At 47.9% G+C, this 286,992-nt stretch overlaps 3 protein-coding genes and 3 long non-coding RNA genes across 15 annotated transcripts; 3 read left to right on the forward strand and 3 right to left on the reverse strand.

The window, feature by feature from the left end:
• Positions 1 to 18,767: 18,767 nt before the first annotated feature.
• Positions 18,768 to 34,870, reverse strand: PARD6B (par-6 family cell polarity regulator beta). Its single transcript, XM_072735576.1, has 3 exons — positions 34,476 to 34,870; positions 29,932 to 30,154; positions 18,768 to 21,926 (listed from the first exon to the last, which is right to left on the reverse strand). The coding sequence occupies exons 1-3, from the start codon at positions 34,539 to 34,541 to the stop codon at positions 21,103 to 21,105; spliced, it is 1,113 nt and encodes a 370-aa protein (XP_072591677.1). The 5' UTR covers positions 34,542 to 34,870; the 3' UTR covers positions 18,768 to 21,102.
• Positions 34,871 to 61,724: 26,854 nt separating this feature from the next.
• On the reverse strand, positions 61,725 to 77,580 carry LOC140595338 (uncharacterized). Its single transcript, XR_011996866.1, has 4 exons — positions 77,335 to 77,580; positions 65,432 to 65,671; positions 63,895 to 64,055; positions 61,725 to 63,522 (listed from the first exon to the last, which is right to left on the reverse strand). It is a non-coding gene; the product is annotated as an uncharacterized lncRNA (long non-coding RNA).
• Positions 62,968 to 139,693, forward strand: RIPOR3 (RIPOR family member 3). Of its 4 annotated transcripts, XM_072735577.1 has the most exons (23): positions 63,206 to 63,341; positions 76,767 to 76,892; positions 107,565 to 107,684; positions 115,489 to 115,635; positions 118,697 to 118,775; positions 120,669 to 120,692; positions 121,008 to 121,061; positions 121,659 to 121,808; positions 121,940 to 122,003; positions 122,301 to 122,344; positions 122,490 to 122,615; positions 122,696 to 122,841; positions 124,310 to 124,439; positions 125,758 to 126,330; positions 129,057 to 129,187; positions 130,086 to 130,209; positions 130,856 to 130,991; positions 131,409 to 131,570; positions 132,065 to 132,226; positions 132,698 to 132,900; positions 134,022 to 134,105; positions 135,486 to 135,576; positions 135,976 to 139,693. In XM_072735577.1, exons 3-23 carry the CDS (start codon positions 107,575 to 107,577, stop codon positions 136,077 to 136,079), a joined length of 2,844 nt encoding a protein of 947 aa, XP_072591678.1. In that variant the 5' UTR covers positions 63,206 to 63,341; positions 76,767 to 76,892; positions 107,565 to 107,574; the 3' UTR covers positions 136,080 to 139,693. The 4 variants fall into 4 exon arrangements, with proteins under 4 accessions (XP_025870387.1, XP_072591678.1, XP_072591679.1 ...); XM_026014602.2 differs by lacking the exon at positions 76,767 to 76,892 and having other exon boundaries at positions 62,968 to 63,341; XM_072735578.1 differs by lacking the exons at positions 63,206 to 63,341; positions 76,767 to 76,892 and adding an exon at positions 78,057 to 78,193.
• On the reverse strand, positions 128,360 to 205,109 carry PTPN1 (protein tyrosine phosphatase non-receptor type 1). Of its 4 annotated transcripts, XR_011996865.1 has the most exons (11): positions 204,861 to 205,104; positions 160,168 to 160,258; positions 157,024 to 157,124; positions 153,929 to 154,027; positions 148,562 to 148,699; positions 145,067 to 145,276; positions 144,501 to 144,662; positions 143,903 to 144,126; positions 141,471 to 141,642; positions 133,296 to 133,424; positions 128,360 to 132,168 (listed from the first exon to the last, which is right to left on the reverse strand). XR_011996865.1 is itself a non-coding variant. In XM_026014604.2 (10 exons), the coding sequence occupies exons 1-10, from the start codon at positions 204,921 to 204,923 to the stop codon at positions 140,148 to 140,150; spliced, it is 1,284 nt and encodes a 427-aa protein (XP_025870389.1). In that variant the 5' UTR covers positions 204,924 to 205,109; the 3' UTR covers positions 138,091 to 140,147. The 4 variants fall into 4 exon arrangements, 3 of the variants coding, with proteins under 3 accessions (XP_025870389.1, XP_025870391.1, XP_072591680.1); XM_026014604.2 differs by lacking the exons at positions 128,360 to 132,168; positions 133,296 to 133,424 and adding an exon at positions 138,091 to 140,171 and having other exon boundaries at positions 204,861 to 205,109; XM_026014606.2 differs by lacking the exons at positions 128,360 to 132,168; positions 133,296 to 133,424 and adding an exon at positions 138,091 to 140,171 and having other exon boundaries at positions 160,188 to 160,258.
• Positions 205,110 to 244,688: 39,579 nt separating this feature from the next.
• LOC140595340 (uncharacterized) lies at positions 244,689 to 249,802 on the forward strand. 4 transcript variants are annotated; one of them, XR_011996873.1, is made up of 7 exons: positions 244,689 to 245,097; positions 245,386 to 245,465; positions 245,677 to 245,942; positions 246,130 to 246,347; positions 246,896 to 246,921; positions 248,098 to 248,342; positions 248,701 to 249,802. It is a non-coding gene; the product is annotated as an uncharacterized lncRNA (long non-coding RNA). The 4 variants fall into 4 exon arrangements; XR_011996870.1 differs by having other exon boundaries at positions 244,689 to 245,090; XR_011996872.1 differs by lacking the exon at positions 246,896 to 246,921 and having other exon boundaries at positions 244,689 to 245,090.
• Positions 249,803 to 270,696: 20,894 nt separating this feature from the next.
• On the forward strand, positions 270,697 to 274,288 carry LOC140595341 (uncharacterized). The gene is made up of 3 exons (XR_011996874.1): positions 270,697 to 270,958; positions 271,165 to 271,325; positions 271,778 to 274,288. It is a non-coding gene; the product is annotated as an uncharacterized lncRNA (long non-coding RNA).
• Positions 274,289 to 286,992: the final 12,704 nt, after the last annotated feature.

Genomic DNA, 286,992 nt, shown 5'->3' on the forward strand with positions numbered 1-286,992 from the left:
GAGGTCAGAGATGAGAGAGGCAGGAGAGAGAGGCTCCTGCTGACCTGGAAGAAGGCAAGCAGCCATGCTGCACAGGGCCTGTCGAGGCCAGGGGCAGGGGACTGCAGGGGCCCTAGAAGGCCAGCACTCTAAACCTGTGACTGCGGCACTACAGCCTGAATGCACTCAGATGCCGACCCAAGCTCCAGAAAGCCTGAGTCAAGGACCCACGTAACCCCTCTATTCTGACTCCTGCCCCACGGAAAGTGAGATAACCCATGTGTGTTGTTTCAAGCCTCTACAATTGTGGGGACTTATCATGGAGCAGTAGGAAACAAGGGCCGGGGCGGGGTGTGTGGGGGAGACCGGCTCCACTCGAAAATGGGGGGAGAAGTTTCTTTTAATTTTTTTTTTTTAATTTTTATTTATTTATGATAGTCACAGAGAGAGAGAGAGAGAGAGAGGCAGAGACATAGGCAGAGGGAGAAGCAGGCTCCATGCACCGGGAGCCTGATGTGGGATTCGATCCCGGGTCTCCAGGATCGCGCCCTGGGCCAAAGGCAAGCGCCAAACCACTGCGCCACCCAGGGATCCCGGGGGAGAAGTTTCTAAAAGTGGGGCTTACCTAAATGATTTGGCCGGTTCTTCAAGTAGTGAGTCCCCACCAATGGGGCCATTCAAACCGTGGGACTGCCACCTCCCTGCCCCTGTCCCTGGCACTTAGGGATAGTATAGGTGGGGTTTCTGCTTTGGATAGAGGATTGACATGGGGGTAGTGTGGACGGGCCTTCTGCTTAGGACAAAAGGTCGACCTGTAGATCCATGCTTATCAAACTGGAATGTACCAGATGAATGACACACCGCCTGGGGATTTTGTTAGAGAGAAGATTAGGAGCAGCAGGTCTGTTCTGTGACCCAGAGACAGCTACTCGTCAAACCACATGAACTAGAAGCCCACAGGATTTCTGATGGTCTCAAAATGTTTCTTCTTTCAAGCATTTTCTTTTAACTTTCCCCCAAGGATGTAGTGTGATATCAAGTCCACTAGAATATTTAGCTCCATGAGGACAGGAACCATGTTTTCTTGTTCACTGCTATGACCTTGCCACCTGCCATGAAGTCCGTATTGTAGACAGTTGATACATTTGTTTTTTTATTAAAGATTTATTTATTTATTTATGATAGACATAGAGAGAGAAAGAGAGAGAGAGAGAGAGGCAGAGACACAGCAACCACCAGTCTACTTCCTGTCCCTCCGGATTTGTCTGTTCTGGACCTTCCACGGAAATTCATCAATACACTATGTGGCCTTTTGTGTCTGAGAGCTTCCACATGGCACAACGTCTTCACAAATCCTCCCTGTCATGGCATCTATCTATTTTTTATTCCTTTATGTGGCCCAGTCCTACTCCACTGTATGGATGTCCCACCAGTTGCTTATGTATCCCTCTGTGATGGCCATCTGGGCTAGTGAGGGATCGCTTTTTATTTTTTTTATTTTTTTTATTTTTTTTGGATCGCTTTTTAATGACTGCCAGTGATTACCAATGAGTAGGCTGTCTCTATGCTATATTCACGTTTGTCTCCATTCTCACCTTTTCTCATCTGTTGCTACTCATCAAAATCTCACCATATTAAAAGATATTTTTAAAATTTTAAAAAGATTTTATTTATTTTATTCATGAGAGACACACGCAGAGAGAGAGGCAGAGACACAGGCAGAGGGAGAAGCAGGCTCCATGTAGGGAGCCCAACTTGGGACTCGATCCCGAGTCTCCAGGATCACACCCTGGGCTGAAGGCGGCGCTAAATCACTGAACCACCCAGGCTCCCCTTTTTTTAAAACAAACAAACAAACAAACAAACAAACGAGCAAACAGCCTTTCACATGCTTATAAAAGATTGAGAAAGGACAATGTCTGGTGTTGGTCGGAATATGGAGAAGTATACCTACATCATCCAGCAGAATATAAACTCAGAACGACTTACCTGGAGGGAAATCTGGCAATCCATATCAAACATTGTATTTTTATCTTTTTTAAAGATTTTATTTATTTATTCATGAGAGATACAGAGAGAGAGAGGCAGAGACACAGGCAGAGGAAGAAGCAGGCTCCATGCAGGGAGCCCGATGTGGGACTTGATCCTGAGACTCCAGGATCATGCTCTGGGCCAAAGGCAGGCACCAAACTGCTGAGCCACCCAGGTGCCATTTCAAACATTTTATAATTTGTGCCCAACCCTAGATCCAGAGATTTCAATTCTAAGAACTTTTGTAAGAAAATAATCATGATTGTGTGCAAATCCTTGAAGAGTTACAATAGGAGAAAATTAGAAATAGTGTAAATGGCTAACAACAGGGGCACTGATAAGATAAATCAGGCAATGTCCATATAAGAACCTTGTGCGGCCATAAAAGAGGAGTTGTAGAATATTTAATGAGGTGAAGAACTGTTTGCAATATGTTGAGTAAAAAAAGCAAGTTATAGGACTATCCAGTTGGATCTCACTTTTGTTAAAGAGAAAACTCTGGATACACACCACACAATGCTAACAGTGGCTATTTCCAAGTGGTGGTAATGCAGTGATTTTAATTTTCTTCTCTATTTTGCCTGCCATGAACACAGATTAAATTTGCAATGAGAAAAATAAATGTTTTATTTAAAGAAGTTATTCTTGGGACACCTGACTGGCTCAGCTGGAGGAGCATGTGACTCTTGATCTCGGGGTTGTGAGTTTAACCCCTCATTGGGTGTAGAGGTGACTTAAATAATTAGAGTTTAAATGAAACAAAAAAAAAGAAAAGAAAAAAGAAATAAGTTATTCTTAACCATGAAATACTGGTGACATTTTTTTTTTTTTTTTGGTGACATTTTTCTAAAAGGAAGCATCATCACTGTATTACCCTTCTGGAAGGATTATCCAATTAGAAATAGTGAGCAAGCTATTTGTTAAATAACTTTATACCAAAACAAACAAACAACAAAAGATAACCAACAATAACTAGTTAGAAATATAATGGTTGCAGTAACTCCTTCCTAAGAGAACAAAGAACAATACCTAGGGGGACGCCTGGGTGGCTCAGTGGTTGAGTGTCTGCCTTTAGCTCGGGGTCGTGATCCCAGGGTCCTGGGATCGAGTCTTGAATCAGGCTCCCCATGGGGAGCCTGCTTCTCCCTCTGCCTATGCCTCTGCCTTTCTCTGTGTGTCTCCCATGAATAAATAAATAGAATCTTAAAAAAAAAAAAAAAAAAAAAAAAGAACAATACCTGGAAAGGTACTTAACAGAAAATGTGCAGGAGCCTGAAGAAGGACACTGTAAAACTCTAGGAAAAAATATGGAAGAGGAAGCAAATAAATGGTGAGGAGGAGAATCCACATCATAAAACAATTCTCTCCTAAAATAATCTGTACGTTTAACAAAATCCCAATCTAGGCCTGCAGTGGAATTTCTTTGAAACAGAGCAGAAAGATCCCAACATTCAGCTGTGAGAGTAAACATACAATTTTTTTTGATCCTCAAGCACACTTTTTATTCACATTTTAACATTTTTGAGACCAAGATGCATCTGAGATCAAGTGAATTAATATGTCAAGATTAACCAGCAAAGTTTTGAAAAGAGTAATTAAAATTTCCAAATTATATTAATTACCCTTCTCATTCCACAGCAGGTCAAGTAGACAGAAATAAGTAAGAAGGCAGAAGAATGTAAAAGATCAAAGTCCCAAAAATATTTGCGCTCACATTTGACATTTAAAATGTGAAAACCTGGATATGATGGACAATTTCCTAGGAAAATATAACTTGGAAAAATGCCCCCCCCAACAAAATCTAAACAGACCAATTTCCCCAGGAGACACAGAGATAGTTATCAAAGATTTATGCCCCCATGAGCACCAAGTACAAATGGTTTCCCAAGGGAATCCTACAAAATCTTTAAGGAATAAAAAAATTCCAACATTATTTGAATTCTTAAGAGCACATAAAAATTTCTCTTCCTTCAAATGATCTTTTTTTTTTTTTTAAAGATTTTATTTATTTATTCATGAGAGACACAGAAAGAGGTAGAGACATAGCAGAGGGAGAAGCAGGCTCCCTGTGAGGAACCTGATATGGGACTCGATCCCAGAACCCCAGGGCCACGCCCTGAGCCAAAGGCAGACACTCAACCACTGAGACACACAGGCATCCTTCAAATGATCTTCAAAAGTAAGTGTAACACTGATGCCAAAGCTGGATAAAAGCTACACAAAAAGGAAACGAAAATTTTCTCTTATGAATATTTATGCAAAAACATTACATTAGGAAATAGAATCCAGCAACACATTAACAAATAATAATATAGCATAACCAAATGAGGCTTATTCCAGGAAGGCTAGTTCAATATTAGAAAATTTCTTAGACAAGGGAGCGCCTGGACGGCTCAGTCGGTTAAGCATTTGTCTTCAGCTCAGGTCATGATTCCAGGGTCCTGGGGTGAAGCCCCACCTTGGGCTCCCTGCTCGGTGGGAAGTCTGCTTCTCCCTCTCCCTCTGCCTGCTGCTCCCCCTGCTTGTGCTTTCTCTCTGTCAAACAAATAAAATCTTTTTTTCCAAAAAGAAAATCACTTAATATAATTAATCATTTTAATGGATCCAAAGAGAAAAAAAATCATGATTTTTTTTTAATGCTGAAAAGACATTTGATAAGATTTGGCACTTGTTTGATTAAAACGTGCCCCCAGTGCCCAAATACACACACCCTATAGTAGGTATTGATGAAGTTTTAAAAACTTTTTATTATGGAGAATTTCAAACATAAATAAAAGTATTCTATTTTATTTTTAAAAAGATTTTATTTATTTATTCATGAGAGATAGAGAGGCAGAGACACAGGCAGAGGGAGAAGCAGGCTCCACGCAGGGAGCCTGATGCAGGACTTGATCCCAGGACTCCAGGATCGCGACCTGAACCGAAGGCAGACGCTCAACCACTGAGCCACCCAGGTGCCGCTAAATAAAAGTATTTTAAACGAAGTAAAAAGTGCTGAAAATTGCCAGTTGTTTCATCTATACCCACACACGCTCTCTCTCTCTTGTATCCAGAAATAAAATGGTTTACTTACATGCAAACAACAACCAGCGAGAAGACACAGTGTGAGATAAAAACACCCAGGAACATGCCCAACAAGAGAGGATGGAGATGTACCTGAGGAAAACTGCACACTCTGGAGGACAGGAATCTACAGCAGAAAATGCGTGTCCGGTCTTGGCATGGGTAACTCAGGACTGAGAGGATGCCAGTCTCCCTAAATTAACGCAGAGATTTCATGCAACCCCAAAGACAACCTCAACAGCTTTTTGTTTCTGCTTTTAAATAGCCAGAGTAATTCTCCCATTCAAATGAAAACCTAATGAGCAAAAATAGGAAAACCCGGGGTGGGGGGGGAACGATGAGGGGGATGTGGTAGGCTGATCCCCCCAACGATGTCCCCTAATCCCCAGAGCCTGTGAATAGGTTATTGTCTGAGAAGAAGAAATTAAGGTTGCAGATGGAAGGTTGCTAATCAGTTGATGTTGATGTGGGGAGATTATCCTAGATTATCTGGTAGGGCGCACCATAACCACAACGGTCCTTAAAAATGAAAGAGGGGAGGCAGGGGTGGGGGGCAAGAGGGGTCATTGTCAGTAAGAAACTCAACTCACCATTGCTGGCTCTGGAGCTGGAGGACGGAATCATGAGGGGAGGAATGCAGGGGCCTCCAGAAGCTGGAACCCTCCAGAAATGTCTCCAGAAAGGAACATAGCCCCACCAACGATGGTCACCCCCTGAGACCCATTTCAGACTTCTGACCTCTGGAACTATAAAATAATAAATCTGTGTTGTTTTAAGCCACCAAGTAGGTGGCAATTTGTTACAGAAACAATAGAGAACTAATGCAGAGGAATAGGTCTACCAAATATTAAAACTTGTCATAAATCCTCAATAATTAAAATAGTATGGGGGATCCCTGGGTGGCGCAGCGGTTTGGCGCCTGCCTTTGGCCCAGGGCGCGATCCTGGAGACCCCGGATCGAATCCCACGTCAGGCTCCCGGTGCATGGAGCCTGCTTCTCCCTCTGCCTATGTCTCTGCCTCTCTCTCTCTCTCTCTCTGTGACTATCATAAATAAAAAAAAATAAAAATAATAAAATAAAATAAAATAAAATAGTATGGAAACGAGGGGCACCTGACTGGTTCATGGGAGGGTTGTGCGTGTGACTCCTTATCCCGGGGTAGTGAGTTCAAGTGCCATATTGGGTGTAGAGATGACTAAAAAAAGAAATAAACTTGGGGCACCTGGGAGGCTCAGTTGGTTAAGCGTCTGCCTTTGGTTCAGGTCATGATCTCGGGGTCATGGGATGGAGCCCCACATCGGGCTCCCTGCTCAATGGGGAGTCTGCTTCTCCCTCCCCTCCTCTGCCCACCCCCACACCCTGCTCATTCTCTCTCTTTCAAATTAACAAAATCTTTAAAAATAAATAAATAAATAAACTTAAAAAAAAAAACTGTATAGAAATGACTGAAGAAACAGAACCAAAGAGCAGACTACAAAGTCCAGAAACGGATTTGAAGATGCAAACTTTCAGGATATGATAAAAGTGACACATGTCAAGCAGTGGGTGGTGGGGAGGTGTGGGGAAACAACCAGTTGTTTACAGAGGGCAGGGATAACTGGATAGACATTAGACCTACACCTCACACCTGTCTCAGGCTATTCTGCAAATAGACCAAAGATCAAAATATATAAAAAAACGAAGGCATAAATACACTAGAAGTAAAGAATGAATAATTATTTTACAACCTCAGAGTGTGAAAGCATTCATCTCTTATTATGGCACAAAATTCAGAAGCCATAAAAAAAGTTTCAACTATAGAAAAATGAGAAGCTTCTGTATGGCAAAACTACTATAAGCATATTCTAAAATGATATAAGGGCCTTAGAAATAAATATTCTATATCTCGACTGTGGTGGGGGTTATATGGATGTATTATATCTGTTGCAAGTTATTGAACTGCATGTTCAAAGTACATTTTATTGAAATTCATTATACCTCAATGATGTTGGTGGTTAGGAAAAATAATATGACAAGCTGGGAAAAATTATTTGTCCCTGCATATCATAGTCAAAGGGTACTTTCCATCATATACAAAGAGCTTCTGGAAATTGATAAGAAAAACACCAAATGGGCAAAGTATATGAAAAGAGAGTTGGAAAAAAAGTTAGTTCAAAAGTTCATGGTCATATGAAAGAGGTTCAATCTCCATGAATGTAAATAAGGTACTTTCTTCAACGATTAGATTGGTGAAAATTCACAGGATTAGCAAGGCTCTGGGGAAATAGGTGCTGATACCCTTTGTTGATTGGAGTATAAATTGAGGGACCCCCAAGAAGGACAAACCAGCCATACCTCTCAAAATCACAGGTGCATGTGCTTTTTCCCTCCATAATTCCTCTTCTAGGAATTTACTTTATCAATATATTTCCATATATGCAAAATGACCTATGAGTGAAATTATTGATTGCTACATAGCTGTCGTGGCAAAAACATTTGATAAAGACTAAAGGCCCGCTACTAGGGGATTGTTTAATGTATGAAAGTGGTTACATATTATGGAGCGAATGGGGATTAAATGCAAGGTGGTTTCCCAGATTGGATCCTGGAACAGACATTTGTGGAAAACTGGTAAAATCCAAAAAAGTCTAAAGTTTAGTTAATAGTAATGCTGTATGGATGGATATATATATGTGTCTCTCCCCAGCCCCACCCCAATCATAGGTTGAAGACCTAACCCCAGTGGGTGGGACCCTGATCCCATAAGAGTAGTGTCTTTAGTGTCCTGGTAAGAAGAAATGCCAGAGATGGGGATGACAGGTGGGTGTGTGGACAAAGAAAAGAGAAAGTGTTTTCACTATGTACCTAAAAAAATGTTTTTTGTTGTTTGAGCCACACCAATTTATTTACCATTCTAACAATGAATTCTGTAAGAAGTAAAGAACGATTAGGAGGAAAAAGGGGATTTGCTCTGTAGAGGCTAAAATGTATTGTAAGGCTTCAATCATCAAAACAGTATGGAATGCTTCCAAAGTAGACAGAGAGATCAATAAAGCAGAATGATCTGGCCAAAACAAGCCCAAGAACATCTAAAAAGTGAATCCATGATCAAGATGAAATTTCAATTCCGTGAGAAAATAAGGTCTTATTCAATATATTATCTTAGAATAACTAACAGAGCATGGAAAAACCAGACCTTTTTCTTTCACCTGACAAATAATTTTCATTTGGATTAAATATTTATTTTTTTAATTTGTTTTTAAAACATTTTATTTATTCATGAGAGAGACAGAGACAGAGAGAAGGACAGAGGCAGAGGAAGAACCTGACACAGGACTTGATCCCAGGACCGGAGATCATGACCTGAGCCAATGGCAGACGCTTAACCAACGAGTCACCCAAGTGCCTTCAATTAAATATTTAAATGTAAAAACAAAATCATAAAAATGCTGTAACACAGGACGCCTGGGTGGCTCAGCGGTTGAACATCTGCCTTCGGCTCAGGGCTTGATCCCAGGATCCTGGATCAAGTCCCATATTGGGCTCCCTGCATGGAGCCTGCTTCTCCCTCTACCTGTGTCTCTGCCTCTCTCTGTGTCTCTCATAATTAAATAAATAAAATCTTTAAACAACAACAACAAAAAAATGCTATAACACTTGGGATACAATCTGGGTAAATATTTATATAATTGGAATGAAATTATAAGAGGAAACAATAAAGGAAATAAAAAAAAGTTTCCTACGCAATAAATACAAAAACCAAGGATAGACATAGTAAGAAGCAAATGACTAATTAGGAAAAAATGAGAGGCAAAATGTTGACTTCCTGAATATATAAAACACTTCTATATATCAAGTAAATGTCAGGGGCGCTTGGCTGGCTCAGTGGGTAGAGCACGCGACTCTTGATCTCAGGGTCCATATTGGGTGCGGAGCCTACTTAAAAAAAAAAGGCCAATACTTCAAATCTGTTAAATGCCATGCAAACACCCAAATAAAGAAGATAATAAATACAAATAACTACTTAAAACAAACCATAAACACTTAAAAAAAAAAGGCCAATACAAAAAAAGGCCAATACTTCAACTTGTTAAATGCCATGCAAACTCCCAAACAAATAAGATAATAAATACAAATAACTACTTAAAAAAACATAAACACTTAAAAAAAAAAAGCCCTTGTCCTACTAATCAAAGATCTGCAATGTAAAATAACAGAATGGTTTTTTCCCCTATTTAAAAGGCAGAGCATAAGAACAACAAATCCGGTGTTTTGGAGGAAAAAAGACATACATACCCCCGGCAAGGATGTAAAGGAAAGCAACCTTTCTGGAAGAAAAGTAGAAATTTCTTGAGCCAGGTCCTCTCCTTTTCCAAAAAACATGTGTGGTTTGACTTGATGATTGCTCTTCTGGAGATTTATCCAAAGGAAATAATCAAACAGAACAAAAAAGTGTATTTACAGGCTGTTGAGAAAAAATGGGGGCACCTGGGTGGCTCAGTCGGTTGGGACTCTTGGTTCTGGCTCAGGGTCCTCGGATCGAGCCCCATGTCCTGCTCGGGGCTCAGCGGGGAGTCTGCTTGTCCCTCTGCCCCCTGCACTCCCCCGACGCCCCCCCCCCCCGGGTCTGTATGTCTTTCTCTCAAATAAATACATAAATAAAATCTTTATAATCGAGAAAAAATGAAAGCGGTTAACAATAGAGAATTGGTTTTACAAAAACGATGGCTCATCTATACAATGAAATACGATGAAACCATTATAAATGATGCAGAACTATTTTGACAGAGCAGAAGCATTCACAATATATTGTCCTCCGAAGAAAGCAAACTACAGAATAATTTATATGTTGCTATGATCCTGTTTTTGTCAAAATACACATTAGGTGATTTATATTGATGTTCACATGTACTGAAGAACTTAAGAGTGGTTATCTCTGAAAAGTGATTTTGGGGAGAGGTGACTCTTTTATACATGTCCTTTTTCTCCTAAAACTTCTCCTGAAATCCGGGGCCCTGGGGTGGCTCAGTTGGTTAAGCATCTGCTTGGGCTCAAGCCGTGATCCCGGGGTCCTGGGATGGAGCCATGGGTCGTGGGGCTCCTTGGTCCCCGGGGGAGCCTGCTTCTCCCTCTCCCTCTGCCTGCTGCTTCCCTGCTGGTGCTCCCTCTCTGTCAAGCAAGCAAATGAAATCTACAAAATAAAATAAAATAAAATAAATGCAATACAGTACAATTCCTCCTGAAATCCTATATCACTTCAGCGGACACTTCGCTTCCTTAGACTAAGTCTCATAAGCCATAGCTATATCCACAAATACATTTTTTCTCCTTCCCGGGTAGAAGACGCTCTGAGTAAACCCCGCGGCCCAGAAATGAACATTACAAAAAACCCTTGCCTTCAATTTTTACTTTTGTTTCCAGTTGATGGGAACGACATCTAGGAATGAGTACGTCCACAAGAAAAATGTGAAAACAATTAGCCTTAGGAAGAAAGGAGTAAAAAATAAGCAGAATGTCGATTTGCCAAGGAGACAGTGGTTTGATGTTCTGAGAAGCCCTAATTGAGAGCCAACCACTGGGCTGGAAGTGAGCATCCACTCAGGAATAAATTATGCATGACCACTGTTAAATATTTCATCCGTCCTTAACCATTATTTGTCTTCGCATGGCTAAAAGAGGAAAGACGGCAGAAGCAGTGTGAGCCCGGTCATCCATCCTCCCTCCTAGGACGGCCACCAACATTCAAACACAAGCCCTTCTGGAGAGGAAACGCTCTAACCATGATTAAAATAAGAGATGACTCGGCAGGTCCAACTGACTTCACGGCTTGATGAAGGGGGGGTTCAAGGTGACCTCCCCTTGTGTGTTGTCATCCCCCCAAATCATGAATGTTTTGCTCTACTTAGCATGCTGTTTAGAAGGCGAATGTATGTGAATTCTTGGCAGTGCCCAGGCTGAGGGTTTTGGGGGGTTTTGTGTTTCCCTGGTATCCACGCAGCCGGATAAAGGACGAGAAAGATATTCGAGGAGTTGTCAGGAGCTGATGCAGCCCATTCAGCTCTTTGCTGTTTGGCCAACTCCCCAGCGGCTCTGCCTCCCTCTCCCCTGGCCCTTGGCTGCTGGAGGCACATGCCAGCCCCACTGGGCATCGGCCCTGTGAACGCGGGCCAAGACACCCTGAGGGTGCAGGAAGGACGGCCAGGCCAGCTCACTAGAAAAATCCTCTTGTGTCACAACTGAATTGCCAAGGTTTTACTGTTGCCTTCCACGGGGGCCTGGAAGAGGAGGACGATGGCCATTTTTGGGTCAAGTTTGTTTGGAATCGAGTCTTGTCTGGCCCTCTGTGTACGTGGGTGCCAGAAGTTTAACTTCACCTTCAGGCAGACCAGGTGTGTGTGCGTGTGTGTGTGGGTGTGTGTGTACATGCATATACGCGATTTACAATCAACTAGTCCAAAGTTGTCTGTGTTTTTAAGTCAAGAAGGCTTTTGCGCATTTTTCTGCTTTACTGAAGCCAGGAATTCAAACAAATGAGACCTTCGTCTCTGCGCCTGCATGCTCTATAATCCTCGTGGGTTGTTGCTTCTCCGAGTGACCGACTGGAGGCTCTTTCTGACTCCGGGGGATTGTAAGGTCGATCTCTGGCCCACCCGAGCGGTTCAGCAGCGCTGCTGTGCCTCCTGCAGCCATCCTGTTGGCATTACTGGAAGACCCACATTCTAGAGCCCTCTCTGGGCTCCCTTTACCCACGCTCTGCAGGCATTTACCAAGTTAATGATTTAGTTTCTGAGTCACTAAGCATACAGATTTTTGTCTGAGTCACCGCGGGTACATACCTGAGACAGCAGCTGAAGGCCTCTGGGAATGTTGGAGAAAACCTGATTTGCAACTCATTCACTCTCATAGATTGAGGGCTAGCACGCCTGGCAGGGGCAGAAGGCCGGGGAACAGAACCCCGATGTCGTCTAAGAACAGCACCCCATGTCTTGTTGGAGGGTAACCTGTTCCAGGTCTGAGTCAGAAACAACGGGTGAATGCCATTTCCTTGTCATTCGTGCTTTGCTGGACACCAAACGGGCAAGGAATGCTGCACAGATACAATCAGTGGGTCACATCGTGAGTCAAATTCCAGCCTTTCTCGTCCTTTCTTTCAGCAGGTTGCCCAGCACAGAAGTCCAGCCTGGGGTTCTCAGAGGCTTCATCTCTGCACACCTGTAATGGTCTGTGGGGGGAGTTAAGGGCCTTCCATCAAAACTGCAGTTCTGATAGGGCGGGTTGTCCTCACCTAGGAGGTGGGATCCTCTGCAGAGGGTGCTGCAGCCTGAAGCTTCTTTTGCCAAGTGAGCGAACCGTGCAATGTGCACAGGAGGGAATGAAGGCTTTTCCTCATTTTTATGAATTTTAGATGAAGTGTGAGCCACGCCCATGAAAGCAGTGCTGCTAAGCATGAAGGAGAGGGAGAGAGGGAATCAGCTGGATTCCAGAGCTCTCCAGACTTGAACATGCTCAGGAAGCATCTGGGGAGATGGTGTTGAAATGCATGACCCTGCCCGCCCCCCCAGTGGGGGTTCTAGCCAGTAGAACTAAGGGGGGTCCGAGCACCTGCATTTCTAACACGTGCCCAGGTGATGCCAATGCTGGTGTCCTGGGGCCACACTCTGGACTCATACCGAACTAGGAGGCTGCCTAGGGCCACCCACTCGGCCGGTTCTCTGGGCCTCAGCCATCTCCCTGAGAAATGGACATAACAGCTCACATTGCCTGAGTGTGTCTTAGCCCTCAGGAGTTGTTCTAGATCCTTTGTGCACCTTACCTGCTTCATTCCTCAACGTGACCTTCGAGGGAATGGGGAGACAGCGGAGGGAACAGAGCCGGGGGTAGTCTGGTCGCCGAGCCTTCTGCGACAGGGCTGGCAAACCCGCAGCCCGTCCATGGCAGTTTTAAAAACCTGATCCCTGGGTGGCTCAGCGGTTCAGTGCCTGCCTTCGGCCCGGGGAGTGATCCTGGAGACCCAGGATCAAGTCCTACTTTGGGCTCCCTGCGTGGAGCCTGCTTCTCCCTCTCTCTCTCTCTCTCTCTCTCTCTCTCTCTCTTTCTCTGTCTGTGTGTGTTTATCATAAATAAATATTATTTAAAAAAAAAAACACCTGACAGTCTCATGTGAACTTCTGGCTTTCTGGCATCTTCTGAAGAATTCAAAGAGCTGGCAACAGCAGGGCCACACATACCCACTCGGCAACTACGGAGTGTTTTCTCTGTTGTGTATGCGCGTGTGCGCACACACACATGTAAAAGGGGACTCTGAGGTACCAGCCCACCTGCCCTGCCCCACCCTGGCCCCTTGGGCATGTGAATTTACCCATTGCTCTAAGACCATAATTCTCTCATTTCTATATTTCAAGCATAATAAAATTTGAAGTTTCTGTTACTTCTGATGGAAGTTTCTACGGGATTTATGTATTCTTTCTATATTAGATTTATATCAGATTTAAATCAAATCAACTCAAACCAGTGTCTGAAAACACAAGTCCAGATGCTGTCATTATTAGATTTAAATTTGTCCTTCAAATTCACAGCACCGCTGCTGTTAGACCCCAAATTCGAATTTCACCTTTACCGTTCCCTTCGCTGGAGGACTGCTGTCCCCATTTACCTTTGCAAAGTACTTTCTGCTTTTGACTCTCTCCCTTATAAAACCTGAATACCCCAAGGCTTTATAAATGAAGCTGCAAGGGGTAACTGTTGTGCTCACAGCACCCAGATTCCTTCCCTAATTCTTCTTTGAGGAACCACCACTGCCAGCTGAGGCTGGTTTGCACCCATGACCCAGCCAGGGCTGGGGAAAGTCGGCTCCGGTAGTGATCAGCAGGGAGGAGAGGCTCCCTTCCGGGTGAGCTGCTCGGATGACAGCATGTACACTGAAGTCGCTGGAGGCCACTTTTGCCACCAGAAGTGGGTCATTTGCCTGGGAAAGGAGCAAAGCCAAGCAAGAAATGGAGAGAGCTCCTAGCCTGTGCTGTAAAATACAGTACCCACCGGCTAGCTCCATGTGGCTCCGCGTAAATGACGTGAACTTAAAAATTCAGCCTCTCTGCTGCATTCAGCACATCTCAAATATGCAGTAGCCACATGTGGGCTAGGAATGACTGTTTGGAATGAGCAAATATAGGGCATTCCCATCATTGCAGAGAGTTTTACCGGACAGCACTGCTGGATAGTAGCTGTGCTGAAGTTCTAGCCTTGGGTTTTCAGCTACGAGCCAATAAAGCTTTGTATTTCAGCGGTTGGAGTTGGGTTTATTCATAATCCACAGAATCCAAAGGAGAAGCTTCAGTTAGCACTCTCCGGACGAGGCCGTGCACATGCTCTAGGATTCACTGGGGTGTTTTCCTTCCTTGGAGGCAGTGGCCAGAAAAAAATCCTCTGGGTCCAGAAGCGTAGTTAGGCAAATGCCACTCAGGCACACTCAGGCCGCGTCACTCTTCCTATCACTCCTTCAATTAGAGGAGAGGGAAGATGTAGAACAGATGGATGTTGGACACAGATGTCTTTCCTAAACACCCGTCTGTGTTTATCAGCCTAAGAATAATTAGAATTGTGGATAAATTAAGAACACAAGCAGCTTCCCCCATTAGCAAGTGTTTTGGGGAACCTGGCTGGCTCAGTTCGAAGAGCATGTGACTCAGTCTCGGGGTTGTGAGTTCGAGTCCCATGTTGGGTGTAGAGATTACGAAAAAAACTAACATTAAAAAATGTGTTTTGGGGGGCAGCCCCCGTGGCTCAGTGGTTTAGCGCCGCCTTCAGCCCAGGGCTTGATCCTGGAGACCCAGGATCGAGTACCACGTCAGGCTTCCTGCATGGAGCCTGTTTCTCCCTCTGCCTGTGTCTCTGACTCTCTCTTTGTCTCTCATGAATAAATAAATAAATAAATAAATAAATAAATAAATAAATAAAAATAAAATCTTAAAAAAATGTATTTTTGGGCCCCTGGATGGCTCAGTCAGTTAAGGGTCTGACTCTTGGTTTTGGTTTGGGTCATGATATCAGGGTTGTGGGATCGAGCCCCATGTCAGGCTCTGTGCTCAGCATCAAGTCTGCTTGTCCCCCTCCCTCTTTTCCTTCCCCCAGCTCTCTCAAATAAATAGAAACAATTTAAAAATTTTTTAATTTAATTTTTTAAAAGATTTTTAAATTTATTTATTTATGAGAGACACACAGAAAGAGGCAGAGACATAGGCAGAGGGAGAAGCAGGCTCCATACAGGAAGCCCGATGTGGGACTCAATTCTGGGTCTCCAGGATCACACCCTGGGCTGAAGGCAGGTGCTAAGCCGCTGATCCACCCAGGCATCCCAAAACTTAAAATTTTTTAAGGGTTGTTTTTGCATCAGCATGTTGAAATAGACTGACATGCTATGCTTCCTCACATGGTACAAGGAAGATATAACATCATATATGTGGTATTCTTGGCCTAAAGGTGTAACTTGAATCTGATTATGAAGAAACAAACCCAAATTGAGGGACAGTCTGCAAAAAGTTTTACTTTTCAAAAATGTCAGGATTATGAAAGACAAAGTAAAGTTGAGGAACTGTTTTTGGACGAAAGGAGAGCAAAGACATTGACATTTAGGGGCAATACCTGGTTCTCGGCTGGATCCTGATCAGGGGAAATTTCCTGTAAAGGACATTTGGGGGACAATTGGTGAGATTCTAGTATGGCTTGTATATTAGATATTATTGTATCACTGTTACATCGTCCAAATCTGATGAAGGAACTTCCGTGTATAAAGGAATGTGTAAGAGAATATCCATGTTCTTAGGAAATGTGTGCTTGTCTTTAGGGGTTAGGGGCTGTGATCTCTGTAACCAATTCTCCAACGTTTCAGGACCAACTACAGAGAGATAAAGCAAATGTGGGTATAATCTGGGTGAAAGGTATAAGACAAACTCTTCATGCAGCTCTTTCTCACGTCTGAAGTGATTTCAAAATCTAAAAGCATGTGGGCAACACAGTGCTTCTCCCATCTCTTTTGAGAAGAAAATACTAGTGTTTTCTATGGCAAATCTCTCAAGCAGAAAGCAAAGTGCTTCACAAGTGTTCTTCAAATAGTGCCTCCTGAAATTGTTTTGGGATGTCCCAGTAAACGTTTTTTTTTTTCTTTAAAGAATTTATTTATTCATGAGAGACACACAGAGAGAGGCAGAGACACAGGCAGAGGGAGAAGCAGGCTCCGCTCAGGGAACCCGACGTGGGACTTGATCCCAGGTCCCCAGAATCACACCCTGGACTGAAGGCGGTGCCAAACTGCTGAGCCACCGGGACTGCCCCCCAGTAAACATTTTAAAGAAAGGAATAGGGATCCCTGGGTGGCGCAGCAGTTTGGCGCCTGCCTTTGGCCCAGGGCGTGATCCTGGAGACCTGGGATCGAATCCCACGTCGGGCTCCCAGTGCATGGAGCCTGCTTCTTCCTCTGCCTGTGTCTCTGCCTCTGTCTCGCTCTCTCTGTGACTATCATAAAAAAAAAAAAAAAAAAAAAAAAGGAATAGAAAAGCAGAGCATTTTTCACATAATAAAGTTTCACTTTGTGACTTGCTATTACACATATGCATATATGTGTATGTTTGTGCGTATATGCACACATCACACAACATCTGTGTCCTGGATCACTTTTCCTACTGTGGGTTAAAGAAAGTGTTTGAAAGCCTTTATATATAACATCTTTAATAGGGTGACGCACGTTACAATTTACCTGAGACACTTCCAGTTCATGCCTACTTACTTGTCCTGTCCATAGAATAGTCACTCAAAAGTGTCAAGGTTTGATTATAGTCATTCTTACTTTAAATGCTTCAACTTCTTCTAACAAAGTACAGTATACATAAGTACACTTGGTGGCCAAAAAGAACTTTACCCTTTTTTTTTTAAATAAGAAGAATTTACATAGTATTTGTATAACTGGAAAAAAAGCTCAGTTACCTTTACTAATACTGTATTAAGTAACTTTGTTATCCAACCGTTGGGATTATGATGAACTAGTTAATTATAATAAACTAGAAAAATAATGATTTCCTATTACATGAAGAACACTGTTACTGTTACTCTTTCCAGAAGAGCTTCTTAAAATGTGAAAACTAAATACAGATTGTAAATAAAACACAAATTTCACCACATTTTAATATCAATTTATAAAATACACAAAGATTTAGGAAAAAGATCCTTTAAGATTAAAAGATTATTTAAATCTTACATGGCTTTTAGGGAACTAAAAACTGTATACTGAGGACTTTGAAACTATTAAATCTAACAAGTTAATTTCCTTTATATTTACCTTCTAGTAGCCAGACATCCACCCAATTACACTGCCTAATGACATATAGGAGGCATCAGGTGTCTGTGCTCTATCCTACAGGTAACAGTCACCATCACTAAGTAATATGCTGTCCCAAATACAAAGTCAAGACTTCCTTTTTTTTTTTAAATTTTATTTATTTATTCATGAGAGAGAGCGCGAGAGACACAGGCAGAGGGAGAAGCAGGCTCCATGCAGGGAGCCTGATGTGGGACTCGATCCCGGGACTCCAGGATCACGCCCTGGGTCCAAGGCAGGTGCCAAACCGCTGAGCCACCCAGGGATCCCCCCCCCTTTTTTGTTTCAAAGTCAATACTTTCAACATCTATAAGGCACTCCAAAACCTCCGTTTAGAAGCTTAGCTGACAAATCACTGGCTGACACACTCTTAATCGCCCCCAGTTAAACTCTCATCAATCCAGAGGATGGGAAAATCAAACAATCAATTGTTGCTAACCATTAGTTCAAGCACTTTAAGGCAAACAGAGGGGAGGGTTAATTTTTCCCTGCAAACATCTGTCTTTTTACCCAAAATCAACTCTTTACCCAGAACTAGAAACTTGGAAGCAGCAGGGATTTAAGATACAAACAATATCAAGGTCATATTTTAGGGGGTGAAAGGGATGCTTTTGTTCCACACTGTTGTTTCATGGACCCTGAAAACCCAGAGATAAATACCAGGTATTGAATGCAACACAGTCTGTACCAATCAATGATGTAAAGAATTCTTTGTACACGATGTTGAATTTTTACTCAGAGGATTGCCAATCTGTTTTTAAATTGGGGGAGGGAATTGGAAGGATTATCCCTCCTCCACCCTGGCTGGCAGAGTAAGTGCAGGGATCAGCTAAGCCAATGACAGTGATGAATTTGGGATTAGAAATGGCTCAGTACGAGGGTCTGATCTATCTCAGGGTTTTCCCATTGTCCAGTATAAACCGAACCCAATCTGTACAGGCAATGCCACATAGGGTAGTAATAAATAGCGTAACTAAGTGAATTTGAATCTCAGAAGATAAACTTTCCCGTTACAAACGACTTTAGTCTTGTTCCAAATCACCTTACTGCAAATGATAACTGCATGGATATCACACATAATCTCTCACACAATCAGAATAACTACATTTTAAATGCTATCTTCCTATCCGACAATCATATGCTCACAGTTGCAAGCAATGTATATACAACTTGGTGTTTATCTTTTAAAAATCAAAAGGAGGCCAGGATGTCGTTATAACTTGGCAATTTTCTTCCTACACATTTTTATTTAATTAATTAATTAATTAATTTTCCTATTCATTTTATATAATGAGTGCTCGGTAAATATCTGTTGGGTGACTTCATACATTTGCAAACAAGAAAGTAGCCTTTTTACAAGTCTATCTTTATTTGTAAAAAATAATATACAACTAAAGCTAATTTGATTTTTAAAATCAAAGTTCATTTAGTGATAATGTACATTTTATAATAAAATTGTAGTAAAATACTGACATTTGATAGTTTAAACAAAGTATCATTCATGTAAAAATCATGTTGTCGCATGTAAAATTTAATTAGAAAATTCATAGTTCACAAAAGTACATATATTTTGTTGATAGCTCATGAGAACATTATCTTAAATTTACTCAAGATACAGAACAAAATTCACAGTTAGGCTTGACATTTAGTACTATAAAACTTTATGCTTAATCCTCTGTTAATAAGGTACACTTGAAATAACTGATTCAGGCTACCAACGAACTGACATTTTACTGCGTAACCAAGATCTATTGGTTTTACAATATGTCTAGCAATCAATTATTTCACCAATAATTTAAATGAGAAATCTAGTTTTAAACACCATTGACATATACCCTTAGCAGGATAATTAAAATAAAAAGCACTAGCAGCTTTGATTTACATTTTCATGAAGACATACAAGACAAATCTGTACTTTATAGTTAAAATTTGTACAAAAAGTCAAGCCCTGAAGTATTTTTCCAAGAGAAAAGTTCTGATGTTAAAACTTTGTTTAAAAAAAGAGAGAGAAAGAGAGAGAGGTAGTGTGTGAAAGGATTTTTACTTAAAAGGTTGAACCCCTGCACCGCTCATAATATAAATGAAATTTAACCTACATGTTAACATTTTGCCATTCAAGAGTCAAATTTTTAGAACTCACAGAAGGTTACGGCTGGAATGCCGTCAAAAAATAGTGGTATACAAGTGGAAGAGTTTGGTGAATTCAACAAAAAAAAGTACATTGCGTTACATAGTGTTGTGCAGTTAATAGTTTAGTGATAATCTGTTTAGTGGTAACATGAGCAAAATACATGGAGTATTCTGAGTCAAGTGACCTTCCTTCAGTCCAAGACTTCTTCATGTATCTTTACCATAGAGAGAAAATATCCTTCAAAACGGAGTCGCTTAATTCTTCATTGTTTCCATAGCACGCAACTGTTACAAAGGTACCCATTCTAGCCCTACCATAAAATTAATAAATAACTCTGAGAGAAATAGCCATAAGCCCCAGGGAACTTATGGACCTCACACTATTCTTGGTTTCTATATACAGGCATACTGCAGTGCTTGTGCACGTTGTACAATGGAATCAGGTGAGGAATGGAAGTTAGCAGCCTTACCTTCACTTGTTCTAAGTGGATGCGTCGGAAAGTAATAAATAGCCTCATAAAATTAATAGCAATAAACTCTACCTGTCTGAGGTGAATACTCTATATTTTTTTCCATAAAGTGTAGACAGTGTTCCTAGAAATCCCATGAAGGAAAAACCAAATATCTCATATAAAAAAAGTGCACAAGTTTGTCCTGTGTGTAAAAATCTCTTAAGTTGGGTGCATTTTTTAAAATCCAAAATGATTCATACTACTTGAATATATTAAAAGTGTATGAAAGCACACCAACAAAACACGCATAAACAACAAAAGGAATGATTTCCAATGAGATAGGAATGAGGATGAGATTAAGGAGTCTCATGTGCTACCACCATTGAATGGAACTGCCTTTTACCATGTTAAGTTACATGCATATGGAATGAGCATGTAAAAATGAAACTTACAGGATGAATATGCTTTGAACTTGAACAACTGTTACAGTTTCTTAATTCAGGAACATGGCTTCAATGTTTTATAACATAGGAGGTAACTCCCAAAAATAGGCAATTGGTTTGATTTCTTAGATACTAGAAAAAAAAAAACATTTGAAAAAATTACTTGTAACAATTAGCAACAAAGGAACAGACATTAGAAAATCAACATAAAATACAGGGAACATAGAAGCTGAGGTCCCCAAGATACCAAAGGACAGAATCAGACTTCTTCACATTAGAATTTAAAAAAATATACTTAAAGAAAAAGCTAACTGGGCTCTGCACAGCAGGTTAAATATGCAACCACTTCGAACGGAAATGATCTGGTCCTCTCCTAGTTCTGAAAATGTGCTCTAACATCCAGTTCTCTATAGACAAAATAGCAAAAAGCATATAATTTCATTAGCAAAGGCCCCTTTCTGACTTAAACTCACCTCTGACAAACTGAAGTTTATATTAACAATTATCAAACTACTATTTTAATAACATTTTAAGCTTGCAATATTATTTTTCTCATGCCTACTCCAGGTCACTGGTTCAGAGGTATATATGCTTTAAACTAGCCAAATTTACAAGTCCCTATGGTGTCCTCACTCCGAAGACATTCAGACAAAGGTTTCATAGTGTTATAATTGTTCCATCTTCTTCTAAGAGTTTTTGATCCGGAGCACGTGTTTCTGTGTTTGTGCCACTTGCTATGGGGGCTAAGCTCACTTCATTTGAAGGAATAAAACCATTCTGTCCAGACTCAAAACTGAGTTCTATTTGTGTTAACGATTCGAGGCTCTCGGTATTAGGAACAGCTTTAGGAATCTGCTGGGGCACTCCATTATCTTCAATAATAATGTCATCTTCATCACTGTCTTCATCCTCTGGCTCAAAGCTTGGTTCTACCTGCTGGGGATAGCCCAGGAGGCTGTTATCCGTGGACTGGCCAGAGCTGCCGGAAGTCCGACTGTTCCGAACAACATTATTCCTCTGGTTTGCTGGTCTCACTGTTATGATGAGGTTGCGGCTATTTGCGATCATCATGTCTGTTACTTGATCAAGACTCTTCCCTGAAACTTCTATGCCGTTAACTTCTAAAACTTCATCATTAACAGCTAATAGTCCTGTGCTTTGGGCCAGGCCTCCTGGGACAAGTCTGGATATAAAGATCCCTGGGACCTTCTCTAAGCCATGTGGTGTGACCCTGACACTGGAGCCATCCCGGATGTAGAATCCTAAAGGTTTCTCAGTACCGTATTTGTAAAGACGAACCCTACGATGTGTTTCTGGGAGAATATCGACGTCTATGATAGAAGACACAGGTCTGAAGTCTTGGGGCATACTAATGACTATATGTGGCTTTTTTCTGTGGTTGTCAGGACGTAATACATTGGTCAAAACATTTTTCTTCTTTATTAGTGTGTCTGTACCAAAGGCACTGTAGTCTGCTTCTTCTGTTTAAAAATAAAATAAAATAAAATTACAGAAATGCTGTAAAAACACCCATTTAACCACAGCTGAATCTATATAGAAGGGATAACTCACATGCGTTGGTACATAAACAATTTAAATATTAGCTTGTTTTTAATCATCAAAATATAGTGCAGTAGTTAGATCTGCTGAACCAACACGCAACCACTAGGGGGCCCTCTCAAGCACACGTCATAAAATCCCAAATGCTGAATTTGATAAACCTCAAGGATGATTAAATAAAATTGAGGGAAAATGAATTCTGATAAGCCTTACGAACGCATTCTGAAACATCACTTCAAATGAGTTACTTAAAACGTATTTTCCCTTCATTTGTTTCTTAAGAAACTCCAGGCTGGCTGTCTATCTCTTACTCAACTCAATGATCTAAAATGGGACACTTATGATTCCCAAGGTAAATCAAGAGAACGAACCAACACCACAGGCTAGCGGGGCAGATAATGTAATTAAATGAAACAGTATGCAATGTAATTAGATGAATGTGTATCTAGAACTTAGGAATTTTGGTTTTCTGCAAATAAATGTTCTCCCTCAATTTTCTGGGGGGGAGTTCTTCATTTTCATTTCCTTACTTTGGAAAGAGGCTGAAGTATAAGATTTAACTTTTTTCTTTACTGTGTGAAAAACAATGAAATGCAAAGGAATCTGTCTCGGCGGTAGTGGCGGCAGCGCAGACAACACAGAGTGGGAGGACTGGCAAACCGGAGCGCCCTGGCCTCCTGGAATGGCACAGTGGCCCCTTGCTCCTGGCAGTCTTTCTTTGACTATAGCAATCTGTGTGGCCAAATCCAATTTGCCACGGAGCCTTGTTTTTTAAGTGAAAATTTTCTCATTTTTAAATGCTGACACCCAATTAAATAACAACAAAACCCAGTTTGAGTCAAATAACATCTGCGAGTTGAATTCATTCTTCCAGCCAGCAGTCTATAATCTCTGATGTAAACTAAGGGAAAATTGGGCACCTAAACCCAGATACACATTCTTAAATCACACTGCTGCAGGAAAAGACCTACAAACAAAACACCTCATCAGAGAATGAGAGGTAGAAAAGGAAATGAAATCATCAGGCATAAAACTTGAAATTATGTTTCAAATATAACAAAGAAGAAACTTAAAAGTCAGAATCTTCAAGGGTAAAAATATATTTCATAAGAACAAAGGAGACAAAAGCCCCCTCCCACAAGGAGCTAATTCAAAACCCTAGTCTCAGCTACTGCTCCAGACAACAGTACTCTCAAACTGAACTGTGGTTGGACAGGGTTCAGTTTACACGCTTTCCCTTGACTCTCACACTCTATTGACAATTATAATCATCTTTCCTCTCTAAACCAGGAAATTAAGGATACAAAATAATGATTAAGAGTACAAAATACAGAGAAAAGACTGGATCTTAGTTTTCTTGGTGGGCCAATACCTTACACATGTACAAACAAGTATTAAGTGTCAGGTGTGTGTCTGAGTATGGAGAACTTTGGTATTTTTTCTTGTGCTTCTTCAACATTCTTCAAAATGTTGCAGAGAAACATTTTGCATACAAGACTAAGGGTACCTTAATTTTTGGCATTTTTCCCTTCTGGGGATAACTGTCTTCATTTATAAAGTATGTACACTGTGTTCTCAGAGACAAATTTATTTATAATTCGGCTTTGGAAATTAACCCACTGACACGAGAATCTCTTTGGCAACATTTAACCAAGAGCCTATCAATGGTAGTCTTCTACTTAATGTGCTTTCTCAAAAGTATATGTTTTCATTTTAAAACAATTAAGAAAACTCACATAATATTTATAAGGAAAATTCGAGACCATACACACTGAGAACAAAATTAAGTTGCCTGCATGGGAAACCCGATGAAAAAAAAAGAGAAAACCACCCCAAATCTGCATAATTTGGCATCGCATCCAGACTGTTTGAATGCTCTCTGCTAAATTCTCAAAAGCAATATGCCCCAGTACAAAGGCACCTTTGTTCTCCCATCTAGCTAATCAGTTTCCAGCCACTGGGAAAAGAAATATTTTGGCAGAAAGCCAGGGTGCAGAGTGTTAAAGTGTAAAGGTGACTGTCCACAGGGAACCAGGAGTTCACTTTCTACCTGAGTCTGTGTATCAAAGCACTAAGCTGAGAATAAGATGGAGTTTGCAAACCGGGTTCACAGCAACCTCCCTGCTGTAAAAACCCAGGCTTATGCAACAGAACATGATACAGGCTTATACAGCAATCCCTCCCTCATCCCAAGCCTGTCCCTCAGCCACAATCTCGGCTGACTACAATCAACAAGGATCCACTTGGAATGCCTCTGAGTAGCCAAACTGCATGTTTCACTTCCTTACATGCAGAAAGCACAGTCCTGTGCTTTACTTATAGAGGGACCTTGTGGGCACTCCCTCTAGACCTCTTACTCTTTAAACAGTTAATTCCGAAAAGCCTGGTTATCTCATTCCTTAACTCCCAGAGTTCCAAGTCACAGATTCAGAGCAGGGGGGTCAGGGTCTAGTAGTGGTAGGCACAGATACACAAAATAAAAGCCTACAGTGTTAAAGCAAACATGGGGGGGGGGGTGGAGAAAAAACCAAACCCAAACCCTCAAATAAACCCCATCATCATCCCTGTACAGTAACAAAACAGTAACAGTTCATGGTAGGGTCATCAAGAAAGTTCAAGATTGGGGATCCCTGGGTGGCTCCGCGGTTCGGCGCCTGCCTTTGGCTCAGGGCGTGATCTTGGAGTCCCGGATCCAGTCCCGGATCGAGTCCCACATCGGGTTCCCTGCATGGAGCCTGCTTCTCCCTCTGCCTGTGTCTTTGCCTCTCTCTCTCATGAATAAATAAATAAAATCTTTAAAAAAAAAAAAAAAAGAAAGTTCAAGATTATGACCCATTTGAAGTTCAATGAGAAGACAGGGAAGAATGAAGTAATTTTTGTAATTCTTCTATTCCAAGGTTGACAACCTTCTCCCCTGAAGAGCTGTATGTAAGTACTTTAGGTACTACAGGTCATACAGTTGCTGCTTCAAGACCAGCCATAGCCAATACATAAAGGAATGAGCATGGCTATGTTCCAAGAAAACTTTATTTACAAAAACAACCAGCAAGCCTTGTTTGCCAACCCTTGTTCTAATCCAAATGGTTAAATGAACTAGATCTGGCAACTTTAAATGGATTAAACATCACCTAAAGCAATATTCAAACTAAGCAAATCCCTCCCCTTCCTAATATAAGAATAACCAATCACCAAACATTTCAGAACCACTGCAATGAGGCCAAGCTTTGTGTTCTACGCTGCAGATTCAGCAAACAAAAGAGTTAAGGTGGGTGCTTGCTTTCATGGTGCTTACTTACAGTCGACAAGAGGAGATGGCAATTAGCAATTGCAAACAAGTTATTACAAAAGGAGCTAACAGCAGTGGGGTAGGAGCCTAACCTGGCTTGCAGGGTGAGGCAAGGCTTCCTCTTCTTTTTTTTTTTTTTTTAAGATTTTATTTATTTATTCATGAGAGACACAGAGAGACAGAGGCAGAGACACAGGCAGAGGGAAAAGCAGGCTTCATGCAGGGAGCCCGATGTGGGACTCCATGATCACGCCCTGAGCCACCCAGGAATCCCTGAGGCAAGGCTTCTCCAGGGAATTGATGTTTGTGCTGAGATCGGAAAAGAAGCCAGTAGCTAATCAGGTAGAGAGAAGGAAGAATGTTCTAGGCACAGGATCTAACAAATACAGAGAAGGGCAGGATGAAGTAGACGAAGAAATCCAATAGGGAGAAGGAGGGGAGGGAGGAGGAGGAGCCAAGAGCCCAGTTAGAGGTAGCCAGAGGCCAAGAGACAAGCCCCTATCCCCCCAGGGATTATGGATTTCAGCCCAAGGGCAATGGGAAGATAGGAGGTTACTGCTGTCATTTTGGATGGTGCCTGGCCTGGAGCAGAGGCAGTGCTGATGGGGAAATAAATCCCCAAAATAATTAGAACCATTGTAATAGGCTTGGTGACAGACTGAACAACAGGTATGTGTCATAGGTGACACCCAGGTTTCTGTCGTGAGCAACTAGTATCATATACTCTTCTTAATACAGCTTACAATTAAGATGCATATCTCTTAGAGCATTTCTAAATCAAACTGAATTCATTAAAAAGTAACCTGAAAGTACACCTACAAACTAATGTCCACTGCACAGTTCTCAGAGAGGGCTAAGTGCCTGCCAGGGTGTCTGGGCCACGAAGCCATGTCTTAAGCGTGACAATACATAAAGCAAGTAAGGCCTCTCTAGTGTCCCCAACTCTTGAATAAATCCAAGGTGTAAATGCGTTTGTCTGAGGTCATACAAACACAGGTGCTAGCACAACAAGAAGTTGTGGTGTAGAAATCCTGATCAGATCTGGTGAGGAGTCTGTCCTCATCCAGACCCCAGACCTGGCTGCCCATCATGACTGGCTGGGAAGCCTTTAAACTCCAACAGGGGATGGGGGGTGGCAAAAGATCTGGGAATCCTCTTTGTGAACATAACTCTTCAGATAGCAGGGGTTTTATTTTCTTTTGTTTCTGCTTCCACGTTAATAGCCCTAGAGTAGGGAGTTTTTCTTTTAAAATAAACTTTTAGGGGAATCTGGGTGGCTCAGAGGTTGAGCATCTGCCTTTGGTTCAGGTCATGATCTCAGGGTCCTGGGATCGAGTTCTGCATCCAGCTCCCCACAGGGAGCCTGCTTCTCCCTCTGCCTGTATCTGTCTCCCTCTGTGTGTCTCATGAATAAATAGATAAAATCCTTAAAAATAAATAAATAAATAAATAAATAAATAAATAAATAAATAAATAAATAAAATGAATAAATAAATAATTTTTTATGGAACATAAAACCTTTCAAGATATGCAATGATACAATCTTTGAATTCACACTATATAGTTTATGCATTCAACTCTGAGCTTTCACTTCAAAGAAACTTCTAGTAGATGCATCAGATTTTAAAAGATCACAATCTTTAAAATTTAAATTTTAAAATTAAAAAAATTAATATCACTATACTTAATGTTATGCTTTATATTAATTTCCTGAATTTAATGTCCATTAAAGTTTACCTAAAATCAGCTTTCTGCTCAAGCATCTGTTGTTTTGTTTTTTAATATTTATTTATTTATTCATGACAGAGAGAGAGAGAGGTAGAGACACAGGCAGAGAGAAGCAATGCAGGGAGCCCGATATGGGACTCGATCCCCGGACCCAGGACCATGTCCTGAGCCAAAGGCAGATGCTCAACCGCTGAGCCACCCAGGTGTCCCAGCATCTGGTGAGCTTTAAAAGAAAAAAAGTATCACTGTGAATCACAGGGTGCCATGTAAGTCTGTAAGACAGACAATAAACGAGATAACTCATATATATGAGGTAATTCCAGGTCTGATAAAGATTGGAGGGTCAGGGGGCTTTGGCTAGGGTAGTCCAAAGAGACCCCTCCGAGAAAGTTATTTGTGGTAAGATCTGAAGAACAAGGAGGAAGCCACAGAGAAGCAAGGAGAAAAGCAAGCACAAACGCAGAGGGACAGCAACAACCTTTCCCAGTTTGAGAAAGCCAGCCAGCCAGCCTGGTCAGCTACAATGAGGGAGTGGGGGAATGGAGAAGGATGACGTTGTGAAGTCCAAAGCAGGAAGGGTTTATTCTGGATGCTGTGGGAAGCAGCTGGGGGTAGGGGGATGGGCATTAAACAGGAATAACTTGACCAGCTTACTTTTATGCTTTCCTTAAGTCATACTTGTATTACATTTATATTCTTAAAAATAAAAATGCTGTTGAATGCACTGCCTATTTCTAAATAAAACTTTTTTTTTTTTAAGAGGGAAGGGAGGGGGAGAGGGAGAGAGAATCCTAAGCAGGCTCTCCACACCCAGTTCAAAGCTGACCCAGGCTCAACGTCACAACCCTAAATCATGACCTGAGCCAAAACCAAGAATTGGACACTTAACCCAATGAGCCACTCAGGCGCCCCCTTCTAAATCAAATTCTAAGGGCTGTTTACTATATTGTACATTTATTTCTAGGACACAGAAAACTTCTGTTCACATGTAAATGTATCTAAGATGTAAACAGAAGAACGTAACCATCCTTAACAGATGTGAGGATTAATCCCACAATCATTAAGTGTTACAACGCCAGTAATAGAAACATACAGGGGGATAATACAACTCCTATCATCTAACAAAAAGGATAATCCAACACAATTTTGTCAGATGGCAGTAGTTTAAAGACAGTCACTCCACATTTGAATACACCTTCCAAACAGCAGTGAAGTTTTTAATGAAAATTATTGCTAACAAGAATGGCCTACTTATCAATAGTTACTGACATTATTCTCCTTGAAATGACAAGTTTCACTTGAATGCTTTATCTTCTCTTCTCTACTGATGGTGTCTCCAACAGTCTATACACAGTCTATCCCTGGTCTTCATCCCTGCGAGGCCTTATCTCCTGAGAATTTCAACTATCACTTTTCCACAGATTTTCAGTCTTCCCTGACTGGGCCTTTAGATTTTTTTTTTTTTTTTAATACAGATTTTATTTACTTATTTGACAGAGAGAGAGAGAGAGAGAGAGAGAACACAAGCAGGGGTCTGGCAGGCAGAGGCTGAAGTGGGCTCCCTGCTGAGCAGGGAGCCCGATATGGGGCTGGATCCTGGGACCCTAGGGAATCATGACCTGAGCCTAAGGCAGCTGCTTAACCCACTGGGCCACCAAGGCACCTCAAGAGGCTCTAGATTTTGATCCAAGTTTCCTGTCTACCATTTCCAGATGTGGAGTGGTTAAAACTCACCAGCCTAAATATCCTAAAACCAAACCCATTTTCTTTCCAAGTTAATCTCCCTCGTCCAAATTGTTTGTTTATGGCACCATCCCAGACATAAGACCCAGACCCAGAAAGCTGTGGGACTCCTCTTCAACTCCCTGCCCTCCAGTGGGGAGCACAGTGACTCTCAAATTATCAGATAAGCCCTCTTTATCTGACACGCCTACTTCGTCGTCACTTGCCTCCTCCACTGGGGCAGCTTCTGAGCTATCCCTTCACCGCCAGCTCCTTGCTCTCTCCTCTTAAGACCACTGCTCACTCCAACTCAACCCCCCAAAAAACAAATCAATCTCCCTAGATTAACACTCTAATTGTACCACGCCATTGTTAAGTATCTATGAAATCCACCTCAGGGGTCTCTGGGAAAATTAATTTGTGTTTCTAAGTACTTTGTAAATAGTCAAGTGATATGGACATGTTACAGTTGGGAGGTTTATTTTGTTGGTGGACTTTAGTTCCTCCAAACCCAGAAACACGAAGCTTCATAATCAGTGGAATTTCAAAGCCCTGGGAGTGGTCCAAGACTTATCAACTGATTGGAAATAAAGTTTCACCTTCAAGGTTAATTCCTACCCATTCTCTCAAACTGCTTTCTGGGTTGGTTTATAAACATGGTAAGGCTTTCATTATCCCACCAATACTGAGCTTGCTGCTGTCAAGCGGGCTTTCTAAAACCTCTTTGTTTACCAAAGAAAAAAGAAATAAATGGCACACATCAGGCCTACGTAGGGGCAGGCAGATACAGACACAGAGAAGGCCACAAAGTTAAAAAAAAAAAAAAAAAGTTATAAAACTCAAAATACTTTTGAAAATGCTTGTCATACAGAATGGTTATTTCAAATGCTCTTTTGCAAGATTAGTATCAGCGTTTAAATTCCTGCAAAATAATGACTTGCTATCTAATTTTCCAGATAATTAACCAACTTTATTTGTGACAGGTTATCTATCAAGTGGCAAATACAGCACTTGAAAGTTGGCTGCCACCAAAAAACTGGAATCTTTCTCTGATTTCAAAGTCATAGTCTATCTTTCTGGAATGGACAAAATTCTATTCAACAAAGTAGAGGATTCAATGCATATCCTATCAATGAGGAAAATAAAATACTTTTATTTCTAAAACAATTTTTTTACCCAGTGGTACTTACCCTTTTTTTGTATAAAAATCCTAAGCAGTGGATTGGCCGTTGAAACAGCTTTGTGATAATTATCATCATTATTTATAGGTAGTAAGTCTCCATGGATGTCTGCATAGCCTACTAAAACGTCAACATTGGGTATCTTATGAACATGTTGCAGTAATCCATAAAACTCCTCAAATTTTCCAGGTTTTGATCTTTCCAGTGAAAACCGACGAAATTCAGCTCCAAACTACAAATACAATAAACATATTAATTAACAACAAAGCAAAGCAAGAGTAACAGGACCTCATCTGAAAATGCATTCCATAGGCAAATTAACAGCCATACCATTTACCTTAATAAAAAAGATAGTTGCAGTGACACAGTCTATTATCAGAAATCTCATTATCTGGAGATAAAACAGCATAACAGAGATACAGGAATGTGCCTTCTAACTGCTACGTCTCTGAAGGGCATTCCCTTCAAGAGATGCAGACTCCACTCAATCCCTGGGGTACCCGGGCCTCACTGGGGACTGTCCTGCAATAGTGACTCAGCTCAAACCCTGTCTGGAGCCCAGATCCTGACAGCAGTCGTCTTCCCACTCAGGCCATGGGGTAAAAACGCTGTGACCAAATCTTTATTTTGGCTATTAGCAAAAAGCACCTAAATTTCTTCCTCTATAAAAGGGATTATGATTTCATAGGAAGTGGCAAAAATTAATAGCAACATATAAAAAAGGGACTTTGAACTTTTTGGCATTAATAAGGTACGATACACACGGGAGGTGTATCATATAAGAAATAGGTCTAGAGATAAGGAGCATCTTCCATATGAGAACACCGGAAAAAAGAAGCTTCATTAATACATAAAATATATACCCTACAACCATCCAATTAACGCAAGAAGTGTTTATGTGCTTGGCATAGTGTCTGAGCCCTACAGATGGAAAGGCTCAGGCCAGCAGCAGGAGCTCACTCATGAGTGCATAAAGAGGACAAAGACATCAGAGAGGTATTAAGGGACCAGAGAAACACCTCTATCATGCCCAATTCTGATTCTTACTCTAGAATCACACCTCTGCTCTCCAAACGCCAGCTTATTAAAGTGGCTGTTATTCAGCACTCAGGACTGGCTTCATCTGGTCCCTGATAAACAGGATCTATGACTTACTATGGGCCCAGCGTGGCATTTCCTCCATGTGGAAACCTAGGTAAGGTTAATCAGCCTTCCTCTAAAAGTGTCCCAGTCACAAAAGTTTAGAAAATGCTACAAACCTATAATCACACTCTTAGGAATCACTGTGGAAACTAAATATTAAAGATTCAGTTCGGTCCTACAGTTAGGTTTTCTTCTTTTTCAATTTTAAACAAATGTTTGCCAAATGTGTTCAACCACTGAAATAATTTTTCCTCTAAATACCTACAATTAACAAGAAATACTAATGTATCCTAATGTAATGTAGTACTAACACAGCCTTAAGCATCATGCAGAGAAAAGTCCCCGCCAGTATAATTTGAGCAGGTTACAAATGTGTTAATTCATCTTCGCAAGGACCTATGACATAGCTGGAGTCACTGTATCTGTTACACTGAAGAAGTTCATCAGTACTAATACTGCTCATTAGTATTAAATTAAAACCACCTCTTACTTCTAATAAATAAAAGTTTCCAAAACACATTCCTGAAAATAAACATCAACATTTGTCAAGAACACAAGGTGACTCATACCTAAAACTCTCAAAAAGTTTAGTCACACCTTCATGTTTCAAAGTAAATAAAAACTCGGCAACACCCTTCATATCAGAGCTAGTCTTATGATGTTATCAAAAGTCACAGTTTCTCCTCCATGTTCTTTATTCCAGTATCACAATGCAAAGCTCCTAGTGCTTTCTGATTCATGCCAGGGTTTATCACTTCTCCAGGTACGTGAATGAAAGTTAACATCTAACAATTGAACACCGCAGGGCTCCAGCGTCTTTGTTAAAGCTTTTGGGTAAAAATCCTTTGCTCAACATGTTTTTCTCTTCCTTATAGGTTATGATAAAAACAATGAAAAACTGTATGGCTTCATAGCAGATGTGCCCTTTTGCAAATGTTAGCAGAAAACAAAACCAAACAAGAGAAACTGTTATGCTTCTTGCAGAGAAACAATAGGATTAAGAGAACGTTTTACTACATGAAGAAAAATACTAAGACGGAGATAAAATTAAGACCGAGTCAACAACTTTTCACTACATGAACCATTTATAACTCTTTAGGCCAGTCTAGTTTGTCCTGGCCACCCAGGATGTGGCCTTCTCCCAGCATCTGTTGGTACATTCGAGAAATGCAAAGTTAATTTTAATACTGTTTGCCCATGAATAATAAGTAGAAAATGTATGGTCCAAAGACTGTTCCAAGGTTACTGAGGGATATCACCTTCATTATTAAGAACTTCCCCAGCTCTGCTGAGACGATACAGTTGACACTGTTTTCTATGCGGAAGAAAAAGAGATCTTGAAATGTGGATCTGCACGTTACCTGGCTGTGGTTACAACTTCCCGACAATCAGTTTTGAAAAAAGCTGTGATATCACCAAGGCAGGGACAAAGAGAAATATTGTTTCAAACATCTGTCTAAATACTTTTTAAATGATAAAGATGACAAGTGTTTCATTTAATCCACTAAAAATAAATGTCTCAACAATATCTATTTAAAACAGTGTCACAGATGCTAAAAACAGTACCTAATATTGTGTCTATTCAGCAAGATCTAGAACAACAAGAGGAACCACACCTCATTTGGTGCAGGTCCTCAGAATGCCTTGATTCTATTTAAGAGACATGGTTCACTACGAGTGCAGCATGGCAGCTCAAATATACAACGTGTAGTACAGATGTAAGTGTGGGAAAGATTCACAGGTCAGTTGAGAGAAGAGAAAGGGCAGAAAGCCTGAAATTCCAGTCCCAAAAGTGCTCCAGGTTTCTAGTCCAGGAGATAAATTACCATTTGATTGTATTTATCGCTGCACCTAGAATCTCTACTCATTTTTTTCCTACGATAAAAAGTTCAAGACTTGTTACCAAGATTAGGACCACAAACTGAATTTTAAGATTATGCAATATCATAAGTGTTTTTCTTTTCTTAACCTCAACCCCCACAGATGCAAACTAGATTTATGGCAGAAATGCCTGAGAAAGTTCAACCAGTGGGCACAGAACCACTACCGCTGCTATACCGCTCGAGGAAAAATCCTGTATATTTGGAGTCATCTTAACCCTTAGCTCAAGCCATGTCCCTTCAATTTGCTCTGGTGATTCCGTGCAGGGCACAGGAAAGAAAAAACACAGTCCTTAAATTGCTATAATTACATTTCTATTCTTATTAAGCAGAACGGTTTCTGTGAACCCACTTGCCTATCCTGCTCCAGAGGTCACAAATAACATTTTCAAACGATGTTCAAAATGAATGTAGATACTCTTGATGTGAAGATCTCAGTTCCCAGCAACTCACAGAACTTTGCTTATCAGCTCTAGATAAAACCATCCCACCCCCAGGCTCCGGGGAGCTTTTCTTACTCCACTTCACTCAAAACCACTCCCTGATTTTGGATTTGCCCTCTGCAGTCTTACACTCAATGGTGTTTCGTTATTTTTGAAGCTGATCTGCTCGTACTGTTCTCCCATTCTTGTGCCTTGGTTTTGTTAACTGTTTTTAATGTTCTCAAAAACACGTTTGTTCTACAGAGTCTAGAAGTTATCTGTAAAAAGCCTTCCAGGTTTTGTCATAAAAGCAGAGCCTGGCGAAGTCCTAACCTTTCTGACCCCTCCGTTTTCTCAAGAGAATCAAACTAGATTGTCTGAGCTCCTTTGGCTCTTCAACTCACAGAATGCTTGCTGAAAATGCTGCTGTGGTTGCCGATCACCTTCAAATTCCAGCTCAAAAGCCCCTTTGGAAAGCATTCTCTAACTAATCCCTACAGACTCCCCTGCTCGGGGAGCCTTGCAATTTAGGAATTCAGTGGATATGGACGGAATTCTCAGCAGGCTGGCATGCCGTCGGTCAGGAAGGAAAACACTTGATGTGAAAAGGCAGCACGATGGAATGAAGAGAGCATCCAGCCTCTAACTGTAAAGGGCTACTCAAACGGAAGGTGATAGAGTTAATTCTCATAAATAGGACGCATACCGAAGGGAGTGCTGGAAAAATCCCTAGCAGGAAGCAAAGCTAACTTTCAAAGGGCTCTTCAGGGCCCTGGGCTCTCCCTCTCACCGCTCGATGCACCCCTGGACCACGGGAAGGGGTAACATTCTGTGGCCACGCGTGTTTCGAATACCTGCTACTCAGGCCGGAGCTACAACGTCCCCAAAGCCTTCGCCCACACTGCGCTCAGACGCCTGCCATCCCCGACCCGGGCTGAGACCCCAGGAGGGCAAGGGCTCCGCGGCCTTCCCACCTGGGCCAGGAGCAAACGCAAGGCCCCACCCTCGCCCGCTTCTCGGCGAGTGCACCGGGCAGCCCCGCACGCCCCGCCGCTGCAGCCAGCGGGCAGCCCCCGCCCCCGCCCCCCGCGGCCCCGGGCCCGCGCACCTTGCTCTTCACCTCCATGGTGCCCAGGCAGCCGCTGCCCGCCCCGTGCCGGTGGCTGCGGTTCATGCTGAGGCCGGGCCCCGCGGCGGCCTCCTGCGGCCGGGCCGCCCCTCGGGAGCGCAGGGAGTCGCGGCCGGCGGGCCGGGGCCGGGGCCGGGGACGCGGCTGCGGCCCGGGCGCCTCCGCACCGGCACCTGCAGAGCGGCGGCCGCGACTCGGCTTCTCGGCGCGGAGCTCCGCAAGGCTGGCTGCTCGCGGCGGGACCGAGGGTCCGACTGGCTGCGCGGCGGGCGGGGACGCGACTCCCTCCCTCCGGGCCTCGGCGGCGGCCGCGACGGCCGAGGGGGCGGAGCAGAGGCGACGGGCGCCGCGAGCTCGCTCCCGGCCGCCTCCCCCGCCGGCCCGCGCGCGCGCACCCGAGCCCGGGAGGGAGCCGCGGCGCGCGCGCGCTCACCTGCAGCCTCGGCAGAAGCCTCGGCGGCTCGCGCTCCGCCCACACCCAATAGGAAGCGCGCACCTGCGCCCGCGCCGCCAGCCAATCGAAACCCGCCTGGCGAAGCGCGTGGGCGGGCCGCCTTCGCGAAAATCCCGCCTACCGCCTCGCGATTGGTCCCGCGCTGCGAGGGAGGGGCGGGATCACCTGAAGCCTTGGGCCCCCCCTCCCCGGACCTAGCAGGAGAGCGGGGAGGCGCATGCGCGGGCTCTGGTGTTTCCGCCTCGGGAAGGCCGGCCGGAAGCGCGAGCGCACCTGGAGGCGCTGGGGCGGGTGCGTTTTGCGCAAGCGCAGGCGCGCGCCTGAGGGCCGGGTCGGGCGAGGGCGCGCCGGGCTGGGGGTGGGACCGCGCTGCCCTGCGGGGCCCCGGGGCGCGGGGGGCGGCTGGCTTCGCGCCCGCCCCCGCCGCAGGCCGCTTTGGGGTGCTGCGGCTTGCAGAGGCTCCCCTCCGCCGCCGGCTGGGCGCTTCAGGAGTCCGTCTGCAACTCTGGCTACAAAATAAAAGTTTTCCCGCCTCTGCAGCAGTTACTAGGGGAGAGCATCGGCTCCGCGGGCTCGGTTTCGTCCGTGGGTCCCAGGGGGTCGGGAGGGCGCCGCGAGGGAGGGGAAGTGGGCGGAGGCCCAGGATGGATGGCCCCGCGCAGGACTTCGGGATCGGCCTTCCAGGGCTTGCGTTAGGCTCTGCTCGTGAAGTCTTCTCCCTCCTCCAGCCGTTTCTTCGCCGTTTGCTGTTTCCACCAACGGCAGCCTCTGGACAATGTTCTTTTCTCCGTGGGGCCACAGAACTCCGTCCGTGATAAAAGACAACCCTCTGTTTTAAACGCCCCCGGGCCCGGTTTCTCCTCGCAGGGAGGCTGTTTAAGACAGCATTGGCCGCGCCGGGGAAGTGACGAGGAGACCCTCCAGTGCCCCCCCCACCTGCAGAGGGGCCGGCCGCACCTGGGGGTGCCGGCGGGGTGTGGAGGTGGGGGGCGGTTCATTCCACCGCAGTCCTCGGGGCCCTGCGCTCATCTGCCTACTTCCAATCCCTCCTGACTCCTCGTACATCCTTCCCAGCATGTGGGTGACAAGCTTCCGTTTTTTCATGTTCTTGGACTCCTCTGCCTCTGCCCTAGAATGAAAGCGCCGAGGAGTCAGGACCGCATCATCTCGCTGTTGAGCAGGTGGCATGGTACCTGACTCCGGGCAGGTACTCGGATAATGGCTTTGCTGGGCGCTGGTGCCCAGGGAGTGTGGTTTCTCCGTGCTAACTTTGCCCCACCTGGGCTCAAAGGTGAGAAGCCCATCTTTCCCCCTGGGGCTTTTCAGTTCACCAAGTGTTTATGGGGGAATTTCAGGTCTTTCCTGGCCATTTTGAGTGGAAATACAGATGAAAAGGATTCCATCTCCGGCAGCCTGGGTGGCTCAGCGGTTTAAGCGCCTGCCTTCGGCCCAGGGCATGATCCTGGAGTCCCAGGATCGAGTCCCACGTCAGACTCCCTGCATGGAGCCTGCTTCTCCCTCTGCCTGTGTCTCTGCCTCTATCACGAATAAATAACTAAAATCTTAAAAAAAAAAAAAAAAAAGGATTCCATCTCAAACTGAATAAGGCTGTGGCCTTCCGCCCCCTGTTCAAAAGCACCTGCTGTTATGTGACTCAATCTGTGCTGGACACGAAGTGTGGTGTTGTGATGGGGCAGCTTCACAGTTTGATCTCCAGACCCCTTAATACCCTTAAAGATTATGGAGGGCCCCCGAGTATTGTTTGTGTATGTTACGTCTTTTTAATATTCATTATATGAGAAAACAGGATGTTTAAACACAAGAACACACAAACACACAGTCCAGGAGTCATCAGGGTGATATCATCACATATGTCCTTTCTAGAAACCACCACTGGATACCTGTGAGACAATGGGGATGAGAAAAACAAGTGACATGTTCAGTATTAGGAAAATAGTTTTAGCTTTGAGAATCCCCTAAAAAAGGGATGCCTGGGTGGCTCAGTGGTTGAGCGTCTGCCTTTGGCTCAGGTCGTGATCCTGGGGTCCTGGAATCGAGTCCCACATCATGTTCCCTGCGGGGAGCCTGTTTCTCCCTCTGCCTGTGTCTCTAGCTCTGTGTCTCTCATGAATAAATTAAGTCTTTAAAATTATATTAAAAAAGAGAATCCCCTAAAAAGATCTCAGGGCCCCCACTTTAAGAACCGCTGAGTAGAAAACTTGTCACAGCCTTTAGGAACCTTTATTCTCAGCTGTCACTCTCCCCTTCCCAGTTGCCAGGGCCCCAGTTCAACATAAGCCACTGACTGCCGGGTGGTTGAGCTTTATTACTGTTATCCATACTGATTTATCAGGCCCTTTTCAAAAGGAAGTTCATGGATGCCAACACACCTGCGTGGGCCCTGCATTCCTGGAGGTGTTGTCATGTCCTCTCTCCCCTCCTCCGGGTGTGGTATCCCTCTTGGACTTTCTTTTCTAGACGGGAGGGACAGGTCAGAGCTTCCTGGATCTCCTGAGTGGAATTTGCTCTGAGGCTTGCGTCACAGGTGCGCCCGAGCTGTGTAAGGAAGAAATGTGGAAAACAGTTTGAATTTGATAAAGGTGTTGTGGAGGAGGGGAACCCTTTCATTCTGGGAGGTGTTGTGGCCACAAGTTTGTTGGCAGGGCCTGAATTTCAGACTTCCTTGAGAAGCACGGAGCCCAGAGACACAACACAGAGGAGGTCTTATATTTCTGTTTCTTTAGTTCCCAGGCTGAACCCTAATCTCATTTCTCTCTGTTACCCCTCCCCACCCCCAAATCCTCAGGCCAAAGCTGATCAAGGCCTTAGTGTGGAATGAAAAGCTAGTCTCATGCTTGGGAGAATTAGTACCCAGTGAGTTCGTGAGATAAGTAAGGTGAGTATGACACGGGCTTGATAAATTATAGGTTCTCAAAATCATTAGTTGGGAATGGGCTACCCCTGATTATCACACCCACACACCGTCAGGTCCTTCCAGCCTGTCTCTGTCATCTGAAAAAGCCAGTGGGGGTTACATTTGTGCTGTATCCTCCTCAATACTTTCTGTCTTTAAGCTCTACAACTTAACATGACTTTTGTGTTCGTTTGGAATTGATCTTGTGAAGTGGAAAGAGTCTAATTTTTCATGATTAGTTTTATTGATTCATGTCTTATCCAATAATACTTCTTTCTTTCCTTCCTCCTCTAACGCATAGAAAAGACAAAAAAATAAAAAATAAAAAGCTAGAGGCGCCAAGAAGTCATATATACTGGTGGCGAGATTTTATTCAAGACATTTCTCTTGCCAGCTCCTTTTTCTCCTTGATTGCTCAAGTTCCAGTTTTGATGGAGCTGGTTAATAATTCTTTGAGAAAGAGCTGAAGTGTATATTTATGAATCTCAGACTGCTCACCAAAGCATTTTTAAGCCCTTTAGCAGAGGTGGAATTAAGTCATATGACTGGTTTTCTGGTTAATAGCTTATAACACTTTGGTACTTGTGTGGGGGTGAGGTGGAGGTGCTCAAAGCTCAGGAAACTCATGAATTACCTCCTGTAGCCTTTAAGAAGCTAGATGCCCTTTTAGGTAAAAGCCCATCTTTGTGGGAGGCCATATGTGCCAGGCACAGTGAATGAGCCCTGCCCTTGATAAGTGTGCCCTCTGACCTCTTCCCTCTTGAGGACTCAATTTCTCCATCTGTGAATGCAGCCACTGGATGAGCTCATCTCCACAATCTCTTCCAGTTCTTAACATTCTATGGTTCCCCAGGGATAATGGAGATTGATCATTATTTCAACATTACGAGGGATGAACTAGAATGAAAAGGGTAATCTTTCCATCAGGCTCAACAGACAGGCTGCAGTCATCAGCTAAAATATTCCAGTTCCTGGAGGTGTTGATGAAGATGATGATACTTAACAAATATGAGGGTCCTACCTGGCTCCAAGAGCTGTGGCAAGGGCTTTCATGTGGATTATTTTATTTACTTTTAAGTGATATGAAAGAGACTTAGTTTGGAAACACTCATCTTAACTTTTAAGAGTTTATTTATTTGAGAGAGAGAGAGATAGAGAACATGAGTAGGGGCAGGGGAAAGGGAGAAGCAGGCTCTCCACCTAGCAGAGTGCCTAATGCGGGGCTTGATCCCAGGACCCTGGGATCATGACCTGAGCTGAAGGCAGATGCTTAACCGATTGACCAGCCTAGGCTCCCTAAGATCTCAATTTTTTGTCAAGTGACAGATGTTAACTTGAGCCCTTGCTCTGCTCCTCACTGGCTGGGTGACCTTGGCCTTGTTCCTTTACCCACTCAGAATCTCAGATTCCTCTTTCATGAGAGGAGACATAAGTGGTCACCTCATCACATTGTTGCAGGGATCAGATGAGAAACTACATGAAGCCACACTGCCAACCATCAAATGCAATACGCATACTAGTGGTTATTATTTAGCAAGTAATACTGCCTACCAAAGCCTTTGGCAGAATTTCAAGAAATCCCTTGAAAGAAAACAGAAATGTGTAATAAACCATTCTTGTTTCCACACAGGGTGGCCTTTTAATGGACATCTCTTAGCTGAGATGCAGCCCATAGCAGTTAAGAATGTGACTCTCAGGTGCCTACGTTCAAATCCTGCCTCTGCTATTTCCTGGCTGTGTGACCTCGGGCGAGTTCTTAACTTCTCTGAGGTTCCATTTCATCATCTGTAAAATGAGGACAGTAAGAGAGTTAATCGTCCTCCTTCATGTACAGAGCATTTAAAAGGCCCTAGTGCAGAGTAAGGACTTTGTAAATGTGAGCTATTATTGTCATTATGGCTAATTATTTTTATTACCTATTGCCATAACAGAATTCGTTAATGAAATAAGTATCTAAAGCCTCAACTATGTATGTAACACTGTTTTTCGCATGGAGACAGAGGGTAAAAAGTGAAGATACCATGTCTACTTCAGTTTACACTGTAGATAGGTTCGGCAAATACCCATGAGCACCTACTGTGGCTCACACAGGGAAACACAAATCTAAATACAAATCTAAATACAATAGAGTCCTTGCTTCCAAGGAACCCAGGGCTAGCTGAGAAATCAGAGTCAGGGAGAGACGTCTTCAGGAAGTGGTGGCCACTAAAGTTAAGGGTGGTGGTGGGATCTCTGGGACAATTCAGAGATCACATTTGACTCTACTACCACCACCTGTGGGACACATCTTAATAGTAATAATAGCTAGCCTCTTTGAGTTAAAAAGTATTTATTGTCTATTATGTGCCAGGTGCAATTCTAGATGGTCAAGAGGACAAGACAAAAATCCCTGCCCTTCCGGAACAGACATTCCACCGGGTAGAGACAATACACAAGAGAATTAATCAAAATGTATATAGTGTGTTAGTGACAGAAGTCCTGGAGAAAAATAAAGCAGGGAGGGGAGATGGGGAGGCCTGGGGGGGGGGGCGCAAGATGCGGAAGGAGAAAGAAAATTCAACATAGGGTGGCAGAGGCAGGCTCTCAGGGAAGCTGGAGGTGAGACAGAGATCCTCCTGTGTCTCTGTGTGTTGGGTGGGTGGTAGGGGATCCTAGCAGGGAGGGAAGGCTTCCTTCCAGGCAGGGGCTCAGCGTGAGTGTGAGGATTAAAGGCGATAAAGCTCACTCTGTGCCTGGCACACGGCAAGTACTCAGAAGACACCAGCTGCTATTTTGAGCCATTACTCAGTGCTGAGGCCATGGTATGAAAGGGGGGGGGGGGAGGTGGGAGCAGAAAAGAGAGAATGACTAAGTCAGCCTGGAGGGGGGGTCTGGAGTGTTTCACAGTGCAGGGACTCTGGTTAGCGCTAGGGCAGAAGAATGAGTAGGAGTTTGCTAGAGGCATGGCGGGGAGTGGGACGGGGGAGGAGGCATTCCAGGGAAAGCCAGCTTTGCAGCAGGGGTGTGGGGGCGGGGAAAGAACATGGTGTGTTCCCCAAGCCATGGCGTGGTTGCGTGGGTGTGCCGGGTGAGGACCCTCTCTGGAGGTGGGGGCTGGAGAAGTAGGTGGAAACCAGATGAGAAGGGCCTCAGATGCCCTAGTGGCGAGTTTATGCTTCCCCCAGTTGGTGCTCGGAGACTCCTCAAATGTTTACAACTGGGCAATGAAAGGATCAGATTTATATTTTCATAAGCTCTACGGAGGAGGGAGGGACTGGAGGCAGCAAGTTAGTTAAGTGTTGCGGGGAAGGGTGTAATTAAAAGGCAAAATGAATGGTATGGCTTATGGGACACAGGGAGGAGGCAGGACATCCCATCCATCCATCCATCCATCCATCCATCCATCCATCCATCCATCCATGTTTAGTGAGGTCCAGCTATGCACCCAGAACAGGAGAGATGCTGGGGTTGCACTGGGGACCAAAGCCATTGCTCTCTATGAGGCAGACAGATGATACGTGAACCCAACTTGGGAGGGGGGCAAGGAAGTGTCACAAACATGGCTGTTTATGGCCCAGGCAGGTAACTGAAGGGAATGGAGAGGCTGGGCGGGGCCTGCAGAGAATTCCTGCTCCAGGACAGGGTTCACCTCCAGCCTGTGAGGCTGTGGGAGAATGCGGGCTTTGTAGTGGCAGGTCTGCTGATTCTTTAAGAGGCTGGACATTTTTATGTGAAACTTCCTGATTTTTAAATGTTGGCAACTGATCAGAGTGTGGTGACTGAGAATAAGTGTGAGTGTGTGTGTGTGTGTGTGTGTTTTCTACTAAGGATGGGTTGTAAGAAAAGCTCTGAGGACAGGATATTTATAAGGTGGTGGTGGTGTGGAGAGAGAAGGGCATGCACCAAAGATCCAGGCGGGGAAAAACTTGGTTTGGGGAACTAAAGGAAAGCCTCTGCCTGGAACTTCAAGAACAGTTCCAAAAGAGACCCAGTGTGAGAGGTGGACAGGGTTAGGACAGGTAGGGTCTTTGCAGGTCCTGGTGTAGGGTTTGGGTTTTATTCTGAGTTCACAGAAAGGCTATCACTGAATAATCAGAGACAACTTTCAGGTCTATGGGATCATTCAGATTCTGGATTCTAGATGTAGAAGAGGGACGAAGGAAGAAGAGTTCTAGGAATGAAAATGGTGAAAGCAGAGCAGTTCTCAAAGTACATCAGCATCTTTGTGTAAAAAGGATGTGCAAGCTGAAGGACTACGAGGCAGGCAGCACCGTGGGATGGATTCTGAGGTCCTGGAAAACCTTGGGAAGTGACATTTGAAAAGGAGGTTGGTGCCATGGTATGGAAATCACTGAGCCAAGGGCCTTGGTCTCTTCTGGATCTCATCTTGTGGGCCAGAGTGCCCCCCAATGTGTCTAATCATCTTGGGTGCTTATTAAAAATGCAGATTCCAAGGCTCCCCTTCTGCAAGCCCATCTCTGGAGGTCTGGAACCGGGCCAGGAACCTATCATTTTAACCACTGTCTGTGGGATTCTCACGTCGAGTAAGTTTGGGAAGTGCTGATGTAGGCGCTGGGGATCATGGGGTGTCTCTGACCTGGGAGTCAGAAGCTGGTGTTTTAAGGCTGACTTGAGGGAAGACAGATGGCAGGCAGAGAGACCAGTGAGGAGGCCCTTGCATTTGTCAGGACACAAGGCTTGTGACGGTCTTGTGAAAGGGGCTCTACTCGGTTCCTAGGGCTGCTGTAACGAAAGTACGACCTAAACCAACAGAAATCTGCCCTCTCATGGGTCTGAGGCCGTAATTCCAAAATCAAGGTATTGCCAGAGTTGGTTCCTTCTGGAAGCTGTAAGGGAGAAGGTTCCAGGCCTCTCTCCTTAGCTTCTGGGGGTTGCAGGCAATCATTGGTGTTCCTGGCATGTAGGCATGCCACTCAGCATCACACGGATTTTCTCTATTTTAACCTTTAAGTTAGATGCTGCCTGAAGGTTGAGGGAGATAAGGAGGGAAAAGACTACAAGATTTGTTGAAGAGCTGTTTGCCTGGCATAGAACAGATTCTCCAGAAACTTGTTCTGTAAACGGCAAGAAATATTTCCTGGGGACTTTGGGGGTGTCGGTTTAGTGGTGTAAGGATGAAAGACACACAGAAGGCCCCATAGAATGGACACTAAATAAACGAGGACCATGGCAACCAACGGCAAGGAATAAGATGGTTGCTGGAAGTAGCTGTGAATAATAGCAGCTAAGACTATGGAGTAGTAAAATGTGCTGTGTTCCTAAAGCATTGCACTGTTCCTAAAGCAATGTGCACTGTTCCTAAAGCATTTACACTGTACTCTAGTTTCATCTTAGGGTGATTGACTCATCCTGGTTTGCCTGGGACCTTCCCAGTTTTATCCCTGAGAGTTCTGGGACAATCCTTCAGTCTCTGACAAACTCACTTTTGTCTTCACAAAAACATAAGGATTTAGGTGCTGTTATCACCTGCATTTTACAGAGGAGGGAACTGAGGCTCAGAGGTGTCAAGCAACTTGCCCAGGGCCACACAGGTAAGGGGTCGAGCTGGTACTCAAACCTAAGTAGTTGGGCTCCAGGGCTCTCACCATTTTGTGTTGCCTTTTATAGAGTTAAGTGAATTTCAATTGTTGGTTTAAAAATATTCCTTCCTTTACAAAGTACATAATTTTGTTTGGAAGCAGAAAGCATGCCTATGTCCTTTTCTCCTTGCCCTGAGACAATCCAACAGGTAAGGAGGCAGTTAAGAGTCAGGTTGCAAGACTTGTTGCCTTCTAGGAGCCTTCTAGAAACATGATACCCTCCAGGGGATGTGCCCCACAGCCCCGGCATCTGATCAGAATTCCTCATGGGATTTTTTTCAGCAGAGGGAGTGTGGTTCACTATGGAGAGGAGTTTCCAAAATGAAAATAAACCAACAAACAACCCAACTTGTTAGTGCAGATCCAATGACTTAGCCTTATTAAATTCAACATTAGGGAGAAAAGAACTAAATCATTTATAGAAACCTTTCTTTTCCCTCCTCAGGGGACATTTAAGAACCAAACGTATTTTTTTTTTTTAATTTAAGGGAATGCCAAATTTTTGAAAAATCATACCAGTGATGAAGGCTTAAGAACAACAACAAAGCCAGCCAAAGCTGATGCCCATGATCTCATGCTCTCTCTTGGGAAACACAGAAGAAAGCAAGACCCAGGAAGCCAAGAGGGTGAGAAAGGTGGGTGAGGATGGGGAGCACAGCAGGGGAGCCTGGTTCAGTTCCTGGCATGGTTGCCTCTATGCTGAGCTGGACAGGGGACCTTACCTCTCTGAGTCCTGTGTCTAAAAGGGGCTGAGTAACTACCTCACAGGTTGTACCAAGAATCCCACCAGATTATAAATGTGTCCCTTAACACTGTTTCTGGCACATGCCACGTGTTGAATTAATGGTACCTATGACTGCTCAAGACTCCTTTGGGCTTGCACTTTGGTCTATGATTACGAAGAGCCCTGAGCTAGCGTTTGTGGGAGGCTCATGCCACGTCAGGTCAAGCCTGAGCTAAGTGTGCTATGCACATTCTCATATTCACTCCTCACATTAACTTGGTCCTGTTGTTATCCCACTCGTAGTGTGGGGACTGGGGCGAGCCAGGGAGGACAAATGGCACACAGTGGGTAGGGCTTTGGACTCAGGTCCATTCCAACCCTGCTTTCTATGACACTTTACAGGGAAGCTTAAAAACAAAAAGGGCGGTCATTTTTCTAGTTTCGGGTCTCTTTAGGTATAATGAGGATCTATTTGTTTCTGGAAAGTGCCTAGGGCAAATTGCAAAATGGAGCAAGGTATGCCCAGCAGCCTTCTGGATCAGGGAGTTTTTGCACGAGTTCTGAGGCAGAAACGTCAGGCTGGAGTTGTTTCTCTCACGGTTGAACCTGCGCCCCAGAGTGGGACCCTGCCCACTCCTCAGTTTCTTCACCCTGAGGCAAATGGTCCAAAAGCTTCCTCTTAAATAGCAGTGCTTAAAATAAGAGCTTTGTGCATGTGCCCTGTGTTTTCGTCCTTGTTCAGGCTGGTAAGGAGAATGTTTATCTTAGTCTGCTATCTTTGTCTGACTTTGTAATCATGAGCAGTGAATGCTGCTTTTTATTTGTGTGTGGCCCTCGCCTCACTGTTCCCTGGGCATCTCCATGACTCGGGGGAAAGATCTCCCAGCTTCGTCTTCAAAATCAGGAAGAGAGAGCACTGATGGATGCTCCTATCAAGTCTGGCCGTGACCCTGAAGTCCTCAGGTCTTGCCCTTTGCATGGCCTGAATGATAAACTGAGATTCTGGGCACACTCCCCCCCACCCCGTGCCTTTCTCTTGCTCATTCACAAAGTCATTCAGATGCCAAACGTGGGGTGCCTGCCGCAGTGTGGATGACTCTCTTCTCTCCAGCAGCTCGGTGCTTCTCAGAGATACTGCTGAAGGACCAGTTGTTAAAGAATTTTCCAATCACTGCAGGTGCCTATCTTTGTAAAATATAACAAAAACGAACTGCTAGGGGGAAAAAAACTAAATTAAAAAAATCCCAAAGACCTATCAAATGCAGGCCCTGCTTTTTTAGTTAAGGCTCAGCAGACCTCATTTTGAACAGTATTGAGCTTGAGCCCACAATTACGATACAGCACGCTAAGTGTCCCCTTAGGGATGAGGTCCCAAAAGATAGGAAGAGAAATAGGTTTGTAGGAACCCAGAGGAGGTAATCTTGTGTACAGTAGACATAGCCCCGAAAAACTTGTCTGGAACCTCCATTTCCCACTTGCCAAATAGACCACCCCACAGGCTGGCACATGCAGCTGATGCAGAAAGCACTAGACACACCCGAATCTAAGAATCACTGCAAATCTCTCATCATTGGGTTTTCGTAGTTCAAGAACTCAAACTGCTTAGATAAGACCCATATAGATCTACCTTATATTACTCCACAGATTAAAATCTTTTGAAGTAATTTTTATTATAAAAGTAAAGCATTTTGTACGGGAAGACTAAGTTTCCCCTACACCCTTCGGGATCTTTTGTTATATATATAACGAAAATTGTATTATTTACATATATATATATTTATGTATATTTGTTTATATATAAAATACAGCAATATGCATATACCATGCAGGTATTTTTTATTGGACAAATCTTGCTTGTTTCACTCAAGAATATATCATAGTGGGGGCACCTGGAAGGAACAGTCAGGTAAGCCTCAGACTCTTGATTTTGGCTCAGGTCATGATCTCAGGGTTGCAAGATCCAAACCCCATCTCAAGCTCTGAGCTGGGTGTGGAGCCTGCTTATGAGTCTCTCTCTCCCTCTCTCTGCCCCACCCCCTACCACTGCACATGCTAAGGACAAAAAATATCACGGTGATACTTCCACTTTACTACTTACATTCTTCATTCTTTTCTCCAGGCTACCTTCCTTTCCAAGGTATAGGTATGCAGTAACTTATTTAGATAGTCTTGTGATGGTGGACATTTAAGTCATCACTACTCAGTGTTTCAGTGAACATCCTGCGCATCTGTCTTGTGCACTCCTGTTTTCCTCTAGTCCTAGTCCAAGAAATCAGTGGGTGTGCACATTTAAATGTGTAGGTACCGCCAAAGCTGTCTTCCTGAGGGGCAGTGCCAGTCATCAGCAGAGTTTAAAGTTGGAAAGTGCGCCGTTGAACTTATGCCTCCTTCTGCCAATGTCACAGGCAGAACAGGGGAAGAACTTGATAGAAGTCACATGCGAGTTCAAGACACAGCCAAGAACATAGCCTCCTGACTCCCTGTCCAGGGAGGTCCCTGTGTTTTTATCAACCTCTAACAGTGCTATGGTCATTTACCTTGACTGCTCTGGTGCCCTGCCCAGAACCAGGAGCAAAGGCTTTGAATAAGCATATTCATGTCACATTAGAACCTCGGTCCTTAAGATCGTGTCTTAAGTTGCTTAAGAAAGGGGACTCTGATTTGGGTGCCTTGGGAGCCCCTTTGTGGGGGGACATCTGGTCCTTTTGTTTTGTTTTTTAAGATTTTATTTATTTATTTTGAGAGACACAGAGAGAGAGAGACAGAGACACAGGCAGAGGGAGAAGCAGGCTCCATGTAGGGAGCCTGACGTGGGACTCCATCTCGGTCTCCTGGATCAGGCCCTGGGCTGAAGGCGGCCCAGTAAAATGATAATTGTATGGGAAGGGTTGGGAGGCTCTCTGGGTGTTTGCTTTCCTTCTCTTGTGGAGTTTAAGGACTGGGATGTGGGGCTGAGACATCCAACAGAGGGCAGTCTGAGCTGAAAGTGCTGTTCTTCACACAGAGGAGCATTTGCAAGATGCTCTCATGGTGCTAATTTGTTCCCAACGTTGAGATTTAATTGAGGTCAGAGTCCTTTACACTTATCGCTAGCGAGCTGCTCTGAAGAGGTGATTTAAGGACAAGAAGTGGCCACATCCCAAAATTCCTCAGACACTCCCTTTGCTCTCATTTCTCTCTGAATTCTTCGTCTTCTAAATATTATCATCTGTCTTCACTTCTCTGTCTTCAGCACACTCCATTTCCGTTCATGCATGGCTTCACTAGCTCCCTGGTCATCCAGGACCTAACAACTCTACTGTGAACCCTGAACCTCCTCACTGCCCATAGCCACCCAGTTGCCCCATTCAGGAGGAGGAGCTAGTAGTGCCCTGGGCCTTCTCTTTGGCCATGCAGCAGCACCACCAGGGCAGACCTTCCTGCCAGCCTGCCAGCGGGAAGCATCACATCCAGGCAGGTCTGGGAGGGTCCAAGCTGAGTGCTAAGGCTGGAGTAACCTGATCTGCTCTGCCTGGGTGGCACCTTCACACAACACCAGGGCTCTCCCGCCGCCTGGCCCAACCCTCTGCCTTCCCTTCCACAGTAATGGTGGCCCTTTAGGGAGAGAGGTGACTGTGGGAAGCCACGGCCTTCAGAGGTCTGATGTCAAACACTTTGCAGGAGATAGATAGGAACAGTCAGCGTCTCCTGTTTATGGATGGAGAAACTCAGAGCCTGCCGAGTGTAATGACTTGCTTATAGTCACACAGCTGGGAAGTGGTGACAGAGATCTGACACCTTATGTGTCTTAACTGTTTCCCAAACAGATGAGTGGCCCTCATCCTGCTTAGGAGCGTGTTAAGAGGGTCTCATGAAATGTCAGAAATGCCAATGGCTTCTGTCTCAATTTCTATTTTAAAAAGATGAGTAATGATGTTTGAGTTTCCCTTAAAAGACCAGTTGGTGCGAGAGCTTCCACTTGAGCTGTGAGCACAGAAGCAAGGAGCACGCTGCGTTTCAGTGACGCTCGAGCACCAGCACTGTGTGGCTGTATGGTATGAGGCAGTCTGCATTTTCACACCTATCTTGCTTCATTTCCACCACAGCAGAACACTGCTGTCGTCATGTGACTAGTTAATGAGGGTCCTGTGTCACTGAAAAACCAACATTACAAACATAGCAATTGATTCTCTACAACATACCTGTACTCTGTCAGTGGAGCAGTGCTCACAAAAATCTGGAATGCTCTCATGTCTTAGGAACAGACACAAAAATTGAGAAAATAAACTTTTAAAAGCACTAAATGCCAGGAATCCAAGAGAAGTAAGACTGCAAAAAGGTCGCAGTTAGGACAGTGGTCCCTTTGCTAGAAGAGAGGCTCCTGAGGCCGGGGGTTGTCGACTTTTACTGTCAGTAACCAGTGCCTGGCACATAGAAGGTTCCTGGGAAATGTCTGTGGAATAAATGAGTGCCAGGGATACAGTCCGACCTAGGATGAATGTGGATTTCTGGACGTGACTCTCTAGAAAGAACTAAGTGATCACCAAGATTTTCTGCCCTTTGTGGTTTGCGGCCCTCTCCCATTCTCACCTCACCGGATCCTTCCCTCACCTCATGCCGTGGCTGGGGAGGAGGTCGCGAGAGGTGAGATGGGGCACTCAGGGTCCCACAGGACAAAGTTCAGATTCGGCATCTGCCAAGTGAGGTTGTGACTGGCCCCCATTTCTAAAGGTTGAGACTTTCAGGCCTGGGTCCCAGACCTCTTCTATGACTCCTTCTCCAGGTTACAGTCTTCATTGTCATGGCTTTATTATTTACTTTTATTTAAAGATTTCATCTATTTATTTAAGAGTGAGAAAGACAAAACCAGTTGCGGGGAGGGCAGAGGGAACAGGAGAAGCAGACTCACCACTGAGCAGGAAGCATGACCTAAGTCAAAGGCAGACAGGTACCTGACTGAGCCACCCAGGTGCCCCATTATCATGGCTTTAACTACTACCTACATGCTGATGGTCTTCACACTGCTATCTCCTGCCCCAATCTCTCCACTGAACCCATACATATATTAACTTGCCTACTCAGCCCCTTCATTATTTCTATCTACTAGGCATCTCAAACTTAATGCAGTCCAAACCGAATCCCTGATCTCTCCACCCACCTTCTCATCAAGCTTTTTCCATTCATGCGGTTGTAGCTCCCAGGTGACTCCTGCTGGAATCATCCTGGACTCCTCTGCTTCTCTCACACCCACATCCCATCCTATTGGCTTGGCCTCCAAAATATATCCAGAATCCAACTGCTTCTCACCACTTCCATATCTTCTAAGTCACCCCCATCTCTTGCAGAGGCCCCCTCCCTGGTTTCTCTCCTACTTGCCCCTCTACAGTTTATTCCTGACTCCAAGCTAGAAGGCTTCCAGTAAAACCTAAGTGAGATCAGGTCCCTCCTCTGCTTGAAGCCCTCTGAAAGCTTCTTATCTCGCTCAGAGTCAATGCAAAATCCTCTCAATAGCTTCCGATAGTCTCTGTCTGTCCCCCTTTCCCTAACCTTATCTATCACAATCCTTCCCCCCATTCGGGGCCTTTGAGGTTCCCTCTGGCACTCCCTTACTGTTTCCAGCTCTGCTTCCAGTCAGAAAGGATGGGATTCTGGACATATCTATTGGCTCTCTTTATTATTTCCATCCCCTGTGATGACATGAGCTCCACGTAGGCATGAATTTTGTTTTCCCCACTTGATTTCCAGAACCTAGAACAGTTCTGGCCCAGAGTCAATGCCTGTGTGTGAGGGTGATCAACCAAAGTCTATGTACAGATGACCCTTGAACAATGAGGGATTTGGAGGGCAGTGGCCCTGGACAGTTGAAAATCCATGTATGGTTCTGACTCTGAAAAACTGAACTACTAATAACCTACTGTTGAGTGGAAGCCTTAGCAATAACATAAACAGTAGATTAACACATATTTTTTTGCAAGTTATATGTGCTACATATTGTATTCTTACAATGAAGTAAGTTTAAGAAAGTGGTATTAAGAAAGCCATAAGGAAGAGTATTTGTAGTATTGTGCTGTATTTATTGAAAAAAATCCATGTGTGAGTGGACCCAAGCATATGTCACTGAAGGGCCAGCTACAGATCTAAAAGGCAGTGACCATCTTAGACTGAACCCAGAGGCAGTAGAGCTCTACTCCCTCTGGTGAAGGGTGAGCCGATACAATAGCACAGGCGATGTCACCACAACATAAAACAGGTGCAGTACATCACTGAAGGTTGGATCAAGATGCAGATGGGCTCTGCAGAGGTTACTACCAGTGGCCGCCTCTTGAGACTGAGGCTAGAGAGGGTGGTTTTATAGCTTTGTGCCTTACCTGGAACAGAATACAGGAGGTAAGCAGGTAATGGCTATCCAGTGTGGTTCAGGTCCCGGCATGCTGCCGAGCTCCTCACCTGAATGCCCTGATTAAATCCTCACACAACCCTGAGGCTGGGCTCTCTTATCACCATTTCAAGATGAAGAAATGGATGCCTGTGTGAGTTAAGTAACTTGCCCATAATCACTCAACTTGCCGTGTTTCTTGGACATTCTATTTCACTGGGTTTGGGGTGAGGCCCTTAAACCTACCTTTCTTATGATGATTTTAATTTATTTTATTTTTTTTAAGATTTTACTTACTTACTTGAGAGCAAGAGTGAGCGAGAGAGCGAGAGACAGCAAACTAGCAGGGGCACATGAGCGGCGGGCGGGGGGGCGGGGGGGAGCTGCAGAGGGAGAGGGAGGCGCAGACTCCCCGCTGAGAAGGGAGGCTGCCCTGTGGGGCTCCATCCCAGGACCCTGGGATCATGACCAGAGCCAAAGGCAGATGCTTAACCAACTAAGCCACCCAGGCACCCCTAAATATTTTAAGTAATCTCTATATCCAAAGTGGGGCCCGAACTCACAATCCTAAGATCAAGCATTGCACGCTCTACTGACTGAGCGAGCCAGGTGCTCCACACCTGCTTTTCTAAAGCACCAGTGGCTGTTTTTGCCCTGAGGCAAGTAAGGAAACACTGAACTTCCTGGAAATGTGCAGACCAACTTTGGAAGTCAATTCTGCTGTTCTTAGGGCTGTCACCCCCTTGTCCACTGCAGCACCCAGAAGCCCCAGGGTCACTCCTGCCCCATGAACAGGCTCCCTCTAGGTCCCAGATTGCATAAACACCAGAAGGAAAGCAAGCTGGTGGCATGTGCTGGGCGTTCTTCCCAGTTCACTTTCCTCCCCTTCAGAAGTCCCATTTGCCTCCGACTAGGTTGGTTTGTGCTGGCTCCTAAGTTTCGATAACTGTATCTTTTATCTCTGTCCCCTCCCTCCTGCCCTACCTCTTTCCCTTTGAAAATATTTCAAGACTTTTTCCGTGGCTGTTAAACCATAAGGTAAAGATTCAAGTACCTTTTTAAAAAAAAATGCATTACTTACAAGAAATGATTATATCTCAACAACTGGAATCCAAACAGAACAAAACCAAACTTCAACAAATATGTATTTGTTTTTGGTACTTACTGCTTAGAGCAAAGCCGGGGAGTTTGAGTGGCAGAAAGAATCCACGTCTCTCTCTTATTTATTACTGGGCAGCTGTCAAAGGCCCACTGGTGTTATATCCCTGGGTTATGGCTTCTCTGACACTTAAACACTTTACCTCCCCACATCTAGGTAGATGTCTGGAGTCCTCGAGCATCTCCAGTGCAAGAGTGGATCACATTTTCCAAATGACAAGCACAATTTCTCCCTGAAGGAAACATGTTATCGAGAGAATTGAAGGACTGGAATGTGTAATACAAAACAGATATGCAAGGACGACTGAGTTTTGGGACTCAAGATGAGAAAGAATGACTTTATTGACTATAAAATAAAGTCCACATGCTACAAGTTGGCTTGAACCCACCTTGGGCAACTTTTTTTCCCAAACAGATCTGAGATGAAAAATCTGCCAGCCCTTTCATAGCTGCAGGACCCGAGGGATATGGCGCCGTTTAAATCTGTCTTCTGTGGGACGCCTGGGTGGCTCAGCGGTTGAGCGTCTGGCTTCAGCTCAGGGCGTGATTCCGGGACTCGGGATCGAGTCTTGCATCGGGGTCCCTGCATGGAGCCTGCTTCTCCCTCTGCCTGTGTCTCTGCCTCTCTCTCTCTCTCTGTGTGTCTCTCATGAATAAATAAAATAAAAAATCTAAAAAAAAAATCTGTCTTCTGTGAGGAGGGGCCGATGCCTCCCCCAGGAAGTTGGGGGGTGTGGGACACACTCTGTTGGCCAGTGTTCCTGTGCTGTGCCTTCGATAGTGGTATCATGTTAGACAGAATTGGAACTTAAGTCATTGTTAGGAAATCAAGAATAGTTTAAGAAGATGCATATGGCTGTCAGGTTGATATGGAGCAGACCTGTGATAATAGATTTTTACGTCAGCTTGATGGGATGAGGGACACCCAGAGAGCTGGTAAAACATTATTTCTGAGTGTGTCTGTTTGGAGGTTTCTGGAAGAGATGAGGATTTGAATCACAGTGAGTAAAGAAGGCTGCTTTCACCAGTGCAGGTGGGCATCATCCAATCTGTTGAGGGCCTGAACAGAACAGTAAGGCAAAGGAAGGGCAAATCTGTTCTCTGCTTGAGCTGGGACACCCATCTTCTGTCCTCCATCGGCTCCCCTGGTTCTCAGGTCTCAGACTCTGACTGAATCACACCACTGGCTTTCCTGGTTCCCCAGCTTACAAAGAGCAGATTGTGGGACTTCCATAACCTCATGCTTCAGTTCCTGTATTAAATCTCCTCCTATATGCGTTTTTATATATCTGACCGGATCTGTTTTCCTAGAGGACCCCAATACATTACCACAGTTTTTGTTTCCCTTCCTACTTGGCCAAATGGAACCACAGTAAACCTTTGTTCATTTGATTCCTTATTCCTGGAGTGTCCCTTGAATCTTTGGATGCCAACCAACCCCACAAAGTTCTGTTCAGATGCCTCCTCTTCCAAAACATCCTCCCAGATGCTATCATCAGAGGCTGTTTCTCCCAGCACGCCTCTTCCTGTGACAGTCGTCCCCACAAACTGCATTCAGCACGGCTGCCCTCCTGCTCCAGCCTGAAGCTGGGTGTTGGTCCACACACTCGCTCTTCCTTGCCATTTGAAACCATCTGTTGTATCCGTCTCCAGGCCATGATTCAAGGAGATCCTTCTCAAATGCAAACCTATGCTGCCTGCCACGTTGGTGCCCAACACCTTCCACGGCTCCCATTAGTCTGAGGCTGAAGATAAAAACTCAGCGTAGGCCATGGCGTCCTGCATGGTGGGGCCCCATCTAGCTCTTCAGCTTCATCTTTTTGTTTTGCTTGAAACAAAACTCAAATGCCCTAAAATTCACCCTTTTGAAGTATACAATTTAGGGGGCTTCTGGTTGGCCCAGTCAGTAGAGTGACTCTTGATCTCCAGGTTGTGACTTCAAGCCCCATGCAGAGTTCAGAAATTACTTAAAAATAAAATCTTTTTAAAAAGTATATAATTTAGGGATGCCTGGGTAGTTCAGCAGTTTAGAGCCTGCCTTCAACCCAGGGCGTGATCCTGGAGTCCGGGGATCAAATCCCACATCAGGCTCCCTGCATGGAGCCTGCTTCTCCCTCTGCCTCTGTCTCTCTCTGTCTTTCATGAATAAATAAATAAAATCTTTAAAAAATAAAAAAGTATACAGTTTAGTGGTTTTTAACATATATATTTGGGGGGAGGGGCAGAGGGAGATAATTTTTTTAAAGATTTATTTATTTGAGAGAACACACGTGCAGGCAGAGGAAGAGGGAGAAATAGTCTCCCCGCGGAGCAGGAAACCCAATGCAGGCTCAATCCCAGGACCCTGGGATCATGACCTGAGCTGAAAGCAGATACTTAACCGACTGAGCCACCCAGGTGCCACCAGGGTACCACAGCGCTGAGCCACCCAGGTGCTCCTCCCTACTGGTTTTTAATATATAAAGACTTATGCAACAATCAGCACTATTTAATTCCAGAATATTTTCATTACCCATGAAAGAAACCCCATACGTATGACTAGTTGCTCTCCGACCCGGCTCCATCCACCTTTGCCAGTCCCAGGTAGCCACGAATCTGCTGTCTCTATGGATTTGCCTATTCTGGACATTTCATATAAATGGAATCTTATGTGACCTTTTGTGTCTAGATTGTTTCACTTAGCATCAAGTTTTCTAGATTCATCCACATTGTAGCATGTGTCAGTACTTCATTCCTTTTTGTGGCTGAATAATATTCCATTGTAAGAACAGACCACATTTTGTTTATCCAGTCACCAGTTGACAGACACCCTGGTCATTTCTCCTTTTTTGGCCATTATAAATAATGCTGTTTGTGTTCAAGTTTTTGTGTGAACATATATTTTCCTTTTTTCTTGGCGATGTGCCTAGGAGTAGAATTGCTGATTCTGATGGTATCCTATGTTTAGCCTTTGAGAAACTGCCAGACTGTTGTCTATGGCAACTGTACCATTTCACATCCGCCCCAGCACTGTATGAGGATCCAGTGTCCCCATGTCCTCCTCTGGCCTCATCTTGTACCACACTGTCCCTAGCTTTCTTGGCTCTAACCCCATACCCTCTGTTAGCTCTTACACTGGCCCGACTCCCTGTCCCCCAGCAGAAGGAGGGTCTTGAAGATGCCTGCAGTTTTTCTTCTTTTTAAAAAAATTTTTAAAATTTATTTTAGAGAGAGACAACACAAGTGGGAGGGCAGAGGAAGAGAGAGAATCTCAAGCAGACTCCATGCTGAGGGTGAAGCCTAATGTAGGCTTGATCCCAAGACCCTGAGATCATGACCTGAGCCGAAACGAAGAGTCAGATACTTAACCAACTACTGCAGCCCAGGTGCCCCAAAGCCTCTGGTTCTAACCTTATCAGAGACAACACCTCTTCATCAACCCTGAAATGAAATTCCTCAGTAATGTAACCTACCTACTTATATAAGAAAACAATGTATATGTAATCCTCAAACTGTGTAATAAAGGAGAGTAAAAAGTAATTTATAATAAAATCATCTGTATTATAATGCTGGAAGGCATAGTAAAGTCTCCAGGTGCTTGAGCTTACAGGTAAAAAGATGACAGCTTCAAGTGCAGGCGGACCACCCACGTGCTTCAAGCACACGGAGTTTGTTGCCAGAGCTGTTCCTCCAGAATAGCAACCAAGGAGAATTCCCAAGCAAAGTTCAGTCTTCTCTCAATTTATATGGTCCTGGCATTCCAGGGGAGTTCAGTATATATAAAAACCAGGTAGAAAACATTCTGTGTTTGTATGTAAAACAAAGCTGGGCTCCAGGTTGACCTAACTGACCCAGCGAACGTTCCAGACCTCCTCTCACCAGGTGAATTCTCTTTCTGGGCACCCTGTGCTGCTTCTTCACAGCACTGGACACCATTTGTGGACACATGTTCATGTCTTCTTTTTTATTTTTATTTTTAAAGATTTGTTTATTTGAGAGAGACAGAGAGAGAGACAGCGAGTGCAGCAGGGGAAGGGGCAGAATGAGAGGATATCCAAGCAGACTCCCACTGAGCACAGAGCCCAATGGAGAGCTCGACCTCACGACCCATGAGATCAGGACCTGAGCTGAAACCAAGAGACAGATGCCTGAGTGAGCCACTCAGGCGCCCTGTCTTCTTTTTAGAAGTCCAGGTCCCCCACCAGACAAAGACCCTATGAGGTCTGCATTTGTGGTGACCTTCCCATCTTTGTATTTCTAGCCCTGAAAGTGGTGCCTGGTACTTGGACATTTCCTGAATGAATTCCTGCCTAGAAGCATTCTTGTCACTTCCTCTCTTGTCCCGGGAGTTCTTAGCATACTATGCCAAATTTATCTGTGTCCCTAGTGCTAACGACAGTTCCTTTTTCATATGAAAAATAATGGTCATATATTTAATAAGTGAACAGAAGCAAAATTACCATTGGGCTACCAGTGTCCTCATAAAAGGGCTAAGGACACATTATGACACATGCTTCCACAAATCCTCCAGAAACTGCTGTGCTGGAGAAGCAATCATATGGCAATACTCTTTACAGCTGTGGTTTCAGCAGAGAACCTTCATTTTAACTGTGTTAACAATGATTTCCACTCTAGCTGCTGTGTAGCAAACTACCCCAAAACTTAGTAGCTTAAAGCAACGATGAGTGGGTCATTTCTCACCGTTCTGTGGGGTAGCAGTCTGGGCAGTAGTCCTGTTGGCCTTCCTGGGCTCACTCGTGGGGCTACAGTCATCTGACAACTTATCTAGGGCTGGAGGGTCTAAGGGGGCCTCACCCATACACCCAGCAGGGGTCTGGCTGTCAGCAGAGGTGCCTTGGTTCCCTTCCCCATGTATGTCTGGTCTTCTGGGTGGCTAACCCAGGCCTCTTCACTATTTGTGGTCTTGAAACTCCCAGCAAGTGAAATTAAAGGCAGAAAGTGCAGGTTGAAGGCTTGGTTCCAAAGCTGGCAGACCACTGCTTCCACCTCACTTTGTCAAAGCAAGTCATAGTGCCACCAGATTCAAGTGGGTGGAGACATACGCTTTCAGAAGGAGCCGGATTAGCACACTGCAAAGAGCAGTGAACCCAGGGAGGACACTCAGTAGGGGCCCTTACTGTCATGACCCGCCACAGCAACCTCCCTGAAGCACACTCTTCTGGTTCCTTCTTCTGGAATTTTGCTTTAAGTCCTGATATCTTATTATTGTCTCGCTATTTGCCTTGTTTCTTTTCCAACTCAACTGCAATAAAAAATTAAGTTAATGGAGCATTCTGGCTACTGGGTCTGTAGATTTTACTACAGAAGTACCTAAGGGTTGAGAGCACTGATTCTGGTGCAAGGCTATTTGAGTGTGAATCCTGGCTCAATTACTTGCTATGGGACCTGGGGAAAGTGACTTCACCTTACAATGCCTCAGTTTCCTCCTCCGTAACATGGGGATTGTGACACCACGGATGAGGCTATTGGAGGGATGGAGTGAGGTGGGCACTGCAAGCCACTGGAGCAATGCGTGGAACAGCTGGGAAAGTGCCAGATCAGGGCACTTGCACACAGGCCAGGCAGTCTACAGCTTCCGCCATAGATGGTCTTTCTTTTGGGGCAGGGGGTAGGCAGAGGGAGATGGTGGCTTAATTAAAAAGCAGTCTGTAATCTCCGTTGTATGTCCATGAAACAGCAAAGCCAACATGTGCATGCCTCCTGCTCATAACTGTGTCTCATTTTAGCCCTATTACGAGGTATTTGTGCTTTCGGTATAAATTATAAATCTAAACACATGCAGGGTTTGTTTTTCCCCCAAAGCAGATTCCAACCAGCATGAAACCAGCCAACTCAAATAAATTGTGCACTTAAGTCCATTGTTTCCAGCAACATGTAAACTGTTGGGTTGTAGAGAACTGCTTTGAAGAGGGCTCCCCATTAGTGTTCCGAGCATCAGGGTTCAATTTAGGCAGTGCATATTTGAAGAGTTTACTAGAAGTTTGTGGCAAAGAAAGACACGCATGCTCGGGGAGGGGGGCAAAGGGCTCTTATCAAATTGTACAGGATACATTTAGGCGGTGTTGTCATAAAAGCACGAAATAAAGCAATAGCCCTGAACTCAAGGGGACTCGCAGAATTCCTCAGCTGGGGAAGTCATTCTGGGAATGCAAAGATCGCTTTCAATGTTATGTTTGTAAGGAAATGACAGTCACCAAGTGGAGAATGTCAGGTCCTCGGAGAAACCCTGTGGGCACTCACGTGCAGAGAACTATTTACTTAACTGGAGTTGGTTCTGAAAATATTTGACTCTGGAGGGTCCCAAGGGGAGTGTGGAGGGTGTCTGGGATTTTCTCTCAGGTCGGAACTCGGCCTTTGCTAATCCCCTTAGCTGATAAAGCTCCAGTCTTCGGAGCAGATTCATTCCTCTGCTGAACCAAGGTTTATAGCCCTGGCAGACGCCAGAGCAGGGACCTGTCGTTCTAAAGGTTTCCCCAGCAAAACAGAGCCTTCTTCTATCTGATGAACTGGTAGCTTGTCACAGGAGCAGAGGTGCCTGGAGTGAGGCTGGGTCAAGATGAGTGTGGAGGAGAGGTCTGGGGATGAAGGATCTGGGTATTTATCTCCAGGAAGAACCCAGCAATGTGACATTCTCAGCAGGACTGAGGGTGGACAGAATCGACAAAGGAGGGGAATATTGATGTCACTAGCAGGAGAACGATGGATTTTACCAAGTAGGCTGAGTTTGGGGGTTTGTTCTTTCTGTTAAGTTCACAGGCCCTTTCACCACCCCAGACTTTGTCCCCACCATCTTGTAGGATGCTGGGCATTCATGGCAGCAATGAGTCCAAAAAGCCAGAAGCGAGGCCATCTGGGTCCCAGTCTGGCTTCTCCATGAGAACTGGACAAATGAGGGAATTTAGCCCTTAATTACGAAGCACTTACTCTGCTCTGGGTTACTAAGCATGCAGTGGCAACACAGGGCTGTCCTGGTCAGGATGGACCAGGTGGAGAAGAATGAGGAAACAGGCAATCTCAAGGGATGACACAAAGATGATGATGATGATAACGGCTATTTAAGAGGAGCCAGGCAAGGTCTGCACACTTTCCACATAATGTCTTGTGCTTGTCAAGTTTAGCAGCATCCATGCGCATCACTTTGGGATCCTGGTAAAATACAGGATCTGGTCTGGGAGGCCTGGGGTCGGATCTGTGACTCCACTAACAAGCTCCAGTCTACTGGTCCCCAGACTGCATGTTAAGCAGGAAGGTATATTTCATCCAATCCTCAGACCATACCACTGAAGCTCTATAGGTATTCCCATTTTACAGACAAAAAAAAAAAAAAAAATAGAGGCCTGGAAAGGTTAAGTGACTTTCCTAAGGTAATACAGCTGGGACAGATAGGCTAGGACCAGACTCTAGGGTCTGTGTGCTTACACAGCTCTACATGATAAGGCATTGAGGATGGTGCCAAGAGGGGCACCGTGCCCAGAGTAGGGGCTCAGAGAGCTCTGGGAGAATGTGCTTCATGGTAGGCTGCCAGCAGGTTAAGGGTTAAGGTATTAACCAAGTGAGAGCCAAGCAAGGTGCTGAGAGAAGCCCCAGGGTAGAGAATTCCCAGCTGAGGGGCTAGGGGAACCAGAAGGACAGGCTGTGCACAGTAAGAGCACTTGGGTTGTTTGTTCAGGCGAGGGAGCAAAACAGGAAAACGGGCAGAGACCAAGGTTCTGCAGGGCATGAAAGCTGCCATTTTGGCCTTAACCTGAGGGCCTGAGAAGGAAGGTTCTCTGGAAAGATCACATAACCTTTCTGTTTACTCATCCTTCCCTGGTGACACCCTTCCTTGGGACATTCCCTTCATTCTCAAAGGTGCTGCCCCACCCAGCACTTACTATCTGGCCTGAAATGAGCATTTGGCACTGTGGGTCTCTGTTTACCCATCTGTCTTCTGCTAGAACATTTCCTCCTTAATCATCTCCATCCCCAAGATGCCCAGCCTGGCCTGTGGGGTGACAGCACCTGCCTTGCTTACACCATGAGGATGCTGTGAGGGGAGCCTGGGTGGAGATGGTAAAAGAGTTTGAAAGTACTGGATATGCCGTACCATTTGGAAGGTGTGTGCTCGTGGAAGCTGGGGCTCATGGAAGTAGGTTCTGGGGCGATGGGTAGTGAGATCTCCCTGCCAGACCACCTCTTTGCCTAGTGTCCCCCAAATGCCAGTAACTCAGGCACCACTGTGACAACTCTGGCCATATTCATCCCCAAGGGCTCTCCTATACTTAAGATTTTTCTGTAAACCGATTTACTTTTTCCCCCGACTTAACTGTAAGAAATCTCAAACCTGCACAGAAGTTGAGTGAAGAGCATCAAGAACACCCATATGTCCCTCCCCTAGATCCACCAATTGTCAACATTTTTGCCACAACTGGCTTTCTCCATTTCTCTCCAGATCTACATGTTAAAAAACAGCATGGGCCTATTTTTATCTGAGTTCATTACAAATATTTAAATAAACTTTAAAATTTAGTCTCATTTTAGATTTACAAAAAAACTGCAAAGAAAGTACAGGGAACTCTTCTATACCCTGCCCCTGACTTCCAGCCATCGTTGACATCCTATGTTACTATGGTACATCTGCCATGATCAATGAACCACTATGAATATGTTATTGTTAACTCTACTCCATGTCCTATTAGGATTTTGTTCATTCTCCCCTTATCTGGTGGACTTACTTTTAAACTTTAAAATATTAGGAACAGGAAAGTATCAATGGAAAAACCATCATCACTTGCCAGACACCGTCATAGCTAGACACTATTGGTTGCTGAGTGATTGAAGCCTGAGGCCTGCTTTCTCTTTGTTAAACAGATTAGTAAATGCTGGAAAGGTGGTCAAATCAGATGGGTATAAAGCTGAGACTTCCTCACAGGCCAAATGGGATTGAAAGAGCAGTGCATCGGGAATAGGAGGGCTTTCCACCGGGAGGTTCAGCATTGTGTTGGGCCCAGTCTGTGCAGCTCCTAAAGTCGCCTTGGGCACTGACCCTGTGTAAGCCCTGGGCACGGTCTCTCTCTGCCACATGTTCTGACAACTGGACACCCCACATCTGAGACAGCGTGGCTCCAAACCTGGAGCTTCCTTCCACGCTGGAGGATGTCACTTGTTTTCTCACTCCCCTAGCTCAGTTCCGGAAGCCAACAGGCATGCGACATGTGAAGGATCCCATCAATAGCACAGGAGGGGCACCTTGCATGGAACACAAGGCTGAGTGCCCATTGTGTTTCTCGTGTCATCAGTGATGGGGAAGCAGACAATCTAAACTGTTCAGTAAGCCCTTTATCTCTGTGAGGCCTGAACTTGTTCATACTCAACCCTGGCAAGCATTTCAAAATGGTTTTCATGTTTTGTAAGTTAGAGTAGGTGACACGGTTTCCTGAAATCAAGTCAGCACTTTTTAAAACTTTCCTTTCTGATATGTATCTACTGTCCTCATTTCCAGGAGACCTAAGCTCCCGACAGAGTCACCAGGACCACTCTCCTGCTCTTGAGGGATTTCATTCTGTGACAAGTCCCTGCTGGCTCAGGGGTCCCACATCTGAGTGGAGGTGATCACACTTGAGTGTCTGTAGAATTTCTGGGTTCTCCCTTCAGCATGACTGTTGATTTCTCAGTGGACATATTGTAGAATTCTTTGAGTTCGTCTAAGCAGGTGCATGCTTGGATGAAAGTTTCTCCACACCTGGGTGCAGAGGAGGAAGCTGCTTGGGACACAGGCAATAGATGAATCCATTTTCATTTTTCAAAATGAAACTATAACAGGGAAGAGCACCATCCTTAAACTGTTTTGCCCCCCTTCTTCCCAGAGGTAATGGCCCAGTTTGGTTTAAATCCTTTAAGACTTTTCAGGCTTGATACGTGTTTCCGTAGTATCTCATTTTTTGTGTGTGTACGAAGCAGGGGGTGGGGGGTTTACACAGTCAGGATTATGACAAATGTATAATCTTGACCCCCTTTTCACTCAGTAATATGTCCTGGGAGACTGACTTCTTCTTCTTCTTCTTCTTTTTTTGGAGACTGACTTCTCTTGTTACCTACCAACTTAGCTCATTCTTGTTAAGCTGCTGCCCACTGAGCCACAGCATTCTGTGTGGTTGTTTTTTGATGGATGTTTACATTATTTTCAATTGTTTCCTATGATAAACTTTCTTTTTTTTTCAAAGCAGACCTGTGTGTGCAAGCCTCCTTGGGCACATGCATAAGTTATGTTCTGGGTAGCGGGCATATATACTCATTTCTGGTTTTCAAAGGTTTTGCCAAATTACCCTTCAGAGTATACACATACACATACACATACTCTGTGTGTTTGTGGGGAGGAGTGTCAGTTACTATCCTTTGGGGCTGCTTATTTCTGGTTTCTTGTCTCCAGTGGCTGTAGGGTGGAAGGGAGCCAAGGAGAGGGAGAGAGAAATTCATCTCTAGGTGTTACAGGCTGGTTGGTTCCATGGAGCCAGGCCTCTCTGCTGTGGTGGTCAATGAGGGCTTTGTTCCTGGGTCCATCCCTGAGCAGAATCTGAAAGCTGCTGTGCCAAGGTGACGAAGGGAGCCCTTCATGTGTCATGCCTAGGCCCCACCCCCTGACTGAGACACATCAAGTCTGTAGGAGTCATACATACAAATGTAGCAGGGGCAGCGGGGGTTGGGGGAAGAGCCTGAAAAAATTAGGTTGGAAATCAAGGAAAAAAGGCAGTAAAAAAAGCTGACCACTAGCTCTAAAGACATAAAGGGAAGATGCCAAGCTAATTCACATCCCAAGAGAAGTGGGAGGTGCAAAGGGGACGATGGGGCTGAAGGAAACCAGGACCACAGGATGGGGTGTGTGGAGCATCAGATCCGGGCAGACAGAGGGGGACACATGGGGGAGAGGGAAGAGAGGAGGAGAAGGAGGAGGAGTGAGGAGAGGACATGAAAGTGGCAAGGTAAGAAGAAGAGGCGGAGGCAGAGGAGAGAGGGCGAGGCTGTGTCCCTGTCTGTTTGTGATTAGCACACAGCCCGGCGCAGAATGGAGTAAACAGAAACTTCCAGGCGTCCCCACACCCCCCTCTGAGGCAAAGCAGAAATCAGATGCTCCGTGATTAATCGTAGAGAGTTCAGGACACAACCACAAGCGCTGTGCGGACTTGAAATTAGCTGCCTTTTCCCGTCCCATTGCCAAGATGGGAGTGGGGGGTGGGACGTGAAGCGGTGGGGGCCCCGCCTGCTGGGGGCCAGCATGGAACTCTCCCTGGCAGAGCTCAGTGACACTGACGGGCAATCGGCCGCGGCCAGAGCAGCAGGCAGCATCCGGGGAGAGCGGGCCGGCCGGTGGGGGGCCCCAAGCAGGCTTCCTGGAACCCCGGCTCCACAGCTGCCTGCGCCCTGACACAGGCCAGATAACAGCCGGGTTGCGCTATCAGAGCCCGGCAGTGCGCTGTCCCCGCCCGTCCCTCGTCTCCGCAAGGAAGACTGGGGGACAGTGGGCTCCTTGGAAGCAACCTCCGGAGAGAGTGGCTAGTCGGGAAGGGCTTCCCGGAGTCTGAGCTCAACTCTTGCAGTGGATGGGAGTCGACTCGGCGCCAGAGGAAGCCAGGCTGCCTGCAGGAAGACGTGTGACCCAGCCTGAATGCCCATACCTGCTAGATGGTGAGTGAGGCTGGCGTGTGGACCAGACGCTAGAGGGAGGTGAGGGGTGAGGAGGACAGCACTTGCTCACGCTCTACCCTGGAACTCCACCAGAGAAGGGAGCCTGAGAGGAGGCAGGATGGGCTTGCTGTGTGGCTTTGGGCAAGTTCTCTCCCCTTCCTGGGCCTCCATCTGTCCATCTCTGAAATTGAGTGGTTGGAATAGTTAATCTTTAAGGAGCTTTTACTATGACTGTGTTTCTTGAGTACCTGCCATATGCCAGGCTCTGTGCTAGGCATTTATGAAGCTCTGATAGTTCATGGATACCCACAAGCCTCCCATGGGGCAAGTATTATTACCCTCCTGGTACACTGAACAGAGGCTCAGAGAAGTCAAGTAACTTGCCCAAGGTCACACAGCTGACCAGTAGCAGAGGTCAGCATCAGATCTTGGTCTTTCTGACTTGACTTGCACTGAATTCTCCACTTCCAGTAGTCTGTATTCTGTTCTATGATTCTGTGATCTCCCCATGAATGAGGGGTCCAGGAGGAGAGAGTGTCAAAGGGAGGATTACCTGTAGGAGGCAGGCAGAGAGGTCAGGACAGAGGCAGCCCCGGGGTGAGCAGCCTTCACCTCTGGACCGGTCGGGGCACACGTCCTGGGCAGGGGCTCCCGACTGGAAAGAAGAGTGCCCGATGCTGTGTGTTGTGTGGGCCACGCTGCTATAGGAGGCTCCTGGGGGTGGGAGAAGAGGGTTAACATCAGGCAGGGGTGGAGAAAGCTGGGCGTGGGACGAGTGGCACATGCCTCCACTAGGTTTTGTTCCAATTTTATTTTGCTTTTCCAAAAATCTGTTTCAAATCATTTTGGGCCCCCACTGCTCCTCTGGACGAAACAGAATTGTGAAACACATACAGAGCTTTCCACACGCCTCCCTTGGGAGGGATCACGTATTAATATTATCAGAGGCTATTTACATATACATCCCCACAGCTGTGGCAGCAGCAGCAGCCAGAGAGATATGATGCAGATCAAGTCAGTGAGTGTCTCCCTAGCACTAAGGAGGAGGATGCCCATTACATCCAAGAGCCTGAGAAAATGAGAGCAGGGCGAGGCAGGTGGGAAATCTCTTGGGGCCAGGCATCTGGGCAGAGTTGGAGATCCCAGCACCCAGATGCAGCCTCCTCTTTTCTCTCCTCTTGGAAAATTCTACCCTGCAGCAGCTCTGTCCTGACTCGGACCTCCCTTCCTTTTGGGGATTGACTCAGGCCCTCTGCCTTGGGCTCAAGTAGAGACCTGAGTGGGGGTCCCGGGCAATACCCCCAGTCCCAGGCACACCAGGATGACTGGTCATCCCACTCACTTATGCTCTTGATTTTTCTTGTAACCTTGAACAAGACACCTCCCCTCTTTAGGCCTCTGTTTCCTCATCTATAAAACGAAGGGATTATTTTAGGAAATCTCTCAAATCTCTTTGCAACTCTAAAATTCTGTGAGTCTGGTTGGAGGGCACTTAAGTTCTCAACAAGCTGAGAGAAGATGAAGGTCTCCCACAAGCCTGCCCCCAGGGAGGGTGCTGGAGGAGGTGGCAGGAAGGTAGGCTTGAAGAAGGGACTGATGACCTGCAGTGCCTTGTTACGGACACTGCGAGCTTCTGAGGAGCTGAATGGATTGCCTTCATGGGGAGTGACTGAACCCAGAGGCGTGCTGGCTGTAAGCCCTTACCTTCTCTGCATCAGCTCAGCACTGCTCCAGGGTCCCCCAGTTCTCTCTAGGGAGCAGGAAAGAGGTGTCCCACATGTGCCCCCAAATTGGGCTCTTGCCCTGCTTGTCCTCCCTTGCAACTCTCAAAGCCCCCGCCCTTTCAGTGCCCGAGCTGCTCTGGGTTCTGGGTAGAGGGAGGGACTAACTTCCACCCCACCTTGTGACCCTCTTGGCCACACAGTCCCTACACAGTGGTGTGCTGGAGCCAGCTTGTACCAGCTCTTGAAAGCCAATGGTCAGATTTTCAGAAATTTGGTGAACTGTTGCTACACAGAGCCACTATTAAAAATTAAATTTCACATACCTGCAATTAAATAAATGGTGTTATAAAGATAACAAGTACTCACTGCTCATTACTTTCCATGTCTGAAAGGACATTTGCTGCTCTGTGGGCTCCTGAGGTTACTTTCGTCCACATTGTCTGTCTGGTGGAAGCTCTGGCAGTGAGCTGTTACACATCTCTTCCCAAGTCCGCATATAGTGGCTTCAGGTTGGTGGCCTGGGAAATCCGCCACAATGGGAGTCGTTACATCGTGGGAACTGGTAACGGTCCAACTCAGGGCTCAGTTTAATGTTGTGCTGATCATCTAGATTGAAGGAAGGAGACAGGAAAAGTTAATGATGCAGAGAGAGTGCCATCTCGCCTCTGTGGCTGTTACATTGTCAATAGCACCAAAATGAAGGCACTTGCTCACTTCGTGGATACACTTCATTGTATCACTTTTGTCTGACTCCTTATACCAAAGAAAATACCAACCAGCCTTGAACTACCCTCACTCATCACTTGCAAGTGTAGGCTGACTACAGACACAAAGGTTGGGGGCAAAATCAACAAACCCCTTCTGTTTGACTCAGTTGAATATATGAAACTTATAAAAGGAGGTACTGCAAATTTTATTTTTATTTGTAAACTATGTGATGCACTTTACTTTAGTACCGTCCATAATAAACCTAAGTGTGGGGGCAACCCTGGTGGCTCAGAGGTTTAGCGCCGCCTTCAGCCCAAGGCATGATCCTGGAGACCTGGGATCGAGTCTCACGTCAGGCTCTCTTCCCTGCATGAAGCCTGCTTCTCCCTCTGCCTGCGTCTCTGCCTCTCTCTCTCTCAATGTGTCTCTCATGAATAAAATAAAATCTAAAAAAAAAAAAACCTAAGTGTGTGTCTATGTGCATGTGCACATGTGTATGTGCACATATTTGCATGTACACACCGTGTGCACATGCATGCACACATGCACACACAGAATGTTATCTTCCCTGGAGCACCAATTGCTAGCCTTTACCAGCATACTACTGGCCCCACAGCACCTTTGCTTGTGCCCAGGGTCTCAGAAATCCTGGCATGGACCATCCTCAGCCCTTACTCAAAGGGAGTCAAACTCCAGGCACAGCCTGGACACAAATACCTCAGCTCCCTCCTCTTGCTTAAAATGTATCAACAGCCCAACTCCTTACTCCTGTTCTGAGCATTGGAAGGGAAGCAGAGACTGGGCTGGGTAGGCGGTGTCGTCTGCACAGGCCACATCTGGGACCCAGTGCAGGCGGCGGCGGCCCTGGACTCCTCACTGCATTCACTGGCTCTGCGTGCAGGGGCATTGCTGGCGATCCATCAGGGGCAGCTCCCTGTTAATTCCATCTGCTTACAGGCTTGCTCCCGCCGTACTTCATTTTCATGTGCAAAGCATGATTCTCTAATAGAAACGGCATCTTGGAACAAGTAGAAGGAACAGCTAAGCCAAACCTATAGGAAAGTTAAGACAATTTTCTATTTTTAGAAACCCTGGGAGCCAGGTGGGCCCTTTCCAGTTCTCCCAAGCCAGCAAGCAGGAGAGGAAAGTATTTCTCATTCCTGAGTTCCGTCTCTTACAGTCGAGGCCGAGGAGGAGGCCCAGGTGGGGACACTGGCTAAGAGAAGCTCAGCTATGATGGCAAGAGTGGAGCCAGGCTCACAGCAATTTTCAAAATAATTTAAAATGGGTTTTATAATTATTTTATTCTGTGCGCTTGGAAGGGCAATCCTGAGTTTTGGTGTCAGTGGCTCCCACTCTAGGCAGCCACGTTAAGTCAGGTGTCTATTCTTCCAGACTATTCACTCATTTTCACACCTTCCTTTTTTTGTAATTTTAATTTTTTTAAATATTTTATTTATTCATTCATGATAGACATAGAGAGAGAGAGAGGCAGAGACACAGGCAGAGGGAGAAGCGGGCTCCATGCAGGGAGCCCAATGTGGGACTCGATCCCGGGACTCCAGGATCGCGCCCTGGGCCAAAGGCAGGTGCTAAACCAGTGAGCCACCCAGGGATCCCCGTAATTTTAGTTTTCAAAAATGGGATTACTCTATAAATCCTATACATTTTATTCTGCATCTTCCTGTTTCCACTTGACAATATATCCTGGGTGTTCATCTGCATGGAGACCTAAAACATTCCTTTCAATGCCTGCCTATCAGAAATCCCAGGAGGCTGGAAGAAGGGACCTATTTTGGTAACCATATCTCTACTTTCTAACCAGGTCTCAAACTTTCCTGACCCCGAAACATACAGGTAGAACCCAGCTGCTTCCACTTCTCAGTAAAAATAAATTCTATTGGCTTTCCCTTCGACATGTATCTGGAAGCTGACGGCTTCCTGTCACCTCCCCTGCCTTCAGCCTGGTCCAATAGCCATTCTCTCTCTCTATTTCTCTCCAATAGCCTGGCTATTATAGTTGTCTCTCCACTGGTGTCTGCTTCTCTTGTGTCTCTGACAGTCTGTTCTCTATCCGGAGCCAGCAGGGTCCTGTTAAAATCAGATCCTGTCCTACCTCTGTTCAGAACACTCTCCTGCCCTCAGTCCTGGGCCCACCTCATCCAGAGGCCAAGTCCTGACCATGCCTGTAAGGCCTTGTAGGTCCTGGACCTCATCTCCCCTGCTCTCCCCCTTGCCACACTGACTGTTCTCAATTGTGCCAGGCACAGTCCTGCCTCAGGACCTTTGTACTTGCTTTCCTCTCTGCCTGGGACACTCATTCTCCAGATCTCCACACAGCTCTTCCCTTACCACTTACCACCATCGAACATACTATATATTTTTCTTTTCTTAGATGTCCCCTACTGGCATAGGAGTTTCCTGAGGGTACATTTTTTTTTTTTTGGCCTATTTTGTGCAGTGTTATATTCCATAGGAGGCACTCAATAAACTTGTAGAAATACCTGCTTTGCTATGTTGAGTGACAAGACCTTCTGGGAGAACCAGGAATTAGGGTCTCCAGGAATGTGGCTAGAGAGCCACATACTACATTTCACTTTTGAATACCACATTTTAATAGCCTCTGTCAACTCACACTGTGGGTGTTCATTTGCATAACAATCAGAGTCACTGTAGCCATACATCATCAGATGCACTGTCAAACAACCCAGGCACAGATTCTGGACTCCTCACATGGCTCCTGCACTCACCTGTCTCATCTGTCTCAGGTTTTGAGGGCCCTGTAAACAACATCATCTCCCACATCTGATTTCAGATACACTGGGAGTCAGAGAGGTTATGGGGACTTTGTTTTTTTTAAGATTTTATTTATTCATGAGAGATGCAGAGAGAGAGAGAGAGGCAGAGACACAGGCAGAGGGAGAAGCAGGCTCCATGCAGGGAGCCCGATGTGGGACTCGATCCTGGGACTCCAGGATCACGCCCTGGGTCGAAGGCAGACACTCAACCACTGAGCTACCCAGGCATCCTGGGGACTCTGCTATAGGATTCTGTTGTGGCCAGGTGGCTGCTACTGTGTTGTCCCTTGAACTGAACCCGCCACCCCTGCTCCACCCTGCTCCTCTGAGGAGAATGCCCAGCACTGCCTTCCAAATGAGTAAGGGAAGGGGAAGACCCTACAGATGGGAGCATGTGGAGGGCATACATGTGCCCTCCAAATGCACCACTGGATGCCCCCTTCCCCTTCACCAGGGACCAGACAGTCCTATGCCTGATTAATAGCAGACGGAATGGCCAAAGGCCTTGTGCACTTGCCCGGAAACCTCCATTATATCCCTGGTCTCCAAATCCTAGTCAAGAAAGCCTTCCTCCATACTCAAAAAAATCAGTCTTAGGTGGAAATGAATGAATCATAACCTCTTTAGGACACAGTGAAAGAGGCTCCTGAACTGCCCTGCCCTATTCACCCTTCCACCCAGCAGTCTAACTATATTTATAAAATAAAACCCCCCATATAGCCACCACCCAGACTGGGAATTAGAACTTTGACAATAATCTATACCTACTTACATGTTCTTTCCCACCATAGTAGCTAAGATCTTGAATTTTGCATTAATCTTTTTATGGCTTTTTATTTATTCTTAGTTTTTTTTGAGGGGGGGAGGGGAGAGGGAGAGAGAATCTCAAGTGAGCTCCATGCACAGCACAGAGCCTGACACCGGGCTCTATCCCCGGACCCTGAGATCATGACCTGAGACAAAATCAAGAGCTGGATGCTTAACCGATGTGAGCCTTTCCATGGCTTTTTACAAAACCGTGGTAAAAGATACATAAAACTTACCATTTTACCCATTTTTCAAGTATACAATTTGGTGACATCAAGTACATTCTCAATGTCATATAACCATCTTCACCATCCATTTACAGAACTGTCATCATTCTGACTTCCCTTATTTTAAACAAAATAGTGTCACTTATATATTTATGCCCAAACAATAGATTACGGACTTTTGCTTTTCTTTTTGAACTTTATAAAAAGATATACTGTTGTCTTGTGCCACTGTTTTCATAAACCAGATTTTCAAAATTTGTCACTACAATTTATCCACGTGGTTGCCCCTGGCTCCTTGCCTCTTCATTTCCCACCGCTGTATGCTATCACGTGGCATACCATGACTGGTTTCCCTTGTCTACCGGCAACTGGGTTGTTTCCCACCGTGTGCCTGCTATCAGAAGAGGGTACTGCTCTGAGCATCCTTGCACCTGTCCCAGGGCACACATATTGGCACGTGTCTCACGGGTATACCCAGATGCAGAACTGCTGGGCTGCAGGGAATATGAAATGATGCACCCAACTATTTTCCACTGTGGCTCTGCCAAGTCACATGCGCCCTCGACCATGTGGCATTTGTCTGATGGCTTACTTTTTGCCACTTGAATGAGTGGAATTTCCCCTGGATCTCGACCACCACCACCACGGACAGGCTTGGTGGCTATTAACTGTGTATCTCCAGGTCTAAGAATAGCCAAAAGCCTTGAATGGACCGCAGGTTTGTGATGTCCACCATCTTTGTGGTAGAGCCGCTCCTGAAGGGAAGGGAGCCTGAAAGCAACACTACAGGAAGGAAAATGTGGAGAAGGGATTCGAGACCTTACCCTTCCCTCCACCTGCCTTTACTTATTCTGGCACTTTTTTTTTTTTTTTAAGATTTTATTTGAGAAAGGGAAAGAACACGAGTGAGGGGGAGGGCCAGACCCACCACTGAGTCCCCGATGTGGGACTCGATCCTAGGACCCTGGGATCATGACCTGAACAGAAGGCAAATGCCCAACCCACTGAGCCACCCGGGGGGCGCCTATTTAGTCTGGTTCTCATCATGTGTGGGACATGGAATGAGGAGGATAGGGACAAATCCTCACTCAGGACTGTACTATTGCTCACTCTACCTGTATTGCTGTTAATCCATTCAACCTCTCAGATCCCACAAATGGAGGTGCCCTCATAGGCCCCACTTCACAGATATGGAAACTGAGGAGCAGAGAGGTTAAGTGACTTTTTTTTTTTTTTTTTAAGATTTTATGTATTTATTTGAGAGAGCGAGAGAGACCATTTGTGAGGTGGGAGACGCAGAGGCAGGAGGAGAAAATCTGAAGCAAACTCCACACTGAGCACTGAGCTGAACACGGGGCTGGATCCCACCACCACGAGATCATGACCTGAGCCAAAACCAAGAGCTGGATGCTTAACTTAACTGACTGAGCCACCCAGGTGCCCTGAGAGGTTAAGTAATTTGCCTAAAATCCCACAGGCAGTAAATGGTGGATGGGTTTGAATCCGGTTTGTCTGGCTTCCTCCACAGGTTATGCCACTCTTTGCAGAGCCTGGAAGCGAAATGGCACAACTTCTTCAATCCTACAGACTTGGATTCATGTCCTAGATCCCCTACTACCATGCTGTGTGACTCTGGGCAAGTTACTTCAGCCTCTCTGCACCTCTAAAATTGCAAGAGCTCTCTTTTCTAGAAGTTTCATTAGATATTATTTCTTATGCCTTACTGCTTCTTGTTGGGTTGTATGCCTATTCCTCAAATTTTCCTGGAATATGCTTATTGGCTTATACCTGCCAGGGATCATCCCTGGGGCTGAGAGATGAATTTCCCCCAAACCAGTGTCTGTGGATCAGGGAAGGCACAGGGTATCCCAAAGCCAATGGCTGTTTCTAGGAGGGAAGTGGTGCTGGGCAACGAGAGAGCAAAATGTCCATCCCAGGCTCAGCTGCTTTAGGTCACTGACCTCTGTGACCATACTATTGCAAAAAAGGCCAACCTGGCTGAGTGGTACCTCCACAGGCTGCCTCTGGCCTCGCCTGTGTGAGGTGGATGGCTATGCACAGGCAGTTGCACACAGCATGTCTGGAATACCTATTCCAAAGGGTAATTCCCAGGGATAAAGCGTGTTTATACTTTTTTGGGGGAAAAATTCCATTTCTGTTGCCAATTAGTTCTGCTTGAGAACAGCTTTTCTCAACACCAACACATTGGCCGCCCAGCCTTGAGTTCTGTTGATTAGCTCCAAAGTGGGGAAAAAAGTAATTTCTTTCTTTCCTTCCTCCACCCCCAACCGTGAAACCCGGCTGTTCGTGATGAAAGGGGTCCTGTGGATCGTTTAGTTTTCCTTGTCATGACTCCAGGAAAGGCTATAAAAATAATCAGTGGGCCCCGCTGGCCGTAATTGACTGTAGAGAGAAGTTGGCTACCACAGCGTCTGAGTTATCAGAATCTGTTGCAGACGCAGGAGGTTTCAGTCAAGCTCCTCTGATTACACCTGCTCCCCCCGGGGCCAGTGAGGGCCAGGAAGTGCTGGAGGTTGTCTGTGAGCTTCTCTTCTTTCCCAGGTTCTGGGGAGTTCCTGGCGGAGGGACCCCGGCCAGAGGGAGAAGCTGGGAGGCCTTGCTGCAGGGTGGTTCTGACATGCTCTGCCTGCATCAAGCCCCAGCTCCATCGTGTATAGCCATGAGCCTTGCACCAGGGACTTGACCTCTGGGGGCCTCTGTTTCCTCATTTTAAAGTGATGATAATGGTCCCTCCTCCTGGGACTGATGTAGGATCAAATGAGTTAATGCACGTGGGAGAGGCTCAAATCCTTCATAAATGTCAGCTTTTATTACTCAAAACCCTCCCGCTCTTCCCCCCTTGACACCTGAGTCGTATGTGGTTGTGCCAAAGTACCTCAACCTAGTCCCCTGCTGATGGACGTGAGGTTGGTTCCAATCTTTTGTGACAGCAAATAATGCTGTACTGAATAGCCTGTGGCTCTGTGTGCCCGGCCCTCTCCTAAGGTATGTGACCCCCACGATAACCTTGGCTCTGGACTTTCCTTCCTGGGGCCTGGAGAATGAGAGATGTGCGGGTGAAGGGCCAGCCCTGGCCTGGCATGCAGACAGGCCTGTGGGAAGGCGGGGTCAGGCCCTCCCAAGCCAGGCAGGACAGATTCCTCCCGTGTCCCTCAGGGGAGTAAGGCGCCAAGCGGTGAGTTTCAAAAGATTGGGGCTGGGGCCATCCGGCTCCCAGGTTCCTCGCACATGCCCTGAGGTGGTCTGGAGAAAGGGGATCTATGCCATGCAGGTTTGGCCCATCCTCTGTCATGCTCTTCCTCCAAGAAACCTCCTGGGGATCTGGACTCCAACAACCTTGGCTGTCTCTGCACGTATTTAGCACCAATGGTATCTAGCACCCTTTTGGGAGCAAAATGTGCGGTGACTGAGAATCTTAGATGTGAAAGGCAGCTGGATTTGGTCCTAATTTCTTAATATGCCCATCCATATAACCCCCTTCCCTTCTGTGTCCTCCTTTGTTTAGGAGAGATAATGATCCTAGGGATGGCAACAACTCAGGAAGGTCTTGGAGGTCGCAGTGATTGTTTACCTGCTTGTAACACTAAGGAGTGTCTGACGCTATGTCAGCCATGGGAAATATAAGCCTGTGTTAGCAACGCCTTGGTTTGGGAGGGCCTGGCTCTCACCACACTGGGTTGTGGGTCCTTGCAGGCAGAATGTCTCATCTGGAAGCAGAGTACAAAGGGAATCTAAACTCACTGTGTGGCCTTGAGCAAGTCGGGCCTTGGCCCTCTGAACGGAGTTTTCTATCAAAAATGGGGTTCTGATGACATTACCTAACGGACGTGTCGCGACGACTGAGAGGCAAAGCACACAATGCTCAGCAGTGCTAACAGTTGTAAACAGCCTTCCAGAAACCGGCACGGCATTGTGCACACTGTTGGCGCTTAGTGAATACAAATGAACTGAGCAACAGGGTCAAGTCTGCTTGTTATAAAGTGGGGTCTGGGAGAGGCATAGTTAGAGGGACTCATTTCTCATGTTGCTGACCCCGTCAGAACAAAGGGAAGAGCCCAATAGGACCGTACCTGCAGTTGTGACATCTGTTATTCTTAACTCTGTGAGCTGAAGGACCAGGCATCAGGCATCATCACCCCCATTTTACAAACCAGAATCCAGGCCCCAGAGAAAGGGGAGCTTCACTGGCTCCCCACGACATGCACACAGCAGTACTCACTTGTCCTGTCTCTCTGTGCAGTGGTCTTCACCCTGACCCTCAGCCTCACACAGGAAATGGACCTCGGGGGCAAGATACAGTGTCCCTCTGTGGCCGGAGCCCTTGTACATTTCTGACATTTTTGTGTCCTGGGACAAAGGGTGAACAAACTCACATGAACTGTTCTTGTTTCCTGGTGGAAAAATACTCCTGACCCGGGGTGGGGGATCTTTGCTATCACACTGTGCTGTGATGTGTGGTTCTGCCTGTATTCTGCCCCTCTCTGCCCTACCCTAACGATTTAGCGGCAGCGATTATAGCAAATCTAGATCGTGCAAATCCAGGGATAGCCTTAGAAACTGTTGGTGGGTACTGAACGGGCCAGGGGGCTTCCTGCATCACAGCTGCTGGCCCTGGGTGCCAGTCTTGGATGCTGTTGGACTCGCCCTCAGTTGCTCAGTAGGCGAACAAATGAATCAGCAGATATTCGCTTCCTTCACATAACCTTTTTCCTCCTATAAGGACACCAGTCATTGGATTTAGGGCCCCCAACCCCGTGTGACCTCATTTTAACCAGTTATGTCAGTAAAGACTATTTCCAAATAAGGTCACGTTCCAAGTCTCTGGGTAGGCTTGGATTTTTCAGGGGCCACCATACCTACTAAACAGCAGCTATCACTAATGCGCCGCTTACTGCAGTCTGTGCAGCACAGCTGATGTGCTGGGCACTTTCCTGTGCTCCTTTCATTCCCTCCCCCCTTAGCCCTCTCTACAACCTTGTGAAATGAGTTCTAGGATCATCTCTGTTTGAGGCCAGAGAGGTGAACTGACTTACTCGAGGTCACACAGCTGGTAAATAGCAAAGCTGGGAGGAAACCTCTCCTCTCTGACTGTACAGCTGGCAGGGTTCTGAGACCCTCCAATCCCATTCCAAGGGCTTGGAGTCATTGTACTTTCTCTCCCAGAATCCCAGCCATGCGAACTATGCTGTCTCCTGGCCCACACCTCTCTCCACTCTCTCCAGACACATCTTCCCCAAAGAGGCTATAAAAAGGCTGGGGCGAGTGGGGTTGGATCTTGTCTTCACAAGGGCAAACATGATGTTGTGTTGTCTGGGATCACTGGTGCCCAGCTCTCCTGTGGGTGGGAAGCACGCGACCCTCACATATGTAAGAGCATGCCAGACGCATATATTTCATCCTTGACAGCTGGTACCATTTTAGGAGCCTTGACTTGGGCTTACAAATTGAAAAATGGTCCATTAACGTGTAATTTCTTTGTCATCAAAACATTGCTGTTGAATGCTTACAAAGGGATTCACTTGGTCGGGTCCACAAACCCCGACTTCTTGGCCCAGGCCTGGCAAAGGCCTTTGCAGGCAGGATGAAGCTGTTTCTCTGACAGCAGAGAGCAGGGGCCTGGTGGGGCCGGAACAGGGCCTGACAGAGACAAACGAGTATGTTGCCAGATGATGTATGGCAGTTTACCTTTTAACACGCCTGTGTCGCAGCCATGGAAAGAACTTGCTTCGGCTAATGGGAGATGTATGCAATCAGGAGTCTCTCAAAGCCACAAGCTCAGAGGCATGAGGAAGGATTGTATTGGGGCTTTGGGGCCAGGAAATAGCTGCTCTGTCAGCACAGAGAGGCAGGAGCCTTTTCCTAGCCAGTAAGCAAGTTGGAAGCCCCTGGGCAGTTCAGGGGCTCCCCAAGAACAAAGCCGGCCTGCAGAACTTTGCCCCCTGGGGGGGGGGGGTGTTAGCAGTTGGGAGAGTGGCTAGCCAAGTGTGTAGGAGCCAGCCACACCACAGAGAGCACTGCCCCAAAGCCAGACTGCCTGGGTTCAAATCCTGCCTCCCCCACAAACTAGCCAGGCCTTAGACAGCCCCTCTGTAAAATAGGGATTATAACAGAACCTACTTTGGGGGCTTCTGGTGATTTCCTGAGCTAATGGCACAGAAAGAGTTCTCATGAACGTTATGATGATACGGTGTAGCACTGATGGGGTACAGAGAAGAGCCAAAGTCAGGACAAGAGAGAAGCTGTGCTGTGCCTTCTGGCTGTGGGTCTAGCGGCAGCTCCTAACTGGCTGCACGCACACCATGCAGGAGCCTCCTCCCAGTCCCTGCCCCTCAGGGCAATTGGGAGACCAGTGCCAATGTTGGCTGTCACCCTGCTTGGCCAGAATCCAAAAAGTGGGATTAGCTTGATTGGGGAGGATCCATGAGGAGAGCTGGGGTTACCACAAACCACTACCTCCCTTACAGGTGAGCTGCCCAGGGGCTAGCAACCACTCTACATGCCTGTGGACATCAAAGGTCTGATTCACATCCCCAGCTCAGAAGCAAAAGAAGGACAGACAAGGGCTGTGTGGTCCCCATGGCCCTTCTGCCTAAGTGGCTCCAACCCCAAATGAGATGACGGGGTAGATGCACTGGTGTGCATCTCTGGGCCCTCAAAACTGGGGTGATAGTTCAGAGGTTGGCAGCACAGTGGGTCCAGCTCAGGTTTGGGGATCACACAGACCTAGGACAGGGAGGGCTGGACGTGCATCCAAGCCAAAAATCTGTTCTGACTTGGAATCAGGCATCGTTACATGTGAAGGCTGAAGCCTGACCCCTCCACTCTATCCCTGTCTCCCCCAGGACTGACTGCTCAGGAGCCGTGGCCAGCTCATGGTACTCATGCCAGCTGGCTGTGGCTCTCCCACGAGGGTCAGTTTCTAGAGCTCTCAGATGCTGTGGCTGTTGGCTCGCTTGTCTCCATGGCACCAAGCCTGGCCAGCTTTTGGGCAACAGTGGCCCCGTGGGGAACGTATAATCCATGAAGAACGGATAGCAGAACCTAGCGTAGGGATGGCGGGGTGGAGAGCAGAGCATGCCTTTGGGCACCCTGACCGTGCGCAGGCAGCTCTGAGCATTGGTCCTTTGTTTTAATTTTTAGGTAATCTCTACACCCAATATGGGGCTCGAATTTATGATCCCGGGATCAAGAGCTGCATGCTCCACTGACTGAGCCAGCCAGACGCCGCTGAGCACTGGTCCTTTAGAGCCTTAGGAGAAAGTCCAGGTGATGAGGTGAGGGTGGAGGTGGTGGTAGTGGGGGGGTTCCAGCTGGGCGCCTGGCCTTGTGGCAGCTACCCAGTGAGGGCTCTTTACAGCTTCACCCTGCCCTGCCTCCGCCCTCCCGCACCCGCACCCCGGGAGCGGGGCAGGGGGGTGGAGGTGGGGGGGTGGGCTTCACTTCCTGATTCTCTAACCCTCCTGCTCCAGCCAGCTGTCCCATTCACATTCATTCGTATGTCCCTTTTCTCGGTCCTCGCAATGACCCCGTAAGGTGGGGGTACAGCTACTATGCGCCCCTTTTTTTGAGATCACGGAACACACACAAATGTGAAGCAGCTGGTTCAGGGGCACAGAGCTGACGAGGGGGCTGGAGCAGTCACCCAGCGCTGAGTAACACATGGCCCCATCACTCAGCGCCTGAAAACAACACCTGTCCAAGATCTTACGGTTTCTGCAGGTCAGGGTGCGGGCGTGGTGGCCGGGCCCTCGGCGTCAGGCTGTCACAGGCGCGCCCAGGTGTCCGGGGGCAGCGGGGGTTCCGCTCGCCTCAAGGGGCAGGGGCAGAAGGGGCTTCCCAGGTGGCGCGGGCAGGGGTCCCTTCTCCTCGGGGAGGGAGGGGGCGTCCCGGGGCCCCCAGCACCGGGCCCTCTCCCTCGTGGCCGCTTGCCTTGTCAAAGCGACGCAGCCCGGACGGCGCATGCGTGTGCATGCGTGCGCATGCGTGTGGACATACGTGTGGACGTGCGCGCGCGGGCGGGGGGTGCACGTATGTGCGTGCGTGCGCGGTGCAGGCGTGTGTGCGCAGGCGCGTGGGCAGGCACCTGCGTGCGCAGGTGGGCAGGAGCCAGCGGCCAATGGCAGAGGTGGCGGCGCGTCCCTTTGGGCCCCTTGCGTGGCTTTCTCCCAGTGGCAGGCAGGCCGTGGGGCCCGCTCACGCTGAAGGGGAGCGCGAAGGCCCGGCGGGCGGCCCCCTGTGCACCCGGCCCCCGGACACGGGCCACCTGTCGGCCGCCACTCAGCATCGAATGGCGCCCTCGCCTGCTGGGGGGGGCCGGGAGCCCCCGGGGAGACCCCTCGCGCTTCGGACAGGTGCGGTGCCGCCCCGGAAGCTGCACGCTGGTGGCCGGGCCGCAGGCGGCATCTTTACCCACCATCACGTGCCTCTGCAGGAAAAAGAAGGAAATGCCTTTTCATTGTTTCCTGTAACTGAGCTGGGATTGCTCACAAACCCAGGGCGACGAGGAGGAACACGAGATTTCGTCCGATCTGGCCAATTTAATCCGATCCAGTGCTGTAGGTCTTCAGGTAATGTTCAGTCTCAGATTTCCTTCTGCTCCATCCCCAGCCCCCCCCCCCCCAAGGTGGCGTGGGGTCCGGAGCCCCCCGGAGGCTCCCGGGTGGATGGGGAGGACGCGGGGCGTCCAGCCACGTCCATGGCCCGGGACCACTGCTGGCCTTTCTGGCGCTGGCGGCTGGCGGCTGGAGGAACACGTGCTCTGGGCCCGGAGCCCTGCCTGGCTGACTTGTCTGTCTCTTCCTTGGCTCAGAGCCCTCAACTCCGCTGCATCTGGCCCCCGCTGGGGCTGTCCACCATCCTCACACAGTGTCCCCTAGGAAAAGGGATGTCCCTTAGGTGGAAGACCCTGTGGAGCCCGGAAAAGTGCAACACTGGGCAAGGCTTCCTTCCTTCCATCCAACCTGAGGCATTTGCATGGTCACCCCAACTTAAACTGGTGAGCGGTGATCTCAATCCAGCTTACTCCTTGAGCCTCCAGAGGGTCAGTGCAAATCCCTGCCTTCCTGGCTGGCTCTGCTTGTACTAAACAAACGAATGAAATAAATAAATAACAAAATAGAAGTAGCTGATACTTAGAAAACACCTGAATCTACACTAAGCATCTCACGCACTAACTCGTTCAACACTCGTAGCAACTCTGTGAGGAAGTACTGAGTCCCATTTTACAGATGAGGAGACTGAGGCACAGAGACGTGACATACCTGGCTCCCAGTCACAGAACTCTTAAGTAGCAGAGCTGGGATTTGAACCCAGGTAGCTCTTGGGTCCCTACTTTGCACCAGCACCCTCTTGTATGCCCCTTTGCTTTCTGGGCTGGAGCCAAGAGAGGGATAGAGGGATGTCCTCTCTTCTATGCATGTGGTCCTTCTGCCAAAGATAGCAGGCCTGGGGGCACGGGTGAAGGGAGACCTCTATTTTCTTGACAGTGTGGGAAAGTGCTATGCTTTTGCTATGTTTGTTGGCATCTAAAGGACTTTTATTTTTTATTTATTTATTTTTTAAAGATTTTATTTATCTATTTTTGAGAGGCACACACACACACACACACAGAGAGAGAGAGAGAGAGAGAAGCAGAGACACAGGCAGAGGGAGAAGCAGGCTCCATGCACCGGGAGCCCGACGTGGGATTCGATCCCGGGTCTCCAGGATCGCGCCCTGGGCCAAAGGCAGGCGCCAAACCGCTGCGCCACCCAGGGATCCCCCCTCAAGGACTTTTAAAAAATGTTTTCTCACAGTGGTGACTTTTAAGTCCGCTGTCTTGTGGCAAAATCTGCTTTGACTACGAGGAACTGAACATCGCCACCATCCTGCCTTTCGTTCCTCTGTGTGAATGCACGTCTTTCCCAGGCAGATGGATATCTGAGGACCAAGGGGAAGGACTGTTTACCTGAAGAGGCAAAGAGGAAAGCACAGTCGTGTTTTTCAAACCATTACTTGTTACGGAAATGATCGCACACTTAATTAGAGCTGTGGTGAATGTGCTGAAGGAGAAACATTCAGAGCAGTGAGTGTATAACAATGGTCTCAGTCTGTTCAGGTGCTGTGACAAAGCGCCATGGCCTCGGGGGGCTGAGCCTCTGTCACTGCTCAGTCCCTGTCTGCAGACTCTGGGACCTGGGTAGAGGGTCAGCCTCCGACTGCCCTCCCTGGGGAAGAAAAATCAATCCCTCCCCTCTGAAAGGATAAAGCAGACAGATCTTCAGAGGGTGGCCAGGCATGCTGACAAGGGACGGTCTCCAACTAGGGTGGCTGAGAGGGAGGGTCATGACCTCTATGGCTGAATGATGCAGAAATCCCGAGGTTGCTTGCTCTCAATCTCTCTTCTCTATCCTCTTTCCTTCCTGCCCTGGTCTAAGCCGATCTAAATGAGAAAACCACGAGTGCTAATACTATAACTACCATGGACTACGTCCGGCAAATGTTAGAATATTGAATTCTCAGAACTGGCCCGGCACAGTGGGTGGTATTATCATCCGCATTTTATAGAAAGCTGGGACTCAGAGAGGTGAAGCAACTTGTCCAGGATGACACAGCAAGAATTTGGCAGACTGGGCTTTGTCCCCTGGTCTATCCCACATCAAAGCCTTCCCTATGCTCCAGTTGCTGCTGGGCCTTTCAGGTTCCCGAATGGGGGTGGGAGGTGGGGGGGGGGGGTGAGGAGAATTTGCCCCAGAAAAAAACTTCAAGAGCCAGACTCCAGAAATGCTCAGAGCTGTTAGTTCCCTGTGCTGGTCCCTGCCTGTCCCTCACTGCAGAGGAGTCGGGCCAGGAAGCTGAGCTGTGTGATGATATGTGAAAACTTACGGCAGAAGCCCATTCCGAAATGTTCTAGGACAGGCAGGAAAGGTTCCTCCGGGGACAAGGTGGAGAGGTTCCAGTCCATTTAACTGTAGGAGACAGGGTGGGGCGGAGGGACGCTAATGTTGCTAGTTGATGGTTAATGTTCTCTCCCAAGGGTATTTATGATTGATGCCCACATTTTTAAACAAAATTCAGCCAAGCTAGATTCAGTACGTCAGGAAGCTAAGGAGAAAGCATTCATGAAAACTACATTTTGAAGGGGATAAAAAGATATTCCAGACAACTCGCCCCCTTTTAGGCTCTACTTGTCAAAAGAGAGGCTATCTTACCACAGGGACCCCTCAGCAGGTGTCTCCCAGGTCTCTGCATTCTAGGCCTCTTGCCTTGGCTGGATCACATGGAAACAAAAACAAAGGCCCAAATGTTCTCACTGTCACACTAGCCAAACCCTTTTTTGGTCTTTAATTTGGGGCCTGTGAAGAAGAAAGAATCTGTGCATTAGGACTCCGTGAGTTATAAGTGGTGAAAGCCCAATTCATGCTGCTTAAGCAAAAAAGAAAAAAAAAAAAAAAAAGAATGCTTTGGCTCCTACAACTCAAAAATTTAGAATTAGGTTTAGTGTCAGGTATGGCTGGATCCAGTCAGGTGGGAGGGAGTAGAGGATCGTAGGGCTGATTTTCAGTGACCTGGCCTGGCGCAGATCTCCTTGGCTGAACCCGTCGTGGTGGCAAGAAGGATGTGGCGGTTTGAATGGGCCTTAACGGTGGGCAGTGCAAAGTGGTAAGGGAGTGCTCACCATGAGAAGCCCGTGGCACTATTAGAATAAAGGTCAAATCAACAGAGAGATCTTCTTAAGTTTTGTATGATCCTATGAGACCTTAGGACTCTGAGCCATTTCAAGCTTTGAGGAACCTTACAGAGCACCTGGGTTGGGGGTGGCAACTACGTGACGCCAAATATACCATCTTTCCCACCCTTCAGTTTGTGGAGGACATGGCTAATCCACCTCAATGCCGTTTCCTAGTGAGCCCAAACACGGCCTCAGAATCTCAACGCCACGCCAGAAGCAACCTGTGTCCACCGTTGGTGTTAGAACATGAGCCAAGGCCTATCTGCAAGTTCTCTTCTCAGCCCACGGAGATAAGAAAACAGAAGCTCTGAGGGTTGGTTCCCCAGTGGCATGTAGGAACTCGGTGACCAGCCCTCCTGACTCGGGCAGCCGCCTTTCCTGTGGCATTCTCCTGCTTCTAGCACAGAGACAAGGTCTGTCCCTTAGTGGAGATTTCCACTGCAGACAGCTGCTGAACATGAAAAACAAACAGACGTGAGGTCAGAGGAAAGCCAGAGAGCTTAGCCGCTGACCTCTCTTGCTGAGCGCTGTCTGGAGCTGAGTGCGGCCCTGGGGCAGCTGGGTAGGGTGAGGCGCAGGGAACCCACTAGTCAAACCGCAGGTCCATCCACAGACATCTCAGTGGGCTTTTGCATGGTCTACCTTAAATGTGGTAAAACTGGGAAACATGCCCTCCTAGGCTCACATTCTCAAATGGGGGTGATGCTGAAGGTACCCCTTTTGGGGTTGGGTGCGGGGTTGTCTTGGAGGGGAAGACAAAGCCTGGCCAGCAGGCTAGGGAAGCCAGGAAGCAGGGAGAAAGCCCCAACAAGCTATCACTCACCCAACTCCGCTACATCCAATCGGAGGAGGAAGAGGTGCCCCAAACAACCTGATGATTTGACTGGAGGAAGGTAAGGGGTGTCCTGACCCCGAGGAGCCTTTTGCGACGTATATGATATACGGACCTAATAATTGTAGTGGGCTGACATGGGGCTGGCAGTGTGCCTCTCACAAAGCCAAGAGCTTTGCACATGTTATCTTAATTCAGATTCACAGGACAGTTATTCCCCAGGAACAGATAGGACCAGAGGCTTGGAACAGAGCTACCCATGGCCACACTTGAGTAAGGGTGGAGCTGGACTCGAGGCCAGGTCCGCCTGACCCCAGTTCTGACTGAGCTGCCTCCATGGGCTGGTGGCTATCGTGAAAAGGAACAGAACAGAGTGTGTGAGTCATTTGAGAACCTTTCCGTAGATCGTTCCCAACAGCAGCTTCATGCAAGGTGCTGGGTGGGAACAGAGAGGCACGTGGGGTTCCTGCCCTCAGCTCATTCCCAGAAACAATGGGGTGTGCACTTGGGAGATTGTCACCGTGGAGCCTGAGTAGCATAAATGAATGTCGTGACTGTCACGACTCCCTCTGTTGAGCTCATGGCCCAAAGACAGGTGCAGTCGACAGTCTGCAAACTTCTGGGCTAAGACAAGCCCCCCAGCCCAATGTACAGGTGAGAAAACTGAACCTCAAAAAGGATTGAATGCCCCCCCCCCCCAGGCACAGCCAGTGAAGAGGGGGGTGAGAACTCCAGTCAATACCGGGTCTTGGTGTAGCTGAGTACTCTGGGGATCCATGAAAACCGGTAGGAACCTCCTGGAGGAAGTGACGGGGCATCTGAGAGGAGGATCCTGGGTGGACCCTGGAGGGGGAACCACCCATGGGTGCTGGGCCTCGATGCATACAGCAGTTCCCCCAGGGCCAGGACAACACCTATGACGTCCATCATGTGGGCTTAAACTGAGGCCTGGTGACTCCCTGGCCCTTGAGAAGCACCCGATTTCACAGATGTGGCCAATGATCATTGGTTCTTTCCTTTTGGAAATTTAATTTCTCTGGCTCTCCCCTTCTTCGGGGGGGTCTGGTCCTCATCAAGGCAGCCCTGTCTGATGACAAAAGCAGATGCTCCCAGGTGGGCTGGACACACCCACGCCTCCGGTGGGTGGGACAGAGGCCGGAGGGAGACTTGAGTCTGTGGCTGATTCTCTTCCTCATCAGCCTTCAGGCTCTGTCTGAGGGAGGCTCTGGAGGGGCCGCTGATGGCAGAACCAGCTGGAGGGGAAATGCGAGGGCAGATGTGGCCACTGCCAAAGCCTGAGTCGCTGGAGCTTCGCTGCGGTGACTCAGAAATGGTGCCACCCTCCGAGCCATGGGACACCGACCAGGCCCAGGGCGGGCACTCACTGCTAGGCCCCTCGGCCTCGATGAGCCTCAGCTTGTCTCGGCAGTACCTTTAGCCCTGGTTGCTCCCTATCCCCTGAATGCCGCTTGTCCCCAGGGCTGGCTAACCCCCTGTGGCCAACAGCTGGGCTGCAGAGGCCCACGGGAAACGGAAGACCTAGGTCTGCCCCAGCCCCAGCCTGCTCCTTCTCTCCCAGGCTCCGGACCTGCCCTCAGCCTCAGGAGTTCCTGGCTTCACCCTTTGTCCAGGACCTTCAGAGAGATTCTGGTAACAGTAGTTCTGAGGCTGAGAAGGGGTCGTTGTGAGGACAGCATGTCCCTGCAGCAAAGTTCTAACCTTCTCGCCCCTCCTCCCAGGGCTTCAGACCAGAGAAGGGGAACTTGCGTCACTTGGGATGCGCGGGGACACTGCTTTGAATCCTAAACTCTGCCAAAGCGCTTCTGCCTGCTTTGGTGTGGTCTGTTGGGTTCTGTGTTGCACATCTAACTCTTGACGGTTTCAGGTAAAAATGGGACATGTTAGGAGGTTATAGAGATGTTCCTTTTGGTCATAAAAAAATAAAAAACAGAAAACCTAACAAAAGTAATTTGAAGAAAGATTTTTTTGGCTCGTGTAATGGAAAAGTCAGTGGTAGGGTAGGTTTCAGATAAAGTTTGATCCAGCCACTCAGTGCTTTCACTGGGATCCAGAGTGCCGTAGCACCTACCCCTTTTCTACATACATCTGTGTGCTTATGCCCCTGGAATGGCCACCCCAACCCCAAATATCCACAGTCTTTCAGCTCAAGTATCTGTTCCAACTGGAACGCTCTTCCATTGTCTCTTGGTTCATATTCCTGTGGGAGGGAATCTGATGTCCAGATTCATCCTTTTGAGTCAAGCACCAGAAGTCTTGTTTCTGGCCAGTGAGTGAATGTTCTCTCCAGGGTCCAGTGTCCAACGCTTGTTCAGATATCGGCGGCCAGACCACAAGGATCACATGTCTGTTCCACCTCAATAGAGGCAGGGTATCTGACAAGGGGTCATGGACCAGGCAGCCCGAAACCTCCCAGAGAAGTGGGGACAACCCTTGCAAATTCCTCCCTGGACTGGAGGCTATCCGAAGAGTGTTATTTTGTTCTTAATTAATAACTTCAGGAAAACTTTAAGTTTGGTTCTGGTTAGCATTTTTTGCCTCGCTATTTCCTGAGGCTCCGTTTCTGGTTCATTCAGGAGGAGACATTGTTACTCAGGCTCTGCTATGTGTCTCCACTGTCAGCGAGTCCGGGTTACTCTCCGAGGGCCGCTGACAGGCAGCAAGGTGGCTTCTCCAAACAAATCTGCATGATTTTATTTTCATACCAGGAAAGAGGTTTGATCTTCAAAACAATGCACTCACGTCATCGATTAAGCTGGAAGAACTTGTTTGGCCAAATTTAGCACCCACAAGAAGGTCAGAGAACAAATTTAGAACTGAACTCTGAACCTTGAGGGCCAGTCTGGTGCTGCTAACTCTGCCTGCCATGTTGCCTTGGGTTGGTTTCCTTCCGAATCCACAGAATTCTTACAGCACGACGTGGGCTTGGAGAGTAAGCCCTGGCACCTAGGCCTGTCTCTACTGCTTCTAAGCCGTGTGACTCTGGGAATGCGTTTGACCTCTCTGAGCCTTTGTTTCATTATCTTTTAAAGAATGGAGGTGTGGGGGGCGGTGGTTAATAAAAACATCTACCTTAAGTAGATTGGCCAAGACTTTTTTGTTCTGGTAAAATATAGAGAACGTAAAATTCACCACTTTATGTGTTTTTAAGTGTATGGTTCTGTGGCATTCGGCACATTCACGTTGCTGTGCAACCATCACCACCATCCACCTCCAGAACTTTGTCATTTCCCCCAACGGAAACTCTGTCCCCATTTACCACTAACTCCTCAATCCCCCTCCCTGGCTCCCACCTTTCTACTTACTTTCTTTTTTTAAGATTGATTGATTGATTGATTTTTTTTTTATTTTTAAATTTATTTATTTATTTATGATAGTCACAGAAAGAGAGAGGCAGAGACACAGGCAGAGGGAGAAGAAGGCTCCATGCAGCGGGAGCCCGACGTGAGATTCGATCCCGGGTCTCCAGGATCGTGCCCTGGGCCAAAGGCAGGCGCCAAACCGCTGCGCCACCCAGGGATCCCTGATTGATTGATTTATAAGAGAGAGAGGGCGCGTGCACTTGTGCACACATGCGTGAGAGCACAGGCGTGCGAGCAGGGGAAGGGGCAGAGGGAGAGGGAGAGAGAGAATCTCAGGCACGCTCCCTGCTCAGCGCTGAACCTGACAAGAGGCTTGATCTCATGACCCTGAGATCACAACTTGAGCCGAAACCAAGAGTCAGACACCTAACTGACTGAACCACGCAGGCGCCCCCCTTCTCCCCCACCGCCGCCATCCTATTTTCTGTCTCTATGACTTTGACTGCTCTAGGGACCCCATACAGGAGGAATCATACAGCATGTGTCCTTTTATGACGGGCCTATTTCACTTTGCATTATGGCCTCAAGGTGTATTCATGTTGTAGCCTGTATCAGAACTCCCTTTTTAAGGCAGAACAGTATTCCATTGTGCAGATAGACCACATCTTGTTTATCTGTTCATCTGTTGATGGACACTTGGGTTGCTCCACCTTTGGGCTATTGTGAGTAATGCTGCTGTGAACATGGGTGTATAAATATCTGTTCAAGTCTGGGTATAAACCAGAAGTGAGATGAAAATATTTTATGGAGACCCTTAGCCCGTGCTTGGCATACAGTAAACATTCAACAGTGTAGCTAATAAAACCAGTGTTAGGAAAATAGTGGGTGAAATTTTTTTTTAATGCAAATTAAAGAATGGGATGACAAATTAGCAATGACTAAAAAGTAACATTTGTCAGTGCAGTTGGGGTATAGTGAGATGTGTAATAATGTACAAATTCCTCCTATAAAATAGGTACCGTTTATGGATCATTTACTATGTGCCAGAAACTCTGCTAAGCTCTGTATCTATTCTCGCTCACTTATTCCTCCTAACAACTTAAAGGTCTATTATTACTCCATCTTAGAGAAAACAGAGGTCCCATGGCTCTCCAGGTTGCAGAACCAGCAAGTGGTAGACCTGGGATTCAAATCCAGGCCCTCAGCTCTCAGAGTAGAAAAGCAATGGGAAATATTGCACTAAAGGCTGATTGTGGCACCTCGGAAGGATGGGAATACCTATTCTCCTCCTCGAATTGGTCTGTATTTTTTCTCTAAGCCAGAGGGAAAAAAAAGAGCATGTTCGATTTAAAAAGAAAGAAAAAAGCAGTTGCGTCTTGCAAGCAGGCATCTTTGATGATAAAACATGCATGTCTTGTGTCTCATGCCACGAACTCAGTTTGCGTCCATTTTTTTTCCAGTTGAAGAAGAGCAGAGTGTCCTGGCTGTGTCTTTTGGCTGATTGCTTAATGATCATGGACACACACACACACACACACACGCAGGGCCCAACACAGGAGGGGAGACAAAGCCAGCAGTAGCCAAAACTCTGCTAGATCGATGTGGACGGTTACAGGCACAGCTTTCCAAAAAAGCAGAGCTCAGTGAAATAAATATTTTTCCTGTGAGAAGAGGCTTAAGTCGGCGATCTTAACAACCCTCCAATTCATTCCAGACCCGCTCAGAGTGGCTGGCGTCAGGGCGCCCATCTTGATGTACTTAGGATCATTTAGTGACTGCAGCGGGCCTGCGTGTCTGGCTGGCTTCTCCCACGCGGCAGTGCGCCAGGGGTGCTGGCCAGGGCGGGCAAGAAGGAGTTTGTCTCTGGAGGATGCTCTCCCCACGCCTCCTGAGCTCCCACAACTTCTGAGGGTCTCTAAGTTGGTTATCCTGGGAAAGCAGCTCTATTTGCTCTCGACTGGAAGCCTGAGAAGTCAGCCCCTTCTCTTGGCAAAGGCTCCGTTCTTTCGGTCCTGGAGACAGTCTGCAGGAAGAATTTAGTATCAGAGCCTTCGGAAACATAGACACATGGAGAAGCCTGGGTTATCTCAAAAAAAAAAACGAAAAACAAAAAAAACAAAAACTGGGAGCTTCGCTACCCAGGCAAAACTTCATTCATTCACTCAGTTGCACACTCAACAATCGTTTGTAGGGCTGCCTCCCAAGGGTTAAGATTTGGTACGAAGCTAGTGTAAGACAGTATGAAGTCTCTGGAGGCACAGAACCCATTGTCCTCTCTGCACCCATTCATTCATTCAGTAGGTATTTACCCTGGGGAGAGCTGGTCCGTTAGGGCATGCGTTCTAGCTGGGGGAACAGAAGACAAGGAAGATGTAGTGAATAGGATGTAAAAGCTAAAAAGAAAGATAAAACAGAGACAGGGAATTGGGAAAATGGTGGGGGGCAGGGCTGGTGCCTCTTGGATGAGGGGCCAGGAAAAGCCTCATAAGGAGGTGATATTTTAGTCACAGGCTGCAGGAGAGGAGGGAGGATGATTCAGGAGGGGCAGACGTTAATAACAATGACTCACGGATCACGTAAGTCCTCTTTCAATGACCTCTCAGTCCCGATTATGCCAAGGAGAAAGTCCTTTTTTTTTTTTTTTTTTTTTTTTTTTGGAGAAAGTCTTTGTTGTTGTTAGCATGGTCTTTAATGCCTCGCTAAGAATACTAATCTCCCCCACCTCGAAAGAACAGGCTTTGCAGGCAACGTGCCTACCTGCACTTGGACATGGCTGTGCGTTCAGTGCGAATATCCCCCAGTTGCTTACATTCTTACTGATGGAGAATGATGCTGGCTTTTCGTTTACAGTAGTGATAACATTGTCCTTCCAAAATATGCTTATTTGGGGGGCACCAGGGTGGAGATGCTGGTTAAGCATCTGCTTTCAGCTCGAGTCATGATCCCACGATCCTGGGATCGAGCCCCATGTTGGGCTCCCAGCTCAGTGCGGGGCCCACTTCTCCTTCTCCCTCTGCCTGCTGCCCCTCCTGCTTGTGCTCTCTCTCCTGATAAATAAATAAATTAATTAAATAAATTTATTTATCTCCAAATAAATAAATTAAAACTTTAAAAATATATATATGCTTATTTTTTTGATAAGCGAGTTGATTTACAGAAAAGCATTCAGTAACTTGTAACACAGGTGGTACTCCAGTGCGGGGACGTGGGGAAGTCGGGAAGGCGATAAATGCATGAAGTTTGGGATGCACTTCACACAAGAAAATAAGACATGATCCTCCTCATGTTGCTCAGAGCCTGGCTCGAGAAAAGAAACCTTTTGGGTGGGGGATCCCTGGGTGGCACAGCGGTTTAGCGCCTGCCTTTGGCCCAGGGTGCGATCCTGGAGATCCAGGATTGAATCCCACGTCGGGCTCCTGGTGCATGGAGCCTGCTTCTCCCTCTGCCTGTGTCTCTGCCTCTCTCTCTCTGTGTGTGTGACTATCATAAATAAATAAAAATTTAAAAAAAATTAAAAAAAAAAGAAACCTTTTGGGTGGGACTCAGCCTGCCACCAGTGGCTCCCTTTAGGGGCCTCTGGAAGAGGACAGCGCTCCCCGTTGCTAGGGTGGATCAGGGCCGGGGGCCCAGGAGAGGCGCTGCTGGGGACACGGCTAAAGGCAAGGGCAAGCCTGCACCTGCCCATGAAGGACATGCAGGGTGTTATAGAGAACAGCGGGAACATCAGGTGGCATGTGAATAATAAGGGAGCAGAGTCGCTGGACAAGGGAGCCTTGGGAAACCACCCCAAATTTATGCTAGTCCAGTGACTAATCCTAACACAAGTTCTAAAGCTTCCCTTCGTTGGGGCACTGCTTTCTCGTATCTTCTCATGTAACCTCAGCAGAGCTGCGAGGTAGTGCTGTTGTTATGGTCCCATTCTACAGATGGGGACCTTCGGGGCTCAGGCCAAGTCACCTGTGCAAGGTCATGCAGCCTGCGAGAAGCCATCAAGACTTTTATCAACCTATTTTTTAAAATGCAGATATAACCAATATGCCATAAAATTCACATTTTTATTTTTTAAATTATTTTTAAAGATTTTACTTATTTACTTAGAGAGAGAGAGAGAGAGAACATGAGCAGCGGGGAGGGGCAGAGGGAGAGGGAGAAGCAGATACCCCACAGAGCAGGGAGCCCCATACAGTTCTGGGATCACAACCTGAGCCGAAGGCAGATGTTTAACCGATCGAGCCACTCAGGTCCCCCTAAAATTCACACTTTTAAAGTGTACAGTTAAGCCTATTCACAAAGTTGTGCAACCATCACTACCATCTAATTCCAGAACATACATACATACATACATACATACATAAATCCAGAACACTTCTGCTGCTCCCCCCCAAAACCCTGTCCTCATTAGCAGTCACCTGCCCCCCCAATCCTTCTCTGCTCCCAGCCTCTGGCAGCCACTAATCTATGTTCTGTCTCTATGGATTTGCCTATTCTGGACATTCCATAGAAATGGAATCATATAATATATGGCCTTCTGTGTCTGGCTTCTTTCACTCAGCATCATGTTTTCAAGATTCATCTATAGTGCGACATAGATGACTGCTTCATTTCCTTACATGACTGACTAATATCCCGTCGTACGGATACACCACGTTTCATTATCCCCTCGTCGGCTGATGAACGTTTGGGTAGTTTTGGCTTCTTGGCCGTGGAGAGTAACGCTGCTATGAGCACTTGCGTGCAGGTCTTGTGTGGACAGATGTTTTCATTTCTCCCTGGTGTACGTCGAGGAGTGGAATTGCCCAGCCGACTTGTAACTCTGTGCTCCACACTAGAGGGATGGCCAAACTGTCTTCCAAGGTGGCTGCACGTCCTACATCCCCACCGGCGGTGGCCGAGGCTCCAATCTCTCCACATCCTCACTGGTGCTTGTTGTCCGTGGCTTAGGTCATGGTCATCCGAGTGGGGGTGAAAGGGCATCTTGTTGTGGATTTGATTTGCTGGGAAAGCAGTCTAGTGGCATTTAATTAGAAATGTATGGTCTCCACTGCCTGGCATTGCCAAACCGGGGTCCAAGGGAACAGAGAGGCAGGAGGACTGATTTAGTCTGGGCGTGTGGGTGGGTGGCCCAGGCTTGGGACTGCGCTGAGGTTGGGGGAGAACCACAGGAGCAGTTGGTGGGGCTGTGGGACTCAGAGTCTGGGAGAGTTTGGGGGTGCAGTGGGGTTGGCGAGGGCATCTGCCAGCAATAGAACTGGGAGACTGGACGTCCCCCAGCCCCGTCCTCTCTGGGTCCAGGGTCAGCCTCTTCCAAAGATAAGGCCTTGGCCTCGGGCTTCCCTTGGACAGAATGAGACTGAGGCTGAGCAGCAGAATTCCTTCTCAGAAAAGCCAGTGCAAAGGGGATCTTGAGGAGGGAACGACACTATGGCTCTCTGTATCCGCCAAGGATATTGTGCAGCATCACCTACTGTGTGTCCAAAGTTGTGGCTTTCAGGGTCCTGATTCCCTAAGGGCCCTGTAACTCCCAGGACACTGGGTCAAGGCTCATTCCCATGTCCTGTGTGGCTCTGAAGACCACAGGTGCACTATTGTTAGCTATCAGCTGATTTGTAATCGTGAACACGTCCCACAGATCGTGTTTCTTGAGCATTTACTACGTGCCCTTATGACATACCCTGCTCCGATGCTTGATGCACATTTAATTTCCATCCCCGTTTTACAGATGGGGGAACAGATTCTGGGAGGCGAGGGAGGTAGTGCGGCCAACATCACACAGCCCGTGAGCTGTACCGTCAGGATCTGAACCTTGTCTCCCACCACTGGGCACCCTGGGAGCTTTCCATTTTAAGGTTCTTTGACGGAGCATGTTGGTTTTCTCGTGCTGTGTAACAGATCGCCACAACCCAGCAGCTTAACACAATCCCCATTTATGAGCTCGCAGTTCTAGAGGGCAGAAGATGGCGTGGCTGTGGCCTCTGCTGAGGGCACTTACAAGGCTGGATTCAAAACATCATTCAGGCTGAGTTCTTGTCCAGAGGGTCTGGGGACAGATCCACTTTCAAGATCACTCTTGTGGGTGTCATTTGGTTCCATGTAGCTCTAGGGCTGAGGTCCCTGCTTCCTTACTAGCTGCCAGCTAGGGCCCCTCTCAGCTCCTAGAGGCCTCGGTATTCCTTGCCACACACGCCTCCCACCCCACTCCCACCCACCCCAATCTTCAAAGCCAGCAAGGGAGACTCTCCCTCACGTGGAATCCTTCTTCTACTTTAAAGCTCTTTTGACTGGAAGAATCAATCCTGTTTAAGGACTCACCTGATAAGGCCAGGCCCATCCAAGATAGCCTCCCTTCTGCCTTAGAAGGTGACACAATCACTGGAGGCACATCCCATTATAGTCACAGGTTCCATCCACACTCAAAGGAGAAAGGACTCTGCAAGGTCAGAGGTCACTGGGGGTCATCTTCATTTTCCACCTGCCATGGAAGATCTTCGGTTCTAATAACAGTGATCATGATAGCTACAGTAATATTGGTACCTCCTCTCATTTGGTAGAGCTTCGTGGTTTTCAGACTGACTCTACATCTGTAATCCCATTGGAGCCCAGCAGCAATGCTGTGAGGTATGTGCTTCATCCCCCTTTTGCCCATGAGAGAGAGGAGAATGCCTACCTAGCCCAGCGAGGGCTGAAGTCCTGACCCCCAGCCCAGGGCTCCTGGCACCCACAGTACCCCTGCCTCCCATTAGGATCCTCAGACCTCATCACCATCCTTGGAAGGGGTGAAGCATTATTTCCAGCCAGCCCAGCCTTCAGGGAGTGCTTCCCTGTAAACTTGCCACACTGGGTCATCGAAACTCTGGCTTTTACAGGAATTGCCACTGGGCTGGGCGAACCTCACCTCATTTAGCAGGAAAAACCAATAAAGCCTGAAGGGTGCAGAATCAAAACAGCATGTGTGCAGGAAGGGCCCAGCTTGGCAGTGGCCCAGCCTCGCAGCGGGGGAGGCAGTTTGGCTGAGGCTGTGATGCGCTGGCCAAAAGCGAGGGGCCCCGAGCTCCAGGGGGCAATGTGTCAGGTAGCCGTCACCATTGTCCTGTGTCCGTGGGTGCCAGGCATTCGGATGCCCCAAGTGTCAGCGCCCCATGCCTATATCTTCTAGACTTCCTATGGGGTACCCCCCCCTTTAATATTTAAATCAAGGCCTGAGACTCCAGTTAGAAACCCAGGACCATGGCCCCCACGATCTCTTCAAGGTTTTAACATTTCTTCTAGATAGCTCTGTGCTGACACGTTAATTTTTTTTTTTTTTAAATTCTCTGCTCTTCTAAAATTGCTGTCTTTTTTCTTTTTATCCCGTGCTGGATGCTGCTCCAATTCTTTCATTTTTCCTAAAGTATTGCTGACACAAGCCTACTGGGAGGTAGACTCTAGAGATATCTGCTGTGAGCCCATGTAAAAGAATCTGGCTTATTGGAGCAGAGGGGGTCTCCCAGAAGGGAGGCCTGGAAATGGACCCAAACCAACAGCTCCAGAACCCAAGGTGGGCTCACAGCAGACATTCCCTTTGGGGCTCCACTGAGCCAGGATGAACGAGATGCAGCATGTTCTATCTCCTGTCCTCCTGTCCCCAGGTTCCTTTTCCTGTGTAGGCTGTGTCTGCTTAGCCTGGCATGGCTCTCGTGCTTGTCCTTGCTGAGGGGGCTGTGGGGCTCCTGGGCTGGGCCCCGCAGACCTACAGCAGATGGCCAAAAAACTAAGTCCTCAAGGGGAAAACGGGGTGCCATCAGGAAGAGAGAGAGAGTACAGAATTTGGGGTAATGGGCAACCGGGGGGGTATACTTGGAAGTAAATTTAAGAATCCCCATCCTAGGGGCACCTGGGTGGCTCAGTGGGTTAAGCATCTGCCTTCGGCTCAGGTCATGATCTCAGGGTCCTGGATAGAATCTTGCTTCTCCCTCTCCCTCTCTCCCCCACACCTCTCATGCTTTCTCTATCTCAAATAAATAAACAAACCCTTTAACAACAACAAAGAATCCCCATCCTAAAATTTCATTGCCTGGAGAATTTCCTGTGTTGTCCCCTCCCATCCCCCAAAGCCCTCCCCCTGTTCCAGTTGTCAATCATCAGCGAGCACATTTTAGTGCTTTTGTATGGAACTAATGTCTTCTCTCCCGCCCACCTGCCAGTGCTTGGGGCCCACCTTGACACATTCATAAGCTGCTGAGTGAAACAAAATGTGTTCTCCCCGAGATGGACTGAATCGTGTCCCCCCAAAAGATCTCCTATCCCCTTGTACCTGTGACTGTGACCTTATTTGGAAATAGGGCCTTTGCAGATGTAATCAAATTAAGATGAGGTCACTAGGGTGGGTCCCAGTCCAGGGAGCAACACCTTGTGAAGGCAGAGACCATGGGGAGGAGGCCGCGTGACCCCAGAGTCAGAGACTGGAGAGGGGCGACTGCCAGCCCAGAGGTACCTAGGACTGTCAGCCACCCCCGGAAGCCAGGAGAGGCAAGGAGAGACCCTTTCCTAAAGCTTTTAGAGGGGATCTGGCCCTGCTGACACCTTGATGCTGGACTTCTAGCTTCTCGAAGTGTAAGACAAGAGATTTCTGTTGCTTTCAGCCACCCAATGTATGGTATTTTGTTACAGCAGCCACAGAAAGCTGATACACTTCCTCAGGTCTCTAACGCTGGGGGCCCAAAGCAGTTAACAAAGCTATACATTATGGGTAAGTTTTTTTCAACAAAGAGAAAAAAGCCACCTTCTTGCGACTGTAAAGTGAGTCACAGAGGGTAACGTCAATGATCCCTATTTTACAGATGGAGAAATTGAGGCTCAAAAGATTAAGTGACTCATCCAAGTCACAGAGTTAGGAAGAGGCAAAGTCTGGATTTGAACTTGTTTTTGGTGTTTTCTTTTCTTTTCTTTTTTTTTTTTTTTTTGACCTCAAGGCTTACACTCCTCACCTTCCCTGTGAATCTGCAGATGTGCAGCTCCCAGATCACTGCAGAGTCCCCATTTCCTAGTCCCCAGATGTCCCCTTCCTTATTACATGAGCCTGGAACTTGGTACTAGCCTCGTCCTTATGGGAACCACCTGTTCCAGCCACATCTTCCGTAACATGAGCCTCTGCAAAGTGAACCCTCTTTCCCTGGTGATTTTCATTACAAAATCAGAGATACATTCCCACCAAGCTCATCTCCCAGTAGGCCAAGTAAGAATGTTTGGCAAAGAAGGAATTAATTGATAAACAGCTTGTAGTACACAAACTCCGGAGTCTGCCTGGAGTGTTTTGCAACACTTTTTGGAAACTCCAGAATTGCAATTCCAGCACAAATTGTTTATTTCAGGCCGTTAAGCCACACACATATCCTGCATGCCTGGGAATCCACTGGCTTCACTGTGAACATCCAGAACGGAGCCTCTGACTGCCTTCCGTGTGGGCATTTGTAGTGGCTGCTAGAGCAGGGCTGCAATACCTGGGGAGACCAGTAGGGGGTCTTCTTCCAAAAGGAAATGGATTTCAGGCTGAAGAGTCTGGAAATTCAAGGCATTAGGTTCTAGGAAATAAAGCTGTTCCTTGGGGAGGAAATCCACTCTCCGTACAATGTGAGTTAACCATCTGGCAGAGGATCACTCAGTCCTGAGGATGGGGCAAGAAAAGTTGTGAAAAACTGACTTTTCCTGCCTCGGCCCCCAATGCCCCCCCTCCCCTGCCCCCAGGATGGCACAGGAGCTGGGGTCAGGGTGCCCGGGACAGCCTCCATCTCTGCAGTTGGCACCAGGAGGGAAAGGAAATGGCACATCATATGGTTGAAAGAAAAACCGAAACAGCAGCCTGGCTTGGTTTGTCTCTTGTAAACTGTTTACCTTGGGATGACCAGATGGCTCATCTCTGGGTGAACCCTTGACCGTTTCCGGTGCTGTAAACAGCCTCCATCAGCAAACAATCCTCATCAACCGGCCCACGTGCCAAGGCGGGAGTCCCAGGGCCTGCTGGCAGGGGACCTCGGGCGTTCCAGGAGGCTGACCCAGCACCACTGGGCCACGGATCCTCATCCAGACACGGGGGCCACGCTGGGCAACCCTGGGTTGTGGAAAGGAAGGCTCTTGAGCACCTGCAGTGGGTGGGCTTGAAATATGAATACCCACTGGGCTCCCCAGTTACAGCCCTAGCCCGTCGCCGGCCCAGGGTCCTCCAGTCAGGTCCCTGTTCAGCCTGTCGCCTCACCTCTCACTACTCAAGTGCTCAAAATATGTCTGAATGCCTGTATTTCCCTCCCGCCCGCCCCCTACCCACTCCCATGCCGGCTGTGTGAGTGTGGAAAAACCACTTGCCTTCTCTGAGTCACAGCACTTCAGCTGTAAACAGGGTGAGGGGCTGACCCCCTCTTCCTGCCTGCCTTACAGGCTGGGTGCAAATGGGTGGAAATAGGATGGATAGTGTGAAGACTCTGGGAGTCCGCCCCTGCCCCATCCCACCCACCCCCTGCCCTCACTAGGACAAGACCCAGTTGTGACTAATTTTTTCAGGTCGGAAAGGGGCACAAGAGGAGCTCTTGCCTTTCTAGGCAGTGGATAGGGAGCTCTTGACCATCCCGGTCTGGGTTCCCTCCTGAGACACCCCTAGATAGGGCCTCTGTGCAGGCGGGTGCTTCTTCAGAGCCTTCCGGGGACAGTTCCAGGGGGTGAGATTTTAGTTCTAGGGGCGTCCAGAAGCTGCAAGCCTGGGGAGGGGTGTCGGAATCCTGTTGGATGCTTTTAAAAGCTCATTCTGGTCTTCAGATTGGGGCAGAGGACCAGGTGGAGGCAGAGAGGCCAGTGAAGACCAGAGAGGTGATGGGGGCTTGACCCTGGGGGCAGGGGATGCAAAGGAGGGGACAGATTCAGGGTGTTTCTGAGCAGCAGAGCAGACAGTGAAATCTCTTGGCCGAGGCCCCCTACAGAAGAGGGAGATACTTTTGGGGACTTTACAGCCTGGACGAGAAGATGAAATTCTCACCCAGGGAGCTGGACTTCACTGGTCAGAGCAGAAACTTAATCTTAGAGGTGGCGAAAGCAGGTTCCAAACTCTTAAAACATAGGACAATTTTGGCAGATCTGGTCACGTAAATACTTGAAGCTCCTGTTACACACACATGCACACATCATTTAGGACAATTTATAAGGTGACTGAGGGGCTGGGACTAAACTAGAAGTCACTGAGAAAAAGCTAGGTAGTTAGGACAAAAGAATATGAACTGGTTAGTCCCAGAAGAGGAGCTTCTAAAGATAATGAACCTACAGAAATACTGTCGAGCTCATGAGGACCCAGGGAATGGAGGGCGAACAAGCCCACTTGCCCACCCCCCATAGAACAGCACGGAGTGAGGTGGGCGGAGGAAGGGATCCAACCCTCCCAGAAGAGGTGAATCTAAGCAAGCGCTCAGTGGGAGGCCAGGGGCAGGGGTGGCTCGAGGCTCAGTGACATCAGCAGATTCCAGAAACCTGGCAGCGAAGGCCTGCGGTGAAGAGGCTGACCTGGAAGCCAGGCTGCCTGGGTTTGAACTTCTCGATCCTAAGGCCAGAACAGGACAAAGTGCAATATTTTGGTGAGGGTCAAGAGTGTATTCAGGCCAAGCTAGGCTGGCACAGGGAGAGGGGAGGTTGAATGGGGGCGGGGTGTGTGGGGGGGGAAGGCCAGATAGGTTTGCTCAATCAGAATAGGAAAGGTGTGGGTGGGGAAGGAGCTGGAGAGGGACTCTGGGTGAGAGGTGGCACGGATTGTTCTGGAGGCAGACAGATTCAAGGGAGCGCCAGCAGAGGGCAAAGGGCAGGGCCCCTGCTGACTTTCTTGAGCTCCCAGCACCTTGGCCTTTGCAGGACTCTTCCTCCCTAAGAAATAATTAAATAGTGTACGTTACGGGTGAATTGGTATAAGGATGGATAAATTATATAATAAAATACATGCTATTGATATATAAATAATAACACATACACAATATCATATAATAAAGCATTCTGTTTAACCTAAAAGTTCATTTCTTATCTCCTGATTTTAAAAGTAATCCAACCGTTTGCGTGGGGCCCGTGCCCAAGCCCCCGTGCCCAAGCCCCCGTACCCTGTGCCGACAGCCTCTTCCGGAGGCAGCAGTGGAGAGTGACATTCTTGCTCAGGGCCCTGGCGGGTTAGGCCTAGGGGAGGCTGCTCTCCTGTCAGGCTGTGTGGGTGAGCCGGGGGGACGCTCTGTGTCCCTGATTATGGAGAATTCGGGTAGTTCCCTCAGTGGGAACTGAGTGGAGAGGATGGTCCAGGGGGTGGCCCTCGGGTTTGAATTCGAATCCTGCCTCTGTTGAGTGGCCCCAAACCAGTGCGTGTTCACCCAATGATCAGGCTCTTTTGGTTAAAACGAGTAAGTTGGCTTTGGGTCTCTCTTTGCTGCCGATGGGGGTGGCAAAGAAGGCGGGTGTCACGCAGAGCTCTGACGGTGCAGCAAACACCCCAAGGAGACCAGCAAGCTCTTCTCCAAACGCAAGCTGCTGCTCACCTTCCTGGCGTGAGTGTGCAGGTGCACGCATGTGGGGGGAGGGTGGTAGAGGCCCAATGGGGGCTGAGGGCTCAGGGCTCCTTCTGACCATATCGGGCTGCTGCCCACCCCCCCCCCCCAGATTCCCACTCCCTACTCATGTGGGCATGGAAAGGCTTAAATTTTTGTAGCCAAGGGAATACGGTACCTTCACACCATCACCCACAGCCGTGAGAATGACCTCTAACACCCACACTGCTCACTCGCCAGTGCTCGAGAGCAGAGCCGAAGCGCTGCCTCTAACCCGGTGGTTCCCACTGGAGGGGTTTCCGCCTTCCGGGGAACAACACGTGACAGTGTCTGCAGACATGCTCGGTTGTCACCACTGGACAGGGCAGTGCTCCTGGTATCTGGTGGCGAGACGTACATAGGAAACCCCTGTGGCAAAGAATGATGTGGCCCCAAGTGTCAATGGAGCCGAGCCTGAGACCCTCGCATACCCATTCCGGAGTGAGGGCTTCTGGTTAGGGTCCCACATGTGTTGCTTTGTCACCCCTAGGACGTGGATGCAATGTCCCCCACCTGGGGGGACACACGTGTTTGAAGGTGAATCATTGATGATGTGAAGCTGCCATGTGCTGGTTCCGACCACTTCGACTCTCCAAGCCTCGGTTTCCCAGCCTGTAAAACAGGGGTGGCAACAGCACCCGCCTCAGAGGGGTGTTGTGGGGAGATGCTGCGTGTCCAGCTCTCAGCCCAGTGTCCAGGATACAGTAAGGGGGTGCCGCTCAGCGGGCCCAGAGTGCAGTCTGAGGCCAGACTTCCCGGGTACCAGGAATGAAATGAGTTAATTCTCAGAACAGGACCTTGGTTCTCACCAGCGATATTGCTGCTTTCGAGTTTTTGACATCACACAGAGGCGCTTGGCCAAGAACAGTGACCACTGCTTGGCCTCACCCTGACCTGCCAATAAGGTCAGTGCCAGGAGGGGTCTGTCTCCAGCACCCCTCCATCTCCGGCCCTCCCGGCCAGCCTCTTTCTTTCTTTCTTTCTTTCTTTCTTTCTTTCTTTCTTTCTTTCTTTCTTTCTTTCAACGATTTTATTTATTTATGAGAGACACACACAGAGAGAGGCAGAGACACACACAGGCAGAGGAGGAAGCAGGCTCCACGCGGGGAGCCTGACATGGGACCCGATCTCGGGGCTCTAGAATCAGGCCCTGGGCCAAAGGCAGGTGCCAAACCGCTGAGCTACCCGGGTGTCCCCTGGCAGCCTCTTTCTATAGCTGCCCTACGGCCACTGACCAGTGTGGAGGCAGCATTGGAGAGGGGATTCAGCTGCCCCTCCTGTGCTCCCAGAGGGTCAGCTTTTGTCATCCCCTCTCTGTCATCTTGCATTCAGGCTCTTTCCCAGCCATGTGCCTCTAGCTCCACGCACACCCCCACCCCCACCGAGGCCCCAGGAAGCTCCTTCACCCCCAAAGTTGCTGTCTTTTCCAGGTGACCCCGGCCTACCTGGTGACAGGAGCATGGGATGGGAGCATGTACGTGGTGATGTGAGCAGTGAGGGGGCCATTTAAATCAAAACACCCTCTGGATATTTCACAGAAATTCATGAGTCATCTCTACCTCGTAAAAGCCCAGTGGAGTTAGCTGGGAGTGGAGATAATATTTGTGGGCCTTTTAAACAGAGTTTGTTTTTCTTTCCTTTTTCTATCTTTTTTTTTTTTTTTTTTTTTTTTTTTTAAGAGGAAAGTTTCTCCTATGACCCCAGGCTCATCCTGAAAAGCAACATTCTCTAGGTCAAAGGATAAGCAGTCAGCCCTGCAGCTTCATTACTATGCGACCAAGGACAGAGTAACCACGCTTTCGGTTTTCTTTAAAGTAACATTTTTTCCCCTAATTATGAGGGCATGCATGTCCACTGTGGAACATGGGTAAGGTATCGTTTCAAAAAGAAAACCGAGACCGTGTTGTGTATCGTTTACATCTTGGCTTTTGGCTCAGTGTCTTACGTTGAACATCTTCTATTTTCTCAAGCCATTATTCCTCAAAATCATACTCCCAATTCTTTCTTTCTTTTTTTTTCTTTTAAGATTTAACTTATTGATTCATGAGAGACACAGAGAGGGAGGCAGAGACATAGGCAGAGGGAGAAGTAGGCTCCCTGCAGGAGCTCGACACAGGACTCGATCCCAGGACTCTAGTATCACACCTTGAGCTGAAGGCAGGTGCTCAATCGCTGAGCCACCCATGCGTCCCCATATTCCCAATTCTTACTGCCACATACAATTCGTCCGAGTGGCTGAGGCATCTGGGCTACTGAACCTTTCCCTCGCACTTGCCCATCTGTGGCCTCACCTGGGGCTTTCATTTGTGAGATGGTCACAGGTACACTGTGAAGCAGCCCCAGGAGGCGGCCTCCCTGTCCACCCAGGACCAAGTGACTGGTCCCTTTGAGCCTCTGGGCTGGAGCTGGAGCCTGGCTGCTCTGGGCAGGAAGCTCATGGGGGTGCTGCGGACTGTGTGATAAACTGAGGGAAGGGATCCTCTTGGATTCTGGGTCCTGACTCCCATGCCTGGTCCTGAGCCATCAGGAAGTTTCCACTTGGGACACCTGGGTGGCTCAGTGGTTGAGCGTCTGCCTTTGGCTCAGGTCATGATCCTGGGGTCCTGGGATCGAGTCCTCCATTGGGCTCCCTGCAGGGAGCCTGCTTCTCCCTCTGCCTGTGTCTCTGCGTCTCTCTCTCTGTCTCTCGTGAATAAATAAAATATTTTTTTAATTTTTTTAAAATTTTTATTTATTTATGATAGTCACACAGAGAGAGAGGCAGAGACATAGACAGAGGGAGAAGCAGGCTCCATGCACCGGGAGCCCAATGTGGGATTCGATCCCAGGTCTCCAGGATCGCGCCCTGGGCCAAAGGCAGGCGCTAAACCGCTGCGCCACCCAGGGATCCCTTTAATTTTTTTTTAAAGGGGAGTTTTCATTTGCCTTGCAGCCCTGGGACAATGAGCTCTGGGGGGGATAGTTAGGGCGCCCCAAGGAGTTGCTGCTGCTTCTCTTAACAAGAAACCAGTGCTGTCTGCACATCGGGCTCTCCACAGGGCCATCAGCAGAGACACGCCTGCGTTCCCCGTCCCCCCACCCCCGCTCCTGGTCCCGCTTCCACGCAGGGACCCAGAAATGTGAGCTGCCAAGAAGCTGGGTTCCTATCTGCTCTACTTAAACCTAGTGTCCTGCAAATCCATTACTCTTCATGTAAATACGCTATTATTTAAAAAAAAAAAACAGTATATCATACAGAAGTCAGCTTGCTCTAAATAGAAGGTTACCTCAAAAGAAATTCACCAAAACACCTGATTAAATCTGAGCCTCTCCCTTGGCCTGCCCATCACCCTGTGCCTGCGGCCAGCTCTGTGCTCTGCTCAACAGGGGGGTGACCAGTGGCAGATTGCTGGGGAGGACAGGATAGGAAGAGGGAGGACTACGGCAAGCGAGTGATGCCCCATATTCCTCCCTCGGCTCCAAGTAGCCAAGCCTGAGTTCTAGCCCAGCCCCCCACTTGACGGACAGGGAGACAGAGGCTCAGAGGGAGGGAACTGATTCATGATCACATGTAGACACCCCCCATGCACCCCCCCTCCCGGCCCTGGGCATGTTTTCCTGGCCCAGGAGACGTGAGCAGGGAGAGAGGCCTCTGAAAGCACCCGGCAGGAGCAGGGCCCACTGGACTCAGCAGAAGGAAGGGAGCCCAAGCTGGCGGGTGTCAGGGCTAACACGGCCTCTGGCCTCTGCGGGTTGGCTGTGGGCCTTTCCCTCTCAGGGACTATCAAATGCCTGGGTCTTGTCTGTGGGGGAAGCAAAGGGTGGGTGGGTCAGGGGTCGACTGCAGAGGGCAGAGACCGGGCAGGCCGGTGGGGGCCATATGGGGTGTCCGAGCCTCCCCAAGGGTGGTGCTGTGTGCTGGCCCAGGAGACACGGACCTTGGGCCCAAGGGGCAGAGGCCTCCCCCGTGGGACTGCTCCCAGCCCCTGGATGGAGGTGCCACGTTCAGAGGCCTGGCCTGCGGTAGACACTCGGTCATTGTCTCCTCAGGTGCAGCGGCGTTGTCCGGCCAGATGTGCAGGGCAAACTGAGTAAGCGAATCAACTCCCCACCCAGGGGGTGCTGGAGGCCTGGCCTGCCTGTGTCTCCCTGGATGCAGCTTAAGCCCCTACCCCCACGAAGTAGGGTCCCCACCTAGCCCCTCAGGGACCCTCGATGCTCCAGCCACATACACCGAACTAAGTTCATCAAATGGATCCTATCTCTTGCCTCTGAGCCTTCGTACACGCTGTTCCTACCACCTGACACACTCTGCCATCCCACCTCTCTCTGCCAATTCCTTCTCCTCTAGACTTCAACGTACCGCTTTCCCAGGGGGTCTCCCCAGTCACTCCCCCTTGGCTGGGGTTGGGGTCCTTGTCAGCTCCCCATCATGGTCCAGCCTCATTACCTCATGTCCTCATCCCTGTCTCCCCCCGGACTAGTTCACAGCCACATGCCCGGTGCCTGCATTCAGTAGGCACTCAACACATGTGCGTTGAAGGAACAGATCAAGTGAAGGAATCCGGGACACAGTTCTGAAGAGACGTCCTTCAATTGTCCATTTACTCAGGCAGTGACTTCTGAACCAGTACTTACGGGGGGAGGGGGGGGAGCCCTACTTGGTGAGGTCCTAGACACACAGCTGTGAGCAGGACCCAGAGGTCCCCACCCCGTGGAGCTGGGACTCACAGGAGGGCCACGAAGCTACCGAGCAGACCAAAAGGACAATTTGGGATGGTGACAGGTTGTCTGAAGCACTTGAAACAGGGTGAGGAGTGAGGCCGCCGTAGCCAGGGGCACCAGGGAGGGCTTCTCTGAGGAGGTGACCTTTCTGCTGGGACCTAAAGGCTGAGAGGGAGCCTCATGGGAGGTGTGCGGGAAGAGCATGCCAGGGAGGGAGAGGGCACGGCCAGGGTGGCTGGGGACCGAGCTGGCAGGGGGAGGAGCGTGGATTCCTCTGGCCCTTCCATGCTCCTCTGGGCACCCGGGCACGTCAGGTGGCCACCCTGGGCCCTGGGCATGCTCACCGGTGAAATGAGGGAGTCGGCCTCCCATCTGGCGCAGACAGACTGGTCCCCAGACTGGTTCCCTCCTCCGGTCGTCCGTCCCTCTTAGGTATAAACTCAACATTCCTCATCCTGGGCTATTTTGCCATTTCCTTTCGTGCTAAACCAAAGGGTCTATTTTGGAAACTCCTATAAGCAAACTAAGCCCTGCCTGGCATCTGAGCGGATATAAAAGAGCCCTAAGTGAGGGCATAAAAGCCACCCAGCCCTGAGAGCCCACGCTGTTAAATTTAGAAGCATCACCTCCAAATGAGGTGAAATTGTAGGTTCCCTGGGCCGGCGGGCGGCTCTGGGCAGCAGTGAGCTGGACAGATTTAGCGAGTGGGCTCAGGCTCCTCCAGGCCCGCCGCCTCGGGGTGGAGGCCCAGGACGCCGGCCGGGGTTCCGGGGTTCGGGGAGCAGCTGGCCGTGTGAGAAGCGCCTCCAGCTGTCCTGCCCCGCTGCGCTCCCCAGCTGTGTCCAGGCCATCGGTCTAAGGAGCGGGCCCAGGCGCCGGCCCGAGAGAGGCAGCGAGGGACGCGGGGAAGAGGCAGTCCCGTCTGCCGTCAAAGGTTTGGCACCTGCACGACTTCCGTGCCTCTCTCCTCTGCCCAGGGCCCAGCGAGGTCTCCGGCTTGTCTCTCATGCCCTGAGCGGGCCGGTTGCCCAGAGCTGCCCTGAGCCTCTGAGTCCCTCCCTGGGGACTTCTCTGAGCTGCCCACCGTCTAGCGGCTAAAGGGTTAAGGCCAGCCACGGCGTGGGGAGGGGGAGGAGCGGGGTCTGTTGTGAGTGGTCAGGGCGCCTGTGTGTCAATGATTAAACATTAGGGACATCAGCCTTAGTCAGAGGTGACCAGCACTCATGGGGGCTTGTCAGGAGCTACCCACCAAAGGCTCCTGCGATTCCAGGGGTCTCAGCCTGGCCACCCACCCGCAGTCCACCAGAAGGGAAATGCTTTTGCAGCCAGAAACCCAGCTGGGCGAGATTGCAGCTGGCCACCTGGGCAAACACCAGGATTAGCCCTGGGGGGAGGGCTGCTGGCCCCACTTGGGGGGCAGCTGAGCTGACTAGGAGCTGAAGCTGGTCCCAAGAGGCCCACAGGGACTTGGGTTCCCACAACCTGAAGCCTGCAGGAGATGGGGCTTGATTTTTCTTGGCCACCCCCGATGCTATGTTTGTAGCTTGCAGGTCCCTTTCATGACCTGCTTCCATTCTGGGGCCCCCTTGTCTGCCCTTCAGCCCAACCCATGGGTCCGGCTCATGCGTAGGAGCATGTCTGCTGCACAGCCCCCCCCCCCCCCCGAGGATGGGGGAGCAGGGGCAACCTAGCACGAAGTGGCCAGGCTTTTACGGCCTGTCCCGCCCAGGTCCAGATCCCAGCTCTGGCATCTCCTTACCTATGTGACTTTGGCCGAGTCCTTTCCTCTCCGTTCTGAGCCTCAACTTCTTTATCTGCAGATGGGGGATATTAAGAGTACTTACTTCATATAATCTGGGGGGAAGTAAATGAGATTTTAAGCCCTTTGAGCAGGCGGCAGGAGGACCACTGGCTGCCAGGGGTCAGAGGTAGTGTTGGCCACCCAGGGGTCGCTTAGTAAGAGCTATTGTAAGTACCGTTGCATGAGAACAGAGCCATGCTCATCACTTACATGGTGCCTGTGGTTGCTTTTGCTCTAAAACAAGAGAGTTAAATGTGCTCTTCTGTGACAAAGAGTCTATGGCCTGCAAAGCCAAAAACTTTAGTATCTGGTCCTTTACAGAAAATGTTTGTCAGCCCCCGCCTTGGAGTCTAGCACTTAGTGGAAATTCTTATCCTTATCCTTATTTTTCCACTTATCTGGCACCACGGGCTGCACGGCCTGGTACAGTGGGGGCAGCAGCCCAGCCTGTCAGGCCTTGTTCTCTGGACCCGTAAGGATGGGCCGTGAATCTTCCCAGCACCAGGGAACACTCCAGCCCCGCCTGCAAGTCGCTCTCCATCTAGTGGGGGAGACTGAGAAGTCAGCATTCACAGTCCACTGTAACTGGGGGGAGCGGGGTGGGGGTGGTTACGGGAAGGGCGTTCCAGCCCCCCAGGTCCCCAGCCTCCAGCTCCCAGCTCCCAGCTCGGGGCCAGAGTACTGGTCCCAACCAGTGACCTTGCAGATCTGCCTTCCTGCCCACCCCTACCCTGGTCAGTTCCCCTGCCCAGCTCGGCTGGGGGCCTTCAGGAGTCTGAGAAGGTTCCCATTGCCACCCTGAGCAGGTACCCACAGTGGTGGGGCAATGCTGTGCTGATAAATGTTTAACAACCTGCAGAGAAAAACAAAAACAACAAAACCCCAAACCCAAGCTTGCAGCATTTGCCAACATCCAGGGTGCAAATATTCCTACTGTGACTGATTTCAAGCTACCGAAATTTCAGAAAACATAACAACAGACGCTTGTGCGCTGGTCTGGGCTGGCAGCAGCCCAGCACAGGTGGGGACAGTGGGGACCTCCTCGTGGGGCTGGGGCCTCGCCTAGAGCGGGGACGCCTGACCGTGCGTAGGAAGAAGCGCTGGCGTCGGCAATCCATCGCACTCCACTTCCGTACATGTCTCTGTTGTTTCCAGGCCAGTCCTGTCCCCTCAGTTCCTCCTCTGTCAGGGCAGGTCAGTGATAGCTCCTATGCCTCAGCCGGTGTGTAGATTTAATAAGATACGTTCCACAAGGCATTTTGAGCACACGGCTGGCTGCATAAGGAGCCCTCATAATGCTCCCAGCAGGGCTGGTGTTTGTGGACCCTGGTGCTGGGGCTTGCCACACAGTGGGTGCTCAGCAAACGCTCGCCGGAGCCCCACCCCCTGCACCCCTCTGTCCAGGGCTGAAGCCTCCATCAGCCAATTGCACAGAGACAACCAACTCTTTCCGAGTGTCCCCCTTGCATTATGTGTCCTCAGCACCTTGTCTCCTTGGTCCTTTTCTGACTTTCCATTTTGCAAATGTGACCACTGAGGCCCAGAGCCGGTGAGGGGCACCACTGGGATTTTGAACCTGTAGCACATGTGGGGTGGGTGGGGGGGTGAATGGGAGAAAAAGAAGGTTTGTGGGGGCCACACAGATCCGCCAGGGGGGCTCAGGAGCATATGGCAGGGGCTGGCCACACGCAAAATGCAGGATGGGACACTGGATAGACGTGGCTCGAAAGAGATTGTTATTCCCGGGGTGGGGGCCAGGGAGGCCCCGGTGTGAGCAAAGGTGTAGACACTGGACTCAACTGGCCAGAGAAGGGATGTTGGAATGCAGGGGCCTTACCCCACAGGGAGACGAGGGAGCTGGCGCAGTGGAGCTTTTGCAGGTGAGGCTTGGGCAGTGGGGTCCCTGGCATCCTTGCACTGCCTCCACCCCGGCTGAGGAGCAAGGAATGAAACTGTAGCTGCAGAGATTTAGGTTAGATACGGAGAATCTTCTGCTTGTTGGTGCTGGAAGACATTGGGCCATATTCCCAAGGGATGTGGTGGCATTTTTCCAATCTAGAGGTGGTTTGGATAAAAGAAAAGACGGTCAGGGTTCTAGGCTGGCCTCACTGCAGCCTGGGGCAGAGACCGAGCGATGGAGCCGGGGATTCTGGAGCCCTGGGATGCCAGCAGCCTGGACTCATGTGGGTTGGGCTTTGTCAGCCCCCACTCAAAACCCTCTCATGGCTCCCAATCACCCTGGCCCAACGGCAAGGCCAAACCCTTTCATGGGGTTACCGAGGCCTCCCCATGACCTGCACTCTGCGGGCCTCTCCAGCCCCGCCGGGGGTCACGCCCCCACCCACCGCACTGCTTTCTGTTTCTGGATGACACCGTGTCCTCTGCACTCCCAGGCCTTTGCCTGTGCTGTTCCCTCTGCCTTTACCCTTCCCTCCCCTCCTCAGCCTTTTGTTCTCTGCACTTGGTCACCTCCTCCATGGCGAGGTCAGGTAGCCCCTGGGCTCCCCTGTCTCTTCACTAGAGACTTCCTACTGTAACCGGTAGCTCATCAGCCTCCCCGCCAGACTGGGAGCCCTGGAGGGACCTTGCCTGTCTTGCCCAGGGCGTGTCCCCAGCGTCGTGTTTGGCACACAGCGCTCACTGAGGGTTTGTGGAGGGAGGGGAGGGTTACCGGCTGAGAGGAGGTCAGCAGGTCTGGTTTCAGGAGGAGCTGACTCCCCCCTGCTGGAGGGCTCAGCATTGCTCCGGCATTAAGAACCTGAGCGCAGAGTAGAGACCTGGGTTCGAATCTTGCTCCTGCCACCAGCCCCCGGCAGGGTCCCTAACCTCAGTGAGCCTCAGTTTTCTCATCTGTCAGCTGGGGACAGGACAGTCGCCCCCTCTCTGCGGCTCTCGTGAGGCCTCTGGGGGCCTTGGTTGGGGGCGGGGGGGTTGCGGCCGCCATCTGCGCTCACCAGGTGGCGGCACGAGGCTGACCGTCCCGTCCTCTCCCCGTCTAGGTGACTGGCCATGTCGGTGAGGCTGCGGTTCCTGTCCTCCGGGGACGCGGGGGCCGTGGGGGTCGTGGGCCGGAGCGCCTCCTTCGCGGGCTTCAGCAGCGCACAGAGCCGGAGGATCGCGTAAGTTCTGCCCCAGGGGAGGGGGCCGGCCACTTGGCCCGGACCCTGAAGCTCGCTCTCATGCTGAGTCTCGGGCCTGGCATGGCACGTGTGCACGTGTGTGACACCTGGCACAGGGGGGACCTGTAACTTCTTGGGGACCCACTGGGATCATCTCAGTTGGTCCTGGAAGTCCGATCCGCCTGAGTGCATCAGGCCCACCGGCAGATCAGAAAGCAGGCGCAGAGAGGTGGAGCTGCTCAGCTGGGTCACACAGCAGGACTGGTTCAGAAGTGGAACCTGGTCACCCGGGGGTGGGGCGAGGATGGAATGTTTATCCTGTTTGACACAACCGGGACGTGGGGCCACCTATCCCAGCTCCGTGACCTGGGCCAGTGACTTCACCCCTGAGTCTCGGTTTCCTCATCTGTGAAATGGGGATCATGAGTGTCCCTCCCCCACAGAGCGGTCATGAGAGTACAATGAGGTGACACACAGCAAGCAGCCGGCACGTGGTAGGTACTGGGGGGGAGTTTTCAAAGGAGGAGGAGCAGCCTCTGCAGAGGTGGGCCTGGGGTCAGTGCGGGGCCTCTAGACACCAGTTCATGGCTGCTGCGAGTTTCCGTTCCTGGGGGGCCACCGCCTGGTCCTGGGCAAGCCTGGGGGGTTGCTGCCCTCTGGCAGGCCTGGGGGCTGGGGTGGTCCCTCAGGCACCCTCAGGGGCCCACACATCTGCTGGTGTCAGTGAATGTGGGAGATAAGCAGGACTCCCAGCCCAGCAGGACCCCGCACCGTTGGTCAGCGAGTCAGTCAACAACCAAATCTCCTCCAGAGATTGGCATCCACCTAGAACACAATGCGGTCCCCTCTCGTGGCCTAAGAGTGGCCCGCTGGGATCTGGCTGGCCAGCCTCCTTTTGAAATCCTCTGCTTTTGCCACATTGACCTCTCTCCCCTCCAGGCCTCTTCCCTCTTCTCACTCCTGTTTTCCTGGCCAGTTGCTGCTTTACCGCCCTGGGCCCTCCTCTGGCTCTTCCCTGGGGTTTAATAGCTGCATGTTCGAGGCCCAGGGATGCCTGGCCCCTGAGGTCAGGCTCTCCCGGCTCGCCCACTCGGCTCCCGGTGGCTCAGTTCCAGTATGTGCCTGGGAGGAGTGGCATCTCAGGGCTGAAACCGTCAAGCGTCCCAGTTGGAAGCACCCTTAGGAATCCCTAATTCATCCCACAAATATTTATGGAGCATCTACTCTGCCCAGGCCCCACCCCAGGCTCTGGGGACAGACCCAGGCCCCACCCCTCCTGTCAGAGCAGCGAGCAAGAAGCCAACCGTAATCAAGGTGGATTCAGCTGGCGGCAAGTGCTGTGAGGGAATTAAAACAGGGTGCTGGGGGAGGCGGCAGGGGTCTCAGAGGAGGCCCTCAGTGAGGCAGTGGCACGTTTGAGGCCAGAGAGAAGTTGCCTGTTTCCTGCAGGCAGCCAGTGGGGCTGAGGAAGTCTTCTAGGTGGAGGGGGCAGCCAGTGCAAAGGTCCTGAGGTGGGGATGAGGTTCGAGGCCCCAGGGGGAGTGACTCCCAGCCTCCAAGAGGAGAAAGTGTGGATGCCACTGTGAGGAAGGCATACAGTAGGCACTCCATAAGTGATGCTGAGAGGGGCTAAATAAGTAAACTGGCCAGGGAATGATGATGTTCCTCGATGCAACCACTTCCCAGCTGCCTCTGCTGGGCTTCATCAGAGCCCCCACCCCACGGGGTCTGTAATTGGGGCTGCTAAGGACAGTTGTGCGGGTCACCCAGCCAAGGGGACCATCCAGCCACGTAACCCTCCCGATCTGTGTGCCCTGGCATGGGTCCGGTCCACTCAGTGGGTGCCCTTCTCTAATTCACATGTGGTGATGTGGGGACTTTGTTCCCCTGGTCTGGCCGGGAAGGGCAGGGGAGCTGCATGAGTGTGCAATGTGTGTGCTCAAGGATCCCGGCTCAGGTGTAATGCTCTGCTGTTGCCATCTTGCAATTCTTAACATGTTTTGAAAAATGGGGTCCTGCATTTTCTTTTATGCTGGGTCTCGTGAATTCTGTGCCCGGTCCTGCCGACAGCTCTCCTCCTGCCAGGCCTTTGGGGGCCTCTGGACCTCCTGCATCCACGGGAACGTTCCCGCAGGCCCCAGCCAGGACCTCTGCCCAGATAGTGTCCCAAGGTGTGCCCCTGGCCTCCTGCTGCCCCAGGGATTCCTGGGTGGTGGTGGAGGGGGGAGAGAGGACAGAGGGGATCAGACCCTTTTCCACTAGGGCTCACTGGCCATCAGCAAGGACAAGATCACGCCCTGCAAGGTCTGCATCCTGATCTGAGAAAGATGACTCTGATGGCTGGACCTCCCCTGGGGGCTTCTTCTCCTGGGGGATCCCCCGCTCAGGGAATTCAGAAGAGCTCCCAGCCTGGGTGGGTTCTGAGGTCCCTGAGTGACCACCATCTGGCCCCGGTCACTCCCGTCCCCTGGTCCACAGTGAGGAAGAAGCTACCCATGAGGACAGGGAAGCAGTACATCTATTTTTAACTTCCTGCCTCTGCCCGACTCCCAGGAGTCTGGACCCTGGGCCCTGTGGCTGGACGGCCTAGATCGGGTTTCAGAGCTCACCTTCTGGCCTTATTTCTCAGGTAATGCAACCAGGCTGAGGCACAGCCACATTGCCAAGGCCCTCAGTGGTGGGGGCTGGGCAGGCAAAAATAACCTCAGATAGGAGAGCAGGAGATGGAGGCTCACGGATCCCCCTTTGTCCTCAACCCCTTCCCCTGTCCTGGCACCTGAAACCCCTTTGCCTCTGGCTGTGGCTTTTCATTCCTTAATCAAAGAATCCACTTGGGGAAGTGATCTATCTGGTGGGGAAATTTTACACTAAGGTGTGAATGATTGCCATAATAAGGCCACATCTAACAGCCATATATAATAAGATGGGGAGATGAAGAGGGCCAGACCCTGATTTTGTCCTGATCTGCCCCGATTCATGGGCTTGGCTGCTCTTAACCCCTTCCTGCCACTCCTCAGCCTGGTCCACTTCCCCCCAGGCGGTCAGGAGGGACCGCCTGGCTGGGAAAATGCAGAGGTGAAAACAGAGCAGTAGCCTCTGATTTTCAAGGAGAGGAGACTGGAGAAAGAGGACATGGTGGCGGTGCTCACACTGCCCTGTGCCAAGGGAGCAGCCGGGGGCGCAGATCTGGGGCCACGGGCAGCCACCGAACCCGTTCCCTTGACCTTAGAGAGGGCGACGCCTTGGAGACACATGTAAGGACGGGCTAGCCCATGTGAGGCACCCGGAGCAAGCCTGACCTGCGCGCGGGCCCTGTGCGTGTTACTCACCCCCCAACCCCACCCATGCCGCCAGGCGCAGGAGGAAAGGGTGCAGCGGTGGGCAGTGGGTCCTCGTCTGAACCGTGTCCTGTAATGGCCCCGTGGCCACTCCCAGCCCCGCCCGCCTGCAGATCCTGCGCCCGCAGCAGCCACGCGCCGGGCCGACGACACCAGGCAGCGAGACTGTCCCGGGGGCCCCGGGGTGCATGTGCCCATCTGGAAGCTGGTCTGACATGCCAGAGGCTGTTTAATATTTACTGAGTCCTCCCAGAGCTGGTAAAACATCCGCCCCCGGAGGCCGCTCCCTCCCCTGGCAGTTGTGTCACTGGGCCGGACACGCAGCCTGATTTCGCCATCCCAAGGATGCACGCGTCGCCTTCCCGGGCTGCGCCAGCCTCTGAGCGGCCGCCACGCCCGCCCTGTTAGACCTCAGACCCGAGCACTGGACTCGGAGCCTCCCCGGGAGCCAGGCTCAGCGGCGGCAGCGACGCCAGGAGGTCTCCGGGTAGATGGAAGCGGAGCCCGGCCGAGGGCACCCACCCCCCGGGGACTGTGGACCCCCGGGAGCTGGCAGGTGAGCAGGGCTCCTGCAGCCCCACCTGAGGGGCTTGCCCCGCCCCCCCACCTGCCTGAGAGCCGCCTCTCTGAGGGCTGCAGCCCTGCCAGCTTTGTGGGGGGCCCTGTTCCAAGAGGTGGGTGATGTGGCCTCAGGCAGGTGAGGGAGGAGGGAGCGCAGCCCCGTGGAGGACTTGACAGACATGAATAACAGCAAGAGCACTAGGGGATGAGCACGGATGGACCAGGCTTTGTGCCCAGTGCTGGTTGGGGGGGGTTGCCTTCCCTGTCCACCCCCAGGCAAACGTATCATCCTGCGTCTATTCTTCCCCCCGGCACCGCGGGCTGGCTGGTATCTATTATTACCTTATTTAGCTCTGATGCATCCATAGCACTTACCCCTTTGCCGGGCAACTCGCCCGCAGCAACACTTTCTCGGATCCCCATTTTATGGATGAGAAAACTGAGGCACGGGGAGGGGGTCATGGTCACACAGCTCTAAGTGGGGTTACCGCAGAGACCCTGGCATCTAGCTCCAGAGCCCGTGCTGGCTGCCCCGTGGCCTCCCCCAGCTGGCCTGGCGGCTCACAGGGACACGGGTCTGGTCTGTCTTGGTCACTGTTTTTCCTGTAGCCCCGAGATGGCGTTCGGCGTGCAGTTCGTGCTCAGCAGATATTTGTTGAATGAATGGCTGTCTCATGACAGCACCATGGGGTAGGCGCTCTTTTTTTTTCTTTTTTTAAAGATTTTATTTATTTATTAGAGACAGAGAGAGAGAGAGAGAGAGACAGGCAGAGGGAGAAGCAGGCCCCGTGCGGGGATCCGATGCGGGACTCGATCCCGGGTCTCCAGGATCACGCCCCCGGCTGAAGGCGGCACTGAACCGCTGAGCCACCGGGGCTGCCCGGTAGGCGCTCTTCTTACCCCCTTTTTACAAATCAAGAAACTGAGGCTCCAGTGGGTTAAGTACCTGTGACCTCCGGGGCTGGGACTGGAACCCGGGTGGCTGAGCAGGAGCTCGTGTCTCACGAGACCGTACAGGCTCCCGGCGGGGCGAGGCCCCCGCTCCTCCCAGGTCCTTCCTTGCCTCAGTATCCCCCGGGAGCCAGCTGTGTGTCCGAGCGCGCAGGCAGGCCTGACACCTCTATTTCCCGCGTGTTGGTTTGTGGTGTGGCCACGCGGCCTGTGGCGGGAGCCCAGCTGGAGGGGTGGCCCCGACGGCTGCCCTGGGCTCCGCAGCAGGTGTGCGCCTCCGAGTGCGGAACGTGCGGCAGCGTCTGGCTGGGCTGGGTCTGCGGCCTGGCCGCCCGCTGGGCCTCCGGGGGCGCCGGCAGCTTCTCCCAGCCCTGCCGAGGGAGCCGGAGCCGTGTCCTGCTTGCAGACCGCAATCCCCCCTCTTCCCCCGGACCCGAGCCTTCGAGGGTGGACCCCAGCCCCGCCGCTCCCCCCATGGGGCCTGACTCAGGGAAAACCCCGCTCTCTGAGCGTGGGAATGAGCCAGTGAGTCCGGTATCCTTGATTTTAGGTCTCAAGACCAGAGCAAACCCTAAAGGGCTCCCCCGGAGAGGTGCATCCCTGGGGTGGATGGAGGAGGAGGATGTCCTCTGGGGTGGAGCTGAAAGAGTGAATCCCCTAAGACAGTGGTCCTCAAAGTGTGGTCCTCGGACCAGTGGGATTGGCAGCACCTTGGAACATGTTAGATTAGAAATGCAGATTCTCAGGCCTCACCCCAGCCCTGGTGACCTGGAAGCTGTGGCGGGGGGGGCGGGGGGCTCCGCAATCTGAGTCTAGGTCCTCCAGATGCTGCTGAGGACCCCGAGGGAGTCCTGCTCCCACATGGGTGCTGCACATCCCGGCTGGGAATCTGCCCACGTGTGGGTTTGGGTCCCAGCTCTGCCACTGGCACGACCTGGGGGCAAGTGACTTATCCGAGCCTCAGTTTCCCTACCTTGCAACAGGGTTAAAAATCGATATTTATATAAAACCATTAGTGGGTGTGGGAAGCAACAGACACTCTGAGAGCATCTTCTGTCCTTGCATCATCATTACGCTCCCTTGTTGTCATCCTCCAGGTCTTTGAAGCTCCCCCTCACCCCCTTCCCTCCACCTCCTCTCTCTCCCTCTCCCCTTCCCCCCACCTCTCTCTCCCCCTCCTCTCCTTCTTTCCCCCTCATCCCCTTCCCCCTCACCCCCTCTCTCTGCCTCTCCCCTTCCCCTCCCCCACCTCTCTCTCCCCCTCCCCTCCTTCCTTCCCTCTCCCCCCCTCTCCCTCTCCCCTTCCCCCTCCCCACCTCTCTCTCCCCCTCCCCTTCCTCCTCCCCCACCTCTCTCTTCCCCTCCTCTCCGTCTTCCCCCCCACCCCCTTCCCCCTCACCCCCTCTCTCTGCCTCTCCCCTTCCCCCTCCCCCACCTCTCTTCCCCTCCCCCACCTCTCTTCCCCTCCCCTCCTTCCTCCCCCTCCCCTCTTCCCCCTCACCCCATCTCTCTCCCTCTCCCCTTCCCCCCACCTCTCTCTCCTGCTCCTCCTGCCCCCTCCCCCGCACCTCTCTCTTTCCTCACCCCCCACCATTGTCCCACCCCCACCCCTGCTCCCCCTGGACCTCAGAGCAAGGCTGAAGCTGGCTCCTTAGCACACCTGAGAGGAAGTCAGGGAGGAAGTTGGGAAGAAAGGCTAGCAGCTCCTTTAAGAAACTGACCCAGATGTTGGTTTGAGTGTCATTTCCACTCTTGTTTCTTCTGTGGGAAGGTAGTCGTGAAGCCCCACCTGGTGCAGGGGCACCTGGGAAACCGTGTCTTTAGAGGGTGAGCCTCTAGTGGATGGACTGAATCACACCTGGGGGTCAGTGTGTCAGCCACCCTCGTCTCATGCCTAGTGGACAAGACATAGGATCATAGGACTCCAGAAGGGGCTCAGATGCCAGCGAAACCAGCCCTGTCCTGTAACGAGGGTACCATCCCCTATACAGCTGTAGTTAACCCTGAAACACTGGTGTATCCCTCGAGGGCTGAGACACACAGCTGTCGCTGCCGGGAGACATCAGTTCTTAGGGTCCCTCAGTCCACACCCCCAACTCCAATAGGCTGAAGCAAAAAAAAGAGAACCAACTGGCTCATGTAACTGAAATTCCATGGGCAGGGCCAGCTTCAGGCATAGCTAGATCCAGGAACCCATCATGGTGTGGATTTGGTCTGCCTCCGTCCGCTCCTCCCTGCATCGGTTCCTTGGGAGCGGCTGGCAGTTCCAGGTGTATGTTTCCCCAAAAGAGCGATGCCAGAAGAGAGATCCCTTTTCCTGCCCGTGAATGTGGAGCCAAACCCCAAACTGGCAGGGTTGTGTCCCATGACTCTCCCTGAGCCCGGGGACGGAAGTATGTTGACTAACCCAGGCCTGGGACACACGTTTGCCTCAGAAGGCCTGTGTATGTGTGTGCAGGTGTGCATGTGTGTGCAGGTGCGTGTGTGGTGATATGTCAGGCCACCTCCCTCCAACCACACATGTAAAGAGCACGTCCTGCTACATGACCTTGGGGAGGTGCCCCAGAGGAAACCAAGGCGCTCTTCCCAGAGGGAGCGGCGTGGGTCCTGACCCCGAGATCGGGTCTCTGGGGCTGTTGGCCTGCACGAGCACACCGAGCAGGAAGCACTGGCATTTGGGCCGCTTCTGTGTATTTCTCACTGTGTTCGTTTCTCACGTCAGGCTCTTCTTCATCCGTTTTTAATCCTCAGATGCAAGCCCTCGTTTGGGCAGATGTGGAAACTGAGGCCCCAAGAGTCTTGGCAGCTTGCCCGAGACCGCGCGGCTTGGTGGCGACGGGGTGGGGCTCGGCCAGGCGTCCTGACAGCCGGGGCTTGGACCACCGGTCCCGAGGGGCCTGCCCCGGGGGGGCCTCTGTCCGGATCCCTGCTCTGACCCGCGTCCCCTCTCACAGAAAGTCCATCCACGGGAACTCCGCGAGGTCTCGAATGCCTGCCAAACCCTCCAGGACGTACGGCACGCTGCGGAAGGGCTCCGTCTGCCCGGCCCCCCAGCCGCAGCAAGTGAAGAAGATCTTCGAAGCTCTCAAGAGAGGCCTCAAGTAAGGACCCCGTTTGTCATCCTCAACACGTGCCTTCTCTGTCGCGCCTGCTCGTGCTCTCTGTCCTCCCCGAAGAGCTCCCGGCCCGTCCTTGGGGCAGGTCCTGTCGGCCACACACGGAGCTCGCTCCTGCTCATTTGCTTCGCCAACACGCCTGTCCCGGGGGCGGGGGGACCCTGGGCCCATGGAGCTTGGGGTGTGGGGGGGCAGCAACGAGGGAGCAACACGATCGGTGATGGAACTTCCCCCAGCCTTGGGCGCGGTGAAGGAGGGTGACGGAGAGGCCATGCACGGATGGCCTATGACACGGGGTGGCCAGGGGACACCATCGAGGAGACCGGACGGTCGTGCTGGCCTCTGGGAGAGAAGCATCCTGGGTGGAGGGAACAGCACAGGCCAAGGCCCTGAGGCAGGAGCAGGGTGGGAGGCCAGTGTGGCTGGATTTGAGAGCAGGAGAGCTAGGCTGGTTAGCCGGGCAGAGGCCGGAACAGGAAGCCTGTCACCCACTCCACACATTTCGGTTGAGGGCTGATGAAGTGCGAGATACGGGGTGCGGGAGTGGACACAGCACGGAAATCCCGACCCCCGTGGAGCTTCCTGATGGGAGACACACACACCATGAACAAAGTATAGAGCATGTTGGATGGTGGCAGGAAAACAAATCAGGGTAAGAATCAAATCAGCGTGGGGCTGATTTTAAATAAGGGGTTCAAAGAAGTTCTCACGAAGGAGGTGACATTTGAGCAAAAACCCGAAGGGGTGAAGGAGCCCAGCAGGCAATGGAAAGAGAACATTCTAGGCCACACATGCAAAGGCCCTGGGGCAGGAGCATGATGAGATCATTAGGGACACAGTGAGCTGGCCGGCGCGGGAGCTGAGAGAGGGAAGGAGGGGTGAGGAGGTCTGAGGGGCAATGGGGACCAGATGATATGGGGCCTTGTGAGCACTGAGGCTTCACTCCAGCTGAGCTGGGAGCCCTGGAGGCTTCCACCTGGGGGAAGGACGTGATCTGGGTCTGGTTTTTGTAAGATCCTCCGGCTACACGTGGAGCATGGGCTGCAGTGGGGCTGAAGTGGGGAGGCCGGCAAGACGGTAACCGCAAGGGTCACGGTGGGAGATGACAGCAGGGGACGGGATGGGTTTCAGGGTGCCGTTGAGGATTTACTGAGGGAGGGGTGGAGGTGAAGCGAGGGGAGCCCAGCCTCGTGGAGGTGACAGAGGGAGTCGGGGCGAGCCTGAGGCTCATGGAGGAGGTCGGGGCTGCCCCTCCGTGATCCTCAAGCCCGGGCGCCCAGTTCAGGGGCTTCCCCTCTCCCAGCAGCCACCCCATGTGCCCCACCGCCCCTGCTGTGCTCAGGGCTCTCCCGTGGCTCCCCATTACCCTTGGGAGGCCATTCGGGGTCCTTTCTCTGAACTTGAACCTTTCTAGACTCTTCCGGTCTCCACGCCCCGTCCTCGCTGGCTCCCCGAACGTGCCATCTTCCTTCACATGCCGGAGGCCCGGCTCTCGCGGGGCGGCTGCTGGGCAGTGGGGGCCTCCACGGCTGCCGCTCGCCCATGTCCCCTTGCAGCGCACACTTCGGGAGTCGCACCCTGGTCCCCCTCCTCCCGTGATCCTACTCTCATTCCTCACTAATGACAGCGGCAGCTCCGGCTGGTTGGGGGCTTCGCACATGCTGCGTCCTCCTCGAATCCCTGGAGGATGCTGCCAAGGGCCTCCGGGTCTCCTTCGAGCCTCAAGAGAGGAAACTGAGTCCCAAAGAGGGGAAGCATGTCGTCTAGGGTCCCACGGCCAGGAAGCAGGGAGTGGGGCTCCAGGGCTGACCTCTGTCCCCCCACCTCACCCCGGGCTCAGGGTAAATGTCACGTACCCCCTTGCCAGGTCCTGACTCCCAGCCCCGGGGGCATCCGTCACCCTCTGCCCAGGATGCGGGCCCCGTGCTGGTGCCCAGTGGGCTGGGGCATGTGCCTGGAGCTTGTCTTCGAGGGGCTCGTCTCTTGGGGCGGCTTCTGGTGATTCCTCTAAGGATCACACATTTGGGACTTGTCTGGGCTCACTCAACAGCATCCCCTTCTTCCTGGGGATCCCAACCCCTAAGGCAGCGGTGGCCTGGCAGATGGTGGTGGAAGTGGGCCCGGACAGGGTGAGTCACCTTCCTGGGGTGGCCCAGTAAATCTACGCTGAGGCAGGGTGCGGCCTCACCCCAGCCCCCAAGTCCAGACCTCAGGTTTCACGTCTAAGGCTCTTGAACTGGGAAGGAACCCAGCTTTCTCTGTGCTTCCCAGAATGGGTCTTCCAGCCCCTCTCAGTCCTTGGTCCTGCACATGCAGACGGCAGGACGGCCTGCCTTTGTCGGGGAGGGTGGCATGTTCTCGCTGACCTCCCCGGGGGCCGGAATGAAGACAGAGGCCTCCGGAGGCCACTGCCTGGTTTCAGAGGCTGGTTTCTTTCTTTTTCTTTTTTTTTTTTTTTTTTTAAATAGCTTGTTTTTTTTATTTTTTAAATTTTTTATTTATGATAGTCACAGAAAGAGAGAGAGAGAGAGGCAGAGACATAGGCAGAGAGAGAAGCAGGCTCCATGCACTGGGAGCCCGACGTGGGATACGATCCCGCGTCTCCAGGATCGCGCCCTGGGCCAAAGGCAGGCGCCAAACCGCTGCGCCACCCAGGGATCCCCAGAGGCTGGTTTCAGCCTCTTCCCTGCTGTGACTCGGGGCTGAGTTTCTTGCTTATTCTGAGGGCCAGTTTGCCCATCCTTAAAATGGGTATAATAACTGTAGACCTTGTTTGTGCGGCTTTTTGGGGAATTGATGGAGCGATTTCCTGTTTTGCACAGCCCTGGGCACACGCGCCTCGGGGTGTGGGGTCTGGAGGCTGAGCGAGCTGGGGCCAGGCCGCTGGTGGGTGGGATGGCGCTGTCCCCCGACTGCCCAGCCAGCCGAGAACAGTTCATCCTGGCGGCTGTGGCTGCCTCCGCTCAGGAACACTGGTTAGACGTCTGGTCGTTTCTGTTCCTCTTCATGTTCCTTGGCAAACTCCTCTCGCTCGTTCTCTTCCTAGGGAGTATCTGTGCATCCAGCAGGCCGAGCTGGATTACCTGTCAGGTCGCCACAAGGACACCCGCAGGAATTCGAGGCTGGTGAGACCTCTCCCTGCCCCTCTCCCCCTGGAGCAGCCTCGGTGGGTGAAGGATGGGCTCTCCCTCACCCCCTGCCTGCAGCGCGGGTGTCCATCAGTCTCGGAGCTCAGAGGCCTCAGGAATGCACTGTCTTGATCTTGTGATGAGCTCTCCTCACTTGGCCCCTGAGGGATTTAACCTCACAGGCTGTTAGGATCCACCCCCCCCCGCCCCCCCGCAATCCCCGCCCAACCAGGGTCCGGTCCAGCAGTTCACAGTCTCCATTCTCTGGCTCTAGAAGTAACTATAAGGTAGGCAAGTGTCCGAAGGCTCCCACATTCTAGCTGCTTCCATTTCATAGGTGTGCACAGTGAGGCAAGGGAAGGGGTGGCCATGCTGGGGCCACAGGACGGGCTGACGGACATGGGGTCCTGCCTCCCTTGGACGCTGCTGCTTCTCGGCTTCCTGTGCACTTACTTTTCCTTCCAAAGGCTTGAGAACTTTTCTATTTCTTTATAGCTCGGGTGGAGTTTTAGTTCCATAAGTGCACAAGTACAATTTCTCAGAAATGCCTACCTGGGAAGGCACCCGCAGGTCCTGGGATCCTGAGGTCCTGGGATGGAGTCCCACATCGGGCTCCCTGCATGGAGCCTGCTTCTCCCTCTGCCTGTGTCTCTGCCTCTGTGTCTCTCATGAAGAAAGAAAGAAATAAAATCTTTAAAAAAAAAAGAAAAGAAAGTTTGGTCAACGGTCGCCTTCTAAAAGTGCAGTCGCAGTTCACCCCGTCCCAGCTCTTGCTTTTGCTCAGTAGTGAATCTCTGACCTCATACAAATTCCTCCTGGCTCACACAGGGTGACTTAAGCTACGTGGGCAAACCAGGGCCTATTTGGAAATAAAGTTTATCTGCACGTGGCCACGCCTGTCACTGACCTGTTGTGTGCAGCTGCGTCAGCCTACGTGGCACAGACCACACGACCCCCAAGGCCGAAAGTAGTGACTGGCCTTTATATGAAGATCTGCCCAATCAGTAGGCTCATTCATTTGTCCTTCCTTGCTTCCTTCCTTCCTTTTTTTTTAAATTTTACTCATTTGTCAGAGAGAGACAGAGAGAGCACAAGCAGGAACAGCAGGCAGGAGAGGGAGAAACAGGCTTTCTGCGGAGCAGGGAGCCCAATGTGGGATCGATCCCAGGACCCCGGGACTGAGCCACCCAGGCACCCCTCCATGTGGGTTGTTTTTTTTAAGATTTTATTTATTTATTCATGGGAGTGGGGGGGGAGTGCAGAGACACAGGCAGAGGGAGAAGCAGGCTCCATGCAGGGAGCCTGACATGGGACTCGATCCCGGGTCTCCAGTATCACACCCTGGGCCAAAGGCGGTGCTAAACCGCTGAGCCACCCGGGCTGCCCTCCATGTGGTCTTCATATTGGCCGCCCCAGGCTGCGAAGCCTGAAACCCCTGGAGTGGGGGTGCTGGCTGCCTCACCACCCCCTCCCTCAGTTCTTCTGGCCATGGCCTAAATCAGCCCCTTGAACAGTCACACTGCAATGGTCCCTTTTTGTCGAGGGCTTGCCGTGTCCTTTACTCTTCACAGCAACCCTATGGGGCAGGTGCTACGTGCTACGAGGACCCCCATTTTACACGAGGAGATAGAGGCTCAGGGATGTTGAGAAGCTGGCCTGGGACACACAGCTGGGAAACAGAGCCAGGCCGACAGGTGCCCCAGGCCCATGTGTTTATCACTCTTCCCGCTCGGCCTGGCCCAGGCCACCGGCTGCAGGCTGCCGAGGAGGGAGTGGCTGCTGGCTTTCTGTCGTTTGAGTTCTGGTGTCCCTGGGATGCAGCCTCACGGGTGTTGGAGGAGCACCACGGGCTCTGACACCTTGTCCCCTCCCCTCTTTTCTCCCCCACAGGCTTTCTATTACGATCTGGACAAGGTGAGGGAGACTTGCTGTCTGTTGGGCTGTAAGCAAGGTGGGCCCGGGCTGGGCCCTGCCCGATGAGGGGACCAATGTCGTTGTCACACTTCTAGCTGCTTCCTCAGGCCAGCCTGCAAGAGGGATACCTGAGTTTCCTCCCCATTTTTCAAATGGGGAAATGGGTTCAGCGATGAGCCATCCTTGAGGATGGTGAGGGGCTGGCCTGGCTCCAAGCCTAGTTCTGTGTGTTAGGACCTGGGGCAGGGGGCTGGGGGTGAGGGCTGGGGGGTGGCCCAGGCTCTTTTAAAGCACCTTCTCTTTCTCTGGGAGAAGCAAACGCGCTCCGTGGAAAGGCACATCCGGAAGATGGAGTTTCATATCAGCAAGGTCAGCCTGCCTCCTGGAGGTCACGGGCAGTGGGGGGTGTGGTGGGGGGCTGGGTTAGCAGGGGAGAGGCCGAGGAGGAGCAGGGACTGCAGGGGCTCGGCCGAGGTCTTAGATGGGAAGACCTCATGCTTCACCTTACAGGGCGAGAAGGAGGAGTCTAACGGCCCCACTGCAGAGATAGGACAGTAGAGGCTCAGGGAGGGATAAGAACGGGCCCAAGGTCCCCCAGCAAGTCCTTTAAGCTTTCCACTCTGCAGCTTTTCCGTGTCCTCGCTGGATTCTCCCGGCAGCCGGGTGGCGGATAGGATAGCACAGACCCCCCCTTTACAGTCCAAGAGTTGGGGGGGGAGTGAGGCATCCACTCTGGGGCCTGGCCCAGTGGGGTACTGGCTGTGTGCAGGCGGCTGCCAGGCGCTGGGGATACAGAGCAGGTGGGCGACGTGGTCCTGGCCCCAGGCTCATGTTCCACGGGGCAGGGCGCCCAGGATGGCTGCGGCACGGAGCAGGGCTGCGTGGCCTCTCCCAGAGGGGGGGCGCAGGCAGGCCAGGGCCCCCGCGCCTCGGCGTGGCCGGTGCCAGCAGCCGGTGCCTCCGCAGGTGGATGAGCTCTACGAGGGCTACTGCATCCAGTGCCGCCTGCGGGACGGGGCCTCCAACATGCAGAGGGCCTTCTCCGCCTGCCCGCCCAGCCGCGCCTCCCGGGAGAGCCTGCAGGAGCTGGGCCGCAGCCTGCAGGAATGCACCGAGGTGGGGCGGCGGGCGGTGGGCGCCCCGGGGAGCAGCCCTGTGTGCACCCCCCACCTCACCCCAGGGCTGGCGGGGCCTGCGTGCACCCCTCCTCCCTCCTCACCTGGCCCCGGGCTGGGGGTTCTCTGCAGGACATGTGGCTCATCGAGGGGGCCCTGGAGGTTCACCTGGGGGAATTCCACGTCAGGATGAAAGGTAACAGGGCCGAGAGCGCATGCGGCAGCAGGCCCCGGGACTTCTGCCGAGGGTGGGCTTCTGGTCAGAATCTGGGGCTCCCTGCAAAACTTTGGGTTTCCACTCACGCGACTTATGGCCTGAGCCGAGCCCTGTCCCCGAAGTGGGCATAGGGCCCAGGCCCACCCACTGTCCCTCGGGATGGTTTATCCCTCCCTGAGGCTGATGCCCACCCTTGGGCAGGGGCTCCCCAGTGAGGGCCTGTGGTCCCCAGGGCGGGCCAGCCGCAGGGGAGACCAGCCCCCCTCTGTGTTCCAGGCTTGGTGGGCTACGCGCGCCTCTGTCCCGGAGACCAGTACGAGGTAGGGCCACCTCCGCTTTGGGCCTGGGGGGGCTGGGAGCGCCGAGAGCCAGGGTCCCACCCCCACCTGGCCGGCAGGGAGGGCCCCGGCAGGTGGCCCAGGGGGCGGGGACCTACCGGGCACCCCTTCTTGACCGCGCCCGCAGGTGCTCATGCGCCTGGGCCGCCAGCGCTGGAAGCTCAAGGGCCGGATCGAGTCGGACGACAGCCAGACCTGGGAGGAGGAGGAGAAGGCCTTCATCCCCACGCTGCACGAGAACTTCGAGATCAAGGTGGGTGGGGCCTGGGGACGGGGCCAGGGTGCCAGGGGCTCGGCTGGACACCATCGGCATCTAGTCCCCTGCCCCCCCAGGTGACGGAGCTGAGGGGCCTGAGTTCACTGGCAGTGGGCACAGTAACCTGCGACATCACTGACTTCTTCACGACCAGGCCGCAGGTGGTCGTGGTGGACATCACAGAGCTGGGTACCATCAAGCTGCAGCTGGAGGTGCTGTGGAAGTGAGTGGGCCCTCCCCAAGGCCAGCCCCAAACCCACGGGGACTCCACCCAGAGCCGAGGTGGGGCCTCGCTGGCTCCCCCTGCTGGCCTGGCCACACCCTAGCACCCACGAGTGGGCGCCCCTGCCCTCCGCCCGCCCCCAGACAGGCTGGAGCCCAGACTCTTCTTTGTAGCCCCTGCCCAGCCCCCCCACCCCCTCCCTTCTCAGTTTTAACTCCCTTCTTACAACTGAAAGACCCGTGCTGGCCAGGACCCCTTCCAGGGCCTCCCGGCCTGGTTCCATGGAGGAGCCGCTCTGCTGCCCAGGAGGGCCCTCCTCGCTGCTCCACTGCCTCATTCCAGCAGGCACAGGCTGAGCACTTAGCCCCTGGACCACAGGCCCCATGGATGGGGACACTCATGAAAACAACCCCTGCCCAGGGTGGGGGCTCTCCATCAGGCGCTGCAGGGGGCAAGGGGCAGAGCTGGTCTGGGGCAGCTGTCTCATCATCTTCTTGGGCCACTTAGTGACCCCCAGGCTTGGTGTCTTGGGGGTAGGGCTCTCTTCCTAGTGTTTCAAGAGAATTCTCTTCAGTTTATTACCCAAGGCAGGTGCCCCAGGAGCTAAGGGATGGAGGCCTGCTTCCTCTGTTCTAGCACTGGCTCTGACCAGTTGGGGCCAGTCTCTCCAGTCTCCTTCCTGGGGTGGGCATCCGAGCCTGGGGTCACTAGATGGTGCTTTCTTCCCAGTGTTCTGGGTGGATTGGGGCAAGGGGGCACCCCCAGGCTCGGTGTCTTCATCTAGTCTAGTGGGGGCTGAGCGCACGTCCTTCCCAGGAGGCCCCTCAAGTCTATAGGGTGGTGGGCAGCCCAGCGCCATCCAACTGGAGGCCAGGCGAACCCAAGGATGCCAGCATCCTGCTAGCCCGCAGCTGCCCTGGGTGGCCAGGGAAGGCTCCCCGGGAGGGGCCTGCAGCGTCTGGGCCCCACGTAGCAAGAGCCAGGCCTGTGTGCCCAGGTTTCCGTGAGGGGGGCAGGTTACCTGGCCCTCCTGGCTCCCAGGGCAGGCTCAGCGATTCCCAGCCTTACCTGTGACTTGGGCTGACGGAGGTCCTTTAAGAGATAATAGTTCCCCTTTTACAGATGAAGATGAGAGGGATGGTGACATCGTTTACCCAGAAAATGGCAGCACTGAGAGTCCACGGTGCCTCTGCTGAGCTTCCGAGGGGACCACTAATAGAGGCACCACTCACATGCGTGGTGGCCCATGGCTGCCCCTCGCCACCTGGCTAAGGGTCCTCGGGGTGGTGGGAGTGTGAGATGTTCCCAAGGGGGTTGAGAATGGGCACCTGGAGTCCCCAGGCTGTGCCCATGACCCCCCATGACCCCACGAAGCCTCCATTCCCTCTAATAAGTCCCCCGGGCCTGGTCTGTGCTTGTGTCCCCCCTGGGCACTGAGGACACCCTGGCCTTCTCTTCTGTCCTCCAGCCCGTTTGATACTGAGAGCTTCCTGATGTCACCCAGCCCCACAGGCAAGTTCTCCATGGGCAGCAGGAAGGGCTCCTTGTACAACTGGACACCCCCAAGTACCCCCAGCTTCCGAGAGAGGTATTACCTGGTGAGTGAGCCTCCCCAGGATGGGGATGCCATGGTCACCCCGGAATTGCGGCTGGGGCAGCTCCCTGGGGGCCAGCACGCGGGGCTGGGCTGAGTGCCTGGTGCTTCTGGGGGTAGCAAGCTCTGGACTCAGCCTCCCTTGTTTTGGGGTCATCCTGAGTGGTTCTCAGTATTTTTTCTTCCTTGCTGTCAGCCCTCCATTCTGGGGGCCTCTGGACTTGGCTCTGGACTTGGCTGGTTCTCCTGGAAGCCTGGAATGCGGTTCTCTGGATGGTTCTATCACTCCAGCCATAGCCTCAGCCTCCAATTTATTTGTTTTAAAATTAAATATATGTTTCTGGTAGGCAATACCTTGACAGAGTGTATAGTAAAACACCTCTTTCCCGTGACCCCCAGAGATCTGGGTCCCTTCCTTAGCGCCGACTGTCGTTGTCCACTTCTTCCATTCTTCCATATTCTGACCAGGGTGGGCCCAGCATACTTCAGTTAAAAAAAAAAAAAATCGTATCTGGTCCAGAGTATGGACTCTGGAGCCAGGTGGGCTGGGTTCAAATTCTGTTTATGCCTCTCACCTGCTGTGTGACCTTGGGCAAGTCACTCCACCTCTCTGGCCGTCAGTTTCTGTATCGAGAACTGAAAATGACAGCAGCGCTCTGGTGGGGGTTTGCAAGGATGAAATGAGTGGATTGGGGAGAAGTGCTGACGAAAACAGGTGGCGCTGTAGGAACACCGAGTGTTGCTAGGGGTCTGCCTAGGGGTCGGGGAAGGGGAGCGGCGGAGGGGCAAGTGTGGGCCCATTCGCTTCATTCATTGAGAACTCAGTGGCGGGGTGAGGACGGTGCCCTCAGGGAGCACTGCCTGCCCCAGGGGGTAAGGCCCATGGGCACGTGAGCCAGGAAGGGGGAGGGCACTGATGGGGCAAGGTGGGAGTTACCACCTAAAATAGGGCGCCCAGGGGAAGGACCCCAGGAAAGGTGCCATGTGAGGAAGGACCTGGGGGGACGGGGTTGTAACCACAATGGCCTATGGGGGAGGAATGTTCTGGGAAGAGAGCACAGTCACTGCAAAGGCCTTGGGACAGGAAGGTAGGGAGAGCCCGGAGGACGTGGTGGCCGCAGGGCCTGGAAAGGAGTGAGAGGGAAGGACGAGGCGGATGGGGGCTGAGAGGCTGCAGGGGCCCATCTGCACCTCCAGGCGCCAATCTCTCGTGGGGACAGTGTGGGTATTTGGCGCAAGCGTTTGGGGAGGGCAGCCCCGCTGGGGGCCTTGCCCCGGTCCCTGGTGTGGCAGTAAGGCTGGTCCTGTGTCCCCCTCCCCAGTCTGTCCTGCAGCAGCCAGCACCGCAGGCTTTGCTGCTGGGTGGGCCGAGGGCCACCTCCATCCTCAGCTACCTGTCTGACAGGGACCTTCGGGGCCCTGGCCTGCGGAGCCAGAGTCAGGAGCTGCCTGAGATGGACTCCTTCAGCTCCGAGGACCCCCGAGACGCCGAGACCAGCACATCAGCATCCACCTCGGACGTGGGCTTCCTGCCCTTGGCCATCGGCCCCAACACCTCCATTGAAGAGGAGGCCCAGGAGGACCCCCGACCCCTGGGCCTCCTGCCGGAGATGGCCCACCAGGCGGGAGGCCCATTTGTGGAGCAGCCTGGCTGGAGGAATTTGGGAATAGAGGGCCCCAGCCCGCCACGGGGTTCCCCTTTCCACAACCACACAGATCCGGGCAGCCAGACAGACCACGATGAAGGAGAAACCGAGGACGGAGTGGATGGGCCTGGGGTGGCCCTCGAGAGGCCCCTGCAAGAGGTCCTGGATTTACTGAGGTCCGCGGACCCCACCCAGCCCCAGCTGCGGGAGCTGGAGTTCCAGGTTCTCGGCTTCAGGGACCGGCTGAAGGTAGGTTTATTCATCGAGGGGCGGCAGCCCTGCTCTACTAGTGCCTAACGAGTGGCAGTGGTCCCTGGGGGCAGCCAGCCTGGGCCGGCACCCTGGCCTCACCCCCGTGTGACCCAGCTGGGCAACGTCTCCCCTCTGGGCCTCAGTCTGCTCATCTGTCCAGTGGGGAGAACAGTCGCCCTCACTGGCTGGGAGGAGGATAATAAGAGGAAGTCGGGCATCGGGGCAGATAACCTGCTCCACGTCTGGCCAAGAACCTGGGCCCATCAGACATCTTCTGACCCCGGGCAGGTGGGGCTGTTCAGTTCCCGAATCTGGGGTGTGTTCAGGGTCAGAGCCGGGGCCGTAGAAGACCCCGCGCAGCTGCACACCCTTCCCTGAACCTGCTCCTCGCAGGGCCTGTGGCAAGGGCCGTCCTCGGGTGCTGGCCCGGGCGGATTATTGGATTTTTCCTGATTACACAACTTCAAATGCATGGATGATAAAATGTGTAACGCCGGTACCTACTTCACATCATCTGATTTATGAAACTACCGTCTTTTGTGTAGGACACACTGGCACTGAGATAGTTTCCTGGCTCTCTTTAAAAATTATGTGGGGGCATTTCAGGGTTTAAAATGGGCCCAGCTGGGCAGCCCCAGTGGCTCAGTGGTTTAGCGCCGCTTTCAGTCCAGGGCGTGATCCTGGAGACCCGGGATCCAGTCCCATGTCGGGCTCCCTGCATGGAGCCTGCTTCTCCCTCTGCCTGAGTCTCTGCCTCTCTCTGTGTGTGTCTCTCATGGATAAATAAATAAAATCTTTAAAAAAAAATAAATAAAAAATAAAATGGGCCCAGCTGCCGTGTTGAAGTGCAGTCTAGTGCTCCCGAGTGCAGGGAGGCCGTGCTGGGCCTCACGGAGAGGACGCATGTGTGAGCTCAGCGTGGTTCAAGCACGGGTGACAGAGCTGTGGGGGCCTGAGGTCAGTGCCAGTGAATCATCCGTGTAAATTCAGTAAAGTGTCTTCAAACAGAAACACATATAAAACAAGCTTCTGTGTTGATGGGCTGATGAAAATGTCGTGACCAGGGGCTTAATCTCTGCACTTCTAGGAGTGACGGTTTGGCACATCTCGAATAATGAGGAACCGCCTCCGTGTGTGTGGGTGTGTGTGTGCGCGTGTGTATGTGCAGATATATGCACACTTTTTTTTTCTATCAGGCAAGGCGTAACTGGCCTTGTTATTTTCTTGTAACTCAAGACTTCCTTTTTTTTTTTTTAAGATTTTTAAAATTTTATTCAGGCCCTTATTTTTTATTCATAAGACACAGAGAGAGGCAGAGACACAGGCAGAGGGAGAAGCAGCCTCCACGCAGGGAGCCTGATGCGGGACTCGATCCCAGGACCCCGGGATCCCGACCAGAGCCAAAGGCAGACGCTCAACCACTGAGCCACCCAGATGCCCCAACTCAAGCCTTTCTTGAGTGGGCTCGACTCTTGGGAGCCTAGTTCTGGCTTTCGAGGCAGCGTCTGCTCAGGCAGCCTGCGTGCACTTTGTTTGGGATGAGGCCTGGGTGTGCCGGGATGGGGACCGGGTGAGCCCTGGAGTCCTGCCATGTACTGAGGAGGCCAAAATCTCCAGGAGTAGATTTCTAGATGCCGAGGAAGGGACCTGCCCTTGGGAGACCTGACCAGTGGCAGGAGCTGTGGCACCACCACGCTCTCCCACCCCTGCCAGCCAGGAGGCGCCTCCAATGTCTTCTCCCTCCTGCATTTCCCTGGGAGAAGACACTTGGGGGTGTCTAGGGGGGGCCAGTTGGTGAAGCCAAGCATCTGCCTTCACCTCTAGTCATGATCCCAGAGTCCTGGGATCGAGTCCCACATCAGGTTCCCTGCTCAGCAGTCCACTTCTCCCTCTGCCCCTCCCCCTGCTCTTGCTCTCTCTCTCTCTCTCAAATGAATAAGCAAAACATTTTTTTTTTTTAAAGAATACTTGAAATCCAGAGGCTCATCTGGCAGCCTCTGAGATGTTTGGTCTGACCCATACCATCTTTTTTTTTTTTCAATACCATTTAAAAAAAATAATTTGGAATTAGCTGTCAATATTTAAAAACTGGCAGCTTTCCACAAAAATCTAGGTTTCCAGCTTTTTTTTTCTTTTTCTTTTTTTTTTTTTTTTAGAAAATTGAGGGGATCCCTAGGTGGCTTAGTGGTTTAGTGCCTGCCTTTGGCCCAGGGTGTGATCCTGGGGTCCTGGGATCTAGTCCCACATCAGGCTCCTGCATGGAGCCTGCTTCTCCCTCTGCCTGTGTTTCCGCCTCTCTCTCTCTCTCTCTCTCTCTCTCTCTCTCTAATGAATAAATAAAATATTTTTTAAAAAATTGAACTCTCTAGCAACACTCAAGTGGCAGGTGTCCGCTGGAGCAGAGCAGCAGCCTGGCTTCTTGGGGGAGGGCACACGTTCTCCTGCTCCCCACCCGGGGTCACTCGCTCACTCCTGTTTCTTGCCCTGTCCCTGTGGGTGTCTGTGAGCTGGGTGAGGCCCTTCAGATCTGTGTCCCTTGTGCTCTCGAGCCATACCTTGTCACAGGCTAATTGGGAGGGACCTCAAGGAGCGCCGCACCCCGTGCCCGGCCTGGACTTGGGTGATTGCACTTGGGCAGCCGAGGCTCGCACCCTGCCCGTGAGCCGGAGCCTGTTAAGGTCCAGTGGGCTGTCTGCCCTAAGGTCTCCCCGCTCTGTCCACAGCCCCGCGGAGCCCGCCAGGAGCACGCCTCTGCCGAGAGCCTGATGGAGTGCATCCTGGAGAGCTTCGCCTTCCTCAATGCTGACCTCGCCCCACAGGAGCTGTCCCTGTTTGGGGGCTGCCAGGGTCTCCGGTAAGTGCACCCTCCTCCCAGCACTGACCCTGGGGACCAGCCTTAGTCCATGCCTCCTGTTGCCTCCTGGCCTATGGCTTCCCCTGCCCTGGGCCCCATCTGTCCTGCCCCCTCACCCCTGCATGCCCACTGCCCGGCACAGAGCAGGCCTGTATTGGCCACCGAGTTGAAGGACAGTCCCCCAGCAGGGTCCTGAGCTTTGAGCAATGTGCTGTTTTTGTTTTTATCTTAAAAAATGATAAGGTCCACGGTAGGACCTCTGTACTCTTGCCTCACCAACGGGCAGCAGTGAGCCGTGCTCCCTATTCTTCTGCACAACCTCACCTCCAACACCAACTTCCTTCTTGGCTAAGCATCCCCCGCCTGCCCCACTCACGCCTGGCTCTGGTACCGAATCTCAGCAGCCGCCAGAGGATAAACAGTACTCTGTCTCCTCCTCTCACGATCCCATGGGGAGGGGGTGGCTCTCCCACCTGACATTCCAGGGTCCCAGTGTCCTCAGGCCTTAGGCTCAGCTCCTACCATGAAGCCAACACGATGCCAGTCATTCTGGTTGGCAGGGTCGCACTTACACGTCACTGCCCTGAGCTCGGTATTCCTCTCCCCACTTTACAGATGAGTAAACTGAGGCGGGGGGGGGGGGCAGACCTGTCCAAAGGGATGGAGCTCAGGATTAATTTGAACTTCTGACTTCAGATCGCTCACCTGGGGAGGTGTCTTCCGCTCCCCCCATCCCAGCACCTGTTTTGAGTTGGCTTTTGCTGCTTTTCCTCTTGGTTTTCTCCTTGGTATAACTCTGTCTCCCTGGGACCTGCAGCAGGCCTCCCTGACCAGCTCTCTCCAAGGAGGGAGCTGAGCTAACTGGAATAGTCACCTGCTTCTTTTTAATCCAACTCAGAAAGGACAGGACCCCGCCCCCACCGCCATCCCGGAAGGTGTCATCCAGGGAGCTCACGGCTGGCACCCCGGAGCTGGACAGGTTGCTCATGGCCCACCTCCAAGTCTGCAAAGCTCTGCTGCAGGTGGTTAAGGGATGTGGGGGGGGGGGCAGTTTGCTGGGAAGCCAGGTTGCAGGTTGGGGGTTGGCAACCCTCTTTGAGAAGAACTGATCTTGACGGTGGTGGTGGGGAGCACGGTGCAAGGAAGAGAGACCCCCCCCACCCAAGAGCCAGTGAGACTCCAGGAGATTCCTCTGAACAGTCACGTGGCTCTTACGCATCCCAAGTGCTCTGAACCAAAAGCAGTGGCTGCGACTCTTTCAGTTGCAGATGCCAGAACTCCAATCCAAACTGGCTCAACCAGAAGGAGGTTTTTGGCTCACAGAATTGAAAGGCTTAGGGGCAGGCTTCAGGCCCAGCTGGATCCGGGGTTTCAAATGTCATCATAACTGGGTCTCTCTCTCTCAGCTCTGCTTTCCTGTGTTGGCTGGCTCCACTTCTAGGCAGGCTAGCCTTTTCTGGTGGCAAAGGTGGCCCCGGGCCACAGCCTGCATCCTAGCATCTCACCTTGGCGAATCGGGAATCCCCAGATGACAATCAGGGAACAACCATCAGCATAGAAAGGATGGGCCAGGGGGAGGGCGGTGGCTAGGTGGGAGCTGCAGTCGTGACTGTCGACCTCAGAGGGCACCTTCTGCCCTAACCTGGAGCATCGTGGGCTGCTTTCCAGAAACTGGCCTCCCCCAATTTGTCGAGGATGGTCCAGGAATGCCTTCTAGAAGAAGCTGTCCAGCAAAAGCAGGTTCTGGAGATGCTTTCTGTGCTGGATTTTGAGAAGGCCAGCAAGGCAACATCCATTGAAGAAAGTAAGTAACCGCCCAGCACCCACAGGCTGCTCTTGGAATGGCATCAAGTGATGGGCTTCGAAGCCCAGGGGAGCCTCATCTTCCTTCCTCGGGTCCAAAGTTAACTGGAGCCCAGGGGGGTATGAGCTGGGGCGGTGGCTGGGCTGTGCCCTGACACACACACTGTGGGGCCAGCAAAGGAGGCCACAGAGCCTTGGAGTCAGCGGCACATGCTCTTTGGGCCTTCCCAGCTGCCGTGAGGACTGGGGGGAGAGGCCCAGGGCACGCAGGAACAGCTGAAGCTGCCTGTCCTGCGGGCCCCCTGGATGTGGGAGGGGAAGCTGTCACCCCTCACCCCCCGACCTCCCAGGCCTTAGCGCGGGAGGAGCTCTTTGGGCCTCCACCACCTCCAGTCGGGTCCTGCCCCGGGCTTTCTAGTCGTTGCACAGGCTGCTCGGAGGAAGGGGTGCCTGAGGCTGTGGAGAGGGTGCACGGAGCCCGGCAGGGTGCTGTCCTGCCCCGCCACGATGCTGCTGAACCAGCTCAAGAAAACGTTCCTGCACAGAGTCCGCGGGAAGTACCCAGGACAGCTGGAAATAGGTACCCCTGCACCCCCCGCTTTCTGCCCTGCCTGCGCCCCCATGTCTCATGGCACCGGAGGGGGGACAGGAAGGGTCTGCGAAGCCCCGAGGCCGCCCACGTTAGCCGGCTGGGCCGCTGTTGGGCAGGCAGACAGCGCAGCTCCCACCAGAAGCTTATAGGGGTTCGGGCAGCACGTTGGGGAAGGTAGGCCGGACTCCCCCTCGGAACACAGAGCGGCTTCCTCTGCCGACGACCGAGGGGGACACCTGTACGCCCTCGCCGTGGCTCTGGAACGCGTGCAGCTCCACGCAGCGCCCGGCTGCTGCTCGGCTGGAGGGTTCCCCAGCCCCAGGCCCCGAGAACCCCCGCTGCAGCCTGCTCCGGCGGGCAGAGGTGGCTCCAGCGGGGCTCCCCCCACGCCTTTACCTGACCCAGCCGTGCCGGGCCGAGAAGCTCCTCGGGGCTCCGGGGGGCTGTCTCTAGAGCTCACGGCCTCCTCCCGTGTCTGCCAGCGTGCAGAAGGCTCCTGGAGCAGGTGCTCAGCTGCGGCGGGCTGCTCCCCGCAGCCGGGCCTCCCGAGGAACAGACGGTCACCTGGTTCCAGTTTCACGGCTACCTGCAGAGGCACAGTGTCTCTGACCTGGAGAAGCACTTCGCCCAGCTCACCAAGGAAGGTAGGGGCTGGGACGGTGGCCTCAGAGCAACGTTGTGAGCACGAAGGACTATCCGTCCGTGGGGCCGTCTCCTGGCTCTCTGGAAGCCAGTTTCTCGGAGCCACTGCACCTTTCCCCTCTGGCTGTTCTTTTGAGAACCCAGATTTAATGAGATGGCATGTTCAGCCCATGTAGTGAAACCAGCAGCCAGGGAAGGCTTTACAAAGCACGGGGGTTAGAGCTGGATAGGAGGGTGACGCACGGCTGGCCAGAGTCCTTGCAGCACGGGCTGAGGTTTTATTAATTTTCAGGGTGTATTTGATCCCTTGCTAGGCCTTCTAGGGAGTCCAGGAGGCCCCTTTGGAAGCAATCCAGACTGAGCCTTGGTGATCGCACCGGCTTGCTCTGGGATTTGCTTCCCCCTGGCTCCTGGCAGTGGCCAAAAGACCAGACCGCAATCGGAGGGACCCCGCGCCCACTTCTCTCTTCCAGTAACACTCGTCGAGGAGCTGCAGTGTGCGGGGCAGGGCAAGGCGGTCAGGAAACTGCAGGGGAAGCGGCTGGGCCAGCTCCAGCCCCTGCCCCAGACATTGAGGGCCTGGGCGCTGCTCCAGCTGGACGGGACCCCACGAGTGTGCAGGGCAGCCAGCGCTCGCCTGGCCAGTGCAGCCAGGAACAAGAGCTTTCGGGAAAAGGTATGGCGTGAGGACGGGAAGGGACAGCCCCCTGGCCACATGTGTGAGTTTTGGGGAAGTAGGTTTTCTCAGAAAAATACAAAGGAGTGAGGGATGTTTTGAAGGGGGCTGCATGCACTGCAAGGGCTTATTGTTTAAGATTTTGGTTTTTTAAGTAATCTCTATATCCACGCTTACAACCCTGAGGTCAAGCGTTGCATGCTTTACCAACTGAGCCGGCCAGGCACCCCAAGAGGTTTTGGTTTAGGGATGCTCCAGTGGCATGAACACCGCCCTTCTCCCACCGCGGCCCTGGGCAACACCAGCCCCGGGAGGGATCTGGGCTGGACGGGGCTGGGCTGGGGCTGCCAAGCCACCACTTGAGGAGCCCACAGAAACTCCCGCCACGGCCTTACCACCTCCTTCATCCTGGTGCTTCCAGCACAACATATCTGTTTGGTCTGAGATGTCAGTTGTGTGTAGAATGTTTCTTTTTTCGGATTCTCACGGTCATCTTCATTTACTTTCAACTAATGTCTGTCGATCTGCAAACCAAGAAATTGGACCCCTATGCCTCTTAGGTTTCTGGACCTGTGACTATCTGAGAATTAAGGTGGAGAAGGGCAATACTGAGGCCTTACTATGGTCTCTTGGGTCACCCCACGGCCAAGTGCATCCTCACGTGCTTCCCAATAAGCCTGTACAATGCTGTGAAGCCGGTGCCAGCTCTCTCCCAGCTGAGGGGGCCGAGGGGACAGGGCTGTCGCTGTGACTGGGAAAGGGTGTTCCCAGGGCCGCCTCCCTCTGTGCACCCAATTCTTCGGCTGGCCCTGGCCGGACATCTGATTTCTCTGATGCAGTGTTTTATCTAGATTTGGGAAATACTATTAGACAAAAAGAGCTTTCTTCACTTTGATTAGCATCAGCCCAGGGACCAGTGTTTTTAGAGGGAAACCTAAATACTGCGGCAGATACTCTGAGATGGGGTGCACCTGGCCCAGAGATGAATAGATCAGGGCCTGATTTTTGTTTAGAGAAAGGTAAGCAGGGTGTGACTTCCTGCCAGCACCGGGAGGACTGGCCATGGGCACTGTGGACTTGGCTGGTCCAGCCCCCCCATTCACAGCCACCTTATTCCCCAGGCTTTGCTCTTCTACACTAACGCCCTGACCGAGAACGATGCAAAACTCCAGCAGGCCGCGTGTGTGGCACTCAAACACCTCAGGGTAAGTCTAACCTTCCTCGCAGGAGATGGAAAGAAGCCTGCTTGTGGTTAATGTCAAAGTTAATTAAAAAAAAAATTCATTCGAAAATTATTCCACTGGGACTCCCCCCCCCCCCAAAAAAAAGGTCCCCAAAGAGCTTGTTTTAGAGGAGCAGACGTCAAATCCACCAGCAGAGGCCCCTCAACAGTTGTCAAGGAGCATTTGCTCGGGCTCTGCTTGAATAAGCAGGTAGCCCCGGGGACACCTTCTGAGGTCTTGGATTCTATGTTTGATTATCCTCAATTTAAAAATCTCTAAAAGCACAATTAGCTCATTGTAGGAAAAAAAAAAGTGTAAAATACAGGAACGTAACAGTTACCCATCATCCTGATACTTAGCAGAAACTGTTGGCATTTTGCTGTTATTTCTTTAGTTTGTGGGTGTGTATGAGCATTTAAAATTGTTAGTCATGCTAATAAATACAATTTAAAAATAGTGGGCAAAAATAGGAACTCTTAGCGGCAGACTGGCAGTTCTTTAGAAATCTCTATGAAGGGGCTGTCTTAGTTAATTGATTCCCCCACTCTAGAAAATTGAGGTTCATTATCCTTTTTTTTTTTTATTGTGGTGTCATTATGAACATCATTGTGCACAAAGCCTTTACAAAATATATGGAGCTCTGAATGATTTCCTTAGGTTGAACCCTCTACAAAGTGTGCCTCTAGGTCAGAGAATATGAAACTTTTGGAGACTCCTGATACAGCTCACCCACTTACACTCCCAAAAACAGATGTGAGAGGATGTCCACCTTGCCTCAACCTCACTTGCATCTGGAACTCTCATTTAAAAAAAAAAAAAAAAACCCTCTGCCAATTTGCTAGATGAAAAAGAGATTACACTCATCCCATTCATTCTGGAAAGAACCAAAGGGAAATTCTAGGAGGACCATCTGGTTATACTCAAACAACCAGAAAGGAGGGTAGAGATGGGTGCCCTTGTAGAGGAAGCTGAAGTGCACTCTAGTCCTTGGCCCTGGAGGAGAGAGCAACGAGTGTCAGCTGCACCCACATCTGGGTGCTGACTGATGTTCTCACAGTCTGACCAGGAGGGGAGGGTTAGGAGAGAAAGGACGATTTAGGAAGGTCCAGAGGGAAGCAGGTCTTGTTTTTAAGATAGGCCGGCTCACTAGCAGGTGGCAGGATTGAAAAGGAGAGGCACTTCCAATGGCACTTCTGATGAATTTACGGCCATGTAAGAAAACTGTAAGCCTTTAGAAAAGGAAGGGGCTGAGGCCCCAGAGAGCATGCCAGGGCTGGTGCCTTGCAAGAGCTTATAAAAGTAGGTTCCACCTGCTACTTAAAACGTCCCCTAATGGTTCCTCTTTGCCCCTACCTCAAACAGGGCATCGAAAGCATCGATCAGATCGCCAGCCTGTGCCAGTCCGACCTGGAGGCCGTACGAACAGCAGCCCGGGAAGCGACACTGTCATTTGGTAAAGTACAGCATCAGAGGTCATGTGCGGTACAGTGGCGTGCCCGAAGATCTCTGGAAGGTTGTGCTAGCGAGGCCTCGGCCAGCCCTCCAAGATACAAAATAGCACAGGGGCTGGGCGCTGTAGGGGCCCATTTAACTGCATTTGGCCAAGACAGGTTTCCTTCATGGTTGAGATGGCAAGATGTGCTTTATTTCCCTCTTAAACTTCAGTTTAGGATCCAGGGGAATGAGAGCCGGATGCAAGGGGCAGGCAAGAGTTCCCCAATGCTCCCCGCCTCTGCCCCTCACAGCAGCCCCCAGGACCCCGGCATGAGTCAGCACCAATACTGTCTTGGCTCAGCAGAGCAGGAACACTGAGGTGGGGACAATCCAGTGACCGATCACCTTAATCTTTCAGGTGAGAAAGGACGCTTAGCTTTTGAGAAGATGGACAAACTCTGCTTGGAACAAAGAGAAGAGGCCTTTTGCCAGGAGGCGGATGTTGAAATCACGATATTTTAGGCCTCAGAGGACGGGCGCAGATCTGGCTTCTCTGTTTTCACTGCTTACCAGCCTTGACACAGGGATGAGTTTGGGGTGGGGCTACGCCGTGTGCCACCCCCGGATGCGTGAGCTGGCCAGAGCTGCTCCTCCATCTCCAGACCAGTTACAAAGCCCAGGGGGCACAAATGAGGGTTTTCATACAGAAGCAGAAGGGGATGCTGTAGGGTTTTAATCACATGGTCGGTTTTGTTCTGAGAACTGGCCTCACCTTCCTCAGCCAGCTGCACTACAAAGGGGCCAAGGTCAGGCAGGCTGAGGCCTGGAGCAAAAGGCTCCTAGAGGGACAGACGGCACTTGGGGTCTCCCTGCGGGGCAGCCCGCCCGGTGCTTCCGTTTCAATGATGACTGGGAGTGAACTGGCCCGCGGGCTGACGGTCTTGTTGAGGATGCGGTGGGTCAGGTCAGCAGCAGCCAGCTGTCACCCCGGCAAGCTGGGGACGGTGGGAAGACACGGAGGCAGGGATTCACGATTCACCTTCTTAACCCGGGCTGCAGCCCAGTGGCCACGGTGGAGCCTGCTGACCAAGGGTCTCTCTCATCGTGCTCAGCAGCACAGAGAAAATGGCCAAGAAACCTTGAGTGTCACATCAGGAAAAGCATTCACTTTGACCTCATCAAAATGGAATGAAACCTTTGAAGCAAGTCAACGTCAGGCCTAGTAAATTGCTTTGCAAGCCATAAAGCTGGTTTCAAAAAAAGATTTCCTGAAGAACATGTTCAAAGAAAGAAAATGAGTTTCCTATTTAAGTCTATTAAAAACTCTCAAACATGCCCCGAACTGTACTTGTGATGAGCTGTGGAGACAGCCTGGGGTATGAAGGTGATTCCTGACAGTGGCGCTGGGGACTCTGTGACTGGAACCTTCTCCTGTAAACTTTCTGTATATACATTCTGTGCTTTTCAGTTGAACTTGGTATATTTATTTGCCTTGTCCCTGAATTCCATTTTTTGAAATTTTGATTAAAATGATTTTTATTGGTGTTTCCCTTTACCTGAAAAAAATAGAGAGCAGTGGCAGTTTGCCCCAGCCTCCCAGGGAGGGAAACGATAGCCCCTGGTGTCCCGAAGGTGCTCTCAGGCCTGCTGCTCAGTTAGGCGGGTTCTCACACACACACACACTTGGGGGTCACGCAGGACAGCTGCGGACTGAGTGCCCTCGATGCTCCCCGTTCTCAGGGAAGGTTCCCCAAATGCCTACTCCTAACAGATACTGAGCAGCATGGCCTCTCCTTATCTAGCCCTTGGCCTCATCTGATTTACAGATTCAGCTTTTTTTTCTCCCACATTGGCATGCCACCTCTTCGTGAAAGCTTAGATGCCATTTCTGTATCTGAAACAAAGACTGAAGTGACAGAGGGTGGGACACCACCATCCTTTGGCCACAGTCCTCCGTGGGTGCTCCAGGGTCACATGACCATAGCCTGTGTACCATTCTGGTTCTGTGGATCCTGCCAAGAGGCCACAGCACTGACCATTCACTCTTTACTCAGTGGCTGGTCATACAACCCTAGAGGATGTAAGGGAATTCTTTGTACAAATATTTTTGAAATGTTTTAGAAATCAGAAATTATTTCAGAACAGAAAGTCAACAAATCACTTTAGAGAAGATTTAACTATCCAAGAAGGGAAGACTACATAAACATTTCATCATGTCACTTCTCCATCAAGGGTGGCTCAACAGAGCTCCTGAGCAGTGGCAACCACAGTGTCTTGCAGGCAGCTGGCTAGGCACCCATTCTAAGCAGCCCTCCAAGCAACTGTGTAGGTTTGCTAAGGTACCCAAGGGCCCTGGACAATTTGGAAGGTGGGTTTTGTCGTGGTCCAAGAAGCTGGGTTGAGGTATGACGTGTCAAACTTACCGGGAAGGGCAAGTTCCCCTGGCTCAAAGGCGCACACAACCCCAGAAGGTGCCCGTCCGGCTTTAGGCCCATTAAACAAAAGGCATGGGAGGTACCCCAAATCCATGTTCTTTAGAAAAAAATTTTTATTGTTGCAACTAAAATGCAAACCCATCATTTATATGGCAAGTTGGAAAACTGTACAGTTTGACAGTTCTGTGAGGTCACAGAAGACCCTGAGACGCGCCCCCCCACCCCCCATCATGCATCCATGTATACACACACCTGAAAAGGTATTATACCAAAACACCTCGCTTTTTTTGTTTATTTTTATTTTTGTAAAAATGGTTTATTCCACGGCCATTGTAAAAAATAATGACCTATTGAGTAAATATTGGCTTAAGGCATATAGCAGAGCAGCTCGCTACTTCTCTAACATACGTGTAACAAGATGGAGAGCCATCTGTTTTCCAAGGATAGGAGGTTAAACCAGTATATCCATTTTGAAATGCTACTATATATACACACCCAAACTACTACATACATATACAGGACTTCAAAAAACAAACAAACAAGCCCAACTCAAAAATGCTTACAGCCTGGCACCTCAGCCTCATCCACACCTCACCAAGGTTCTGCAGAGCGATGCCTCAAACGTTCCCACCACAGAATTTCTCTGCACGGGCTTCTAACATGTGAAAGGCAAAATGTGAAAATGCTGGCAAAAGAGCAGCTCATGAGCTACAGCTGCCTTGTTTTTTTTTTTCTTGTTAAAAAAGCCACTGAATGTGGAGGTCTTAAGTTCCCTTGCAGGAAGAGTCGTGAGCACCATCAGTCCCCCAGAGTTCAAGGGCGGGGGCAGACGTGGCTCTCAGCAAGGCCCCAGAAGGGGACGGCGGGAGGTGGACTCCGAGGGACTGTCACCCAGATTGCTTCAGGACGTGTGGTTTCCAACAGTAGCCTTGGTTCCCAATCACAGTCTGCTCGCGAAGAGCGTGAACTTCTGACCGTGGAGGCTGATCCCCAAGGTGTTGGGGGGGACCCTGCTTGCCTGAATGTCCAGAGCGTGAGGTGTGACTACGGCTTCCCATACCCTTGGAATGTCTGAGTTGCAGTGGGACCCAGCTGGACAAGGACAGGCTGGGCCTCACCAGGAAGTCACCAGAGTGTCATGCCAGGAATTCGGCAAATATCTTACTGGAAAACATCACTCCAATGCTGAGTGGCGATGATTTCAGCAAGTCTTAGGAACCACAGCCATGTAATGATCAGATCATGCAAAGGTAGATTGGACTCATACATGGGCACATTAATAAGCAGAGAGCTAAGTATTTCAAGCACGTGGTATTTGATCGGGACACAAGAAGACCATACATGCATTCTAATACACACAGGGAAGGCAGTGATCGAGAGCAAGATTCTAGCAGATAACCAGGAGGGGGTAACTGGGACAAAGTAATCTCACATCATGTATCTTAAATATCCAAGTGTTCAGTATATATTATCCCATGTTCTATAAACATATGCCAAACTTCTTCTCACGTTACCCACAATGTCACGAATAATGACTGCTTACAACCGTCCTCCTTCCTAGTACTGGTCTGACGCAGCAGGCTCATGGCAAAGTCTTAACGTTCCCAGCACTACCTGAGGGTTTATTATTGTACTTTTTGATAAAGCCCTTGATGCAAGGCTGACATCAAAAAATTTTAATACATTATTGGTTTAAGAAAATGCTAGTGCACTATGGATGCCTTTGGGGAAAAAAAAAACAAAACCAAAAATAAATATGGAGTGGAGAGGCTCACTACACACAGTCTCCGTGGAGGTCCGGGGGAGGACACCATGCACTGCCCACCGGGATGTGCTGGGCCGCACTGAGAGGGAGCCCTGGGCGGGGTGAGCCTCACGCTGGGCGCAGGCTGCCAGCACCATACTCTCCTTTGTTCTCCTCAAAAAATGGGTTGTGGATTTGGTACCCGAAGGAAAGGGAGGGGGAACAAAGTCGAAAGGAGTCAGAACCAACAGCCTGGGGAGGGTGGTTTTAGTGCAGAACAAACATCCGTCCAGGTCACGGCTGGCTACGCTGTCCTCGGCCCTTACCTACCACAGCATGCCTGCTAGGCGGGCGCGGGCTCTACGAGCAGAGGCGGACAGTGGGGTGGAGGTGGAGTGGAGGTGGGTCAGATTATGTGCTGCTGCTGAACAGGAACTGGAATGAAACCAAACATTTTCAGATGAGCCCAGACCCACCCCAGCAGAGCTACAGACTCCTGCACTTCCCCAGCCCCCCGCCTCCCCAGCCACTCCAGCCTCCAGGGAAGGGGGTTTCATTTTTCTTTTACAACAGCCGTCCTTCCCAAAAATCACCCCAAAGGAAAAAATTGTTTACGTGTTGCTAAACCATCTGATGAACTCAACGATGGTCACTTGGAGAGAGAAAGTATTTAAAACGATTTCTAAAAAGTCTTGTGAGGTGATTTCCACGACCAGAATTCTGAGGCTAATCCTCCTCCTTCCCCTCACTTGAACAGCAACACACTTCTAACGTGTGGTTTTCTGAAATAGCATTTATGTTCCAAAGGAAGTAGAAATTGTTCGTTCTGGACCTCAATGGCAGGGTGAAAAGCTGCTGTCCACCCTGCCGTGACCTATGACCCTGAGGCAGGGACCTGGAGGAACCCCGTTTGTGGAGGGGGGGTGATGGGGGCAGAGCCTGACCCGGATGGCCACAACGAGAAGGGACTGTGGAGAAATGAGCAATGGGAAACCGGCAGGGACACCCTGAGCAGAAGCAGAAGCCGGGTTTTGTTTTCTAGAGATGGCCTTTTGTTGTTTCTTTTCTAAAAACGGGGAAGCTCACAGGCACCGTCCAAGCTCAGAATGCGCACAGCAGAGGAAGCCGCTGAGCAGGACCGCACCCTAAACCCTTAAACCCTCTTCTCCAAAGGAGTTTACATTCGTAAAAGCGTGGGAGTCTTTCCCTGGGAAATCAAATATAAACTGTGTATCTGGTAACACCACCTAGGGGTACAAGAAAGGTTCGTAAGTGCCTTGTCTCTTTTTTTTTTTCCCAGAAATAACAAAACCTGCTTTTTATAAAGATTAAAAACAACAATGTGTTGTAATTCTATTATTTTTTTTCAAAAACAAATAACAATAACAAAAAAAAAAAAAAAGAAAAGAAAAGAAAAGAAAGAAAGAGAGAGAGAGAGAGAGAGAGAGAGAGACACATATTTGGCATTTTCTCTACTTACTCCTGAATAGGTTAAGGCCCTGAGATTAGACTCATATATATTCTTGGGACCACAGGGCTCCTTAAAACCCCAGTGCATCAATCCTCAATTCTCTCTTGTTAGCCCTTCACAGTTCCAGACTTTAAAAAACCTTTGCTCTGTTTCTTCTGAGACTGGCTCAGATCCTTCCACAGCACTGAATGCTAACGCCGGGCTGTCGGCCAGTGCTTTCTGTACACGCGGTCCTGCCAGCACGTCCGTCAGTGGAAACATACCCTGTAGCAGAGGTACGCGCCGGCCGTGAGGACCGTGGCCATGCACATGTTGACCAGGAAGGGCTTCCAGGGAGTCAGCGCCTGGTCCTGCTCCTCCTTGGGCGGCGATGGCTCCCCCTGGGCAGGACCTGCCCCCAGGGCCCGCCTTCTGACTTCAGTGTCTGGACTCGTGCTGAGGGATGAGAGGCACAGAGATGGGTTACTCGTTTTGGAGAAAACGATGGTAAAGATGCTATTATTACAGTTGGAATTCCAGGAATACTACTAGACGGTGATGGAGAGCTGGGGAGACGCTGAGGAGACATACAGATGCTGGTGCAGACAGGTGCTAATCTGCCCTGGGGTTTGCTTGGAGAACGTTTCCCTTCAGATCAAGGAGGGCAATGGTGGGGCCCATAATATGCTACCACTCCTTTCCCAGGCCCCCTACGTAAGAGCCTTTGTTGCTGCTGACATGAGGACATCATTCCCTCTTGTCCCTTAGCCCACCATGTTCCAGGTTTGAGACCCCAGCATCAATCCAATCCTGCCAGTAGGACCGTTTCTCAGGCATCATGTGTACATACCCTAGCTGGCCTTCTGGTGGCAAGCCAGAGCACCCCCGCAGGGATGACATGCACTGCTCTCGTTCCAGGCCTGTCTCAGGAGAGGCCAGCTGAGGCCCTTCCTCTCCCTGCCACTTGCCCCAGGCCTTGGCCTCACCTCCCTCGCCTCCCGCTGCCCTTGCCCCCATCAGAGACCCAGACCACAGACGTCCTGCTTCTCATGCGTATCTATGCCAGCAGCATGTTATGTAATGGTCAGGGCTACCCTGAGGCCCACCTTCCCAGGAGACAAGAGGAGGTGGCACAAAGCACCTGCTTTTCGGTGCCCTGCATGACACCCTGGTGGCAGGGCTGAGGCCCGTGTGCACACAGGCGCCCACTGATGTACAGAGGCACTTATGTTCTTGGTACAACTCCACTTTCCCTTGGAACTCTCTGGCTTTTAGCTTCCTAAATCCACACTCTCTTCCTCACCACTTTCACACACACACTGAAAAGCACCCCTCTCTCCACCACAGTCCTAACGAAAACAGAAAAGAACGGGTGACAGAGTGGACCCAGTCACGTGCCAGCTCTCACCTCTCTTACCCTCGACTCTTGGCAGGCCCTCAGAGCACACTGGCTCGCCCTGAGAACATCACCAGAGGTCCTGGGAAGAAGTTAGGCACAGTCTCCCTGAGGGACTGTCACCCAGCTACTGCTCAGCACATCTCATGGCAACTGCTCTGGGAGGCCCCACTGGACAAGTCTCCCTCAAGCCCTAGAACTAGATGCAATGCTGCTGTGATAGGGACTCAGCTACATGGGTCAGGGCTGGGGCCTGGCACTCAGCGTTTGGCAAGGAGCCCAGGTAAGATCCTGCTGTTCACAGCGGAAGGACCACTCAGGCACAAACAATGTATAACGGGCTTTGCTAAGTACTACAATTCCAATGTCTGGCCACACCGGTGTACCCCAATCCTGTCCTTTAATGGCTCCAGAATATCCCAAGGTAGGGAGAAAGCATGATTTACTTCATCCCTAGGTATATAATCAGCTCATTTCTAATTGTTCACCACTCCAAATGATGCCACAATGAACACTTCTACCTATAGATCTTTAGACGTCTGTTTGTGAGCAGGAGGCTGCAAACCAAATTTCTAGATGTGTACAAATGCTGGGTCATGGCATATGCTTATCCAGAAAGCAGGAACCAGGCCCTGTCTCCACAGGCTCAGGCTCACTCCCACTCATTAAGTTTCCATGCCGCATGCAGGCAGCCTTCCTTGAGCACCTCAGGAGGGGAGAGTATCTCTTCCCAAAGGATGACCGCTGCAGAGTGCACCTCTACCTCCTTATCATCTATAGGCTCCCATTCATCACCCACTGCCCCGTCCCAACAAGATGGTCTAGAACGCAGACCAGGGGCCATGTTCCAGCGATCTCAGTATTTCACATACGTCAATAGGTGCTCAATAATCTTTGCTGAATGGCATTAAATTAATCAAGACTACACGAAAAGGTTAAATTCCCAGAAGGACCATTCTATGGGTAAAAGCACCAGATCTAACCTGGATACCCTGTTTCAGGACTGGCTGGAAGCCTGGGGGAGGGCATGGTCATCTCTGGGCAGGACGAAGTTACAGGAATCCCTGATTCCAACGGGCACCACAAGATGGTGCTAGAACCCTGCTGAAGTAGATCCCTTCCCTGGCCAACTTGTGACCAGAGGCTCCTGCCTGCAGCCAGGGGAGGGGCAGGGATAATCCAGGGGTCCCATGCCCCAAAGACACAGAAGCCATGCTTGCCAGGAGGAGGCCGTGTCCTCAGGGTTTCCATATCAATGTGTTTCTGGATTGGAAGGTCAGTCCCCCTTACCCCCAACACGCCAGGCCCCTCTGGCCTTACCTTTCCACACTACAAGGGACGTTTAAGGGAGTTCTGGTTTCTTCCTTGATGGAGCAGGCTTCTTTATCCTCCCCAGGTTCATCCTTTACCCACTGGTGGTTGGGGAAGAATTCCTTGCACTTCCCATTGTGTGGCTCCAGAATTCGTTTGGGCGGTCGGGGAGGAGGGGGGACGTGTTCGGGTGGGGGCTCCAGGTCCTCGTGGGAGAGCTCCTTCCACTGCTCCTGAGAAAGCAGTATGGGAAAGTCCCATTAGTATCCACACTGGGCTGATGTGTCAGGAAATATGCTCCCCTTTAAGTACGCAGAGGCAAGGAGGTGCTCTCTGCTTCCTGGGTCTACAACATATACTTGGAAGATGAAATCTTTTGAAAATAAAGTCTATTCTCCCTATCAACATTCTCTACATCAGCATGTCAAAGGCAGAAGTTGGATCATGGTGAACATTTCCACAACTTTCTAGCTATTTAGCCATGGAAGAGAGCAGTTTCTTCTGACATATTGGTAGAGTATTTGCACTTTTACAACTGACAGCCTCCTTCTTCGGAGCCCAAAATTCAAAATCAACACACCCGGATGCAAGCAGAAGCAATGCTTACCTGCACTGAAGAGTCTCCCATGATGAATTTGGCACCTTCGATCACAGCTAGGTAGGAGAAACGGAGCTGGTCTGCTGTCTGGATCAGTCCCATCCGGAACTTCCTCATTTCTAACAGAACTTTCTTGATATCGACAGAAGAAGGGTCTTTCCTCTTGTCCATCTGAAAGCCAGAGAGGAGACCCAATTCAGCCAGCTCCAACTGCCAAGTACAATGTGATTTTCAACGTTCTGGAGGAGTGCTCCAATTTCCACTCGGGAAAAATCAAAGCGGGGAGGAAGAATTCTAGTAAATGTGAGAAAATGCAGCATAATTGGGACCAACGGAGCACAGAGGAAAGAATAAGAGAATGGGATGCTTTGGATCTTCCCAGATTCCAATTTCCAATTAGGATAATCCCTCTGAACAAAGCTACTTGGAGTATAGCTACTTGCACAGGAGGAAAACTGTTAAAAATTGAAGATCAATGCTAGTTTACTGCAGAGACAATGACAGAGCAGCTGGGAAGCCACGGGGGGCTGAGACAGTCTTCTTTCTCTTCCCAGGGCCTGCAGGGGCCTCCTTACCAGCAAGAGGCAGGTGTCAGCCAGACAGAAGGTCCCAGACCTGCCGATGCCAGCGCTGCAGTGCACCACGATAGGGCCATGCTCCGTGCTGAGCGATCCCGACTCACGAACTTTAAAAAGAAAGTTCAGGAACGAAGCTGGTGATTCGGGGACTCCAAAGTCAGGCCACGTGGTATAGTGGAAATGTAAGATCTCTCGAGTTTCTTGAGACTTGAAAAAGAAAACACAAAAACAAAAAAACCCCACTCATGATGATTCTGAGAGACCTGCCTGTACAAAAATCACTACGTCCGAGTAAGTGCAGAGTGTGCCCACCCCCACCCCCCATCTACTTCTAAGAACAGCTTTTACTTCTCAGATTTCCTCCTGTCTGCTCACCCAGTCAAGAAAAAACAAACACTGGGGTGCCTGCCACTGGACCCAAAAGCTCCTCCTGCATCGACTTCCTTTCTTTTAGCATGGAACGTTCTCGCCCACATCCCTCCTCCAGTGCCCTATCATCTCTGCTGTCTTCACAGGTACAAGTGATTTCTCTCCACCCCACAAGTCACAATGACGCTATGAGGCCGCCCACAGCAATCCTGTCCTAAAAGCACCGTGAGGCTTCCCATGAAAGAGTAAAAACGTAACTGCATGTGTGTGGCACCAGCTCTTGATAACTCAGGGCTTTACAAGAGTATCTGGAAGTCTCAGAGGACTGTCATTGTAGAGAAAAAAGTAACTCAGTCTCCAAAGACTGAAGGCTGCCATGTGTGGCTCAACACCCAGCTGGCTGACGAGGAGGGTGTCAACAACACTGCGTTCTTGCACTGGACACATCAGGTCACCCAATTCTCGTACTGACCCTTCGAAGCATATATTCCCATTATTCCCCTTTTCTCAACTAGGAGACTGAGGCTTGGGGGCCAGTCCTCCATTAAGTGAGGAAGCAGGAGTTTAAACCTAAGTTTACTTGACTTCAGGGCCCATGTTCAGAGCCCGCAGTAGGAACTTCTGAAACGAGGGCTCTGGCTCTTGTCCCCAAGTGTTTTTCCTGCCCGCCTGGTCTGCTCCAGTGGAACAGAAAGCCTTCTTTGGCCTCTGGTGCCATTTCTAGCTCTATTCCTTCCTCTGAACCTATGAAGAGTCCATTCCCAGGGTGGACACCTGGTCTCCAGCAGCAATGATCAAAATGTAGTTCTCACTGGGAGGAGAGCACTGAAGATTTTCCTACGCTAAGAGCACACAGTAAATGGGAGCCAGTCTTACTACAGAGTAAGCAAGCCCTCCAGCCAGTGAGTGACGGTGTGCGCAGGAAGAAGGCGTGCAGACAGGAATCACGCCGCCTCAAGCATCTGCCTGCTGCGTGCTGCCAAGAGCCATGTCAGTCCCTATGTCACCTAGGAGCAAAATGCTTTGGGCCAGAGGTCTGCTTACTGACAATGTCTCCCTTTACTTAGCAAGATGTCCACAATGTGTCTACCACGTGCCAGCCACCGTGCCTGGCATGATAAGGTAAAGACGCTGCTCCTGCCCTTCCAGAGCTTCCAGCTTTAGTTGTAACAACCTCCCCAGGCCCAGTGTGATGATAACTTGTGAAAGAGACAAAGATAAACACCAACGAACTAACCTCAGCAAAGAATACAAGTATACAACCCTGCACCAGCTCTGACACATGGGTATCCTTCTGCAGATGACAAACATGGCATTGGGATCATTTACAGAGCCACACAAAGCAATGCCATTTTTTTCCTCCTTAGAAAATGGTCTCCTCGTATGGCTCAAAATAAGAGATGCCCTTTCTATTTTTTAAGGAAAGAAACACACTTAAAAATAGATTTTAAAAACGGATTAAGAAGAAAACATACCAAATGCAAGTTCCTTCTTTGAATCATTAAAAAGGTGTGGGTTGTCTCCTGTTGACACCCTCCCTCACACCTGCCCATCTCTTTCTTGAGGAATCTGCTCTAGACCTGTGCCTTAACAGATACACGTCCGGGAAAAGAACTTTTAAGAACAAAGTCTGTTAGAGCAAACAGCCTCCAACATCAAAACCTCCACCCTGCTGCATGTGCTCCGCCATGCAAATAGCACAAACTCCTCTTGCTCCGTCTGAATTCCATTTCCCTCAACAAGCAGGAGAAATTTTCTCAAGAGCTTACCAGAAGTCACTCTTAACGTCAGGCTTGCAAATTTTAAAAAGCATGAAAAAGAACGTCTACTACATAATCCTCCAGGCACATTCCAACACGCTGCCAACAGTATTCCTGAAAATCCTCTCTCAAACCCCTCCATAAATCACAGCCTCAGAGCCCTGTGTGTGTGGCTGCAGCAGGCTCGTAGCTGCAGAGCACTTGCATGGAGGAGACATGCGCTCAGGAACTGCACCGCCGCATTCCGCAGAAGCCACGCGACTTACTTCCCTCTGCTGCATGTTAACCTGTGCTATGTTCTAGATCTTACTTTAGTTAGTAATTCAACAGGAGTCATGTGGGCTGGCAAGTAGTCAGCTGAAAACTAACATGTGAACAGAACTCTCAGGGGCAGGCCCCCTGCAAGCTCCCACCCGAGTCAGTACTGCTCCCGCCTTCCCTTCAGCTTGCGGGTGGGTACTGCTCCCTGGGTAACCCCGTTACTTCAACCCCACAGAACCTGCTAATCCTTCCCATAGATTACCTTCTGAAGCCTCACAAAACCCCCATCTGAAAGAAGAGGAAACTGAGACACGGTGAGACATGATGCCCCTCGCCCAAAGTCTGACAGTTTGATATGGTAGAGCCAGGAATCCATCCCAGGGAGTGGGCCAGAAGGTAGTGGCTGACTGCCATGCCCAAGGACGTCCCCAGGAGCTGCCGTGAGCTCCCACCTGCTGCTGCCAGTACTAGCACAGGGTCCTCAAGTGATGGCTGCTGGTGAATTATTTAGAATCTCCATGGGCAGGGCGTTCTGCTTTTTAGCACTGTGTCTTGACCTGTTCCAAGACCATCTTCCAAGGAGAGCCAGCAGCTGGTGTTGTAAGTTCTTCCCATGACAAATAAGCCCAAGACCTCACTTAGGAAACATACAATGATTATATGATCTTGGGAGTCAGCCCTAGAAGGGCCCTTCTTCTCTTGCTTCAAGCTAAAAAGACTCTGGACAACAAAAGAGGCAGTGGCTGCTAAGTAACTTGCAACTACCACTTCAGTCTCACTGCAGCTGCAAAGATAGGAACAGAGAAGTTTTAGGTGAGACACTCCTTTTTCCCAAGAAACTGTGATGAACCAGTGTTACAGTTTAGGGAGAGAGCTCTGTAGACAAGGAGGGACCTAAGGACCCCCAGGACTCACCACCCCCACACCTAGCTCCCCTGGTCACCTGGTATGTAAGCAGGTAGGCTCTGCTTAGCATAGTGCTAAGATCACATCTTGCTCAGAGTGTACAAACTCAGGAAAGCTGGCATTAGGTAGTATCGCCAAGTGAAAAAATACCTCAACCAGTGGCCACTGGAAGTGCGGAAGTACATGCCATACTCACTGCAAGGTTCTCCAATTCCAGCTGCCGTACTGTGTAATACGACTTAATATCTTCAGAGATCAAGGTTAATTTCAAATTTGTGTCTTCAAAGATCATTTCTTTTTCTTCTTTTTGTGGCCAGTACTGTGCACATTTTAACTAGAAGAGAAAATGATAAATTACTGTAAGCAATGGACTGTTTTCCTATGAAGGGAGGTATGGAGTACCTTTCATGAGCTTTAGGATAACCCTAAGGAAAACCGGGGGTTTTCTGACCTTGGAGGTCACTGCCAGTGTAACCTACCTGCCCCCTGGGGAGATGGGGGGAAGGCGGTGAAGACCCACAGCTGGTTGGGCAGAGAGGGCTCAGACCTCCAAACACAGCCACCCCCTGGTTCTCCCCATATAGGGAGGTGCTTCAGGGGCCTGGCCCTTCCAGACCATCAATGAGGTGAAGCCAGACTGTATAAAAGCTTTAGTCTCTCACAGATGACTTTGGTAGCCATTTCAAAGATTACCAAGAACCAGATCAGTGCTGTTGGCACAACGCAGATCCCCTACCCTGGGGACAATAACCCAGTCTAGAGGAGACTGGAGCACTGTGAACAGGTGGTCAAGCCCCAAGTTAGACTCCCTCTCCCTGCTCATGCAGGTGAGCTCCATCAAATAAATAAATAAATGGATAGATAGATAGAAGTCTTAAAAAAAAAAAAAAAAAAAAAAAAGGCCTCTGACAGAGGCGTGCTGGGAGGGATGACTAGGATTCAGTGACTGCCCAGAAGCCAGTCTCAGGGGAACAGCAGGGGAGAGCGTCAAGGGAGGACCAGACTGCAGTGACTCTGGTGCAGGTCCAGGAATCCACGTTGTCACCTGGGCAATGAAGAGCCAGGAGGCTCCTGAGCAGAGTGGAGACCAAATCAGGAAGGCCTACCAGTCTTGCTCTAAGGAAGCTGTATGCTGCCCAAACAACAACAGAAAAAGAAGAAACAAACCAAGAAACACCAGATTGTGATGCCAACAGAGCATCAAAACATCAGAAGACCAACAGGACTTTCTAAAGAGCCTGGACCAGGCCTGTTTGAAACACTTAGCCAGTTTCACCCATGTCACTTCCCTAACACTGATGAAGAGCTGCCAAAGATGAACCCCTGGACAATCCTGCCCCTCAGGACTAGAAAGCATCAGTGACATGGCAAGGTCCCCTGCTTGGCCAAAGGGGGTGGGGCAGCTGAAAGGAGGACTTGAGCAGACATATCAAAGATGCACTTCTTCCCACACTTCCAGTAATTAGACCCATGCAATTCCTGAAGACCCCAGAGGCAGAGAGACTGTGTGACAGGCTCGATGACACATGTGCTGCAGCGTGCACCCAATGCCACGAGCACAGAAGCATAAATGCAGAATGGCCAGGCACTTCCAAGGAAAAGGCCAATGCTTTTGGGTCTCACGAGCAGGGAAGAAGAGGCTCTTGTATCTCATCTCCACACAGCAAACACTTTTAAAACTCAATATAAAGCCTAATGAATCTGTGATCTGGGTAAAGACCAAGACTTGGGAATTCCACTACTGCACAATTCTGGGGCACAGTGTCAATCAAGCATCATTTATTTTTTTTAAAGAGCTCTCAGGCATTTACAGTAACATGCCATGCTCTGCTTGCTGTCATTTCCTGTAGAAATTTTTGTTTTAACACAAAATAAAACAAAACAAAAAAACAAGCATGAGAGCACTACTTCCTGCTCTTCTATTAAACTGATACTGAAAGAGATTTATTTTATTAGAAAGCAGTCCTTCATGAAGATTCAAATTGTGCCACATCCTCGGTCGGCACCAAATGGCAGCGCCCTTACCACATTGAAGCTGGATGTAAGACAGGCCTTGGGGCCTTCCAAAACAGCTAGGCAGTCTTTAGAAAAATCCATGAACATCACCTGGGGTGACCCCATGATGGATGATTTGGCTTTCCCAAGGAACAACAAACCAGAGAGCTAACCAAGCAGCAAACGGATGAAGCCTGAAGTTCCCACAACACAAATCCAGAGTCTCATTGTGCACCATAGCAGTGAAATCAAACAGCACCTTTAGCCGGGGTTTTGGGAGAGAGAGGGAAAGGTGACGTTCCTGGTTAAACTTCGCCTTATTTACTTCCCCTCCCTAAACAACAACTGCTGCCCTTATACATAGACCCACTCTTCATGGACACGTCTCAACTCAATCTTTGAATCAAACCCACAAGAACTTGGGCAGCTTGGATGAGCCCTGTCTAACACACATAATCATTTTCTACACCACTGTTTTCCAGGAAGCACAAGGTCTCAAAAGGTAACAGGCAGGTCTGCGAAAACTAAGGGGCACATCCTACACTAATCAGAGAAGGAATGAAATCAGAAAACAAATATGCATTGCATGGCAACGCTCCGGGAGCAGGTTCTTACTGCGGGCTGTATGCAGAATTACATCAGCTGAACAAATAAGACACTTCAACTTCTTAGAATTGTCCCCAGTCAGCTGTATTGGGGGAAGATAATGTTAGTGCCGAACTGAAATTGTTGATCCCAAGAAACTTTAAGAATCTCAAACCATGGGGATCCCTGGGTGGCTCAGTGGTTTAGCTCCTGCCTTTCGGCCCAGGGTGGGATCCTGGAGTCCAGGGATCAAGTCCCACGTGGGGCTCCCTGCATAGAGCCTGCTTCTCCCTCTGCCTGTGTCTCTGCCTCTCTCTCTCTCTCTCTCTGTGTCCCTCATGAATAAATAAAATCTTTAAAAATAAAAAGAATCTCAAAACACGCCAGTGTGCATGCCTGAATGACCCTGAGCAGAAAGAATAGTTACACAGGAAAACAGAGATCATGTGTCATGTGATCACAGTAAATAAACTACATGAAAACCAACAAGCCAGGTTTCCTTTTTTTGTTTTTAATGGCCAAGGGGAGAAGTTGTCACAGTGGACAGATGGTCCATTCACAGTCAGCTTTGAATGGCACGTGACCAAGTGCAGGCCTACTGGTCAGCATGCATCTACAGTGCCAGGTTAGCGGCCCCCTGGTCGGGGCCAATGGCACAGAGGTTTCCCTAAATCTTTAGTAACAAACGAATAAAAAGGAAAATCTACCGTATCCGATGATTTCTGAATAAATAACTCAATTTAAAATTCCCAAGCCCAGGGCAGCCCCGGTGGCTTCGGTCCAGGGCATGAACCTGGAGACCCGGGATCAAGTTCCATGTCGGGCTCCCTGCATGGAGCCTGCTTCTCCCTCTGCCTGTGTCTCTGCCTCTCTCTCTGTGTGTGTCTCTCATGAATAAATAAATAAAATCTTTAAAAATAAAATAAAATTCCCAAGCCCTCAACACCATCTAGAATGGCGCTTCTCAACAGGGGGAATTTTGCATCCCAGGGGACCCTGGACAATGTCAGGAGAATTTCTGATTGCTACACGTGGGGTGAGGGTGCCTGTGGCATCTCACGGGTGGAGACCAGGGGCATTGCTACTGGCCTCCAATGCAGAGGAAAGTCCCCGTGAGCAGCACTGAGGCCTGGATGCTATTTGGAGCTGAATACTGGCTGAGGTCCCCGGGTCTCACTTTCCTTTGTGGGGTGTATGTGCTGTGGGAACCTCAAGTTTGTTTCTTTTATTCAAAATTGCTGACAAGAGTGGTGATGGGTGGGAGCTGGCTTTGCCTTTGTAACTTCACATTTTACTAATCAAGCCACTGAAGCAGAAAACATTAAAAAAACCACTTTCGCTGAAAAAAAATTTCTCAGAAACATCATTCCATTTTTTGAACACTCAGGTAAGCTCTTCGGCTGTTATTATCATGCAAACAAATGCTTCAAGAAAAGGCGGTGGCAAAAAGCAAGATTTCAAACTCATGCTGGCGTAAGAGGACAGGACAGTTATAGTTAACTCTGCTGTAACTAAGACTGTCGCTTCACTTCCAGTGGCGGGAGGGGAGGAGCTTTGTGGTGAGTGCTTCCCGTTTCACCACTGACGTTTCCTTTGATGTGTTATTTCTCTGCACTTGTATTTTTACCCTGTAGGGCCATGACTGTGCTTTCTTTGAAGGGGCGGCTTCTCCAGAGCGTTCTCTGGGCGAGCCAGGTCCTGAGGCAGCCAGGCGCAGCCGTGAGAGCAGCGGCCCAGCTGGGCCGGAGCGCACAGTGCCAGCCCTGCTAGGCCTGCGCACACGCGGTTCTGCATATCTGGCCGCTCACTCCTGTTGGTGTCCACAATCTTCAGCCTACCTTCTCCCAGGACCTCCTCCTCTGAGGCTGGAGGGCCCCAAGTGTGCTGGTTATGGTGGGAGAGGAGGGTAAGAGCCAGGGTCGCAGGGGTGTGGTGTCTACTCACTATGTTGATACCACGCTGTGCCCTGGACACCACATTGCCTTCCACAGGAGACAGGCCTCTAACAGGCAGTCTACAGAGTGAGACTGGGAGAGCACGAGCTGTGGCCAATCTGAGGGAAGCACCTGGAGATACCTGCGAGGGGGTGGGGCTGGGCACAGACTCAGACTGTTAGGCCAGAGAACCTGGCAAGAATCTAAGAACGGAAGTGTGTTCTGCCTGGAGTTTGGGAATGGAGGTGCAAGGCTGGGGTCCAGGTTAACTAGGTCCATGGCCACATTATGCACATCCCAGGAGGCAACGGGGGCCGCACAAGGGTTTTCAGCTGGGAAGAGGTGTGGTTTCAGCCGGTTTTGAAAGACCGTTCTGGACACCGGGTGTAGGACACATTGCGATCAAGTGGAGAGGCCACGGTGGGGACTAAGGGACAGATGCACGCGCGCAGGGTGCTGCCCAAACCGTCACACACCTCCAGTCCACATGCTATCCCAGGAGAGGTTTTAAGAGTCACAGACAACTCGGAAGAAAAGCTAACACAAATCCTGCAGTAAACGCACAAGTACACAAGGTCCATATTAGAGAGGTGGCCAGGGGTCAGGTGGCCGGGTGTCTGACAGGCCAATTCTGAGCCCGGCTGCTCCCGCAGCTCACTCAATGGAGTCTACTTGTACCAGCTAGGAAAGCAGCGATGAAAAAGAAGGAAGAGAAGCTTGCGTTTCTCAAGGAAGCTCTGCTCACACGGCTCCAGAGAGGAGCAGCAGCAGCACTCCTGGGTGGAGTAAAGCAGAACACGCACAGGCACTCTGGCAAGAGACCAACTGACGGGGGAAGGAGTCAAGGGCAATTGGGCTTTTCCCTCTCTTTTTAAATCATTTACTCTCTTGACTCGTTAATAAACATGTATTTATACTGCTTCTGTAAATTTTTCTAATAAAAAACACATCGCATTAGGAGAAATACAAAGGCAGCATAAAGAAAGAAACTCTCACAGACAGGTACACATAGGACAGTGAGGTAAGCAGTAGATGAATCCATGACTTACCGATCCTTTCTCCATCACTCTGTTGAGCATGACAACGCCCCTGCTTTTCTGTTCCCACACCATCTCCCAAAAGTGACCACATGTGTTAGGCAAAGGGCCCTGCAAATACACAATCCACAAAGTGTATACCATTTTACACACTGACACGCTCCAATGCGAGCACACCACTGGCGGTTTAGCAGACAACAGCGCCCCGAGGCAGAGTGGTGGCTGGGGTTGGGACAGGGACCGCCCTCCCTGCCTAGTGGTCAATAACCGCAATTCTATTTTCTGCCACGCAGTGAAAGGTTATTTCTGCTTCTCAGGGCTGCTTCGGGGCTGACCAGCAGAGGAGAGAAAAGGCTGAGTCTGCTTTCTGGTTTGAGTTGACTGGTGGAGGGGCTCCACTGAGGTCCTTCGTGAGGCTGAGGCTGGGTGGAATATGGAGTGAACCAGTGGGTATAGGCCAGAGGCAGTATGGGAAAGCGATCATTAGCGACACTTCTGATGGCTCGAGTCTAGGCTTTAATCACTTATCATCTGTGTGACCTTGGACAAGTGACTCCACATCTCCATGCCTCAGTTTCTCCACCCATCACACTCAGCTAATCAATCCTTATTTACAGGGTTGTGAAAGTTTATATGTTCATACATATAAAGGCCTTACCACAGCACCTGGAACACAGTCAACAACCAGTAAAATGTTAACTGCTATCACTACTAATTATTACTATTACTAATGATGGACCTGATAATGGCCTGCCTTTATCCTTAGAACAAGGAACGTAAGAGATTTAGACACAAATGATCACTCAGTGGTCCAAGGGGGTCCAGTGTGGGACTGGGACACAGTGGGGTGTTTGCCAACCTGGGAATGGGCACAGATGTTTGCTGGATACAAGAGTACAAATGCCTCCAGTTTGTGGCAAATGTTAGCACTGTCTGGAAGGGACATCACTTCTTACCTCCATGACAGAGCCTGTCACCTATGCCAGCACCACACCTAGAATGGCTTCCAGTCTCATCTGTTCTCATCCAAATTCTCCTGATTCTCTGCATCCTTTCCCTTCAAGTCCCACCTACACCTTCCTTACCTGACCACATGAGCCCTCAGTGCCACTCACTCTCTTGAACTCAGCTGCCTCTGGCTGCCTAAACAGGACACATATGTGCTCCAGAGGGAGCCTCCGACACCAACAGTCAGATGCATAACCCTTTCCGGTCAATTAATAGAAAAATGGCTCCTAGAAGACAGGAGTCCTGGGGCCTCCGGGCAGGCCACCATACTTTTCATCCTGCAGTCTGGGCACAAGGACCAGGTCTCACAGCTGTGGCTCTCACCCATTACCAGCCTGTCATTGTCCCTACTTTCCATCACCCTAGTTCTGGATGGGGTTCAGAGATTAAAAATCATGTAAGACCTGAAAGGAGACACACCAGACTTAGCCAACACTTCATTGTGGAGGTGACAGAGGGCACCTTTGACATTATTCTCTACACTTCCATACCACTGCCTTTAAAAAAAGGGGGGGGGGGGGGACTATAAACTGGTGCTATTTGCACAATGAACAATATTGTAAATTTACAAAATGGGCAGGGTTTCCTTGGTTTTGTGGCTCGGAAAATGTGTACCTCCAACTGTCTAGAGGTACAGCTCTGGGGTCAGGCTACTTCCAATTCCTTTTATAAATCCCAGGGCAAAGGGTGACCATGCAGGCAGAGAGATTTATCCATGTTACCAACCTGACAAAAAAAGAGACCATCAGATGTGCCAAGTAATTGCTAGGGTATGGGGGTGGGGAAGAGGGTGGTAGAACAGTTTCCATGGTGATATCTTAGTGCTCCATTTGACTTTATACCCCTATCTATCTTTGCGCTGGACTTCCTAACTCCACACCAAAGCTGAATGGCTAAAATCAGGAAGTAAGAAACCTGACTTCTTCTAAAAAGAGAAGTTGCCAAGAAGCCACCTTTCCCTCAACCTCTTCTTGCCAGCCTGCCACTACCAGGATTTCCCTCCTTCTCACTCTACCACAACCACCCTGGAGATGCTGGGAAGATCACAGGCTGAGGCCTGGTAAAAGGCCTGCCTCTGACACATAGATCAAGAACTTCCTCAATGGCCCCAGGACTGAACACAGCATAGCTGATGTCCCATACACTGGGAGGCACTTGGGCTGATATTTCTCATGGACAGAGCAGAAACAGGACAGGACAAGACGGGGCAGGAAAGAAGAGCCATGGGCAGTATGCCCTGATCTGGCACCCTGCTCCAAGGCAGCCTTTGCTCATGCACTTTTCTAGCTTTGCTGTCATTTTAATCCCCCAGTATTAAACAGATGTACAATGTTCAAAATCACCTTATACCCTAAAGCCATACAGAACACTGATAAATGGATATGGAATGAGAAGGCAAAAGCTATGACTAAAAAGTTAGAGTGACTTACAGGTAACAGACTAAGACTTGAGAAAATGAATTAAAAAGGAACTTCTCTACCCTCTTTCCCAGATACCCATGGTCTTGGGGTCATATGCCAGTAAGTGTTTCTACAAGAAGGTTAAATATTAAATCACTCTTATGATTTTTTTTTCCATAAGGATGCCAAAAGCCAGTGGGAATTTTAAATGATTTTCCATGCTTGTCCAAATAATCTAAGGATGCTTTTTTTCTGAGCCAAAGAATGAGGACCAAGCTGAAGAATTCTGAGCGGACACCCGGACAAAGATTACGGGTCTACCGCTAACCCTCTTTGATTTCTGTGAGCAGCACTCGATACTCTGAAGTTGAGTTAGGAAACCAACACAGGAACGGGCCCTTCTCTTGCCACAGGTCTGCTGCCTCTGTCAATGGACCACAGGCAATTCTGGCATTTCATGCTGTTTTCTGTAAGCCCAGCAGCAGTATACTTCCCAGAAAAGATGCATGTTACAACCAAACTGAATCTCTAAAGGAAGATTTTTCCTTCCTCGTTGTTCTTTTGGATTGTGGAAAACCTGACCTTCTAAAAGATGTAGCAGGTTTTATTTGAAGTATAGATGACAGCACTCTAAAATTCTTAAGTTGACATCAAGTAAGGGCAAAAAGCCACTAAAAAAATTTTGGACAATTCATTTACCTGGGTAAGAATGTAACTCCTTTGGGCTTCTTCCATCTTTATCAAACTGGCGTTGATGTAGTCATTATCTTCTTGATGTAGTTTAATCCGACTATGGTCAACTGAAAGGCAAGTCAGAACTCGGAGGTTAGTCCTGGATGACCAAAGTGTCCACACAGGCAGTGCACCCCATGGGGAAAGCAAAAAAGGTGAGTCGGTGGCATTAAGGGCGTTTACACGTTTAATTGAGATTAGTCATCAATATAAGGATGACTTAGTATTTTCAGAAAAGTTTCTGGAAGTGTTTGAAACTTTTGCTAAATAGCAACAGAGACAAATTACACTAAAACATGGGTTATTTCCTAACTGGATAAGATGTTTTTAGGTCCCACACTTATCACTGCCCCATAACTCAGGAGGCTGTGAGGAGGGGTTGTCAAGGGATCTGTTTTCAGATGCCTAGTATATACTTTCATATGGTAAAAAAATACAGTGGCTTCAATCTTTAAAAGGGGGAAAAATACACCAAAAATTTCACTCAGTCCTTAAAGCTCTAGTTGGTACAACGAACCACCATAGGTAGGATTTATGATCATCTCTCCATCTAACCTATGTCTAATGATTTGATGCTGAAATGACCTAAGTAGATAGTGGTGTGGAAAGGGATACCTCGAATTCCTTTATGTCAGTTTTTTGGTTTCTTTTTAAGTTTTGAGTGTAAAACACTTAAATGATTCTAATCTATGAATTAAATTCAACTAGAATTGAATTATAATATTTCGAATTCAGAAACTGTCATGATCAAAGACATTTAAAAGATACTTAACTAGAAAAAATTAACTCTGAATCCAAAATACTGGAAGTATACTAAACGTAACTTTCAGAAGTTTTTAAAATTTAACTCTCGTTTGGGAGGTCTGCACCAGGTTACTGAAAATGCATAGCCACTTTTTTTTTTTTCCTTTCACCATGACTTGGTCACAAAAGCAGTGGTTCCCTGGAGGCCACTTTCCTTACTCTGCTCATGTAGCAAACAAGAACAGGTGGGTATTTTTATTTCTGGTACAATGCAAGGAAGGATGGAACCCAGGTGACCATTCATAAATACTATCTTCTCTTCTCGAGCCCAATGGGAAAGAAGTTAAGGGGGACACATGGTTTGGGGCCTTTTGTTCTAAAGGATTCCAAGGAAATGTTTTTAAAAATTCGTCACCATTTGGAATAATGTTTCTCATCTCAGAGGATTAATACGAATTCAAATACTTGGGTAATATTTAAGTAGTAGATATTAAAGAACTCAAAAAAGATGATGAGACCATATAACCCGTTGATGGGTTACATGAATGGGTTCAAACAGCACCTGAACAGGGTTCAAGATGGGTGACCTTGGACAAGCAATTCTGAGCCCTGGGCTTCTCATTTGCCAAATGGAAGACAGACAACAAAATCACTTTCTACCTTCAATCATTCTCCCCATGTTCCCTGTGACCCTAAGAGCAAATTCTCTGTTGCTGGACAGTGGAGTTGGGGGAAAACAAGAGAAACAGAAGTGAGATTAGGGGTGAAAAGGTTTGGGAACTGTTTCCTGGAAGAGTATTTTAAATGCTTTATTTCCTCTGTAAAACTGACTCATAAAAACATTTAGATGAGCACTGATGAAAAATGTAGAAAAGGATGTATTAAGACATTACTGACTAGTGCAGAGGAAGGATGGCAAGGGGGTCCCTCCTGGCTCTGCATGAAATATGCCAACAGTGACTGTTCATTGAAGCCCAGAGTAGCTGGCCAGGACCTCACAACAGAATCACCTGAGGAAAGCTTTGTTTTATTGATAAAACCAACTAGGTGCCACAGCCTAGACATGCTAAATCAAGTGTGCTGGGGTGCAATAATGTGCCACTTGATGGCCTAGCACTACACTTCAGATGTGTCTGGTGTACGCCTTTAGTTAATAGCCACTGTTGGTTAATCTCAACCACAGTGAATATTTATGAGCAAGATACTGAGCTAAGTGGCTTATGTTATTTTATTTCATCTTCACACAATCCTGAGATCTGCATGGCGACTCTTCTGCGGACAGCACCAAATGCTAGCACCCGCAGGAGTGGCGTGACTTAGGCATGCAGGAAGGGCCTGCGCAAGGGAGAACTGATGGAGACTTCTATGTTCCTGGCAGATGGAAGGCATTGCCACGGGAGATGCTGGCAGCTACAGTCCTCTCTGATGGACAGGGTCTAACATCCTGGGAGGTGATTTATTTTTATTTTTTTTTTTAAGATTTTATTTATTTATTCATGGACACAGAGAGAGAGGCAGAGACACAGGCAGAGGAAGAAGCAGGCTCCATGCAGAAAGCCTGACGTGGGATTCAATCCCAGGTCTCCAGGATCACGCCCTGGGCTGAAGGCAGCATTAAACCGCTGAGCCACCCGTGCTGCCCCCTGGGAGGGGATTTAAAAGGTCCTCCGTGGCCTCGGTTCTCCATGGCCTAGAGGAGATGGCAAAGTTCATGCTCTTTACTTGGCTCCAGTTTTTCTTGCTTTACATAAATTCTAACATGTTTAGTTCTTGACTTTTGAGATTTCAGCAGATTCAGAGCCAATTACTCAAAAGGCAGAGGAGGCGGTCAGAGGCCAGAAGGCACACTGAAAGATAATGGCAAGAAACAGCTAGAAGAATGAGGATGGCAGCGGAGGGTAGGGTGGGTGGGGGTAGAACAAGCAGAGCTGTCTTTAGTGTGTGTGGGGGGGCACCACTCCTACTCCTTAATGGCTGTGCAGGGCATCATTACAGTTCAATACGATGCTCAGGGTCTAATAATACTGTTGCTGAGTCATCCAGAAAAGGTTATATTATGCCTACTATACTCTGCTTCAGCTGGTAGGAAAATGATTCATCATAAAAATAGTCAAAACTAAAAAAAGTGCTTTGAACTTAGCTGAATTTTCCAGAAACTGAAACCTCATTCCTTCTACAATCATGGAAAAAACGAACCGTTCCTCTCCGTCTCTGATGCCTTTATTATAGGAAACCACCAAGTCATAAACCTGTACTGCTATCAATTTATTAGTAAAGCCCACGGGCTCAAGGGGTGCTGGCGGAGAAGGCTGCAGCTGAGCACCCAACAGAAACAGTGAGACTGGTAACGGTGATGTGAATACTTACAGGGACTGACATCTCTGTACCTGTTTCGGTTTTTGTTCTTAGGAAGCTTGGCCACTCTACACGGAAAGTCACTGGCTTCATGTCGGATATCCTACCAAAAAGAAAAAAAAAAAGGATAAAGAGTTCTCTTTTGAAGTCTCTGGCATCAGGAATCCATCCAGACATTTAAGTATGCACCATGGACTATATTGCAGGCACTGAGAGGACTTGGGACAGAAACACACATCAAACAGAGCGAGGCAGTGTGGGAAATCCAAGGTGATAACTCAGAGGCATGTGCAAGGTCATGAAGGGAAACCAGATGATGAACCACCACATGCCTGCAGTGGAAGGAAGGCATGGGGCTGAAGCTGGGAGACGGAAAGGGGTGGGGGGCTCTTCCGGGAATACCCAGCACAGCAAAGGCAGGACAGTGAGTGGGCTGCCAGGAGCAAGGACAGGCAGCTGGAGCACACAGGTGGGCAGGCAAGATCTCGGAGAGCCTTGAACATCACGCCTGGGAGCTCCATCTGTAACCCTGGACAAAGCTATAGTTATTGAGAGCAGATAAAATGCTCTTTTATGCCAAGAATTACTCAGCTGCTTTCCAAGGAGATGGTAGACAAATCCCATTACACCAAACTGTCAGAAAGAGGAAGCACCTGGGAACAGAAGACCCAAACTATGCCTCCTGCTAGACTGATCGCATGCATCTAATTTTGCTCTTCTAAAACCCCATGATAATCCCATTTAAAAATATTTTCTTTCTAATTTTCTAATTATTAAAAGATAAATCCATACAACAATGTAAATGTATGTACTGCCACTAAGCTATATATCTAAAAATGGTTACAATAGTAAACTTTGGTATTTTTAAAACTACATTTAAAAGAAAAAGACAAACTCACAGGAGAGGGCAGAACAGGAGAAGACAGCAGCAACAGAAATTTTGGAAGCTGGAAATCTTATTAGTAGTTGGCAGGTCTGAGAAGGCTCAATTACAAGCCAACAGTGGGGAAAGCTGAGAACCATCTGATTTCCACCATAGAATTCTACGGAGGCTCAGGAAGTACTGTTTTTGGAGGGAGCAGTGGGATTCATTGCAAGGGACAGGGCTGGAACTATCTGTGAAGAAACAGGTCTCCCCATGGCCCCCCCTTCCGCGCTGCTGGGTGCTGCTAGGTGACTGCCACCCCACACCACAGAACTCTGGACAATGTAAATCAGGAGGAGAGTGCTTTCTATGGGATCTGAGCAGACAAGAGGAAAGACCAGAAGATACTATCATCAGGGTGTGCAAGGAACAGCCTAGCTAGTGCTGTTGAGCTGATGAGCCCCTTCCACCTTCTCAGAGCTTTCAATCTGCCTTGTGAGCCCCAACTCTTCATCACACATGGACAACCACTGATGCTAAGATGTAAGAAGAAAGCCTCTAATTTATAAAAAGATTTACAAGAAAAACAAAACAGGACTAAAGCTCCTTGGAAGAAATAAACTACAGAGAAAAGAAAGTTTAAAAAAATATATCATTAATATACTCAGATAAGAAAAGATATTGTATCCATGAATTAAGAACAAGATGTTAGGTAAAGGTAGAAGAAATCCTCCCAGAAAGTAAAGCACTTCCATCCCCAAAAAGCCACAATAGAAAATTAGGCAAAAAAAACATCAACAACAACAAAAAAACAATGAAAGAAAACATTAAAAAAAAAAAAAAATCAAGAAAATCTTCCAGATCCATCAAATGCTCATCATAATGATAAAAAACAGACCTATACTAAGGCATAGGTATGTGAGTCCAGAATCCTTCAAAGAAAATATTCTGGGGGCACCCGGGTGGCTCAGTTGGTTGAGTGCTGGGCTTCTTGGTTTTGGTTCAGGTCATGATCTCAGGGTCCCGGGACTGAACCCTTCATTGGGCTCCATGCTCAGCAGGGAGTCTGTTAAAGATTCTCTCTTTCTCTCTGCCCCTCCCTACCATGCACTCTTGCTCTCTAAAATAAATAAATCTTTTAAAAAAAGAAAAGAAAGAAAAAAATCCTTTAAGTTCCTAGAAAGAATATAGTTCACATTCAAAGGATAAGGTCATTAAAATGGCCTCAGACTCTGTGAGAACACTGAAAGGTAGACAGCAATGGAGCAATGCTTTTAGAATCTGAAGCAAAATGATCTCCAACCTAGAATTCTATATCCAACTCAATTATCAGCAAGTGAGAAGGGGCAATGAATTAACACTGCAGAGAGGCAAGAACTCAACACTTTACAATACCTAAATTCCCATCCTCAGCAATCCACTGAGCCTGTCTTCTACCCAAGGGGAGAAATAAACCAAGAAAAGAGAAAAATATAAGCTATAGTAAGGAAAAACACATCTGACACAAGACCAAAGGAAACTTCCACTCAAACTGTGGAGGGAGGAGCTCCCAGATGCTCAGATCTAGGAGCAAGCAGGCCAGACTGGAGCAGTATGACTCAAGAGACAGATGTGTCAGTGACATGCCTTTGTCCACCATACCCACTGTGACTGAAAGAAACCACCAGAAGGAAATGAGAAGACCTGAAATCCCAGAAATGGGGAATCCAATCAAGAAAAATAGAGGAAGTTTCAAGGATGAAAGCTGCCTCTGCCAGGCCTACAGACCAAGCAAGCCAGAAAAAAGGAGAAGGGAGGTCTTTAGAACAGATGATGCCTCTAAAACAAAAACTGAAACCGAGAAATCACCTGAAATTGCTCCAATACAGCAGCCACTACCCGTATGCAGCTGAGAGCACATGAGAGGTGGCCAGTCTGAAAAGAGTGTAGAACTGCCCATCAGATTCTGATTACAGTACTAAAAAAGCAAAGTAAAATATCTCAAACATTTTCAGTAATGTTTCAGTAATGCTGAAATAATATTTTGAACATATTGGAGTGAATACACTATTAATCTCATCTGCTTCTTTTTACCTTTTTTCCTGTGACCACTAGGAAAGGTGAAAGTAGGCAGGGTGCCCTGTATTCCTACTGGCCAGTGCTGACTGACCTTGTGGAAACCTGTCTGAGAGGCTCTAGGAGGTATGGGATGAGGAAGCAACAGGCAGAAAGAAGCCTTTGCAAATCAAAGTATACAAGGCGATTATTAACTATGGGAAAACTTTAAAAAGGAAACTATGGTAGGACTCCCATCTGTGACTATGTGCACAGGGAAACAATGTAAATGGTGGATATTGTTTTAACCAAAAGGTGTAACAGACTGGGGGAACAGGGAAAATGCAAGCAAAGGAAGGCTGTTCAAGAAAATGAAATCCTCCACCCGTGTAAAGGTTCAAATTAATAATCAGAAAATAAACATTCTCCTTAGAAATACAGAGATCTGTACAAGCAAGAATCAGCAGCTCAAATAATTGAAAATGGCTATGGCCAGAGAGGCTGTGGCAAAAGTCTGAGGTGTGGAGAGCACAGCCTCTGGCTTGTATCATCAAACTATCACAGTCCTCTTTCACGTCTCAAACCATGTGCAGATTCGACTTGAATTTTTTTTAGAATTGCCACATTCTGCTAGTCTAATTACTTAAAAGTGGCAAAACAGTAGGGAGGTCTTTTGGACTCACACTAGAGATGAGCTAATAATTTAAAAGCATGTTTACCCAGGGGCACCTGTAGCTCAGTTGGTTAAGCGTCTGCCTTCGGCTCAGGTCATGATTCCAGGGTCCTGGGATTGAGTCCCGCCCCGGGCTCCCAGCTCAGGGGGAGCCTGCTTCTCCCTCTCCCTCTGCCACTCCTCTGCTTGTGCTCTCTCTCTCTGTTGAATAAATAAATAAAATCCTTAAGAAAAAAAAAACAAAAAAACAAAAGCCCTTAAGTAAAACAAAAGCATGCTTATAAACTGATCTGAGATAAGCAAAAAAAATCCAGCATAACACACTCATCACATCATCTGTGGATGAGATTAAGCTTTCAGGGAAATGTTATACAACACAGAAAAATAACTTGAAGGAATAAAAATCTAAGTCTTCTATTTGATTGGAAGCACTTAGCAACAAGTACGAATTCTGTCTTGGGAGGTGAAACAGTCTGGTCAATCCAGCTGGTGTGACTGAATAGAGACGGAAGAAATCATTGATATGGTTAAACCACTGAACCAACAAATATTCACTCTGGGGAAATAAGGTCCAAAGTATCAGTAACTGTGGGCAATTGACTTTATTCAGCCAAAGGATTATATTAGTATGTACTTTATTTGTTGTGCTCCTGGCCCCCACCAAAAAGAGAAAGGGAAAGAAAATAAAATTTGGAGATGTCCATTAGTAAAGATAATGAGGAAATATGTGGTATTCACAAAATACTTTTTATAAATTGATTTTTAAACTAAGGTAAACTCAGTAAAATGCAGACTTTAAAGTGCAATAAGCTTTTCTAACCAACTTTAACCTACAAGTAATAAACTATACTTTTAAATGTTTCTCTACATTACAGTAGCAGGGGGAAATATAGGCATGCTCTGAATACAAGTATTTTTATTTCATTTAGTAAAATAAAGTGCCAGGTTTACAGTCTTGAACTGGAGGAGTGATACAGTACCTTTAAAGTTAAAGGTAACTACTAACAGTAGTTTGGAAGTAAAATGTACTAGATCAAAAACCTTTACAGAATTACAGCAAAACAAAATCTCTACATTATGAGACTGTAACAAAGGTAAGCTAACTTTCCAAAAGCTGTAGAAAAAGCAGATTACTAATGAACAAGTTTAAGGAGACTTCTATCACCAGCATAAAATATCCCTAGATCATTTATTTTATTTTATTTTTAATTCATGAAAGACAGAGAGAAAGAGAGAGAGAGGCAGAGACACAGGCAGAGGGAGAAGCAGGCTCCATGCGGGGAGCCCGACGTGGGACTCGATCCCGGGGTCTCCAGGATCACACACTGGGCCGAAGGCGGTGCTAAACCCCTGAGCCACCCAGACTGCCCCCCTAGATAATTTATTATGCCAATCAAGATGAAATAATCTAACAAGTGTGTAGAATTTCCACCCAGAGAAAGTAAAACAAATAATAAAATAAAACAAAACAAAACAAAACAAAATAAAATAAAATAAATAAAATAAATAAAATAAATAAAATAAAATAAAATAAAATAAAATAAAATAAAATAAAATAAAATAAAATAAAATGCCTTAAAGGTAATGATGAGAAGATGAATGCAGGGTAAATCTGGGAGCCAAGACAAAAAGGAAATGATGAACTTGCCATGATACAAGTTCCCAGAAGCATCCCTTAAAGAGACACCAACATGCCCAGATCAAAGTGTACTTCAGCATTTTGTGGATAGAATCTCATTAAATGAAAAATTATACTGGTAAGAAATGAAATATACCAAGGTGTAACAGATTTTTTTTTACCTACCTGGTCCTTCTCTTAGCCAGTTCTTTACTGGCTTTTTAAGAGCCTACTTCCTATTTTTTTGTGTGTGTAGATTTCAGAAATGTGACAGAATAAAAGCATGTGGACTAGATGTCTTAGTGCTAAAGTGATAATGTGCTACTGAAAGGGGCTCAGTTTGGTCAAAGCTTACAAGTAAATGACTGAAATTATAGTGTATCATTTTATATGGCACTGGCCACTCAAATGAGCTGAATTATCTCTAGAGCGAACTATTGTTATGAGAGAAAAAATTACGGTTTTCTAAAATTATGACTTAACTGGGCTGGAAAGGTGTGCTACCAATGCTTGATAAATCATAAATAAAACATCTGAACTGGTAATTTTGAAAGAGGCAAGGAAGCAAATAGGACTTAAATAACATTACAGGTAATGACATTACCTAAATAATTTCTTTCTTTTTTTTTTTTTTTTTTTTATTTATGATAGTCACAGAGAGAGAGAGAGAGAGGCAGAGACACAGGCGGAGGGAGAAGCAGGCTCCATGCACCGGGAGCCTGATGTGGGATTCGATCCCGGGTCTCCAGGATCGCGCCCTGGGCCAAAGGCAGGCGCCAAACCGCTGCGCCACCCAGGGATCCTTACCTAAATAATTTCTAAAGCTGGTTCTTGATTCCCATCCTGCTCCACTTTTTTTTTTTTTTAAAGGATTTCATTTATTTATTTGAGAAAGAGAGGAACTGAGTGAGAGAGTGCAAGGATGCATACACTCTTGAGCTAGGCTAGGGGCAGAGGGAGAGGGAGAGGAACAGACTCACTACTGAGCGCAGGGCCCACAGGGCTTGATCTCAAGACCCTGAGACCTGGACCTCAGCCAAAATGAAGAGTCGAATGCTTAACCACCCCTATGTTGCTCCACTCATTTAAAAAGGTAACAGTTAACTCTCCCCAGTGAATACAAAGGGGTATCATACTTAGAAAAAGCTCCGGTACCAGAATGAATTAGGGCCCAGAGTGAATTCATTTCTGTACACATTCAGGAAAACTCATTATCCATTATTCAAATACCTTCCAAATGCAAGTAGGCAAAGTAAAACTTGGGTCTGGGGTTCCCAGTAAAAACTGGGTGGAAAAAAACTTATTATTTGAGATTTCTATTTTTTTGTTTGTTTGTTTTAAACACGCACAGGCATAAAATAAAAGCCAGTCCAGCCTTGCAGAAATATTTTGTTTATAGTAAGCACATCGTTAAGTATAGCAATTTTGGTTTTCACACCCTTTCTCTTCAGTTCCACAACGAGGTGAATGTCCCTTATTGACTCCGTGGTAAAATGCATTAGTCACTTTTTAACTGTTGGACATGTGCCAAGGTAGACAGCATGGCAGCCGTCAGCAGCTGGGAGTGCCTGGGTCCTCGCCTCTCCACCTCTCCTAGCACAGGCCCAGGCACAGGCCCAGAGGACACAGCCAGACTCTGGTGATGAATTAATGGATGGTCCCAAAGGCTCCCCAAACTCAGGGTCCTTACCTCTATATACCAAACACTCCATTTCGTGAGACAGAAATGCTCTGAAAGGGAGGGAGTATGTTTAAGCATATGTCTGATCTGATCCTATTCTCTCAATTATCTATTACAAAATGGAAGTTATTGGTATAATAAATATCATTAGTATTTTGCTTTGCAATTGGGAAAGAGGGTCTCATGACAAGATAGTTACCAAAATAGCTACTAATACATGGATTCAAAGCAGAAAGGGTTTTCTAATGGTTCCAACAGTGGTTTGTTTTAAAAAGTCTAAAGGGAGAAAAAACTCCAAGGGTACTCTGCATTTGCCAGGATTGAGGTGAACTACAAAGTCCCTTTGCACCTTCAACATCTATACTCTTTCCAACCCTGTTCTACAAATGGTGACCTAATTTGATTATTCAAGCTGTTACCTAGTACTTTATGGAGGTCCTGGCTCTCAGAAATGGACATAGCAAGCTAGATTGAAGGGAAGTGCTGAAGTACAGTAAAGGCAGTAATTTAAAATGCAGTAAGTGAGCATAGAGGGGTGTACATTTCCTGGAACTCTCAGGGCAGTTGCCAGCTGAACCGGGATACACACACACACACACACACACACACACACACATACATGCAGGGGAGGGGGGTGCTAGCCTAAAATTCTAAAGACCAGATCTTCAAAGTAACATATAGACCAAATTTTGTTAATCATAAATCTCCTTATAAAGGTGAACACAAAATTTCTTATAACAAAGTATTGTATGTCTGTATATATTCTAAGTATAAGAAATATACTCTAAGAAATATAAAATATAAAAATCATCCAAGTCAGAGGTTTAAAAGCCTTTAAAAGCTGAAAGCAATACTGTGTCCTTTATATACAGAAATAAGTAGAATATAATTTACCATAAAAACTGTAGGAAAATATTTTTATTATACACATAACTTTATATAATCAACTAGCAAGAAATCATATATTCATGTTAAGTTTTAAAAATGATCTACAATGTTGAGATAATAAAAGAGCTTAAAATTTAATCAAATTAAGCCTGTTTCGGTTTAAGTTTTAAAATGACTGTGTATTGAATAAAAAGAGAGGCTGAAAAAAATCCGAAGCACCTAAGAATCTTCTATGGTGGCTGAAAGACAGGGAAAAGAGGGAAAACCGGTCAGCATTTAAAAGGCAGCAGGCTATACAATCATCGTCCCTGCCAGAATCTGAGAAAGTGTTGGATCTTCTTGTCTGGGGTGAGGTTAAGATAAAGGAATTACAAATCACTAACAAGAACAAGTATGTCCATGTGGGAAATGACATGGAGAAAAGCATAAACAAATTGCTTTACATATTCCCCACGCATGGGAGGAGGAGGGATTGGAGTGGGGATATGGATGCCCTTCATGGAATTGGCAAAGGGAACATCTGGTGGAGACGGGTGGAACCGATTCCACACTTTGATGTACACTCTCTGCTTGGAACACAGAACAATGGCCAATTAAATATAGAGAAAAGCACAAAGGCATAACTAGGCTCAAAACCAGAATGAGAATGAATGCAAAGGAAACAAAAGCCCTCCCACTCAAAATGGCCTGTAAACACAGTATCAAAAACAGAGCAGATGACTAGTTCTGAAAAAGATAGCCGACTAGGGAAAAAATCCATTACATGTGAAATGTATTATACACCCTGTCAGGCACTTTCAAGATAAATATATTCAAGATCAGGGATAAATGAAGGCAACATTTTAAAAAAAGATGTTGTGAATAAGAACAGTGAGAAATGAAACCAGAATAAGTAGATAGGAAAGAACAAGTGAGAAATCTTAGAAATGAAATTTAAAAACAAAAACAAAACATAAAACCTCAACAGTGAGGATAAATGCTAGATTGAACACCGTCAAGGGAGGAGTAAACTGAAAGTTAGACTGGATGAATAGAGCATGAGGAATAGGACACAGAGGAGAGAGGCCACAACACATACTCAAGTAAGTCAGTACCCAGACACATCAAGGTAAGGGTTAAGCTGCAAAATATTAAGGATAAAGAATCTCCAAAGGGCAGCCCGGGTGGCTCAGCGGTTCTGCGCCGCCTTCAGCGCAGGGCATGATCCTGGAGACTCAGGATCGAGTCCCACATCGGGCTCCTTGCATGGAGCCTGCTTCTCCCTCTGCCTGTGTCTCTGCCTCTCTCTCTCTCTCACTCTGTGTCTCTCATGAATAAATAAAATCTTAAAAAAAAAAAAAAAAGAATCTCCAAAACAAATTACAGTACCTTTTGGAAGCTTAACAGAGCTTTAACATTACCAATTTTTAAGAACTCTATGGTTACACAGCCATTTAAAGTAAAAAAAACTCTTTACAATATAGAAAGGGCCCACTGTCATTGATGATGACCCTAAATCATTTATAAGAACAAAGCCACTTTACGTATTTACAGTTAACAGCTTTTTTTGATTCCCTAAGGTCTTGTGGAGTTTCAGAAGTGAAAATTATGTTCCAGCTGCAGTAATAGGACTCAATTAGAAATGGAGGATCTTATCTTCAAGAAAACTTTGTGATTAGTGAAAGCATATTGATACGGTCTTCTACTACTGAAAAACCTTGATGCAGACAAAATTAACTTGGAAACAGCATTCTGCGTTCATTATAGTAAGCTACTGCAACCTTTAATTATTTGTATACAAAGTAGAACAATTAACAAAGAGGTATAAAAACTGCTTTTTCAAGTGTCACTGATATTAAACCTTATTTTTAGAGTCCTTAGTAGTATATGCTTTTTTTTAATCACTTATGTTTTCTGTTAAATGTCATGACTTTCACCTTGGGCAGAAATCAATAGACAGAAAATGAATCAGACTTACAGTAATTGATGTCAATAAAACACACTGGAACCAGTATCTTTTTAAATGCTGAGAACCACAAAGCCATTCCTGTAAGAGAACAGTCTCAAAAACGGAATCTACTTTCACTTCTGTTTTGTTGACCTTCTGCTTTCCATAAGGACTGGCTAAGTACTTCAGGCCCTGGGGTTCTGGCACTTTGCTGGAGGACAGTGCAGTTGACTAAGGACACAAGTAGCTGGCAGACATGAAAGTGGAAGGCTTATACCTTCTTTTACAGAGAAGCAGACTGCCAAACACCAGCTTCCTCCCTCCACGGTTAATTTCCCTAAGCTCAGCAGTCACAGGGAGGGCCCTTAAGAACCCACATGATATTCCCACACAATGTTCCCTCTGAAATAACTGAGAACCATGCTTATAAAATTGATATGATACTTCTGGAAATAATTTAGGAGTGTGAATGGGAGGAAAACACGATGTCCAAATGAAAGTAGCTTTGGTTAAGAATTTCTTAAATATTGCGAGGCAGTACAAGATTCTGATGCCTTAACCAAGGCTTTTTTGTATTATTATCATCAAACAAGTATGTTTTCTAAATACTTTCTAGATCTAAATTGCTTGTCTATACATACACCACTTAGGGGACCAGAGACGAAGAAGAAAGACATTACCAATGCCTCAAAGCATTACAATGTGATTAATTTTTCAGTGAGGCCACAAGAATAAAGTGATAATCTGGGGAAGAGAAGAAGCAGGTGACCAAGCTATTCCATATGGCTTTCCAAAGAACTCTGTATATGGATTAAAGAAGCAAAGCTTAAATTCAATATATGAGTCCCTTCAACTCATCAAAGTATCTACTGAGCACTGACCCTATGGCATGCACTAGGGATATGAAGATGAGCCACAAAGACAAAAGTCCTGCCTCCACGGACCTTGCATTCCACTTGGAAAGACAGACCAGATGCTAAATTCTGAGCCAGATGCTGTCACGTGTAACTCTCACAAACACATCCACGACTATTCATCAGGGTTACACAGCATTAACAATAAAACAGACAGATGAAGGCCCGCAAGCAAATGGACGTTCTACCTCCACCCCTACCCCACCGTTAGGGTCTTAATCACTCTTGGAAAGGCAGAGTGAGTGGTTCAAAAGCCCCAACTTCTATGGGCACCTGCACCTTTCTTTTTGCTTCTTCCTGTGGATTAAATTTAGGATTCCAGCACCAACACCAAAACTGCCTAAGAATAGTACCAGGTTGTATACATAAAACCACATGCATCAGACATAACAGGCAGTTTAAGGATAATGTGGCCTAAACACATTTTTCTTTTTTAGACCCTAATCCATGAGTGAGATGCAACTTTACAGACATACAGCTAGTTTAGGATGTTGCCACATGATCAGCAAAGGTCTTAAAAACTTTATAGAGTTTCAGCAGCAAAATATCCTCAGGCCAATCTGGTGAGAGAGGGCTTCTTGACAAAACCTAAAATCGTTAGTTTAGCGTACACTTACTATTGCCATGCCAAGACAAGCTAGTCTTATCATGAAGTTACAAGACACAAAACCCATGTGAGTTCATAGCCTATGGCTTTGTTTCTCCATAAAGTCATGGAATACTCAAGGTTACTCAAGGTTGCTAGAGAAAGCAAGCCAGCATTTGCTGAATGCAGCAAGTGAAAGTAACATCATGGGAATGACTTTACAGCCACTCTAATTTAGTTACTTTAAAGTAATTCATTACATCATCATTGAAAAATTATTAACTGGTGGCATGTGTCACATGCACCTGCTCATAAGACATCTGGACAAGGAGCCACACTAGCACAAGATACCACTGCTAGAGGCCACAGGAACCCTTGAAGAGTTTTGGAAAAAGGCTCTCTCTTTGTTTTGTAAATTCTATGAATTTTGATAAATGTATAATGACATGTATCCGCCATTACAATATTAAAGAGAATATTCTCACTGCCCTAAAATCCCTTGTGCTCTACCTATTCATCCCTGTCTCTCTCCTCACAAATCCCTGGCAACCACTAACCTTGTTAGTGTCTCCGCAGTTTTGCCTTTTCCAGAAATGTCAAAGTTAGAATGATACTATATATAGCCTTTGTCCATTTTTTCTATAAGGTTGACTTTTTTGTAATAATATGCAGTGTTCCTTACATAGTCTGGGCACAAGTCTCTTGGTGGTCATATATACAGCAAATATCTTCCTCTGTATCATTTAGCTTTTGCTGTGTATAAAATCATCCCAAAACATAATGCTAACAACAACTGCTTATTTGCTCATGATTCTTGAGGTTGGCCATTTGAGCTGAGATGGCTTGTCTCTGTTCCATGTGTGGTTGACTGGGCTTGAATATGCACTTATGGTCAGCTGGTGGCCCAATGGCCTCACTCACACACATACCTGATGCGTGGCTGGCTGCTGACAAGGGTGATGGTAGTCATTTTAAGCCACATGTCCTTCATCAACCAACAGGTTAGCCTGGGTTTGTAAAGAGGGTAGTGATTGTAGAATTCTCAAAACTAGCAAGAAAGGGCATGGCTCAGTATGCAAGCAAGTACTTTTTCAGGCCACTGCTTGTGTTATGATCACCAATATTCCATAGGCCAAAGCAAATCACATAGCCAAACACAAATTCAAAATTGGTTCTCTACCTCTTTAGGAGAATCACACTCAGAGGGGCAGGAGAAATCTAGGGCTACTTCTGCAAACAACCTAATGGTATCTTTTGATGAACGTTAAGTTCTTAATGTCAACGTAGCTCAATTTATCAATTTTTTCTTTTTTATGGTTTGCTTTCTGGGGTTGTCTTGTTTAACAAATATTTGCCCATCTCAAATTCATAAATACATTCTCCTACCCTGTTTTTCAAAAAATTAACTAAAGAAGAAAAATGTTTTCCACACATTTTAACTTACAGCCTGATTATGTTTCAGAATACTGGAATAGAACATACAGACAACAAGGTCACAGGTCTATCCCTTCCCACAGATTTTCGTGTGCGCAGGAAGTGCAGCTTTCATAAGGAAGCCTAACTTGGCGCAGAGTGTCCACTGGATGATGTACACACAGTGATCTCTTCTTATCCTTTGCCTATTAATCTTTGAGAATATTAGTATCTTTCTTATTCATATAACCTCTTTCTCTTTACATATTTTAATACCACCAATTCTGTCTCTGCTGGAAACCACTTTTCCAATTTCTTTGTTAGTACGTTTTAAAACTTTTATGTATGGGAAATTAAATTTAAGTGTGGGAGGATGATCATAAACCGTCAATATATAAATAATGGGGTGGCTACTGCTAGTTGGCAAGGTAATCAGTGGTTTTTTATTTTCTATTGCTTTCCAATATTTCCTACAAGGAACATGCACTGCCTGTGTAATTAAAAGTTTAAAAGTAGTTTTAAATTTGTATGCATTCCAAACTATTGACCTTTTCCTGCGCAATTTCCTCTACTGCTCCTAGCAGTAGAAAGTCTTTCTTCCTCAATATGGTAATACCACTTTTTAAAAAAGCATTTAATTTTAATCTATCTGGAGTTTGTTTTCCAGTTACAATTTTCAGCTATGCTCATCATTAGCCTTTAAGCCTCACATTGTGCTTCTGGTTCCATCAGTTTACCAGGTCAGTCCCATCCAACTCAGTGCCATCTTTGCGCTTGTATTATTACAGGAGTTCAAACTGTCTATTAGAGAGAGCTCTTCCTCCCTGGAGGTTGAAATAGTAACAAAATAAAGCTGCATCTGATCATTCCGATGTCAGAATGAACAAATCACTATTTTCCAAAGATAGATGAACCATTATAATCAGGTAGAGTTGTTTTTTAAAGATGATGATGCAGCCTACTCATTTTTTGCAACTATTTGGCAAATTAAAAATCAACAGGAACATAAGAGATTAAAATATAGGGAATTTTTAAAGCCTACAATAGTAGTTCTGTAGTTAAAATGAATACTGTTACTTTATTCTTATGTAAGAAAAGAATGGGCAGGATGGCTCTGATACTAAAATCTCCTCCCATATTTATCTAGTATGTATTACTATGTAGAAACTTGTATTGAAATATAAGAATTAAAAACACTAATTTCTATTCACCATGTTCATAGCAGTTCCGTTAAAAAAAAAAAAAAGGCAAAGCACTGTTCACCGCGTCAGCTGACTTCCAACTTTGAACAAAGCAAGTTTCACTTCATTAAGTATATTTAATTAAAAAGCAACTTTTAGATAATATCCAGGTAGCAGTTCTCAACAAATTAAATTAGTACATCCTCCCACCTTGTCAACATATTTTAGTAGGAGGAGATTTTCTTACAGGCTCTATTCCTTCCTCCTCTCAACTCCTGCCTTGGGCTTTTGGTCTTCTGCTTTCTTTGAGCTGAATACATGAAGAGCACATTCTCTACACAATGTAAAGAGGCAGTAAACCTTGGCTAATAACATAGGATCAATTTTTAGAAGCTTTTTAAGGCTGATGGATGCTGAATCCTTCCTCAAGAGGGTATGCTCAATATCTCAATGCCACAACTAAAACTATATAGGAACCAAAATCCATATACATATACTGCTAGATACAAACTCGGGTCACGTCACTACTGCTACATAAATAACTGAAGCTACTGGAGAGTAAGACCCTTTAAAGATATTATAATTAGCTATTCTTCTTCCTCCCAAGGCTCACTAAATGACTAGCAGGAAAACGAATCCTAAGAACCAAATAAAACATTTTGCAAAAATCAGGATAAAGAACTTTAGGAAGCACTAAATCTAGGGCCATTTTCATGTAACAGTGATACATAAACTGAAAAAAAAAAAATCACTAGTCGAAAGTCTGGTTTCCCTACTGTGCTGAAAAGCAATCTTCACACGATTACTCACAGTGAACAGTATAAAATTTCCCTAAGATATATTCATTAGAGGACAGGATGGTTAAAAAGCCAGAATTGTAATATTCCTTAAAGGTAACTGGTTTTGCCTCCCAAACATATTCCTTAAAGCAAATTCTTACACAAGATGCAAAGGCGAGTTTTGACAATGACCTTCAGAATCAAAACCACAATGTATCATTGTACTTGCAGCCAATTTTCGCCCTTGCATTTCAAGTTGTGCCAAGTGTTGTTGAGGCAGGTAGTTAGGTCATGGTCCCCGTTCTCAATGAGTTCCCACTTAGTGGGGGAAGACCACCTGTGGCCACAAACAAATACTGTAGGAAGTACTGATCAGAAGGAAAATCTATTCCACAGGAAAAGGGGAATGGCACCAAAGTTAGCTAGTAAAAATGGGAATAGTAAATTCAGCTGTAACTAACTGCAGAGCAGCCATGTCTGGTACAGACCAAAGAGATCTTCCTGACCCTGCTGACCAGTCGCTTCTCCTACCAGACTATGACCAGTGTCAATGGCAAGAAACAAATCAGACACAGTATGTCCAAGCTGTCTTGCTCAGGCCATCCTGGCACTGAAAGCCTGGCACGGAGGCCTGGGTGCAGAAGCGATGGCATTCTTCCTCACGGCCACCTCAGAAACCTGCTGCTTGGCCCATTGGCTAAGCCCCAATCGGCACACTGAGGTCAGAAAGGAGAGTGGGCCCGCACCCCCTACAGTGGCCTATGCCCCATTTCGGTGTACCCAGACCCCTCGGGATGCCCAGCATACACAGAACATTTCCTAAACTTCCTACCTCCAATCAATAGGGCTGGACAGGGTTTCTGGAAAAGAGGATAGAGGAGTGTCTCCTGCTCAAAGGAGCAGACATTCACCGGGTCTAGCTTGTTCAGCAGTGCGACCCAATTCCTGCAGTGGGCCCTCAGTAAGGATTTACAAAGGGGTGTGCTAAGAAACAGGTCAGAAAGCAAGGGAGAGCTAGGAGTCTGGAATTAAGAAAAGAGCTACAGCATGAGGAAGACAGTGGATACAAAATAAGGACTGCAATAAGAAAGTACTGACAACTGAACTAACTTTGAGAATTCTGTTCTTTGACCTCAACATGAGGCTCACGGGTGATTTTCCAGTAATGAGTAATTTCCTGCCTAGGATACCCAGGGAATGGCTGGGTGTGAGAGAAACATTTCTTGGAAGGATATGCCTCTCCCCCAGCCCCCACCCCTTCCCCTGTAGGCAGAGCCATTTTCTGATGTGATACATTCCTGGAGAAGGCAACATTCCATCCCAATGTACATCCTCCCTACAAATCTGGGATGGAGCAGGCCAATGGCTGGGATATCAGGAAGGATTTTATATGGAGCTGCCAAGGGAGGCAGAGGAACGACTCAAGTTTAGTACAAAGCCCTCCCACGTTACAACATATTCAGACTCTCTGCAAACAATATTCAGGCAGGAACAGCAAGCGCTGTCTTGCTAACTCCTTGTGCCCAGCAGAGCTTGCTACGATGACCAGGTCCTGAGAAGCTATACTGATTGTACTTCCGGGTTGATGGGCACCTCAGCCCAAACCCTGGATGGTATCATCTCCTTTCCTTGCTATTTCAACCTTCTCTCCAAGTCCAAAGTAGAGGTGCTTCAAGGCTTCTCTGATGCTGGAGCATTCAAAGTTTTTTTTCTTCTTTGAAAAAAGTATTTGTTGTGATGCTAGGATTTACTTCAAAACAAAACAGAGGTAGGAGAGGCTCATAGGGTGGGGGTGTGGGGAGTTCAGGTGAAAGAAGATGGACCTTGAGTTTGTAATTTTTGAAACTAGGTGATGGATATATAAGGGTCGTTATACTAATCTAATTCTGTATGTTTGAAAGTTTTCTTGAAGGAGAGTCTTGAAAGTTCAGTTTTTCAAAGTAAGGGGAGGAGATATCACGAGATGCATGTTTCTGAGTGATTACCCTGATTTTAGGATTGGGATTGTGGTGGCAGCAATGGCAGTTTTTCCCTTCCCCCTGAGTTCTGCACGTAAGTAAACAGAGTGACAAGGATAGATGACTAACTCAGACAACAACTAAAACAAAACCAGGAACAAGACACCTGGGTGGCTCAGTGGTTGAGCATCTGCTTTTGACTCAGGGTGATCCCGGGGTCTGGGATCAAGTCCCACATTGGGCTCCTTGCAGGAAGGAGCTTCTGCTTCTCCCTCTGCCTATGTCTCTGCCTGTCTCTCTCTGTGTCTCTCATTAATAAGTAAATAAAATCTTTAAAACACACACACACACACACACAAAGAAAACGAAACCAGGAACAAGGCATCCTTATGACCCGGAAAGTATAAGGACATGGGGGCAAGCCACTCACTGAGACCCACATGGCATCAGCATTTGTGGGAGAGGAAGGTAAATCAATACCACAGGTGATTCTGACAACAAAAATCCACAGAACCCCCAGATCACCAGCAGGTGCTCACTGCGAAGTGTGGTAGCCAGTCTGTGTTAGCAACCAAACTGGGAACAGATTCTGCAGGCTCCAGCTCACACGCCGTGCCAGGCTCTCTCTCTACCTAAGCTAGTAGGGTGTTCCAGGCCCTATAGACTCTCAAAACTGAGCACGAAAGGCCCTTCTAGGACAATGCCTTGCACTGAGGAGAAACTTCTAGTAGAACAAATTGAGCAAATAGGGGCTAAGGAAAGAGCAGGCTGTGATGAACTAAGTCTGATGGGAGGAACAGGGAAAGCAGATCTTAGAAAGTACAAGGTCATTTTAAAATAACTTCACAAAGACATCTAAAGAGGGAGCTGGAGAGCCCTAAGCTAGAATATGTATCTGACCCACCCCTTCCTTCCTAAAACTATGAGAAAACTCTTCACTTAAAAATGATGCGAGGGATCCCTGGGTGGCTCAGCGGTTTAGCGCCTGCCTTTGATCCTGGAGTCCCGGGATTGAGTTCCCTGTCGGGCTCCCGGCAGGGGCCTGCTTCTCCCTCTGCCTGTATCTCTGCCTGTCTGTCATGAATAAATAAATAAAATCTTAAAAAAAAAAAAAAAAAAAAACATGATGCGAAGACAAGGAGCACTTGAGTTCCACACAGCATTATCATATGAAAGACAGTAAGGGACACAGCAGTATCTCTACAGAAAATAAAAGCCAGCTAAAATGATGCCCAAAACAGATGAAAACTAATCCAGCCAGCAAACAGAAATTAAGAAATGGCAGAACCTATGGAAGAACAATACAGACAAGAATAAGAAATCAAGAATCAAAGTGATTGAAAAAAGAATGATGTGCAAAGAAAAGTAAAAGAAATCAGGAAAGAATGAAAAATATATTTTCAGAAATGAAGACAAAACAAGGAGGGCCATGAGTGCAAATAAACATGTTTAATGCCTTAGAAAAATTAGGGGGAGTTAAATTTTTTTTAAAAATACAAATACATTCCTTGTACTATTATAATTTTTCTGTAAAATTTTTTGAAATTAATTTAGATTTTTTTTTTTCAATTGAAAGACTTATTTATTTGGGAGAAAGAGAGACAGTACAAGCAGGAGAGGCAGAGGGAGAGGGAGAGAGGATCTTAAGCAGACTCCGTGCTGAGTTCTGGGCCTGATCTCAGGACCCTGAGACCATGCCCTGAGCCAAAACCAAGAGTCAGACGCTTAACCAACTGTGCCTCCAGGTGCCCCATACTTTAAAAAATTAAGTATATTTAATTTTATATATATATATCTTTTTAGTAATCTCTACCCCATCATGGGACTTGAACTCATGACCCTGAGATCAAGAGTTGCATGCTCTACTGACTGAGCCAGCCAAGTGCCCAGTAATTTTTTTTTTTAAATAAAAGAAAGACTTTAAAATTTTTGAGAGAAAGTGAAAGAAAGAGGTGACAGGCAAAGAAGATCTAACACAGACATAACAGGCAGAGTCCCTGAAAAAGGAAACCAAAGCAATGTAACAAAAGAAATACTGAAAACTCTAATTAAAGACTTTACTACGGTTAAAAAAGTTTAACCTTTTTTTACTATACACTGAAAGACTACACTGATTTTTGGAGGAGAGTGACTGATAATGGCCACCACGGTATAGTTTAATAAATGATCAGACTGAAGTAAAAGGTTAAAAAATCCTTTGAGAATCTAGCAAAAAGACTCAGTACTCAGTGATTTTTAAGGGAAAGATAATTAGGCTGTCAAACATCCACAGCAATGCTTTGCACCAAAAGATAATGGAATAACATATTTAAATTACTTAAGGAAAAAAAATGTGTTCCAAAGATTTTTATATTCTGGCAAAGTAGCCTTTAAATATAAAGACCACAGACATACTGTAAAGAACATGCACCATCAATTCACAGGTCATAGTTCCACATCTGGTGGAGAATGAACATCAGGCAACCACAATGATGAGGGAACTTGGGGAAGAATGGATAGTTAGTTGGCATTAGTATTTGCTAGCAGATTTAAGCCATAAGGATTGTGGTAAGGAAGACAATGCACTGTGTAATAATGTAGAGTACAACTATTGAAAGGGAGTATGGGAGGCAGAACAGGAAGAGTTATCTTGCTGATAAAAAAAAAGTTTTTTTTAAAGATTTTATTTATTTATTCACAAGAGACACAAGAGAGAGGCAGAGACATAGGCAGAGGAAGAAGCAGGCTCCCTGTGGGGATTCTGATGCAGGACTCAATCCCAAGACCCGAGGGATCACGACCTGGTGCGAAGGCAGACACTTAACCAACCACTGAGCCGCCCAGGCATCCCTACTCCATTTTGTTTAAAACTAGGTTTTCTAAGTATATCAATCACATTAGCAAATATACTAAATGTGCCTCTACCAGTATTTGAGCAATAATTTAATTTTCTTATCCTACTACTTTACCTAGAACCTCCAAAATAATGTTCAACGAAAGCTAGATAAGTTAAAAATAACTTGAGCAGGACGCCTGGATGGTTCAGCAGTTGAGTGTCTGCCTTTGGCCCAGGTCATGATCCTGAAGTACCAGGATTGGGTCCTGCATCAGGCTCCCTGCATGGAGCCTGCTTCCCTTTCTGCCTGTGTCTCTGCTTCTCTCTCTGAGTCTCTCATGAATAAACACAGGATTTAAAAAAAAAAAACAACAGGGATCCCTGGGTGACGCAGCGGTTTGGCGCCTGCCTTTGGCCCGGGGCGCGATCCTGGAGACCCGGGATCGAATACCACATCAGGCTCCCGGTGCATGGAGCCTGCTTCTTCCTCCGCCTGTGTCTCTGCCTCTCTCTCTCTCTCTGTGACTATCATAAATAAATAAAAATTAAAACAACAACAACAACAAACAAACTTCAGCATTATCAGTTAGGTTTGAGATCTAGGTTCTCCTGTGTAAGCAGCTTCCTTCTAATGTTATTACATGTTAATTGTTAGGAGCCGCTAAATAAGGCCGGCTAGAACTCCACAGCTAAGTTTTTACCACCCAGATGCTGTTCTGGACAGAAAGAGCTCCCTGCCTTCTAGCACAGCCCTAACTCTAACCTCACTTTTTCTTCAGGGCTTTTCCATTTCCCTGGATAAAGTCCCTCGGTAATCATCTCCTGCTTTTACGTTTTCTCCAGTTGACTAACTGCTTGACGTGCTTTCGAGCTACTCCAGGCAGTTAACCAAACAAGCAGTATCGACCATCCTAGCTGCTCTCCTGCTCTCTTCGTGATTTCTGAACTCCACCATTCTAAAACAACTTTCCTTTCACACATCTACTGTTTCTTTCCTTTTATATCCCAACATGGAAAAGTTCTCATTTAAAAAATCCAAGCTACACTGAAAACCAGATCACATATGAAAATCCTATGACCATTGAAAATCAACTCCCACATGTGTAACAACCACGATGGTGCTTATCTTCAATTTGGTTATTTGTCCCACAGAGCTGTAGTCATGGATAGCCAGATGGTCTGTTACCACCTGAGAATATTCACTGAAGAGTAAGTGCAAAGATCTCAAAGCCTCCTTTGTTACTGGCATTTTCTCTGTATGTTTATTCTTCTACTTACTCTGCTTTTTTAAAATTATGGGCAATGTGACATTTATATCACTGTCAGGCCTTTTTCAGCACTGTTGATACTTAAGTCCATTCTGAATCGCACTGAGTGGTTCTCTCTTGGTTAGAAACAATCCAGAGTGTCTTTTAGCAGTCAGGTCAAAAACTACAAACTAGCTAAACAGTCGATAAATAACCAGTAGAGTGCAGCCCCAGTGGCGCAGTGGTTTAGCGCCGCCTGCGGCCCAGGGCATGATCCTGGAGACTCGGGATCGAGTCCCACATTGGGCTCCCTAACCAGTCGACTGGTATTGTACATTCAGACTGACAATTCTGATTTCAATCTATTTCTTACAGGTAGATAAATGCTTTCTTAAACAGGTTTAGAGAAAATATACAGGGGCATGATGGGGATATATATGATTAGGGGAAGGGATGCTTCTTAAGGGCAGAATAAAAAAAACCCTATAATTAAAGCATCAAAAATAACATTACTAATACAAGAGTCTTTGGAAAGCAAACAATACAAATGAACACAAGTAAAACTGAGGAAATCTGAATAAGATGGGCAAACTGTACAATGTCACCATCCTGGTTGTGATATTGTACTAGTTTTGCATAATGTTACCATGAGGGGCACTAGACAAAGTGTACAATGGATTACTGTATTATCTCTTGCAGCTGCATATGAATCTACAATTATTTCTATAAAAATGTCAATGAAAAACATAATTGACAGGAGTACATGGCTGACTCAGTTGGCAGAACACATGACTCTTGACCTCAGGGTTGTAAATTTGAGCCCTTCATTGGATGTAAAGATCACTTAAAAATGAAATCTCCTAAGGGTGCATGGGTGGATAAGTTAGTTTAAGCATCTGCCTTCAGCTCAGGTCATGATCTCAGGGTCCTGGGATCCAGTCCCACATCGGGTTCCCTGCTCAGCATGGACTCTGCTTCCTCCTCTTCCACTGTCCTCCCTCCCACTCATGCATGCACTCTCTCTCAACTAAATAATCTTAAAAAAATAAAATCTTTAAAAATGATTGGCAGAATATAGACAAAATGTTGTTTTTAAAGATTCTATTCATCTACTTATTTGACAGAGACAGAGAGAACACGAGCAGGGGAAACAGCAGAGGCAGAGGGAGAACCAGGCTCCCCGCCAAGCAGGGAACCCAACTCGGTGCTAGATCCCAGGACCCTGAGATCATGACCTGAGCCTGAGACAGATGCTTAACCGAATGAGCCACCCAGGCACCCCAGACAAAATGTTTACAGTACTTGTATTGCAAATTATTCTTTGTTTTCACTTTACAATGGAATAAAATATAAATTAGAAGTATAAGAATTCTTAGGGATCCTTGGGTGGCACAGCAGTTTAGCGCCTGCCTTTAGCCCAGGGCGCGATCCTGGAGACCCGGGATCGAATCCCACGTCGGGCTCCCAGTGCATGGAGCCTGCTTCTCCCTCTGCCTGTGTCACTGCCTCTCTCTCTCTCTCTCTCTCTCTCTGTGACTATCATAAATAAATAATTTAAAAAAAAAAGAAGTATAAGAATTCTTAACAAGGTTGAAAGGATATAATCAAAACTTTGGACATTTAAAAAATATTTTATAAAACCTCAAGGAATAGGAGGAGAGTAAATACAGGACTGGTCAACAAATCATAGGATTCTACTATAAAACAATTTCTTAATTTTTAAAATCTGTTTAATCAAAGGGGAAGTACTACTTTCTAGCAATAAATAAACTTCCAGGAGTCATTATTTCAAGAGGTGACATTCTCTAGAGACCAATGACCTGACCACGCATGCCTTCCCTGCGTTCCTGAAAACTGCTAAGCCAATTTTAACCAAAGGCTTGCCCACTCTCTTTCAGGCTTTGCATACGCCTTCAGTGACCCCTTCAAACCAGCTTAAAGCCCAATCTTCAACACTCTCCTGGCACCTCTTATGCTTCTCTCACAGCACTTCCTCCGTAAGATTAATCATTTGTGCACTGGTTTCACGCTGCCTCCCTCCTATGACCATGAAAAAGACTGCAGGTCTATGTTCTGGGTCACTTCTGTCCTTGTCGGTCCCTAGCACACTGGCGTCCAATAAAGTTGAAATGAAGTATGTGCCAGCATGATTTATATGAAGTTATGGATTGCCGTCATAATGGTTTATAGGGAAAATTAGAGGACTCTTCTGTTCAAGAATAATTGTTAGGTAGATTACTTCTTAAGTGCTGAGTCCTTCATATGGTTCATTTAATTCCACAAGCATTTCTGAAGGATTGACAGAATCCAATCTGATACGGCAACTAAGTTCTATAGTTATTATAGCGAGAAGCAAACTGCACGCAATGAAGATTAGCCCTGGGAAAAATACCTTCAACTGCCAGCAGAGAAACCTCTGTTATTTAGAAGCCTAGATCTTAACCTCTTGTTTCTCTTTCAACTGTAGCCTCCGTTTCCCTACAGAGGACACCACAGTGTGGACAGGATAATGTGGTTATTTAAAGGAATGTCTCTTTTTGTTTACTGGGGGGAGGATGACACTATGCCCAGTTTAACTCAGGAAGGTTCAGTGTGTGCTAGATGCAAGTCCACATGGCAATGCTGGTCCAGACACTATAGTGCTTCAGGTACTGAGGACACAAAGATGTGAAAGACACGATCCATATTCTCAGAGGGTTCATGTGCCAGCTAAAAAGAAAATAAACACACATAAGGAGTAAAAATATTACTTCATATAAAATGCTCTAGGTATTAAAAAGGCATAACATGCTGCAAAAAACACAGTTTGGCATGTCAGAAGCTGACGGATATTCTTTCTAGTGGCTTTCCATAACCAAATCCTGATTTCCCCATAGGCAAAGGATTCCTCCAATGGACCAGGGCCAAGAGAGGGAAACAGCTGAAGGCAACTGTAAAAGGCCAGGGACCAGGAGGGCCTGGACGCCAGCAAGGGAAGAGATCAGGAGGAAAGGGAAGCAGTTCAGACATACAACCGAGGATGAAGGCAGAGGACCTGAACATCAGCTGGATGTAAGGTAAATCAGAGAGCTGAAGGTTGAGTTTTGAGTTACTGCAACTATGGACAGACACATAAATGTAAGTATCCACTGATTTTATAATTACCCAATGGATTTCTCGAAGCAGAAAAAATAATGCTTACTGGTTTAAAAAAAAAATCAAGCTTACAAGATAAAGCAGTGGTCTATGTCACAAAACACATTCTCAAAAAAGCATGCAAAAGTCTACAGAAACCTATTTAATACAAAAAGAGTGTAGTAGAAAATATATAAAATCTTTTAGATTATCCTACTGCTGATCCCATTTTAAAAGAATATAGCATACTTGCACAGGTTAAAAAAAAGACTTAAGAGCTTAAGTGATTTTCTGGAAAAAATAATTACACATTTTCAGAAGAAATGTTAGTAAATTCGAGAAAAATCTCAACTCTCATTTGGGTAAGATTTGCTAAAAAGCAAGACCCACTGTTTGTGACAGCTTCTATGACCAGACACACCCCCACGCCCCTTCTGTGCCCATGATTATTAAGGGGAAAAAATGCCAGAAACTTCCACCATACTATGCCAGAATGCACTTGTGGAGCAATCTGTAGCTCTGGGGAGCTGCCACGTTCCTCCTTCAGCTCCACCTGACCCATCTTCCTGATTACAATGATGCCAGACTGAACCCTTCAGAAGCAGTATGTCAAACCTGCCCAAAAGGGAAACAGCAGCCATCAAGTCAGGGACAAAAAGCTGGATATGAATAAGCAGGGAACCTCCAGCTCTCCAATCTCCATGAGCCAGTTTAGAAGTGTGAGCTGCTAAAGTGGACCACTCAGGCCTGCTCTCTCCATCAGCTAACAGCCCAATGTCCTGGCATTTTAGTAGTGTTTGGTGGAGGATAAAAATGAGGTTCAGGTTGAAGTATCAATGTGTTCATGGAGAGGGATGTAATATCTGCAGGAGAGGACAGCCCTGGAGCAAACACTTTTCTACCACACTGCCAGGGCCAAGCCCTGCTGTGCCATCTAGTCCTCTTCCAGGTCCCGTTTGCTAGACTGCCTTATGCTACCAGTCCTTACCCAAAAAGACAGACTGTCTTTGTACCATATGAAACAGGAGTCAAGCCATAAGAGATCACACAGTCAAGACCTACCCCAAGGTTTATCCTGTCTCCTGGCAGAAGACATCTTGGACTCTGAAAAACTGCAGCATACAGTTTTAGAAGGTGTAAGTAGGAAGTGCACTATATAATGTCATGTACTGTCATGGAAAGATCTTCTCTGAAAACAAACCAAAAATCAGAAAGACAACCAAGGGAGGCGATGTTAAATAAAAGTTATTTTCTGCAATGGTATCTACAATAGAGGAGGACACTGAAATACATTTGGTTTATAAAGTTTAGTCATCTGGGATTCTATAATTTCTCACAGCAAAAATAACATGTGATAACTCTGCTGCAACATTTAATTTAGAAAACCTCAAAAAGACTATATATATTTTTCAAAAGCAAGAGATGGGTAGGGTACTCAGTTATAGACCAGAGACAAAGACCCTACTCAGAAGCAAAAAAAAAAAAAAAAAAAAAAAAAGGCAACCAAGGAAAAAACAGGCCAATGCCTGGGGACCCCAGAAGAACACAAAAAGGCGTAAGAAAAAGATAGCCAGTCCCAAAAGAGTCCGTAGGAGCTATCATTGCTCTTCAGCCTCAGAAACTCTGGCCTAACCATGTACCTCTCGGCTCTCATCTACCTCCTGTATCCCTGAATCTGGCCTGCCTCCAAAATCCATGGGAGTCTATACTTACATGGAAACCAGGAGAAAAATCACTTTGACTGCCAGTGTTGCATGGACAAGGGGATATATTAATACATACCCATACCCACTCTCCCCACATACACATACCTATTACCCCCTAGACAGAATCCAGAATGGTTATTTGCAAAATCACTATCATGTGTAATATTAATCATTATCACATACACCAATTTTATGGGGGAAATTACTTATTATTTTAATAGGAATATTTCAGGTGAACTGCAGATTAAAAGGTTTCCATGGGTGAGCTTGAACTTAACCACTATCATAACACTGATCCTATAGAAAAATATGTTCTAAGTCCCAGACAACCAACTTTCAAACGTTTGAAGCAGACACATTTGTGTATTAGGGACTGTCTGTACTTTCATGCTTGGTTACCATTTTGACTCTATGCCAGCTAGAAACTCCATCTGAACATAGTTACTGTGAACTGACCCAAATAAGATTTAAAGGGATGCTCTGGATAGTAATAAATTTTGAGGTACTCCATGGCACAGAGGACTGGCCATGGCTTTTACTCAGGCCGGTTGATTTAAAAAGGGCTATATTAAAAAAACAAAAAGCAAAACTCACAAACACGAAATTTTGCCACCAACTGACCCTGTCTATTCTACAGACATCCTGTAGTTAAGCTGTTTATTAACATCTCTCCCAACGTACTTAAGCCTGTGCTTGCTTCAAGCATCCATCCTCCTCAACTGGCACTGGCAGCTCATCGATGCACCCTAAATGCAGAGGCAGCAATCAACGACAGATGGATCAGACAGCAGAAGAGGCAGAGTCTATTGCTAGTCTGCAATCCCATCAAACGTCACGAGGTACACAGGAGAGAACCCACAGAGTTTGGTTACCATGTCTATAGCCAACACCACATGCCCTATATCCTTATAGGGAAGCAACCTCAAGATCCAACATGTTGGTAATTGCTAGTGGTAGTTGCGGTAGCCATGGGGGGGGGGGGGGGTGTTGGGGAGCGGTAAGGAGGGGAAAAGGGGGACAACTAGACAAAAAGAGTATGATTGTGGGTGGGGACTCAGTAACCCACAGACTGCAACCCAGGGACTGAATAAATATGCTTGAACCCAACACACTGGAACACAAATGCTTACTGCTTCCCACACAATCTTCAACACATTTTATAAGACTTCTGCCCGCAGCCCTGTCTTTAAAGCTACTTCCTACTCTGTTCTTAACTCTTCTACCTCTGGCCTTCAACCTCATTTACAGGCATTTTTATGTTTAAAAAAAATCTTGGTAAATGGGGGCGCCTGGCTAGCTCAGTCAGTAGAGTAGGTGACTCTTGATATCAGGGTTGTGAGTTCAAGCCCCATACTGGGTGTAAAGATTACTTAAAAAAAAAAAAAAAAAACAATCAATTTGGTAAATAACACTGAGGATTCAGATCTGCTGCTCTAATTGATATAAGCAGAATGAAGGCAGGCCAAGTGCTATAATCCAACAGGAAATCTCTACTCCATTTAGACTTAGTTACTCTGACAAAAGGAAATCCTGGGGCTCCAGGGAAGTAACACATCTGGAGGAAAGGCCGCTGGACCAGGAAGAACAGGATTCCCTTCAGGTCAGAGGTCCACTCTGCGACCACTGAATCACATTGGGTCTCAGTTCACTTTTAAAACAATCCTCGTCCCAAGTCGTTTACCATAATGTCTGTGTTTTAAAATAGGTGCTCTGCAAAAAGTGCTCTGCAAATGATAAAATTAAGTGTTTTCTATTCTAAATTTGGTTACATTCACATAAAAATTCCAGTTTAAAAGACAAACCTAAGGGGAAAAAAATCAAGTAAGAAGCCAAACCAACCGTAAGTATCCCTTCAGCAGACTAGATGTGTCAGTCTGCTCCAAGCTATAAAGCTGAGCTTGCCCAGGCAAGAAAGAAGGCTTTCACATTTATTTTTATCCTTCTCCTCCTCTTCTCCATTCAAATAATACTGCTTGTTTCATAAGACCCAGAAGATGAGGGAAAGGTTAAAATCCACAAATAATAGAATAATCTTCAGGGCTGAACCAAGGATAATATGTTAAGAAACAAGTTAAAAACAAAAACAGTGATTTCATCTCAGATGCAAATGCTTCACCTGCCCAGACTTTTTTTTTGCTATGAACTCTCTGGCAAGATCCAAATCTCAGGAAATTCCAAACAAATGAAACTCTAAAGGCAATTTACTTACGAAAAAGGATCTAACTTTAGAGACCCAAGCACACAGCCCCCATTCTTGCCTAGTTCTTTACTTTTACAGAGTTGCACCAAACCAACCACAAAATCATAGGCTAACAAGAGCTTTGCTTCCTGCAAGTTGACAACTCTCTGGCTTTTAATAAATGCCTCTATTTCCTGTCAGCATTGGTCAGTCCCGGCTACCAAACCCATGAAGTTTGAGCAAGAAAGACTTTCATACCACGGCCGTCTCTCATACTTGGCCAGCATGCTGGAACACAACAGCTAATTAGCCACAGGGAAATCACTCCTCCAGAGTGGCATGGTCGGTGCATGGTAGAGAGGCAGGGCCAGCTGAGGAAGACAAGGAAAGACTACAGATGGGACTTTGTTCTGTTAAGTGTAGTATGTATATATGTGTATGTATAAATCTATCTGCGTTCAGGCCCAACAAAATTAAGTCTGAGGACATATAAGGCACTGTGAGGGAGATTACACATGGTTGTCACTCAGAAGCAATTTCCAATCTCACTGGGGGAGGTAGGGTATGTCAGACACAGAAAATTAATATAAAGCATATAGAGAAAACAGTGCTATACTGATGGTGGGTCAGAAACACATGGTTCCTACAATACTATAAACTTGATTCCTCCTTATCAAGCAGTTCATGAACTTTCTTTTTTGGGGGGCAGGGAGGAGCATAGGGATAGGGAGAGAGAAAACCTCAAGCAGACTCCCCTGAACCCAGAGCCCAACACCAGATTCGATCTCATGACCCTGGATCATGAGCTGAGGCATGAGCTGAAACCAAGACTCAGATGCCTAACGGATGGAGCCACCCAGGCACCCCAATTCTTGAACATTCTAAATAGCATGGCTCATCTACTCATTCAGGAATGACTGACTGGGTATTTTCTATGTGTCAGGTGCTACAGTGGGTACTGAGAGATACAAATGACTGAGACAAAAGCAGCCCTGACTCTTTTAAGACTTGACAGATGACTTGGAAATTGGTCAGTATACAGGCAATTAAAGAATAGTGGGTAGGACTACAGTACAACCACACAACATGCTATGAAAAGGGAAATATGAGGGCCATGGGAAGACCTGTAAGAGGTACCTAACTTGGATCTGGGAAAATCAGAGAAAGTATTCTAAAAGCGGATGCCTAAAATGTAACTGAAAGGAAGAACTAGAATTAGTAAGGTAGAAGGTTCTAAGCAGAGGAAACAGTACATGTAAAGGCTCTGTGAGAGACAGAGAGCATCATCATTTCAGGAAGTAAAAGTGTTTTGAAAGCTGCACCAGAGTGCAAGAATGTGTACATGCATGCTCTGAATTCAAGGGCCATTACAACTTCCTGAGTGAATAGCTGAGACAGCCCCAGAAGAACAAAGAGTCAGATTAAAAGGAGCAGTGTGGGGGGACCCCTGAGGAACTTCCCCACAAGAGGATCAGAGAAGAAGCCCAAGAGGGAGAGTGAGGATTAGCTAGAGAAACAGAAGCTATAAAAAGAAAGAAAAAGGAAGTAAGAGCAAGTTATGGAAACAGGGTTAGAGAAAATTCAAGAAGCAAAGAGAGGTCAGCCATGTTAAACGGTCCTATGATAAGGATGCAAAGAATCCGTTGTATCAGCAACACATAAGCTAACAGTGACCTTCCACAGAATTATTTTAGTGGCTTGGTAGGGTGGAGCCTAACTTCCCTGAGTCAAAGTGGCTGGAAGGTGAACAATGGACACAGTGACCTATTTATTTCAAACATTTCAAATGGAGAAGGAAACTAAACAGCAGTGGCCAGAGGGAAAGCCACAGCTGAAGGAAGCCTGAGAATGTCTAACTGGTTCAAGTAAGAGGACGAGAGAGGGGGGTTAAGGACACATACCTAAAAGATCACTAACCTGTTACGGCAAGATGCCTTGAACAGGTGAGATGGGAAGGGGTCAAGAGTACAGACATAAGGACTGCCCGAGATGGGAACAAAGGGTCTCTTCTCCTTGTGAGAGAGATAAGAAGGAAGGCTGACCGCAGTGTTTCAGAGCTGACAGCCAGGAGCTGAGGGAGACAGATCTAGATTCCTAATGGCTTAACCTGTAAGACTGGGGGATTTTCTCCACTTAGAAGATTGTTTTCCCTTAGCACTCAGGAACCTAGGTGCAGGAAGAGAAAGGCTGATGACGTATGCTGATGGTAAGCAGATGAGCAAAAGGTTAAGAATATCGGAGAGACAGCGTTTCAAGCCATGACCACCGTCATGAAGAGGAGAGAGGACTTGGGGCCGAGAAAGAAGCAGCTGGAAATCTGGACATGGAGAAAACCCAGAGGTGGAAAAGTGACTGAGTGAGGGGAGTGTAGAAGCGTAAGAGGCTATGACCACAGAGTGCAGGGTCTGAGTTTGATGAGGTGTCTGATGCAGAGAAGCTTGCAAGGACCAACACTTGCCTACGGGAGGAAGGCAGCAAAAGAAGAGGGCCATGCAATTTCCAAGCACAAGGTGAGGATGCTGGCTGGACTGCCCAAATGAACATGGACATAGCCCAGGGGTGACAGCAGTCTTGGAACAGGAGATACACTGTGAGCCAGCTAAATTAAGATGAGTAAGTAGGGATGCAGGTGGACTCCTGAAAAATACAACTAGCATAATACAGGCAAGTAATTAAACGTTTCTCCAATATCGCAATTTGGAGAATTGGAGAATCCAATTTATTGACTAGGAGGAAAGCTTGATCCAGGTTCCTAAGATTAAGATTCACACACCCCTTATGTACGTCTCTCCTCCAACCCCAAGTGTTTTCATTTTTTTTTTTTCAAAGATTTTATTTTATTTATTCATGAGAGACAGACAGAGAGAGAGAGGCAGAGACACAGGCAGAGAGAGAAGCAGGCTCCATGCAGGGAGCCCAATGTGGGACTCGATCCCAGGTCTCCAGGATCATGCCCTGGGCTGAAGGCAGTGCTAAACCGCTGAGCCACCCAGGCTGACCCGGGCTGCCCTGCTTTCACTTTCCTTAGTAAAGTGAAGACAAAGCAGCATCAATGAACCAGGGGTCTTACCCAGAGTCTGGACTTTATAAAAGAATGCCTTTTTATAATTCTTTCTTATTCACTTCCACCTTAAAAAAGGTTGCTTCTGCCACTATCTTCTGCAATATTTTGGCCATTTAATAGCTATGTTTTAGTGATTCTGTTTAGAGGCTTATGAACTATTCTTTTTCTATTCCATATATCTATTCTACTATGTTCTACAGACACAGACATGATTTCAAAATAAAACCAGAAGAATACATGCACACACACCTAATCATCCCACTCACTATTAAAGGAGAAATAGGGCAGCCCAGGTAGCTCAGTGGTTTACCACCGCCTTCAGCCCAGGGCATGATCCTGGAGACCCAGCATCGAGTCCCACGTCGGGCTCCTTTGTATGGAGCCTGCTTCTCCCTCTGCCTGTGTCTCTGCCTCTCTCTCATGAATAAATAAATAAAATCTTTTTAAAAAATAAAGGAGAAATAGTCAAAATGTCTTTTATTCTCATCATCTAAGGATAAGAAAAAACTCTCCTTTTCAAATCTTTAAGTAATCAGTAATCAATGACTACTTTTTCTTATCACATCCAGGAAAACTTCTGTACACAGAAGAGGACTCACAACCTTAATGGTTCGCAGACAGCAATTCTACCGTTTCCACAGCAAGGAAGGCATGGTAAGCATGTGAATGAGAATCAGGCAGCAACCGGTAAATCCCTCAGAATTTCTCAAGATCATCATTTTTGTGTTTAAACTTAAGCAATCATAGACTCAGAATTTGTAATCATATCCCAAGTGTTTAAATGCCTAAAAATTAAAGCCTCTAAGCCATTTAAAAGGATAATTATCAGCAAATTTAAGTTATTTTATAAGGTACTTGACTTGAAAGAATCACTCAAACAAAGCCATCTGTGTACCATAACCTGCTAATAAACAGACCACATAATGGGATAAACCAGCCAAGGCCATTAAAAATATCCTTTAAAATTCACAATGAATAATTGAGACCTTTATTCTCATAGTGTCAGCTGCAAATCAGGGGTCTAACCACATATTTTCAATTTATTCTTAGTGAATCAGGCTTATACTTAAAGATTCTTTTAAAGAATCTTTTTTTTTTTCCTATTAAAATATATAATATGAGCAGCCCGGGTGGCTCAGTGGTTTAGCACTGCCTTCGGCCCAGGGTGTGATCCTGGAGACCAGGGATCGAGTCCCACGTTGGGCTCCCTGAATGGAGCCTGCTTCTCCCTCTGCCTGTGTCTCTGCGCCTCTCTCTCTCTCTCTCTCTCATGAATAAATAAATAAAATCTTAACAAAAAATACAACAGTTCTGCTTTTTGTACAGACCGTAGAGGATCTGCATAAACTATTTACACCAAAGTTATCGGTCATAGCAATGAATACTACATTTATTTGCCTACTAAGTGCAGTCCACTATGGTTGGTGCTCTCAGGCTGTAAGGTGATGGCACACAAACCTCCTGAACACATCTACACAGATGACTTCATTGCAAGGTGGGGTATGGTCAGTGGCATAATGTAACCTCCACTATGCCATCCTACTAGAAGGGTTCAGAGGCCATTAGCGCAGTTAAGGTAAGAAGTAATGGCACAGGAAACAGAAAAGAAAGGAAAAAGGAAATATATATGGGGGAGGTATACAATACATATGAATTTGTGCTAGAGATGGAAGGAGAAAGGTTAAAACCAAAGAGGAAGAAAGTTAAATATGTTCCCATGCTTTCACAAAATGCTGGTAATGTAACAGGGCTCACTCCTGCTTGCTCTTGGGATCTCCAATTAGACGTCTATTATTTTTATATATTATCCTTCCTGGACAGCTCCTCCATCTGTTTTTCCTGCTTTCAATCCTAACTGACTACCTCTATCTGGATGTGCCCTGGGCCTAGCATGAGCTCTGGGCCTGTGAGAGCTCTTATCACTCTGAAGTAGATCTCTATTCAGCTCCTTTACTGGCTGGACTGTGAAGCTTCTTAGGGCAAGAACCAAGGGTGTCTCACTCACCACTTATCCTCACCATCTAGTGAGGCCCTAGCACTCAATAGCTGTCCATGTATTTGCTGAATGACCGAATGAATGGACTTTGCCTGCAAGAAGCTTAAAATCTAGAACAGAGAGGAAATGAGGGTGGACGAAAAGCTTCACAGAGAAATTGGTCTTTAGGTCACTGATTTTGATTTCACTGTACAAAAAAAGTATAAAATGGCTAATGCCATCCCATACATGATTTAGGGCTACTAAACACTGAGCTGGTTTTGGGATTCCCTTCTGGGATTCAACTTAGAATGAAGACCTTGACTGTTTTCTAATGGTAAAGAATCTTCTTTATCTATTCCTTGCTCTGAATTGTCAATAGAATATACCTCTATGGAATAGATGCTCAAGAAGGATCAAAGAAAAAGAATGACTTACAATATAGTATGTCCTTCTGTAGCTAAACAGAGATTTAACAACACACATTCTTTGTAACCTGAATGTATATTTATTTATTTTACTTATATCACAGACACCACTTATTTCATCCCTTGAAAGAGTAAGGAAGAGAAACCATTTAATCATGAGTTCAGACACATGAAAATGGTACCATACCTAACCAAGTCACAAGTCATTAAAACACCACTACTTCGGTTTCTCAATGCAAGCATATTTGGGCAACTCATTCTTTATATCAAATCCCAATTTAATTTCCAAGTTGGTCATCAAAAATAGTTCGTGGAAATAACTGAACATGGGACAAAAATACACTTACATTCAGTCACCCAAGGTGGAAAAAATGGTGGCAGTTTCCAACTTCCTCAAAATAGCAGAGGGGGTTAAAGATGAAGAGGGAAAGGGGAAGGGCAGGAAGAAGCACCTGGTTTAAGATTTCATCCTGGATTTTTATATCAAGGGCACTCTCACAGGCATTTTCACACTAGCAATCAAACTATCTCTGGCTAGTCCTCCCTTGCTTTGATCTTCTGTAACAGCATGCCAGCTACTTAGAGCAAGGCTAAACATCTTTTAAAAATCATCTTAATTCTAATACTAGGGGCACCTGGGTGGCTCAGTGGTTGAGCATCTGCCTTTGGCTCAGGTTGTAATCCTAGGGTCCTGGGATGGAGTCCCACATCGGGCTCCCCATAGGGAGCCTGCTTCTCCCTCTGCCTAGGTCTCTGCCTCTGTGTGTGCCTCATGAATAAATAAATAAAATCTTTTAAAAAAATTCTAATACTAGTTCAAATGCCAAGGAAAAAACCCAACTTGGACTAGAGGCTGCAAACTCAAGTGCATCCAAGGGGTGGGTGGTTCGTGTAAGGGAGGGCAGCGTGACCTGCCATGAAGCTGTGCTAAACTGAAGAACACACACACGTCTGTCCAGCACGAGTGATGCCCCTCAGCCTAGCAGACCACTGCCAAGGTGAGCTCAGACAGCATAGTCTTCAGATTTTTCAAGAGAAGACCAGAAATCCAGATTTGTATATGACTTCTCCTGATTTAGAAACAATGACAAAAATTTATACTCCTCTTTAAAAAACAACAACAACAACAACAAAAAACAAAAACCCACTGCGCAGACCAAGTGAAGTAGGACTATGGGTGGCCAGTTTGTGATATCTAGGGAAGAGGACAGAAAACTGGGTAAAGGTCTAAATCTACAAATTATCTCTTCTATGACCTACTAAATCAGGAGACTTTAGTTATTAGCACAATTCTTTGTCTCTCTTTGCAGTTGGGCACCAGTGTGAGCATGGCCACAATGCCACTGTCAAGCTGGATTCAGGACACAGGAGATCTGAAGCAGAGAACATCATCAAGGCTCTGACACCTAATTGTCCTCCTAAAGTATTTCCTGTTACTAAAGAACAATTTATGGTGTATAATACATGGTACTGCATGTAAAGCACTTTGCACAGCGCCTAGAGCATAGAGAATTCAATAAACATTAGCCATTTACTGGAATTTATTACGAAAGAGGGTAGAACATGGATCAGACTGCATTTCTTCCTTGAATGGGAGATATTAGTCCAATTACAAAACCCGAATCCTTTTTAGACATAAAAAGGATTTTCTAAGGAAAAAGTTTCTAAGGGAATGACATTCACCAATGTGGTATGCAGTAGTTTTATAAAATAATCTGATTTGTGGCCTCACTGAGCATTTTTATTATTTTTAAGGACATAATAATGGATTCTTAAAGTTTTAAGTTAATATGAAAATGTAAAGACCCATCTCCCTCTTAGATAAGGGAGAATCACATAACATATAAAGCTACCAAATCTAGCAAGAGAGGACACAAACCCTCAAGTTTTCCAGAAATGGTGCCCCATTCTCCTGGCTCCTCATGTGACCTCGCAGTTGTAGTATGTTAGCTTCGAGTCATGCTGTACAGCTATCTCGTCTCATCACCATCTTGCATGTAACTCTTTCAAGGTCCCACAACAGTCAAGGCCAACTGAGAACCCGAACCCAGCCGTCTTTTTCCATTACCTCACAAATCCCCAGAGAGATGTCTGTTCAGTGTGGTTGGTTAAGGGTGGTAGCAAGGCAGCCTGAGACCAAAGCCTAGAAACACAACTGTCCTGTGTGAAACTAATCAGCACCAGAGAGGGATGTAAGACCTAGCCCCTGGGAGCAAAAGGCCCTATCAACCAAGGAGACAGGGTGGAGAAGGTTTCTGATACACAGCCAATCAAACCCTCACTTCAGTAGTACATCTCAGGTCAGTTATGCTCTTCTAAAAATCCTCTAATATTAACTGTGCCCTTTTAGCCACCAGCTTGGAGCAAGAGTTCCAAGCCTTTATGAAATAATCTAATTCACTCACTGGAAAAGTAGAGACATCACCAAGCAAAGGAATTAACGATTTCAAAAGAATGTTACTATGCTTCAAACTGTCCAACTTCCAAAATACCAAGAAAATATTTTGTGAAATGCAGGACAGTGGAGAATATAGAGTGTGTCCTACATTCAAAATCTGTCTTTCTAGAAAGCATGTTTTAATGTCAAAGGATATAAAGCAAGCTGTGAACAGCAGACTAAAATTAGCTCAAACCACAAATAACCTAACATACTTATCACTTCCTTAAGATCAACCTACAAAAATCAACATTAAAGGCATTTACAAAACTAACGGTGTGATGACAATTTATGCCTTTAACTGTATTCTTTCTTCCTTCTAAAACAGGCCCAACGTGTAAACATTACCAAAAAATGACATTTTATTAATCTGAAGGCAAGTACAAGGCAAACCATTAGAGCTAAGTTTTGCCCTGTAAGTAAAACAGCACGTACCATGCAGTTCAGTTCTTAAGTGGTTAGAACAGTAACCACCTCCCCAAACTGAAGATAGGAAATTTTAGAGGACAGACCGCACCCATCTCCAGCTGCGTTTCACACCAAGAACTAGGGACACACCAGACTCCTACTCCAAACCCAAGCTTGCCCCCATCTCCTAAAACCATTTATTTCCTACTTTCAAAAACAACAGCTTCCAACAAACAAAGTCTGTTGGGAAACAAAAGTTTCTTGTCATCAAGTAGGGGAACAAGTTGCAAAAGGAAACTCAGTTGACAAATACAGGTTCATAAAAAAAAAAAAAAGTACTAGGTTTGTTAACCTTTTGCAGTGATTCTCTCTGCATGATGATGATGTTTGGATAAGTTTTCTGGAGGAAATACAAGCTCACAAAGGACAAACAAGTGGTTCATCAAAGGTGAGTGTAGAACCTGCCAACTGCCTCTGTGTGCTCAGGACTGTCACTCAGAAGCATTCTGACAGGCAGACAGATAATGGAGTATAGTAGACCTGGGTGCTGTGGCTAGAACGATGAAATAAAAAAACCACATATGACACTAATAATTCCTGGGTACAATAAGAAAAACTGGTAGTGGGAGGTGAAGGAACATTTACTATACTTATATGGCACCATGAGAGGTGCATAAAGGATCCATTAAAATCCAGCACCACAGGGATGTGGCTTCTCAAGGACTGCCTAAAAGATGGGACCAGCTATCCACTGGTGTAGCTGAATCACCTGTACACTGGGGACGGTTCCAGAAATGTGGCTCTGGGCTTGTAAACCTGATGTGGTTTAATGCAACATCCTGATTTTGCACCATTCCGCTGTACCCCTTCACCCCACCCCTGAGGATGACCCAAAAGCCCCTGGCAACAGAGATGTTGTATCCAGGTAGTGGAGAACAATAACAGCTATGCTCCTAGATGCTCCCAACTCTCAGCTGCCTTTACAATACAGTGCGGAACAGAGGGAAAACAAAGCCAAAGGGCCACAACAAAGAAATACGAAACAGAATATCCCCCCACAGAAGACACAAAGTATCTTTTAAGAGGCGCCTCCTCTCGCTGCAAAAGGGTGCCCCACAAATATTTATGACCTAGTGAAGGCATTTCTTTCCCTCACCCTTGCAGAAGCAAAACTAACTCTATTTGAATAATGAAGCAGGACAAAATCTAAGAGAGATAAATATAACGGTGACAAATGTTTAACCATCAAGAGAATTTAAAGCTAATTTACCACATTATGTTAAATGCAGTTTTGTCTATTTGTTCTCTTGAGTGAAGTTATATTCAGAAGTGATTTCATCCGCAGGCACTTTTAAGTAACCTCTTGTTCTTAAGAGAGCTCCAACTATTTGGAGTAATTACTTGATGTTCGCTTTCCTGTAAGCAATTCACCATAGTGTATAATTTTCTGAGTAATCAGGACTCAGAATAAAATCTTGCTAGGCTGCTCAGTGAAACTTAGTGTGGCAATTTTAAAATGAGATTCCTCAAAAGGAAGAAATGCACCAAGGAGGAATCCATTAAGTAAGAAAAAAAAGTCAGGGGAGAAACATTTCATGAGAATAACAGGTCAGGAAGATGTTTTCCTTCTCTGGATCACTAACTAATACATTTTAAAAACATGATTTGGAAACCTAGTTTTGCTATGCTCATCTTATCTTTGCAAGTGGTGTCGCTTGCCCACAAAAGCCACAAACACAGCCGAGGTTTTTCCTTCTTCATCTGTAGAAGAAAACATGCCTCACTCAGTCTTCGGGAAGAAGCCTGTGCATCTAAAAGAGAAGGAGCCCAGGACACAAGTCCCCTTTGGCCCAAAGGTTTATTACTTCAACAAGCAGTAACCCCTAAGTTAGGATCGAGAATTTCCCAGCATGGTATCAAATTAACAGTAGTAAGCAATGCATGTAGGTTCCAGAGAAAATACAGACCTTAAGTGTTACTTTGCTAACCAGCCATGTTTACTTTATGAGTCCATATGGCAGAAGTAACTTCTTGAAGCATCAGCTCTATCTTAATTACTATGGACTACGTGCAAAACGGACTGCCTTGCTAGAATCGTAAGCATTTGGAACCGTAAACTGAATTAGGTCACCATTTTTTTTTTAAGGCCAAAAATTATTTGTTATTAGCTGCTATTTATTCTGTCTGCAGTGTGCCTCATATCACATCCCCTCAATGGACTTGGGGGACTAGACTCTTCCTTGGCTATTCATCTTGGGGGGAAAAGAATCTTCCACATGAAATGGTCTTGTTTCCAGTTTTCAGACATTCAAAATTTAAAAACTGTTAGAAAGATACTCATGTTTATGTCAAGCTGCCTAGCTCAAAGGGTAGCAGCTCGTGAACTATGAAGCCCACTTCTACAAAGTATTATTTCTAAAGTGCTGGAGACTTAGGTACTTTCTTCCCAAACATGGCAGCTGTGTAAACTATCACACTATTCAAATGAAGTTTAGACCAGATGTAGGTTTCTTTCTAAAATTACATCACAAAGGGCAGCTACTCTTCGGGTACCTCGCTAGGGTTGAATCTTTCGTAAATTCTCAAGAATCAGTTCCTCTATCTTTTACAGGAAAAACCACCCAATTGCTACTTAGAGAAAAACTGCAAGCATATCTCGTATGTCAGTGCTACTCATTTTCCCACACTACTAAATCAAATGAACTCTACTTATTAAAAATGTTTAATACTTCTTGGAAAAAGGACTCAATTCTTTTGAACCGTTAACAATACTCACAAAACTCCTATGCATTTTTGAGCCTAACTGTACTCGTGGACACCCACACACCTTACAAAAGGGCGTAACCACTACAGTGTTCACGAGGATTACTTCAGGAACATTAAATTCTCTGTGTTTACATTAAAGACTTTTATTTCTTGACGTGAACTTCATCATCAGTTAGGCCAGGATCATTTTTACAAAGGAAGGGGCCCATTTAGCATGCTTCATGACAGAGCTGGGACCAAACAAAATGCAAAAAATTAAACTACTCTCCCCTGCCCCGAAGTTTGGTCTGATCAAAGACCAAAACATCTGCCTTTACTGTTTATACTTTGCAAGGGGAGGGGGGGATCACAGTCTTTGTAAGGGTTGTTACTTTATGGAGAACCATATTTTATATCCCATAATCAAAATATTTTATAAGCCAACTATACACAAAGCCCTTCTAGAAGGCATGTGAAAACAAGTCAACAGGGATGAGGACAGAGTAATTTGGTAATTCTTAGACAGATATAGCACCTCCAATTTTCCTATTAAGTTCGCCTCAATCCAAGTACAAATTTGTTATTAAACGTAAAGTTCCTATAAAACTGGTGGTATCAGCTCCTACTTGGTAAGAATTCAAGCCTTTCTTCCAAGCCACCACAGCAGGCAGTACTAAATTGCCTCAGCAGGCTATACCTTAAAACGTGGTGATTTTCTTCAAGAGTGACTTCTGCTATCAGGACTACTGCAGGCTAATCTAATTGTTTCTATCATTCCTTCCCCACCTAGAATGGGAACTGGGAAATAGGTCTTGTTCATCTCTCTACTGCCAGGGCTTGGCAGGGTGCTGCCAACCAATTTCATCCCCAGATTACTCAGGCACCTTGTTTCAGGTGCAGACAGCACCAAGAGAACGAGGGAAGAAAAGCTGACCTCCACAGCTCGGACTCCAGAGGACGCAGGCCCTGATGGAAAGAAACACAGCCTTTAAGAGCAGGGGTGCAGACGAGATAGGTATGAAGCTGTCTGGAAACACACATAGGAGAAAGGGCAAAATCCAAAGTGAGGAGATGCACACTTGAGCTGGGAGCCACAAGCCAGACTGTGGGAAAGGCAGCCTGGACAAAGTGCTAAGGCAAGACCCAAGACTGAAAGCTAAGGATGAGCCTAGAGGGCCCTGCACCTTCTAGTGCAGCCAGAAGAGAAGGCACACAGGAGGGGATGGCTGGAACCTGGCTGCCAGGCTAAGGAGTTTGGACCTTACAGGTACTATGAAAACACTAGAAGGAGTTCGACAGAAGGATAGGCGCAGGTCTGTTTTTAACACAATTATTCCCAGGATAATGCCAAGAATATACATGGTGAGACTGTGACGGGACCGTATTAATTTGTTACAGATTTACCTCATTTCTGTGGTGTGAAACTAAAAACAAGAGTCTCACAGGCAAAAGTGGAGGACCCAGACCCTGAGTGGTAGAAAGGATGCCATGGTGGCCAATCAATGAAATGTGGTAGAGGGAATCTAGGACTAGCCCCGGCAGTCATGGACATTCAAGATGTGCACATCAAATGACTGGTACCAAACTACATCATCTTGGAAACAGCTAGGCCCACCTAGGACTTCCCATTTTCCCTGAACATGGTTCCTAGGAAGAACCCAGCCTGTTTGTCAGTATTAGCTCGTTAAAAATTAACCAACGAATTAACACACTGACAAAGTAATAAGAATGAACAAATTAACATAAACACTAGAGATGAATAGCAGCTTGTGCAAAATATGCAAGGCTCGCAGGCAGGTTTACAAAAAAGACCTGCAATTAAACAAACAGCATAAGACAAAAATTGCCAAAAGGATTCTCTCATCTAAAGATAGAAAAAAGACAACTCAAAAAGGGGCAGGGAGGAGGGGACACAAAGAAGAGGCACAATTATTTCAGCGGTTTATAGTCTGAAAAACCCTACGGGGCATTTTTTAAATGTATTTCTATCACAAAATTCAGTATACATTCAGTGACATTATTCAATACCAGGTATTTGGGGATCCCTGGGTGGCTCAGAGGTTCAGCGCCTGCCTTTGACCCAGGGCGCAATCCTGGGGTCCCCGGATTGGTTCCCAGTCCCGAGTTGGGTTCCCAGCATGGAGCCTGCTTCTCCCTCCTCCTGTGTCTCTGTCTCTGTCTCTCTCTCATGAATAAATAAATAAGTAAATAAATCTTAAAAAAAAAAATACCAGGTATTTTTTATAGATTTTGGGGAGCCATTCATGCTAAAATGCGAACACAGGGAGGAGGGCCTGGAGCCCAATGGTAGGTCACTGGCAACTGAAAATCATTCACATTACCATTATCCCCTGGCTGACTTTTCAGAGCCAACTGATTGATCTTATACAGCTTACATACTTCCAAAAGTACCAAAGTATACTTATAAATATGCCAGGGATGCCAAAGAAATAATAATAGCAAAAATACTTCCCCTCCACTATTTCTACTTGTGCTCCCAGTTAATCTGAGTCCAGACAATCACAGAGGTCTTCACACCATTTCCAAAGTGGTGATCAGACACCTAAATTTAGTTCCCTCAAACCAGGGCTACACGAGAACATTTAGATCTAATGGGTCACTCAAGATGACTAGGACTTCCCAATGTCTCCATGTCATTTCCGTTTGTCTTTTTTTTTTAAGTGAAGTGAGTCATAGTGTATAGATCTTTCTCCTCTGCATAAAGCAGTTTTTTGTCTGAAAAGAATGATACTTCTGAATTATTAGGAAATTTTCATATTCATCTTCTTGGACTGTAACAATATAAGCTGTATACAGCAGTAAGGAATTTGAGTGAACTGTTAGAACATGGTTTTAACCTAAGTCAAGCATTCGATCATATTTCATAATGAAAGCAGCTATAAAAACAAATGTCAATTGGAAGAGTGGCCCACTTTACAAAGCCTGCCTCTAACATGGAATAAATCTTGACTTCAAGTCACGAGCTATTGTTGCAATCTCCTTTTTCTGAAACAATCACATCATTCACAGTGAAAAATAGTGAACAGTGCAGAGAATCAAAGAACTGGAGATGAGACAAACAGCAAAACACCTGACCCAAATCTGAAACTACAATCGGAGGGCAGCTCATTAGCTATCTTCATTCATTTCAGCCCTCTTTTCTCTCATATCAGCTCCGAAAAAACAATCCCTCTCCCCTGTCTGCAATCTCTCTCCTCTTCTCCACAGCCAGACCAACTCAAACTTCAGGCTCAGTGTTACTAGCACTTTTCAAAACAGGCACACAATCGCTTAAATGACAGAAAACAATTTTTAAAACCATCTACATATGCTATCGAAGCTGACTTCTTATATAAATGCTAATTAGTATCTACACGATTAGGGTTATTAAAAACACAGTTATGCTCACTTTATCAAATTGAGCTAGCACAGAATCTTAGCACAGAATCTTCGCCTGAGATATTTGTTTCCTAAGCCACCATATTCTACGGCATGGCATTCGAGTCTACTTCACCCTTTGTTCTTCTCCCAATTGTTTCCAAGGTCTTGCATCTTTTTGTTTTAGTTAGGAAAGAAGTATGGTAAGAAATAAGGGCAGTCTCATTTACAAAATTTTAAGCCAAAATTATATATCACTTTTCTAATCACAATAGACTACACAAGCTCCAAATATCTTTATATAAGGCTGCCCTCATTGTGACATGTAATAAAGCACGAATTTTTTTACTTCTATATTCTATCAACAATAAACACGTTTCTTTGAATTCTTGAAAAATAATGGTTTTGGCAAACTGACACACTTTGGGGAAATTTGCCACTTTGGACTCGAGATCGTCTGAACTCTACGTTTTTAAAATTGCCACAGTTGCCCCATAAAGAGCCACTTTTAAACTTAAAACTGAGAGGAGATTCTGATTTCAATTTTAGAAAAGAAAAATATCTGTATGGAATAGGTGAGGAAGCCTACAGTGGACAATTCTTTAAAATAAAAAGAAGCCACCTTCTTTTGTGGATCTGCAATCCACTAAGAAGCTGGGGAAATCTCAACACATTGCAACGTGACTAACTTCTGGTGTTCAAATGTGACAGACAAACAAAAGAACAGCAAGGGAAATCAACTGAAAACCAACATGCTTCATGCTGGTGGTTATGCCTAACAGAGTCTTAACAATGCTTGGGTGATGGATTTCCCCACTCTGCCCTAAAACAGTAGTAAAATTCAACCAAGAACTGGTTTTTGTTTTTCCCAAGAACTTTTTAGAATATGAATTTGTTGTTTGCCAACTTAGTTTCAGTACAGAAGATGTTCCCCAAAGCTTCCTGGGGGCCACCTCCACTTGTGATGGGGCACATATTCTAATCAACACTTTGAGCCAACAATCTCTTCATTTAAAGCCACTGAGACACTACTGCATTAAATTTGATGCAGAAAATTTGCCTACATGTTCTCAAAGTCACTAGTGGAATTCATTCAATTAACTCAGACTAGAGAGAATACAAATTTCACATATTGATTCAGCACACTTATACTGATTACAGTGGTTACAAATATTAGTCTATCAAGAAGTTAATATCCATTACAGTTCTAGTAAGAAGAACCCTGTCAAAATAAGCTTGATGCAAATCCACATGAAGCCAAGCCTGCCAAAAAAAGGCTTTTGTTAGGCAAGCATACCAAAAGAACTGCTTAAAGCTTTTTTCCTTTTTAAGTGGAGCTCAAAATAGACTTTAATTCTACCAGCTGATGGATCTCACAATTTGCCTTTTGGGCCTATAAGCCGAAAACAGAATAAACTGCATTCTCCCTTTACACGAGTAACAGAATCTCCCTATTCCCTCCGTCGCTTATTTAAAATACCGAGTGTGGTTGTGGTTAATCCTCACAACCCCCGCAATGACATTTAATCGGGAGCCCGTGTTTTCTTTAGAGGATTTAGCTGCTTATGAAAGCGGACCTTTTCGTGTTGTTAATCTGATGCTGCAGATAGGTGAGAAACCCTACCTTCCTAACTTTTTATTTATGAGCCACGTAACCCACAGGGAGATGGGAGGACTGGGAGAGAGGGCTCAATCATCTCAGCCAGGACAAAAAGGAGAAGATGCTCACGGGGGGGAAAAGAAGCTATTTTAGAGAAGGGGTGGGGGACAAAAAAACAAAACAAACAAAACAAACAAACAAAAAAAACCCGTTAACGGTGACATTTTGGCCCCAGACTAGTGGGTATCGCGGGCCCTCTGGCTGAAAAGCGCTCTGGCCCGACCCCGTCGGGGCTCCCCTTTCAGCTCACAGCGCGGTCGTCTCTTCCTCTGACAGATCCTCCCTGATCCCCCTGGAGGTGGCCCACCTTCCAGGCAGCGACTCTACCCCGTTAGGATGTCTTGTTTTCTTCACAGCACGTGTCACAGCCTCAAAGGGCTCGCTCGTGTTTCTGACTGCCCCACTCGACTCTAAGCTTTGGCGAGAAAAAGAGGGTCCTGCCCGTCTTCCAGCGCCGTGCCCAGCACGGAATGGGCACGCCGATTCATGTTCACTCAATGAATGAGCAGGAAGGGGGGGAAGGGGGCTGTCATCCTTGGGACCTGACACACACCGGTACGAGGGGAAAGGAAATGGGACGGAGGGAGGGGGGGAGTAACCCTTTCCCCCCAGGGAGACAAAGGAAGAGCGTCTGAGGTGGTCCAGGCTAGAAAAGGAAGTGGGGGGGGGGGAGCGTGTGTTCCATCAACCCCCGGGGGACAAAGAGTGGATAAGCAGGGGGGCGGGGTCAGGGGGCGAGGGCCCCGCGCGGAGAGCACCGACGGGAGGCCTCCAGGCTTGAGAGGTCACCCGGGCTGGAGGATACGAGGTCGGGAGGGGGATCCAAGGGGTCCGAGAGGCCCCGGAGAGACGCAGGCCCACCCGGGGGACAAAGAGACAGGAGGCCGCCCCGTGCCGCCGGCGGATCGAATCCTCACGCAGCGGGGCGGAAGCGCAGGGCGAGACCCAGAGGCAGCACCGGGCCCGGGGGTCTGAGGGAAGGTTCACGCGGCCTAAGCGAGGGGCCTGCCGCGCTCCGGGGCGCTACCCCACCTGGTAAATGGCCGCCCAGCTCCCGGCCTTGTCGATCTGCTCGAACTCCTTTTCCATCTCCATGACGGGCCAGGGCGGCTGCCGCGCCTCCTCCTGGGCCCACTGTACCGCCTGCCGCTCTAGGCCGCGCCGCGCTCTCAGCTCGGAGCCCCGCCGCAAGCCTCAACTCCCGCCGCTACTGCCGCCCTAGCCGCCGCCGCTGCTTCTTCATGTCAACCCGGCAGCCGGAAGTACGCACCGCGCTGCCGCAGGCTCCGCCCCCCGCGTGAGAGAACCAATCAGCGCCCGAGACTGTCGGCAAGCACTTCCGCGGGGCGGAGCCCGGGGGAGGTGCTGGGGGAAATGGCCTCGGCCCCGCGAGACGTCAGGCAGCGTGCGCTCCCTTCTCCCCCCGCCCGGGGCTCGGGGCTTGGGCGTGGCGCGCGCCCGTTGCCTAGGCGACCCCGGGAGCCCCGCCCACGCAGCGTGGGTTTGCACGGCCCCAGGGGATCTTAGGTTCGAGCCTCCACGCAGCCCTTGGAGTCGCAGAGTGACCTTGAAGTAGCCGTGAATCTTTCCCGCAGCGCCGAGGCCCCGGCCTCAGTGCTGCCAGCTGGAGTATGGGCCGAGGGCTGCGTGCCTGCTGCCCCTCAGGCCAAACGTCTGCCCCCTTTTCGTTTTGTATGAAACGCAAGATTTCTGCTTGAGGCCTCCCGTCCTGGGCACTGCAGGAATGAATGGATCGGGGTCTTGGAATGATTTTCAATATTCCTCAAAGTAGCAAGGAAATGCTGCCCAGACGACTCGGTGGAGCACAGATTACATGGCACATTCATCTATTGGATAATGCAGATTTCTGGAACCACTTTAAAAGGATTCAGGTGCCCAGGAATCAGTATTTTTTACCAGCTACCATACTTGAGGTCTTTAAAGCACATACGAGAAAGGCTGATCAGGTCGCCTTCTACCTGAAGCCATTTATTTCTGGGCCTGGCATATTATATGGAGATTGTGAACTCCATGGGGTCAGAGGACCTAGAGAATGGAATCATCTCTTGTTCATTGTTCCCATCTCAAGCCTGCCGAGAAGCTTCCTGATACCACTGGTTGAATTCTAGCTCATTCCTTGAGTGGCAGGCACTGTGCCTGGTGCTCCACCTACACATTCTCATTTAATTTCTACAACAACCCTGCAATATAGGCACGATTATTATTCCTGTTTTATAGATGAGGAAGCTGAGGTGCACGGTGGCAAAATCACGTGTCCTTAGTAGCATTGCACATTGGCATGGAAGCCAAGATTTTCACCAAGTCTCCAAGGAAAATGCTTGCTTCGGAGGCAGGCTGCCTAGGTCCAAATTTCAGCTCTACTAAATGCTAGATGTGCAACTTTGAGCAAATTATCTACCCTCTCTCTGCTTCATCTCCCTCCTTCGTAAAATGAGGTTAATAAAAGTACCCACCCCATAGAGGTGGTGTGAAGATTGAATGATTTTATGTATTGCTACGGATCTCACTTTTAGTATAGTGAGTGGATCAACAAATATTCACCCACATTATTATATACTTTCAAATAATAGCAAATAGGAAGGTAAATGAGTGATTATTGAGTAAATGCGGTTGGATTGATAGCCAAAATCCTTAGGGACTCAATATTCCGTGGGGAAAATTAATAGAAGATGCCTATTCTGGCAAAAAGTTTGGAAACCCCTATACTTGGAAGCTGCCTGATTCAAGTCTCAGCCATTTAAGTGACTCTTCAGGTTCTTGCACTCTTCTTACCCTTGTTTATCTGGGTGCTAAATTGTCTGGAACTCACAGAACTGAGAGGTCCTTGGAGGAACAGAGAACAGGGCTGGTTCATTCCTATCCTCTTGAACTGAGCTAAGTAAGTAAATAAAGCTAATGTCTCTCTGGAGCTCAGGTGGCTGGCCCTCATGCCTGCAGGGAGTGCCACCCAGTGACCGCCACAGCCTCAGAGTGGATACGAAGCTATGCACAGGTTCTTGGGGGCTGCAGGAGGCTGGTGCAGGGTCTGAGTTTGGGCTGTTTCGTGGCTGTATTAATTTCCTAGAGCTGCCGTAACAAGTTGTCACCAACTTGGTAGTTTGAAACAACAGAAATGTGTGTTCAAACAGTTGTGGAGGCCAGAAGTCTGAAATCAAGGTGCGGCAGGGCCGTGCTCCTTCCAAAGGCTCTAGGGGAGAATGCTTCCTTGCCTCTTGCAGCTCCTAGTGCCTTCAGTCATTCCGTGGCCTGTGGTGTATCGCTCCAGTCTCTTGTCTTCATCGCTAACCTGGTTTTCTTCTCTCCATCTTCTCCTTGTCTGTCTGCCTAATCTCCCCTGCCTCACTCTAAGGGTACCTGTCACTGGATTTAGGACCTAATCTAATCTAGGATGATTTGGCAATCCCAGGTAATCCAAGGTGATTTCATTTTGACATCCTTAAATTAATTACATCAGAAAAATTTCTGAAAAAGATCGTATTCTAGATTCCAGGGGTTAGAACTTGGACTTTTTTTTTTTTTTTTGGAGACACCCAACCTATTACCGTGTCAGAGGGTGAAAATTGTCACAGCTATTGATCTTGAATAAAATCCCTAATTTCAGGTATCTGCTAATCCCGTGTATGCATTCTTCACATAGCAGTAGAGCTTTTAATATTTGGATCATGGGACCCTAGTATATAAAATCCTCCAATAGTTCCCCATTCTTCTTAGAGTGAAACCCAAATAAATCCTAACCCTAGCCCACAAGATGGGCTCCTGCCTACTTCCCCAACCTCTTCCCTCTTCTCATACTCCACTCCATCCCAGTCCTTGATACGTTGAACTAGTTTCCACCTCAGGACCTTTGCCCAGCTGTAACTTCTGCCTGGACCACTCTTCTTAGAGATCTTCTCACCCTTCAGGTCTCAGGTCACATGTCACCTCCGTAGACAGGTCTTTTCTGACCACTCTCCGACACAGAGCTTGTTTCGTGCACCATGGCATTCACCTCTGTCTAAAATTCCCCTTCTTACTTATTTGTTGGCTTGCTTCCCTCTCCTGCCCCCACCCCCCACTATAATGTTCAGTGGGAGCAGGAACCTTGATTTCTTGTCTGTGTCCTAAACATCTGATATTTGGTGGAGAGGAGGGACCCAAAGTCTTCTGAGGCTCTCTGAGGCTTTGGATTTCATCAGTAAAGTCCTGCCAGTTCCTGCCAAGCCCTGGCCTAGAACCAGCCAAGCCCTGGGATCCCTCAGAGATTTGATGGTGATGATTGGGACTCTTTTAGTGATGACTGTTTAGAAAGTAAACAAATGACCCTGTGTCATGATAGCTAAAAACTTTTCCCGGCAGGCATGCCTGAGGAATAGGCTCATGCAGTTTATTGGGCCGTTCCTTCATGGATTTAGCTAATGAAGGAAATCAATGACCCATTAAACTTTTTAAATAGTCCTAAAGATCTGTCAGTAGAGAAGGATGGCTGTTTACCAAGCCTCCCAGATCATCTGCTCCTAACTTAGCAGTGTCAGCAAGTTTCCTGGTAAGATCTGTCCTGGTCATTTTTCTGGGAAATAGCCCAGGTTAAGAGCTCGGGATTCAGACTGAGACCCAATTGGTCTCTGATGAAATGTTGCTTTCTCAGAGAGGCCCTGTCTGATGCCTTCCAATCAACGGCATCCCATCACTCTATCCCTTTTCCCTCTTAGCACTTAGCAGGCATTTAAGGACTCATTTTCTCCCGTCTGTTAACATGTGGTATCACATTCTATATTTGTTTTATGTGTCTATCATCCATCGCCACCGCTAAATGTAAAAATCATAAAAGGAAAGAGACTAAGTTGATTTAGTTCAATGCTGTCTTCCTAGAATCATGTCATTCCCACATGAGCATGGGAGTCCTCGGAAGATTCCAGAAACCAGGATGATGGGGTTTCTTTCTACCTCACAGACTCAGAGTTCAAGGGTCATCAGAGTCATCTAGCTCCCTTTGTCCACCCGTGAGGACACATGGCCAGGAAAAGAAGTGGCCCTGCTGACTGAGAGTCACACATGTTCTCCTAACATAGTCTGGCACCTTGATTTGGATGGCTTGCTGGTTTGGGGGCAGCCAAAGACCTCCCTGAGATGGAATAACTAACTGGGGACAGAGCCAACGCCCACAGTGCTGGAGACTAGATGCACAGCGTTTCAGTCTCCAGCCACAGACTGCACTAGGTAACAGTGTGGTCTTACATTTCATACTTCCCAACAGCCCAGCAAGCCCCACGTTATCCCATTTTGCAGGTGAGAAAATGGCTGTTCAGAGAGCATAAAGAGGTCAAATCAGTAAATACCCAAATACAGGATGCTGGCTTGAGCACAGTGGGGTAGGAAGCTTTTAAATCTTGCATCTGCTCCTTACTTGCTCTCAGACCTTGGGCGAGTTGCTTAAACCCCTGGTGTCAGCCTGGATGCTTTCCAGTGAGAAAAACCCAACTGAAAGTGGCTTTCACAAAATGGGGAATTTACTGGCTCATGAAACTGGGAAGTCCAAAGGCGGCTTGCTTCAGGCACAGCGCTATCCAGGAGATCAAACAATATTGTCTTGACTCTCTCTCCAGCTCTTATCTGCTGCCCCTGTGTTAACTTCACGTTCAGGCAGGCTCTCCCCCTGAGGTCACCAGGATGGCCCCAGTGGCTCTAGGCTCATACGCTGCCAACGCAGCAATCCCAATGGGAAGAGTGCTTCTTTTTCCCTGGTATTCTCAGTACAAATCTGGGCCATGAATCCCATTGGTCAACTGAGTCTCACATCTCTACACCAATCTCTCTGTCCAAGGGAAATATTGGCAAAAGAAGAAACAGAGGCCCAGAAAGGTCAACTTCTTAACCAAGATCACATAGCTATAGGTAGTGAAGTAGTAGTGAAGGATTTAAACATAGGCAGTCTGGTTTTAGCACCTGTGCTCTCGGCCATGATGCTATACAGTCTCTCCAAGGACCCCCATAAGCACTAAACAAATAATAACAATGAAGAGATAATAATAATGATAATAATTGTCACTTACAATAACACGGTGGAGTCTGTATTACTTTCCTTCGTTTGAACTGAGGCACAGAAAGGTTAAGCAACTTGCTTATGGTCACACAGCTAAGAAAGGGTGAAGTCAGGACTTGAACTCAGGTTAGCTCTAGGTGCTGCTCCCAGTTCTGGAATTCTGTCTGTAGGTATGACTTCTGTGTTTCAGAATTCTGAGCAAGGTTTGCAGTCCAGAAGCTCCTCATGTATGTCCTTACTGGACCCCCCTCATCTACCTCTTCACTCCCAGAAAATATTTTAAACTACTTCAAACCATTAAAAAGAAAAAAAATGTATATCTCTAATCTGGAGCTGCCAGTCCTGAAGGGTGGCTGCCCAGTGGGGGGAGGACTGCTCATGGGGAAGGAACTAGGGGAATCACGTGGGTTCTGAGAAAGAAGGGTTAGAGGCATGGGGGAAGGTTCTAGAAGGGAAGTTAGACCCAAGGATGGAAACTAGACCAGGGCCCATGCTTTCAGCAAAGGAGGGGCCCAGGAGGGTTTCCAGAGGCCACTGCAACTTCCCCTACCCTCCAGTTTAGAGGGTTGAAGGTTAGGGGACACTTTCATTGCACATGTAGTGATTCTGAGCACAGGTTCTGGAACCCAGCTGACTTGGGCTTGGGTGCCCTTGGATAAATTTCTCACCCTCTGCAAACTTTGGTTTTCAGTCTACTTCCATCAAGGCAGGGATGTGATGGTCAGACGAAATGGTGTCCAGCTTGGTCTCCAGTTCACAGTAACGAATTAATACACGTGGCTGCTGTCATTCTGACTGTGTAGGCTGGTGAGTGGAAAAAGCAGGCAGCCACATGCTTCCAGATGTTTCTATAGTATATGTTGTAACCAGCTGTCTACCATCTCTAATTTTTGTCCTGCTGGTGGAGATGAGCAGGGCCAGCTTTGTGGGCATGTGTGCAATCCATGCACATTCTTATTATTAAACTTCTTAATAATTTTTGAACAAGGGACCTTGTGTATTCATTTGAACTATGTAGCTAGTCCTAGAGGTGAGATCTTGATTTTCAAATTCTTGAAGTGGGTTAGAAGCTATTTCTGTTTTTGAAAATGGAAATGGTCTCTCCCCTTTATTCTGGGAGGAGCCACTGCTCTTGGGGGGGGGGAGTCCTAAAACAGTGACATTATCCAGATACAGATTCCCTATATTAGATTGTATACTATTGTTCAGTAACAGAAATTAGAATATCTACATGTGTTGGGTGTTAACTCTAGGCCAGGCTCTGTGCTAAGCGAGTACTTTGTTTCCATCACCTCTTCAGATCTTCCCAACAAACCTGTGAGAGGGGTTGTCATTAACCTCATTTCAAGATGAGGAAACAGAGTGGTTATGTAACTTGTCCACTGTCACACAGCAGTGTTGGCATAATGAGTTCAGTGGGTCTAAAGATAGCAGCCTTTTAGAGAAAATGAATTACGTTCCAGATTACATTTAGATTGAAATGTTCTGGGAATCCTTGGGAGAGATGTGTGTCTTTTTGATCAAGTATCTGCTCGAGTAGTTTTTTGTGTTTGAGGATGAAAATAGCCTTTTGTTTGAGACTGGGCTGTGCAGAGAAACAGTGCCTGGCCCCAAATTTTCTTCCCCTTATGTTGGAGACAGACATGTGGAGGGGACCCCGCACTTGGAGTGACCTAAAGCAGAGGGACCCAGACTAGGAGGAATGTGCTTACACCTCTGAGGCTGGCCTCCCCTGGGCTGTGGGGACCACACAGTGGATGGAGTTCCCCCACTGCCCATATCTGGGGTAAGTAAGGAAAAGAAGGGTCCTAAATTCTAGAGAGAAAGGGTCAGGAAGCCTCCCTCCATGAGAGGTAGGCTGACTCCCACATCCTGGTGGCAGGCTGGAGAGAAAGGAGGGCAAAGACCAGCACCAGAGAAAGCATGCCACAGCTACGTGGGCTCTAGGAGCTGTTTGTTTACAATTTCATTTTGTGTGTTTCTTTTCCACAATTTAACTCCGCCTGTTATCGCCAAGGCTTCAATAAAATTTTGTTCCCTGCTAGGGACTCACCTTAGTGCTGGGGTCAGATGTTAATTGTCACCAATATCAAAACTCCTCTTTTTTTCATAGAAACAGGATTGCAGCCAGGCAAATGGCTGCCCAGCAAGAGACATTTCCCAGCTTCCCTTGCAGCTAGATAGATACACCAGATGACTACATACTGGCCAATAGGATGAGGGTGGAAGTGATGTAATCTACCTCTAATTCACACCCTCAAAGACTCAGGTGGTGTTGGGGGTCGGGGGCAGGGGAAGTTCTTTCTTTCATATTTTCCTCCATCCTGCTGCCTGAAATGTGGTCATAGAGGTCTTCAACCTGACCCGTGCATTGAATGCAAAGCAACAATGCAAGGGGAACAGGAGAACAAGGTACAAGGAGCCTGGCACCCTGACTTGGAGAAGCTGCCCCATCCTCCCCAAAGTGATCACACACAGATTGTTACATGAGAGAGTTATAAAAAAGGGCTGCTATGCACCTGATAGGTGTGGGTCCAGTTGCTTACAGACATCATTCTGATTGTTAAAAATGAATGGCTTTTTTTAAGCTGATGTTAGTGGTGGTCTTAATTATGATACGTGAACCTATATTCTAATGAACCCAGGGTTCTTAAGGAAGAGGGCTGGGTACCGTTGCCAGGTCAAGATGGTGTAGGGGACAGGAGCAGTTAAAACCTGTCAGACAAAGATAGTAAAGTCCTGAGAGAGATGGCTCACTATGGTTGCCAGGCAGCTCCAAGGACAGGCCATGGGACATGTAAACATCCTGCCAGAGATTCTGAGTAATATCCTGCAGAAAGAACCTGATAAAAAATTCAGTCTTCTTATAGTCATGGTGTCTTCTTGGAAATTTGGGGGACAGCTAGAGTAATAAATCGTGTGTAGCTAATGTCAATTCCCTTTTGAGGTAGATATTTTTGGTTGTCTATCTACCATCACTCTCTTCCCCTTTCCTCTTGGTTGATGGAGACCACCTGTTATAACAGAGGCTGAAAAAGTGAGATGTCCTTTTACAAGTCACCTTTGCAGTCAGAGCATGGACATATGACTCCATCCCAGCCAATGGGATGTGAGGCAAAGTCTGCCCAGGAGCTTCTGGGAAAGGTTTCTTCCTTTTTCTAAGAGAGACACATGAAAGAAAGTGTGCCTTTTCTTTGCCAGGCAAAGGCTGGAGGAGCAGAGAGATAGATAGCACCTGGGTCTTTGGCAACATCGTTGGGTTGTTGAACTGTCCCTGTAACCACCTAGGTCTAGTCTTCTTTGTAAAGATTATAAATGTTTTTGTTGCTAAAGTCACTTTTGGTTGGCTTTTTTGTTACTAGCATCCCAAAACATGCAAACTGATCCACTGCCTTTGTCTTCTTTCTCTACCTTCTTCCAGTCCTATGGGTCTCGAGTTTAACCACATGCCTTCTCCAGAGCACCAGCTGCTTTGGAAGTCAAGATCTCTTGGAAACCACCTGCATCAACTTGTCACCACTGTCCTAAATAAGAACCTCCTTGTCACTCCGTGCTTCTTCATTTCAGGAGTGAGATCTCTATCTGGGTAGGGTGAAAGCAGAACTTCAGCCTTTGTGCAAACTTCTATTTTGGCATGGATCAATCCTCTAGTATGGGTCTTATCAGGCCACCTCCGTGTCTCCCTCTGCTGACTAGGAGCCCCTCATAGGCATGGAATGTGTAGTATTCATCCTGGCACATCCCCAGGGTAACTCAGGACCTGGGCAAGAGGAGGTGCTCCCTGAGTGCTTGTTGAATGAATACATGAAGTAATGAATCATCTAAACCCAGTGTTATCATCTCCCTAAACAGAGCAGATTTCCCTCCCCATTGTCCTCCTACGCTACTCTAGGACAAGCCAGTTCTTGCAGAAATAGAGCCAGGAAGAAAAAGTTAATCCAACTCTCTTTGCAAAGCAGCTCCTAACCCTCTCCTTAAAATCCCTTCAACCCACCTGCTATCAGCCTCAGCTCTGGTTCAGCACCCAGCCAGCTCTGACCCAGGTCTTCTCAGAAAAGGGAAAAGGGGAGGGGGGAGAGGAGGACAGAAACTGTATTTAAGACACTTCCAGAAATGTGGAAAAAGTAAAGATGGAAGAAATCCAGAGTGGGCATTCTCTCCACTCAGAGTTGTAAGTTCCTGCATTGGAGGCAGGGCATTTTAATTTTTCTCAGTTCTTTTTCTAATCACAAAAAGGAATACACATTTAATGAAGAAATCTTGGAAAGTGCAAATGAGAGAGAGAGAGAACACTTTTTTTTTTTTGAGAGAACACTTAGCTTCTTTGTCTCACTGCTTACGATGTTCACTGTTAACATTTTGATTTGTGTGTTTTCACATCTCTTGAGTTCCCGCCTCTTCCTCTCTACCTCCATCTCCCCCTACCACAGCCCCGCTCTTCTCTTCCACTATGTCTGCCTCTCTCAGTCTTAAACTCCTTTGCTCCTTCTCTCTCTATCAAACTCAACTGTTTCCAAGTTCTTCACCCTTCAGAGAGGGTCATTCCTCCCTTTAAGAACCCATCCATGTGTTCTAATTCCCATCTTATGAAGCAGTTGGGAACGAGTCACTTTCCCTTTACAGTGCTTTCTAGAAACCAAATACAGTATCCTCTAACTCTGGCTGTTGCAGCCTTTCCTTGCTGTAAATTGTTGCTTCAGGCTCTTCTCCAGCCATTCCCCCTCCCCCCCTCATCCCAGCTCTTCATGTATCGGTGCCGAATGCTTTGGGCTACAAAGAACATTTGATCTGACTACTGGCAGCCTGAGGAGGTCAGAGTTTATGTTCTCCACAGAAGAAGTCTGGGGAGATGTGTTCTCTCGTCATGCTGATGACCTGCCCGCATTTCCTCAGTGCACAGTGTTCACATCTGCAGCTCTCTGGCTGGCCATAGGAGTGGGCTCAGCTCACCTCAGGGCCTGGCCAGGAGTGCTGGGGAGTTAGTGTCTTCAGAAGCAGTTACTCAATCAGTAACAGAGGCAAGTTGGTGAATAAGTACCCCAGCAACATGTTCCTCAGGTGGGGCAACTCAGAGGAACCTTCTACAGATTCTCCCAGTGGTGCCCAATGAGAGGGAGTCCCGTTTGCCCAAAGTGGCAATCTGCGCATGAATGCCCCTTCCCTTCTCCATCTCATTTCCCCACTTCTGAACTGACATCTCCAGAGATTGCCTTGTAGACAAGTTATTTATATTCAAATCCTTGCCTCAGAATTTGCTCCTGGAGAAAATCAGCCTAAGACAGCACACTTTTGGCTTTTCCATTTGTCTAACTCAAAGGCTTCAAATAGAAGTGATTCTTTGACCACCCATGGCCCCACAAACGTCTAGCATCTTTAAAATTGCACTGCATCCAACTTCTAGTCCTCAAGACATCAAAAATACTGAGTTTCCATTCAGGAGCCTCTATTATACCTGCTTTGTACCAGGCACCTCACACACACAATAAAGTGATGTTTGGAGTCCTCTGAATCATTCAGCTAAGTTCAGAGGTCATCCAGTAATTGAAGACACTCACCTTTCTTCAGGGCTCACCACGAATGGAATGGAATGGAATGGAATGGAATGGAATGGAATGGCTCCTGATCCCACTCCTATCTCACCGCCCCCACCCCCAATTCCAAGTCCCTAGAGCTATGAATCTAGCTTGAACTGAGTGATGGAAGGGAAGGAGGGTATAAAAGAAACTCTGAATTGAATCTGAGACTGAAATTATTTCGAGTACATTTTTATTGAAATATAACACATATACAGGAAAATAAATGTGTTATAAGTACACAGCTGAAAGAATTGCCACAAACTGAACATACTTTTGTACCTGATATCCAGATAAAGATACAGAACTCTTCCAGCCCACTAGAAAGCCACCTTGTATTCCTTCTCATCACTTCCCTGGCTCAAGGCCTATCATCACCCTGACATCTAACACCCTGGATAAGTTTTGCCTATCTTTCTTTCCTTCTTTCTTTCTTTCTTTCTTTCTTTCTTTCTTTCTTTCTTTCTTTCTTTCTTTCTTTCTTTTTCTTTCTTTCTCTTTCTTTCTTTCTTTTTAAGATTTTATTTATCTATTCATGACACTCACACACACACACACACACACACACACAGACAGAGAGAGAGAGAGAGAGAGGCAGACACAGGCAGAGGGAGAAGCAGGCTCTGATGCAGGACTCAATCCTGGGTCTGCAGGATCAGGCCCTGGGCTGAAGGCGGCGCTAAACTGCTGGGCCACCGGGGATGCCCAATTTTGCCTGTTTTCAAACTTTGCATCAATGGAATCATGCAGTGTACATGGCAGAAAGGTAGGTTAAGAAAATCCACCCCTAAAGAACTGCATGGTTTGGGGCAAATGACCTAGCTTCTTATTTCTCTGTTTCTATACAATGGAAATAATATGGGTTCCTGCCTCCCAAGGCTATTTTGAGGATTTAGGGAGCTAATATATCTGAGGCGTTTAAGGCAGTGCCTGATGCATAGGGAATACTCTGTGAGGGCGTCCTACTAACTCTACTGCTGTCTCTACTACTAATACTACTAATATTCAATGGTTTTTATTATTACCCAGAGGGGAAAGGGAGGTTTCAACAGAGAATATTTGGTTGTAGTTGTTATAAAAATAAAAACGATTTCATAGTTACAACTCAACAAGTTGAGACATATCACTAAACCGGTTAGACGTGTGTCACCTCAGCTAAAGTGCATGTCAAACTTGAGAAACTAATATGATAAAGCTCATTTGACAGATGAGATAGCAGAGGCTCAGAGGGAGAGGCAACTCCCTTCAAGTCACAGACCGGGTGGGTGGTGGAGCTAGGGTCTTTCTGACCACGGAATCCTGCTCTTCTCTTTGTCCCTCAACCCCATTCTCATCCCTTGCTGGATCCAACAGTCTTTAGGATGCACCGGGGTGACTTTGCTGGGCTGCTTTTGGCACGAGCCCCGTACAGTGTTGTCTTTAGAACTTACCAGACTGTTTTCCCTGTTTATTTTCCCATCAACTTGACCACACAAGGCTCAGTCATTCTTGTAGGCCTCAAGGAATTTGTGAATTACTGGTGAATGGATCATACTCAGCAGACACATTCTAAGGTGGTAGTATGGTGGTGGGGAATGTAGGGGGTTTGGGGCTGAAATTAGTCAATGACAGTAATAGAATTCTCCCACTACAAATCATGAAATTGGTTCTGGCCAACAGGAACAGAAGAGGAATTTGTTAGAAGGACACAAATCACTTTATAGAAATAGAGAGAAAGAACTTTCTAGAGTGAAAGCTCTGGAAGCAAGTTTGAAAAGGGTTGGAAACAGGATGCCCTGAGGGGTCTTGGCTGCTTAATCTGGCTAGTGTTCTCTTCAACTCTGATGGTGTATCACTTAGGATGTTTTGGCTGCAAGCAACAGAAAACTCAACTCAAACTGGCTTAAGTAGGGAGTTGTTAGGTAGGGCAATTCCAGCGTTGGTTGACTCAGAGGATCAAGAATGTACTTGAGAACCCAGGTTCTCTTGCTTTCTTCCTCTACCATCCACGTATTAGCTACATTTGAAAGCTTGTTCCCTCTCTGGCTGGAAAGTGGCTCCCAGTAGTAATGAGGCTATAACATTGTTAACACCCAGTGAGGGAAGAAAGAGAGAAAAAGGCTTGCCCTGGCTCTCTCCTCTTGTTTTATCTAAAGATTTATTTATTTATTTATTTGAGAGAGAGCATGTACGAGTGGGGTGGAGGTGAAGGAGGAGAAGGGACAGAGGGGCAGAGGGAGAGGGTGAGAAAGAATCTCAGGCAGACTCCCCATTGAGGGCAGAGCCCAATGCAGGGCTCTACTCACAACCCTGAGATTGTGACCTGAGCCAAAATCAAGAGTTGGAGGCTTAACTGACTGAGCCACCCTGACAGGTGCCCCTCCTCTGACTCTCTCTGAAGAGTAAGGAGGAATTGCTGCCAGAAACCTCCCAGAAATCTGTTCAGGAGTCTCAGTGACCCAACTGGCTTGGGCCTGTTTTCCCCTGAACCAATCATCAGGAAGAGGCACAGTGGGTGAGTCTTGGCTCCCAGAGGACATTTGGCAATGTTGGGAGATGTTCTTGGGTATCACAACTAGGGGAGGGTTAGTAGCATCTCATGGGTGGAAGTCAGGGATGCAGATAAATATCTTACAATGCCCAGGACAGACCTTCCCCCTCTCCACACACTACAGAAAATGATCTGTTCCAAATGCCAACATGCAGAGGTTGGGAAACCCTGAATTAGACTAATCACGCCCTCCCTGTCCCTGGGGCTTAATAGCTGGTAGGGAGTCACCTATAGTGTCAATTGCAAAGTTTTTTCAGAATTTTTTTTTGTCATTCCATTTGAGATGAAAATTTCAGAGAGGGTTTGTTTGTTGTGGCTTGGGTCACTTGCCCATTTCAAAGGCTAATAGAGTGCAAGGCACCCTGCGGGTGGTTGACCACTAGTTCCCTTACTGGAAGACTGGGATCCTAGGACAGGAAGTGGGAAGGGATGTTAAACAAGCAAAACAAAGCAAAAAAGCCCACCTCAATTTCTCAAAGAATCTTTAGCTCTTGATGCTCCTGGAGGGGACAAGTTTCATGTCTTATCTGGAACCCCAGAAAACTGTGATGCATTTCCTCAGTGGTACTCCCCGCTAAGAAGAAAAGGGAGACATCCCAGAATGATATGGGAGGGGGAAAGCATGTAACAGCCCGGGATGATATGGGGTAGGGGTAGGTAGAGGAAGAGTAAAATTAACTTGATTTCAAAGATGGCTACCATCAAGTTCATCTCTTAAGGTATAGGGTCTACTCTTCCTTGAATCTGGACTGGCCTTGACCTTGTGTCTGTTTTGACCAATACCACATGGTAGAATTGATACTGGGCCATCTTTGGGCTTCCTGTCTCATCTTATCACCCTGAGCCACCATGGAAGGAGTGAGAGAGCCCTGAGACATCATCTTGGATGGCCAGCCAAGTCAAGATGGTGTCAACCCCAGGTGCCATCAGCCTGCAACTGCGTGAGAGACCCCAAGTGAGAACCACTCGGCTGAACCCTGTCAACCCACAGAAATGTGACTGATAATAACAAATTGTTGTTTTTTCTTTTTTGTGGCAACGTTTTATTTTTATTTTTTTTTAATTTTATTATTTTTAAATTTTTTATTGGAGTTCAATTTGCCAACATTTAGCATAACACCCAGTGCTCATCCCAAGTGCCCCCCCCCTCAGTGCCCATCACCCAGTCACCCCAACCCCCCGCCCACCTCCCTTTCCACTACCCCTTGTTTGTTTCCCAGAGTTAGGAGTCTCGCATGTTCTGTCTCCCTCACTGATATTTTCACTCATTTCCTCTCCTTTCCCTTTATTCCCTTTCACTATAAATTATTGTTTTTAAGCAACTGTGTGTTGAGGTGGTTTGTCCAGCATCCATTGATAGCCAAAACAACATATAAATACATACAAATATAAAATAAATACATATAATTAAGATTCTTCTGTTTTAATATTCACTGATATTAGATCAGAAGATGCCATGCTGTTGGTTTTGGAGATGGAGCATGTGCCATGAGCCAGGGAATTCAGCTGGTCTGTAGTAGCCAGAAAAAGCAAGGGAATAGAGTCTCCCTAAGAGCCTCTAGAAGGATGCTGTCTTGCCACCACCTGGATTTTAGTTTCATAAGACCCATTTTTTGGACTTCCAACATCCAGAACTATAAGATAATAATTTTGTGTTGCTTTAAGCCACTAAAGCTGTGCTAATTTGTTAGAGCAGGCCGTAGGCAACTACTGCATCGCTGTACTGAGCATCTTACACACGGGGTCTAAGGGCATTCTCCCAACCACCCTATGAGGCAGGTCCTATGACCATCTCCATTTTAGAATTGAGGAAGCTGGTAGTCAGAGGGATGAAGGGACTTCCTCAGGCCACACAGCTATTAAATGGCAGAGCCAGGGACATATGTTGGCCCTGCCATTTATGGTTATGCTCACAAATACCACTAGTATAGGATTTATGTGGACTTACGTGAACATCCAGACATCAGTCTATGCCTCGGCCATGTTGCCATCCCTTTTTTTAGTTGTTTGTTCCAGTGTTAACAGTGTGACTGCTGTGGCAGTCCCCAGCAGCCATAAGATGAAAACTGTAGTTTTGAAATGACAAGGGTCACTGACTCATTAGTCTTTATTGTTATTGGCACCCAAGTGTCTCATTTAATTAGATGACTTTCCCTTGGGACTTGGGGGGGGGGGCAAATGTAAACCTGAGCTGGGATTCCAGCACTGCCATGCTACCAAGAACAAGTTCCGTTCCCTGGCTGAACCCACTTTCTCATCTGTAAAATGGAAATTATAAAAAGACGATTGAGTATGCTAATGGATGACAGGTGTCCTGCACTTTGTAAATGTTGGTTTTGTACCTTTCACCCCTTTCCCTCCTTGTCTTGAGTTTTCCAGCCAGCACCAGTGCCCATTGTCATCCTCTTCAGCCCACCATGGAGGACTGCCTGCGGTTTGGTGGATAGTTCCCTACATGCCTATGGCTTCCCACCTCCAGCATTTACATCGCTCCCGACGGCCTGTGTGCTGAGGGTGCATGCAGCAGGGGAGTGCCTGAGAGTTGAGGACGCTGGCCACCACCTTCCACCACTGAGAGATGGCCATTGTTCTTAAGTGACCTGGCTTCCTCGTTCCTGCACTAGAGAGACAGTTCTGAAGGGTACTCCGCATCATCTCCCAGAGGTTCCCCACTGGGACTGGGCCCCCAGGTGCCCGTAAAGGGAACCAACTCATTGATATGCCCTTTAACGGGGGTCCTTACTTCCCCACCCCACTTTCCCAAGTTCTTCCTGAGATCGGCTCCCAAGTCCACCACTTGCATCTGGGGACAGCAACCACTTGCAGTTGCTGTCCGCAGTTCCTGGGTATTACCATTTGCCCAATCTCATCTGCCCACCTTCCAGTTGCTAGCATCTGCCTTGTTCTGCATGAGTTTGTGTCTGTTTTCCCTCTGGTTGTTGGAGTTAAGCAGACTAGAAGTGCTGGAGAATTCATGCCCCCCCCCACCCCCAGCAGCCATCACCCACTTCCTGGGAGAAGATGCTGAATGGGATACCCCCTCTCCCTGGTCCCTCGCATGGGATAACTCTGAGGCATGCGTTCCACACGGACGGGATTAAGTTCCAGTTGCCCACGGTAGTAATTGTCTTGATAACTTGCTTGATTTAGGTTGCCCTCCATTCCTCAGCTCACTTTCCTCCTCCCTATGGGGGTGTGTTTCATCTTCCAAATAAATGATTTCTCCTGGAATCTTTGTCTCAGGGTCTGCCTCTGGGGAAACCCCAACCAAGATACAAGCTCTGCTGTTGGGGGTTTCCAAACTAAGATACGGATTAGATCCCGTCACTGTTTTGCCTTAAATCTCCCCACAGAACAGGGTGGAACAAACTGCTCTTCAATGGGACAGCCGTCCTGTAGTAACCGCATTTGGAGCCGAAGCTGGTGACTCTTATCCCCTGGGTGGAGGGACCTCATCTTTCCCGTGGCATTAAAAAGCCTCACACCCTACCCTTGGGCACATCATCGCCCCCCGTATTTCGTGTGAACTCCTTTGTTGCATTTCACTAAGTTACAGAAACACAGAGGAGGCTCTGTTGGTAGTTTTGGAAATGTCCATTGGGTCTTTAGCCAGGGGCATCTCCTGTAACTATTTAGTTCCTTTCTCCAGATAGTCCCACACATTTCAATGTTGGCAGGGAAGAGCCAGGCTGGTTCAATGCTTTCACTTGCCAAAAAGAAATCTTGCAGAGTTGGCTGATGGGAAATCCCACAGCAACTACCCCCGACCACGACACTTATTTTCTAAATGTTCTAAATGTTCCTTCTTGCCTACTGGTGAGTATGGGGGATGTTTGCTAGTTGGGGCCCTCCTGCATCTACTGCAATCTCCTCTGTCCCCAGCACCCTGCGTTCCCAGTGTGCAACCACCCAATCCTTAAATTGTCCCCATCCAGGAGGCTGCTGCGACACCCCACCCCGCAGAGCATGTGATTTAGCACCAGCCAACCAGAGAAGCTGAATACACTGGCCATCACAGTTGGCTCAGGGAGGGGCCTGCAGTACATCCGTGCAAGCGGAGCTCATCCAAGGATTTGTTTGATAGCTACCAAGAGGCAGCTCTCTTGCTCCCTTTGTGAGCTTGGAGTGTTTGGGACACTGACAAGTGAGGTTGACTTACTGAACATCTGAAATCGAAAGGGGCTATTTTTTTTTCCTTCACCAAATACTGCCCCCTACTGTGTTATGTTGCATTTCCCTGGAGAGCAGATTCCTTAACAGTATTTTATTTGGTTTGTTTTATTTTTATTTTTTAAAAGTAGGCTCCACACCCAGTGTGGGGCCTGAACCCATGACCCTGAGATGGTGACCTGAGCTGAGATCAAGGGCCAGATGTTCAACCAACTGAGCCACTCAGAAGCCCCTCCTTAATGGTATTTTTGAGCAGAGTCTGTAACTTTCCCATCACTTCTTCTTGTTTTAAAAAAGCTCAGCCTAAAATAGTTCAAAAATCTGAGCAAATCCCTGATTTAAACCTTGTACTGCTCAGGATATCAGTTCAGCTGCTTTAATAGAAGCCAAAATAACTGGCTTGAACAAAATAAAAGCTTGATCCTCTCTCATGGAACAGTCCATGGCTTAGTGTCGGGTAGGCCATGGTGGGCCTACCTTGTCTGGGATTCAGATTCTTGCTATTTTATTGCTTAGCACCTTAACATGTGACTTCCACTTCGTGGACTAACAGTGCCACTGGAGCTCCTGCCATCATATCCATATTCCGTCTTTTGAGTGAGAAAAGGAGAGGGAGAGGGCACATCTGTGCCTTCTTATTGCACAACCCAGAAGCTTGCAGTCACTGAGTAGGGGATGCAAACTCTGGTCTCCATCTTCCTCCTCCAGCCTGACAACTCTGCTCTGTGACCTGTGTAGACAGCATCAAAGGGCTCTCCTGTCTGCTGGCTTCTGACTGGGTTTGACCAGTGAGAGACACTGGCAGGAGATGGGAAGAAGGAAGCAGAGTAGGTCTGGGTATTGAATCCCCAACTGTCCTGTTGGGCCACCAGGGGCTACGGTGTCCCTCAACTGAAGGTCACAGGTCCCTCAGAGTGCCTCTCCAGGGGGCCTCTTCTCTGCAGATTAGACACACCATTTCCTTCTTTGCCCCTTCGGGACTAGGTGAGAACACCTCCTATTTCTGTCTTAGGGGCTGGAATGCCCCCCGTTACTACCTGGTGGTAACACACCCCCTGTTACTAGCCTGGGGGTGTTGTGGCAGCCCCGTGGGTTCCCTACCCCCCAGCCACACCTTTATAAACAGTTTGTTCCTAAAATTCTACCCCCGCTGGGGGAATCACCCCTGGCTGATGTGAGTCCTCTTAACAATCCCAAGCAATAGATGCTTCTATCATCATCCCGATGTTACAGATGAGACATGAGGGACCGAGAGGTTAAGTGAGCCGTCTAAGTCACAGAGCCACTCAATGGTGCCAGTGTTCGAACCAAGGCAGCCTGGCTCCAGAAACCACATTCTTCACCCTTTCATGAGACTTGGCTTCTTGGAAGTGTGAGAAGGACCAGGTTGTGAATTAGCCCTCGGCCATGATTAACCTGCTAAGGGCCTCTGTTCCTCATATTTTTGGTGAAGGGGTCCGACCCGCCCAGGAGCTGCAAACCCAAATGCCTGCGAGGAGCCCAAAAGTGACACCAACAGGGAAGGGGGCTGGGTTGTTGCCTTTTTTACTTTAAACGTTTGGCCCTCGGGGCAGCCTGGGTGGCTCCGTAGTTTAGTGCTGCCTTCAGCCCAGGGCCTGATCCTGGAGACCCGGGATCGAGTCCCACGTCAGGCTCCCTACACGGAGCCTGTTTCTCTCTCTCTCTCTCCCTCTCTCTCCCTCTCTCTCTCTTTCTCTCTGTGTCTCTCATGAATAAATAAATAAAATCTTAAAAAATAAAAAAAATTAGGGATCCCTGGGTAGCGCAGTGGTCTGGCGCCTGCCTTTGGTCCAGGGCGTGATCCTGGAGACCCGGGATCGAGTCCCACATCGGGCTCCCGGTGCATGGAGCCTGCTTCTCCCTCTGCCTGTGTCTCTGCCTCTCTCTCTCTCTCTCTCTGTGTGTGACTATCATAAATAAAAAAAAAAAATTAAACGTTTGGCCCTCTTGTCCAAGTTTCTTTTCCCTGCTAGCATAGAAACCCAGGCACAGAGATAAATCATTAGATGCTGCTCTTGGCTGACGGTAACAGAGGCTTGACTCCAGTGGGTTAGACAAATTAGAGATGTATTTCTCTTACATAAAACCAGTCTGGAGGTCAGCATTCAAAGGGGTGGGGGTGGGGGCACCTTCATGATGTTGTCGGGGATTCCGTTCCCTTCCATCTTTAGCACAGAACTTCCCTCCTCGGGGTCACAAAAGAGCTACTTGTGCTCCAGCCATGTTTGCAATTACAAGGAAAATGAAGGAGAGTAGCAAGACACCAAAAGCCTTTCTTGGAAGTCCCACCATCCACTGCAATTTCTAACACGTGTGACCACTTGACTGCAGCTCTCAGCACTATTGACGTTCTGGATGGAATAATTGTCTTCTGTTAACAGGGGGAGGCTTGTCCTGAGCCTTGGAGGATGTTTTGCAGCATCCCTGCCTCTACCCACTAGGTGTCAGTAGCACTCCCCCTCCCTAGGTGTGACGACCAAAAATCATCCCTAATGCAGAAACACTGGGACACTCACAGATTCCAGAAAAGCTGGGAAATGTGATTTTTTAAATATATCACCACCTCCCCATGTAAGAGTTTCTATTTGTGAGAAAAAAGAGGAGATTAGACATTTGGATGGTAAATAACTGTCTTTGCTCCAAGAGAACTTGTTCACTTTCCTCTTATTTCTACTAAAAGAGAAACCATCACCTAAGAGTGACGATTGGAGTCAGGGATGGGTGGGGACCGTGGCAAACTGAGAACAAAGACCCCAACTAAAGGGGGGGCTTCTTGCAGCTTTGTTATTGAAAGGGCCTATGGGACCAGAGTCACAAAAGCTTCTAATGTTTTCAAGAAAAGCTGGACGTCCAGATTTTTCCATGCAAGCTCCCATTAGTAGGTATCAGCAACCAGTTCAATTTTTATAAATATTTTTATGAGTGCGTTTGCCAGGATAATAGTTTGCAGTGACTGGTATACCTGACTTAAAATGCATGGAAATATCAAACATATGCAAAAATTGAATCATGTAACATCTCCGTATCCATCGATCCAATAATCGATAATCCAACAATTATTGATTATTGACCAATCTCCTTTTTTAAAAAATTATTTATTTATTCATGAAAGACACAAAGAGTGAAAGGCAGAGACACAGGCAGAGGGAGAAGCAGGCTCCCTGTGGGGAACCTAATGTGGGACTCGATCCCAGGGTCCTGAGCCAAAGGCAGACGCTCAACCACGGAACTACCCAGGCGTCCCTGCCAATTCCTTTTTTCAAAAAAGATTTTATTTTTAAGTAATCTCTCTACCCAACATGGGGCTCGAACTCATGACCCCGCGATCGTCATGATCAAGAGTCGTGCTCTCTTCTGACTGATCCAGCCAGGTGCTCCTCATTTTTATTCTTCCTCCCTTCAACTTATTCTTTCTTTGCTCAAGTATTTTAAAGCAAATCGCAGGGCTCTTGTCATTTAATCAGCAAATATTTGATGATCACATTTTTTAATGAAATCACCACGCTGTTATCACACCTACCAAAGTCAACAACGGGATCTCAGTGTAGCCCAGACGATTTTATTTTTTATTTATTCATTAATTTTTTGTGTATTTTTTTTTATTGGAGTTCGATTTGCCAACATATAGTATAACACCCAGTGCTCCTCCCGTCAAGTGCCCCCCTCAGTGCCTGTCACCCAGTCACCCCATCCCCCTGCCCTAGGTCAGATGATTCTATTTATTTGTTTTTAAAGATTTTATTTATTTATTCACAAGAGACAGAGAGACACACACACACACACACACACACAAAGAGAGAGAGAGAGAGAGAGAGGCACAGACATAGGCAGAGGGAGATGCAGACTCCATGCAGGGAGCCCCCACGTGGGACTCGTGGGACTCGATCCTGGGTCTCCAGGATCAGGCCCTGGGCCAAGGCAGTGCTGAACCTCTGGGCCACCGGGCTGCCCAGACCAGACTAGACGATTTCAAGGGCCTTCTAGCTTTGCCATCCTGCGCTTTAGTAACCCATCTCTTCCTTGTCTCCTGATCCCTCTCCCTCTTCTCCCCCTGCCCCTCCTCTTACACAGACACACAGACATACCTAGAAACACACCGGAGCACACAGACAAAAGTGAACACAGAAATACCACACGGACATCGCAGCACAGACACACACACACACACACACACACACACACACACACCCTCCTCTACCACTTCTTGGGGAATAAAGCGCGCGTCCTGAATTTAGACCCGCAAGCCCTTTAAACTGGGCTACAATCAGTGTCTGCCGGATTCCTACCCACATCCTGCCGTCTCCCTCTGTGCTGACAATTTTTCGACTCTGGTTCGCTCACCCAGGCCTTCATTCTCTTTTGAGCAAAATGAGGGAAACGATTCCAACTTGCCTCCGATGATGCGGGGAAGGACGTCGTGGAGGGCTCGCACCCTCCTGGTGCAAGTCTTAAGGTGCTTACTAACCACAGCGGCGGAGCAGCGGTGCGGAGGTGGTTAAGCCAAGAGGCCCAGGGAGGCCTGGCTGGTCTTCACCTCCTGATTCCAGATCATCTCAGACCCACGGCCCTCCCGTCTCCGCAGCCTCACGCTTGCCGTCTATTAATACATGAAGATGTTTTGGCCGCCCGGCAGGGAAGAGGTTCAAAATCCAAATTCCCAACTCGGGCCATTAAGGGAGACAGATATGTTGCAGCCCGGTTCCTAAATTAGAAGATGATTTCTGGGTGTTTAAATATCTCCCTTTATCTCTGTACCATTTCTGCTGCTGCTGACACAGCCCTGGGGCCCGGATGGCCTGGGGTCAAGGGGAGGCCGGGCGATACATTCTTTAGGTGCGTCCCTGGAGATGTCCACAGAGGCCCCTGGCTCTTGCGGTGCTTTGCCCAGGACACTCCCAAAATATCCAGGGGACAGATGCTATTTTTGAGGAGGCCTCGTGGCCCCCACGTAATCTGGTTTCACTTTGAGCTTGCTTTTAAACAGCGCCTGTCTTGCCTTTCGTTCTTTCAGGAAACTTGGTTTCTCTTGGGGTTGCTTGAGTAAAATGTGAATTAGCTTCAGTTCTTCTGGCCTTTTCTGGAGAACCAAACCCTATTTTGATGTTTTTTTTTTTAAGTTTTTTTTTTTTTAACCCTTTGCTGTTTCTCTCCTATTATTAAGCAGAGAGGACGATAGGTGCTTGAGATAAAAACTTCAGATGCCAGCTTTCAAAATCCTGTTCTTCCTGCGGGGGTATGAATTTATCATGCCCAAAGGTCGGTTTCTGGCCTGGAGTCAACAGAAAATGAGGCATTTTTGTTCCTGTTGTTCTGCTGTCTTAAAGACATATTAGAAGTCGACACCCTTTTACACCTGAAAAAATAATTTCAGCTGTAAAATATCCTGAAGTTAAGAAGTGGCTGTTTGTATTTCCGAGAAGAGAGCGAGATAATAGCGAGGATGATGGTGATGATAGTAGGACTGTGTGCCTGGCACTATGCTGAGCTTGCACTGGCAAATACCACTTAATTATCTCCGCGCTCCTGTGTACGATTGTTATCCCCAAGATGAGGATCTCCACCTCTTCCAGGAAGCCCTCCCTGACTCCAGCCCCGTGCCCTTACTCTGTCCTTTGGGCCATTGGGGTGAGTGTTCTTGCCATGCTCTTTGAAATGACTTGATTTCATATCCTTGAGAGCAGAGCCCATGTCTTTCTTTTCTTTCTTTTTTTTTTTTTAAGATTTTATTTATTTATTCATGAGAGACACACACACACACACAGAGGCAGAGACACAGGGAGAGGGAGAAGCAGGCTCCATGCAGGGAGCCCGATGTGGGACTCGATCCCCAGATCCCAGGATCATGGCCTGAGCCAAAGGCAGACCCTCAACCACTGAGCCACCCAGGCATCTCCAGAGCCCAGGTCTTATTCGGTGTTTGTATCCTAAGGGACCAGCACATAGTAGGCGTATAGTTAATACTTGAATGAATTGAGTAAGACCCTGGGCAAATTAGCTAATTTCTCTGAGCTTCACATTTCTCCTCTCTAAAACCGGGCTAACAACAACAATAATAATAGTGAACATTTATTGAGACTTCATGTGACAGAGATGGCTGACTCTTCTCCCAATCCATTTCTTGCTAACAGACCCTGAATTTGTCCTGGGCAATAATGTGTCCCCCATACAGCTAAGGGAGAAGCAAGCAGAAATTGTTGGGTGGAGCGGATGGCAGGAATATGCCTTGCTTCCTTCTTCATTCTGCCTGGGATGTGGCCCTGATGGCTGGCACTCTGGCAACTATTTTGGTTCATTTGGCAATCTTGACGCTGGTGGAGCAAAAAGGGTGTAGTCTAGGACTCTGATGACTGTTCATCATTCTAACTCGGGATACCACACCTTTTAATTTCTTAAGTACGTGCACAGGGACAGGGAGGGAGAGATGAAGCTCTATCTTGTTTAAGTCACTTACTTGGGTTTTCTGGTTTATATAGCCAAATCTTCTTTTGTTTGTTAAAGATTTTATTTGAGAGAGAGAGAGAGAGAGAGAGAGAGAGAGAGATTGAGAGGCAAAGACACAGGCAGACGGAGAAGCAGGCTCCATGCAGGGAGCCCGATGTGGGACTCAATCCCGGGATCCACACCCCTGACCAAAGGCAGGCGCTAAACCGCTGAGCCACCCAGGGATCTCCTATATAGTCAAATCTAATTCTAACTGACAAGACTGGGTCAGGCCCCTGTTATATGCTTATTATGCTTTCAGTTAATCCTCACAATGGCACTTTTAGGCAGGTGTCATTCTTATCACGTTTATTTTATAGATGAAGGGACAGAGGCTCAAAGGGATTTGAAGTAGGCTTTCTGCCTCCAGAGTCTGGATTCATGGCTCCTCCATTAAGCTGCTGGTGTTCCTAAGACCTTGTGATGGCTGTGGGAGTGCTGTGGACGCTGTAAATCACTGAACTCCTATTCACTCTCTCCCTCACCTACTCATTCACGTATTAATTCCTTTATTTAGTCAACATATACAGGGAGCCAACTCAATAGAGGTATGTCAGACTTGGGTGACATGAAACACGGAGATGGTTGTCTGCCCTCCAGGAGCTCCTCAGTGTGAGGTTCTATTATTATTACCTTCCAGGAACAGAGAGCAGGCCAGGGTCCCCTATATAGTGATGTGCTGAACCACCCGTAAGGGACCATCTACATAAGCCATAACATAAAACCATATCATTCCCCTTAGAGTTGGGCGGTCTGTGACTTGCACAATTGTATGTGGCAGCCCTGCTAGTGACGAAATTGGGATATAATTCCTAGTCCCTGGGCTCCTATCGGGATGCCTTTGCATCGGCTCCCTGCAATATCTTGGTTTATTCCCAGACCCCTTTTACTGTTTGTTGATGTTGGTCTGTCTTTCATGCTAGAGGCGTTTCTCAGACGTCAGGGACTCGTTGGACCTCTATTCATTTTTGAGAAGGAGGCACTAAAAACTGTTTGGAAGCTCCATGTGTTTTGCTGTAATGTGGCTGGGCTGTGAGCCAGCTTCTACATCCTGGGACCCGAATGTCATTATCTATCAGTCTTTTTGCTGAGAGGTCCACTTCCACCTCTCCATAGAGGATTCTCTGGGGTTCCTGCTGGAGCCAGGCTGCCTGTGTTCTGGAAGCAGAACGAGGGAAGGGAGCTGGGTCTGACCATTTTGTTTCTAGCTCCTGGCCTCATTCCTAGCTTCTGCAATGTCTGACATCCCTAATGCCCACCTCCTCTCTATCCCAAAGTCTCCAGGAGGTAGTCCCCAGACCTCTGCCAGGGGGAGGGGCATCACCTGGCTGCATAGCTGGCAGAGGGGATCAAGAGCCTTCTTACGTCAACTTCCAGCTAGGCTCCTATGTTCAGTCCCGTCCTTCAGAGGCATCTGGTGCCACCAAGACATTTTTTTAAATGGAAGACGTGAGTTATTAAATACAACATTTAAATGCAATTTGACATTCATTTAGTAGGAGAAAAAGAAATGACCATGAAGGAATGTTCAAAATTCAAATAAAAAAATTTTTATCCCTAAAAGTATTTCAATTTTTTCTAAAGTTAAGGAAAAATGATTATATAGATAATAAGGTAATTGAAGCCTTAATTTTTATATTACTTATTTCTCTTTTTAATTTTTATTTATTTTTATTTTTTTAAGATTTTATGTATGTATGTATGTATTTATTTATTTTAAGATTTTACTTATTTATTCATGAGAGACACACAAAGAGAGGTAGAGACATAGGCAGAGGGAGAAGCAGGCTCCACGCAGGGAGCCTGATGCGGAACTCGATCCCAGAACTCTGGGAACATGACCTGAGCCAAAGGCAGACACTCAGCCACTGAGCCACCCATGACTCTGAGTAGGCATGGGGTCCCAACTTGGAATCCATGTGGGATCTGTCCTTGTTATTCTGTGTAAGTCATGTCACTTCTTCCTGGCTGCCCCCAATACAGACTCAAGAGCCCAACTGCATACTTGACGTTGCCAGATAGATGTTTTACTGATCCCTCAACCTTAACATGCCCTCCTCTGGAATGCACCTCCATCCCAAGCCAACTCTAGGGCTCTTCCCTAGGCTTTCCAGCTCAGTCACCACTGTCACCACCTGTATGTGACCCAGAGATCAGGCTCCCGTCTTCCCTTGACTTCACTGCCTCTTCTGGTGCCACATCCAACCCACAGATTCCAACCTAGAACTGTCTTTGAAGCCTGCTTGCTCCTCACCAGCTCCACCACCAGCTCCAGGTCCAGCCCAACTTCTCTCTCCTGTAGCTCACTGTCCAGCCTTCTAATTGGTCTCCATGTTTCCATCTTGCTTTCCTCCAACAAAATTCTCCAAATGGTAGCAAGATGTTCTTAAAATGTGAATTGGATCATGTTCTCCTTTTGAATGTCTTCCTGCTGCATTTGGACTCGAGACTAGACTCCTAAACAGTGGTCGACAAGGCTCTGTAGCATCTGGCCACCACCTGTCCCATGTCGTCTTTTCCAGGCACACTTGGAATCCACCCCCTCAACTTTTTTTTTTTTTTTTTTTTTTTATCTTGGGGCCTTTTGTATATGCCGTTTCCTCCAGCAATGGGTTACTAAACCCCTGCAGATCTTTCTAATGTATTTTTTGCATATATGAGCGAAGACTAACCTATATTCTTTTCCCCTCCACCCTCCTAAAATGTTACAGATGAGTACATGCTATACACATGGTTCTGCACATTGTTTTGTTTTCTTAGGAAACCCAGGCATGAGTTTTACTTGCCAGTTCACATACAGCCACCTCTTTCTTTTATACCAGGGAACACTATATTGTGTAGATGGACTGTCATTTTTTTTTCTACCTTTTTTCGATAGATTGTCCCCCACCTTCTTTGCTATTAAAAACAACATATAGTGAATAATATATATATGTCATTTAGCATATGTATGAATAAACCTGTAATTTAAGTTCCTAAAAGCAGGGGCACCTGGGTGGCTCAGTGGTTGAGCATCTGCCTTCGGCTCAGGTCGTGATCCCAGGTCCTGCTTCTCCCTCTGCCTGTGTCTCTGCTTCTCTCTCTGTGTCTCTCATGAATAAATAAATAAATAATTTTTTAAAAATTAAAAAAAAATCCCCAAAAGCAGAATTGCTAGTGTAGCAGGTAAGGGCATTTTTAATTTAATGAATACTGCCACTTTTTTTTTTTTTAAGGGGAATTGCTGATTTTCTGATACCAATACTGTGGATTGTCAAACTAGGATTTTTGTTAATCTAATGGCTGGGGGCGGGGGGACGATATCTCATTTCTCTCATAATGCATGAAATTAAACATCTTTTCATATGCTTACAGCCATTCATTTTTCCTTCTCTGTTAATAATCTTTTTTGCCCATTTTCCTACCAAGTTGTTCATTTTATTCTTATTTATTGGAACACTTTGTATATTAAGTAAATTAGCCCTTTGTGAATAGCCCAAATTAGCCCAATTTGTCTCTTGGCATTTAATCTAGTAAGGTTATTTTTAGCCATAAAGATCATTTTTTAAACATTCTTATGCTGTTAAATTTATCTATTTTTCATTTTAGGACATTTGGGCTTTGTTTCGTTATTAAAAAGGTCTCTTATAGTCTGAAGTTATAAAAGACTTATACCAGTTTTATATTACTACATTTGTGGTTTCACTTTATATGTTTAAGTCTATGATCTACTGGGAGTTGTTCCTGGTTTAGGTGTGAAGTAGGGATTCACCTTTATTTATTTATTTATTTATTTAGTCCCTTAGGACTATATGACTGTTTCTTATCCTTCCTTCTTGGTTTAAATGTCACTTCCTCTCTGACCATCCTAGTCAAAGTATTTTCCATCTCAGCCCATTGTCTGTGGCTTTTACAAAATTTACTGTAATTTGTAGTTTTAAAAACATTTCTTCTCCTTATCTTCCTCCTCCTCCTCCTCCTCCTCCTCCTCCTCCTCCTCTTCTTCTTCTTCTTCTTCTTCTTCTTCTTCTTCTTCTTCTTCTTCTTCTTCTTCTTCTTCTTCTTCTCCTTCCTCTTCTTCTTCCTCTTCTTCCTCCTCTTCTTCTTCCTCTTCTTCTTCTTCTTCTTCTTCTTCTTCTTCTTCTTCTTCTTCTCTCTCACTAAGATGTCAGCTCCTTGAGGAGCTGTCTTGTTCACCAACACATCCCCAGCAGCTTGCATAGTAGGTGTTTGTGGTGGTTGTGATGTTTTTGCCTTGCGGCATCTGTTGTTCCTTCTTCTGGCATTATCACCCCAGTTTTCCTTTGGGCAGAACCACACCTCCACTGTTTCTCGTCCACCTGGTTTGGGAGTGGAGATTCCACCTCTGGCTTCAGGGAGTGGGTGTGAGCAATCAGTGGTCCCCTCCCTGGCAACAGTGATTGGCTGAGGTGGCCACATGACCCCAACTCAACCAATGAGATAAAACCTCGCGACTGACAGGCATTATTAAGAGGGAAGCATCATCACCAGAAAATTCCTACCAGTGTTTCCTGCTGCCTTTGACTTTATGGGGCAAAGGCAGCAGCCTCCTCACCCAGAAAAAAAAAAAAAAAAAAAATTAAAGGAAAAATCCTATGCAAGGCAACTTTGGTCTCTCTTCTGTTGATCTTAAAAAACAAAAGAATATTGTAATTCCACATCTGGAGGGCCTTTGGTGGTTTAGTTAAAGAGAAGCGTTCATTCCTTTAACCCAACAAATCTTCTTGAGCACTTAAAAAGTGCAAGACTTGAACTAAATTCTGGGACTGGCCTCAATTCCTGATGGTGATTTTCTGCGGATACAATGTCCTTCTAAAAACTTTTTTGAAAATAACATACATTAGGGACGCCTACCCAGGGACGCCTTATTCAATAGCTGAGCATCTGTCTTCAGCTCAGGTCGTGATCCCAGGGTCCTGGGATCCAGTCCTGTATCCGGTCCCCGCGGGGAGCCTGCTTCTCCCTCTGCCTGTGTCTCTGCCTCTCTCTGTGTGTCTCTCATAAATAAATAATATCTTAAAAAAATAACATACATTAGAATTTTAAAATAGAAGAGAATATAAAGGCAAAAAAAGAAAGTTCAAATAATCCTTACTGACATTTAAAAAATAATACGAGCAATATGTATACATGGTTATTAAAGTGACATCATTCAGAAAGGCTCAAAAAAATAGCACTCGGGTGTAAACATCCTCAAATTCAGGGAATTAAAATAATTTAAAATAATTAACCTTTTTAAGGCTCATAGATTAAACAAAAATGGCACCAAATCAATTCCCTTTTTAACAGTTTCCTGTGGCTGCCTGTAGAAAACTTTTATGCATATATAAGAACATTTATGTGTATATGTCAAAATATTGCTTAGTTTTTTTAAAAGATTTTATTTATTTATTCATGAGAGAGAGAGAGAGAGAGAGAGAAAAGCAAGCTCCCTGCATGGAGCCCGATGTGGGACTTGATCCCTGGACAGGGATCATGCCCTGAGCCCTGAGCCAAAGGCAGACGCTCAACCACTGAGCCACCCAAGCATCCCGCTTTGCTTTTAATTTACAAAAGTCATTACAATGTTCATTCTGTTCTGCTCCTTCGTTTTTTTCATTTAATAATGTGGGTAGAAAAATGGACAAGGGATATGCACACACAGTTCATGGAGAAGGAAATACAAATTGCTCATAAACATATGAAAGGATGTTCAACTTCCTTTATAATAAGAAAAACGCAAATTAAAAGTACACAGAGAGATCGTTTCTCACCTATCAGATTGGCAAAAATCCAAAAGTCAGATAACACCTTGTGCTGGCAAGACTGCAGGACAAACAGTGCTCCTGTACCTGTTGGTGGAAGTGGAAATTGGCACAATCCTATGGCAATTGGACCATATCTATCAAAGTGACAAATGCATATATCTTCTGAAAATGTATCCTTCAGATAATCTTGCTCAAGTACAAAATGACATAGGCTGGGATTGTGTTTAGAATAGAAGTTTTTATAAGGGAAGCCCCGTGAGGGCAGGGATCCTCTTGCTCTTGCTCACCCCTGTGTGAGCTCTGACAACAGTCCCTTGAAAAGAGCAGATATTACAGAGACAACGCTCACTCAACATCCCTATGGTCTCTGCCTTCCCCAGCCTCCCTTGCAATTAGGTTCAAACTGTGTGGCTCATTTCTGCCTAATGGGATGTACAGAAGTGATGTAAGCCACTCCCAGCCTAGAGTTTAAAAACTGCCACGAGACCTCTAGCTCTCTTTGCCTGCTGTGTCCATCTCCAAGACCACCTGTTCCAGATGGCAGAGCAACAAGGTGAAGGGTAGTCAGTCTGCATCATAATATGAAAGCAAGAATAAACCTTTGCTGTATGGAGTCACTGTGATTTGGGAGTCTGCTGCTGCAGCCTATCCTATTCCATCCTGACTAAACTGTGGGTGCTCAGTACACTGATAGAGTAAGCGTGTGCTACAATAGCGCGCTTGCACACAGAGCTGGACTGATGAGAATAATTGTAGGCTGAGTTTTCAACCATGTTGCTGGGTCTCAAAGTACATATTTACCATCTTGGTAGGTAGTGCAAATGGTCCTTCAGAATGTTTGCCCCAATTTACACGCTTGCCAATGGGTGTAAAGGTAAGTAACACATGTAGTTCCTACTCTGTTCTGGGTGCTATAGCAGGTGTTTTGTACAAAACATGACATAAACTTGCCCTCACCACAGCCCTACGGTGGCAGGTGCTATTACTGATAGCATTTAACTGATAAGGAAACGGCAGCACTGGGAAGCTAAATAACTTGCCCAAGGCCACACAGTTAGTGAGATGGGGAGTGTTTTTAAAATGACAAATTCCTAATATTCTACTTCTTCAAATTAATTGGCCAAGGCCCAGGAATCTGCATTTCTAAAATACTACCCATATGCAATCATAGCCAGCTTGAGGAATCAGAGCCTGGAGAACTTATGTGAAAGGTGCCAAAGAAGGGTGCTTGGGTGGCTCAGTTGGTGGGTGTCCAACTCTTGATCATGACGCAGGTCTTGATCTCAGGGTCTAGAGTGCAAGCCCTGCTTTGGGGTCTGCCCTGGGCATGAAGCTTACTTGGAAAAAAAAAAAGGTGCCAAAGAATGGTTTTGTGAAAGTAGCTATGTTACAAGGGCACCCAGGGCAAGGTATCTTCCTTTAGTTGGTTTTAAGTATATATTGAAAGTAGGCATTAAACATGTTTGTATTGAAAAGGAATAACCTGATATAAGTGAATCAAAGCTGTGTACTTCTATGTGTTCTTCTTTTTTTTTAAATGATTTATTCCATGTATATATTTCATGGACTTTTCCAAGACAGACCAATTTCTTTAGAGGTATGAATATAATTTGAATATAATTTCATCTGTGTGGTCCAGAGACATGAGACAGAAATACAAGGTTCATTTTCCCACAGAAGCCTGAGTTAAGGTGGTGGCTCTACAATCATTGCAGAGCCTTGGGCCAGAGGCTTGGGTCCCTAACTTATTGCTCCTTCAGCAGCCAGCATGTTGTTCCCAACCCCAAAAACCAAATGGTTGACCACCATGTTTGTTTTCCCAGGTTCTGCTCACATCTCATTGGCCATACCTCAGTCACATGCCCACTTTGCTGAAAAGGAGGCAGGGAAATGTAGTCTTCATTCTGAGAGCCATGGGCTTCTGTCATTATAAAAGGGCTAAACTGATCTTGGGGACAACTCTCAGACTCTACCACTGGAGGCATTATTAAAGAGTTCAGGATTTCGATTATTTCTACCAAGTAGATTACTCATTCCCAATAACAGCCACTATGCCATATGGTTTCAGAATTTCAGCTGACCATGACTGCCAATTTCAGGAGGCCTCACTTGGCTGGTTGTGGGGTTTGTGGTATGCCTTATGGTCGTATCATGCAATAAGCACATGTGGGTTCTCAAACTAATCAACAGTAACAGATTAGAGCCAACAATGTTTATTTTTAAATCTTTCCTCAAGGGTGTCATCCTCAGTGTCAGAAGAGAGCTTAATATTTGCTGATTATGTAAGAAGTTGCACGCAGAAAATTAAGATTACTTTTGGTTCCCAATTTATCATCTCTTTCAACAATGTTTTAATGTCATGGATATATTGGCATCTACGGAGTACCCTGATCACCTGCTCCTAATTCTAGCTCTAGCTCTAGTATTAACAGAGTTCCTCTCCCCCCCATCCACACCCCCCCCCAACCTGAATACAACTTTATCCCAAATAAGGCTCCTTACTAAGTCCTAGGGACTCAGCTAGGTGCCTAATTTACCTGTTTGTTTTTGCCTACCTAGCATCCCTTTCCTCCTTCTCTGATAATAGGATCACAGTTTTCTTAATTAGAGAGGAAGATAAACCATGAGCAACTCCTAACTCTGGGAAATAAACAAAGGGTTGCAGAAGAGGAGGCGGGTGGGGGAATGGGGTAACTGGGTGACCGGCACTAAGGAGCATTTGATGGGATGAGCTCTGAGTGTTATACTATATGTTGACAAATTGAATTCAAATTTTTTTAAAAAAGCACAAACAAAAAGCACCACAGTTTTCTTATAAAGCACCCCTCCTTCTTCTTCAGTCCACACCCACAGATTAGATGGAGCTTAGCCCACTTCTGGACTTAAATAGGGGCATGGGATCCATGGCTGGCCAATCAGTGTATTCCATCCTCCCGGGCCACAGTGATTGGTTCAGGGAGAGACATGTGATCTGTGGCAGCCAATGAGACTCAATTCCGACCCATTGGCAGGAGGAGTTCTTTAGCAGCTGGATTTGAAGCTAGTGCACCTGGGTTTAGAGCTGCTGATGTCCACCTTTGCCATCTTTCATTCATTCCTGCATTCAGCAAGTACTTTGAGCACCTACTACCTGCTCAGAGGTGTTCTAGGCCTTGAGGCTACAACGGTAAACAAACAAACAAAAATATCAGATAAATGCTTGCCTTCAAGGAGCTAATATTCTAATGGAGGATATAGACAATAAAGAAATATGTAGGGGGCACCTGGGTGGCTCAGTGGTTGAGGGTCTGCCTTTGGCTCAGGGCGTGATCCCAGGGTCCTGGGATCCAGTCCTACACTGGGCTCCCCACAGGGAGCCTGCTTCTCCCTCTGCCTATGTCTCTGCCTCTCTTTGTGTGTCTCTCATGAATAAATAAATAAAATCTTAAAAAAAAAAAAGCAGTAATATGTTCGAGGGTAATAGGTGATAAGGAGAAAAAAAATGCAGGATGAGGGGACAGAAGAATGAAGAACTGCTATTTTATATGGGATGGTCTGGGAAGAACTCCTTGAGTAACTAATATTTAAGCAGACACCTTGGGGAATGTGCAAGTGTGCAAACTACCATGTTTCTATCTCCAGGAAGGGCATCACAGGTGGAGAGAATGGCAAGTGGGAAGTCCCTCAGGCAGGAGCTGTGTTTGAAGAATAACAGAAATCATTGTGGCTAGAGCAGGGAGCGCAAGAGGTCAAGAGAAGAAGGAGATGACTATGACAGGCCTGGTGGGTCAGGACAAAGATCGAAGACTTATCTGGGACCCACAAGGGACCCATCGAAGAAGTAAGAGCAGGAGAGAAAACTGAAGAGATGTGCACTTCAGAAAACTCACTCTGGCTACATAGTGGGAGGCAGATGGGGGTTTGAAATGTCAGTTGGGAGGTGCCTTGGGGGAAGGCTCTGAAATGAGCCATCTGCATGGTGTATGTCCCCTGCTGCCTGCACCTTGTCTACTGAATGTTTTTCTTTAAATGAGCACATTAATTTTACCTAAGTGTGTTTAGTTTCAATGGAAACATTTTAACTCTACTGAATCAGCCAACTCAGGTAAGGGTCTGCTGCAATACCCCCTCCCCCCATCTCCCTGGGCTGTTAAAAATACAGGTTTATTTCTCATGCATGTTTCACGTTGGTTGCAAGTTGGGGGCAGCTGGGCTGCAGCTCTGGTGCATGTGTCCTCTTTACCCTGGGATTCGGTGGGGGCAGCAGCCAGCCCATCCCTGGCCCATCCCCACATGGCTGGCTGTCAGAGCTTCCCATTCTGACGGTCAAAAGATGTCACACAGCCAAACCTGAAGTCAGGGAGAGTCACCAGGGAACTGCTGGTAGGAAGAACTAATAACTATTGACAATAATACAATCTACCGCATCTATTATAAATGGAAAACCAACAACACTTGCCCTCAGTACAAGGTGGCCACAAGAAAATAAATATTATGAAAACATTTACTTTATTAAATTGTGGCCAAATAACCTTGCCATCTGAAGGCTCTAAGGCTTGCTCTCCTTTCCTTAGAAAGGGAGATGGGCAAGCCCTAGAAAGGCATTAAAGACCCAGCAGCATCAATGGGACACCGTTGCCTCGAGATAATCAGAAAGATCGAAAGAAAATATACCCATTAAAATCCTCCCGTGAAGCATGGTTCCTACTTGGTCCACACTTTGGTAGACTCTACTTTAGAATCACCCCCGGGGGGGGGGGGGGGGGTGGAAGGAGACACACGGCTCGAGGGAGGGATGATAATGAAAGCCACGCGCTTGTGTGTGTGTGTGTGGGGGGGGTGCGCTTGCTGTGTTGCACAATTTCATGTATGGCCTCCCACCCCCGGCCCCACCTGAAATTGTGCAACCTAACGGGCCTGGAGTCGATTTCCGTGGGTTACCTCACTTAATCCTCACCTGCGCTCTGCCAGGTGGGCAGCATCATCTCCCTTTTCCAGCTGAGAAAACTGGGATCCCGAGAGGCTCAGCCCTCGCTCAAGGCCTCAAGGCCGCAGCTGGAGTGGACCAGGACCTGCGGCTCCCAGGCGCCTGCAGTACCGGCGGCCTGACGTGTAGTTTCAGGGTTGGCCACTTGGTGTCACTCTGTCCAAACCGTGGGAAGACGGCCCGGCGGTGCGGGGCGATGTGCTGGGGACTCGATGGAGCAGGGGGCAAACTGATCCCGGGGTCGGGAGGGCCCCCCCATCCCGACCTCCCTCCTGTCGCTCTTGCTTGTGCAGAATTCCTTCCTGTTCCGTGTGTGCCCGTCGCGCGTGGAGAAAGAACTGGGTCCCGCTCTGTGTACACCCCGAGCTAAGAGCTTGCCGGGCATCATCTCCCACAAGCCTGCTGGCACCCTTATGGTCTTCCCATCTCAGATCGCAGGGAGCGCAGGCGGAGAGAGTTGGAACACGTGCTCAGCTAGGCAGGGGCCCAATGCAACTTGATTTGAACCCAGATCTGGGTTAGAAGCTTAGGGTTTTGATGCCTAGCGAGTGCATGGTAGGAGGGGCCCTATTCATTCTCACTTTCTCATGGACTGTGTTTCCAACCAGCAGACCTCAGACTCCATCATGTTTTTGGCAATGAAAACCATCTGACTATTCAGGGGCTTGCATGTTTTGGGGGGGGGGGTTTGTTGTTGTTTGATGTAGAAGTTAGTTTTCCTCTGACTACTACCAAAACGAAAAACAAAACCAACCCCAAAAAAACAATAAAAAAACCCCCAACCCGGGCAGCCTGGGGGGCTCAGCGGTTTAGCGCCGCTGTCGGCCCAGGGCATGATCCTGGAGACCCGGGTTCGAGTCCCACGTGGAGCTCCCTGCGTGGAGCCTGCTTCTCTCTCTGCCTGGTCTCTACCTCTCTCTGTGCTTCTCATGAATAAATAAATAAAATATTAAAAAAAAAAAAACCCCAACCCACTGAGGATCTACTTTTAAAGAATTTTTAAACTTTTAAAAGAATTTTTTAAATTTTTAAATTTTACTTTTAAATTTTTAAACAAATATTCTAGGGATCCCTGGGTGGCGCAGTGGTTTGGCGCCTGCCTTTGGCCCAGGGTGTGATCCTGGAGACCCAGGATCGAATCCCACTTCGGGCTCCTGGTCCGCCTATGTCTCTGCCTCTCTCTCTCTCTCTCTGTGTGTGTGACTATCATAAAAAAATATTCTAATTATTTTTAAACATCATAAAGCCATCTGAGTAAAAAGGAGAAAAGAAACGTCACTCCTAGCTCACATCAGCCACCCAGAGATAAATGCTGCTGACACTTTGAAGCACATCCTTCCAGACATTTCTCTCTTTCTCTCACCAATCAATGCATTAAACATGTTTAAAAATAAATTTAAAAAATATTCACATGCGAAATAATTTAAAGGGTACTGGAAGATTTAAAGTGGATAATCTTCTAGTCCCCAGCCTCCCTGTTCCCCAGCTCCAAAACTCCAAGCTCCCTCCCCAGAAGCCATCCTGGTTTTGTTTCTTGGGGATCATTACAGAGATTTACAGAATGTAGATAAGCAAATAGGTACATGGATTCTTGTAGTTGTTTCTTTAAATAGAAGCATACGACACACCCTGTTCTGCACTAGTTTTCTTTCTTTCTTTTTTTTTTTTTAAACTTAACAATATACCTTGGAGATCTTTCCAGATCAGCAGTAGGAGAGCATTCTTCACATATCCCATTGTCTGAATATAATCATTTATCTAACCAGCCCCTGGTGATAGTCATGTTGGCGATTCCAGTCTCTTGCTGAGGCAAACAATGTGGCAATTAGTATTCCTTTCACAGGAGCCTTTCCATGTATGTGGATCTATTTCTGCAAGATAAATCCTTAGTCACTGATCAACCCAGTCATAGGGCAAGTGCATTTTAAAATTTTGACACTTATTGTCTAAATGCTTACTAAGATCATACCTACCAATTGACATTCAGATCAGCAACCTACGTGAGCACTGGTTTCCCCACACTCTAGCCAAGGCCAACGATTATCAGACTTCTTCATCTTTGCCTTGCAGATGGGGATGAAGGTATTCACGAAGTTCTAATCTGCACGGTCTTTCCTTTTATGTTCAATTCAAAATTTAAAAATATATCTAAAGGCCATTTGTATTTATTCTCTGGTAGCAAAGCATTCATGTCCTTTGCCTGTCTTTCTGTCTTTATTCATCTGCAAGAGCTCTTTATACACTAAGAAAATTGAGGTCTTTGTTTCCCTATAGGTTACAAATGTAGATTTATCACACAGAAAGGGGATCCCACTGTGCACAATGTTTTTGAGGCCTGTGGTTATCTGACAATATATTGTGGATCCCTTTCCATATCAGTAAATACGCCATGGCAACACAATTATTTGATACTTCTTTAAATTTCACCCTGGGTGCATTGGAAGCTCACCGAACATAAAAGACTACGGATTTATGTGAACACAAGTGTCGGAGACGAGGATTACAAAGCATCCAGTATGCACCATCTATTTATGTCTGTTACTTAATTTTAATCTTCCGTGGTGAAGTAACATCATTCCTGACTTACAGATGGGGACCTGAGGTCCATAAGGGGTGTGGGATTTGTCTAAGGTCTCCCTGCTGGTCTGTGGAGGAGCTAGGGTTCAAATCCATGTCAGTTTGTCTCCTGGGCCTTGTCTGCCACCTTCCATTTCATTCAATCCCTACATCCTCAACCAGCCTTGAGGAAGGTGGCTCTGGGACAAGTGTCCATCCTCCCTCCCACAGTTCAGGGCAGGGGAGTATCATGCAGTTTAGGGACGAGGCCACCGGGAGGCGCCAGGGACACATCACTTGGTTAGTGCGTGTGGTGCTGGGAACAGGCTGGGTCCAGGCATCCTGGAACGGGACAGTCCTGGGAGCTGGGGTGGCTCAGAGCCAGAGGGAATGTCTCCTGCCACCCCCAAGGCAGTGTCCTCAGCCTTGATCTCCCTCGAGGGAACCAGGGCTGGCAGCCCCAGGGCCTCCCACATGTCTGGCCTCAACTCAGCCCCTCTGGGAGTTTGGATTCCTGTTGACCAGAAATCCTGCATAATAATCCTTTGCTGTGGGGGGTCTGTCCTGTGTGTTGGAGGATGTTTAACAGCATCCCTGGCCTCTACCTACTAGAGGCCACATAATGGTGGCACCTCCCCTCAAGTTGTGACAGACCGAAATATCTCTAGATATTGCCAAATCTAGACATTGCCAAATGGCCCTTGGTTGTAAACCCCTGCTGTGGACCCACGGGGCCCAAGCAGGTCACACCAGTGACCGAAGCCGGTAAGAATAGTTCCCGTGCAGAGAGCTGACATGTAGGAACTTATTAATGTCCTGGAAGGTGGGGACTGATACCATCTCTGCTTTGCAGAGGAGGAAACTGAGGCCCAGAGAGATTTAGTGACTTGCCTTAGGCCACACAACCAGTAGATACTGGAACCAGGGCTTGAATCCAGGTCGTCTGTCTCTGGCCTCTGTGCCCTGAACCACTGTACTTTCTACTGCATTGCTCATGGGTCAGATTTGCAGGAATATCCTCTACTTTCACAAAGAAAGACCTCTTATCCTTGTTTCTTCTTTACCTATTTTCATTTTCCCACTTTTGATGGAGACTCACATACAAGAGGTTTTTCATTCTCCTTGTGATCGTACTATGAGAAAAACACCAGCGCAAATTGTAATGATACCTGGCAGCTGACACCCAACCTCAACATCAGGGATGCGTTGGAGAGTAAGGGGGCTGAGGTGTCCCAGAGGGTGCAGCCCCATCAGTCCTGGTACTTGGTTTCCTAGTACATGCACTAGGATTTTTTAAAGGAAGCCAGAAATCTAGATTTCTAACATGAACTTTTCTAATTTTTATATAATGGCAATTAATTTAAAATACTTAAACCCCTATAACAGCCAGACAAAACATGTCTGTAGCCTGATTTGGCCTGAGAGCTGCCAATTGCAACCTTTCTGAAGGCCATATTCAAAGTACTTTCATTCTCTTAGAGTCTTCTGCCTTTCATTATCATTTATGTAATTAATCCTTTTTCATATTCAGCCATACATTCATTCCATGCATGCACTTCCACCCATCCCCTCATCCATCCATCCATCATCCATCCATCCATCCATGATGTATCCATCTACCATCCATCCATCATCCATCCATCCTTTCATTCATGCATTTCACCTACCCACCTCACCCACCCATCCATCTATCCATCTACCCATCCATCCATGCATCCATCTGTCACCTGCAGGTTTGTTAGTTCATTTACTCAACCATTACCATAGGCCCTCATTGTGTGCTAGACCCTAGGCCAGGCCTTGGGGACATAGTGAAAACGGTGACCCAATTCCTTTCCTCCAAAAACTCATCATCCCTTTCTTAGTAAAAATGAGAAGGAAGCCAATATAGACAAGGATGGAACCAAATGGTGTTAAACTCATTGCCCACTCTACCAGTAGGGCAACCTTGGGCAAAGTGTTAAATCTTGTGAGCCTCAGTTTCTCCCTCTGTGGAATGCGGCTAATAGCAGTACCTACCACTTGCTCATAGGCGGGTGTCAGGACTAGGTTAGGTTAGGCAATGCATGTGGAGGGGGGCACACAGCAAGCCCTTTACAGGCAGTGATGTGCAACATGTGAAGCTGCAGGATGGTGGTCGGCAGGGTGGTTGCCCCATGTAGGGAGGCTTTGTGGGGATAGTGGTGTCCAGAATGTCCCACCATGCCCCATGTCGGGAGAGGGGTTGCTTTGTCATTATTCTGCACAACTTCCTCCTGGTCGGCTGACACCCTCGCCACCCTGAAGGCGCTGGTTTTCCCGCTCTTGCTTCACTTCTAAAGGGCAGCTCTTTCTCGGACCGCCCCGCCCCACCCCACCCTGCCCCGCCCCAGTTTGTGGGAAAACTGTATGGAACAGAAAGGGCTTGCGGGCTCCCTCTTCTCCGGATTTGTTGTTATTTTTTCTCATTTAAATTGAAAACATGCTTATTAAAGAAGATTGGGAAAAAAACACATCAAACGAGAAAGAAGAAAAATTATTCTTTGTCCTATCCTTCCAATTCAACCACACTGAACATTCTGGTTTTTTTCTCTCTCCTAAGCCAGTGTGTGTGTGTGTGTGTGTGTGTGTGTGTGTGTGTTTTCATAGTTATAAATCATACTGCTCAACTATTTAGTGTTGTGTTTTTAAAAACTTTTCCATTATATCACAAGTATTTTCCCCCATTGCTCATCTTCATAAACGTATCTGAAGGACTGCATTCATTTATGCAGCAAATGTTAAGTGAGCATCTACTATGGTCTGTGGAGAGACAGTGTAATGATAGAGCCGACCTTTACTGGGTGCGAACTGTGCCAGACACCATCCTCATCGCTTGCATTAAGTCCCTTCTTCCTCACAACAACCCTATGAGGTATGCCTTACCATCATGCCCATTTTTCCAGATGAGAAAACCGAGGCCCAGCATGGCACAGCTGAGAGGGGCAGCCAGTATTTGCATTCAGGTGGACAGGTCACAGAACCTAGACTTTGGTCATGCTGGACTACTTTGTCAACCACAAATAGGTGACCCCAGTCCAGAGTGATCTGAGCTGGAACAGGGAATGTACGGGAACATGTGACAGCTCTGAGGAGGCTACAGATCCATGCAGGTGCATCAGGGAAGTCTTCCTGGAGGAGATAACATTCTGGCTGAGGAGGTAGGAGGTGAGGGCGCTGCAGGTAGAGGGAGCTGTTTGATGAGGATCTGAGGTAGGAGCGGGCATGGAAGGTTGACAAGCTGATGGCACTGAAACTGGTTGGAGAGGTGGGCAGGGCTAGATCATGTGGGAATTATGGGCCCAGGGAGCCCCAGAGGGGTGTGAAGCTGGAATATGGCATGACTGGGAGGCCTTCCCCCACTTGCTCTGGCCCCCCGCAGCCAGTCTGTCCCGCATGGCAGTGCCCAGCATTCTGGGCACTTCTTGCCTGTATGTCGCCTGTCTGTTGTTCTAGATTGAAGAAAGTTCTGGAAGGCGGAACCTGGAGTGATGTATTCACTTTTGTGACCCAGGATCAAGATCTATGCTGGGCAGGTGAGATGCTTGGAATGAGATAATGGTGCACAGCTTGGGGTGATGCTGGGTCAAGACTGTGCCCATGTTGTCTGCCATGGCAGGGGAGACAGGGTCCCTTCTGTGGTCCTCTCAGGCCCCTGAGGGTGCAAGGCCTCTTTAGGATGTGCCTGGGTCTTGAGGTATGCCAAGACTCTGCTCTAACTTGCCCACAGTGTCTTGTTTGGTTTAGGAGATGCCCTGGAGAATGAGCCAACCCTCGCTGGGCCCTCTCAACGCTGTTCTTGAAGGCCGCAGGGAAGGGGTGAGGAGCAGGCCGGTGTGCAGACACCTCCCCACCCACCAGGCCGGGTGCAGACACCCTCCCCTGCCCCTTCCCCAGCCTTCCTGGCACCCGGCACGGCTTTGCCCTCCTCCTGTCCACGCCACCCGCCGCTGGAGGTGGGGAGAGACTCTGGGGGCCGCGGCCCCTTCCTGCGCAGGCTGAGGGCCTCCAAGGTAAGTATTTATTCCCGTCCCCCTCAGCCAAGCGCGCTATCTTATCAGCTCAAACACTTCAGAGTTCAGGCCAAGAAGCCAAAGTCAATTTTGAAAAAGTCTTTAAAAGGCCAAACACAAACAGTGGGGAGGGAGTTTGCAGGGGGGAGGAGATGAGGTTGAGGAAGGGCTCCTTCCTTCTTAACAGGCCGCAAAGGGCGCCACTCGGGCGCAGAGATGCATATGCGCCAGGACACCCGCTGGAGCCTGGTGGCCCCTGGTGGCCCCTAGCAGAGCTGCCCTCAGGAGAACGGATCAATAAATAATGAAGTGCGTGCAGCCTTCAGAAAGAACAGACCACTTCACAGGCAGTGACGTGGAAAGAGGTTGTAGAGTGGAAAAAAGAAAAAGCAAAGCTATTCTGTGGTGTGTATAATCAGATCTTTTTTGTATAAACAGAAAAGGTGGGCATGTATATCTCTGCATGCCTGTTTATGTAGAGGAAATTTCTAGAAGCGTTCACTGGGTATCTGGAAGTGTTAGCTGCCTCCGGGGCAGGAGTCAGAGGGAGACAGACTTCTCATTACCCACTCTTTGTGCCTTTTGAATTACTTTATACCATGTCAACGTAATAGTATGTACATAAATAAATTGAATAAGAGCATTAGTGATTTTGTTCTAGGCGAATGGCCAGTAACACAAAAGATGGAGGGAGGAATGTTTGCAGAAGGCATAGAGACTTTCAGCACAGATCAGTTTATTGAAGGTCTAGCTCAAGGGGAAACCTAAGCCTATTTAGATTCTCTCAGTGGCGGTGACCACATTCAAACAAAGCTTTCAAAGTTCTCTGGTGTTTTATAAACCTGACTGCTTTCAAAACACCATCTCACTGAACCTCTTGAGGGTTCTATAAAAGTAGAATCAGATCACTGTGTAGAATGACTAATTAATTCAACGAATATTTATTGTTTTAGGTGACAAGGATATAGCGAAGACTAAGGTAATCAAGATAATTGATCTTTTGGAGTCTATGGGTTTAGAGGGAGTACTGAACAAATAACAAGTAGATCAAATAGCCACACAAGGAACATATATGACAATTTCAGATGATTAGAAAAACTGAGAAGAAAATGAGCCCAGGGAATGAAGCTGAGGATGGCTGGTGTGAGGAATGGTCAGTGGGGGCTCTCTGAGAAGGTGATGTTTGAACTGAGACAGGAAGGAGAAAAAGGAATCATTCACAGGAGAATCAGGGAGAGGGCAATTCCAGTGCAAAGGCCCTGAGATTACCCTAAGCTTTGCTTGTGGGAGGAACAGAATGATGGCCAATGTAACTGGAGCTTAGAGAAAGAGAGCAAGAGAGAGTTGGGGGATCCAGTTGGGGGGTTGGCCAGAGGCTGAGCCTGTGGGCCTTGTGGGCATGGTAAGACATCCGGAAGAAGGAACCAAGGCTCAGAGTGGTTAAGTAATTGGCCCAAGCTGACATGTTTAACAGTGGCTGAATCAGAATTCAGACTGGGCTTTCCCAACTCCATATCCAGTCCTCTAACCATTCACATATGTCTTCATGTGGCAAAAACATGAAGCATGTATTTCCACATAGTACAGCCTATATTCTGAGAACACCATGGTGGGTTTTTTTTCCCCCAAATTGCACAGAAAAGTGCACACATCGTACAGTGAATTCTCACCAGGCTGACAAACTCATGTAATCAGCACCCAGATGAAGAAACAGAGCATTCCAGAAGCCCCCTTCATGTCCCTTCCCCGTAAATCATCCCCACAGTTAACCACTGTACTTCATTCTAACCCCATATATTAATTTTATTGCTTTTGAACTTTATGTAGAGGGAATCATACAATATGTGCTCTTTCCTGCCTGGTTTCTTTCACTCAACATCACGGTGGGGGAGATTCATGGTATTCCAGTAGACTTTTACTGTGTTCCAGGACAGACCAAGTTAGCATGTGAACCCCCAAAGCTTCCTTCCTTACAAAGGCCAGGAGAAAGTAGCTAATAAAGGGAGCAATTCAAAGTACGTCTTTACAGGGAAAAAACAGGTACAAAATACATATAAAGCAATCCCCCATTTCTCGGTGGGAGGTGTGGGGGAGGTCTCTTTATGTAGAGTCAAAGTGGTTCTGGAAAATATGTTAAATTTTCTCTTGACCATAGTGTACTATGAACTCCAAGCAAATCAAACTAGCCAGTGGATGGAGGGGCTGTCCTGTGTTTGGAAACACACTGAGCAAAAGACAGGCTTCGCCAGCTGGACTCACCCGTACTATTTCTCCCTCCCTCTTCCTCTTACCATCCCACCCCCGTGTTAGCCCCGCGTACCTGGTGACGTGTAAATTAAATGCCTGTATGTTATGATTCTACCATCGAGTCAAGTGTTTCATGGAGATTCTCCCTGTATGGTGAGGATGACAGGTGGACTTTATTTTTCCTAATTTGTTTATGCTGTATTTTCTACAATGAATAGAAATTCTTGTGTTTTGAATAACAAGCACGGTGGCAGCAACAAGCTCACACACGAAAGACCTTTCTGGTCAGCCCGAGAAAGAGGATGTCTGTCACCAGACACTGGGTACAGGGCAGGGGGCATTGACTCCCTCTTCGAGGCCTGAGATGCAGGGCAGCCCCCATGGGGTCACCAGCCCTTAGGTGGTTAAAGGGGTGGCCCCCAGGGCAGATAGATTGGGAATGGAATTCTGACCTTGCCCCTCCCCAAAACTTAGTTGGCATAAAAGTTATTCTATTCTCATGAATTTGTAGGTCTCAGATTCTGTGGGTAAGGAATTCAGACAAGGCACAGCAAGATGGCTTGTCTCTCCTCCAGGAGGTCTGGAGTCTCAGTGGGAAGACTTGAAGGCTGGGGGTGACTTGGTGGCTGAGCGCTGGCATCATCCGAAGTCTTTACTTGTATGACTGGCAGCTGGTTCCTTGCCTGGGCCAAGATAGACACCCTCTATGTGACATCTCCACGTGGCCTCTTCACTTGTGCTAATTTGGGCTTCCTCACAACATGGCGGCTGGGTTCCCAGGGCAAGCATTCCAAAAGAGCAGGATGGAAGTGCAGGGTATGGTTACGGTCTGGTCTCAGAAGTCACATTGGATCATTTCCATTGCACTCTGTCGGCTGATACAGTCATAAAGATCGCCGAAATTCAAGGGGCGAGGACAGGGAGGGAGGGAGAGACCTCACCACTCAATGGGAGGAGTGTCAAGATCACTTTGTAAGAACTGCTGGAGAAGGCTGTGGTGAGCCTGGAATGTCACACACTGCCAGTGGGATTTTAAAGTGGTGCAGCCACTCTGGAAAACAGTCTGGCATTTTTCTATAAAGGCTAAACATGGAGTTACCACATGACTTGGCAATTCCATTTGTAGGAATACACACACATGTGTGCGTGCACGTGCAAGAGAAAGGAAATGTACATCACACAGAAACCAATGAATGGAAAACCAAAATGTGGCAGGTCCATAGAGCTGAGTATTATTCAGCCATAAAAAGGAAAATGGTACTGATCCATGCCACAACATGGATGAGCCTCAAAGACATGCCAAGTGGAAGAAGCCAGCCACAGAAAACCACGTATCATGTGAAATGTCTACAATAGGCAAAGCCATAGGCACAGAAAGTCAATTCATGGTTGCTGGAGTCTGGAGAGGGGGAAATGGGAAGGGACTGCTAAGGGGCATAGGGTTTCTTTTCGGGGTAATGACAATGTTCTAAAATTAGATCATGGTGATGGATGCACAACTCTGTGAATATGCCAAACCCGCTGAACTGTATACTTTACAAGGATGAATTTTGTGGTATGTGAATTATATCACAATAAAGCTATTTAAAAAGAAATGAAAAATATCAGGAGGGGTGGGAGATACATGAATTTCTTTAGAAAATACACTATATGTACAGGAGCAATCTTCCTATGCCTCAGTTTCCTCCTCTGTAAAATGGGACTATTTAATAATCTTTAGGGGATTAAAGGCTGCATCGTGCAAGGACAATGTGGCTGGAACAGAGTCAGTGAGGGAAGTTCTGACAAAGGCCAAAAGGAGCCAGGCGGGAAATACAGTATGTCCAGAATCCACCTTCTTCTCCCCACCTCCAACATCTTGTGCCTGGACTATTGCAGTAGATCCTCACTGGTCTCCCTGCTTCTGTTCTTGTCCTCCACCCTGCCTTCTACACACACACACACACACACACACACACACACACACACACACACAACGCACACACATGCACACACAGAGTCCATTCACCTCACGCAGCCAGGGGAAGTCTGTCAAAATCTAAGTCCAACCATGTCCCTCTGCTCAGAACCCTCCATGGCTCCACCTCACTCAGAGTAAAAGTTGAAGATCCTATGAGGCCCTTCAAGAATCAGACCCCTGTCACCTCCCTGACTTCATCTCTCTCATTTGCCTCCTCTCCTCCTCCTGCCTGGGTGCACTGGCCTCCTGACTCCTCCTCAGATGCACAAGGAACAGTCTTTTGCACTTGCTACTCTCCGTTGCCAGAGCATGCTTCCCACAGATGTCCTCGAGGCTTGCCTCCTCATCTGCTTCAGGTCTTTGCTCAAATGTCACCCTCCCGGTAAGGCCTTGCTTGGCCTAATACCTCCTCTCCACCTTGGTTGCATTATTTTTCCTCCATAGAATTTATCACTCTTTCACATTATCTCTACTGTTTGTCTTTCGTCTCCTTCTTCCTTTTAAAAAGATTTTGCTTATTTATTTATTTGAGAAAGAGAGAGAGAGAGTGCGCACACAAGCAGGGGGAGGGAGAGGGACCAGCAGATGCTGTGCTGAGTGTAGAACCCAAGGCAGGGCTTGATCCCATAACCCCAAGATCCTCAAGATCCCACAATCTGAGCCAGAATCAAGAGTCCAAGAGTTGGACACTGAACCAACTGAGCCATCCAGATGCCCTGGTTTCTTCTTTTTTTGTTTAATTCACTGCCTGTCTTCCCTTTCTGTCTGTTCTTCAACTGGAATAGAAGTTCCATTAAGTGGGGGAATTTTTGTTCTGTTCATATCTTTAACCCTAGTGCCTGACACATAGTAAGTACTCAGTAAGTTCAGGTTCAGTGAATGAAGTTATCAATAAAAAGGGAGCAATGAAGCAGCTCTGATGCAGGGTGACAGGGACTGGTAGGGAAATTGGGCCCTTGCCCCATCTGGAAGGTACAACTAACTACCCCTTGGCTATAGCCTAAGGTCTCCATGTGGGGGGATGTGGGCTCAGTTAGCTGAGCTCTGTTTCAAGGGAAGCCAGAAATGTCTATATTTATGTGAAATCTCTTGATTTTGAATCCATTGCCATATCTGTTGCTTACCTAGGTGGGAGGCTGCCCTTTGTGGTCTCAGGTAGGTCAAAATGCTTGTTTCAGAGAACCCCAAATTTCTGGGGAAGCTGACTGCAGTTACAAGATAGGGTGCTGAATGAATAGACTTGGCCTTGAAGTGTTGTTTTGTGTGTGTGTGTGAAACAAATGGCATTTTCATATTTAGGTTCTTGAGATGATCCTATTTCAGGGTGAGTTCCTTTCTCTTCTCAAAACTCGCAATTCCACCCTCATATTTATGCTGGGCCTGGGCATCTTTCCTCCACTCTGGAGCAAAGATCAGAAGTAAATATTGGCAGAACATTAATTTTTCTGTGGCCCAGATAAGGAACAGCATGAAACGGAAATAGAGATTTTACTGCTCCTCCTACAACTTCCACCCCAACCCGACTCCCACAATATTTGCTTATTAATTTTACTTGGTACAAATTCTTGGTGTTAATTTTGTTGCCAACAGAGCCACCACACAGGGTGGGCTCTGCAGAAGTCTGGTGGCTCCATTCTAGGAGTGACCCCCCCCCAGAGTGGCGCCCCCTGGAGTTGTGCCCTGGTGGCCTATGTATGTGTCTATCTGGATCACCTCATTCTCATTGGCTGCTGCAGAGGAATCCCTTTTGGGATTGGCAAACTATTTCTGCTTTTACAGGTAACCAGGCACATGGAGAAAAATTCAAACCATAGAAAAGGGCTGAGGTCTTTTCAGCCTTCATCTGGCCTTACTGAGATCCTCTCTTAAGCAGCACTTAACTGTTGCCAGTTTCTTGTGTGTCCTTAGATATACAAACACGTTTCTCTTCTCTCTTCCTCCAAACACATATACACAATACACATATATGTCATGCAAGCTAGCACTCTACCTTTCCTGCATTTCTCTATCATTTCTTTTTGCACCAAAAAAGGTTTATATGAGGGACCAGTAGACACGACAGTCCTCAGGCCAAATCTGTCCCGCTGTCTGCTTCTGTACAGCCTGCAAGCTAAGAACAGTTTTTACATTTTCTTCCATTTTTAATGTTGCAACAAATCAAAAGAAGAATAATAGTACTTTATGACACAGGACAATTATATGAGATTAAAATCTCAGTGTTCACAAATAAAGTTTTATTGGCACACAGTCCCGTCCGTGGGCTTATGCGCTATCTGCAGCTACTTCTGGGTTGTGATGGCATACTTGAGTAGTGGCAACACGGACCGTATGGCCTGCAAAGCCCAAAGTATGTACAATGCGGCTGTTTCTAGAAAAAGTTTCTGACTCTTGGTTTATGCTGTGTGTATCGGTCTGCTTTTTTCATATAACCGTAGGTCCTGGAAGGCCCTTGATATCAGTACAAATTGATACACCTCATTCCTTTTAACAAAGGCTCCTGTATATCTCATTGTCTTGCTGGGCTGTAATTTATCTATAAATTAAATCTATCTATAAATAAATCTATCCTGTTCTTATCATGGACCCTCGAATTCTCCTTTAAATGAACCGAGTTCATGTTGTGGGAAAACTTGACAATTCCTGACAAAGACAAGAAATCTCAGGTGGTCAATCTGTTTATTATTTATATCTTGTTCTTTCAGAAATAGGATTTGCAGCAGCTCACAACAGGAGGGGCTAACCCAGTAAAACCGTAAACCCAGTAAGGCAGAGGTGAAATACCAGGAAGGGATTGGAGTCAAGAAGCCTGCCCTTCCCGGCGGAGGAAGCCTGGATTATATTTGAGCTAGAGGCTTATTTGAATCATATTTGCAGATGATGCAAAAATCTTTGTGGGTGTTTATTTTCCTCAAGAGGGAGGTTGAAGGCAGAAGGCCTCTGAGAAGCTGGAAAAAATGCCAAGCAGGATAACATAGAACAGTGTTTCCTACCCTTATAACTGCCAAATCTTGAAGTAAATGAACTATTATTTACTTAGCATTTCTCTTTACCTCACATATATATTTAAAATACAGTTAAATACAGTTGTTTCATCTGGAGAAATAATATCCATGAATTCATGATTCTGACGAGTTAGCCATATATGTATTTTTTCAAATGCTCATAAATACTTAATAAATGCTAAAATTAAATACACATACACACACAACTTTATCCATGTACCACCTACAACAATTGCAAACCAAGAGCGGTGACTGTGTTAAATATTTTTAAATGCTGGGGTATCGGACACAGGGGGTTGCCTTGCCAACTGCCATTTCCCTCTTCCTTCCTGCTGACAGAGCTCCGAGGAAGGTTTTTCCCAGCGCTGGGAAGTAAGCCACATTTGGTTTAAGCCAACCATGGCCGATCTATTCTCTGAGACCTGAGATTGGTCTAGGGGTGGTCATACGACCCAGTTCTGGACAAAGGGAAACTCTGCTGGGGACTTCTGGGAAAGAATTTCCTCTCCGATAAGAAAAGAGCAAAATGAAGAAAGACCCTCCTTTCCTTTCCTTCCTGCTTTGGATATTGGTGTGTGAAGAGGTGATGAGTGAGCTGTGGCAGTCATCTTGTGACATTAGGTGACCACCTAAGGACAAGCGGCTGACTTACTGTGTGAAATGGGGGTAGAAGGAGGGTGCAAAGATCCTTGGTCCTTTACGACTTTAAAATAGCAAGTACACCCTCGAGTCTCCGATTTCCATAGGTCTTTTAGATAAACAATGTTATTACAGTCTGAACTGCTGTAGTGAAGGGTCTGAAACTGTCCTAATGGATCCAGTTGGCTTTGCCCTTTAGAACTAAACTCCAGGGTTGAGTACACTCATGGTCATAGCTCAGTTTCACCAGATCCTCCTAGCTCTGTTACCTTGGGCAAGTGACTTAACTTTTCGAAGCCTGTGTTTTCTTGTCCGTTAAAAAAAAAAAAAAAAAAATTGTAACATTACTTAGCGATTTTTGAGGAAAAAAAAATGTAATTCATTGAAAGTGCTTCAGTACAGTAATTTGCTGTTGTTATTAACATCATCTATTCATTTCTTTAGGGTTCATGTGATCCTCTAAAAACAGGGGAAAGGCAACACGAGCAAAAGGCAGAGAGTTGGCAGCACCTAATTAAAGGCCACCAGCTGGGCACAAGAAGAGCAGAAGATGATCTGAGCGTCAGAGCTGACCGCAAGCTGCGGATGAGTCAGTGCTTCAGAGAACAAGCTCCGTGGAAGCCTGGGGGCCTGGGCTGCCAGTGTGATTGGCAGACTCCTAGCCGTGAACCTTCTGATCCATGATTCATGACTCACACCTTTCCAAGAGCATAGACTCTGCATTCGGTCATCTCATCTTTTTAAAGGAAGTGGGAAGCTGTCCCGGGTCCAAAGGCACGGAGACAGTGGCCTGGGGGCTACTGATGTAAGAGACTGGAAGGATTCAAGAGCAAGGGCATCTCTGCCTTATGTTTACTTTACAAAGCAGCTGTTGGTCATGTCTGTAGCGGCCTGAATGGAAGGCAACAGAACGGGAGGAGCGGCATGAGCGGAAGGAGCACTAGATGGTGAGTCAGTGGACTTGTGACTCCACCATGTGACCCGGGCGAGCTTTCTCTCCGCCGCAGACCACAGGCTCTCCGTGCCGGCTGCGGGGATGCGGGCTGACCCCGAGCCCTGCCCGGGTGGCTGTGACCGACGGAAATGCATTTGGCTGCAAGTAACTGGAAACCCAGCAGACGCTGGCTCAGGCAAGCAAAGGTTTACTTTCCTCACCTAATGAAAAGCTCAGAGGGAGGCGGTTGTAGGTCTTGGTTTAGTGGCTCAAGAAAACGAGGGCTCTCGCTGGCGTGTCTGCAACTGCCACGGCTTCTCCTCTTGGCTTCGGGTCACAGGCTTCCGTTCTTCTCCGCGTAGGAAGGAGGCGGCCCGGTGGCGCCAGCCATATTGGCCCCCGCGCCCCTTAACCCGGAAGTGAAAGCTTTCCCAGGCCCTCCGGAGAGCTCCCCTCATGTTTCATTGGGCAGAGCGGGTCACATGACCCATCACATGGCCGCCTCCGCGGCAAGGGCTACTGGGAGAGGGAGGATGTGGGCGCCAGCGGGAAAGGTGACAGGGACGGGGTAGTGGCCGTTGGGGGGGCTGGTGCCCCCGGGGTTCTGGGGCAGCAAACCCTAAATCCTGCCCCCGCCGTCGTCCATCCGTGGGCCTCCCGGTTCCAGCGTGAGATGTGAGGACGAGACCTGAGTTCGAATCCCAACCTCGACACGGGCTTGGAGCTGGAAGCCGTCTGCTGACCTGTGGCCCTGGAGGAGCAGCGGGGCCTTCCTTGGAAAGGGCTGTGGGTGGCACGTCTCCCTGCCGACGTCGTTTTTGCCTTCAGATACCCATTTGCCATCTTTTGGTGACACATTTTGGGGCAAAACCTCAGGATGTCGGCCGTAAGGAAATGAGGCATCGCAGCAGAGGGGTGAAAAGCTTGGGTTTTGGAGTCGGCGCTTCGTCGTTTTGCTGGGTGGCTTTGAGCAAGTCACTTCACCTGTCTGAGCCTCCGTTTTATGTAAAATGAGCACAACAGGCTCCGCTTCTCGGTGCTGTGTGTGGATGAACAGGCCGGGGAAAGGCTCCGCGGGGCCTGATGCCTGGGAATCCATTCAGCAAAGGGTCGTCGTTATTAGAATATCAAAACTCCGGATGGACCATAAACTTTTTTTGTGGGAAGAAAACAAAAGGCTGTGTCTTCCCTGAAGCCAATTCTAGTTTTCTCTCCTTATAACCCCCAGGGCACTCTCCATGAATTTCTCATGGTCTGTTTTTGTTGTAGCTATTTGTTTTCTGGTCCGGAAATAGCTATTTATCTACTTATATAGTCTGGGTCTTTTGGTTGAAAGTGACAGAAGCAAACCAAACCCAAAAGTGGCTTAAGAAAAAAGAAAAGTGTATATGTGAATGCATTGGTTTACATAAATGAAAAGTTTTGAGATGGGTTCAGCTTCAGGAATGGCTGGATCCGAATGTCTAACTATTGTTTAGGAATCGTGATCTCTCCAAACCTCAGCGCTGTTTTCTTTTGTGTCAGTTAGGGTCACCCCATAGGGTGGCAGAGATAGTCCCCAGCATTCCCCAGGCTTCCGTTCTCCCATTCTGGATAGAAGCAGACTTTTCTGTGTAGCCCCAACACGTGTCGGGTTGGCTCTGGTTGGCCCGATTTGGGTCACAGGCCCATCCCAGAACCAATCTCTGAGGCAGGGGAATGCAGTGTGCTCATTGCCCAGGCCTGATCAGTCTACAGCTCTCGTTGGGAAGATACTTCCTCTTGCCACGTGGAGTGATAGTGGGGGAGGAGTGGTTCTCCAAAGGAAAACCAGGGTGCTGCTACCAGAAGGTGGGGGGCGGGGGGATGGACAGTGACCAGGTACAAACAACATTTGGCAGCAGAATAACCCCCCACCCCCCCATTGGCCAATTATCTCCACTCCCAGGCCTTGTTTGGACATGCTTGGTGCTAGGTGTTTGTTAAAAGAATGAGTGATGGTACAGGTAAACTACTAAAATAAAAAAAAGGTCCATCAGGAGGGGCATGCTCTTAGAGATAAGTTCCTAGGAGGAGCAAGGCACCTACTGATTTCTCGTGTCCTGCCCATTTTTCTTCTAAACGCGCAGGTTGGCATCATTCCCAACCGCCAAGCCTTGACTCGGCCTGCCAGGCTGCAGAGCGCTGCTGCTACACGGCCAGGTCCCACAGTGGGTCCCCGCCCGCCGCAGGCCCGGACAGAGAACGCTGAATCAGGAGTGGCTCACTCTGTCCCGTGGAAAGCGCACAAGAGCCTCTAGCCCAAGGAGGTGATGAGCAGGGTCTGAGAGAGGCAGCCGTCACTGGGTCTCTTTCCTCCTCGTTTTCCTTCTCACGCTTCCGCCCCATTCTTTCCACATCAAGAACTTCTGAAGAATCCTCTTCATGCCTGAGTCACGCACAGGGATCTGGCAGGTGGTACCTGGAGGGCAGGCGGGCTCGGGCTGGCAGACAGGAGCGCCCACACTCGGTGTAAGGGGGCCCCTGGGCTCGGCTGCAGCCCGCTGTGGCCCCGTGAAGGTGTGGGCTCAGGGTAGCCAGACATTCTGATGATGTTAGGTTGACCTCACCTTTTAGAGAGTTTTACATTCACAGAGAAATTGAGTGGAAGGTACCAAGTTCCCATACACCCCCTGCCACCCCATGTGCACAGCCACCCCCCGCCCCATCGACATCCCCCGTCAGAGGGTACATTTCTTACAATCGATGGACCCACCTGGACATGTCATTATCACCCAGAGTCCCTTGTTCACGTCAGGGGCCACTCTTGCTGTTGGACCAATGTACAATGACATGGATCTATCGCTGTGGTACCATACAGAGTAGCTTCACGGCCTGTTCATCCCCCTCTCCCCTTTAACCCTTAGCCACCATTGATCTTTTTATTGTCTCCATAGTTTTGCCTTCTCTAGACCTTTTGATTTTTTTTTTTTTTTATTGCTTTTCCTTGCAACATCCATGACTGCGACTCTGAGCAGCTGATGCCCAGGCCAGTCTGGTTAAATATTTTGAATATTATTCTTGGAAATAACTCTCTCTTTAAATGCTGATGATAAATTCTAATTTTATGAAAACGCCATGTATGCAAATCAAAGTCTGCAGGCCCCACATTTGGCTCATGGGCCACCAGGTTGAGATGACAGATGTGGGGATTAAGAAGAGAGGGGATGGAGCCTGGTAGATCTATTCCAGCTCTACCACTTCCTGGCTGTGTGACCTTGGGCTAGTCCCTTTGCCTCCCTAAACCCATCTGTCAGGGGAAGGCCTTGAGTATGTGATTACCAAGGGGGACCCACCCAGTGCCAGTGGCTGAGGTTTGATGTCCTGGCATTTTCACAAGTTCCCTTGGATCACAGTACATGCAACAAACCACAACGTAGATGTATTGCTCTTGTAAAATTCAAAAACAATAAAAATATCAAAAATCCTCAGAAATATGCAGACTTTTGGGGTAGAGAGAAAACAAAGACCAATTGAGACTTGACGCCTGTCTGGTTGGGCAAAGGGAAAACCAGTTTCTCTACATCCCAGAAACCCAGCATGACAACAGCCACTTTGACGAGGGCTCATGTTGTTGACTCAGGGTTAGGAGCCAGGTTCTGGAATCCCGGTTGTACTATGTATTAGCTGTGTGACCTTGAGCAAGTAACTCAACCTCTCTGCACATCAGAGCTTCAGGGGTGCTGTTCTTATCATGGTCTGTGTGACTGGTGCTCCCTGAGCTGGGCAGTGCCTGGCTGTCCCTGGCGACCCTGAAGTTTTTGTCTGGAAAATGAGGATAATGTTTTTGAGGATTAAGTAAGTTAACACATACAACATGTTTGAAGCGGTGCCTGGTGCAAGGCAGCAGCTTCCTAAGTGTCTGGCAAGAGAAGTATTATTATTTGTGCTCTGTGCCACCTGCTTTACCTGCATCTAGCGCTGCTGTGCTATGATCATTCCATTTTAAGGAAGAGAAAACTCGGCTTAGAGAGGGGCAGGAACTCACCCAGTGTCAACCAGCTAGTAAGTAGTAACAGCAATGAAAGCAACAAGGTGGAAAGGCCTGGAACGTCTGACACTGATTGAGCGCTGGAGCTGTCACATGCTGGGCCCAGCCCTTGGAGTGTGGGCGTTCTCTCTCCAGCCTGACTCCTGGCTCCAGCACCCTTGCCCACTACCCCCCCCCCTTCCTTCTCCCCCCTCCCGCCCCCAGAGGGTCAGAGTTCAGTGGCAGCTGGGTTCCCAGCGGGCACCCTGGCCCTGTGACCAGAGCTTCACCCCTTCTTCCCTTTTATCCTCAGATTTCAAAGCACTTTACACTCACACTCTAATTAGAGAAGACACCTTCCTGCACTCCCGAGAGGCAAGTATTTATAATTAACTGCCTCTGTGAGGCTGCAGGGCATGGGGCTACAAACACTACTAATTCCAGGATATACTCACAGGATGTGGCCTGGACAGCCTTGACCGCCACCTACTCAGAGGCCCTCCCAGACTACCTGATTCAAAGTCGTTTCCTCCTCTCCCTCTCCACCCCCCACCCCTCTCTCACCTGCTTTGCTTCTGTGCACCACTTGCCAGGTTTTTAAAAGTCATATATTTATTTAATACCACTTTGACTTACAATGATAGCAACAGCAACATGTATAGAGCATCTACTCTGTGCTGGTCCTCCACTTCAATCCTGGGGGCACAGAGAGAGGTTAAATAACCCCTGCAAGGTCACATAGCTAGTGAGGAAGTTGTACTTGATTGCTTCTTTGTTTATTCATTTGTCTGAGTGTTTACTGTTTGTCTCCTCCCCTCATCCATCCATCTGTCCAGCCAGCCCTCTGTCTATCCATTTATTCAGTACATTAATTTAACAAAAACTGTATACCTGGCTGGGCTTTGGGCCCTGAGGACACAGAGTGATCTTGTTCACTGCTGCATCCCCAATGCCCAGAACAATGCCTGCATGTAGTAGGTGCTGGATAAATATTTGTGGGTTGAATGGATTCGGGGTCCTGGGCTCAGCCTGTGTGAGAGGACCGTCTCTGTGTAAATATAGGCATCTCTTCCTGTGCCCAAGCGAGAAGGAAAACCACAGTGACTCTTCCCTAATTCTCCACACTCCTTCGGATCTCCATGCCTTTGCTTGGGCTTTTCCCTCTGCTGGCCTTTCCTTTCCCCTCATGTAGATCAGGGGTTGGTAAAGTATGGCCTGGGGGCCAAATGTGGCCCGTCACCTGTTTTTGTAAATAAAGTTTTACTGGAACCCAGCCACATCTGTTTAAGTATTACCTATGGCTGCATTTGATCTATAACAGAATTGAGTAGTTGCAACAGAGATCCCTGGAGTCTGAATATTTATTCTCTGGCCCTTTACAGAAAAAGTTTTGATGACTCCTGATTTAGCTAATTTTTCCATATCCTTTAAGAATGAGTTGAGGGGCACCTGGGTGGCGCAGGGAGTTAAGTGCCGCCTCTTGATTTTGGCTCAGGTCATGATCTTAAGGTTGTTAGATGGAGCCCCGCGTGGGGCTCCGTGCTCAGCATACAGTCTGCATAAGATTCTTTCTCCCTTTCACTCTGCACCTCTTGCTTATGCTCTCTCGCTCTCTCTCTCTCAAATAATTTTTTTTTATTTTTATTTTTATTTTTTATTTTTTTTTAAGAAGGAGTTGAAATGCTTCCTTCTCTGGGAAGCATTCTGTGATTTCTCAGGCTGGGTTAAGAGCCCCTACTATGTGCTCCCATAGTCCCACGCTTCCCTCTAAAATAGTGTTTCTCAGCCTACCTGCATTCCAGTAGCCCTTTAATCTTTTTTTCCCTAATAGCCTATTCTCCACCAGTGAAATTTTAATATACAGATAAGTGGTATATCTATTTATGTACTGTTCCCTTTGGAGGACCATTGTAATATCCCCAATTTAACCATTGTAATATCCCCAAATTTTTTGTCCCTGTTGAGAGCACATGCTAACTCTTATGCCTTGTATTCATTCGGTTGTATGGAATGCATTGTGCACCTACTATGTGCTGAGCCTTGTCCTAGGCACAGAGGACACATGGTATACATACCAGACACAGCCCCTGGGTCTAATCATCTGTTCATGAGAATCATCCCTCATTCTGAGCGACATGGAGTCAGGGACTCAGGTAATTAAACTTTACATCAGAATTGTTTCTCAGGGCCTGGCACATAGTAGGTATTTAGCAAGTTCAACAACTGGTGAATGTAAGTATTTATGGAAATGTAAAGGCACAGGATTGATGGGATGATTGGGAAAAGTAAAGTCGCACTGGAATAGAGACAGGGATTGTTGGACTGATGGTGCCTTTTTTCTTTTCTTTTTTTTTGATGGTCCCATTTTGGAGATTTTCAGTGAGCCCATGGCCAGTCAGTCAGTCAGTCAGTCAACAAACACTAATTCATCACATAATCTCGTCTGGTAGACCACGGTGGGGTACCATCCTTCCCAAGGCTGTGATACAAATGTCGCAAACTGCCCGTTCCAACTATGGGTGTGTATTTTTGGTTGTTCTTCACAGTGTTAAAGAATAACATGCAGAAATTAGATGGGTTGCCAACCTTTAGAAATTGGGAGACTTCGTATAAAAATCTGAATTTCTGTCTTCTCTGGAACAAAAGGGAATGATCTGACAGCCTTGGACCTGCACTCCTCACTGGCAGGAAACAGATGGGACATACATTCACCAGTTTGCCCCAGTCTCTACACCTCCCTGCTGTCTGCTCCGCCTTGAGCCAAGTCTGTTGCTTCCTGTATACCTGGCCCCTTTCCCTCTTGCCAGGCTCCTAAAGGCTTTTGAGCTTTTGATCCCCAGGGTCTGCTGGTAAGATCACAGTTACCCCTTATGTACCCCAGGGGCACATCTGGCAGGCCCTGCCCTCTGGCTTCTTCTGGAGTCTGGCCTGGAGAGGTGGCATTGAGGGTGGGTGGGGAGAGAGAAGCCAGGGTGTTCCTCCCCACTCATGCCTCAGGCATTAGACATGCTCCTTGGTGGCTGCAAACAGTCCTGGCCTAGCCCTCCCTGGCCAGCTGGGTGGTGGGATTCAGTCCTGTCTTCTGTCTACAGCCCCAGAGCTAGCAGCAGCTCCCTCGCCCCTCTGTTGTTTCTCCACCACACATAACTGGCCCCCGTGTTAAATTCTCTCTGCTGAAGGTCCTGAATGTGTGGAGGCAAGTGACTCTTCCTCTCTCGGAGACAAAAGAATGTCAGGTTCGATGGTCTCAGAGGCCTCTGGTCACTGCCAGTTGCTGAGGATCCTAGGGAAGAGATGGCATGTTGGATCTCTAGTCCCCCCTCCCCCGCCCCAGCCATAGGCAGACTCCATAGGAGGCTCTGGTGAGGCAGGAAGGCAAGTTCCTTCTGGAGTTGCTGGTACTGGACACTTGGGTGAAATGGGGCCAGGGAGTGAGATCAGTACTGCTGTGGCCACACGGGAGGAGAGGGGAGGCTGGAGTGTGCAGCTGGAGCCTTCTCCTGGCTGCTAGGAGGGGCAGGACATGGGCTCCGAGGTGAGAAGCCAGGAGATGGAGCCTGGCATCTTCTCAGCTTTCCATCTAGAACCCATTAAGTGACTGGGCCTTGCCAAACTAGAGGGCGGAGTTGGGGAGAATATCTGTGGGTTTATCTGCTGGAATATAAACGGTGTGGCCCTGTTTCATTGTTTTGTTGAACTCAGGAAATTGCAACCCTGTGCTCATGGTGATCACATTGGTGGAGGATGATTAGGTAAAGATCAAAGAACAAAAGAAACTATACCAAATGTCTTTTATGCTTCCTTTCGATGAGGGAGTTCAGGGAGTTCTTCATTTGTTGTGTGTGTGTATGCTTATGCACGTGTGTGTGTGTTATGTGTGCTTCTATACTGCATCTAGCTGGGTCTTTTAGTAAATGGGAGTCTACAGTCTGATGTAACTCTGCAGGGCAGCTCGGTCTTTGGGAATAAACATCTTCCTAGCTGTTTGGTTGTCTGTCCTCCCCACCACATTGGTTCCTCTAGCGGAAAAGCAACAGGCCTACTTTGCTCTCCATGAACTCATGTGCATAGGTGTGAAAGTATTAAAGAAAGTCTTGGTACAGCATACATGAAAAGTGACTCCAATGGATTAAACACTTGAGCATAAGACCCAAACCCACAAAATTCCCAGAAAGAAATTCAGGCGGTAAGCTTCTTGACATCAGTCTAGGCAATGATGTTTCAGATCTGACATCGAAAGCAAAGGCATCGAAAGTAAAAATACATATGCAACTAATGAATTATTGAACACTACATCTGAAACTAATGATGTACTATATGTTGGCTACTTGAATCTCAAAAAAAAAAAAAAAAAAGTAAAAATAATCAAGTGAGACTCCGTCAAACTAAAAAGCTTCTGAACAGCGAAGAAAGCTACCAAATGAAAAGGCAGCCGACTGAATGGGAGAAAATATTTGCAAATCATATATTTGAAAAGGAGCTAATATCCAAAGTACATAAAACCTTATATAACTCAAAAACAATTGATTAAAAATGGGCAGAGGATTTAAATAGACATTTTTCAAAAGAAAAATGTACAGATGGCCAATGAAAAGGTACTTAACATCACCAACCATCAGCAAATCAGCACCACAATGAGATATCGCCTCACACCTGTCAGAACGGCAATTATCCCAAAGATTAGAAACAACAAATATTGGGGAGAATTTGGAGAAAATGGAACCCTTGTGCACTGTTAGGGGGAATGCAAACTGGTACAGCCTCTGTGGCAAACACTATGGAGATTCCTCAAGAAATTAAAAGTACAACTAACATATGATCCAGCAATTCCGCTTTTGGGTATTTATCCACAGAAAATAAAAACACTAATAAAAAAAGATACCTGCACTCCATGGGCATTGCGGCATCATTTATAATTGCCAAGACATGGAAGCATCCGGATGATCTACCAACAGATAAATGGGATACAGAAGATCTGATACACATCAGAATATTACTCAGCCATAAAAAGAAGGAAATCTTGCCATTTGTGACAACATGAAAGGACCCAGAAGACATAATGCAAAGTGAAATAAGTCACAGAAAGGCAAATGCCATATGATCTCACATGTGGAATCTAAAAAAAAAGTTCATAGATATAGAGAACAGATTGGTGGTTGCCAGCAGCAGGGGGATAGGGGTGAAGGGGTGAAGGAGGTCAAAAGGTATAAACTTCCAGTTATAAAATAAGTAAGTCATGGGGATGTAATGTACAGCATGGTGAGTACAGCTAATAATATTGTGTTGAATATTGCAGAGTTGCTGAGAGTAGATCTTTTAAGATCTCCTGGCAAGAACAAAATTCTGTGACTATGCATGGTGATGGATGTTAACTAGACTTACGTGGTGATCATTTTGTAGTATATATATATCAAATCATTATGTTGCACAACTGAAACTAAGATGTTATATGTCGATTACACCTTAGTGAAAAGAAAAGAGAAAAAAGGAAGTGTCTTGAGTTACAGTTGGTTTGTTGCCCTGCACGGTTCTGACGTCACCTCTGAGATCGCCTCTGGGCATTTGCACACACTGCTTCCTCTGCCTGGACAGCCTTTCCAGCCTCTTTGGCCCAGTTAATACCTTATCCCAATTCATATCTCAGCTCCAGTGTCATCTCCTCAGGAAAACCTTCCCTGGTTTTCCAGACAAGATTCAGTCCCCTTGTCAAATGTTCTTACATCATCCATCCATTCATTCATTGTTTCTTTCCATCATTATCCAATAAATAGCACCTACTCTACTCTAGGATTTGTTCCAGGCACTGGGGACATAAACTTTGCCCTCACTGAGCTCACATTTAGGGATTATTCAATAAACAACAAACAGACATTTGCTATGAAAGAAACAAATAGGGTGATGCTGTGAGAATGACTGGTGGGAGGGGGTGGAGGCCTCCCTAAGGAGGTGGTGTCTGGATCAAGATTTGAATCAAGAAGCATCAGCTGGCCATGGGAAGATCTGGAGAAAGCATACCAGTGAGAGAGAACAGTGAGTGCAAAGGCCCTGAGGCAGGAACATGCCCAGCACATTGAGAAACAACTAGGAGGTCGCTGTAGCTGGACCACAGTGGGGAGAGGTGAGCCCAGAGAGGTAAGGTGGTAGCAGGCTGTGCAGGGGCTTGAGGCCTCAAGGAGAACTCTGCATTTTGACCTGGAGCACAGGGCAGCCATCAGAGGGTTTTCACAACAAGGTCTTGTGCTCCGTCATAATTCCAACATTCACCATTGTTTGTAATTCTACTTCTGCATGACTACTGGAGTGTTGTCTGGCTCTCCTTCTGAGTTCCCAGAGGGGACAGCCATGTCCCTTCGGATCCCCAAAATCACTGTGTCGGACTCATAGCATACGTAGGTCCCAGGCTGGGTGCCCCCCTAGAAACAGACACTGAGACAAGGATTCAAGTTGTTTAGGAGGGGATCCCAGGAAGTAAGGGAGTGGGGACAGGAGACAGGGAAGGGAATACACGGTACCTTTTGAACAGGTTACTGCTGGGAAACTTTATCCCACTGGGGAACCGTGGGGCCCGTGTGAACATGTCTCCACGGTATTCCCACCAAGAGGGGAGGAAACAGAGGTTTCTCTCCACCACTTCTCATAGGCATGAACCCTTGGGCACTTCTGACTCTCCCACATGGGCCCGGTGGGTTGTGGAGGCCGGAGAGAAGCCTCAGCAGAGAGACGCAGGCGCTGGCGACGGGGAGCCACTGGGTCGGCGCGCAGAGGGGTGCAGTCTATATTTAAGTAAATAAATGACTGCTTACTGGTAGAAGAGCCGAGAAGAGGGCCTCTGAGCACATTAGCGTGGGCACCACTTCCTCTTGAGTTTTCAGCGAATCCTCAGAGTTCCTTGAGGCGGGGGGGGGGGGGGGGTTGGTTTGTGCTCTAGTCTCTTGGTTTTTGTGTGGTTGGGATGGAAGTTTCTGGAAGCCTGCCCTGCCATCCCATGAGGCTGGGCTCACCACATCCTGGGAAACCAGGGAGAGGAAATCTGGATTTTTCTCTAGGAAGCAGATCCCTCAACAGTCCACAAGACTTTATCAGCATCGGGCCCTCGCTTACTTGGGTGGGCAGCCCTGATGGTGGTGGGCCCTGCGTTCCAGGAGCGAAGCCCTGTGCTCCTTCCCCTGCCTGGGAATGCTGGACTGTACTTGGATGGCACCGTGGCCTCCTGCCCACCACCCGGAAGCTGGCCTGGCTGGCAACAGGCAGATGCGCAGGAAGGCAGGGGGTTGGACGTGCCCCTCACTGCCTCGGGAGGGAGGGTAGTGGCAGGGGTGCACTGCAGAAACGTGATAAGGTCACAGTCCCTTGGGGTGTCGCCCTGGTCTTGTGGTGCAAGACCCCTGGACCTCACATCCACATTCCAGCCAGTGGGAAAAGGAAAGGGGGAAAGAGCACTTCCCTCCCCTTTAAAATATTACCTGAAAGTTATCCCCAGAGCTTAGGATCACATCCCACAGGTCACATCTAACTGCAGGGGAAGCTGGGAAATGTAGTCTTTCTGGAGGCAGCCCCGGGATCAGCTACAAGTCCCCTGCCAGGCGACTAGGGGAAGATGGATGCTAAGGGACCAACTAGCAGTCTGGACCACATCCCATTTCACAGATGGGGAAATCAAGGCAGAGAGTGGTTAAGTGGCTTCTTCAAGGTCACACTAAGGATATACAGTAAGAACATGTATGTAAGGTGCAGGTGCCCAAAGCCGGCCTCACCCCTTGCCCGTCTTCCCATACATCCTTTTAGTACCATCCATTGCAACTTATCAGTTTCGAGGGTCTCCTTCGGAGGAGGATGCTAGATGTTTCCCCACACCTCCCAGACTGATGCGTTTTCTTCAGCCCCTGACACCCACACCCTTTAGGTCATCCAGGCATGACCTCGAAATATCCCAAAGGTTTTCAGGATCATTTCTCAAGCAGCGCGAAGGACCCATGGCTCTGGCTTTCCTCCCTGCCCACTTAGTAGGACATGTGTCGAGGCAAGTTCTCAGCCAGAAAGATCCCCCTGAACCTCACGGAAAGCCGACTCCCCGCTGAGCGCCGAGCCCTACTCAGAACCGAGATGACGAGAGTCAAACGCCCAACCTCCTGAGCCAGCCAGGTGCCCCGTTTGTGTCCTTTTCTGTTTTAACCTTTTTACTGCTGTGTTAGTGAGATTTCTGGAAGAAGCTGAGGTCTACGCTCAGACTCTCTTACCTTCTGAAGCAGAACCCTGAATCTGTTCAGGGATGGAAGGTGATAGTTTCATCCGAGGGGAGGGAGAGATTGGGCCAACACAGGGGCACCTGCGTCGCTCAGGTCAGGATCTCAGGGTTCTGGGATGGAGCCCCGAGTCAGATTCTCTGCTCAGCAGGGAGTCTGCTTCTCTCCCTCCCTCTGCCCCTTTCTCTCTCTCTCTCTCTCTCTCTTTCTCTCTCTTGATCATGCTCATGCATGCTCTCTCTCTCTCTCTCTCTCAAATAAAGTCTTTTAAAAATATTAGGCTCAAGCAGTCATATAACCTTTGCTATAATACCTCCGTTTTGCCAAAAGGCACTTCCCAGCCTCCTTTGCAGTGTGGAGCAGACACGTGATCAGTTCGGGTCAATTCGATGTGAAGGGAATCCCTCCAAGAAGATTGTGGGAAAGATTTCCTTTCCAGATTGAAAGGATTGAAAGAGCTCAAGGAGAAAGGACATTCCACCCTTCCCCAGCACTTCTCTTCCTGTCTCGAACTTTATTAAGAATGTGATGCTTGTGACTGTGGCAACTATCTTGTGACCGTGAGGCAACAAGACTAAAGACAAAGCCAAAACACAGGATGGCCAAGCAGAGGGTTGCTAGTGGCCAGATACTGGATGACACAGATAGATGGCTGATAGAGATGCTGCCTTGACCCTGAAACCATCTGCTTCCAGACTTTTTGTTCTCTGAAAGAATGGAATGCCTTTCCTATTTAAACCACTGTTAGTGGAATATTCCGAAATTTTCAGCTGAGGGCATTCCTAACGGGTACACTTGCGCTCAGTCCACTATATTTTGGCCCTGGAAATTCTACCCAAATCCCAGATGGGAGGACCGTCCCTGACTTCCCTGAGCGGCCACCCCTCTACTGAACCTGGCCCCCTTGGAAGCCGATGGAGAGCAGAGCCCGATGAACCTACTGGGATCCTTGCAGGATGGGTGGCCGGAAAGAAACCCACATAATACTCCTTGGGAGAACTCTCCACATTTACTCAACTGCAAAGGGTACACCATTTGCTTATATTTTGAAGCTTGGATTCTTTGAGGCATTATCGACTCAGAGCTGCAGAGCATTCGGAGAATTTCTGACTTAATGAAAGTGTCGGTAGCGACTAGAAGGCTTGGGTGCAGATAAGAGAATCACGATGACTAGCAGCTTTATGTTCGGTACAGCGGCCGAGGGCTTTAATAAGCACTTCACTTACTCTAACTCGTTTCATCTTTACAACAACCTCATTAAGGTGATACTTATCTTTTCTCCATTCTTCAGACTGGGAAATTGAGGCACAGAGCTAGTAAGTGACATAACGGGGATGCCAGGTACCCGACTCCAGGGTTCATGCTCTTAGCTGCCACTCCATAGGGCCAGTTAGCAGTAGCTTCGGCCATATGCATGGCTATCATTTTCTTTTCTTTTCTTAAGCTTTTATATATTTATTCATGAGAGACACACAGAGAGAGGCAGAGACACAGGCAGAGAAGCAGGCTCCATGCAGGGAGCCGGATGTGGGACTCGATCCCGGACCCCAGGATCACGCCCTGGGCCAAAGGCAGATGCTCAGCCACTGAGCCACACAGGCATCCCTCTATAATTTATTTTAAAAGAAGTTTGGTGTGGTCAGCCCTGGAGTCCTCTGCCCTTGCCCTTTGCCATCTTCAGCACACCGGCCTTGTGCCATCTCACTGGCCCTAGATGGCAGCTGAGGCCAAGCATCCTCTTCTCCCATAGCTGTGTCCAAGGCAGGAAGCGAGGAGCACTGGGCAGCACTGGCAACCGTCCTTAGGGGAGATAATCTCCCTGCAGCGCCCATGCAGTGAACTTCCCTGGGGTGTCCTACTGGTCAGAACCAGCTGATGTGCTCATCTTGGACCAATCCCTGGCAGACCAGGATAGGTATGTCGTGATTGGCTAGATCAATCACATTCATTCCCCAGGGGCAGGGCAAAGTGTGATTAATGCAAATCAGGGTTCAGCTAGCCAAGAAGAAGGGGGTGACCATCGGGTAGACACCAATGATGTCCACAGGAGACTGACACTCACTGAGCAGATACAGAGAGCCAGTTTCTGTCTTAAGCTCTTTGCTTATATTATCTCAAGTCCTCATGGTGTTATTTATGATGAACGATTAGAAGCCCAAAGAACCTAAGTGACTTACCCCAAATCACCTCAACAGGACAGGAGGAACCTGGATTCATTTTTTTTTTTTTTTTTTTTTTGGAACCTGGATTCAAATACAAGCTCCTTATACCCACTGTCAACCCCAGTTGGTAGGGTTACCAGGTAAAATACAGGATGCTCAGTTAAGTTAGAATTTCAGATGAAGAAAGAAAATATTTTAGTACAAGTATGTCTAAATGTTACACGGGACATACTTATCCTAAAAGAAATTTTGTTGTTGATCTCCACTTCAAATTTAACTGAGCATCCTATATTTTTACTTGCTAAATTTCACAATCCTACTAGAGCCCCCAGGAAGGAAATCTAAGTTGGGGTGGGGCTCAGCCATGTTTGGCTGGTATAGTAAACACCAAGGAATAGTCTTCAGTTCCACAAAGATATAAGCACTCTCCCATTTTTCAGGACACCTGACCCCCTCTTGGATTATTGTTATCCTCTTTCTGAGAGAAATACGAGTATGGAGAGAATGTCCCTGCTCTCAGGAAAACAGCTGTGTATGCATGTGATAAATGGCAACTGGGATCTGGCCTGAGGACTAGGGAGGCAGTAGGGAGAGGTGGGGAGTGAGGAGAACCGGAGCATCCCTTTTAAACCCTCCCACCCCCCCCACCCCCCCCCACCCCACCCCCCCGTTGATTGTTGCCCGGCAGATGGTAGGCCCAGCCCAGTCAAATCCTCCAGTGCTTTAAAGGAGGTAGGGATTTGGATTTTTATGTAAAACATCCCTTGATTTGTGATCATTGGCTCGAATTTTATTGAAATGCCATGTGGGCCAAAGGAAACATATCTGCAGCCTTGTGGACACCCAGGGGGGGAAAAAAATCTCTGCTGTTAAGCTTTGAAAGAGGAGACCGCAAGAGGAGAAGCAGCCCTGGCAGCTGGAGAGTGCAGCCAGACCTACGTTCCAGTCTCTTCCCTTCCAGAGAACTGCTGTGTGACCGTGGGTGGGTTGCACAACCTCTCTGTTTTCTAAACCGTGTAGAGGATGTGATCACACGCAACCATCTCACTGCGTAGCTGTGAGGCTTCCACGGGACAAGCTGACAGAGGTGAAGTGCCTGGCACCTAGGGAGTGGGTGCAATCCTTTCCCTTCCCCGGGAAGGGCTCACACCAAGTTCACTTCAAAGAGGACTTTTTTCCCCAAGTTCTTTCTCCCTTCCTCTCTCCCTCTTCCCCTTCCTCTCTCCCTCCTACTTCCACCCCTTTTCCTCCTCCTCCTTTTTCTGCTTTTTAAATTAAACGGTGTGAAGATTTAGGGCCAGGTGTCAGGAGACCTGGACCTGGCCCTGGCTCTATTCCAACCTCGGAGTGAGGAGTGAGACGTTGGGGGAAGGGTTTCTTCCGTGCCGGGTCTCAGTTTCTCCTTCTGTGAAATGGGCAGCTTTGAGCAGAGATGCAGAAGGTCTTCCGGGTGCCAGGGTCACGCAGTTCTGTGGAGCCTTAGCAAGGAGGCACGAGGGGAGGGCTGGCGGCCTCGGTGGGGATGGGAGGGGTGGCTGAGTCAGAGGCACTCTCCGTGCTGGGAGCAAGGGAACCGAGCAGCAGACGGTGCCCGGTGACCTGCAAGCCACAGGAAGGCAGCAGCCTGTGTCATCAAGGAGCCTGTAAACACCCTCCAAGGAGAGCAAGGTCCCTGCTTGTCTTGGATCCGACCACAGGCCCATCCCAGGGATTTGGGGGCAGAGCTCTTAATAAATCATCCTGCCCAGAACGTGGAAGCCTGGAGCCATCCCCCGGGCTTTCTGAGATCTGACCTCTGCTGACCTCTCCCACCCACCTCCCTCTTGCCAGGCCAGAGATTGGTGAGTTTCTCGAACACACAATCCTCTTCCTGCCTCTTCGGGACTCTGCGCCAGCTATTCCCTCTCCCCGGACAGTCCTCTCCCTTTCTCCAGGCTTCCCCAACATAATGCTTCCTTGTAGTTCAAATTTCAGCTCAGAGATCACCTCCTTCTCCGTTCTTCTGGCAAATGCAGCCCCACCTATGGTCCTGTTGTCTCCTCCGCAGACTCCCCGCCATCTGTGAGCGGTGTTGAAGGGCTTGTCCGTTTGCTCCGTCTGCCCTCCTCTGGAGGGTGGGGACTGGGAGGGCCACTTCTGCTGGTCCAGCCCATTCACCGAATGAATGAATGCATGAACGAATGAATGAAGCTCTCAGGAGGGTTCCAGGTAAACTTCACTGGCCCCAGGGAGCTCAGTGTCCTTTCAAAGGGATATCAATGGCATCAGGTCTTTTGCTCAGCCCCAATCCTCCAATATCTCTCCATTGTACTTAGAAAAAAAGTCCAGCCTCCATCCTGGGCCTCGCGGCTCCCCCTGGGATCCAGGCCGGCTGAGTGCTCTGACCCCTTCCCCTCCAGGCCTATCCCCATCCCCACCCCAGCTCCCCCCTCACTGGCCTCCTTTTGTTTCCTCACCACACCAGGCCTGTTCCTGCCTCAGGGCATGCACTTTCTGTTCCTAGTGCCTAGAATGCTCACCCCCAGGCCCTCCTGCCCCTCACCATTCAGCTGCCTCACCTCAGACGGGCCTTTCCTGCTTCTGGTCTCCCCCTCCCCCCCACCCTGCTGGGTCCCTCCACAGCACGTACTACTATCTGAAATTATCTCATTTATTTACAGATGTTTGGTCGACCTTTAGCTGAGTTCATGGACATGCAGAATGAAAATGGCTTTCCCCAGCTCCCCTAGAAGCGAGGTGCTGCCATATAACCGAGTTCCAGCCAACGCGTTGTAACAGGGAGCGTGTTTGGCAGTTTCTGAAACCCTTCCTGGAGATTTAGCTGTGGCTACCCTTTACCCATCATCTTTCCTTCTTTGTCCTTCTGCCTGGAAGGCAGACGAGAAGGCTGGTGCTGTGGCCTCCACCTTGGATCGTGAGAAGGAGGGTCACACCCTAGGGATGGCTGTCATGAACGAGAAGGGGCCCGGGACAGCACTGAGAGCTTTGGGGAGTCTCCAAACCAGCCCTGAACTGCCTACATCTGGACTTCATTCACACAAGTGAAAAACTCTTTTGTTTATTGTTGATTTTTTCAAATTAAGTTTTAGTGTATTTTATTATGACTACATATGTATGTCCTAGCGGTACACTCTAATGCAAAATGTCAGCTACAACACATGCTGCATTTTTTTATTTTAAAATGTGCTTGAGGGGCCCTGGGTGGCTCAGGGGTTGCCCATCTGCCCTTGGCCCAGGGCATGATCCTGGGGTCCTGGGATCGAATCTCGCATCAGGTTCCCCGCAGGGAGCCTGCTTCTCCCTCTGCCTGTGTTTCTGCCTCTCTCAGTGTGTCTCTCATGAATAAATACAATATTTAAAAAGAATAAATAAATAAAATGTGCTTGATATGTCTTTATCTACTTTGTCCAGAATTTCAGCTGCAGGCCAGAGAGGGGGAGCCACTTTCCTGAGGTCACACAGCAGAGGAAAGGGAGAGCTGGAGTTTGACTGCAGGGCCCCAGATCCTAATCCCAACCCTCATTTATCAGAAGCTCCCAGCTTGAGGTGTTACCAGGCTTTCTCCAGTCTAGGCCAGGACAATGGGTGGTGTGGTCTACATCTACTCTGCATTGTTTCTCAGAGGCCAGACTATACTGGGAAGACTCCAACTGAGGGATTGGGTGGGAAGGGAATCCCAGTTCTGCCACTGGCAAGCTGTGTATCGGGGAAGACCTCAGCCTCTGTGAGCCTCAGTCTCTCTATCTAGTAACACCCTGGGCCGGGTCAGGTGCCCTGTGGGTTCCCTGAGGTGCTCTACTAAAAACATTTGATACCTCAAGGAGAGTAGAGCACTATACCCCACAAAGTGGAAATTCCTGAATTGCAGGCAGTGTCAGCGGTATTAGGAAGTCGGGTGCTTGGTGCAAACTTTGCAATCAGTTCTGGGTTCAAATGCTGACCCCATACCTAGCAGCTGTGTGACCCTGGGAGAGTCACTTCCTTTGCCGCAGCTTTCCTTAGTGTCCTCACTGGAGAACGGGGATTTGTTCATTCCTCACATTTGTTTTTGTTTCTTTTTTTTTTTCTTTAAAGATTTTATTTATTCAACAGAGACACACACAGAGACAGAGGCAGAGACACAGGCAGAGGGAGAAGCAGGCTCCCTGCGAGGAGCCTGATGTGGGACTCGATTCCAGGACCCCAGGATCGCGGCCTGAGCCGAAGGCAGATGCTCAACTCCTGAGCACCCCGCCCCCCGGCGCTCCATTCCACACATCTGTGCAGAGCACCCCTCATGCCCCTCTCAGCTTCTGGTGGTCACCTGCGGTCCCTGGCTCGCGGCCCCTTCCACGTCTGCTAGGCGAGCCCCTCCGGCCTCTGTTTCTGTCACTGGGTCTCCTCTCTCTGCCTCCTCCTCTTCCCTAATCAAACTCCTCCCTCGACCCCCACCTTCTAAGGATCCTGGGATTGCGCCAGGCACACCCAGGTAACTCAGGGTCATCTTCCACCTCAAGCTCCTTAACTAAGTCACAGCTGCCAAGTTCATTTGGCCATAGAAAGTACCTGTCATAGGTTTGGAGGATTCAGAGGTGGGCACTTTGGGGAGGGCGTCGTTCAGCTGCCCACAGCATCTAACAGGATCCTGCTAGAACCTACATCAGATCCTGTGTCCCTTCTGTTCAAAATCCTCCCTTGGCTCCTGCCCTGCTCCAAGCACCTGCAAAGCCCTGACACCTCTTCCCCTCCTCCTCTCCTCCTCCCTGCTGTGCCTCAATGGTCCACGTAAGCTCCTGCCTCAGGGCCTTTGCACACACTCTTCCCTGCGCCTAGAACCTTTCACCCTACCTCTTCCTAAGGCTGGTTCCTTGTCATCCCTCAGGCCTCGCCTCCTCAGAAAGGCCCTCTTGGACACCACCCTCTCTAGAACAGTCCTTCTCTCTCCCATGGTCACAATTTGCACAGTCTGAAATCACCCTGATGGTCGTCTTTCTTATTCATTGTCCCCGTCCCCCGCTAGAGTGTTAGCTCCTAATGACCCAGGAGGGGCTGGGTCTGTCTGGTTCCTGCGTGAAGGACAGGGCCTGGCACATAGTAGGTGCTCAGAAAATACTTGCTGCATGAGTCCATGTGTGGCCAATTTCAAATGTCCCTCAATGCTGCTGTGAATAAAATATAAATTTATTTATTTATTTATTTATTAAGATTGATTCATGAGAGACACACAGAGAGAGAGGCCGAGACACAGGCAGAGGGAGAAGCAGGCTTCCCATGGGGATCCCAATGCGGGACTTGATTCCAGGACCCCTGGATCACGCCCTGAGCCAAAGGCAGATGCTTATCCACTGAGCCACCCAGGTGTCCCAAACACAAATTCATTTAAAGACGTTCTGACCTTCCCAGTGACTTTTTGGCTTAATTTTCTTAGCCAGAGATTAAAACACTGCCTTCAGATGTAAAAAGCTGGTGAGGCAAGCAAGGACTCAGAAAGGCCCAGAATAGAGCCAGGGGTCTCCTAAGGACAGGAGCCTCCAGGAGTGGCAGTGGGTTCTTCTGGTAAAGAGCAGGAGCATGGAGCGTGGCCACCTGGGCATGAGGTGATTTCTCTCTGTGCCTCAGTTCCTGCATCTGTAAAACGGGGAGCATAACAGGGCTCACCTTGTAGTGGGGACCTCAGCACTATCGACATTTGGGACCAGATAATTCTGTGTTGTTGATGCTGAGCAACATCCCTGGCCTCTACCCACCAGATGCCAGCAGCATGCCCCCCAGTTGGGACAACCCCAAATGTCCCCAGATGGAGCCTAATGTCTCCCGGGGGGCAAGACTGCCCTTGGCTGCCTCATGGGGCCATCCTGGGGGTTGAGAGGTAGGGTGGACATGGCATCTGGCACAGAGCCTGGCGCTCAGCAGCTGGTCAGGGAATGGGAGAGCTGCTGTCGGGTAAAGAGGGTGGCCAGGCTGGAATCCTGGCTCTGCCACTTGCTAGCAGGTGGCCTTGGACAAGGGACTGTAACCCTCTGAGCCCAGTCTCTTCATCTGAAAAATGGGATAATGATAGTGGGATAATGATACTTTCTTGGGGCTGTCAGGAGGACTCAAGACCATGCCCAGCCATAGTAGGTGCTCAATAAATGGGAACCCCGATGAAGAGGGGGAGGGATGAGAAAAAGTGGGAGCAAGAGAAAGGGCACTTCCCAATTCTCCCTTGGGGTCTCCAGAGTGTGTGCCCCTGCATTAATGGGGGACACAGAGGCCCAGCTGCCCACATCTAGGAGGTCAGCAGTTCAGCCCCTCAGTGCTACTGGGCCATTTAATAATTAAGCTGGGAAAAGGGGTGATGAGGCTGGAAGGCCCACAGTGACCAGGACCTGGCCTTGTTTGGCTTCGGTGACGTGATGGCCCTGGGATCATGGCCTTCTTGAGCCCATAAACAGGGGGTTGGGCCCCGAGACAGGCAAGGCCAGGCCAAGGTCTGGGCTGGCGGCCTCCTGCCCGAGGCCCAGAGGGGGTGGGAAGGGAGGCGTCCGGCGGTCACAGGGAAAGGGTCGCCGTGGGCCCAGGGCTGTTGCTCACGGGGTCACTGGCCACCCTCCACCATTCCTCTCTCCTTCCCTGCCCAACCCTCTATTGTCACCTCCAATTGATTGTGCACTTACTGTATGCAGGGCTCTGCCAAAGCACTTTATAGAGATTGGCTCCCCTGCCCCCATGGTGAAGGGGTGCTCCGTTGCCCCCCACAAGTGGTAGAGGCTCCGAGGGCCCACGTGAGCCACCAGAGGCTCCCAGCACTGGAGTCACCGGCCTTCGGAAGGCAGAGCCACAGCCCAGGCGGGTCTGGGTGTCCCCAAGCTAACCCCAGGGCCCAAGGCCACCGCCTCATTACCCCCTGCCGTGTTGTTCCCTCTGGCTTCCTCTCTCTGTCTCTCTGTCTCTGTCTCTGTCTCTGTCTCTGTCCCTGCCTCTGTCTCTGTGTGTTTCCTCTATTCTTGTATTTCTCTTCCTCACTTCTCTCCCTCTGTGTTGTTCTCTCTCCTCTTTCTCCCCGCCTAGCCCTCTCTCTCTGACCGCCCCGCCTCGCGGCCCTGTCTCCCTGCAGCCAGCCCTTGTCCCGACGCCAGCACATTATGTCCCTGGTCAGACCCTGACGTCAGGCCGGGCCTGGCGGGCGGCCACGGGCTGCTGCCGGGCAGGCGGAGGGAGTGCACGCCTCCCGGTCCCCACCGTAGTGGCCGGCTGCCCAGCTCACAGCACCGGCTCCGGGCCTCCGGCCTGGCCTCGGCTGGCCCGAGAGTGGACGGCACTTGGTGGCCGCCCGGCCTGGGAGCCTGGGGCTGCGGGCCTCTCCTGCCTTCCCCCTTCGCCCAGACCCCGAGGCCACGCAGGACGGCCCGGCCCTGCCCAGGCCCAAGCAGCACTCCTGGGGCAGGGCGGGGCGGTCCGGAGAGGTGCGACGGGGGCGGTTCTGGGTGACAGATGACCGGGTGGCACAGCTGGGGCTTCAGGGGCAGGGACTTGCCACGGGGGTACGGCCAGGCACGGTGAAGGAGCGCCCCACCTGAAGTACAAACAGTGCCCCTTGCCGAGCTGGTCTTAGGCCCCATTTGAGCTGGAATAAGTGGTTTAAAAAATGTCATATTTCTTGTTTGGTTTGTTTGGCTTTCCCCCTCGGATTTTCAAAGCCATGCAATTTCCTTGAAGGACATTTTGAAGGGCACCTGAGCATCCTGGTTTAAAAACAGACTGTGGGGTTGGACAGACCTGGCTCAGATCCAGCCCGGGGACCTTGGGCCAGTGGCTTGCCCATTGAGCCTCAGTGTCCTCATCTGTCAAATGGGGGTAATAAACGTACACGCCTGGGACAGTAGTGGGGGGGATGAAGCAAAACCACATTTCTAGAGCACAGTTGTCTTTTCTCTTGTCTCTTTCATTCTTCTCATGTTAATTCGAGGAATGCAGGAAAGTACTGAGAAAAAAAAAACAAGGTCTCCCAGAGAGCCACTCTGAGATTTTCGTGGCAGTTCAGCTCAGTGAACATTTTTCTCTTGAGAGCCTACTGTTACCGGCTTTGTCATTTTTCATGAAAATGAAACCTGTGTTGAAGTGTCATTTCAAAAGACTTCGGCTGATTTTATCATCGTTTTTGTGAGGACACACACATTCAAAAGGTTCCGAGGGGGTCTAGTGAGGAGCAAGGCTCTTTCCTAACCCAGCCTCTGGCTCCCCTTCCCGGAAGCAAACACAGGCGGCAATTTCTTGTGTGTCCTTCCTTCCTCTTCTGGTGTTAACTCATCTTTAGACACATGATTTCTAACCCCTCTATTCATCTGGGCTTTGTTTGTATTTTTTAATTCACTGCATGATCAAAACATGAGGATAAACAGACGATCAAAAGGAAGGGGGAACATAAGGAGAGCAAATCACCAAAACCTTGCGACCCCTTCGACATTCTGGAGCATACCCTCACGGGCTTTGCCCATTCCTGGATGTCAGGCCACATTCTTGCAGCTCCAGTCTATTTTCTTCTTAGCGCTGACTTGAGTTTGTGATGATTTACCTCTGTACTGATCTGATCATTATCTGCCTTCCCCGATGGGGACAGGGACAGCCAATGCCTGTGTCCCGCACATGCAGCACTGTGCTGGCACACCGTAGGCCTGCAATGGATATTTTCCAAATGAGTGAAGGAGGGAATGAATTTATGAAAGGGATTATACACTATATTACACTACCCCGTGACCTTTTATGTATACATATATATATATATTTTTTAATTTTTTTATTTTTTCTTAACATATTGGGTACATCTTTCCACATCTCCAGCTAGACAGCAAATCTTCATTTTTCATGTCTACATGGAGGCACCACAATAAACATCTTTTTGATGCTGGCCAGAAGCTTCTGCCCCTAACTGGGAAATTCTTTTTCAAATGCAGATTTGTTAACAAATTCCATATGATCTCCCCGTGCCCCAGCCCTTTGGCGTTTACTTCCAGCCTGACACTTCACTGGTTTTTGTGGGTCCATTGTTTTCTGGGACAACTCAAGATTTACTGTCTGTCCCTGACATCATGTTTTTCCAGAGAAGCTTAAGAGTAAAGAACTCATCCCACCCCCACCCCACTGTTTCCGACAGTTAAGGGTTCTGTGGATTTGCTGAAGTTGGGAAACTCTGTGTAACCCTTGCCTCCCTGGCTACCTCGTTGCAAATAGCACACACCAAGCTCAGTCCTACCTCAGGGCCTTTGCACTGGCTGTTCCCCTTGCTTCCCACGGATATTTACTTGGCTTACCTACTTCAGGTCTCTGATCAAATGTCACCTTCTCAGAGAGCACTTCTGCAGCCATTTCTTCTAAATTAGCCTCTTCTAGTCACTTACCCAGTTCTGCACTTCTTCATAAAACATTTACCAGTAACTGGTATCATGTTATATTATATTATATTATATTATATTATATTATATTATATTATTATATTATATTATATTATATTATATTATATTATATTATATTATATCACTATTTGGGGGGTTTTCTTATTTACTGTTCATCTCCTCTGCTGTGAGGGCAGGGAGTTAGTTTGTCTTCTTTCCTATGGTATCCCTAGGACCTAAGATTCCCCAGGGCCTGGAGCACGGTAAATGCTCAGGAAATATTGGCTGTATTGATAAATGCAGGATTCCAAGCTTCCTTCCAAGGCTGAGAACTGACTGCCATCATTCATTCATTCATTCAAAATTTATCCATTGAGCACCTAGCGTGTGCCAGGGCCTGTCTGGGTGCTGGGAGAACTACAGCGGGTAAGGTCCTCCTCTTGAAGGATGTGGTCTGGGAGACACACCTACATCAGATAATGACATCCAGGCTGACGTGCCAGTCTTGGGTGGAGGGGCAAGGACGGGGCTTGCCCTCTGCCAGGCGTGAGACCGCAGCTCTAACTCAGCCCTTGCAGAGCTGGGTAAACTGCCAGGATGATGCCAGTGGGAATGACATCCTTGTCCTCTTTACTTCTGCCTGTTGTTCTTTCAGGGTAAGTAGAGGATGAATTAAAAAGTGATGCCGGAAAAGCCTTTCTGCACCTCTCCCCAGCCCAGCGGGTCTCTGCTTGGGGAGCTAAGCTTCGCCCCACTTTCTGGCTGCTCCCTGCCTTGCAAACTCACTTCAGGGAAGCTCCTTCCCTAGTGACCACTCTCCTGGAGGGAGATGCCAAAAGTCTCACCTTCCCAGCCACTCTTGCAGCTTGGTGCAGGCATGGGGTTTGGGCTTCACCAGGGAGACATGCCTCCCAGAGATGTGTGATTAGAAGGACAGGAGGGGAGGCGTGGAGAACGCACCCCGCTGTCAGGGATGTAGTGGGAGGGGTCCTCGGCGACAAAGTGGATTCAGTTCTTCCATGAAGGCCGAGCCTTGCTCCTGGCGTATAGCTTCCTGGGATGATGGCTATTAACAGGCATTAAGAAGGTTCATGTTCTTTGACCCCTCCCTAAATCCCTATTCCGGAATTGTGTCCTCAGGAAATTACCACAAATTGTGAAAATGCACAGAGATGTTCACGACAGAATTATTTAGAGTATTTGAGAGTCAGAAACTACCTAAATGCCCACTCACCAGGGAATGGTTGAGCTAATGAGGTAGGAATTCCTAAAAGAATGTTAGAGACAATTCCTCCAGCAAAATATTAGTGCCATACTCAGGGTTAGGTTCATCTCTGAGTCGCTAAAAGCCCCAAATGCCAGGGACTCAAATGGAACAGAAGTTTGTTTCTCTCTTATGTAAAAGAAGTGTGCAAGTGGTTGTCCAGAGCTGGTAAGGTGTTTCTATGAATTCATCAGGGACTCAAGTGCCTTTTTTCTTATTGCTCCACCGTGGCCCAAAATTGCCACTCAGATTCTGGCCATCACGCCTGCATTCCAGCCAGCAAGCAGGATAGGAAGAAAAGGAAGCACCCTCTCTCTGAGGACACTACTTGGAAGTCACTTATGTCTCATTGGCCAGAACTTAGTCACATGGACACATCTGGGAAACGTAGATTTTTTTCTGGGTGGCCACATGCCCAGCTAAAACTTGAGATTTCTATTATGAAAGAAGAGGGAGAGGTCAGAGACTGGAGGAGAAACTGGGGTCTCGGCCACAATAGGCAATAATTACAAATAACGTCCAAGAGGATTTTGTAATAACATGAAAAAAACTGGTTTTGTAGTTTGGAGGATTTGTATATACAGTGCGATTGCAACTGTGTGACAAAATTTCAAAACAGAGAGAGCTTCTCAGAAGACAATGCTGCTAGAAAGTGGGCCTTTGTGGGAAGTCCAAGAAGAAATCTTATTTTTCCTTTTTATTCATTCTGTATTTTCTAAATTGTCGATAATTGAGCACATTTAACTTCCTGAGAGAAAGAATCCTGTGCAGATTACGGAATCTGCCCGAGCTATAATTCATGTCCTGCAAATCTGTTCTTGAACACGCCAAGGCAGCCAGATGGGAAAGGCAGGAATGAGATTACATCTAGTCACAGACAACACGATTGTGAATGGGGAAAAGTCCAAGGAACCCACAAGCACTAGAAAAAGAGGGACCTGGGGTTTATCAGAGGTTCAAATCACAGCATTGCTGAAACGTCCGCTCTGCAACCTGGACAAACCACTAACCTGCCGTTTCTGCCTCTGCACAGTACAGTGAGGAACGGCATCCGTCTCCACGTGTGAGGGCCTCTAGGAGGAGCTGGCTTCTGTAAAGTGTGTGCACCTGTGTCCTGCACAGAGCATGCTCTAGACCACAGGTTCTCTGCCGGGGTGGATTTTGTCTCCCAGGGGACATGTGGCAATGTCTGAAGGCATTCTTGGTTGTCACAACAGGGATGGAAGGAATGCTACTGACACCAGGGATGCTGCTAACATTGTACAAGGCACAGGTCAGACTCCCACTTACAGAGAATGATCCAGCCCCAAATGTCAATCATTCTGAGTTGAGAAAGCCTGCCCTAAACACGCACCAGCTGCTACCATTATCAGGCCTGTTTCCTGGCTTTTGCTGTCATGAGCGGCACACATGGAAGTGGTCAGCTGGGTGGCACGCCTGTGGACACGAGTATCTGTGCAGGATGTGCTTCTGGGCAGGAGTCGCTACAGCACCCCTGCTTGGCACTTACACGCTGGAGCCTCCCGAGGGCCCCTGCAGGGTCTTTTGTAGCGTGTCTCGAGCTCTACACTAGGAAACTGGGAACATGTTTGTACTAGGGAAGCTGGGAGAAGGAGCAGGGTGGCCACTAGCCCCCAGTCCAGGGACTGACAATGTGTCTGCTGCTGGCACCAGCAGGGCTTGCAGAATGTGTCCCCAGCGCCTTTTATCCATCGGGCACTCTGCTCAGCTCGTTTTGCCCTCCGGAAATCCTGGGGAGTAGGCACTACCACCCACTTCATGTCAGAAGAGAGGAGGCAGGCTGCAAGATGGTGCAGGGGTGAGCTGACCCCAAAGCCAGCACACTTCCCAGAACTCACTGCCCTGCTCAGGGCTTCTCCACCTGGCCACATATGAGAATCACCTGAGCAGTGCTGAGGAACCCAGACTCCCAGGCATCCGGGCTGGCCCAGTGAGGCTAAGCTTGGTTCTGGAATCCAACAGATCTTGACTTGAATCTTGGCTTCTCTACCTCTTGACTGTATGACCTGCGGTCAGTGACTAGCTCTCTGAGCTTTGGGTTTGTCCTCTAAAAAAAGATTTAGTGGGGTGCCTGGATGTCTCAGTCAGGTAAGCATCTGCCTTTGGCACAGGTCATGATCTCAGGGTCCAGGGACTCCCTGCTCAGTGGGGAGTCTGCTTCTCCTTCTCCCTCTACCCTTACCCCCAACTTGTGCTCACTCTTTCTCTCTATCTCTCACATAAATAAAATCTTACGAAAAAGATTAGTATTGGTTACCAGCTCAGAGGGTGACTATGAGTTTCAGTGAAATGCCCTACCTCATAGCCTGCACATGGGGCCTGGTATACAGTAAGCACCCATTAAGTGTTGGCTTTTATTTTTATTTTTTTGGAGCAGGACTTGGGCACTTCTGTGTCTGTGTGCATGTGCTGCTTAAGCTCTTTAATTGATTCTGATGTGCCCAGCTAATTATCTATCCATCCAACCATCCATTATCCACCCATCCATCCACTGAATCATCCATCTATTCACCATCCATCATCCATCCATCCATCCATCCATCCACCCACCAAATCATCCATCCATCCATCCATCCATCCATCCATCCATCCATCCAATCAGTTATCCATTTATTTATTCAAACATTTATTTAACACAAACTATGTGCCCGGCTGGGCTTTAGGTCCTGAGGACATAGAAATGATCAAGGTAAAGACCCACCTCTCATGATGTTGGGTCATCAGTGTTGGGAAAATAAACTAGAAAACAAGTGAATATGTCATTAAAGTCATGTGATATAAAGCGTTGAATAAATAGGTAGGATAGTGGAATACATGCGATGAGCTTCTCTTCCAGATGGGGTGAGGAGCAGATATCCTGTGCCCTTCTAGATCCCCTTCACCCTATTCTGTGTCTTAGAGCAAATCTGGGTAGACAGCACCAACCTCAGGAACCCACGCCTCCCCAAGGCAGAGGCCAGAAAGCTCACTTTGCAGCCTCTCCTGCAGCCGGGGTGCAGCCCCGATGGCTGTGCTTGAGAAACAGCCAGGAGGCCCGTGAGGTAGACACGGGGACTGAGCTCCAGACAGGGCGAGGGGTTCGTCCGGAATCAGGCAGCGGCGACTGGAGGAGGCCAGCTTTGAATCCGGGTGCCCTGGGTCCCTCAATGTGAGCCCCTCACCAGTTCCCGGCCCTCGCTGCAGGCGGTTTGCACTGAGTTGACACGAAGAGAAGGAGAAGTTGAGAAGGTCAGCCGGGGTCACACCCTGAGGTGCTTCCCCGCCGCCTCCCGTATCCAGACCTGGCTCTGCACTTCACAGGCGCGGACTCACAGCAACCCTCCAAAGCAGGACAGAGAGCATCCGGATTCAGCAAAGTCAAGCAGATTGCTCGAAGTCACGCAGACAAGGAGTCAGCATGCCCCACTTCCAACAGGGAGACCAGCTGAAGGTGTGTGGGCGGACGTCTGACGCTGACCACACCCTGAGCAACCTGGCGTCAGAGTCCCCATCTGAAATGTTTTTCCATTTCCAGACCAAACCCAGGGCGCTCCATATGGTAGGCCCACAAGAAATAACACAAACACCGCAGGAAAGCATGACCAATTTATAGGGTTTTGCTTAAAAATTTCAGAGGCTCTTCCTTTTTACATTCTTTTGCTCCTAAATATCTTTCACTGAAAACCCTGAGTTGTTCTCTGGATTCATTTTAATTCTTGTAAAATGGTGGCTTTGTGTGTGTATTAGGGGGAGGGGGAAAGGTATAGAAAGCAACGTTTCCCACATTCTCCACCTGAGCTGTAGAATGTATCGACCCAACCTTCCATTTCTCCATTTAGGTAGCTGCCGTCAATCACCCACACACTTCCATGTACCCATCCTATTCACTCACTCTATGGAACCTTTTACTCATTGTTCCATTGATTGATAAATCCAATCATCATCTATCTGTCCATCCCTTCATCCACCAATCCATCCACCCACCCACCCATCCACCCATCCACCCACCAATCCATCCATCCATCCATCCATCCATCCATCCATCCACCCTTCCATCCCCCATCTATCCATCTATCTATGCCTCCAACCATCCATAAACACCTCCCAAGCATCTCCTTTGCACCAGGCTCTATGCTGGACTCAGAGGCTCTAGAAACAAATAAGACTTGGTCCTTGACCTCACAGAGCTCCCAGTACGGTGGGAGAGACAGCTATGAGTGATCATAGGGAGGGCTTGTTCATTCCATCTGTTCCACACACATTCCATGTTGCCTCCTATGTATCAAGTAGTGTTAGACCCTGGGGAACAAAGATAAAGGAGGTGGGGTCCTTGGGCTCCCATCCTAGTGAGAGAGACAGTAAACATGCACCCAGACAGGAAGTGCTTGTTCAACAATAATTTCATTCATCCGCACATGCTTGCTGATGCCCGACCTGGGCTTTGGGGACACCAAGATATAAAAGATTTACTCTTGTCCACTAGGGGCACAGTCCAGCAGGGAGTTTCTGCAGAATGTGGTGTATCAGCTGCCATCAGGGTATGAGCAGGGGTGCACAGAAACAAGGAAGGTGGCCTGGGGAGCTTCCCAGGAGAGGTGGGGCCTGGTCTGAGCTGCAAAGATCCTCTGGAGTCTGCTGTTTGGCCCAGCTTCCTGGGCTCCCCGCAGCCTCCTTTCTTCTCTTCTGCAGACGGCGAAGGTCAGGCTCAGGGGCCCCCAGACATCCCCTCCCTCCCACCCAAGCAGCACTTTTGAGGCTGGGACTCAAACCCCATCTCAGGGCAAGGCCCTGGGCAGCTAGCTGGCCGAACCTTGGAGACCGTCCCACAGCGACCAAGGTCCATTGGTGACATTGAGATTGTTTATGCAAATGTGCTCCATTTTCCTATGCAGTCTTGTTTACAGAAAAAACCAACTCTGCTGACATGACTTACGGTGGGGTGTGAGAGGGTGGCTGAGAATGTCTCCCACACGCGGTACCCTGGGTAACAGAGATATTGGTGTAGGGGGAGGGGAGGGGCAGAGGTCAGGGGCCAGATCACGGAGGACCTCGCAGGCCTTAGGAAGGGCTCCGGGGTTGCTGTGAATGCTAATGGGGAGGATTTGAGCTGGACTCCACTGGGTTAAAACATGATTCAAAACCTCCAGATGGCTCATGATTATTTCATTTGGTCATTCTTTCAACCAATATTTGACTGCCTCCTCGGTTCCAAGCACTGTTCCAGGCATTGGGAATCAAGGGTGAACATAACAGCCACAGACTTTGCCTTCTTGAGACCAGTGGGGACACAGACCCCAAATCAAATAATCACACAGTGAAATACGGACAGTGACCAGCGCTATCAGGGAAGGTTTCTAATACTTCATTCAGCCAGTGCGTCAGGCACTGGGTTGGGTGAGTAGGGCAGGGATACAGGTGAGCAAGGGGGCCCAGTCCCTGCCCTCGGGAGCTGAGTTCCAGTGGGGGAGACACAACCACAAACAAACAACAGCCCAGTGAGGTAAATGCCAGTTGGGGTCCAGTAGGGGGGCTGTGGAAGCAGGGAGGGCTTCCTGGAGGAAGAGGGATGAACAGGAGTTAGTGAGATGAGGGACTGTGTATGGGGGTGAGGGAGGGGCAGGTGGGGTGTCTCTCCCGTGACCTGCTGGACCTGGGGGCAGGGGGAGCCGGGAGCAGATGCCATGGCTTTGGGGGAAGTCCAAAACTCGGTGGTATGAGGGCCAAGGCCACGGACGCAGGGAGGCAGAGGGTGTCTCGGGGGCGCCCTCTGTCTCGCCATCTCCGTCTCTGGCTCCTCTTTCTGTTTCTCTCGTTATCTCTGTCTCTGGCTTTCACTGTCAGATACTAACAGGTCCTTGGGTTCCCTCCGTGTCTCTTGGCCCCCGTCTCTCTCTTTTTTCTACACTCTGGTCACCTTTGCGAGATGTCAGTAAGAGACAAGGATACTGGGAAAAACCCGTGGCGGGTGGGCAGGAAGCGAGGTCGGGGCACAAGGACAGCCGAGCGCAGGGACAGGCGGTGACTGAATGTTCTGTTTTGGAAAGACAGCTCTGGTCAGGGGCGAAGGTGGCTGACCACGAAATCCGATAACCTGGCCGCACTCGGCTCCAGCCAGCCCTCTGGCCAGCAGCCCCGTGACCTGTGGATGCTGCGCAGAATTTTCCCAGAGGGAGGGGACAAGGGGGAAATGGCCTACGGGCAGCTTTTCCTCTGCAAGTGGGACCAACGGGGAGGGATGGAAAGAAGGGAAGAGCCGGTGCTCCGCTTAGACCTCCGCGTGGCCTGCTTGTCTCTACTTGCTTTCCAGAGGTTGAACGGCTTCAGACACGTGTCTGTGCACGCCAGGCACCACGTCCCCACTGACCCTCCTAGGCAGAGCATTTGGGTTGGAGACCAGGGACCCTGGAGCCAGACCACTCGAGTCTGGATGCTGGTTTTGCAAATTCTTAGATCTGCGACCCTGGGTGAGTTACGAGCCTCTTCCTTCACGTGTGAAGTGGGAAGGACGGAGCACCTGTCTCATACACTGGAGGTCAAGTTTAATATTAGCTAACACGTCACAAAGTAAGTGCTCAACAAAATTCGAGTATTATTTCAGCCTCGTGGTTGAAGAGCGAATGCTAAGGAGGCCGAGGGAGTCACGTTCCAATCCCTGCTCCACCACTTGCTAGCTCCGTGACCCTGGTTGGGGCTTATAACCTCTCCGGCTGCGTCATGTCTTACGTGTTACGTGAGGATGAGGATGGTCATACTCCACCTCAGCGGTGGTTGAGAGGTTCTATGTATGGGTCAAGTAGAGAGATAGCGCTCGTTTCACAGGTGAAGATAAGTCCCAGAGAAGGTCATGCTTCTCCTCCATATGTCCAGCCAGCTCCAGGGCCTCCGAGCACCCACAACGCACGGGGTCCTATGTGCTTTCTGTTTTGGAAGACAGCAGTGGGCAGCTGGAGAAGGAGCGAGCCCCCTGAGTGCCCAACTTTAGGTCTAACAACAGCCTGCCGATGCAGGCACGATCAACCCATTACACAGAGGTGGAAACTGAGGTCTGGAGAGGTAAGGAGGCTGCCGAGGCCAGAGGTTTGTGAGCACTGGCTCCTGGGGGCTGCTCTTGACCTGAACTTCCGTGACAACCCCACCCACCACTTCCTCTGTCATCAGAGGCAACTAGGACCTCCACCTCTCTCGTACACTCGGCTGCGTCCTCCTGCCTTGGCATCTCCGGATGGCCCAGAGCTCGCCTCAGAAATGTGGGTTATCT

This window comes from Vulpes vulpes, chromosome 14, assembly GCF_048418805.1.
Source record: "Vulpes vulpes isolate BD-2025 chromosome 14, VulVul3, whole genome shotgun sequence".
Lineage (NCBI taxonomy): Eukaryota > Metazoa > Chordata > Mammalia > Carnivora > Canidae > Vulpes > Vulpes vulpes.

Coding starts and splice junctions, on each gene's coding strand:
- PARD6B (XM_072735576.1), bottom strand. CDS start 34,541: ATGAACCGCAGCCACCGGCACGGGGCGGGCAGCGGCTGCCTGGGCACC. Junction 30,155..34,475: donor CCATGGAGGTGAAGAGCAAG/GTGCGCGGGCCC, acceptor TTGTATTTGTAG/TTTGGAGCTGAATTTCGTCG. Junction 21,927..29,931: donor GATTTTTATACAAAAAAAGG/GTAAGTACCACT, acceptor ATTTTTAAACAG/AAGAAGCAGACTACAGTGCC.
- RIPOR3 (XM_026014602.2), top strand. CDS start 107,575: ATGTCGGTGAGGCTGCGGTTCCTGTCCTCCGGGGACGCGGGGGCCGTG. Junction 131,571..132,064: donor CCCAGGACAGCTGGAAATAG/GTACCCCTGCAC, acceptor CGTGTCTGCCAG/CGTGCAGAAGGCTCCTGGAG. Junction 134,106..135,485: donor TGGCACTCAAACACCTCAGG/GTAAGTCTAACC, acceptor TACCTCAAACAG/GGCATCGAAAGCATCGATCA.
- PTPN1 (XM_026014604.2), bottom strand. CDS start 204,923: ATGGAGATGGAAAAGGAGTTCGAGCAGATCGACAAGGCCGGGAGCTGG. Junction 144,127..144,500: donor TGGGAGACTCTTCAGTGCAG/GTAAGCATTGCT, acceptor CTGCTTTCTCAG/GAGCAGTGGAAGGAGCTCTC. Junction 141,643..143,902: donor GTCCCTTGTAGTGTGGAAAG/GTAAGGCCAGAG, acceptor CTCATCCCTCAG/CACGAGTCCAGACACTGAAG.